The sequence below is a fragment of the Catharus ustulatus genome, chromosome 1 (assembly GCF_009819885.2).
Source record: "Catharus ustulatus isolate bCatUst1 chromosome 1, bCatUst1.pri.v2, whole genome shotgun sequence".
In the NCBI taxonomy this organism is placed as follows: domain Eukaryota; kingdom Metazoa; phylum Chordata; class Aves; order Passeriformes; family Turdidae; genus Catharus; species Catharus ustulatus.
The window spans coordinates 26,564,390-26,768,274 of record NC_046221.1 but is presented as its reverse complement, the minus strand read 5'-3'; the positions used below and the strand labels follow the sequence as shown (position 1 = coordinate 26,768,274).

Below are 203,885 nucleotides of genomic sequence, written 5' to 3'. Positions count from 1 at the left end.
CCCAGAGCTCTGCTGGCAGGGAAATGTACCTGCCTTGTAAGGGAGAGCATAAAAAGGCAGTTCTCCAGCAGCACATGGTTTGACTTATAAAAGCTTTCCTTACGGGCAGAATTAATTATATATCATAAAGATCTGTTATATATTCTGTTTATACAATTATAAAGCATTATGGTTAATTAGTTGTGGTACAGACTCCTGAAGCAGAATCTGCTTAGAGAATAAACAAAACGCTCAGTCAGCTGTGACGGTGGTTAACAACTCACACTTTCAGATCACCTTTCACACTCAACTCTCTTGAAGTGATTTACAGGCTATGCAATCCACTGGGCTTGAGCTTTGTGTATTTGGTAATTTTTTGGTTTGTATAAAATTAGAATGTGCTGATCCAAAACAGTCTGAGATTCTCACATCTTGAAGAAATTAAATTCAAAATTTTGCTAACCAACTTTATTTCAACTCTTTTCTTACCTATTAGTTATTGTGGTCCTATTATGACTGGCATTGTATATACACAGAAAAAAAATACTTCTCCATCCCTTTTCTCTGTCCTGATATAGACAGTTCTGACTGGCAGCAGTGGAATCCCTATCTACATCACTATTGTAAAAATAGGGGTGAAATCCTGATTGTGAAAAGATATTGATAGAAGTGTGCAATACTGCAAAGATTTGTTTTCAAGCTAAATTTTTACAGTATTTCAATGCTATGAGTTGACAATATTAATGTATAAAACCATCTTTGAACTTCAATACTTTTTTGCCATCACATAATTTAGCCCTGAGTGTTACTGTTGTGCATGTGTTACTACAGGTGCCTGGGCAGAGTACAGTAAATTCACGAATACAAGCCGCACTGATTATAAGCCGCATCTCTGGGTCTTGGCAAATATTTTGGTTTTTGTCCATAGATAAGCCGCACACGAATATAAGCCGCTTTGTCGTTCGCAGCGAGGACCCGCGTGCAATTAGTAACAGAACCGTGGGAGGGCGGGGTTTACTGGCTGAGCTAAGGCTGTGCAGGCTCGGCCCGCTAGGGGCCGCTGACGGGGCCAGGTGGCCCAGCCCGGTGCTGCCGCTCGGGGCCGGCCGCCGCTGCCACTGGGCTCGGTCACCCCGGGTCGGCGCTGCCCTGCGGTGGCAGGCAGGGACGGAGCTTCCCCTGCTCCTACGGCAGCGGCGGCGGGCGGGGAGGGAGCTTTCCCGCGCCCGTGGCGCCGGCGGCGGGCAGGGACGGAGTTTCCCTGCTCCTGCCGCGGCGGCGGCGGGCGGGGACAAAGCACCCCGTCGGCTCCCCGAGCCACGGCAATGGCTGCGCGGGGCTCCCGTCGGCTCCCCGGGCCACAGCAATGGCTTGCGCGGGGCTCCTGTCGGCTCCCCGGGCCACAGCAATGGCTTGCGCGGGGCTCCTGTCGGCTCCCTGGGCCGCAGCAATGGCGGCGCGCGCTTCCCCCCCCTCCCCGGGCCGCGGCAATGGCTGCGCGGGGCTCCCGTCGGCTCCCCGAGCCGCAGCAATGGCGGCGCGGGCTTCTCCCCCCCTCCCCGGGCCGCAGCAATGGCGGCGCGGGCTTCTCCCCCCCTCCCCGGCCCGCAGCAATGGCGGCGCGGGCTTCCCCCCACCTCCCCGGGCCGCAGCAATGGCGGCGCGGGCTTCCCCCCCCCTCCCCGGGCTGCGGTAGGGGCGGCCCGGGTCCCCCCTCTCCTCCCCGGGCCGCGGCAATGGCGGCGCCGGGCCCCCCCCCCGTCTCTCCCCTGGGCTGTGGCAGAGGAGGAAAGAGAGCTCTCCCGCCTCTCTCCCCGCCCCCCGTGCTGCCTACAGGGAGCCAGGCTCCACCCACAGTGCAACAGAGTAGCGATTTGTAACAATCGCAAAATGCCGACTTTGCAGCTGCTCGGCTCAGCACTCTGGCAGGCACTTCTGAGGTTGTATTAGCCGCTCCTGATTATTAGCCGCATTTCCGGTTTAGGAGCAAAATCTTAGTCAAATTGGTGCGGCTTGTATTCGTGAAATTACTGTAAGTGCTTTTTGAAATCTCATCAGTGTCATGTGAGTAGAGCTAAAAAGAAAAAATATCGTCTGCCATGTTATGGGATATTGTACTGGTTACTCTACATGCCCAAAAAGCACTTCTTAAAGCAAAAAAAAACCCTTGAAATATTTATAAGAGAAACTGAAGGAAAAAAACCCACAAGGTGGGAGCAGGAGAGGAAGTGAATATATTTAGTTTAGTCTAAATATTTATACTGTAAAATGTAGCACAGTATTTTTTAAAATCTACAAATAAATTAAAACGAGCACTCATCATTGAAAATGCTACAGCCTGATATCAATTCTGTTTCCTGAATGGATTGTGGAAGTAGTGGGGTTTCAGATAACTTTGAAGGAAGGCTTCATAGTCTTTTTTAAAGTCAATTTTGAGCATAGTTTTCTAGAAGGAAGCCAGATATATATATATATGAAAAAACTTCTCAGAGACAAAGATGTAAGTGCAACTGAAAATGGCATTGTCAGCTTGAAACAGTAAACTGTAAAGATATAAGATTATAGATGAGTGCCCAATGGATGCTCCTAACTTCTATTCAAAATGGCACTGAAGGGAAATGAGTGCCAAGAAAGGATACAAAGAGAGGCTGATAAAATCAGAGAGAAAATTCAGGAAGGTTGTCTTGACTTCAGTGGTTTAGGCTCAAGGGGAAATCAGGTATGGGTAATGAAAAGTGGAGAAGTTGCATTCTAGATATGACAGTTGCGTTGACAAAGTTAGCAGAAATCACCTAGAAAAACACATGAGTGGAATACTAAGAGGTAAAAAAGAGCCAGGTGAGGTATCTGTGGAAATTCAGGATGGAGATCTCCCACAGCTAAAAGAAAGGTTAAGGAATTGGCAATATTTTGAGAAAGAAAACAAGAAAAGAAAAAAAAAGGCTTTCTATCTTTTCAGTGGTGAGTCAAGAGAGGACAATATTTCTGAGTCACAGTATGATCAATAACATCACAGGCTGTGGAGGTGGAAGGTGTCCTGAGATTTGGTCACATCACTAATAATGACCTCAAAAGAGCTGAGTGGGTCGTACAGGCTGAAATTAAAGACAGCTTGGGAAAAGGTGAAGTTGTCAGAAAGCCATCTAAGGTCATATTTTCAGGAAATGAATTATTTTATTTTACAACTTATAAACAGGAGGAAAACTCGGCAGAAGCATGAGAGGAAATTTAGGTGAAATGCAGGATTTAAAAAAATATCCATGAGACAGACATCATTCCATGTATACTGGGATATTTGTGAAGAGTTACAACAAACAAAGAACAAGGGAAAAAAGCACTACAAATAGAAAATTACAGGATTACTGGTAAAGGAGGAGGGGTAAAATGAAAATCTGTAAGAATTGCCAGGAAAAGGTATTGGGAGTGAGAGAAGAAAGTGAGAGAGTGAATGGAAGGAGAAAGAACATGGATTTGTTAATTAGATCTTCTCTTGAAAAAGAAAGAACTGATAACATGGATAAGAAGAGGAAGAGGTGTGTGAAGCTGATTTCAGAATAGCATTATTTAAATGTAATGTTTATATTTATAAATTAAACATACTTTTGGGTTTTAAACATGGAGAAGCTTTACATAATTTGAATCAATGCGACAGATATGTAAAATTTTAAAACTGTTTCTAGTCTCATCCCTGGAGTGCAAATAATACTCAGATCCTTGGACAGTGACAAAAAAATTTAAATATTATCTTGAATTTGTGTAGGAACTGGTTATTTTTAGGCAACTTTCAGACAGCCAGTTTTTGTCTTCTGCCACTCAGGAAATACGTGTTTGTGTAGACAAAAACAAGATGACATTTTCAAAATTATTGATCCCTGTCAATAGTAATAATTGAGTTTACACAAAGAGATTTTGAAAATAAAATCAGAAGTCCTATTCCTGTGCTTTATGCAGGTGGAAGTTCACTTTTGCTGTTAGTGTTTTGCCAGCTCCCAGGCATTTCTCTGTTCCCTCAACAGCCCTGTGAATAAACAGCGCATAACTGCTGTGTAAATGTCATTATCTGCTTATCATTCTTACATTACTATAAATTAAGCTTCTTGCTGCCTAATTTTAGCAGTTACTTGATCAAACACATGGAGTAGGGAAGATTTAGAAGCTCACCTTGTCCATCCAATAGTCCCAAAATCTGGAACATATCATCCAGTGGAAGTTTAAATTCCCAGATAAAACAGCTTTCCATCTTTCAGGTTGCAAGATTTCCAGGGAAGAATTCTCATTAACAAATTCCCCTCAAACAGTTCATTACATTTAAATTTCTTTCTTTTGTTGCTTATTTGCCATATATACAAGCTCGCTATGCTAAAGAACACTACAAGTATCCCTCTTTATTATATGCAAGGAAGGAATTTCTGTTGGCATTAGTCTCATAGAAACACTCAAGAACTTAAATAGCTGTACAGGAGGGACTTTGCCGCTATGTAAAAATAACCATAAAGTTTATGAGAGCAAAGATCCCATTGGCTGAGCTTTTGCAATACATTTAGTAATGTATTTAGAAAGAGTAGTACATACAAGGGTGGGATCACTTTGGTCCTTTGATTAAGGCACTGGATTGGATGCATGGAGTGGACATTGCTGTGACATCTGAGCACCACATTAATACATACCTCTCACTTTTAAATGTTTACAGTAGGCAGGTAGGTTTTTAGTATTTGTGTTTTGGCTTTGAGTGTGCCCGTAGTCCAGCACCATCTCCATGAGGATGTCGTAGTGTTTGGAAAATCCCTGCTTTGCCCAGAGCTAGCACAGCCCTTGGCAGCCCAGCTCTATCCCCCAGCTTGCGTGGGCTCTCAGAGCCTCTGGCACGCAGCTTGGCAGCCACAGAAATAAAAATAACTTTCCTTCCCTCCCACCGCCTTTCTACCCCAGTGCAGAGGGAAGGAAAGGATATTTAGTGCTGAAACTACAGAGAGTTCAGGTAATAATAGCATTTCAGGAATAAATTATGAAGATACGCATATTTCAGGCAGCTCCAACCTGCCCCTAAATTACAGCCTGTAGTGCATCACTCCCCTACACACTTCGTAGAAAAGTACTGGGCTGAGCCTACATACAAACTAAAATTTAACATACTCAAAAGTAGCATAAATTAAAAGTACAGAAAAAGCTGTTCTAAGACATTTAGGCTTATCTTGAAACCACCATTTTCTTTCAAGATGTGTCACATATTTACAAGCACGCAGCAGCAGCTCCAAAAAACATCATCCTCCAACATTCCAGTGTTTATGGGTGTGCCTTAATTTAAAGTAATCTGCCAAACAAGGAAACCTGAATCTTTAGGAGAAAAACATTGATTGTGTAATTATTATGAATTCACACAGATTCAGAAGAGAAAAGGACTTGCTTATTGTATTTACATGACAGGCTTTTAAGAAAAACAAAGAAGTTAGCTGATGTGCCAAATTCTGTTATGTATCAGCAGTTTGGAAAGAGAAAACTTGATTTCAATCTACTGCTATCCTATAAATTATAATTGTGCATCAAAAGTCTGGTGTAATCCATGGCTTATTTGAGAAACAAACTTCTACAAGAAATTAATTGTGTGATGAGAGGCAGAATTAATTTTTGTATCCACATATCTTACTTTCTTCCTGAGTTACTGAGCGTGTGACATACACAAAGAAAACATGTAGCTATTTGCACCAATAAAATATTTCAATGAATTTTCTATGAGATGTTTTTAATGTTTTCCCAAATCAATCCTAAGTGGTTCAAACTATATATGATTTCTTAGAAGATGTCTGGTTATAGTGGTACTGGTATGTTTACTCTGGAAAGACAAGGAAGTCCCACCTAAGGCAATTCTTCCCTTTTCAGGTGTTTATTTTTGAGTATAATTAGTGCTGATAGTTCATACTCTGGTTGTCCCACTGCCTTTTTTTTTTTTTTTTTCTGAACAGATATTTCCTGTCTCTCAGGAAATATATTGAGATTATTTTTCACTTTTTGTGCAACACAAATACAGTGGACTAGCATGGATTATCAATGGGAACATGCAGTTTGCTGTATCTCAAAGTAAGTAATCTCTCTCTTCACTGGTCTTTTTGCAATCACATCTAGAAGATCAGAGAGAGCTTTATCATGGTCCCTAAGCTTGGAAAAAATCCTTCAAAGGTCCACCCACCTGGCCGCACTCCTATTCTACCTGTCCTGGAACAATGTTTCAGAATTGAAATAAAACACTTCACATGAAATTATTTGCTTAAAACACACATGACATATGTGTGTTGACACACATGGATTCCCAGCTGCAAGAAAAGGTTGGACCTCGCACCACAGAAGTATCAAGGTTGATTTCAGAGGAGTGTTGCAAGAGGCAAAAGCTTGCTTTTCTGATGTAGAGAATCGGAACAAAATTCATCTTTGCAATGGGGCATACTCCATAACTACTTGTTAATATTGAGATGGCTTTTTCTAATTTTCCTGACAAAGCTTAGTCTCCTTTTCACAATTAACTCTCAAATAGTAGGATAGATCATAAACACAGAATCTACGTATTGTAAGTGAAAAAATTATCTATGACACTTCCTGAATAACACAGTGGAACTGATGAATTAGCCTGCTCCATGGTTTTTGGGGAAGATATCACTGATATGATATACAAGCACAGCACAACTGTGGTGCAGCTCACAGCTCTACCACTGTGATGCATTCCTGGAGAAAAAGCACAGGGACCAAAGCACAGGATTTCTCTCTCCCTGCTGATGGATGGGGTTCCCCTTCACTAACCAAAGAATGGGCTGGGCTGGCACGTAAGGACACACCACAATAGAAAGGACCATTTTTGGAAAGAGTAAGGAGTCAGAAAGTATTCCTCCAAAGAGCACAGCTCACCCAGCTGATGCAGCACCACCTTTTGCAATGGAAATGAATCTAAAAATTCTTTCCTACCTCTCTGGCAGCAGCTTTTACCCTGATAAGAGCAGCTGCATGTCACCTGTTATCAAGAGAGTGGTTGCTAGCCAGAAGACCTGTGTTACTTCTTTCTGCTTTTAAGTTTTAATTTTCACCTGCAGTGGAGAGATAAAACAAATTCCAGTTTAGCTTGACAGTCCTGCCTGCACAGGTGTGCTGTAAGAATACCACGGTGGTGTTCAGCTGGGTGAATGTTTTAGATGACTACAGTAATTATCAAAAGTACTGGGTTTAGTTTCCCCCCACTTTAATCTGCATCAGATTTGGCAGATAGTTTCAGCTGGCTTTCTTACCTAGATAAAGTTGGAGAAGGAAACGAAAAGACTTGAGCCTCCTTTGATGCAATACCTGGCACTTGAATAATGTAGAATTCGGGAGCTGTATGGCCAAGACCTTCTCCATGAGATTATTTGAATTGCACTTTTGAATTTCCTACCTTAATTAATTCTTTAATTTCCACATTATATTCCTTTCTGGGGTGAGGTCTGCAGTCCCTGCTCCTGGTACTGGTGTATTTTGTGCATGAGTAAACATCAGGGTGGAGCAGTACCTCTAAGGGCAGGGCACGGGAAAGGGGAAGAAGAGGTCAAGGTCATCACCCTGAAAGTCTCCAGCTGCACACTCCTCTGCCCTCTTCAGACTGGGAAGGGAGGTTAGAGCCAGTGCCTCTCCTCTGCCATCACTGTTTCCATCCCTTTGATCCTTTGGCAGTAGGAAAAAAAAATTATGAGGACAAGCAGTAAGAAGTTTTTGTCTTAAGGGATGGGCTCTGACTAACCTAATATTTATTATGCATTTTATATAGAGGGAGGATGGAAGAGTTATAGCAGGAGAGAGTGGAGGAACTCCAAATATTCTGATCCTTGAGGCTGAAGCATCCCTCCAAATGTAACCCAGTTTCTCTCATCTCATTGAGTGAAGCAGCATAACCATGCAGGTGTTCAGCAGGGGGAACCCCCAGCTCCAAATTTCAGTGAACTGAGTGCTTTGATTCCTCTTGTTCTAGTTACTTCTGAATAAAACAAGCAATTTCCTGTCAAAAGTAACAACTTATTTGAATTGGGACTTCTGCAGTTTTTCTGTTCCTCATGAAAAAAAAAATTTTGGGTCAGTCTAAACAAATTGCCCCCTAATTAATAGTAATTAATTTGCACTCTAGAGTTAGTACAGAAAAAAGGATACAAAAGTATACCTGGATGATTCCTCTCTGTGTTAGTACCAGCTGTGTCAGTCAAGTTAGGCCATCTGTAATACCCTTGTAACCTACAATTTCTAAATTCCCATCCAGCTACACCTGTGCCACTCCTTTGTTTCCAGTAGCATTAGATGGGATTAACTGAAGAAGGAATTAAGCCTCCAAAGTTAATTAAAACATTGTTGATGATGACCATGCTTTGCAGCTGTAGGTGGAGAGATGTAAGTGCTCAGTATGGGGTAGTTGTGTCCTGGCTTTAAAGCTCTTGATCTATGAAAGAAACTGCCTCTGGTTTCTCGTGGCAGTGTGAGCTAAACACTGAGTGAAGTGCAGTTGCTTCAGCTTCTCCCAGAGACTCCCATCCTTTCTTTCCTCTGGAGGCTCCATCTTTCTCGGTCTGGTGTTGCTACATCTTTAATAAGAACAATAATCTTTCTTGACTTCAGCAGCTTCATGAATTCTGATTAAGCCCCAGGACAGTGATCGTGTATTAAGAATAATAGGCAAGAAGAAGACTTTAGTGTCTCAGTCCACGAAGCATGATAGTTTCTTCTTCAGGCAAACTGATATTGATTTGGTTTTAGGTTTTCTCAGCGTGGCCTCTGTAAATAAAGTGCTAGCACACAGTACACTCACTGTTCAACTCCCCTTCCCTGCAGATCAATTCTTTCTGTGGAAGACTTACGTTAATTGTTCCATGACTACTAATGTGTTTAATTAAGGCTCACGTGGTTAAGTCTTTGGTGAGAAAATTAGACATGCTTACAAGAATTAATATAGTAAGAAATCACAAAGGTACAATCAGAAACAGAAAATGGGAAGGAATGGTCTCTAACACTGCGTCTCAACAAAGCACCGGTGTGTGAGATTCTGCACGGCATTAAAATTCAATTAAGTATTTTGGGAAAAAAAATCCTGGCACTGACAGGAAATGTCATCTGACCACAGGAAGCTGTGCTGACAAAAATTCATAAAGTGGAAATTGGAAACCCATACTCTGAAACTTTCCTGAATTAACAGTTTGATGTCCAACTATGTAATATATAATTTATGAGAATTCTCTAATGTGCTCTAGCCTTGCATATTTTGCAATTTTTTATTCTTATTTAGGAAGGAGTGAAGACAAAACTAGTCTTTCTGATTTCAGAAGCCATTTTTGATATACACATCTTGTGGTAATTTTCCAAAGACCTGACTTTGCAAACTCCAATTTTCAGTTCTCACTAGTGGGTTCATTTCAGCTTGATTCTTAGCCACTGTTTTCCTTTTGAAGATGGAATTTTACAGGGAATTAGACATCTGGGGCAGGGAATAATGCAATGACACAGAAACATAGATAGAAGTATATCATTGCTTCACTGGTTTTTATGGAAGTGTCATTTAATGGCAGCTCTGGAATGACTCTTGTTGTCAAATTTTGAGATTTGCTGTAGCCAGAAACATCCACAAATACTCTTTCCATATGCTGAATGATTTGCTTTCTACAGTCTTGTATATACTTTGTGTTCCAAAAGTGGATCTTTTTATTGCTTATGATCCTTCCGTGGCTACAGTAGTATCTAAGCATCTTGGTTTAACAACTTTATGGCTCTTGTGTATTTAAATGCTTTCATTTCTGATACTTTTTCGGAAATACATTATGTGGAAGAACATTCTTTGTAAATCCCGTTTTTGTTTTTTAATATCTACTCCTAGTTGTAACTATCCACTCCACTAGGAGCCTTGAGAGATATGATGCATGCCAAAAATACCATATTTTGGAGTAAACTTACAGTGGAAAAAGTATAAAAAAATCATTAACATGCTTTATTTGGGAAGGAATCTTAAAAGTGCCTTTTAATAAATAGACAGAGAGGAGAGTGGCCAGAGAGTATTAAAATATTGACTAGGCTAACAGGCAGTACCTTAATGTTTAAAAAAATACATAGGAATACAAGAAGGAGTAGCCCTCTGGTAGCTGCTGTGGAAAAGGTGACCATCTCCTTCAGAGCAGGTACCTCTGCAGCTAGATTGGAAGGCAGATATCCACAGCCTTAGGGAATAGCTTGTGGTAGGATAAATATTCCACAAAGATGAGGCATGGAGAAATTGAATTCAGAAATAGGAAAACTAAAAGTAAATGGAAAAGAACCTGATAAGGAAAAGTCAAAGAATAATCAGGGTGTGGAGACTGAGGTTTTTTCTTCCAAGTCATTTCAATCATGAGGCAAAAACTTCTTCCACTAATTTCTATTTCCATTTTAAAGTAGTTAAACAGCTTGGACTCAAGGTATCTAGAAGAAGACTAACCTGCTTCTGGTCAGTTCAAAGGTGACATAGAAGGGTATTAAAAACATGTTTGTTAAAAAAAGTAAACTTCACTGACACTTGCTTTAAAGTTTCCCACACTGTTGCTCCAAGAACTGTCTGAGGTTACTGTAACTGAAAAACAGAGGTAGTGGTGTGGGAAAGCTCAATTTTACGGTACTTAGTATTATAGGTTTAGGTATTTTTATGCTTTATTTTTAAATAATAACAACAATAACACTCCTATAGGTTGCCTAGGTCTTTCATACAGCAAGAAGAAAAAAAAAGTTTGAAAAGTTAACTGTACAAGGTTGAGTACTTACCAGTACTTTAAAGTGACATTATAAGAGAGTGACTTGAGCTGGTGGTATTCTCACAGATCCCAGTATGACAACAAGTTGAAAGTTCCAGAAAGGTCTATAACAACACCATGGACAAAGATCAGGATCTAAATCTGACCAGCACACCATTAACTTCAGTGCACTCTTACTTGTAAGAACCTGTTTTATGGTGTTTGAGTACAGCATTGCTTTTTTCTCACCAACTCCTCACGTAAAGACAAAACAGCTTTGCCACTTATGCCAATGTGTAATATAAAGGAAATTACCCTCTTTGTCTTTTGTAATAATTCCCACATTTCCATCTTACTCTAGCTCATGCTGCTTTACACAAGCAACTGGAGGATTCCAGTAACCAAGGAGATTAGGGATGAATAATAGAATACAATTTGTTTATAAATTATCCATAGCCCTAATATCCTCTGGTAAAAGGGAAATAGGCAAGTGAGATCCCAGCAGCATGTTCAGTTTATTGTTATTTTCTAAAATCAAATGTGATTATATTTTCTGGGGGTGACTACCTTCCCATTAATGATGTTATTTTCAAGTTGTTTCATATAGTATGGATTAGGGGAGATGGCTGTTTACAGGAGAAATACAAAGCTTCTCAATATAGAAGCCATATTAATATGGGAGTCATATAAAGCTGAATGTATCAATATAGGGGTCCAAAAAGCTACATCTGAAGGCTGTGTAGTGAAAATTTCTTCTTCTTTGGCCAAAACCCATAGTAGGCACTACCAGGCTGTGTTACATCTCATGGCATGATTAGGAAAAAGTTATAAAAGCATCTGTATCATACAAAAAACACAGTTCACATTCCTGATTATTTTTTCAGTTAAAAAATCCCTTTTACAAAGCTTCCAAATGATGGCAGTCATAATTAGAAGGTTATCTCAGATAGTGATGGTGAAGAACCTGGAGGAGGTTTTAAAACTTAAAGTTGCTTTTCCTTTTGGATAGCTAAGACATTTTCCAACTAAATAATGTTTATCTTCCCCCTTGCTTTTAAATAAGCAACTAATCAGTTTTACTGAGAATTTTTTCCACTGGAAAGTCAATAATCATCAAAATTTAAACTCTTCACATGCTTACTATTCTGGTAACTTTCAACTTGTAAGGATAATAGTAGTTTGTCATTAAAAATAACTTTAAATGTTTTGGTTTGTTTTCAAAATTACTTTCCCAAAAATAATATTAAAAGTGGAAAAGACGTTACATTATTTTACAGTTTTAAGTAATGTAAACCCAGATGTGACCTGTTTTATGTTTCACTCCATGTTGAGTTTGTTTCCTTTCTATTTGGAATAGTAATTTTTAAAAATTTTTTAAAATTGTCCAAAAGTCCAACATCTGTCTCCACAACTTTTACATGTATAAAAGGCAAAGTATGGAGAAACAAGAGCTATTCCAGAATAATTTGTTACAGTGTTTCATTGTATCTAGAGAATGAATTAATGTAGGAAACTAGATCATATTCTTGAATAAAATTATTGTTATCTGACCTGCATCAAGAAGCTAAGAGGATAACTGATTTTATGACAAATCCCACTTTTGTAGTAATTACATAATTATTATGTAATTGCCATAATAAATCCCTGATTTATGATTTCACAAGAAGAACTTTAGCATCTCCTGAGCTCGAGTCTGAGCTTGCTGAGCTCTTGCACTGAAGTCCTGTTTAGACATAAAGGATGCACACATGTCAGCATTTCAGCTTGGGACTTCATCTCCAGAAAATTCCAACTTACCGTATTTCCATTTCAATCACAAAGTCATCTCAGAGCAGGAAAGCTGCCTTTCCTTTGAGCAAAACTAAACCAGAATATGTGATGTGGAATCCAGAGGACATCCAGCCCATAGGGCAAGAGCAACAGCAGACTAAACTAGAAATATGTGTAAAGAGTGGGTGTTAAGCCTTCAGCCTTGGGTTTTTTACTCTACAGATCCACCCCCTTGGGCAGCATTACTTGCTGTAATATGGACATGGCTAGTGAGAAGCATTACTACTCTAAATAATAACAAAGTGTGATACCCTGAGTGTCATCTTAAACTGACACTCCATTTAAGAGGAGGCATAGGGCTCTGAATTTTCTGACAACCTCCCATCCTCCAAGGATGCAACCCTCCTGTATGAATTTCAAAGCCAGCTGTTCCATTACTTGCTGCTCCCACTGCATCCTTGTTCTGCCGGTTAAGGACCTGCCATTACACCACGTCCACCCAGAGACAGCTTACAAGTTCCCCCAGTGAGCAGCAGGTTGATCTGAAGTTTGCTCTGCTGGCTGTCCAAGTGCCCAAAGGCATTGGTCCTGGTGGGATGTGAATGTTTGCCAAACACCTCCCAGGAGCAGTACTTGCACCACATGTGGAGATTGCTCTGGGGCACGGGGGGAGCTGCAGGGTTGCTGTGCTGATCCCAAGCGTGTAGAACTTGTTTGCCCATGCCATCAGACTTACTTCATCCTTCACTCCGAGCAACACCTGGAAACACTTGTTTTCTAATGGTGTTTGGCTATGAACAGACGGTACTCAAATAATTTTTCCCAGGTTGTTTTTCTTAAAACCTTCATTTTTTTATAACCAGTAATATATAAAGGTTGAATATGTATCCTTCTGCTTAAACAGAAGAGGAAGGTGAGGATTTAACCCTGACGATGAAGAGCCTCCCACTGAAAGCCATCAGACTGCCACTGAGTGTGAACTTTGGGAAGGGATGCTCTGGAATGCAGAAAGCTGTGTCCTAAGGCCTGGACCTCTGGTGGTTCAGGTGGAGATTTGAGTAAATGCAGAACTCCTCCTCTAGCTGCATACACTCCGTCCAAATGAAGGTAAAGTAGGGGAAAAAACAGCAGATACCACAGCCTCGATGTGCACCCAGGATACAATTTGAGTGTGTGCCTCAGGAAAGAAGTAAGTCTTTCTGACCCCTGAGTTAGATGCATAATTACTAGCAATTGTGAGGTAGGAGTCTGTGCCCATGGGATGCAGAGTTCAGATCCAGCAGGAGCTTGGAAATGAGACACACTCATGGGAGCAAAATTTTGCCTTAGTAATCGAAAAAACTTCCTGGTTCCCAATTGATCCCCTTGCTTCCACTGAGATCAATGCTCACTCTGTCTGCAGGATCAGGAGGTGAACCCAGCAAGGGGCTGCAGGCTCCAATCTGTGGCAGGGAAGCCAGCAATTAGTGAAATGTGCTGGCCTACAAAGCACAGCTCCTGCACTGGCTGCCTTTTAGGAACCCCAGGTAACAGCCACTTTGCTGAGCTTCTGGAAATACTCCACATGGAGAATATTGCCCCACAAAGCAGCAGAGCTCCCATGCTATGCTTAGCATCATAATATTCATGCTCTTTTAGATGAGAATGAAATGGCTTTAATGGTCTGGATTTAAAAAAGACAGTCAACCTCAAGAGAGCTTGAAGCCAGCTCATGCCCCAAAATCCATCCCATTGGCTCCAAGTGCCACCCCACCTGGGCTTCAGCTGCCCCAGCAGCCTGAGAGTTGAAACCACTATGAAAAAGGCACAGCTGACTGTAACTGATGAAATTCTCAGATATTTAAGAGCAGAGAAAAGGTGAGATGGAGTTGCCCGAAAATGGAGATGAGATGCAATTGAAGGGCGTGCACTGTTGACTGGAACACACAAGATGCAGACAGACTCCTTGGCAGGCATTGCACACACAAACAGCACATTTTTAAAAAGCATGGAAGGCAGCCACATTTTAATAGACTTTCTCCCTGTCCTTTTCCTAATCTTACTTCAAAGAAGAGGTCAGCACAATTCCTTTCCCCCAAGCCTTGCACTTGGAAATATCTAAGTCATTTAGACTAAAAAAAAATAAAAAGGAAAATGAAGACTACAAAAGAAGAGTTGGCTGTGACCCTCTACTGACAGGATCTGTTCTTGACCAGATTCTGCCAGTAATTTCATTATGAGGATTTTCTCCACATATGACACTTAAAGTCAACCGTGGGGAAAGGGATGGAGAAGGGGAATGAAGAGAAGGCAGAAATCAAAATAATACATTATTTGGTGCCTGCTAGAGAATGAGTCTGTCTTTAAATGACAAGATAGTAATGTGTTTTCACATTGTCAGTATTGACATTTTAAAAAAGCTTTAAAACATACAACCAGGTTTTGTAGTTAAGATGGGAAAATATCTTAAATTGGAAATGTGATTTTAATCCCCTCAATTAAATATAAAATATTTAAATACTTAACCTGATTGCTGCCAACTGCAATTTCCTATAATAAGGAATTATGAGGATAGAGAGCAGTTCTTATAGGCACATGATTCACCTGGAATGAGCAAAGACTCAAGTCTGGAAACTGCAGCTTTGTCTGTGTAAATAGTCCTTTTGCCCCTTCACACAAATTACAACTGGGAAAATTTCAAGTGCTATTTTTTATGTGGCATTAAAAAAGTGTCTTGTATATTTTTCATATGGACTGTCTGGTAACTGTTATTAACAGAAGATATGGCAAAACAATACAGGTTTTCAGCCAGTAGAGCCATATGAGGCCTCTGACATCTGAATTAAAGTATATACAAAAAATTTTCTGGAGAAACTTAGGACCAGTTTCACTTAATGTGGAGTTCACTCCTTGCGAAAAATCCATACCTACATAGATAGACAAATAGGTAACATATATTCACACATATCCACATTCTCTGTATATATACGTACCCTTTACATTAGTTTTGCTATGATGTTTAGGATAAATCCTGTTCTTAGTTATGATGGTGTAAAATATAACTTTGCTGAAATACAAGTTCATATAAAAATCTCTTTTCCCTTCTAGAACTGCTTTTTTTTTGTCTGTGCATAAAATATCACTGTGCTGAGGGCAAGATGTAGGCACCAACTGGCAACTGAGCAGTTACGTGAACCCACAAGGCTGTTTTTTCACACATTTGGAGGAAGCAGCAGATTGAAAAACTCTGATTGCTGGCCTACAACTAAGCAGTATGTTCTGAAATCCACCTCAATCCATTTTAGGATGTGGTCATTATAAATTAACTTCCTCTACATCTTCCTTCTCTGAACTGCAGTTCAATTCATGAGTAAAACTGCATCTACAGAATAAAGTTTTATTTTTATCTGACTTTTTCCTTAAATGCTGCATTCTAATTTCCTCCTCCTCCCTCCTCCATGGCTGGCAACAGACCAGCTCTTTCATTACATTTGGAGCAAAGAAACAGCCCGCTGAATCCTTCCCAGACCACACCATCAGGTCTTAAACACTTAGAACAAATCAAAATACTTTTTAAAAAGTAAATTAATTCCCATTTATAATACCGCATTCCACTGCTAGTGACAGTTCTGATCTCTGCAGACATAATTCATAGGGAGAGAAGAAGGACAAAAAAGCTGAGATAGATAACCTTGTCCTGTTCCAGGCATGCTGCTGGAGCTGTCTCTGGCAGCAGCTGGCTCCCTGCATAGACAGCCAAAGGAAGAGAAGACAAGCCAGAGAGTTATTCTCATCTTAATTGTGGACAAAGAGCTCCTCTTTCCCATCCCTCCTCCCAGCAGATGGAAACTAGGATGACTGGGATTGTAATTAAGCACAACAGCATGGAGGAAGCAGAGAAGAGAGAAGTTTTGTGTCTGAGAAATTCCCTGCTCAGACTTTCTGGCCTGGCCTGAGCCAGCACACCATCAGGCACTTAGGAAAGGAACCTATAAGCCCAGGTTGGATGTATCTGGGACAGAGGGCTCAAGGTAGGAAATCCTCAGATAGGAATCACGCCTCTTCTTTGTTTACCTCAAGTTTCATCATCTTAATAATGTAATAAACAACGTGGAAGAGGTTTTCTCTAGGCCAGACTAGTTTTATGATCAATAGATACTTACAAGGTGAAAAGGTAAATAGAGCAAGCCAAGCATTGCTTTCTGTGTTCTCAAAAGCATTTCTGTCAGCTATTGCAAAGTAGATCCTCAATACTTTCAAATATAAGAGCAGACTGTGAAATTGTCACCTCTTTTTTTTTTCTTTTCCTCCCTGATCACAAGTTTAGGATATTCTAATTTCCAGCATCACCAGTGTTCTACATTAAATCTCATTGTGGGGATGCCTTCTCTCCTCTTGTATTTCCGTGGCAATGCCTGCAAAGATCCAGTTTGCTGAGATTGCTCTGCACACATGACCTGTTTTGATATCAATTTCAGTGTAAATCATAAAAGAGACAAATTACTGGGTCAGGATCTCCAGACTACAGTGCTATAATCAGAAGTGATCTCCAGGCTACAGTGATATATCAGAAACGGGTGATGTTTCAAAGGAGAACTTTTCCAGCCTTATCTTCATCATTTCTTTGGGGGAGCAGAATATTAGTTTGTGCACAAGCCAGAATAACTCTTTGAAGCAAGATGAGGCAGAAGGTGCCAGAAAGGCCTTGTTTGGTTTATTGCAATTTATCTAGAAACAGAGTAACCTATTTGCAAATTTCCAAGTAAGATTTTATCCTTCAGTTGAATTACCTCATCTGTTTAAGAAGGGTGTAGTAGGTGATTTTTATTCTTCCTAACTATATAGGAGAAAATAATCTTCGTACAGCTAAATTGCTGTTGCCAAGGACACACTGGGAACACTTTTCTTGCTGTTTGCCATGAAGACTATAAAACCCAATCTAATACCAAAAACTAATGTTTTGAGACACTGTGCATGTAGTCTTATAAACAGCCAGAGAGTTCCATTGCTACAGGAGATCCTTGCACAGCAAGTCTTATCTGCCTTCTTTTTGACATCTGAGGTGAACAGACCAGTCTTGGGATGACTTCCTATTCTAGCAGATAGCCTTTAGCTTCATGTCTGAAATCTCCCCTTCTGGTTTAGGCAGGGTGAAATGGCACAGGCAAACTGGTAAGAGTGGCAGATCACCAGAAGATGAATTTCCTAGGTTTAAAAAAAGGCAAATTGTCTTCCAAGAAGACAGTAGCGCCTCTCAGAAGAGCTGTGTCAGATATCTGTGATTACATAGCTGGTCATGTAGGAGGCAGGAGTGGAAGTTAGTCAGGTCTGCATTGCTTTTACCTGCAAGGTGTCTATGTACAACATCCTTTTCTTTAAGGACTACCACCCTGGAGATGTCTGTCTACTGGGATATGCTCCATGCTGGAAATCATCTGTCAGTCCCAGCTGGATGGAGCAGAGTATCTCCCAGATACTGATGTTTCTAAAATAGGGCACAGCTTTCTTCAGAAGAGACAGCTATTGGAGGCGGCAGTGAAGTCTCTGAGTTTGAGTAGACTCAGAAGTCTTAAATATGAAGGTGAACAGCTCTGGACAAAACCTGGAAAATGGCTTTATTCCTATAGTTTCTCTCAGATTTATACAAATCAATAGCTATAACAACAGTACTACACAAAATTTCTTATGGGAATAGCTGCAACATAAAATAATTTAGCCAGCTCGCCTCTAAGTTAATAAAAATAGATCAGCTATCATTGTTCATTCACTCACTCTATTTTTTACAAGTGTCCTAGGGTTAAAATTTGTCTTTAATGTACGGTATTAAGATTCAAGATAAATCTTAATACTGACTTGTACTGACTTGTACTGTAAAGCATTTGAGAGATCTACAGCAAAACACTACAATTCTATTTCTCAATCAATGGCCTCTTAATTGATGCCATTTAATAACAGGATGGCAACTAGTTTTGAAGCAGTTATTTTAACTTGATTACTGGACAGGTGCATATACTGCAAACCACATCTGGTAAAAAAGGAAGTTTTAGATTCCTCTATTAAACCAGTATAAATTGCCATTACTACACCTTCCTGCTTTTCCCCCAAAACAGAAGTTAAATTACAACATGAATTGAACTACATTAAAATACAGCAAACATTAACCCCATGTGTCCACTTTAAGGCATAATTATACTATGACTAATATACCTGCAAGTACTGTACTATTACTTGAAATAAAATCTGGCAGTCCTTTCTGGGATAAATTTAATGCATATGTTCTATTCCACCCTGACAGAGGGAGAAGTCTAAATGTCTTTTACTTGAGAGACAACTGAAGAACTAGCCAAACTGCAAAAGACTTAAAAGTCAAATAACAACAACAAAAAGATTCTTTGAATAAAATGATAAGACAAATATTAAGTCTTCTACATAAGCCCTATGTAAACATACCATAGACAAACTCAGAGGAATCTAAAGGAAAAAAAAGCAGGAATCTAAAGCCATCTTAGAGAAGAATAAGCCAAGAAGATGCACCAGTATTTTTTAAAAACAGATGAAAAATGAAATTACTCTACAACTCACAATATGTCACACGTTGCTTCATTTTCTTAAGGAAAACAGAAAAATAGCAGAACTCTTCATAAAAAGGCTGACACAAGGTCAGACTAAAGTTCTACTAGTATCAGTTGCTTTAAATAAGTAATTCCCATCTCTCTGTGATGGGCTATTCCACCTGGGGCTTTGTTTTCTGAGCCCATCTGCTTCTTTTCCAGTGAGATTTAGATGAATGCTCAAAGCTGACCTCCCAGAACACTTACATGAACATTTGGATGTGAGAGACTACTCTAACCATAATGCTGATAGCCACAAAGAGTTGGATGAAGGATGTTTATAATCAAGGCTCATCTTTTTTTTTTTGTTTGCTTGTGAGCAGTTTCTTTCATGTTCTGTTATTGAAGTACATGTGTCAACTGACTTGAGAGGACAGCCTTGTAAATTAGATCTTTGATCTCAAGAGTTTATTTTATCTTTGCAGCAAGGAAAAGTGAATTGAATTGGCTAGCAGAACTAAGCCCTCTCTTGTCTCTGTTCTACAGTAGCTGCATCCTTCTGGGGTCACCATAACTTCCACTTCCATCACTAGATACTCTCTTTTGCTACAGAATTTAAAAAAGGCTTCTTCAACATTTCATCATAACCTGCTGAAAGCTTTACAACTTCTGGTTTATTTTATGAACCATACAGCCAGACTTTTGCTTCTGTAGAAGGGAGAAAACACTGAGCTATGATAGAACAAAGCTCTTTGAGTTACACTGATGCTGCATCAGAAAGTAAACTTTAATTGAATATTCACTGTTTTTTAGAGTAAAACACAATTTAGAAAGAATACTGCATGGAAGAATACTGCAGACTAAAAAGAAGTATCTATTCCAAAATACTCAAAGGAGTATGTGATCCACTGTTGATCTCCCATTACTTCTGTTAATGAACAGAGGCATTAGGCACTATTGTGCTACTACATGTACACAAAAAGGACTATGGGACATGAACTGATTTATGTCCTGATTCAGATGACCAGTATGATTGTGTCATCATGTTCTTACCACCTGCACTTCATTCAGTTTCCATGGCTGTGATTCAGGCAGGACAGCTAAGAAAGGATCTGTGGGAACTCATCTCTCAGAAGGACATTGAAGAGAAGAGGTAGTAGTTCTCTGGGAGACTCAAAGTACAGTAATTTCACAACTATAAGGCGCACCCTTTTGACTAAAAGTTTGGCCTGAACCTGGAAGTGCACCTTATAGTCTGGTGCGCCTTATATAATAGACAAAGTTGCGAAATTTGCCAACCCGGAAGTGGGAGCCGCAAGGGGGTCGGTGCTGCGGGAGCGCCAAGTAGTGAGGGGGGGTGGGAGCGGGCGGCCACAGCCAGCAGGAGCCGCACAGGGAGGGAGGAAGCGGGCAGCCCCAGGCGCCAGGAGCCGCACGGCCAGGGAGGCATTACTAATTCGTTACTTTGTTGCGCGCGGCACGGATCCTCGCTGCAAAAAAAAAGTGCGCCTTATAGTCCGGTGCACCTTATATAATGTACAAAGTTGTGAAATTTGTCGACTCCCAGAGGTGCGCCTTATAATCCGGTGCGCCTTATAGTCATGAAATTACTGTACATAAATATCTACTGATAAAGAAATAACACGGTTTCAATGGATGATACAAAGAGTTAAAATGTTTTTCTTAGTTTAAGGAATTTGACATGTTGATGGAAATAAATCAGGCCTAACATACATGCTTTCTAATTTTCTGAGTTCGTTATAGAAAGTCAGGCTTAATGTTGATGAAAAGTTGCAGCACAGCAGGGTAGGCTGAATGAACTCAGCTTGGCTTACTAAACCTTTGTCTTCTACAGCACCAAAAAGGAGTCTACCTTAGGAATTTAAGGAGGATATTCTACTTCTTTGCTGTTGTATAGTCTCTGGCTTCAAAAAGAAATCTGGTTAATCTGGAATTGCCCTGTCATCTGTAGAAGAGTTGCAGTTACTCAGGAGGGGAAGGAGTTACCCCTAGGAGTTGCACTTCTGGTTCCTCTCCCTACTCACTAGGCTGAGCAGAGAAAACCCAAAGCAAGATGAATTATCATGTCACAACAAAAGGGTGGTTGTGGGGAGGAGGGCAGTTTCTCAAGCTCCAGTTTTATGCTGTTGTTCAGAACCACCTGCTCATCTTGCCCATGTTTGTGAACATAACAGGTTCTCCAGCTAAAAATGCAATAAACTGTGTGTTATTTTGAGATACTGTAATTGCAGTGGTGAATATGCTCTTTGTATTTCTCCTTCAGGTGCTTTAGGGTGAAACCCTCTTCTCTGTGACCACACAAGTGTATATCTGCTGACTGTTGCATCAGGGTTTGGATCACACTTTACAGAAACAGCAGAAACTGGATCTGTAAGCACTACCTTGACCTGCTGGACACAACATTGTCTGGTTCCATTTCTGAGTTTGTCACCAGGGAATTGTCTCTAGGGACCATCTCCCAGTCAGCCTTCTGTCAGGCTGCTTTGGATGCAGTTGTTCTTTGATTTACCTTTGAACATGTCCAATTTTAGGGATGGTTTGACCAAGGGAGAGGTTTGAGCCCCAGCTTTTGCTAAAGGCAGGGCAGTCAGGAGACACATTCCCAGTACAATTGCTCTTCAGTGGTACTTTGCTGGGTGTAAATTTTACCCTTTACAAGAGATGGTTAAGGATGACGACCAAACTTTTAAACCTACTGTCCACATTTCTCATCATGGTGAATACAACCTCCTCCTTACTCTCCTTTGCTGCTCCCTTCCTTTGGAAAGGACACCTGTGAGTGCAACAGAGCACAATCTGACAAGATGTAATTATTTTAGATAAATTACCTAACTTTAGGCAAAAAATTATTGCAAAAAATTACATGCAAGTCAGCCAGCAAAGAAAGAACCAGTATTGTGAGTTTGGTTGGATTTCAACAGTGCTTCACAGCTCTGCTTCTAGATCAGCTGAGCTGCAGAAACATTTCAGATTCAAAACGGACAGCTTGAATGGAAATATGCTATTTATAGAATGATCAATTTTTTAAACTGCTGGATAAAAAATAATCATTAAAATTATTTGAGTGCTTTGGGTATGTGTTAACTAAAAAACTTGAAAAACAAAACAGCTCTGAACAACTTCATAAAATTAGTTCTTCCTTTTAGGAGGCCTGAGTACTTTCCAGATCCAAGCCACACTATTATCCAAACAGTGTCATGGAAGCCAGCTAAACCACCACAAGTCACCAACACAGCACACAGAATCCACCAGATGAGAGTGTGATATATTTTATTAGAAGAAAACTAATTTTTAAATGACACTGAAAAGATTTTTAAACTGAATTTCCAAGTTCAAGTTCCTATGAAAGCTAAATGGTCAGAGCTGTAGTAAACAATATAGGTGAAACCACATAATAACTCTCACATATAAAAAATAACTCATTATTACTTGGCTTCTTTTTATTGGAGTGCAGCACAGATACTCCCCTTGAAACAGTAACTTCAAAACATTTAAGGACACAGCTGTCAAAATACTAAATATGTACACTTAAAAAATCTAAACCATGAACATTAAACAACCTAAGACATATCCACAATATTATTTCTTCATAATTTTACAGTATTTATCTCAAATACTGTAAGAGGATCCAAGTCTGAAAACATAGGTACTTTAAGCTACCATAAGAGTGTAAGAGCATAAAAAATATAGGAAAATATCCACCAACATTTAGCACAATGTATATATTGTACCCCAAGAGAGAAAACAAGTGTGTGAAACAGTCATTAATCAAAAATAGTGATGTGACATCAGAGAGCTGGTGAAGCAGTAGCTCTGGTCTTAGTTGGTAAAAACATGCTTCAAGCTTGTGAGTGGGGACACAGTGGTCTGTGAGAACGCATGTTTAGGTATTTAGCAGTTTAATTTAGTTGGATAAGAAACAATGTAATGTTTTCCTGTTGTTAAACATTGCCATCTGTACCTCTGGCACACAAATTAAAAAAAGAAGGGTGTGACCATTAAAAGTACGTGTCCTGAGATTTCCTTCTTCAGGGGGCAAAGAGGTTAAAATGGAAAAGCTGATCTGTGTATAAATCAGGAACACATGTGGTAATGAGAACAAACAGCAGCCAACAGGCAGGCAGGGACAACTTCTCCAGGCAGGCACAAAATGAGACAGACAAAATACCATCTACTAGAAAAGGGAAGGAAGCAACTGATTTTCACTTTGAAATTGGTAAGTTTAACCAATTCTATTAAGTCTTAATGATTACTTAAGGGCTTGTAATTAACTCTGAGTTTTAAAACTTGGTTTCACTGAAAAGCTCTCTGTTCAGTAGTGAAACGCAGCATTGCTTTAGTATTAATATTGGTTCCTATCTGTCCAAAATCAAGAGGTGATCTTAATATGTGTAACAGGATCTATGTGTTTTGTAACTAATTGAAATAACAAAACAGTTGAGACACAGACTTCCTCTTAAATGAAATGTTTGTGTCTGCAGCCTACCTACTGGAAGTATACCAGCAGCCAGTCTCCTACTGAGGCTGAAAAACTTTTGTGTGATTTCTTTGGAAATAAATGGAATATTTAACATACTAAGTTATAGTTCACTTAAAGCTAAGAAATATATCACAGTTGTGAATAATAATCCATTTGATATACCAGTTGCAGGCCCCCAAAATATTAAGTCAATTAAGGTAAGTCTTTATCTTCACTTCAAGACTTGTTCCTTGACAGAGACAGAAAAAAAACAAAGAGAACATTACGGATCACAAAGCACTGAATTTTCAAGTGTAAAGTCATACCAAAATCTTGATAAATTATCATTGATGTCGTAGGTGAGCAGTCGGTCAGGAACGTCGCTGCGGGTGCCCTGCACCGCTAACACATGTGGTGCGAGGGCAAAGGGGACGTCGCTCAGGAGGTCTGACATGAAAGGGCTGCTTTCCAAAGTCTGACTCCTTTGATTTCCCATCTCTGTGCTTGATACAGTCAACTGTGACCGCTGCCCTGTATTTATCTGAAGAGAACAGAAGAACAGAAATTTACACACTACAAATCAGGCAGCTATGGCTTTGTACTTAGAACCACAAGGATCTACTAATAAAGGGGAAAAAAAAAACCCAAACAAATAAATAAAAGCAGTTTCAGAGTTCAGTTTAGGTAGATTTAAAATAGCAGTTCTGAATACATGTTGATATATTTCTTTGTCTCAGGGCAACCAGAATTAAGGCTAAAACAAAAATAAGACTCTTTGTAATGATTACTGAGATCACAGAAACAGAATAAGCTGAGTTGGAAGGGAAATTAGGATCATTGAGTCCAACTCCTAGCCCTGTACAGAACACCCCAAGAGTCACAGCATGTGCCTGAGAGTGTTGTCTAAACACTTCTTGAACTCAGACAGGCTACCCAACATTACTCTGCATCTATGAAACCAATAAGGCTTTTTGTCATTGTGTTCAGTCTCGTTTAGGGGAAATTACTTCATACAACTCCTTTCATAAACTGATGAAGCTCCATCTTTTGTTCCACCTGTGCCTTTCCAGAAGTTGTCCAAGAAAAGCATGACTTTTGTGATTAAGAACTGTCCTATCCCAGTTATTACAAAGGATTAATGATTGCTTTCCAGTGTGAAATAGAATTGCATGTCTGGATGATAAGTTCTATTATATAGGGAAATATATCCAGTGCCAAATATGTTCTTTATAGAAAAACACAGTTAAAACTTTAAAAAAACACCAGCAACCCAAGAACCAAAGCCAACAAGAAATAAAAAAAAAATTGCCATACAGAAATAGTCAACACAATTTGGAGAATAATGTTGGACCAACCAGACTTGCAAGCTTTGATCCTAACCTACCAATCTGACCTTACTAAGTGTTTATCCCGAAACTTTTACCATTTTAAGAAAAAAGACTATTTACTCTGCCTCTGGAAATCAAACGTAATTTCTTTTACTATTTATAGCAATAAAATCCTATACAAACTGATACCTCTCATTAGGCACCCATAATGATGTTCCTGAAAACAGGCTCTGAGCAACCTGATCTAGTGGAAGGTGTCCCTGCCCATGGCAGGGGAGTTGTAACGAGGTTCATTCCAACCCAAACCACTCAATGATTTATGATCTCTGGGAGAGAGATGTTTGTTATAAGGATTTCTACTTTGTATCAGCACAGATACAGAAATATTCAGTAAGGTGTTTGAAAGACATGTCAGAGCAATGAACACAGACAGGAATTTCTGACTTGCAAAGTCCTGACCTCTTCCTTTCAACCTCCCATATTCAACATGCTGCTAGAAAACTCCAAAGCTTACACAGCTATTAGGGAAGGAAGAGCACTGAAAGGTTTGAACACTAATTTGGTATTCACCTGATCCCAAGAGTGAAATGGTTTCAGTCATATGGAGGTTGCTTGCATCCATGATTTTTAGGGGTATTGTGCTGCTCAAGATCTGACCTGTGCTGAAGTTGAGTATCACAGATCATGGCTGTTCCAGAGAACCTGTGGGCATTGCTGTCTGACTGAACAGTTTGGGTCTTGTGGTGGTGGTGGGTGCTTTGTTTTCATACCCAGAGCATTAAGTCAGGGAAAAGATACTCCATCTTCTTCCCAAAGAGAGGACTGGCTTTGCCTTGAACACAACAGTCATTCCTTACACAACTCAACATTTCATCGGTAGGACAGATAAACCAATGCTAAGCCTTCTATTAACCTGCCAACAATGAGTCAACAATGACACAAACAACCTCGCCAGTCTGTGTCACAGCCAGCACTTGTCTTGGGTGGCAGAGGACGTGCGCTCCTCCACCGTTGGCTGGGACACAAGGGGTAGTGGTGCTGCACACTCTGAAAGGGGCGCTCACTTGGAAGCTTCTGTTCATACTCACAATGATCTGAAACCTAAGGCTTAAGAAAAACTTCCCAAGATCTGTTACTATCATGTCACAGGATAACAATGTAAAATTTCTGAAGGCTAAGACATTTATTAAAAGGAAGGACTGATGCATACAGCTACTAACCTTACTGGTTATGATGTAATACACAAGAGGAGAGACATTCTCCATGCTACTGTAATACTGGTATGTCTGTTACTATAGAATTCCTACAGCTAAAGTTTATAGATATTTTTTTCTTTTCCCTGGCTTTCATCAGTTCTCCATTTTTAGATGTAGTGAACACCTCTTCAGAAAGCTACATGCAAGAGCAGAGGCAAGAGCTGATAGATATTTCTTTTGGCTTTCCTTACTGATTCTGGTACCTTTAGAGGACAGGGAAAATAGGAAAGCTAGCAGAGAAGTCAGGAAGATAGCCTGTGTAGTTCTCCTATTCCAGCTTTCCAAGCTGTGATCAAAAACCCACGGGTAATAGTATTGTAAGTCTGTAAGTTCAGGAAAAACACTAAAAGCTCTTGTACTTTTCTTTTCTAATCAGCATAGTTATCTCCAAGACAAAGATCATCAGCTCCCACTTTAAGAGGTATTAGCTTCTATGGCTGCTCATTGCTAATACTTTGAGAGAAGTCTTCCTTCTTGCCAGGGCCCAAGGTATGCATTAGAACAAAAGTCATAATCACCTTCTAGTACAGATATATTCTCTTGCTAAGAACACTGCCAAACAGACAGAACATTTATTTATGTTAATATTTATCTGAAAGAACGCCCCACAACACTTCAGGTGAGTCCTTAAATTTGTTGCTGCTGTAAACTTAAAAACTTCTCATAATTTCTCCTCTGCATGAATTTATTACATTCCCTCTTGAAAGAGAGAACTTGTGGATCATTTTTTGAGGTGCTAATATTTGTCTGTCTTTCATCATTCTTATATTCTGAAGGGAAGCCAGAAAGCCCCAGTTGAAAAATTGGGTTACATCTAGGAGTCAATTAAATTAGATCTTCAAAGACCTTTCTGCCTCCCTCTCCTCCCACATTTCAAGGAAAAATGATCCCTCACTCACTGTCCTATTCCCATCATTCAGATGATAATCAGAAATCCCTAGAATCTAATGTTTGTTTTGATTGGCAAATTATACTTTTATGAACACCTGTTTATATCTTAATTGTCCCCCAAGCTGGGTGAACACAATTTACAATGCAAATTAGACCATCATGTGGCAAAACTAACTTCAAAGAGGGAAAAAAAGTCAGTGTGAGAAAAAAGCAAATCTTGGATCTTTTTTTCCTCCATAAACCTTACATTTATTAGAATGGTGCTAAATGGGCAGAGCCAGAAATTAAAATTCTTTCTGTACACAGCAGATACCATGTACTGACATTGATGGAGCAAGGACCAGCTTTGCTAACTCCCAAGTCTCACTCCATAGTTGAAAGCAAGCCTGCAGTAAGGAAGGATGAATTATGTCAGAATTATTTTACTGTGAGAGGATCATTTTACCAAACTCAATCTCTGCATACTGTCAGTGAGGTTCTTAATAGGTTATGGATACTATTTGAATAGTCAAAACAGTATCATAAAGCAAGCCTGAAATGGTTGACATAAACATAGTACAGGTAAGTCAGAAACAAAGGAAAGCGTCAGGTCAGTTTAACAAATGCCATGATCTTATCTTGATTCCAGTGGTCTTTGGGAGTCAGTTTACTCAACCCCTCATGAGAAGGTCTTGGACCTAATATGACAAGATCAGTTCACAACATAAATGGAAAAGGAGTCTAGATTTTTCTATTTCAGTTCCATATTTAATCCACTACTGTCTCTCCCTTGCCAACAGTTATTTTTAATTATCTTAAAAAGTTTGCATTTACTTTTTTGTTTACAACAAGTCACATTTTATATTAATTATCTATATGAAGAAAATTATCTATATGAAGTTCCTGTCCTGAAGAATTCAGGTAAGAAGTAATTTTTCAGTTGTCCCTAGAGCAGCCATCACAGGCAGTCATTTCCCTTTGCTCTGCAGAGCCGTTTCTGAGCCTTCCTTTAGAGGTATTTAGATGTTTGCCTCCTGCGCAAGACCCTATCAAACTAGACATGTTTCCAAAACATGAAGACATCCTTTAAATGGGCTAAGATGTATTTCATTCCTATGCTGGAGAACCCCATGAGTGAAAAGGCCTTGCTGAAGCCAACCTCCCCAGCAAGCTTTCGGGTGATGTGATGAAGAACTGGACATTCTGGTAGAGAACATCAGTCACCCATCGGTGCCTAGGTCACCCACATTGCTTCCAGTGCAAACACCAGCACAAAATGATGTGATGCAACTGAGGTCAAGGTTATGAAATGGCTCATGCTTTATGCATGCATTCTTCAGGCATATATAGAACTGCAAGTCACAGAGAATTTGATATTGCCCATTAGTCACACTGGTTTCTACTTAAATGCCTAACTTACTTAGCCAGAATACAATCCATTCAGAGCATATTATCTGGACATTAGCTAAACTAAGCACTGCCAAATGCTATGACACACAATCCTGTCATGAGAAATATTAATTGAATGGACTGAGAAGATCACTGATTTACATTTACCATACCCCAAGGAGTCAAAAAATTAGTAAAAATTACAAAAGGTATGGCACTAAAATTTAATTAAAATAAGTAAAGTGTCTTCTGTGTTCTTGGTTTGGAATCCAAATGAATAGGAAGAAAAAAAGAATAGGAAGAAAAGAAACACTATATATATATATGTATATATATGTATATATATGTATATATAGTAACTGGCCATCAGATACTAATTGTACTCTGAAAACAATGTTATTTTGAAACTAACGAAGTCTAAAACTACCCTCTAAAGTAAATTATTCCTTTTTTTCTCTTCTTCTTTTTGTTAAAAGATGTTTCTCAGCTGTTTTTAAAAACATCCAATTTGCTGCATGTTTTTGTATTAACCATAAAGTTTGCCAAGAGTCTCATAAGGAAGAAAAAATGCACATTTTACAATGTACTGAGAAGCTGGATTTACAGTGCTCTGAAGGAGAATCAAAGATTACTGCCAGCATTATTATCATCTAAACCCTTGAATAAGGTTTTCTATCAAGAGTGATTAATTTTTTTAAATTTACACTTTCTGTAAAAAAGAGGTTTTTTCCCAGAAAGAGACCTATTTTTCTTTTAGAAACAGCCTTGAGAAACAAACAGTACCTCCAGTCTTCCAGAATATTTAGTAAATATCCAGCAATATAATACTTATGATAGACCCCTGGTATGTGACTAGTGGTAAAGAATTATTTTTATTTCAGGCAACTTCCTGGTGTTACAGGAAATAGTGAATCATAAGGTATCTATAATTCATTTAGCACTATGCAGTAATTACTGCTGTATCTAGAAATGGAAATTGTCATATGGGATTGTTCCTCCAAAGTGTTTTGTTTGATGCTTTAGGGTACTCACTGGACCTCCTCAAAAAATTTATAGGAATTCCAGAAGGAGTATCTCCATTGATGACAACAATTCACTTTTCAAATAAAAATGGTAATGGCAAAGATGAACAGAGGAGGAACGAAAAATTACTTTAAAAGTTTGCATTCAAAAATTCAACCTAGGAGAACAGAATCACAGAATCAAGTAGGTTGGAAAAGACCTCTGGGAACACTGAGTCCAACCTATGGCCACACACCACCTTGTCAACCAGACCATGGCACTGAGTGCCACGTCCAGGCTTTCCTTAAACACCTCCAGGGATTGTGACTCCATCATGTTCCTGGGCAGTCCTTTCCAATTTTAACAATCCTTTCTGTGAAGAAATTCCTTCTGATGTCCAAAATTCCTTCTGATGTCCAAACAGGATCAAACCTTGCTGGTGGTGGGGAAAGTGCACAACATGATCATTTTCAAGTACCACAAAACTCTCAACCTAAAACATTAACACACTCCAACACCATACCAGCAAGTATGTGACCCACATCATACAGAACTATAAGAAAGGAGCAAACCTACCTGGACAAGCACACTACAGATGCCCTGTGGTTTCAGAAAATCACATGTGAATAGTCAGAGCTCAAGGTTCACTCAAAATTTTAATCAGCACTCCACTCCAGAGATTCAAGAGAAAAGCTATTCCTAGCTGAGAGAGCAAAATTAGATATAAGAAGTGCTGCAGACCTTGCAGTAGCTTGTTGCTATATCCAAATTTCTTCTGGTTGGTTGCTTGCTTTCGTAGCAGAAATGCAGTGTCTGGGATTGTAACAGTGGCCAAGGACAGGTGTTCTCAGGGGCTGCAGCAGAGCAGACCTACAGGCTGAAAGGTTTGGTAAAACACTTGGAGAGTCCTTGGAGAGGCTTTTAAAAGCAAGAAAGGTTCTCAATGGAAATCAGCTTTTCCATTTACTTTGGGATCTTGTTTCCAAGCTTCTTATTACTCTTATTTAGTAATACAGCAGTAATTTGTCTTTCTTAAAGAGCTCCTGCTGCCTGCACAAGTTTATCAATATTGCTGTTCAGAGGAAAATAGAACCAATTTTTAAAATAAGAGTTTAAGAATATTTTTACTAATTTTTTATATACAGTAATTTCCTGACCATAAGGCGCACCGGACTATAAGGCGCACCCCCTGGGAGTCGGCAAATTTTGCAACTTTGCAGATCAGATAAGGCGCACCGGACTATAAGGTGCACTTTTTTTTTTTTGCAGCGAGGCTCCGCCCCCAGCTCCCCCCGCGCGGTTGCTGGCCAAGGCCCCGCCCCAACCCGGCAGCCATGGGCCCCTGGACCTGCCTGTATCCACCGCTCCGTGCGGTGTCCCTGGGGCCGGGGCATGCCCACCACCACTCCATGCAGCGTCCCCGGGGCCCCACTGCTCCGGGAGTTCCCTGGCGCTCCGGGTGCCTTGATGCCGGTGGGCTCACCCTGCGCTGCCGCTGCCCCGATTCCGGTGGCTTTCCCACACCACGCGGCGGACACCCCAATGCCGGCGAGCCCGCCCCAGAGAGCCCCTCTCCCCTCACATCCTGATGCTGCTGCGGGGCCATTCCCCACTCACAGCCTGGCACAGCCCCACGGGGCCACTCCCTCCTCACAGCCCAGCACAGCCCCCTGGAACACCTCTCCCCTCACAGTCAGGCACAGCCCCGTGGGGCCACTCCCCCTCGCAGCCCGGCAGAGCCCTGCTGCCGTTCCCCCCTCACAGCCCAGCCCTGCTGCGGGGCCACTCCCCTTCGTGGCTCACACTTCAGGGTTGGCAAATTTTGCCACTTTGTACATCAGATAAGGCGCACCAGACTATAAGGCGCACTTTCGGTTTCGGGGGAAAATTTTAGTCAAAAGGGTGCGCCTTATAGTCGTGAAATTACTGTACATTTTAGGTGTTTTTCTTTCTCCTCTAAAGCATGATTTTCAGCTGTTCCTTAACTAGAACGTAATCAAGGTCAGGTTAATGTCACTGAAATCTCAAAGAAAAATATTCTACAGAAACAATGAAAAGAGGTTTGACATTCTATAGTTTTTCTTTATTGTAGCAAAGCTCCTCATGGAGTAACTTGGCCTGCAAAGAACAACAGGGAAATCTTTGCTAATCCACACTTTCAGTATTGATGCTGATGTACATTTCTGAATCCTTATTGGCATTAAAGCAATTGGAAAAGTGTAATTATTAAAACAATTCTATAGTGTAAATGCAGAATAAAATTGCTGTAATTAGATGTGATTCTTGCCCTCTCAGACAGCCATAAAACTGTTAATCTCTGCAGAGGGGGAGAACTGCAAGGTTGCCATTTGAACTCTGGATACTCTCAATGTTCTAAGGCTGAAGTGTGTTAATTTTTAAAAATTTACCCTTTCTGTAAAAAACGAGGGGTTTTTTTCCCAGAAACAGACCTATTATTCCTAATTATCCTAGTAAATACTAGAGATGCCTGTGAGTTTTATTTATGAGACACTTAGAGAATCTTATTCTACCCTGAGAAGTATTCTAAAGTACCACAAAAAACTTCAAATCTAGTATCTAAAGCAAGTACCCCATTTTGTCATCCTAGAAGAAAAAAACAGAATTTCTTTGTTACCAATTTTGCAAACTCAAACCAGTACAAGGTTCTGTTTTAACTCAGTCCTCTATAACAGTACTTCCCAGGAAATATTTTGAGGGGGTTAGTGATAAATTTAGCAAACATATTGAATTTAATATAACCAAAATTGTATAATGATGTTTTTATTTCTAATTCCTACTTTTATTCCTTTACTCCTAACTCCTATTATTTATTTCATTCAGTAATTATTTGAAGACAGAGAACCAAAACATCTCAAATGTGGGCATCTATAATGAGAAACTACACAGGGGAAGATGCAACATGAAAAGAAGACTGCAAACCTAAATGGAAACAGAAATAAGAAGGAAGCAGAAAATGTTCTAAAGATTAATTAAAAATTATAAGGCTTAATTTCCCACCATTAAGTAAAGTAATTACGCTTTTATCTTTCCTTCTATCCCAACCAATTTCACCACTGTTGGGTCTGATAATTGAAGACCTGTATCAACACTTATGCCCCCTCAATAGCAGGGTTCCTTTTCTTGCTGCCTCCCTGCTGTCTTTCTGGAGGCCCCTGAGTTTTAGGGCACCATCTTTACAGTGCAGTCCCCTCTGCAACATGATTATTGTAATGACAGTTATCTTAGAAGAAAGACAGGGTTGTGGGTTCAACAAGGAACAGTTTATCTAGATCCTCTGTTCCTTCAAAGTACTATGCAAGCCATTCATAGCCAAGATCTCAACATAATAAGCAACATGAACAATATTTAGCATATTGTGGTTCTGCCGCTGCCAGGAAATGGTACTAACTAGGCCAGATTTTTTTTCCTTTTTTTCTGTAGCATGTATGCTGGAAGATTAAAAAGTTAATGAAAATTACTATGGTAAGTGAACTGCAAACCAGACTAACTGTAATTGAAAATGCACACAGCTCTACACATCCAGCACTGCATTCCACAACCACAAATCAGAAGTGAAGGACAAGTCAATATATTGCAAAATGAAAAAGCAAGTCTGATAAATGCTGTTAATGGATTTGTTTTGTAACTTGAGTATCATCCAGAAGCACAAAGCATTTACTTTCATTTTGCTGCTACCTTCATTTATGTAATGCAAAATTCAGGTAACTGACTTTAAATATAGCCAGAGAATATACTAAGACATTAATTTAATACAAAACTTTAACAGCATAATTAAACCTATTTTTAAATTAAAAAACAATATTTAAATAATCTGTTCTCATTTAGCAGCCACATTTGGTCAATTTACTTAGTGACAAGATGTGATATTTTCTCTACTACTTCAAGTAAAAAATTATCCTAAAGACTTTTGGGAGGTTGAGGTCCTGAGCAGCAGAAGCTTAGACTAACTGGTTCTCTGCATTCATGTCTCTCTATCTCTTGTTCCCAACCCCTGCTACCGTAGAAGCTCCAACAGGGTAACCTGCTGTGGTAGGAAAAGATGACAGCTTCTCTGAGATGGTGGATGCCCATGCAGCAGAACCTCTGAAATGAGAGAGGGCTAATACTGCATTCTCCTCTTATTACTGTACTAAGTGTGTAAAAATCCATGGATTTGAATGTAAAAGAAAAAAAAGAAAGCTGTCTAAAAAAAAAAAAAAAAAAAGGAACTATGACAAACATAAAAAAAACCAGTAAGAAAATATTTAGCAAACATAACTGCACACAAAAATAAAGCCAATACATTTTCCAGCAAATTACAGCAACTAGGAAAACTGTAGATCAGAAGGTTGTTTTGTTGTTGGTTTTGGATGTTTTTTAAGCAGAAAAGGAAATTTCTCCTTGAGTAACTGAGAGAGTCAGCAACATCAATGAAGTATCTCCTAGCATGTCAATATCAATGAGAGAAAAAAGACAGAGGGGTAACAATTTCTATTCAAGGAAAGGAAAAGAAAATTATCTTGGATTTGGTTTTCAGAAGAGAAGATAAGTAAAGGGAACAGAAAAGAATTACTAGTCTGAACTCAGGTCAATCTTCCTCCAGCAATACCTGGGAACAACATCCTCAGTCATGCTTTCAAGAGTTTTGTTAAGTAACTAAACCCTTGGATCTTAAAAGGATTCTCACACAGATGCATGAATAAAAATTGCTGTACTTAGTGCTCTGCTCTGAGGTTTCTATCATGCTGCTTAAATTCCAAGCATGTGGCAAGACTAGTAGTATGTCCTGTTTACAAACATAAAATATTTTAATGCCAAAAAAAGAGAATTAATTAAGTATCTTCTCACACAACTTTCTACCTGTTTGCTCCACAGAGATTTAGGTCAGTAAGAGAAAGGAAGGATGGGTATTTGACTTTAATTTCCTCCATAAACAGTCTGTAACTGGAGCACTTGTCAACACCACCTTCAGTAAACATGCTACCAGGAGCCAGAGTTTGTAAAAGTTTCAGTCTACAAACAGCAACAAGACTGAGTTTTCCTCAGCACCTACTGAGCAGGAATAAAAGTGTCATGACTCTTAAAGCACCATAAGCCCAATTAATTAATTAATTAATTCAAAAGGTACTTGTACTGGTCCACCTCTTTTAAATAAGGTGGCCTCTTTGATCCTCTTTGTTCTCTATGGAAAATAATTGGGTCACAATGAAAAGGAAGAAGGGTACATTTTTTTTTCTAAAGATAGATCTGTTTTTATCTAGCAGTACTGCTAATCACATTAAAACAGTAGAAAGACAATCTTAAAACTTGTAGTACCATGGAAGCAAAGAAAAGAAAAGAAAATTGTAAACAAATAACTTACATTTTATTTTGTATTTTTAAAAAGTGCACTAGAACAAAATTTGAACAGGTGCTTCCCAGTGCACAGTATCTCACAAGAAGGACAGGAGCTGTAAAGTTCTAGTTTGGTTTTTATTTAAAGTGAAAATTACAGCAGAAGCACATTGTAGCAAAAGGATCAAACAACACCGATGGAAAGTACAGGGAAACATATTCCTGCCTTACCAATATTAGCATTCTGGGCTGAAATGGGACAATCTTCATGTCTTGTTTTCTTTCCATTAAAATGGACTGCCCACTGCCATTTGTGGTGAGTTTTGTTTGGTTATTTTTTCCCTCTGAAAGTGGCAGTGCAACTAAACTAAAAACATTGTTGTTTTCCTTGCTTGGTGTTTAGAGTAATTGCTAACGAGCTGCCCTACACTGCAGTCTTTCACCATCATTTTATGCTAATGCATCACACTGTAAATATCACTGTGCCATACTCACACACATTCTCATCTAGTGATGTATGATCTACATTGCATTTTAGATCAATTTTAATATTGGGAAAGGCCAGAAGGTTTGCTCTGAGAGGCAGGATGGCTGACTGATCAATTTGTTGACAGTAGCAAAGTGAACCAGCATTACTGGCTTTTAGTTTAACCACATGTATTTGGGCAAGAGATACAGGATAATCAGTAGTTTTATCTGGGATTAAGCTAGTCAGAGGATCCCAAAATTAGAGAAAGGCTAAAAAAATGTGATGGGAACATCTGGGCACGTAGTTTGAGCATCTCTTATTACAAATAACCGATTAATGTAACTGAATAAGCAAGTAATTAAATCAAATATACAGAGAGTCTCTGCCCAAACTAAATAGGGAGGTATGCAAAGTGTACTTCTGCATACATGTGCCTTGATCACCATTTGGTGCCTATGTCCCCTTTAGTAAAGCCTCATTCTTAAAGTGAAGAGGCTGTAAATCAGGCCAATTATACTACTTTATGTACTTTTTACATGTGGGTACATACTTTGCTATCTATTAGCGCTGAATTATAAAAATATACCATGCCTGTGTGTCATTCTTTCCCTACAGGATGTAATTTTGTTTTCTGTTGCTCAAACTTCACACATTGTGCAATCTGACTGCAGTACTGACTCCAGACTGCACAGGCAGGGCTGCAGTGGGAAAGGGGGCTGCTCCAATCCATTTGTTGTGTTTGTTGTATTTGCTGGCCAGGTAGAACATTCATGTCCCACCTTGGAAGACTGTAGGGTTTCCTCAGTTCATGTACTGAAATCTCAGCTGAAGTTACACAAAGGGTTTAACAGTACTTCACACTCGCAAAGTGCTATAGAAAAGTGTAAGACAGCGCTGCATTACAATTTTTAAAATGAACTGTTTTCTAAGTTCAGAGAGGAAGTTAGTGGCAACTACGTCAATTCACATCTCTCAATTCCCACTCAAGTTCCCTATATCTAAAAATATAATGCTTTCCTTTAAAAAAAATAAAAAAAGACAATAGACATAATATTAATGATGTTATTGTGATTACCCAGATGTGTATCATGTCACACAAACAAGTCCAGCTATTCAGTTTAGAATTGAGAAAAACCCTACAAAAAGTGATAGTCTTGCAAGACACCCTGGGCCTTACTGGTTGACCAGTAGCTTGCACAAATCTCAGTTTATAAAATTTTGTTTGTGAGGCCACTGCAACTAATCCTTTATAACATGAGGAGGAGACTTTCTCAGATATATATACATATATACACCTAATATGTTTATAGATAATGTATATAAGTCCTCCCCTTCCTCCCTGCGGTGTCCAATTGTTGCCCAGTGAGGGACAGAACCCACTGGTCTATATGTTCTGTGGCTCTTCCTAGAATGAAAAGACCTCCTAAATATTTCGGTAAATTATCTAGCAGATAGCAATATGAACATTACAAGATAATGAAGCTTTAAAAAGTAATCATGTTATTGCACACTAATAGTTGTAATATGTAATAGCTGTAACATGTCATAGATGTAATATGCAATATTTGATTTTTTTAGCTGAATGGGCTATTTACCTTCATTCTCAGTAAGATCACAAGCAAATACTGTGCCTATCTTATCATATGCCAGCTCTACTTCATATGGACTTTCCATCTGTGGCTGCACATTGATTCCCCAGTTAAGTCCCAGCTATTTACTACACACACAAAGGATGAAGGAAGCTAAGAAAGGTGATGTCCATTGCAGCTGCACAAGTTGGACACGAGTCATTCTTATTTAAAGGTAATGTTAAAGCTTTACTTCATATAGCTTATGATCATGCCTGATAGCTGAGTAAAACATAAGATCTTTCTTTTGATGGTACCAGCTTCTCTTTTCAGAGAAAAGTACATGCTTGATGACTTGCTGTAGAGAGTCATCAGTCTTATTCCAGTCCCTTCTAAGAGTGGATAATTTCATTAAGTGATTATTGCTTACATACGCAATTAAGAGGAGAGAAAATATGGACCAACATGCTTTAAGGGTTTTATATATGAAAAAGAAGATCTTAGAGTTAATATGACATATGACAAGCAATTAGTCTAACCAGGCCATGACTAGAATTCTACCTTATGAGAGCTTAAAAAAAAAAAGCCAAGCTATGCAGCAACATTTTTGATAGAGGATTTTAGCAAAAGAGAGCAAACTAATCACAAATAATGTATCACAATAATTTTGAATGATAAACCACTTTCTCCAAAGTAAATGTAGGAAATTTAAACTGATGCTACAAATCTAGCCCAGAACACCCTTCTTGAGATCTTAAATATGAGACCCCTGAACCATAAACTAAGAGTCAATAAGTGAACAGAGACATGATCAGTAATAACTCCTTTTCCAATAACTTGTAAAAATAATCCAGACAGACAAACTTCAGGAAAAAAACAGCCAATAATAGGTCTGATAGAAGCAATTAATTTTAATTAAAAAAAAAAATAAAAAGGAATACAAGATAACAGTAATATTATTATTCATGCCCTGGAATTATATCAGCTGATCTGCTATAAAGGATACCCTAAAAGTCTACCAACTTCAGCAATACGTGTTAATTTCACTAGAAGGGTAAAAGAAAATTAAATTATTTTTCCCCTACTCTGTGGATTTCCAGTTCTCCAGTTCTCATCATCTCTTCCTTGATACTTTATATCTCATAGTATTTCTGTCTTTTCAATTGACTCATACATCCCTAACCAGATGTCTAGGAAACTGTTATTTACATCCATGCAGAATCCTCACACAGCAGCTGTATAAAGGATGACTTTATTGAGCCAATGCCAATTCAGACATAAAAAAAATTTTCCTAATTTATTTAGATACTTGACTAAAATGGTGCATACCTCTTTCTATAGGCATAAAATCATAGATAATTTAAAATTTACTTCAGGAACCATGGGCTTTCTATCTGCTGTGTTCTCAGCTTTTAACAGCAAATTATGAAAAGAAAGGGCACTAGAATCATAGCAGAACTATTACAATTCATAAAGAAAAATAAGTCCTAAGATGATAAGAATCACAGCAAGGTATATAATTAGAATGGCTATAAAAACAACATATAAATTAGATAATTATGGATTAAGCAATCCCTTGGGGGATTCTCTCTTGCCCTAGAAAACGTATAACAAGCTCCTTAGATAGAAGGCAATAACTATTAAGTGTTTGAGAGAGAACTAGGACTATAAGGAAAAACAAAAAAAAGACACAGCAAGATAAAAATCCTAATTTAAAATCTAAAGATGGCTTTCATTTTTGGCAGTTTATTTTAATACACTAACTGGTCCAGTATTCCCCCATTAAATCTGCTGACATCTGTTGGATAAAGAGCGCATGTCAGATTATTCAGAAGTGCAAGATCAAATAAACATGAACTGCTTCTTAAGGTGACAGTAGGGAGATACAAAACACTGCAGCGATTACCAGAAATGTAATTTTTTTGTTGTTGTTTCTTACATCAGTATAATAATCCCAGGTGTCCTGGACATCAGACATACAATAATCTTCATAAATCCTAATTCAAAGCCATGCCATCTGCCAAAAATATTTTTTATGTCTCCTAATAGATATGCTACATAATTGCTCTCACAGTAGGGCAAAAATACATGGTTGTACTAATTTGCTTAACCAATGGAAGAGCTCATTATCAAAAATAACCCCACCACATTACTGGGGTTTCTAGCACTCTCCATATATCAAAACTAACCTTTACATTCTGCTATTTTCTATAACCTCAAATTCCCAATGAAAGCAGATAAAGATTGAATTATCTGGAAATTGTATGGAAAATAATGGAAAAATCACAAGCATAAAAAAAATAAAGCCACAGTGTCTCTTTCTATTATGCTTGTGTTGCAGTTAAAATTAGCTTTGTATTTCATGGTCACTAATTTACTAATTTAGCCACTAATAAGACTAATCTAACTTCTTGGCCCTGTAGAGCACAAACCATTTTGGACCCAATCCAGAGAAGCACTTAAATGTGTGTGTGACTTTTAGTTCATGAGCCTGAAGCAACTTCAGAGGGATCAGACATGCTTGATTAGGTCCAGAGCACTCATTACCCTGCTGGACAACACGTCCCTCTAGGACTGACCAGCACCAGGAGATGACCCTCCCAAACCACTGTCCATACTCAATGTATGGGATTGTTCAAAGCAGGAGCTTCTGTCTGAAGCAGAAGACAAAATGTTTGGACTCAAGCTGGCCTTTGAGAACACCCTTCCTCCAAGGAGTTTTTAGCTACCTGCAATTCCTCTAACATGCATGCAATATCCAAACAGCTGAAAACAACACCGACAGTATGGAGGGATGGCAGGGCTTACAAGAGATTCTGTTATATGTTCCTAGCTGCAGGAAGACAATCTTGATGTAAACTTATATTTGTGCATTAGTTTAAATAATTTATACAAGAGTATACAAATATATGCACTTGAAAATTCAATGGTTGTACAGCAAACAAATCCAACAGTACCCAAGAAAATGAGAAATTCCATTACCAAAAAATACTCCAGAAGATAATTTCTTAAAAAAATCAAACGCAACCTAATTTTCCCTTTGCAAATTCATTAACAAACTTCGTTCTTCTTTAAATCACATTTCCAAAATCATTTTCATGTTCCACAAAGTTTATATCTAATAAGTAGTAAGAAAGTTTATATTTAAAAATAAAAGCATGTTTCCAGCAACTGAAATGATGAACTGGTTGATAAACTAAATGCTCTTTTGTTCAGTTCTGCATGACAAATATCAGATGCCACTTTGCAGTAACAACTATATTTTAGCATACTGTTCTATGTTCATCAAAAAATTGTGTTTTAATACTAACAAGGTTATAATTTCAATTGATGTTCTATGTCTCTATGACATATTGGATATGTAATACAATGCTTTTCCAGTTTCTCTAAATTGGTAATGTTCTCCCATGAATTTTCAAAAAGATGCTCACCAGTACAAGGAGGAATATCACTTTTCTAATGGCCAGAATTATTCATTTAATTTCCATAATTCACAATTATTCTACTTAATTATTCTACTTGAGAATTCCTTTGAGTAAATGTGAAATCTAGACTGGAATGAACTGCCTAAATACTACCAAGTCCTGGATCTTAATTTAACTAATTGCAGTCACAAGCCAGTTCATATGAGTATTTTTGTGACATGTATTTTAATGGAAACGTGAAAATAAATCTTTGTTTCATTTTCACTGTAAATATCTGCTATTTTATTTTGAAAACTTTGCTTCTTCTCTCTAACTCATAAAACTTAAAATCTGTGCAAGTTCTTTTCCTGAAATTCCACAAAACTGAACAAACCACTGAGGCTGCAGAAACTGTCAGTTCACCATCCCCAGCAAGAACATCACATTAAGGGAAACTACTTTTGTCCAGTAGGTAAGTACAATATCAATTAATTCTACTGACCAGATCTGCAGAACTTCAGTTGCAAAACACTCTGGCTCAGATGTGCATGGATCTAAAAGTCAGACTAAAACTTTGCAGTTGGTTGGAACTAATTCATACTTTCACGTTATCAGAAGGCAAACTACCCATTACTTATGACGAATTAATGATTTCTGTATAGGAAACAGTTTAAAATTTTAAAATAAAAAGGAAGAGTACAGGCCACACATACACACAAACCACTCTCAGAGACGGAAAAATTATCACACACACCTCTACTATACTAAGGGACTTAGCAATAATGACTATTGAAATGGCATTGAAAAGAGACAGATAGACAGACACTGTTAGTACCAGGGTGACATATGGGGAAAAGAGACAGGATAGGTTAAGCAAAAAAAAAAAGAGTCACCACAAAAAGACAAAAAGTCCAAGCCAAACATCTTCAGTCACCTTGCAAATGTCTAAAACTACATGGCAATGGAAAACAGGCTCATACCTGGAACAAAAACATTTTCAGAATAAGTGGAGAAGAAGATACATGTACATCATATGCAGAAATACTCTAAAAAGCCCTCACCTGTAAACATGTATCAAATAAACCAAAGAAAAAGAAGTTCATATTTAAAGCCACAGAGTAGACAAACAGAAAGGAAACACACAATAGTCTATTATATTCACACATTTACATGTTACTCATAATGGTAGTTGTGGAAAGAGATGCCTTATGTAATATGTGACATTTGCCATCAGTGCTCACCACAATAATGCTTCTATGCAATTCATTAACATTCTAGCTACAGTTTCATGATTGCACAACTCAAGGACAAAAATAAGATACTCAGCAATACCATACAGACCAGCCTTCTACTATTTCCTTTTCAAATCCACAGCAGTGAGTTTGACATTATTGCCATCTAATTAACAGCAGTGCTGCTTTTATGATAGATGACAAGGAAGGCTGAGAGTCACTCAGCCACTGGAAGATGCAAATGTGGTGTAAACATCTTCTGAAGGACATTCATGCTTCTTAAATGAGCTGCTATGGAAGTTTCATTATGTGTACAAAAGGAAAAAGTCTCCTACCTGTGGAGGTTGGCTGTACATTGGTCTGGTCTCTGGAAATGAAGTTTTACCCTTTGAGTCTCTACGCTGATCATCAGCTGTGTCACCTAGCAAAGTAAAAAGAAAACACTTTAAAATCACTGAAATCCTTCTCATTTTACACAGAATAAGAAAACCTCTTCAGTCTTCCTAAAATCAAATTACACCCTGAGAAAGGGGGACTCTGTAGCCACATTTATATATAAATTTTGAACATGAGAGAAAGTGAGAGAACTGAGAAATTTTGAACATAAAGAGAAAAACATTGAGAAGTGATCTGCAAAATCCAGGAACAAATCTGTATCAACTATTTAAAGATAAAAATACTGGGACAAAAGGGAGAAAATAAAAAAGCAGAGCCCTTATGTTTGTGTATTTTGGGACCATTAAGTTCTTGCAATTAATATAAATATATAACATATATATATATAATAAAGGAGATGTATGTGGTGCCAAGGAGATACCAGGTGCACATCCATCACATTCCAATCCAATATCAGAAGCACTGTTGCTCTATCCTGATTTGTAGCCTCATTTCCACACAGTTGATATCTGTGCATGAGTGCAGAAAGAGAGACAAAGCATTCTGAGAAATGGCCTGGTTTTGACTGTATGGGGACAAAGACTGCTTGGCAGGCTGGGCACTAATTTCCTCCCACTGTAGACACGAGGCTACCTCTGTCCAGGATTTCATAGAGAGGACACAATTCAGTTTATCTCAAAAGCTGCAGCTGGTACTGATCCAAAGATGGGCAGATCACAGCAATAAACTAGAGACAAGTTTATTTTCACATTTATTTTTAAGACAGAAGGTACATTAGCAATTCTATTATAAAGGTAGAGGTAGTAAAAAGGAACCCCAAAATCAGAATTTATTTCTCAGATGTTGCAATACAAACATCCACCTATCCTATCTTCTCCAATTTTCTTTGTCAATGGAAGAGTGTACCAGAAGCTGCAAAGATTTTGCAGATTATCTCCTTCTGCTGTTAGTACTCAGTAAATAGTTTGTAAGAGCAGACAACTGAGAAAGATTAAAGATTTCATTACATAATTTTGTTTTTATTTTTATTTGAATTCATACAGCTTTCTGTAATGGCATATTTTGGAAGTCTGTATCTTTAAACAGTCCTGCAGCAACAATTCAAAATGAAAGGGTTTAAGTTAGTGTAGTTTAGCTTCTTTGCTAAACTAGAGGTTTTGCTCCCCTGTTCCATTTTCTCCAGAGGTTTACTTAGAGCCAGTGCACCAGGCAGAACCCTTTGGAAACAGCAGCCAGCTTCTGCCCATGTCCAGTTAGGCTGAAAAGCCAATGACACTCAAGTCCATGCATGTTTGTTCCACACCATCATGGACCCCCAGGTCTAAATGGTCAGATCCCTCAAGTACAATGCAATGTTTGGTAAAGTTTTTATGAAAACAAGCACTAAAATCTAATTTTTGTGTCTGTTTTTAATACCCAAGTATTACTCCTAGCAGTACATGCAGAGAATCATCATCATGTTTTCACGGGCCTTTGATGCCTATTAATTTCATTAAAATCTACACTTTCCAAGACCTTTTCTGGAGTTGAAAGATGCTTCTTAATAAACTAGTATTCATCTACATAAAATACTCCAAAGCACTTGTGTTCACAAGAGCTATTAAAAAAAACAAAGGAGGGTGTGGAAGAACAAAGGAGATGGGATTTCATTCCACTCTCAGTACCTTGAAAAACACAATTTGTAAGTACCTAAAAGATAACGAGGTAAATAACAGCCATGAAAATCACAGAAGTTAAACAATTAGTTTACACATGTAATGAAGTAGAGGCCTGCAAACAAAAATTATTACAAGTCTTGAAAATGCACCCTGCCTCAGGAAGGTGTAAAAATGGTTAACAGATACATGAAGAGGGCAGCAAGGCATATTTTTGGTACACTTGCTGTGAATGAGACTGCAAACAGATTTAAATTGTACCAAATTTAGGCTAGATTAGTTTCTCCAGGAGTAAGGCCACTTCAGCACTTTGAACAACTAACTAAACGGTTTCTCTTAACAGTGTTTAACCTCCAAAGGACTTCAGAGACAGGTTGAAGAAACATCTGTTGTGAATGGTTTCAATCATGACAAGACAAGGAAGATTAATGACCTTTGGTGTTCCGTTCTCGTCCTACATTCCATGATCAGTGAAGGAGCAAAGAATCCACAGCATACCCTTTCCCAAGATCAGGGAGCTTAGCTGTCTGATGAAGACTTGTGAAGGTGCTAGAAGACTGCAGTGAGCTGGACAATGACTCACCAAGTTTGTACGGGCAGAGCTGTGCGGGCAGCTGGTACCAACAGGATGTACTGGGTGAAGTTGTGTGTTTGCATAAACATACTGGAAAAAGTTACAGCAGGGATACAATAAACACAGGAACTAATGTTCTACTCCTTGTCTTTATAAGCCATTCCTAAGAAAGCATTCAGAAATTTTTATATGAAATAAACCACTAAGAAAACACAATTCATGTGTGTTAATGCTATCCAGAATATACATTTTCCCTGTGATTAGCTTTCCTTAAGATGAAAAGAGTCTTGGTTTGTAATCAGGACCAAAAGGTTAAAAATGATCACAAGAAAGAAGAATACAAATAACACATTTAGAGAGAAGTGAAATTTTTTACTCAGAACATTATCATCCAGCTCCCAAAATTCACAAACTCTTAAGGAAGCCAAATTCAGGGATACCTCTAGTGTTTCAAATTGCCTTCGTGAAGCTGCACTTCAATGCAGAGATTTCCTTTGTTAAATAAAAGAGGGAAACAAAAAGGAAACCCCAACATCTTGCCAATTTTTCAGTCATAGGATCCTGCAAAGATAAGCCATGACTTTTATTATTTGAGTTAGTGGAGTTAAAACAGTGATACGCAGCTGACAAAAACCAAGTTGTCTAAAAGATCCAATAGGATGGAATAGTTTTCCAGGTAAATCGGTATTTTCAGTGTACTTCTTTCACTGGTTCCTATCTCAAATATTCAAACAGATTAGCCATCCTTATTTCCACTACCCCAAATAATTAATTAACTGTAACATACCTTCCCAGCTCTATCAATTCCCAACCTATCTAGCTTGCCATAGCTGACTCTTCATGTTTAGCTACCCACAAATTTTTTTTGTCTTCAGCTTGCCTTGGTTTCCCATTGACCTACAGTCAAATCTCTTTCCTTAACTGGAAGTCATAGTTTGTCTTTCCTCTTCAAGCTCAGCCTTTAAAATCCTTCCCTCTGGTCTGGGTTTTTCTCTTCTCCTCTTTAACCCTGCAATCTCCTCTTCAACCCTGCAATCTCCTCTTCCTACCCAGCTACCACTTTGTGAGGAAAGGGAGTAATGCCAAACACCAGAGACAGACATCCATGACAGGACAGACCTCTGGGTGCAGGAACTATGTGGGTTCTTTTGAGCACTTCAAACATCCTGGTTGATAGTTTTTGACTGGGGAAAAAAGCCAAACAATCAAACCACCCCTCCCTCCAAACACTAGGAGAAAACCCCCCAAACAAACCCAAACAAGCTCTCTTACACAATCTTGATGTAAATACGTATACAATCATATTTTTCCCAAACTAAGCAACTGAAATCTGTCCCTGAAGAAAGATCACAAATACATGACCTTAGTGCAAAGGAGGTCCATAAAGTCTTTCATCAGAATTGAAATTCATCAGAACTGCAAATATGTTCATAGAAAAGGGCAGAAGGATCATGGTAATCACCTAGTATAAACTGTAAAAGTATAGGCCATAAGATTTCTTTTAATTTGTTTAAACTAGAGCAACTTTAAAACTGTATTTTAATCAGAAGATAAAATTATTTATTTTTAAAAACACTTAGATTCTGGCCCATATATTCCTTGGTTTAAGCATTGTGCAAATTTCTGTCATAAAACTCCTCTAGAAAATAAATCTAAGTTATATATCAAAAAATGACATATACTGTTTCAAGCCTGTAAGAATTAGAAATGAAGGGCACTTCATACAATGTAATATGGTTTAAATATCAGCAGCATAATCTGTAATATGCAGCATATTACTGGGAAAATTTATCAGGGAAAAAATAATCTTGCTCATTGCTGTAAAATATTCCTTTCCTAAACAATGGGAAAATATTTAAAGTTTGAAAAGCAAGTAGTGGGCGTATTTTTCCTACTGTCCAGATAAGCTTGTATTTCAAATCCTCAGTCTTGGGAGGTTGTTTTTAAGCCTTTTCCAGGCACAAATAATCAGTGGGGCACCAAAAAGGTCAGAAATAAGTTTCTCCTTTCACTAAGCTGATGCGGGATTTACACCAACATTCTCCAAGTTCCACTGGTATCTTTTTCCAAGAACAGCAGCCAGGTGTTCCACAGGAAAGAAATACCTAGTCCAGTCCTCAGTACGTACTAGGTATATCCTGCCTCAGAACTCAGGGGTTTTGGTGTCTTCAGAAATCTGCATTCAGCTGCCTATCTGGACCTCAGCAAACTCTCATATAGAAAGGTTCACCCACAAGTTTGGCTTCTACTCAACAAGGAAGTGGTGTTTCTATTTATACTCTTTCCTCTTCCAGCATTTTGTTAACCTCAAGCTGTGTAGTCTCTTGATCAACAGACAGCATTTAGAAGCCTAGCCCACCCTCAGTTTAATAAATTAAAACCAATTGTAAATGTATTTTAGAGTCTTCTATAATGTATTTTGCCATTTGTCCTGGTCTGTGCAAAACTCCTGTGAGACTCTGAAGCACGTACAACACAGCAAGCAGTAACTAGTTACCAAATACATGGATTTTCAAATGTCACCTTCAGCTTCAAAAGGAAGACAGCTATTTTCCATTATACTTTAGTTAGTTGCTTAACTCTTTGTTGCCTTTCATTATCTTCTATATCCTGCATGGAGATGGCAAGAACAAAGACTATTCTGGCTTCTACTTGGCAGCAAAAGACAAGAAGCTTTATTCTGGTTTCTACTTGGCAGGAAAAGGACAAGAAGTTTTAAGAGAGGATTAGTAAGATCTGAAATTAGGAGAGATTGACTCTGTGGAAGCATCAAAGTTTTACTACAGTTTTTTTACCTCTTACTTACTCATAAATCTTCCCGCTTTCCTGAGATAAGCAAGAAAGGTTAGACACAGCAATTTTAAGTTTCCCTGCTCCAGGATAAGCTAGTGGAACTTCAGGCTTCAGTCCATCAATACTGACAGTGCTTTCCATCTCGGGAGGTATTCAAGTAATATTGTAATTCCCTCTGAATATCTGCATCTCGGGAGTCCCTGTGATGGCACTTCCCTGCAAAGGGGGTTGATAGCACCACTTTTTCAAGTCCTGCTCTCCTCTCAGCCTCAAGGTCTTACAGCAGGGATAAAATGTGTTTCTACTCAGTCTCTTCCAGCCCTGTTTAGTTCTCCAGCACCCACTTCCAGGGTCTCACATCTTCCACTTACAGTTTCTACCCAGTGAGCGAGCTGCAGACTGAACTGGGATGGTTCCAGGGAACCTTGATGGTAGTACCCCAAACCCAGAATTGTGCTGATTTTACGGGATCAAGACAACTAAAAGAGGACAGGGAAGACAGAGTGAAGACCCTCAGAAATCTCCTAATGAGTGCAGAAGCACTGAATGGTTTGGGTTGAAAAGGAAGTTTAAAGATTATATATTCCACCTGAATGGATTGTACCCAATAGGCTGTAAGTAATTTAGCAGTTTCCATTTGTGATCAACAGATCATTAAGTGATCTGAATCAAATAAGGCACTGTCCAGTTGCAGTCCTCTTCAATGGCTCAGATGGGACATTGATGAATAGTTGGCTCCTCCATTTTCTTAAAAGTGGGACTATCACTCTGTCTAGTATTAGTGCTATAAAACTACATATTAATCTTCATTATCTTCCATGTGCACATGGCCAAGACATAATAACCTTATAAGAATATATATAGTTGGCAAAACAATGAAGTCATCCTAGTTTCAGGTCACTTCATCCTGGTTTCATATTAAAGCTTTTCATACCAACAGCAGTTTCATTTCAACAAGCTAATAATATCCCCTAAAAAACCCAATATATCAGCAGAAAGATTCTCCACAGCTGCAGCATCCAGCAAAACAAGAGTTTAAGAGTTTATGCTGCATAAGGGTGAGTGAGAAGGAAGTCTGTGTAAATCCATGCTAAGGCAGAGGTCTGGTAAGTGTTTGGCAGCCTTACGTTGAGTTTCAGTAGTGTATTAAGAGGTTCTGCAAATAAATCTTTGATTGGGAGTAGAATTTAACCATTATCTTCTCTAATTCTCTTGATGAACCACAAGAAAAATCTATATAAACCCTTCAATGAGAATCCTGAAACTGATTTCTTCAAACTTGTAAAAGGCAGGGGGTAACTGGTAAACATTATGGTTTTGCATTTGCCAACATGATGCAACAAGGTTCAGTCCTTTCCCAGTAAAGAAGAACAGAAATCCAGCTACAGCACATGCCATTGAAGATTATGGGAGTGGTACTCTATATTGCCACCCAGTCTGATTTTGGTATCCCATCCTTCTGCAGGCAATCTTAAGGTAGAGTCTCCGTTTTCTTTAAAAATTCTGTCAGGGTCTTCTCAACCTGCATCCCACTGTCAAGATCACAGTGAAACAACAGATTAAAAACTTCCCTATGAAAAATTTTGTTTCGCCAAACAAAAAACTTTTGGAAGATAGCAATTGAAAAACAATATGAGAAGATTAGAGGCTCCTGTAGAGTTTCCATATCCCAAATCTACATATTTTTAAGTTTGCAAAAAGTGTTTTATTTCTATGCTTTTCTATAGTTCCAACTTCTTAAAAGTTCCACTTCTTTCAAAGTTTTCCTGAATCCTAAAACAAAGTATCCTTAGAGTTTAGATCTAATTCCATCTCCAACCACTTCACTGAGGCTAAATCATTGCAACTCCTCCGACCCCCACTGAAAAGGCTCTTTTTTAACAGGTGCCCAACCCTTTCAGAAAGCTGATGAATCCAAAACCAAAGTTTCGTAGCAAGATTTTGGTTGAAAGGAATCCTGGAGATCACACCAGTCCAACTTCCAGTTCAGCACAGGGCTAACTTCAAAGTAAAAGAACTATGTATCTGAGGTTGGCTGAATTTTGAGGCTCCAAAGAACGAGCATCTCTTAGCATCTCTCACCTCTAAGATATATCTATCCCTCCACTGTTTGTAACCTCCAGGTTCACAGTCACATTCAAAGCAAGCTGTAGAACTAATTAGTCCATGAGCCACAATCCCCATGATGAAATGTTATCTTACTTTGGTTTTAGGTTATGAGCCTTTTATGTCAAGCATAAAGAAATGCCAGGAATTAATCTCACTCGGATTTTCTGGTGTGATGCATCCATGGAAGTATTTTCATCCCTTATATGTGCATGCCAGCCTTTCTCAGTAATCCACCACAACACTGAACCCCCTCACCACAGCATATCTTTCCAGAGATCTTGTTTTTCTCTTTTGCTATTTGGAAATTCTACTCTAGAGTTCATTACTTTAGATACTGCCACACCTTTCTTATCAAGTTGTGCTATCAGAGTGAGCAAGTGATGTGACTTACCAGCTACTCAATACAACCTTAGGACTGAAGCAATCAATAATACAGATCCAAGTAAGGGCTTATGACATGTTCAGTCATTTCATAAGGAAAAAGTTGAAAGAAAAGGTAAATAAGAGAAATGTACATCCTCTAAGTCTTGTGACCCAAGATTTGTGCTTATCTGCATGTGTGTGTGCCAGTGCCTCAGGGAAACCTCAAAACTATTCACTGCTCTTCCGATGTTCAACTGATACTGTGTGGATAAGCCCCCAGCACACCTATTTTATGTTGGTATTTATCATGAACATTGGTCCTAAAAAAAAAATCAGCAAATCTGCCTAGAAGGCAGATCAAATAGATCAGATGCCATAGACCAGTTTCTTCATGCGTTGTCACAGTTCTTGACATTCCTAGAGAACCTCTAAATCTTCCTGTTATTCACTTCATTTGTCAGTTAAGCCATTCCACATCAAAACAAATGTAACCTTCCAAGGCTAAGTGAATCACACTTTTCTGGGAAAGAAAAACAATTAATCTACTTTCTCGAAAAGAAAACCTTTATAAACTGATTTGCTCTCTTTTTATTTTAGACATAATTACTCAGTGATACCTGATTGTCACAGTCATCTAGACCAGCTCAATCATCCCACAGAGCAAGTAAATTGTTCTAAGACTAGGAATAAATAAAAAGTCCCTTAAATTTATAGATATTTATGATAGTTTAATGTTAATTCATATAATCTCTATTTCACTCTCAAATCTGCCTACTGGTAGTAGAAGATGTCTACACATAATCCAATTTTGCTGTATCAATAGGCTGTTATGCAACAAGTGCAAAAGAAGCCTCAGTCTGCAATTTTCTTCCAGGATTACAATCTCCCACTAGATCCTATTTGCTTTTCCAAGGGATGGAGATAAAGACAACTTTGTTTCCCTTTATTTGTTCTGTTCCTCTTGCCTAACTTTCTCTTGTTTGCCTTGAGAAAATATGACAGTCACGATCTTCACAATCCTTCCTGTGCTTTCTTGTTTTGCTTGTGAGGATGATAAAAAGTTTAATCTCAAAACAATAGAAGTCTTTACCTCTTCAGTTCCTGATAAATGGCAAAAGGTTTTAGTGAAACATCAGTAATAACAACAAACTCAGAGGAAGACAATAGTGCAAGTCACACAGAGTAGTGTTGGCAAGCAACCTCCCCTTTAACATGTTTTAGCAACATCATTTCCTTATCACTAGTTAATCCAACCTATAAAACTATTTCAAATTACAGGCTCAGTTGTTTTTCAAAGGTAAATTATTATTATAATATTTATTATTATTATCACTATTATTATTATTATTATTATTATTATTATTAATAATAATAATAATAATAATAATAATTTCCCCTTTCCACTATGAAATTAATGTTATTTCAGTATCCTCACTTAACTATGATATTAGGAATCTCTTCCTCCTGTTTTATTCATTATATGGTTCTAAAAGTAATCCTGTTCAGAAAGCAAACAGAACACACTGGAGCCCACTTTGATGAGGACAGAGATTTTCCTAGCACTTAAAAACCAGCTGCATGGTCTGCCTGTTCAGCATCTTGGTTACACTGTACAGCTTGCATTTCAGTAGGTCCAACATGCGTTAAAATTATTTGCCTGTCAAAAACTAAGGTGCTGATAGCCTGATATTTGCATATGAAGATTGCTACATAAATGTAAATTATAATAGGAAACAAACAATGCAAATTTAAGCTGGTTTCCTATGGAATTAGATTTACATGACCAATCTTCTGTCCTTGATAACATAGGAAAACATTATCAAACGTGGTTGAAACTGGCTCAGACATAGAAGATTTGGAGACATTTATAATTTACAGAATATAACCATCTGCAGCTGGATAGTAAAAAGAGACTAAGAGTAATGCCCCAGCTGAAGGAAAAACCCATTGCTCTGTTATTGTTGGCCTGCTTGGTCAATTGGCAAATACTGCTGTGGTTGGTCACTGTGAATGAAGGGAAGGCAAGGGAGGCCACTGTAATAATGCAGGGAAATGCTCAGGGCTGTTCTAGCAGTGCAGAAGGACTAGGAAATCCTCAAGGAGATCCTCAATAAACTATTCCAGGAAACGCTGTGTTTTATTCTCTAGATAGCATTTTGGCTATTTAAAACAAGGAATACTCTTTATATAAAAGGAAGAGGGGAAAAAATCCCATCTAAAAATTTGTAAATCACTCAGTCCATTCATATTAGGGCCACTTATATCTTTGTCCCACAATGCACTGAGATGAACTCATGCTCACATATGGCCTTATCCCAATAACCAGCCTTCAAGTGAGAAGCTGTCTGCAACATTCACTTTAATTTTGAACCTCTTGTCATATCTTCTAGAAACTCTGAAAGTATTAGAAAGCTGAGTTAATACTTCATGGGAGAAAATTCGAAATAGGACAGAACACTCATTTAAGGTACCTTTTATGTAGCATAGTTACTCCAAAGTAACAAACATTTCATACCCAAGTGCTACTATCCTCTCAGAAGTGTAGAAACCCCACTAATTCTGAAACAAAGTTAAGCCGAATTAATTTAAAACACAAAGACCACACACAAAGTTACATAGATACCCTGAAACACACTTAGGTCTTCATGCCACACAGGCACAATACAACTGATGCAGAAAGTTAAACCACAATACCTACGATTCTATTAGAAGGCTTACAAATACTGTAGTTCAAAAAATATTGCCTCCCCACTTTTATTTTTGAAGCTACTTTATAGACAGCAGCCTGGAAAAATCTTATGTCACTGACTACATAATGTCAATTCTGAGCAGAAAACCTTATGATACAACCACTGCTTTTGCATTTCTGAAGCATGCTTACAGATTATTTTTTGAACAGCATGGATTTTTTTTCTCTAAAAAGTATAAATTCTCTGCATTTTTTGTAGTGACAGTCACAACTTTATAAACACACCTAAAATGGATACAGAGAGGCTTGGAGTATTTTTCAAAAGGAAAGCCTACATGCTAAAGCAATCTCAACAGATTGTTCAATAACAAAGTATCTCTGCCTCCATAACTCCTTGAAAAACTACTTTTGACTTACACAGTTAATTCCGTTGTATTAGTATCATCTTCTGATCTCAGGCTTACAAAGGGATCTAAAACTAATCAGCCAAGTCTCCTCACAAACTAAAACATAAATCCATTTAACATGTCCTCAGAAAGGACAAGAACCTGCATAGCAGCTGAATTTTGGATAATACCTCTGTCATGAACAACCAGCTCCACACTGATGATTAAAGGACTACCTATTTTTATTTATTTATTTATTTTGAGCACACAGGTCAATAATGTGGATTAACTAGGATTAAAGTGTTATTTTCTGATTATTTTTGTGCTTTAAGCTGGTTTAGTATTTCTAGGAACTTTATTCTAAAGCCAGATTTGTAGAAGAAACTATACCACCGAACTTCTGGATTACTCTTGACTTGTGTGTAAACAAAATGGAAATGTTCATTTCAACACATCGCTGCTAGATTCCTTAGTTATAAAGGCAACAACATAAGTAGTATTAAATACTCACAGATTTTCAGTATTTCTGGCTTCATTACTTTAAAACCTTTCTAACTATTCAATTCAAACATAGTAGTGCAGATCTGTTAGGGAAAAAATTATTTATCATCACAAAAAAGAACTAGAATCATTCTTTAAAAGTATAAAAGGAACAGGGCAGAAGTTATTTTGGGGAGGAAAAAAAGAGATGAATAAAAATTCCTAAACAGAGGAATTTGCTTTACGAAGTCTAAAAAAGCCCTATCACATTAAAATATCCATTTACAAAGATATAAGAGCAACAGATGTAAAAGTCCAGCTGATACATTTTTGGCTGTATCATTCAGTGAAATGCCCAAATGTTTGCACGTACACCAAAAAGTGACATTAACACTGCCCACAAAGCAAAGGCAAGAAACTCATAATAATTGGGCAGTCTTGAATAATTAATTTTAAAGAAAAATCTGCCAGGACTTTGTACCATATCCTTTTATTTGTGGAGTAAATTAAGAAAGGTCAGAGTAGCTGTTTTATTATCACATGTTCATGGTGCGAAACTGAGGGCTACAAATGCTTATGTTATGTTATGCCTGCACTGTAAATCAGTGCCTTCCCTAAACTCTGCACGGAAATTGAATTTTCTAGCTGAATATTAAACAATTTAATTTGTAAAAAACCAAAGCCAAAACACTCATATAGGATCATGCCAGCTTCAACAGCACAAAGGCAAATGGGCAGTTTTGGAAAATGAGTATTTCTTTTTTTCTGAGATGGCAATCACCCACCTACTTCTGCAGAGGCCCTGGGGAGCTGAAAGGGATTTCAAGCTCTGCAGGTAAAGTTTCAGTGGAACTCCAGGCTTATGGGCACTTAAGATCCATGGTGATGTGTAAACTACATCAACACGACTACCAGATCTTCTGATAAAAACTTCACTATGTTCAAAGCCGAAGGACCATACTCTGCCTCGGGCTTTCAAGCTTGCAATCCTCCATAGACAAGAAGTACAAGAGTTTTTGAGTTCCTCCCAATGCAACAGGCAAATTGTCCCAGAAACTAAAGTACAAAGTTTTCCAGGTTCTGTGGTTCCTTATTCACTTGCTCAACATCAAGTTCCCAGACAGGTCCGCCCTGCACAAGTAATTTTTCAGCAGAACTTTTTCATGCAATAACACGATTAGAATAGAATAAGTATCTGTTTCAAAACGCAGCACACTGAAAACAGACAAGGCCACCCTACAAAAAACAAACTGCGTACAGCTGGTAACTCCCTTCTGGCTACTATTTGAAGAACTGTCAGTCAACCTGTAGTGTGAACATTATTACCTAAGGGTGAGCTTTCACAACATGGCTGAGTCAGGCTAACAGCTCAGCGCTGCCAAAAGGAGCAGTCCTGCCTCTCCTTTCAGCATGGGTGCTCCTGCTCTTTCCTTTGTGGTGGCCTACAAATTCTCTCAAGTGCTTGTGAGCCACCTGAGCTCACTGAACTGGCTAACAAGAAAGACAAACATGTACTCCCTACTTTGCTGGGTTAGTATTCTGCTAATTTCATGGGCTAAATCAGAGACATTAAATGAGCTGGCAGAGCTGGCTCACGGGTGATGGAAAGTAATCCTGTTTCCAGGAGCAAGAAGCAGAGTGACTCTTTCTTCAGACTGTTAAGCTGCCCTGTGGAAATACACCCTATTGTAGAATCAGTCTTGCTTTCCATCATGAAAAAACAGGAGGCAATATTTCAGACCTAAATGTTGTCTTCACTCCAGACACAAGACAAATCAACATGGAAAGTTTCAAAGGTGTGCTAGACCTCACATATCAAAAACACGAAGGTTTAAAACACAGTAAAAAACCCCAAACAAGTTGTTACAGTAGGAAATGTTAATTTTTGTTATTACCAGTAGGCTGTAAGAAACTTAAGAATAATACAAAATTCCTAGTTCTCCTCCTTTTCTTCCTAAGGGTTCAAAAGTGCAACTTTCTGTCTTTTGCTTTCTCCTCATGAGAAAGTTGCATTCATTTTCACTCCATCACCCCCCGGAATCAGAAAATGAGCACTTTAACTACACAATATTGCACCGCTGTGTTGAAGGAGCCCTCTGTGGATGTGAACAGTATCAGTCTGGATGACAGCTCTTTCGGGACTTCCATAGACTGGTTTGAAAAAATACCACGGATAAAGTACAGTAATTTCACGACTATAAGGTGCATCCTTTTGACTAAAATTTTGATCGAAACCCAGAAGTGCGCCTTATAATCCGGTGCGCCTTATATATGGACAAAGTTCAGAAATTTGCCAACCCAGAAGTGCGAGCCGTGAGGCGCGGCAGCCCCACAGGAGCCCTGAGCCACGAGGTGTGGCAGCCGTGGGAGCCGAGCCACGAGCCGAGCCGCGCTAGCCAGCGCCAGGGGTGTGCGGGAGTGCCAGGGCCCGCGGCACAGGGAGGGCACCTGGGGCTGTGTTTAAAGGCTATGCCAATCTGTGAAAAATGTTTGCAAATTGAGCACCTGCCAGTAAACTCCATGATCGTGCGATTCCATTACTAATTCGTTACTTTGTTGCGCACAGATCCTCGCTGCAAAAAAAAAAAGTGTGCCTGATAGTCTGATGCACCTTATATATGGACAAAGTTCAGAAATTTGCTGACACCCGGAAGCGCGCCTTATACTTGTGTAATTTTAAGAAAAATCTGCAGCCTGGCTTGGTCAATGCAAAGAATCCATCCAAGCATTTAATTTTCTTGTAGGTATTAAAAAAGTAGGTGAGGTCATACAATTTTTGTAAATTCTATTTAAGATGCACTGACCTGAACCCTGAACATGAAGAATTTTGTGAAGATGAGACCTGAAACATTCATATTGATATCCTTTCCCATTCCTAGCCATGCTCCTTATCCCCTCCTGCCTGAACTCAGTACTCAGAGAAAGCACAGACCAACAATGTCACCCTCATGTCTCCCTACAAACCAAGCCAATGAACCAACCAACCATCCTATGCACAAAGGGCTGTGTTACCACATACTGATTCAACTGGCTGCAAATTGGCAGATGATATTCTAGGTCACAAAGACCTGTACTCCTGTATCTGATAGGCAGTTGCTATAGTACATTAATGATTTTTCACAAAACAAGAGAGAATTAATTTCCATTAGGCAGTTACTGCTTTATGTGTACTCTACTCAGAAACATGTCCTATATTCAGATCACATTGCAATTTGCCCTCAATCATCTTGCAGCCTGATATGTAGAGAAAACTAGAAGGACAAAAAAATCCAGGGCTATAAACAACATGGCAGCCTTTTCTTCCACACAGACACAGCTTCTGTCTGGAAGATACCTGATTTCATATCTTCTTTCATACCTCCTTCATAACTCCTTTAAGGTGAGGACAAGAGATTTAGTGCCTGGAGTTTTACACACACAAACACTGCAAGAGGGCAGAAAATGTACGTGGTTGACAAATGCTGCCAAAATTCGTGACCTGTCTTTCCTCTCCACTCTGAGTGGTTCACTCCTGCCATTCCCCTCATCCATTTTGAGCATAGTCTGGCTCCTTAGGGTGTCCACTCCTCTCTCTAAACCACAGGAACCATTGCTGCTGGGTGAATTTGCTCACACCTTAGTCCTGGTTCCAGACCTGATTCCAGAGCTGGCTCCCTATCGGATATCTGAGCAATGAGACACTCAGAGCCAATTGAGCAGCGCAAACGACCAAGGATGCATTTCCGTCCATACCTCCCACTTTTGTCTTCCCTCTTGCCACACCTGCTCCATCACTCAAGCCCTTTGAACCAATTCACCTTACTAGAACAGCATAACACTAACCCAGAAGAATGCCTAAAAAATTGGAGAAAAATTAAATAGCAAAAGAGTAGACTCTGAAGCAGGACAAAGGGACTGGCTCTCCTTCAGTGTGACAAAAGATCAGCCCAGCTACATACAGAGCTAGTCTAAGACAGGGTGATTTTCTCAACAGAGCAACTATTTGTGCATGCAATATGATCAGTCATGTTTAATTGTTGCCTGAATAAAAGTGATGTTGTGTGAGACCACGAGAGCTCATCTAATCACTCACCACTACTAAGAAAGGGAATTTCTGTTCCCCTCACTCAAAGGCCTTTCCCTTGCACTGACTCTGACAAAAAATAAACTTTCTGCTTATAAGTCCATCTTTTTCTGGGAATTGAGCCAACTGACAAAGTCCTGCAAACACCAGAGCTGGATTAAAGTAAGATTCACTGAAGTGGAGGAAAGTAGCACCTTTGCTTTTGGGTGGTGGTAAACTGATAAAACCTAGATTTTCCTCATTTGCAAAACCACTACTGGCCAAAACACTCCCAAGTGAGTAAGATCAGAAATGGAAGAAGACAGCATACAGGATTTTGCCTTTGAGATATCCCACACTACTTAACTTTAAAACTGTAGTTAGCAAAAACAGACTTTGAGTTACTGTTCTGCCCCAAAGGGATTAAATAGGAACAAAAGCCTGAAAAACAACCAGTCTCACACTTTCTAAGCAACTTGGAGGTTAAAAGACTGTGCCTATTGTTTGTCAAAATGCAGGTGTAGTGTACAAATGCAGAGAATGTTTTGGAGCTAACTTATTGTGAAAGGGGAATAGCTGCAACATAGATCTCTAATTTAGGAGATGAGGCTCCCCACAAAGGTACTGCTAGCAGGCTTTCCCAAAAGGTGCCCAGGAGGCACCTATGTTAAACACCTGCTCCATATGCAGTGAATGAATTGGAAAAATTGCTCTCAGATGAAGACATTTGAAGTCAAACGCTCCTATAAACAACCTAACTGATCCTCCAATACAGAGGTTACATTAAACCTGGGCAGCTGATCTGAAAGTTTGCCATCAGAAGAAAAGCTCTGCTACAATACATAGTTTCAGATATGGGATGTAAGCATGACTCTCAGATCACCCCAGCAACTGCAGAGATTTGAGAGGGAAGAAAAGGCTCTGGCACCTGTTGAAAGAAGGTCTAAGAGAAGTTTTCTGAGGATGTCTTGCTGGAATTTGTTTCTAAATTACTAAAAAACATTGTAAAAAGTAACTGGACTACAAGTGTATCCTGAAGGATAATTTCTTTTTCCCTACCTGCTTCTACAATCAATTTACAATTGCAGTTGTAATCAAAAGTAATGAAAATACAATACATCTCTGAATTAGTGGATCTTTATTACTGTCCCAGAATTCCAAATTAAAAGCTCAGGACAGACCACAGAAACATTATCACTGCATAAATAGTCAACCAAACTTTTTCAAAACTTTGTCACAAGAGTCCTGGAATTTAAAAAAGGGGCTCTCAGTTGCACAGATATGACTGTAATTACTTTCTTTCACCATCTCACTTCTAATGCTTGGGTGTCAGGTGAGTATATCCAAAGCTCAAATCCCCAGCAGCACACCAGAGAACAGATTCAGAAAACAACCTGACCACCTTTTGATCTATCACGGGTGAGCTTAAAACATCCCTACCACCGCTCTCAGTGTTCTCAGGGGTCCAGTAGGAAAACAGGATTATTTCTGAGCTCAGCCCACATGGCAGGGATTTATCTACCTGTATTAACCTGAGACCAGGCTGTTCTCCTCTGAGGTCTGCATTACCTACAATCCTCATAGCTTGCTTCCCACAAAAATAAGTGTCATTTGTGCTAATTGGTGCTAAGTGAACCAGAAATGAGAGAATGGCAGGGATCCAGCTGACTCATTAATACCAGCGTAACGGATTAACCCTTTTACATTGTCTTCCCACCCCCCCCAATTAGTCAGCATCAAAGAGGTTTGAGACTGCACACACTGGAAACATAAAATGGGACAAAGTGTTTGAAAACAAAGGAGGACATCTAGGAGCAACATCATATTCTGCCACAAGGCCCCTTATTTTCATATTACTTGGGAATGTTGTTGGTTTTTTTTTTTAAAGTTAAGCTACGCTTTATTTTAAAAGCAGCAAGGAAATGAAATAGCCTTTCTGAAGAAAGTGAAACATTCTGATATGTATAATAAATCCATAGCAAACTTGTCACGTAAATGGAAAGTGTATAGTTCAGCATGAAACATACAACTACCCACTCCAAGTTCAAAATAGTTATTAACTGTGACCATAAAATTACTACAAAATGTTAAAACTTTCTTTTAACATATGGGCAGCACTTTTTGATTTGTGCTGTGAAGCAAGGTATTTTTGACTTAGTTAAACTTCTATTTAGAAAAAACCCTTCTAAAACAAACTGTCAGTCTGAGGTTTTACATTATACAAGATGGAGCACTTATTTTCACAATACTTACCTGCTTGAACAAGTTTTTCTAAATGTGTGACCACCACCAAAGATTAATGACTCCTCTCTATATGTCCAGTGGCTTCATATTCCATTTGATAAAATACATGCATCTTCATTTCTTATAATAAGCATCTGTATGAATGTGTGACATGCATACCTGCATTTTGACAAACAACAGGTCCCAGACAAATTTAAGAAAGAGACCTTAAATACATTTGCAATGATGTTTTCAGAAAATTGTAGCATTTCTCATTATGCAGTTATATACACACTTCACCAAAACTTGGATTGCTCTACTGTATAACTTGAATGCTAATGCTGAAGATTTAAACCCTGGTTTATGCAATATATGCAAGAACATCACTATGCATAAAATGTTTCACCACGTAGTAAATTCTTGCCTGTATAAAAGCTTCTCATCCTTTTAAAAATTCAGTTACAGTTTAGTGAATATGCTGCTTTTAAGACATCCATCCAGCATTTATATTTGCTTCACATAGTGTGTCTCAATTATACTACAGCTGTCTCTCAGGGCAGAGCTGGCCATCTCCATCATGAACAACCACCACAGAATCTGAAGTTCTTGATTAAAAAGCAAATGGTTTTGTGAGCCAAGCTAAAACTACTGCAGCTGCTCCATTTCACAAACCAGGCGCCATTCAGCTGGGAAGAATGGCACCGACTCTGAATTGTTCTTCCTGAGAGTTTTCACAATAAAAACAAACCACACTACTTCCAAATTTTAAAAGACTAGGGGGAAAAAAAAAAAAAGTCTTCACTATTCTGGAAACAAGTGTTTTCTTTTTACTTAGAGCTTTTGATTTCTACATCAATGTTCCTCTATGAATAAAAAAACAAAACTAAAGCCAACCCCTCCCCCAGGCATGCACACACCACACGGCTTCCTGGAGATGCTTTTAATGACCATCTACAGCAAGTCTGCAGATGTATTAAACAGAAATTGCAACGCTTAACTTTAAAACAACTCCAACAACCCAAGTTACTGCTCATTGATTGATCACTACTGATGCTGCTAAATATCATATTCAGTGACAGGATAAGGAATGGAAGTAATAACAATAACAACAAAAATTATTATTTTTTATATACATTTAAAAAATTATTAGAAATTGTGATTTCTTTCATCAAGACAAAGTATCAATCAACTCCTGATCACTTCTTCTCCAAGAAATGTATTTCTCTACAAAATATGAAATAAAATCATCTTATTGAAGGGAAGTTGCAGCAAATGAAGTCGTAATATGTATTTTGAATAAAAGCCAGGTTTATTACAAATGATGATGTGCAACCTCTGTATGTGTCACCTCATTTTTTAGGTAACCACAACAAAATGTAAGTGTTGATAACAAAAAAAAATCCCAATAAGACACCCAAAACATACTTACAGAAATGCTGAAATACAATTTTTTTCTTCTTTATTGAAACTACTCTAATGAAAATATCAGAACCAAAACCATTACATAGGTTTCCTACAATATCCTAACACTTTCTTGGTGGTCAGGGCAGGAAACACTTTGCACCTCAGGGACAGTGAATGTTTAGTCAGATTTTTGGGGTTTAGTTATTTGGCTACATTAAAGCTATTTGATGTGCTGGCCAGAAATAAAGTTGATGTAGCTAAAAACTGCTCCTATTTTATTGAAATGAAAATATTTGGTAGTCCTCAAGCCAATATTGACTGACTGATGCAAAAATGAGAACCAACTCCTTCAAGTTGCTTAAATTCACTCATTTCCAAGTAATGGAAAAAAAACCTGTGTTGCTTTAAGGATTTTTCTTTAAAATATTGTCTATTGCTTTCCTATGACATTTCCATTTATTTTGCCTTTACCAATATTCTACTTGAGCCAGATTAGAAACACCAGGCTAAGGACAGATCAGATATTAAAAAAGGCTTCACTATATTTCAATTTTTAGCACATAAAAAGAGTAAAACCCCAAAACTTAGTCTACCTATTCATTCTACTTTTGGAAGCTGGAAAAGATTTGATTTTGTGTTGCAAATCAGTGAGGGATTTAAGGTTAATGTGTGTTTCAGGCTACACATATCACTGCAACATTTTTAGAATGATTACAAGCAAATTTTAAACATTCGTTGAATTTTTAAAATGAAGTCTGAATGTAATAACTCAGAGTAACGATCTAACAAGACTGAATAAATCTTGAGTATATCTTTAAAAGTATCTCAGTATTTTAAGAACTTGATAGATTTGACCTTACAAGTCAAGACACTCTATATGAAATGGTTAACAGATTTGTAAATTATTTTTAGAGGATTTTTTAAAAGTTAGTTCTGTAAACAAAAAAAGGGCACCCTCAAAGATGAGACCAAGTAAAAGTTTATATACAAATTAGAGTTACTGATTTCAATGGGAACACTACTTTCACTTTCAAAACTTTATATTTCACAGTACAGAACTGATTTGTTTGGGGCTGTTTTGATTGTTTGTGGTTTTGTTTATTTTGTTTATTTGTTTTTGCTATGTTTTTCTTTAGACAAGTCCTGGTTCCTGTCACAAAGTTATTGTATCGCTTCCAAGCTGTTTGGCTTTTGGGTTTGTTTTGTTTCTTTTTTTCCAAGTCTTCAAGGCAGTCGAATTCAGCACAATTCTCCAGCTTCTTGAAGCAAAACTATTTGTTTCATTTTGTAGGTTACTCCTTAGTACCTGACCAGCTTATGTTCACTTTGGTAAGACTGAATATAAGATAGCATATTTATAGGAGCAAAAGTCAACAGCTTGAATTTACATTTTATTTTTTATGTGTTTCCAGCTTTCAGTTTTGTTACTTGAGAACAGAGAAGTCACAGACTGTCTGGAAGACCCACAACATGGCAAGGAAAAGTCTACAATTTGTTACTGCACCCATCAAATCCAGTTCAATGGATCTGACGCACTGCTCTTCCCCAGCCCTTCCTCCAACATGGAAATGTTTCTGGAATTCAGGTGTTTGTAGAGTTATATGCACTTCTTTAAACACTAGCCCAGTTAAGAGATAGTATTTAAAACTTCCCCCAGTTTCCTGCAATTTTCAAGCCAGATTAAGAAGGAGAAAAGTGAACTAAACCAGTTTCAACACACAACAGCCCCTCTTTCAGACTGGTCTTCTAAGAAGAGCAACCAACGTATTTCAACCAAATGTCACAAGGGTAGAAGTCTCACATATTATTACATCTTCACAGATGTTACGAACAAGGCAATGGTGGAGACAAGAATTAATGTTCTGACTAAAGAAAAACTTTCAGCCAGATTTTGCAATAAATCATAAGAAGAATCCATAGAAGTCAAGGTTACAATAATTCCAGCCCTCTCAAAAACTGCCATGTAGTTCCTACTCTCAGTAACTTTTTTATTCTGTTAATTTTTCACAATAACTAAGATACAAGGAACAGGGAGGGAGTAAGGAAGGAATATATTGAGCCTATATTAACTTTTTAAAAAAGTTTCTTAATAATTTCTTATTGCACTAGATCTCTTAATAATGCCTACTTGAAAAGGTTCTAGGATCCTTGCCTCCTCCAAGCCCCCCAGTAATTTTACAGACAAAAAATTACTTATTTGCTGGCTGTTCCCCTGTTTTGAATCCCTTTTTTCAATCATGGAAGGGCATAGACCTTGCATGGGCATGAAAAAGGCTCACATGAATTCATCAGGGAAGAGGGTGTGAGGGAGAAAACCATTACAAATTTTCAATGACAAAGTCTTCAGATGGAGGACTTGCTACTCTAGCAATGTTAGTGAGAGAAAGCAGGTGACATTCTTTAAGAGCTCAAAAGAAAGCTAGTAAGGAGCTCATAAACTGAAGTCAAAAATCTAAGTTGAAACCTCAGAACCCTTTTGCAGCAACATTTTCAAAGATATATTCTTCATAATAGTTGCTCAAAAGGAAGAAAACATAGACATTTAGATGTGCAAAATAAAAACTAATCCCAGTCAATATACTTTCAGAAGCAGCAAAATGCATTTTGCATATAAAGCGGTTATTGTCTGAAAGGTTGTACTGGGCATCACAAGGACATAAAATACCTGCTCTGCAATCTCAACTATTTAAGATTGACAGGGATTTTGTGACAAAGTGCAAGGCACCACCTGCAAAGTCTAAATCAAAAATAAGCTCAGAATCAGAAATAAGTAGTCCTAGCAGTATTTCATGAGGCAAACAGAAGTGTTTGGATCAAATTCCCACTTTGATAAAATAGCCTGGTATTAATGGAATCAACTGGATACTATTATAACCTTTGTTAAGAAGCAAATATAGATAAACATTTTTTTAAAACTAGGTACATTATCATTTACAATGAAAAGCAGCAAAATTCCAAGCATTCTCCTCACACTTGGTATTACTATATTTTAAGTCGAGTTCTGACTGAATAATCCAGGATTAAAACCCACTGAAATCACATGAGCCCTTTGTTCTCAATGATCTACACTTCCATTAATTTGAAAGTGGTAGTGCTGATATTGATATTTGAAAGAGTATAATACTACCAGATTCAAAGGCTACAACGTGGTTTTCCATTACAAACCTCATACAAAAAAGTCCTTTTCAGTGTGGACAACTGAAAGAAATGGTAATTTCAAGAGGCAATCAATATGCTTCAGTAGTACAGCACTAATATTATCAATAAGTGGATATACATCACAAAGGATCACCAGTTTCTTCTTAATGCAATGGAACATTTCCCACATTGCTTAATGGTAAGGTGATAGAGTTGGGTGGGTTTTTTCCACTCAGTATTTACACACGTTTGTTCTGAATAGGTGAGTAATTCTAGAAATATGCCCTGCAAGTGGCAAGCCAAAGAGCTGGAAGACAAGACCGAGAGGCTGAGCTCACTGACATACCGGGGAAGCAGAGAAAAGCAAAAGCACAGTGCCTTTGGAAGACAGCTTGCATGTGAAGACTTTGTCTATGTTATGTGAGTCAACATCCTGGACAGGCTTCCAGATTTCACAGACACTCATCACCTAGTTTGCGCAGTGACCTCCCTTCTCCAGCATTAGATTGGTGGCCAAGGGGCTTCTGCACACTTTGATATGTATTCCTCACTAAATCTGCAGCATTTCACAGAACTGGCAAGGGTTGGTCTTACCACACATACATTTTAGAGATCAGAGAAGTAACTAGTTACACAGAATCAGCAAAGTACTGCCTGCAGGCTCCCACTTCACTAATAAAACATTTGTTCAGTAATCAATTTATGTTTTAAGTCTTCTCAGTTTAATGAGGCAGTACAAATATGAGGCTGCCATATCTGAAAGGGCTAAATGCTTTTAAAAAATGCTTCTATATTTATGGTACAGCAGAAGAATGTACAACATTTCTGCTTGGTCCCATGCAAAGTTAAGGCCAATGGGAACCCACATTTGGGAAGACTATGTTTCTTTAGACTATGAGACACAGCTTAAACAGGCTTCTCTTGGTGGTATTATTTGTCTTTGATGGCTATTGTAAGTATGACAAAAAAGGGCACCCTTTCATTCAATGCCTTCTGTCTTCTTTTGCGCTTAATTGATCTCTTCTATGCATTTTTATCTTCCAGTTATGCCACTTCCTTTTTATGCTCTCATTAGTACTTTCAATCTTTGCTCAAATATTTGTTCAACAGCAGTAGAAAATCTTTGTGTTTTTACTGCAACTCAACACACGTGACCTCTGAATGGTATCTCCAGCTGGTTTTACAAGTATTTACCTGAAGTAACATAATTCAGTTTCTTATAAATTATGTACCACGCAGTCATTCGTAGCCTGTAGTTTTAATACAGCCATGCCATAATAACATTTCACTAAGGGAGCTGGTCCTTAACAGCCTGTGCTGTTCATCTGACACTGCAGTGAGACAGTTCAGATTATTAAGCAGGCAGGAAACCCCAAAGCATGTGTGTAGGTGTGGGTGGGTGACTTGTTTTTCACCAGCTTAGCGAAATGAATCAAATCACCAAGAAATCAGACAAATGGCTAGACTGAGTCAGGTGCAGGAGAGAAGCAGCCAGCCCCTTGCAATGGCAGTGATATGTTAAATGAACTTGTCAGTCCTATCTGCACCTTAAGCGGAAACCTCTTGGGCAAAGCCCCATGAGATTATTCTCACATTAAATATAAATCATCTCTCCTGTTTTTTCAAACAGAAGGATGTCATAAGAGTGGCCCTTGAAGCCAGTCCTAGACTGACCCTCAGAGTGGGGATGTGTGAACACTGATGGACATTTATTACAAATCAGCTAAAAATCAGCCATTCACTGAGCTCTAAAATTTCATCACTTACCACACAGAATGCAATACTGTTTGTTGCATAAAGTTTAATATGCAAACACACCAATGAAGAAGTGCCATGTTTTTGGCAGTTGAAGTCAGCTATTTTATAGTAAGTATTTGTGATGGGCATCTCCAGGGGCATATATGAAGGTTTGTTTTAAAATTTTTCCTCTGCTTTTGAAATTATCTACAGGTAGAATGATTCTTTAAAATTCTCTGCTGTAGAAGCTGTTGGCATTTTAAAGTTGCCATGGCAGAGTAAAAATAAAAAAACCCAAACTATTAGAGCTCTGCTGAAAATGGAGAAGGGGAATTAAAAAAAAAATCCAAACACTTTATCCAAACACTTCATTCAAGTCTAAGAGAATCCAAATTACTTTTTCAAATTTCAGTCTGGGATTCAGTACAAAATGTCACATTGTGTATACCCTAAATTTCATTTGCCTTTGACTCTATAGTGTCTCAAGATACCAGTACTTTTTTAGCCTTTTATTACCAAGTGTTTTGGGGCATTCACAATTTCCAAGATGTTACCACTGGTTCTCTTTATTACATTTAAAGTATTTCTACAGTGGACAAAAGTCTCAAAACACTGTTGAAGAAAAAGCACTCTTGGAAACATGCAAACCAAAGGCAAACCAGTGAAGTTAAACATTAACTGTTGGACAACATCTGCATGCAGGTACGGAGCTGCAGCAGCACCACATTAAGCACATTACACCCCGTGTATGGCTGTTGGACTGCACTGCTGTGTCTAATGAACACTGTGTTGCTGCACTGGCCCAGAAGCAAATATAAAAAACATTGAAAAAAAACACCTACTCAGACAGATTTGTTTTACTCTTTTTGTGCTCTGAGTAGGATCACTTTATTTATTTTCCAACAAGTCCATATTCCTGTTGGCAACATTCCTCTGTGGGTAAAAGAGGCAAAGTAGAGTCAAGTTGTGTTCCCCCTCTCCCTGTTCCCTCTTGTTTCTGGAATTGATTTACATTAGCCTTCTTCTCTCTGTTTTAAATGAGGCTAAATATTTTCCTTCCTTTCCACCCCCCCATCATTTTTTTCTTTTTTTTTTTTTTTCTTTTCTGGCGGGGGGGGGGGTGGGCTTTGCTTTTAGGGTGGGGAGAGAGAAGAGGGAAGGAATTGAGGGATTTTTTCCAAATAACCAGGGTTACGTATGCATTGTAATAAGGCATTCAAAATACTAAGTAAACAAGAGTAAAAGCAGCACAGTCAAAACCCATGGTATCATTAACCAACTTAGCACAGCCATTAAAAATCTACTGGATATCTATTTGGCATCAGCCTTTTTCAAAATAACCCCAATTCAAAAAATTGCTAAGCAGATCTCTGCATGCTCTGGGGAACTAAATGGAAAATTGTACCTTTCTCAACTGCCCTGACACTTGATGTTTGGAAAAGCTTCAGAGAAGTAAGCCAGAAATTCCAGATAATAGAACATTTCCAGATAATGTTATTTCTTCCCTTAATTGTGTTACCCTTGAAATATCCTTGTATCCTCTCATGGGGCTTGATTCTGGTCCTAAGAAAAGTATTTACCTTTCGTATGCAAGATCTTACTATAGGAGGAGAAAGCTTCTACTGTTTATATACTGAAAATCAGCTTACTACAGACATCCACATGATGCAATACAAGAAATTCAATGAAAGTACCTGAATAGCTGCCTTTACATGGATGCCAAAGCTTTTGGGGGGCAATTCAAGGTATTTAAGTAGAAATGCTAAATTTTTCAGTGTAAGTTTCAACTTTATTAAAAAGGTTTGAGCTCTTGAATTGCTTATAACTACTTTCTCTTTACATATAACACAATGCTGCAGAACCTCTCTGTTTATCCATCTTAGATCACTTCCATTATTCTGGTACTGAGGAAAAGGAAGGGAAGAACCATTAATCATATCCCTATTATCTAACTTTGAACTGATAATCTGAGTTTTTTACAGTTAGTTTGAGTAATGATGGCTATGCCTCAGTTATCAAGCCTACAATTATAACCTACATATTATTTACCACAACACATCCCCAGCCATGCTTTGTATATCTGCTTGTTTTATATAAACTACCATCATTCATATACTATATTAAAAAATTAAGTCTATTAATTATTGCAATATACAGAGATAGATTTCTTTGCAAAGAAATATTAAGTCGGTCCCCTCTGGTTTTTTAACTCATGACTTCTGATCTATCAATTGCCCCAGTTTTGTGATTCTTTTTATAAACTTTATGCTGTAGAGAGAGATAATGTTTCTTTGTTACATGATTTGCTGTTTCCTGTTGTGAGAACTTAATTGACTGTTACTATTCAAGTCCTAACAAAACAGCATTTCTACTGTCCTTTGCTAATTATGCCTCGCCTGTATTTCCCCTAGCATTTCACACTACATTTGTTTTTCTACTTTATATTTTAGGGCAGCTTATTTGTAAGAATGTGCATTTATGTTCATATTATCTTGACCTAACAGACCAGATCTGATTGCTTTTTAAACGTATGCGAATAATTGGCTTGGAAGCAACACAGAAATACAAGTGCTGCATTTAGTGTGAGTGCAAGAAAAGTTAAATTGGGCTGGCACTTTAAATAAGCTCAACTTGCCAGTGTAAGAGCATGTTTTGCTATGGAGCCAGTAGTACAATGGACCCATCTTTGGGATAATAACAATTTTTTTGTGTCACAAAAATGAGGAGCCTAACCTGCTGGAGAACCCAAATAGTGGATTGTGTTAAATGCAAAATGGTGATTAAGAAACAGTAAAGGAATAGATAGAATATATCAGAAGTCATTATCAGAATTATCAGAATCAACAGAAACATCCACGGTGCCTTCTTGATATTCCCACATATGGTGTCAGACGACTACCAGAATAGTCTAGTTTGTATAATGATACTCATGTTTAGTAGGAGATATCATCTCTGCCTATGAAAGTTGTTCTGCCTAAAGGCATTTTACCAAACAAGACTACAAAGTACATAAAACAAAACATATATGAATGAAAACCCAAAAATGCTGAAAGACAAACTCTATACCAGTTACTGAGATCAAGTTACCTCAGAGTAACAACTGTTCACCATTTCCTTTGAGAAGCAGAGAAGGAATACAGAAGCTTTCAATATACCAAGTAAGTTCTCATATACTGTTTAGCAAGAGAAACCTGAACTAAATATTCAAAGACTAATCTGTTTTTGAAACACAAGGCAAATTCAATTAAATTTCTGCAATTTTAAGTTCAAAGACATTAGAGCAAAGAATCCATAGTACAAGGCAAAGATAATTTTTAAGCACAGAAAACAAAGTACAGTCACATCTTAGACATTCCTATTTTAAAAAGGCTGTTGTCATTAATTACAGCTGTTAATATGATGTGTATGGATAAACAGTTAACACAGTGTAATCAAGCCTTAACTTCTGTATTTCCTGAGGTTGCTTCTTGGTTCCATAACTGACACCATCTGGTCAAAACCTCAAATAGATTCTTGCATATTACTGCATAAGGGTATGTGGCACCAGCAGCCACTTTCACCAACCTGAAGGAAGAGCCAGCAGAAGAGACCCTATTGATGTTCTTCATCTCTTCAAAGCAAAATGGTAGGCCTATTTGCACTAGAAAATACTGTGACTATGACTTGCAGGACTTGCAGGAAAATTAGTAATCATTAGTCATGTGTGGGAAAAATTACCAAAAAAACCTTAGGAGTTTTCAAGACAATTCCCATAATTCTACTCTCTGGAACATGTACACCAGGTTGCCACTTAGCAACAACCACACAAATTTTATTTTTGGAAAAGAAAAAACCTCAAAAATCTTTCATATTTTTCTTGATTTGTGCAATTCTTAACCTGTCAGAGAACAAGTTTTGGCACAGGGAGGTTTTCCATAATAACTGCATTGTAAAGTTGGCTACCTGACAAAACAGAGTTATTAACAAACAAGAATTACTACTATGCAATGATATTGTCTAAATCAGAGGTGAAATTTTATTACAAAGACTACTGGGGTGGGATGAAAAAGAAGAATAAGTAACTGCAGTTGCAATTTTCTGAAGGCTACGTACAACTTCTTTTATTTCATTTCTAAAGTGAAAAATGTCTTGCTTTGGCCTTCAACATGTTCACGTCTAGAGGAGGAATTAAGCCAGTTTATTACCTTGTATTTCCCTGAAATGGAATGTTTCTTTTCAACCTTTAGTACATCCACAAATCCTCATCCCCCTCCCACCCAAAAAAGAAAGCATTTTGCTTTAGCAGGGACTTCAGAACTAGATGCACAGAAAATAATCCGATGTCCCTTCCTCTGATGGCTAGCCAGGAGTGTTCAGGCACAGTGCACTCCTCCACTATATCCAGCAATATTGCATTAAACTGTAATTTAGTTGATCTACTTCTGGGAGTCATTTATTACATTCCAAGTCCTGTGGATAGTGATAGCGCCATAAATGGACCTATAAAAAACAAATGCTTATCAGCAGGACATCTATTTCTACTACACGAAAGTTTGGTAAATACAAAGATTTATTACTTGAGCAATGCTCTACCAGAACACTGTTTATTCAGTAAAGTGGAGGTGTTTTTTCTTTCATTCTGCAGTTTACTCCATTTGCTACTTGCACACTCCTTGAAAGTGGAACTGATTACAGACTTCTAATGTACGTGTATTTCTCAAAGCGAGATTTTATTCTTGATAAACTGAAACAGTTTTTAAAGGCATGTCTGCACAAGATTTAAACTACAGCGTTTGTATCTGCATGGTTTCTTTATGTTGGTGAGCAGAGACAAGTGAAAAATGCTATCTGCCATGCACCTAGTCCTCTGCTCTCTGATCAGAGCTTTGTGAATGCTGACATTTCATATGAAAGGCTAGATCAAAACCCAAATCTTTATATTGTTCAATTAAAACTCTACATTCTGTATGTGTCAAATAGCTGGGGAAAAAAAGTCTGCTTTTTCTTTTTTAAGGACTAAATTATTTTTGTTGTGTTTAAGAAAACTTTTTGGTAAAAACACATTTGGAAACAATCTGTCACTTAGTAGGAAGTTGCAATCAACTAACTAGACAAGCGAGGCAGAATTTTTCAGTTAAAAAAAAAAAAAATCCCAAAATATTTATTTTACATTCTTCAAAACATCCCTACTGTCACTGTAAACAAAACTATACTGCCATGCATATAAAAAGTGTATTAACACATACATCTTCATTGACATTTATAACCTGCTTCATTTTTGTGATACTAAACAAAGCTGCAAAGTACAAATACATGATTAATATCTGATTTGAAGAAATATGCAAAAACCTGATTTCATGCAGTAAATTTTGTAAGTAGAAAATTTAAAAAGCAATTTAATCACTCCACAAGTATCACAGAGCAGCAGTTCTTATAACTGAGATGGGGATGACCCTCCTGCATGCAGACATGGAAACGTACATAAATCCTATACCTGCACAACTTTTAGTTACCTTGAAATGTTGTACACCACTGAAGCATATGGTAATGGAGCAGGTAGTTTTAATTAGGGTTTTCAACATATAGCTCCCTAATTTTGCAAGAATTACAGCAGTATTGTCCCAGTTTTTAAACTGCTCATTGTAACTGCTTGAAATCTTTACAGCTAACCAACGTAGAAAGAAAAACAGTTCTGAAGGATAAGAATGTACTAATATTTACCAGTTTAGTGATACCCTACTGCAACACTAAAAGAAGAATTAAAACCCAAACCAAAACAAAAAACCCAAACAAACAAGAAACAAAACCAAAACAACAACAAAATCCTCCAAAAAACAAAAAAAAAATTCCAAAAAACCAAGAAACACAACCTCTCCCCCTAAAATAATAACCCAACAAAAAAAAAACAAAAACAAACCCACAAAACCAACAAGAAAAGATACTGCAGGAAAAACACCATTACTTAAGCATCCATAAATTGACAACGTGAACCATAAATTAATGACTCTGGACATTTCAATTGGTATGATTGAAAACCAGAAAAACTTCTGCTTCCCTACCAAGAATTTTGCAGCTGCCTAAAATATGTTCCTTACTGTGAAACCAGGGTTCATATTTGCCTTAACCCATGCTGGGACAGAATTTTGCACCTACTGAAAATACCAAGATCCCTACCTCCTCACTGATTTAACCTGACACATATAGCTGGGTAATACCAAAACAATGCAATTCAGTAAGAGCAGCAAGCTACATAACAGAGCTAACTACTGAATAACTATGTTAGTGGAATCAATACAGTCATGATACACTAACTTAAACTGATTTTTCGTTTATTTTAAGTGTATTGTCCACTTAATTCTACAATGTGTTGCTAATTACTTTTTTTAATGTTTTTAAAATGTCAGTTTGCATAAAAGGACTACTACTGAAAACAACTCTCCTTCACATTGTTGCCCACACACATTTTCTGATTCACACTTTTGAAAAAGAGCAACTTGTACTGTGAAAATTCACACAACTCTAATAACTATTTTATAAGAAGCACTGCATTGTGTTCATCACATGTTTGTTTACAAAAATGTAGTAAGGACACACATGGTCTATAGGCTTATCTTGAGGGCTGGTTTCACAATCCATTTAACCAAGACTAAGTGCAAGCTGCAGCTGAAATCCCCTCTCTCCACCCGCATCCCATCCCAGCCAGGCTGCATCATCACCCTCAGGCCACATACTCAGTGTGTACCTGATTAGTTCATCAGTTCCCAGATCCAGCTTGTGTGCAGCCACACCAGCAATGCTGGCACATGAAATGCATGTGGCTGCCACTTTCCAGAGTATGCACATATAGATGTCCATGGAACTGTGGACTGAAAAAACACTATCTGCCAGCTTATCCCAAAATAGCATGCAAAACAGTTAATACCATAGAAAATATCAAATGTTATATATAGATTTATATAAATTGTCATATATGCTATTTGGAAAATACTTATATTGATTATCTTTGTATAACCTCTCTATCATCCCTACAAGCCTTTTACAGAAAGTTTGACATTGCATGCACAAAAATCTTACTAAAAACCCCACATGTCTTATGACAGGTGTCTCATTTGCTTCATTTGAAATTAATTAGCTGAAGTCTGGATTCTAGATGTCCTATTCTCATAAAGTACCTAAAGTCTCCCTAATTGTCACACAACAATGAAAAATTCCTGTTTAGTCTATTACAGAGTCTGCATTGTTTCACTTAAGCTATCTGTGCTATTGCTAATATAAGTGTTGAACTTCTACTGCAATAAAAATGCACTGTAGCTGACTACTGATATCTTCAGACAACAGACAGATACTGAGTCTAGTATTTTACAGAGATTTGGACTTCATTAAATTGCTATGACAAAAAACAGAATTCTCAACATTCAATTACTTGTTTTCAAGGATATACCACATGGATGTATGATTAAAAGCCAAAATAGATCTTAATCATATAGCAACACACTACAATGACTCACTGAATATAAATGTCAACAAACAACCTCAGTAAAGTTAGTTTATTTTTAGTATGTTATTCAGGAGCAGCTGAACACAAAAGTGAAAGAGAAAGATCAAGGATGAGGATCTTTGCTAGATAAACGTAGTTAGCACAGGATATAAAAACTAACATGGCTCACCATACAAAATTTATAATTTAAAAAGAAAACAAACATAAAATGCACTAATTGAGATATGAGTCTAAAAGAGAAACAAATGGTGGTGAGAGCCTGGATTCCCCCACACCTTCCAAACTAATAATGTGGTCCTTGATATCAAATAAATAGTAAAGAATCAAGATATTTAGCAAACCCAAATTTCACAATTACAGAGAAAGTAGAGCAGATCTGTGCTATTTGTTAAAGAACATATCTCTTGGACAAACTAAGAAAAAAAATTCAAACCCCAAAGAAGTCTTTCAAAATATTCCACATCTGTAATTTTAGTAGTTCTCCTAAAGTCAGCAGCTGACCAGAAATGCCATGGTGAAAATCAAATGAACATACAGTAATTTCACGATTATAAGCCGCACCATTTTGACTAAAATTTTGCTCCCACCCTGGAAATGCGGCTTACACTCAGGAGCGGCTAATATGTGAAAAATTTTCTGAAATTTCCAACCCCGGACGTGCAGCCGAGGTGCTGAGCGGAGCACCTGTCAGTAAAACCTGGGATTGCGCAATTGTTACAAATTGGTTACTCTGTTGCGCGTCAGGTGGAGGCGGGCTCAGTGCCGGCAGCACAGGGCAGGGGAGGGAGGCGGGGTTTTCTCCTTCAGGCAGCACAGCCCGGGGGAGAGACGGGGAGCTCCGTGCTGCCATCCCTGCGGCCCAGGGGGGTGGTGGGGAGCTCCTGCCCCCGCCTGCCGCCGTGGGAGTGGGGGGGCTTCTTCCCCGCCTACCGCCGCCGCCCTGGGTGCCGGCAGGCTCCATCCCTGCCTGCTGCCGTGGGGCAGCGCCGGGTCGGGGCGAGTGAGCCCGGCGGCAGCGGCAGCCGGCCCTGAGTGGCCCCGCCAAGCGGTCCCGCTGAGCTGGGCCACCCGGCCCCGTCGGCAGCGCCGAGTGGGCCGAGCCTGCACGGCCTGAGCCGAGCCAGTAAACCCCGTGATCCCGCGATTCTGTTACTAATTGGCAACTTTGCTGCACGCGGGTCCTCGCTGCGAACGACAGAGCGGCTCATAATCAGGTGCGGTTTATGTATGGACAAAGAACGAAATGTTGCTGACACCCGGAGATGTGGTTTATAGTCAGTGCGGGTTGTAATCGTGAAATTACAGTACACCTGACAACTATTTACAACATGCTGTATACAACTTTAATATTTTACCTTTAAAGTTGGTATCTACAGGACTTTCCAGTTAATGGAAAACTTCTCATAAGACTTCTTCATCAAGCCCTGCCAACCTGGCTAATTTTGCTGTGCTATGTTAGACACAGTCATGTTAAACATGATTTTGTTTTTTCTCTTAGTTATTAATATGAAACACCTTTAGAGAAAGATAAAATGGAAATCATGTAGTCTTAATGTTAACAGTGTTAAAATAAATTTTAAAGAACATGACAGCATCTATGGCAAAATATTCCTATTTTGAACACCCTGGTCACATCTGTCTAAACTGAGCATAGTTGTAGGTTGGTAGGTTGGTATCAGAATCATACAGCTGGAGAAGCCCAGTCTCTTTCAGTTCTCTCAGTCAAGGCAGTTTTCATATTCAGTATACGCAGCTATAAAACCTGTGATTTTTTTTTTTTTTGTTTTTTTTTTTTTTTTTTTTGTAAGGAAGTGTTGAACATATGTATCCTCAAAGAAGAATCAACAATTTGTTTCATTGGCAAGTCTGTACATCATCAGATGCTAATTTCTGTTCTATTCTGGACAATCTATAAATCTGAAGATTGGGCCAGAACTGTTGACATTGTGAATAAAAAAAACAGAACATTCCAGGTAAACAAATAAGAATGGGGAAAGATACACAGATACTCTACTGTTCAAGACACTGTGGTGTGCCTGGATAATGTGCAGGATCTGCCACTAAAAGCAGAGATCTATAATGAGCTGGAGTCTACATCTAATTGTTTTTTTCCCGTTTCTTCTGTCTACTAATGCATAAGAAAATGGTAAATACTAAAAATAAAATTCTGTGTTCTAATCACTTGATTAATTATAAGATGTAATAAAATAATTTAAAAACCATCCAAAAAGCCCAGCTCTGCTTTCAGATTCTACAGATGGAACACATAACGGAAGAAAGAAAGTTTGGCATGATGTGTGCCACTTAAGAAAGATTAATTGTTTGAATTAGATCCTACACTTTAAGGAAAACTCCTGATTTCAATTAAAAGGATTGACTAAAAAATCATAATTTCTAAGAAAACTATACCAGTTGAAAAGAGATTTAAGAAAACTTACTAAGCTAACACGTTTGGAACAAGATCGATGCCCCAAACAGGCATTTAATAGGACTTCCTTTCATGAACATGCTCAAAACACTTAAGTCATCCAATCTTAGTTGAAATACTAAGTTGAAATACTCTGTGTTACATTTTACTGGAGTGACACTGTAAAGAAAGTTACAGTATAATATCTGTAGCAGACACTAGTCAGAAATCATTTTCTTTTCACTTCTATTTGGCTCTTGAATCTAAAGAACCACCTCATCTCAGGAGTCTTTTAAATCAATCAGTTTCCAGACAGGAATGAGTAACACAGTTGCCCTTGAGACTGAGGATGTGCCGATATAGCTCCATGCTGACAAACAAACTCCTCTGCCAACCCTTCTGCGCTGGCAGGAGTCGCAGCAGCTCCAGCCCAGATAATGGAGCTCCATTACGGTGTCACTCACGTCAAGGCAACCAAACCTTTCCTCCCAGCCAGCTCAGCAGCTCAGGCACAGCTCAGTGCTGCTGCATATTAAAAAGTACAAAAGTCCCAAGTCCAGACAGCCTACCAAATTCAGGCAAAATGAAGCAGGAGTCTGTCCGGACTCATACATACAGAGTAGATACACTGAGGATACACCTAAAGTTAAATCAATCGCAAAATCCAAAGGCCAGCCAGGCAGAAAGGTTTAAGAAAACCCATAGGAATATCACTGCCATTCTCTTTCCTACAAGGCTTTACTAAGGCAATGGTATAGGAGCAAAAAGTTAAAAATACAGTGGTGGCCTTGATCTCCACTCAGGAGTACAAGAAACTGCCCACCACTCCTGTGACACACAAAGGTGTCACCATGGTATTGTACTCTCAGGTTCAAAAGGCTGGCCTAGGCAAACCTCTGCTGGTACAAACTGCTCCTCTTCCTGCCAACTCTGGTGTTCATCTCCCTCTGGTGGACTGTGTACACAGAGGAGAAACTGCTCCACCAAGAACAGCTCCACCTAGAACGTCACCCTCTAGGATACCAACACAACTCCATTTGTCTTCCAGTTATTAGGAAATCCTCACTTAAGATGCACGGGCAGGCAAAACCAGCATGATCACTCAGAGTGGGTTCTGAGACATCAATGTGGCCAGCATGTGGCCAAATAGGTAAGTGTAGCTCTCTTGCTCTTCAATTCACTAAACACTTAAAAACTTTAATTATTTTAATTTATGTACATAGATGTCTTCTATTTACCTGCTGTGCAATAGAAAACAAGAATGAGAGTTCATTTTGTACTCAGGATGAAATGGAACAACGCATGAAAGACTACCTGTAATTATTAGCGACCTATCATGTGCAATCTGGATCAGTAACACAAGAATGTAGAGACCCAGAACGCCTAAGAGACTTTCTCACATTCTTGAAAGATGTCAAACACCATACTATCACCATTGCCCTAACGTTAGTATCAACTGAAGTGCAAAACCAAAGGGAAAGACAAGCCAATCAGCCCTTTCAGCGCTGACACTAAAATTAAGCTTCAATCAGCAGAGCCAACAGAAGCTCTCAATGCCAGGCCTATACTCAACACAATCCATCTCATGAATTATTGCAGCTCCTTCATTTTTATACTGAGCATTTCCTTGAATTGCTATGTCTCCAAATTCTGCACAAAGATTTCAGGAAATGGGCAATTGTTTGGCATCTGCTCTGCTGTTAGACAATTATTGTATTCCTTTATTTTCTAGGTCCCCAAAATTTAGCCCAGTTTACACAGTAAAAGGAATTCAGCAATATAAACAAAGTACACGGATGAACTATTATGATATCAAACCAGTTTTACCAACTGCACTGTTTCATTCTCACAAGCCACTGCTCCGAACAGAAACTGAAAGAAACTCCCCACTCAGTTTGTACAAGCTAAAACATGCGGCTGTAAATATTCAGGGTGACAACTGCTTTCTTCACCACTTGGGAATTCTTAAATACTTACATTTTACTAAAAATAAATTTGAAAGTACTCTCCATAGGAAATATTAACCACCTTATCTCAATGTGTCAAGTATACAAAATTGTTTCACATTCTAAAAACCACTAAATCATATTGAGACTTTGCAACTCTTAGTGAAAGCTTCTTCAACAGAGAGGAAGGAGAAAAGAGATCATTCTGCACTTGGAGTAGGTATACAGATGATGACTACAGTAATTTCATGAATACAAGCTGCACTGTTTTGACCAAAATTTTGCTCTCATACCGTGAAAGCGGCTAATATTCAGGTGCGACCAATATGTGAATTATTTTCTGACATTTTCAACCCTGGGAGTGCAAACCAAGTCAGTGCAAACTGCACAGTCGAGCTCCTGCCAGTAAAACCCGGTATTTACGCGGTTGTTACAAATTGATACTCTGTTGCGCGGCGGGTGGAGCTGCTCCGTGCAGGCAGCACAGGGGGTGGGGAAGGCGGGGTAGCTCCCTCCTGCTGGCCCCACGGCCCGGGGAAGGTGGGTAACTCTCTCCGCTTGGCCCCACGGCTCGGGGAAGGCAGGGACAGCTCTCTCCGCTTGGCCCTGCGGCTCGGAGGAGGCAGGGGCAGCTCTTTTCTGCTGGCCCCATGGCTTGGGGGAAGGCAGGGCAGCTCTCTCCGCTTGGCCCTGCGGCTCGGGGGAAGGCGGGCAGCTCTTTTTTGCTGGCCCCGCGGTTCGGGGGCTCCCATCCCCGCGTGCCGCCGCCACAGGAGCAGGCAGGCTACATCCCCGTCTCCCATGGCCGCCACAGGTGCCGGCGGGCTCTGTGCCCTCCCCTGCTGCCGCGGGGCAGCGCCGGGCCGGGGTGACCGAGCCCAGCGGTGGCGGCGGCCGGCCCCGAGCAGCCCCGCCGAGCGGCAGCGCCGAGCTGGGCCATCCAGCCATGTCGGCAGCCCCGAGCCCTCATGGCCCGAGCCGAGCCAGTAAACCCCGCCCTGCCGCGATTCTGTTAGTATTTGGCAACTTTGTTGCACGCGGGTCCTCGCGAACACAGAGCGGCTTATACTCGGGTGCGGTTTATTTATGGACACAAAACGAAATGTTTGCCAACACCCGGCGATGCGGCTTATAGTCCATGTGGCTTGTATTCGTGAATTTACTGTACTCTTTTTGGAGACTAAGAGGTGTTTTTTGCAGACTTATATAATGTTCTAGCTTCACCTGAGTCTGCTGATAAACAGACATTTTTTATGCCAGCACTGGAGTAAGTTTTCCAGCTTCCTGCAATCTGAATTAACTGCAGGACACACTACTAAATTAATTAATTGTGTAAAAATGTATCTGTATATTTAAAGGCATCATGTCAGTATTTTCTCCAACAATGCCCATTGAGTAAGGGATCTACTTTCTTTAGATGACACTCGGCTTTATAGTTAGATGGCTCTGAAGCTCTCAATCAATACCTCTGCAGACTTGACTTCTTTCTTCTATGTATTACACTGCATCCATCTATTCAACAATCCTAGGGGAGAACTTCTGTTCTTGGGAACAATGCAGTAGCATCCTGCTCATAGTTTAGAGGATTTTTAAAAACCATGCTTTTTGGTTTGGTTTGGGTTTCTCTTGTATACTTGCCTTTCCTCCTGTTTAAAGGACTCCATTTGAGCTATCAAACCATTCAGGTATCTAGCTAGCTCAAATATTTACAAAAGCAAGCAACTCTTTCTTTCCTCAGTGTGTTTTTTTTTTTTTTTTTTTGGTGGTTGGGTTTTGGGTTTTTTGTGGGGTTTTTTGTTTGTTTTGTTTTGTTGTGTTTGTTTGTTTGTTTGTGTGTTTGTTTGTTTGTTGAGAGATATATCCATGAAACATCATTGGTTCATCTTACTCTTAGGTCAGGTTCTGGCATATAGTTGCTCTCAGACAGGTTTACTATAGTTGCTTCTACTCAAATAAGTAAGCTCACTAGTGACAGGCTTTGAACTCACCTAACAACACGATTTTAGGGACAGCAAAGTTCCCAGCTTTATTTCAACAGAAAGTAAGCCTGGTCAATCTACATTCCATTTATTTCGGTGCCTAACCGCTTGTTCCATTGTTCTCAATATCTTGCATGCATTCTCATCTACTCTGAATTTCAGGATTGCAGCAAGTTTCATAACAGGAAGGCACACCCCTTAGTATCCAGCTTTTATATGGCTAGATGGCTTGTCATCTTCCCCTGGCACAGGCACAAATAATGGAAAACTTACTTGCCATGTAGAACACTGAGAATCAAGTTCCTGGGAACAATCAGTGCTAATGTTTTCCACAAAATTGGTGCTAATGCTTTCCACAAAAGTAACCTTTTTGCAGCTCTCCTGAAAGTTACTTTCTTAGTAACACAGAGGCAATTACAGACTTGACTACTCTTTATAAAACCAAGCAGTACACACCTAAATTTGTTTTATTATTTTTTAAAAAGGTTTTTTAGTTGGATGGCCCATGTTTTTCCTTTTGTTATTCATTAATCACTTTTGTGATCATTGGCCTGTGTCAAGCTTCAACCAAGCCCAAACCAGAGCTGCTAAGGCAGATCAGCTCAGCCAAGGGTTAGAGGGCTGTGAGCAGCCTCTGGAGTCAGCTGCCACCCATCAGTGCTAAGCGCTGCTTTAGGTTTATCTGGGGGTGGCACCATCGTCTGTGTTGGACCAGCAGGCCAGCTAGTCCTGGAAATGCCATTCCTTGCCAAACCATGAAAGGAGAGATCTGTGGGAGAAGGGATGGGACTGAAGGAGGGTAAGGGAGCAGGGCTAAGGTTAGTGAGCAGTAAAGCCATGGGAAGCAGGCTCCATGGGGTTTGCTCATTATGAAATGAGTACTTTTGGAAGGTGCTTTTCCTTTCAGACATGTTATGCACAGTGTCTTACTGCAGCCTGCGCTTATCTGACTAATAAAATGCATAATTTTCATGCCTAGTTAGAAGACAGCAAATCACAATAGTTTAGCAGATGATGATACATAGAAAGTATAACCACCCTCTTGGAAGTTCTCACTTTTCACCTAAAAAAGAATATTAAGTTAGAACTACTGTAAAATAATTTTTATCTAATTAGTTTCCACTAGAAGGACAAAAATGAGGGTTGAAATCTGTAATTTTTCCCATTCATGCAGAAATGTGCTGCTTAGTTCCCAAAATAATTTTTGGGGGTTTCGTACAGAAATATATATTCCATTCTTGCTTTCATCACTGTTATCTGCAATTATTAAACACCTTACCTCCCTAAAACAAAAGAGCAAAACATGTCCAAAATTTTTTCATAAGAAAGCTCTATTTTACAGTTCTGTTTCTCAAATACAGACACCACTCTGTGTTTTAACATCACTTTTTAAAAATAAAAATATAACACTCCACTTTTGGTTACATCATGTGTTACAGTCAGCAAGGCATATGACAAAAATAAATGTGCAGAGGAAATGAAGGTATTTTCTAGAACTATTTATAGTAATCCAGTCATGCTGAACTGATTGTATTTCCTCCTATATTGAAAATGTACAGACAGCTGCATACAAAATACATGTCATCAACTTTCAGCTTTCAAGCTTTCATCCAATGAAAAAAATAACAGGTAAACATACTCCTAAGCAGACCATTATTGCTTTCAGTTTACACACAGAAAGAAAACTTTACTGTGGTCAAATCTTGATACCAAGAATTTGAACAGATAATCATATATGTCTGAGAAATGCATTCACATAAAAGGACTCTTAAAGTTTAGGCTCACTTTCTTAAGAATTAAATTTTCACATTGGTACAGTATTTGTTTTCATGAAAACACTTAGACACAAGTAAATTGTGGTCAACATGAAGTTGTTTCTAAATTTTTCTAATTAAAAGGAGCTGTAAAGCATAATTATAACCTAAAGTTTCCCCCATGTGTCTGGAAATTGGCCAAAAGCTATTGGTTTCCATAAGATGTAACTCTTATGAACAACAGAAGTTCAATTTTGAACAGGGATAGCTAATACTTTCTACCATGTCTTGGTAAGATACGCTTTTTCTATGTGTGTACCTCCTCATTTTAAAATTTGTTACCTTTGGGGCCAAAAGGGCACTCTAATTTACATGGACAAATGAACCTACTAGACAGGCCACCTGAAATCAGTTAGCTCAAAGGTAAATCAAAGACATATTCAGTGCCTCTCCCATTTCCTCTCATGTTCTAAGCCATTAACAGCAGATTTAGTTGCAATGGTTCCATCATATACAATGTTTAACATCCTGATATTCCCCTTTGTCAAGAGGGCATGATCATGGAAGATGCTGACACACCTGACCCTATCCTGGTATTTTCTCATTGAAGAAGAATAGCAGGATACGAGAGTTAAATGGTGCTATGAGACCAAACCAGTTATCAGTCTTTTTTTCACCATCTTCCTGTTGTTTGACTGCTTGAGAGAGTCCTGCTCTTGGAAGATATCACAGGAGAAAGTCAAGAATTGCAGAGTTCCACTTCATTTTTTAACTCCACATTTTTCTTTGAATCTTTTCCACTTTAATATTACACCTAATTTATTTCCGCACACACTTATTTTAATTGAAGCTATTCTTACAATTCACAGTTCAGAAAGCAATTAACTGGCAATAGAAAAGAATATATATATATATATGGATTGCTAGAAATATTTTGTTCAGAAGTACATGGTGTACATTCAGTAAAATTTTAGTAGTGTTCTGTAAGAATCAATTCCACTGTCTAGTGCTTATGCTCCATTGTTTAAGCACAAGGGGAAAAGTCAGCAGTTGATCCTCCCATGCTAAAAAACAGATGGAACGTAGAGGGGAAAAAATGGTAACCAGACATTCAGTTTACGATTATGTAAAACATAACAAAGCCTTCCCCATCTGCAATGCTGTTCCTTCACACTGTACTTATTTGATCTATCTACAAAATTTACATCTAAAATATCCAAACCTGACTGACCTAAAACTTCCACCCTGACTGTAGCATGAATTATGCTCACTAGCAAGAGAACCTCAGGTTTACCAACAAAAGTAACTGTACATAAATCCACCTTGAAAAATTAGGAAGGCCACAGACACAGCCCCAAGTAAGCTCATCTTAAAGGTTTAATGGGAATCTACAAATCATCCCTGAGCTGCTTCACCACATCTCTTAGAAAGACTCCACCACGGTTATCTTCAGAGTGTGTAGTAATGTGTACAAATAAGATGTTTTAATTTAAAAACTAAAATAACTTTTTACTAGGATATGGGGAGTGTAAGAATATAGAAAGCTCTTAGATATCTCTTAGTCCATCAAGTGTACAAGACGAAACTCTTCTGTCTTTTGAAAATAAATATGTCAGAAGCAAGGAATATCTAAAGGTAGACAGAATTTTAACAAATGGCCAAAGCAAATACACTTCAGGGTATTTCTGCTTCTGCTTGACTTGCATTTCAGCATGTTTCTAAAGCAAGTGAGGTCACATTACTTATCCTGTTTACCTGCACGTTGTACTTCATAACTGGGTTTCACACACATCATTCAGTTTATAATTCAGAATATGAGTTCTAGTTGGAAGCTGTTGTTTTGAAGGGCAGAAAGAAGGACAAGGACCCTGTAATATTTTGTTCTGACCTTCAGATGATTTCTGGAGGCAGTTTATATAGCATTAATCTATTTAGTTATCTTAAATAATACACATAAAATCCTGACCTCAGAAACTGTCAGCTTTTTTCAACACCAGTTCTGTTCTTTTGGGTGGTTTCACTATAATAGAAAGCCTATCAGACATAAAGTAAAAGTAAAAGAAAAAGTCAAAGAATATCCCCACAGTATATCAGCTATCGCCATCTGCTTGCAGCATGTCAGTGTAGTACATGGTTCAGTCCTCTCAAAAGGGCAGAATAGACTGGACTCCTGAAACACTACATCAATCAGCTGGTCCTTAACACTGCAGGTATCACATCAGCGCACTTATGCCACTTAAAGTCACACAGACATAAAAAAATTAAATGTTGTTCACTCTCCAGTTGGCAAAGGTAACAGAGGGTCTACATGAGAAAAATCATAAGTAGTAGAATGAAAATAGCAGGAGTAGGATGGAAATAGAAGGTTTAAAACAAGAGCCTCTTAGAGTTTGTTCATTTGTACCCGTGTTAAGCCGGATCTCCAGAGTCAAGATCAAAAGTGCCTAGACATGTTCTCACCAGAAATGTCTTAACTTCATAATTCATTCCCTGCACAAGAAGTTCATTGACTTTAGCTACAGAATGTAAGCAAACAGATGGCTTATGCTGCCAGGAATGTGCTGAGGACTTGAAGAAATATAAACCCAGAGGATTCAGAAGTTTCACTGGACCCAAGGGAAAGGTAAGAAAAAAGAGGGAAAGGAAGTAGTAGACAAGACCACTTACAGACATCACACCTTCTGAAATAAGAACACAAAAGACTAACACAGACATTCTTCGATTTACATCTGATTCATCAAATAGAAAAGAAAACATTTCTTGCTCAAGAGTATCTGTTACAAAGGTCAGGATGCAAGACGTGCGGCTGAAAGATACCTGCTGACATTAAGCAGGTATTAGCTTGTACTGCTCAACCAGTAATAGATATAATGAGAAATTGAGGGGGAGGGGAGTCTTTAAAATAGAAAAAAAAAGCCTTGCCTTTTCGTTTTAAAACAGAAGACTGCAAAACCCCCCAAACATTGCAAGACAAATTAACTCAGAAACACAGGGATAAAGACAAGATAAACACTATTGGACTATGGCCCTGAACAAATTTAAATCAACTTTCACAGCAGTACTGAGTGCTACAGGCTTTTAAAAAGCAATATACAGGTAAATAAATTTTTAAGAACATTTAATCTGAAGTTCTTAATGACTTCTTATAATCAAACTTGAAATCAGAATGTGCTGGAGAATTTTAAGCGTACTATAAAGTTTTACTTTTTTACTACAAAGTTTTACTTTACCTAGTCGATCAAGGGAAGCCAGCTGATGCAATCTTTTTGGATTTCAGAAGAGCTTTCAATGCTGTCTCTCACAGGATCTCTCCTGGAGAAACTGTCCAGCTTTAAGCTGGATAAATACATCATGCAATGTGTGAGCATCTGGCTCAGAGGTCGGGCACAAAGGGTTACAGTGAACAGGGTCACATCAGACTGGCAACCTGTCACTAGTGGGGTTCTGCAGGTTCCATCCTTGGCCCTGTGCTCTTCAACATCTTTATTAAAGACTTGGACACAAGACTTGAAAGGCTACTAAGCAATTTTGCAGACGATTGAAAACTGGGAGGAGCTGTTGACCCTGTGAAGGCAGGGAGGGCCTGCAGAAAGACTTCAACAAATTACAGAACAGGGCAATCACCAACTCCATGAAATTTAACAAGGAAAAGTGTCAGATTCTGCACCTGGGATGGGGCAACCCTGGATGTACAGACAGACTGGTGAATAAGATGCTGGAAAGCAATGCGACAGAAAGGGACCTGGGGGTCCTGGTTGACAGAAAGTTAAATGTGAGTCTGCAGTGCCCTGGCAGCCAGGAGGGCAAACCATGTCCTGGGGGGCATCAGGCACAGCACTGACAGGTGGGCAGGGGAGGGAATTGTCCTGCTCTACTGTGAGCTGGGGCAGCCCCACCTCCAGTGCTGGGGGCAGTTTTGGGTGCCACAATATAAAAAAGACATTAAACTGTTAGAGAGTGTTCAAAGGAGGGCAACAAAGATGGTGAAGGGCCTTGAGGGGAAGCCATGTGAGGAGTGGCCGAGGTCACTTGGTCTATTCAGCCTGGAGGAGAGACTGAGCGGAGACCTCACTGCAGTCACAACTTCCTGGTGAGGGAAAGAGGAGGGGCAGACACTGATCTCTGTGGTGACAGTGACAGGACTGGAGGGAATGGCCTGAATGTGTGTCAGGGGTGGTTTAGGTTGGATATTAGACAAAGGTTCTTACCCAGAGGGTGGATGGGCTGTGGAACAGCCCCCTCAGGGAAGTGGTCACAGCACCATGGCTTACAAAGTTCAAGAATTGTTTGGACAACACTCTCCAGCACACGGTGCAACTCTGTGCAGGACCAGGAGCTGGACTTGATCTTTGTGGCTCTCTTCCAATTCAGCATAGCCTGTGATACTATCATTTTCCACAGAAAAAGACCCCATTTCTTTTACCAGACAGCATCATCACCCCCCTGGGAGGGCCAGGAGCCCCTGCCCACGGGATCACAAAGCCAGCAGAAGGAATATGCACACACAAAACGCACCCTCTTCCGCCAAACAGCTGCGCCTGCAACACACTGTCCAGCAACAAAGTAGGGCTTTTTAAAATCAAATTTTGACAGCTAATGAATGCATTCACAGCTGTGATAAGTTGAATATCACCCAAAAGTATGATGCTCAATTATTTTGTTCCCTTCTTTTAAAAAGTTTTAAAAATTTCTTAATACTTCTAAAAAACTACTTTAGTGCAATAGAAGGAATTGCAAGTATAGAATTTGGCTGCTGTTTACGCTACTTTAAATGAAAAGCATATTATAACAAAGCACGACTCATTATCTTCACACAGTACACATATTTTGCTATCAACAAGATTAGAATTGGTAGGAGGCCTACAAAGGAGGACTTGAAACAATAATCTAAGAAAGCAGCTGTCTTAGAAGCCACAAAATGCATTAGGAATCTAAATGCATTAGCTGTCACTTCTGCACCCATGTCCTGGATCTAATCGGGAAGCAGCTTAACTCACATCTCCCCTCACATTTCTCACTATATGTTTCAGGTATAATGGGCACACTGCCCTTGTTTTAATTTCCAGAGAAAAGGAGAGCAGATCCTCACCCTTGAAACCAGCCTACTTAAGAAACAATGGATCTGAAATCTGGTCCCTGTAGTATGACAATATTCAGACTCCTGCCTCCCACAGGGAGCTCTCTCTATCAGCTACACTTTAATTTGCTTGGGAACCTTTCTCCCCTTCCTTTTGAAGCTGGACCTGGTTCACCCACAAGGGAAAGGTTGCCTGGGACAGAAGTAAAACAAATCAGAACAAGTCTGAGCCTGCTGCCTAGAAGTTGGCAACACATTCTGTCTCTGTGCTGTTTTGTTTTTAAAAGCTTTAGACATTTCATATTAAGAACTAAAAAAAAAAGAACAAATCTACTACACACATGGGCTAGGGAGCAGAGATCAATATTCCCATTTTCTTACTCACAGGCCACTAAAGTTCAATGACTCATGCAGTATCAGAGAAGCTCCTATGTACTGCATTATTGAGTAGAACCACTGTGCAACCAATATAAACACTGGGAGTCCTCTCCCTGGGCTTTTAGACTTTGATGCTGGAAGGTGTGCATCTGCCTGCACTAAGCCTATGCAGAACTCGAGCTGAGGTCTCCTGCCTCTCAGATGAATGCTTGAATAAGCACAAATACACACCAAACATATTTCAAGCAGAACATTCTGTAACTTCAGCTTTTGGTTTTGAATCAAGTGGACAGGTGTGCTTGAGGTATGGTGCTTTGATTCAGACACTTCAGCTCCAGAGCATACCAAGAATTCAAGCTTATTGCTGGTCTCTGCTTTTTCCAGTAGGCAAATATTCATTTTAGGCAAATATGTCCAAAACAGATTTTGTGAACTAAATTTCAGTGATGCTTAATTCTACTTCTTGATTCACTCTTTCCTAATTTTTAAAAACACAATTCATGTGTTGAAAACTACTACTTGTTCTTTACTGGGTCTCACCTTTGGGCTGCTCAGTGGTAAAGTAGAAGTAAATTTTCATAAGAGCTGGTATATGCAACAAAAGTTTATATTCAACTGGAGCCAAGATTTAGACCTAATGAAAGCTCTTTGTGCATCTTCTTGTAAGAGTGTTGATATAACTTGTGGGTTAGTAAAAGAAAACAGTTCCAACAAAAAAAAATCTTCTCCACAATTTTGCCTCCTAATGAAAGGTGCATTGGTATGTGTATTTAATATCCATCTTTTAAAGATAATATTGACTGCTTTCTGCTACAGTAGCTTTTCTAATGTTTTTGTACATCAGATCTTCTCTAGTCCTGCCCTTCTGCAAGACCTATGGATGAAATAATTCAGGAGAAATCAGGTAGGCAAGTTTCCATTGAAAAATGAAATGGCAAAGAAATATTCATAAAGTTCCATTCCATCCCTCTCAAAAAACCCTAAAGTTTCATGCTAACTGAAATAAGGACAAAAATTAATCTCATGGGTTTTAAATTGCTGCTGTTCCTTATTCACCTGGGAGCATGAAAACTATGAGCTTAAATTCTGGACAACTGCAGTGTACTGCTGGTCCAGACAGCTCTCAGCAAAAAGAGATTTTAAATTATACAGTCTAACAGTAAGAATCTTTTTTGGTTTGTTTGTTTTGTTCCAGGAAAGGTCTGTTATTTTGGATCATTTTAAGAAAGCTTGCGCAATTTAACTGAAAAAAAAGGCATATTGCACATGGCAGTTACCTGCTCAAAAACCTCATCTTTAATCTGGGGGGTAACTGAAAGAGGAAAACAAATAAAACCCACAAAAACTCTACAACAAATCACAGTACCAAAACAAATGACCTTCATCACTGAAATGACCCTCACCATTGACCACTCATACTTCCAGTTGGGAGATTCCCCTGCAGTTTGTACTTGTGTTCTTCTAGGCAAAATACCAAATCCTTTTCCACCCAATCCATGTTTCTCTAACTTCACCTAGACACCCTGGCAAAAACAAAAAGGAAATGAAGAGACTATATTCATCTACTGAATGAAGTCCCACATTTATCTCAACTGTTGGGAAGAGGAAAGAAACACACTGAGTTAAATCAACCTAAGCTTTTAAATGATTTTCTATCCATTATAATTTTTGCCCTATGCACAGTTTTTATAGAAGATAACCATGCGTAAATAGAGAAAACAATATACAGAATTAAGGCTGGTATTATATCCTGTAGTGTAGATGGGTAACTACTAACAGCAGGGTGTGTGCTAACAGATAAATGAACAGCACAAATGAAGCTGCCCACTAATTCTAGGAGGTATTTGTATTCTTCTTTATTTTTTACTGTCATGACAATGGAAATAGCGTTAATTTACTAAAATTAGTGGAGATTTCCTAAAAGATATAAAAGTACGGAGTTACAGTAATTTCACAACCATAAGACGCACCGGAATATAAGGCGCATTTTTTTTTTGTAGTGAGGAGCTGCGCTGCATGCAACAAAGTAACAAATTACTGGCAGGTGCTCAATTTGCAAACATTTTTCACAGATTAGCGTAGCCTTTAAACGCAGCCCCAGGCGCCCTCCCTGTGCCGTGGGCCCCCGCACTCCCGCCCACCTCTGGCGCTGGCTGGCGAGGCGCAGCTCGGGGCGGCAGTGGCTCGCAGCAGTTCGGGGCCAGTGGCTCCCACCCTCCCCGCACAGCTTGTGCCAGGTTGCGGCCGGTGGCGGCTCCCTCCCTCCTTCCCTGCGTGGCTCGTGCCAGGCCAGGGCCAGCAGCGGCTCCCTCCCTCCCTCCATCCCTCCCTGCACGGCTTGTGCCGGGCTGAGGCCGGGGCCAGCTTCTTCTTCCCCCTGTGCCCGGGCCGGGGTTGGGGCCGCCCAGCTTCTTCTTCCCCCCGCATCTGGGCTGGGGCCGGGGGCAGCTCCCTCCCTCCCCATGCAGCTCCTGCCGGCTGCGGCCGCCCGCTCCCGCCCCACCTTGCGACCCGGTGCTCCCGCGGCACGGCCCCCCCATTGTGGCTCACACTTCCAGGTTGGCAAATTTTGCAACTTTGTCCATTATATAAGGTGCACCGGACTATAAGGCGCACTTCCGGGTTCGGCCCAAAATTTTAGTCAAAAGGGTGCGCCTTATAGTGGTGAAATTACTGTAAATGAACACGTCAGAACATAATGATTCCCCCATAATTTCCCCAGCAAGTCATGGTCAGTGCTGTGAGCAAATACTTCTTTTTGACTGAAGGCAGAGAGGAAATTCCATTGTTGTCCACACAGCCCTCATTTGTGTAGAAAAGCACTATGTCAAAGCTGAAGATCATTCAGCTCTGTGAGCAGAGCTCGGAAAGTACATTATATTTTTGGGAACTTTCAAAGATGTTATGGCAAAAACAGATGAAAATATCACAGAAATGCAACTGAATGGATAAATCCCCTATATCTTTTAATTTATTTGTCCTGACTCAAACGTACTCAACTAGTATACCAAGAAGGAACATCTAAAGAAAAAGACAGCTTTATGGACAAGGTGACAAGCTACCTTTCATTTTATAAGGAAAATCCTTACACTTACATTACTATTTCACATTGAGGCCTATGACATGACTGATTTGAAGCACTTGTAAAACACAAAACAAAACCTTGTAATATCTAATTAAAGATAGACAAGACTGTAAAAGTAATTTTTCTTCTTCCATTGAAAAAAAATACAAAAACATTTATTTGCCAGAGATAGAGAGGGATGTATCTAAAATCAGTTCAATATATTTCCTTCCAAGAAAATAAACACAGATTAACATCTGTAGAAGTCTGAATGACTCCAACCAGACAGGCAGTGATTGCATGAGCTAATGACAAGGGCCCTCTTTGCAAGGAATGATCATCTAACTGTGCTGTAAATTGTTGAAAGAGGGACTTAAACCCGAATTTATCATTTGCCAGAACATTAACTTGTGTTCCTGCAACAGGTTTTTTACCTCCTGTTTTTCAGTTAGCTCTGGCTGTAAGTCCACTGTACATAGGCAAATCAGACTTGGTCTAAAAATATGTTCTCATACCCTGAACTATTTTCTTTGCATCATAAAGCAAAGAAACTTTTAATTCTAAAAGTGCTTTAATGACCAGCATGTTCTGGGAAACAAAGTTTACAACCAGCATTTGAAAATCCATACTTTTATACTACATTTTACTGTTTTTATTCTGTTTTACAATAAGCAACAGGTATTTTCCTGTCTTATATTTCAACTTCAAATTGCTTCAAGAATTTTATATAGGCCAATAGAATATGGCACTGCTACTACAGAGTGAACTTCTACATATGAGAGTCAAACTATCAGAAGCCAGGTGTCAAAAATGATCACCCTACTATAAGAAAGGTTAAAGAATATAATCTCAACTATGTAAACACATAATTGTAGACCAGTCACGTCCAAAAAACATCTTCAACTTTTCTAAGAAAAAATTAGAATAAAACAATAAGAATAATAAATAAGAAAAAATTTTACATTAAGAAAAAAAAGGATTTTCTTACTTAAGCATATTCTACTTCCATCAGTATTTGCAAAAATTAAAATCAGTAGGACCAAACCTCTGAGGAGCAATTTGGAGACCTGGATTGTAGAAAGTGACTATTATACATCAAGTCTGAAGGCAGTTAATATGAAAAACAGGAGTGCAACTCCAACCAATATTTTCTTAGAGGGCTGGCAGCAAACTGCCAGATGCATGTGTGACCTCAAAACAACCTTTTGCCAGATGCCTCTTTAACCTCTTACAATTACATCAACTTCTAAAAAGACTGCTACATTTTACCATTTTCTTCCTTTGGTTATGCAAATTAAGAATGGAAGTGTTTGGTGCATTTTTGTCTCTTAAAGCCCCAAAAAAAAGTCATTTGATACAGCAGCATATAATTCTTTCTTGTCAGCATTAAAACAAGTTAAACAAGAAGTCTTCATCTTCTTTCTTTTCTCCTCCCTTAAGTCCATAGTCAAATCCAGGTAACTTTTTAAGATAGTTGTGAGTTAAGGGGCCAAGACAATATTCAGCCAAAACAAACAATAAATCACTTTTGATACTATTTACCATTTTTAAAGTAAACACTTTCATAAAAAGGAAGCTGTACATCTCATGTTAAAATCAACAGAAGACAACATAACCATTCACAATATTCAGATTCAAAACTGGTCAGTATGTTAATATTTTTAGAAGGGCATTTTCTGCAAATTCAAAAATAATAAATTCATAGCACAAAAGCATAATGAGGTATGTTGCAAGGGCTCAAGCCCTAGAAAGCAAAAGGAAGAGAAATTATGTGGAATGAAAAGTAAGTAGGTCATGTATACTAAAGTGCTAAATATACTAACATCTGATTTGTGTCTGAGATAACTGTTTTTAAAATCCAGAGGTATACAAGTAAATAAAGAAAGGCACAGTCATCTGTCAACAAAAATATTCTCTGATGATGCATTAAAGAGAAAGATTCCTTCTGTTGTATAGAATCCAAGAGGAAAAAAAAACATTTCCTTTAAGAAATATACCTCCTTATGCAGCAAAACAATGAATTTCAGTTGTTCTGTAACCCAGATCCTTTAATCTGCATAAGAGATGCTGAGTTCACTCAACCAAATCACTACTGGCTTTCAGAATACAATCAACACATGCTTTTCAACAGTATTAATATAGCATGAAGCTTGTGCTCCTAATTATTCATGTTTTTGCATTCTGTTTTTTCCCCCTGCTGTAAAATATGCAAATTTACTTCTTTGTGTTATTTAGGTCCCACATGGGCCTCAACAGATCTGTTTGGAATGAATTACAAGCCAACATCTAGATACATGCTGTCAACATTTCAAGCTTCATTGTTTTTATTAGGTTGGAATGTCATTATAGATTTGATATTAGGCTTTAAAAAGCTTTTTATACATCTCTTCAAAACCTACAGTCCAATCAAATGGTGCACTGATAATTACTACTACTGCACTTTTGTGTGTGAAAGGGGGAGAGCAAAGCCCTCCGAGCCCTGAATCCGAGGGAAATCCCCATCTAGCGGCACCACTGAAAACCGCAGGTTGTTTTTGTGCAAAATTAGTCCCAAAGAGGATTAGTTTGACTTCATCACTGAATGAAGTGGAGACATTACCTCCTTATGCAACTAAGGAATGGTAAGAGGAGAGGACTCTTTCTTCTGAATTCCTCCTCCTCCCTTTTCAAGTAACTCTGGCTGCAAAATTCAATGCCCAGATGAGTTACTGTGGTTTTTATGTATAAAAAGCATAAAGCAGCACTTCAGGAAAGAGGCCACTTTAAATCCTGTAAATTCTTAGTGTGCATCAAAAGTGTTCACTTACAGTGGCACAGGCTGATCTGTATAAAATATTCTTTAGATAAAAATTTTAACAGATATCCCCAAATACCAGATTACTATAAAGTTAGCATTAAATATTTTAACCTCGAAACCCATAAAAAAGCAGTAGCTTGGTTATTTGAAAACTACAAGGTTGGAAATAACAACACAAACACTTCCTGATATATAAAAAAATAGGTAATATAAGTCCATTGATGCAGAAAATGAAAGGACATTGAGACACTGCTTTTTTCCAACTGGCACAATGCCTTGTATATTTCTTTAATGTAACAGTATATTTTAAAACACTGCAGCAGCCCAACCCTCCTTACTAGCAGCACTCAAAAGCTCCTTAAATATTAATGAAAAAGCAATGTAGATATTTACAGGGACTTACTACTAACTCCTAGAAAACAAACAGCAGCAATAACGCTAAGATTTTACAAACCTCTTGATGCATTTAATCTTTGAGGTGTGTATGCAGAAGGAAGAAAGCAGAAAAGTATTTGATTTGCAGTAATGAACTAGTATGGGGGTAGTGCTTTGTTTCAGGAGTATCGGTACAGTAAATTTCCCTTCCGTAACAGATTCACTCCAGAAAATTTATGCATACATACATTTCTCTCACAGGCAAACATTTAAGGAGTTATTAAAAATGTATGTAGAGATCTCTACTAGTAAGATCAATATGGAAACTGTAAGGATCCTATTGTAAGGTCTTTTTCCATGTTGGGCAATACTGGAGGTCTTCCTGAATTCAAATATGCACTTTATCCAAAGTACCCCAAAAACCACCTGCATGGAGAGTAAATTCATGGCAAAACAGAAACTGCAATTTGGAGAGGAACAAGTATACATAAAACTGTTCTTTGGAAAAACAGTCCAGATTTCCAGATCTAAAGGAGGACTTGGGTTGATTATTTTACTTTTTGGTATCTTCAGTACAGAAGACTTCCCATTTGTTAAGGATGTTCTTCTGCAATATAACTGCAGTTGACAAAGGGAAGTTTTCATTTGGACATAAATCATACTTTTCAGTTTCACAGATGAGTGAGGATACTTCTGCCTACTGATGAGGATGATCCCATAAGAAGGAATTATAATACTGATTTAACTCAACATTCAGTATAGATACTGAATACATCAGAGGAATGTTCAAGTACAGTAATTTCACGATTACAAGCCGCACCATTTTGACCAAAATTTTACTCCCAACCGGAAATGTGGCTTACATTCAGGAGTAGCCAATATGTGAATAATTTTCTGACATTTCCAACCCTGGAAGTGCAAACCCAGGTTCAAAGTCGAGCACCTGCCAGTAAAACTCGGCATTTACGCGATTGTTACAAATTGGTTACTCTGTTGCGCGGCGGGTGGAGCTGGGCTCAGTGCCAGCAGCACAGGCGGGGGGGAGGCGGGAGACTCCCTCCTTCAGGCAGTGCAGCCCAGGGGAGGCAGAGGGCTCCCTCCTGCTGGTCCCGCAGCCTGGGGAGAAGGCGGGAGCTTCCTCCTGCTGGCCCCACGGCCCCGGGGGAGCCAGGGGGCTCCCGTCCCTGCGTGCTGCCGCCGCGGGAGCGGGAGGCTTCATCCCCGCCTCCCACCACTGCCGCAGGTGCTGGCGGGCTCCGTGCCCCCCTGCCACCATGGCGCAACGTCAGGTCAGGGCGAGCGAGCCCAGCGGCAGCGGCAGTTGGCCGTGAGCGGCCCCGCCGAGTGACAGCGCCGAGCTGGGCCACCTGGCCCCGTCGGCAGCCCCGAGCCCTCACGGCCCGAGCTGAGCCAGGAAACCCCGCCCTGCCGTGGTTCTGTTACTATTTGGCAACTTTGTTGCACGCGGATCCTCGCTGCGAACGACAAAGCGGCTCATAATCGGGTGTGGTTTGTGTATGGACAAAGAACGAAATGTTTGCCAACACCCGGCGATGCAGCTTATAGTCAGTGTGACTTGTAATCGTGAAATTACGGTACCTCATTTGAAATAAGCCAAAGTTCAAATGCCTTGCTGAGATTAATTTAAGAGTAAGTCATACCTGACCACATAAATTTTAAGATAAAAATATCTGCTATCATCCACCATAATTCGTCAAACTCCCTGTGTATTCTTTTTGCAGTCCATTATGTTCCTGACTTTGACACAGAAGGTTGTAATGATGAAATCAACAACATCCCACTTCTTAAAAAAAGCTCCCACATTTTCTACCTGTCAACTGGTATTAGCACCAGTTCTTTTCTATCTTTTTAATAAGGAAGAAATTGAAAAATTAAGAATTGCCTTATACTGTATTTCATCTCACAGGATGAAAAACAGTAGTTCCCACCTCCTTTTCTATAACCTTTTAGATGCTGGTGCAAGCCTGAACACATTTCTTTGTAGACTTTCTTCTCTTCAGATGTCATCATTGGAACAGAATGGACACTGGTTAATTGAACAAATCCAAGACTCATTTAAATACCACAGATTCTTCTATTTATTTAGAAGAGATTTCAAAACACTTAATTTCTTATGTCTATGACTATTTTCTACTGAGAGGAAACTTGATAGGCAAAAATAATGTTTACTCCAATAGCGATAAATATTAACAAATAAGTGTTAATCCAAAATTTGCTCATAAATTCTAGATGGCTCTAAGAAAGCACAGTAGGAAGAATGGAGGTTCACAGTGCAGAAGTCTATATTCAGTACAAAATTCCTCCCAAACTTTCTTATCATGGCCACAGCCTCCCTGTGTCTGTAACAGTCACTCTACTCTGATGAGAATCCTGTGCCTGTTCACAACTCTTAAATCCATGCAACAGATTTCCCTTTAAACCACAAGTCAAAAGTAAACAAAGCCTTGAACACAGGCATGGTCAAAGGATCAGATCAAGAGTCCCTCAGAGAACTGTGCTGCCTCCAGACACAGAGAGAGACAACACAACCCTCCTGGTTGTCCAATCTTGAGCACACCATGGGGCTGGGCAGCCCCTTCCCAGTGCCAGGACTTCAGCCCTCTGTGCCATGAATAGCACAGACATGACACAGCCTGAGCACATCCATCAGGGCCAGGCAAAGAGCTGTGGAAGAAGCCTCATTTCTTGGTCCTTGCCAAAAGCACCCTGCAGGGATGCCTGGGAACCTGTGGGTGACCACAACCCTCTGACCCAACTTCCTCAGATGTGCCTAATCCTTGCAGATGTGTCTGGCAGTCATGGTCTTGGCTGGCCCCAGTCACTGTCCTGTGGTGTCCTTGTTCAGGGAGTGTGGGACTGCACTGCTCCTCTCTGCCCGAGCTCCTGCACTCTTGGCACCCTTGCTTGGCTGCAGGCTCACCTCCCTGGTGGAGCTACCAGCATTTGCTACTCCCTCACTCTGGCGTACTGCAATTTTGCCTGGAAAAGTAAACAAGACACTGAACATCAGGCTCTTGAAACCTGAAAACAAAATTAAATCCTCTCAGTCCTTTTGAAAGAGGACGTAGAGAACATTATTCTAATTCATTTTAGTTATTTATATGATTTTTCAATTATGAAAGCTATGAGATACTGCAATAAGCTGCCCAGAAAAGTCGTGTTCAAAGTCAAGCTGCACAGAGCTTCGCACAACAAGATTTATTGAAAGATGTTCATCCCCATAGAGGCAGATTGGACTAAATGATCTTTAAAAGTGCCTTCCAATCCAAACCATTCTATGATTCTATGATCTTCCAGTTGCTTCAAGCAAAAACACTCACCACTCACCCCATTGCACCATTCGCACCATGGGGATTTTGCAGAATTTCTGACTGTCTTGCCAAACACACAAAGGAAGCATTATTGCTGTCTCAGTTTTTAATTCCTGATCTTAGACTGAGATTAGGACAACAAGATACTTGGATCTTTGAGACTGGTTGGAGATTTTTAGCTGTGTGCCAAACCAAAATGCTAGCATCAAACCTGTCTTTTTCTCTATGGCTAGTAACAGCTGGAATGAATGGTAGGTTGGAATTTATTTTGTTTGAAAGTCACAAAATGTGAGAAATTTGTAAAGAACTACTGCTGTCCAAGATTCCCAAGCTAACTGAAAATTACTTGTTTTCTTAATTCTCCCTTTCAGAATGTTAACATTAAAAACAATTTGTGATGATCAGGAAAGCCTCTGAAGCATTTTTCCATATTTCTGCATTTGCGTCACTCATCAAAACCTACTGCATGTATTATGCCTATTTCATAAGCCTCTTTTCCCTTTTCAGAGTAATAGTTCTGCTTGTTATAGAATAAGTACCATTTTGACAGTTTCATGAAGAGATGAGATGATCAGCATCCAGACAATAAGAGAACTGGTAGATAGACATAAAAATGTTTTAGTCTCTGGTAGGAAATTGTATTTTATATTTGCTTTGTAGAGAGGGAATTACGAATTATTTTTGCTTGACTCCCACACATGCTGTATTTACCCCAAAAGCTAAAATAGATAATTTCTTTCAGCTGCTAGGCTGCAAAGTTGGTTCTGCTGTTTTTATGAGTCACCTTTCTAGTCAGACATTGAATTTCCAAATGCATTGATACTTTAAAAGGAAAGGTAGATTTCAAATACAGCAAATTATAACAGGACTTGGAGAAGTTATGAAAGGAGAAGGAAAAAATCATCCTCAGGATTTGACAAGGCAATAGCTGTGATGGAGCTTTCTCAGTAAAGCATTGAATTTTTTTCTTGCTTTTTCATGTATCAACAATACAGAAAGATTCCTCCCATGTCCACAGGATATTGGTGAACTAGACTTTTTGTTCTTTACATGCTCTGAATGAAAGACTGGGTTTAAGAACCAACTTAAAATATAAGAAATTAAATTCTCCCTCCCTCTGAGACTGTTCACTGCCTCCAGTACTATTCACACTAATGGTTCTAGAAATCTGCTACTGAGATATGTTAAAGATATTTACCATTGGATCTCCTGAACATTTTACACCAGTTTAGAAAAACTTCAGAACATTCATCAGAGTAACAAAATAGTAACTAACAGAATGGCTAAGTGTTGTGGTTTGGGTTTTTTTTTTTCCACCGACACTTTCCTAGACAAAAACACCCCTTCCAGATAAATATCTACTTAAGTTCTGACCCATAATTCTGCAACTACATTTGTCTTGCAAGACAGTGATATGCTTCACTGATAAGGTTGATGGCAGCTCTTCTGCCCAGTGCAGTCCATTTCATTGCAAACAGATAAACTAACTTCTGAGGAGAGAAAAAAATAAAAAAACCCAAAAAAAAGCCTCAAAATTGATTGCTCTTAAGTTTATATTTAACAGATTAATGTTATGTGAATTTACGTGAACAAGGTTTAAATAGTCACTGACAGTAATTCAGGGAAAAGAAATGAAGCTAAATTGAATGCAGAATCAGGACTAGCAACTGTGGGACATAGCAACATTTGGGTTCAGAATTCTACCTATTACAGAAACTGAAATGCTAAATGGTCTCCAGACTTTTTGGGGTTTATGATGTCTCTCCTTTGACCCTTCCACAATGCAAATGCTGGAGTCACTTGATGTAGCCATCAAAACTGCTGCAGGTGAACAAAATCTAGAGGAAGGCAGCCATTAAGCATGACAACACAGTCACAGATGTGAAACAGACTTGTTTTAGTGGAGAACTTTTGCCAAAAATCTAAGTTCTCAGAAAGGGTTTCAATAGTCTCTCATATTGTCAGACTTCCAAGAGTCTAGAGGCTTTTGTGACTTGAAAATGCTCATGAAGAAGTAATAGCTAAACACAGAAACACTGTAAGATTCCTGATAAGAACGAGTCAGTAAATCAGAGCAGCAGAAGCTGAGTATTGATGATGACAGATTCACAAGGAGGAAAACAAATTGTCAAAAGAGAAAAAAGAAAAAGATCTGTTTCAGTATAACATAATTTTCTTTCCTGCATACTTAAGCCAACCTGCAAAAGTGAGAAAGACCTTGATCAAAGCTCCAGATTTAGCCAATTCACAGATGTGCCTGCTTCAGATTATTTCTTGAATAGACTTTGAAACACCTCAACTGCTTAATTTTATCAAACTAAGAGTCAGATTCTGAGACAGAGCATCTGCATTCACCATGGCCAGAAATGCATAGGCACTTCTTGGCTTCTAATATAAAAAAGTCTGGGGGTAAAATGAAAAGGAAGAAATCTGAATGAAAGCCAGTCCTTTAACAACTACAGCAAGATATTCCCTTCCCACAACTCTAATCATAAAGCTAGAAACCTAAACTTTGACCTTTCCTGTTTTGTAAGGATGTAACTTCTCCCCACTCAGAGCATGAAAGGAAAACAAGAAACTACACTTTCAGTGCTCTTGAATAAGAGTTCAGACCTCCATAAATAAAACTTCAGCTACTTAGTCGAAATGAGCAGACTAGGAAAATCAATTTTGTCAGGAAAAGTATTCTTACTTACAATTTTTATCATGGCTTCTTGTAATGTTTCATTTAGTCTAAGCACCTCAAAGTATCTTCAAGATCAAAATTTCAAAAATAAAAAAATCACTTTATACAGAAGCACCACTTACCCACAATAACAAATCCATCTGCTTCTCTCTCTGGCACTGTAACCTTCTTTGAATCTTGACTTTTTCGAAAGAAGCTGAACATAGTCTCTTCGGGTTCTTTTTGTCTTCTAATGTGTTATCTAAAATGAAGACAAAACATTTAAATAAACATATGATAACAGAACTTACAGTAAGTTCACATAACAGACTACAGGTATGTAGTACGGTCTACATACCTAATCTTTATTACCCAATTTGAAATATCAGGCATTTATGTGTCAGATTACCTTGTCGACGTAGCAATTTACTTCAACGGGCAACAGGAGAGTGAAGTACAAAAAAGCTTTTATACAAAGTTATGAATGGAGTGGAATTATCAGCCCCACCCCCCCCCCCAAAAAAAAACAAACAACCCCCAAAACTTGAACTTTTTTTCTGAATGAAAATTAAAGACGGAAACTCCTTTCAGCATTTACCCAACATGTTTTCATATTTTTCTGCTACTTTGTATTTTTATTAGACAAGCTTACTCTTCAAAGACAGTGGTAACTATTTTCAATTTCCCAGTTTGCAATCGGAAAGACAGCCTGACACTTAAGTGTATTTGATTAAGAGTTACCAATGATTTCCTTAAAAGAAACAGAAGCAAAATAATTTGTAGCAAGCTTTTTTGCAACAATAATTCATTAAAAGAATCTTCCAAGGTAACTAAGAACTGCATTGCTAGAATAAAACAAGGAAACAAGTGGGATAAATGGACTGCAAAAGAAAATGCTCAGTATGCCCTCTCAGGACTGAAAGATTAGAAGCAATTTTGAGTAGTTTAAATAGGACTAAGTCATACTAAAAACCCATGGAGGGACACATGAGGGTCCCTCGAAGGCTGAACTTGGACCCCCAGACAACACCAACCCATGGGACAGCCTGTGGTCTGTGGCTGAAACACATGCGCTGGACACAAAGAGGAAGGTTTAAATAAAGGCATGCAAAGGTGTTCTCCATTAAAACACCCATATAAAATTGGGAATAATGTAATTTCAACCTTGAGGCAGAATTTGAGGATCAGAGTCCTGATTTATTTTGCAGACATCAACATGCTAAGGAGACAAGACTGAAAAACCAACAGCAAAATCTAATACACACCTCCAACAGAGGAAAGGACTCCAGGGTAAAGAAGTAAAGAGGTATACAAGGTCAAGTTTCAGTAACATTATTTCACACTAAATTTAACAAAGAAGAATCTTTAGAATGCGGGAAAGAGTGAAGAGTGCTACTGTGAAATGTGCAGGTAAAAAAAAAAAAAGAAAAAAAGAAAATCTTGATTAACTGTTTGGTTTTTCTCTTTTCTTTTTTTTTTTTTTTTTTTTTTTTTTTTTTTTTTTTTTTTACCTGGCCAGGGACCTGTAGCAACTCAGTACTGACTATTCATATAAATTGCCTAAAATTCTGCTGTTACAAGCAATCACACACTCCAGAAAGTCCTGTGTGAAGTGCAAGCACTGGCTTGGAACAGTGTATAAATAGATAATGGCAAAAGCAGCAACTATTCAGACTGTGGCCTGATACCTGAGACTTGAAGACTGAATACCCCACAGCCTGTCCAGCTACTGCTTGCTTATGCTGACATAGTGCAACTTCTAGCCACCAAATAAACTACATTAATGTGCACAAGAACAGAACAAAGCATTCTGTGATCCAATCCCAAGAATATAGTTATTTTTAAAAAATGTTATTTAACAGCACTTTATTCCTTTTTGCTTGTTTTCCTACCTTAGCAAGAGAAATACTGATATTTCCAGTTCCATGGAGATTACACAGTAGAAACTCCTAATTATCTCATTTATTCCTTACCTCCCCCCACACCCAGGCTCAACACATGGCGCCAGCAGCATATTCCTTTTTCAGCCCTCAGGGAATAAGTCTTCTCCTGCTACCAATTAGGGTTGTCAGTCCCATAGCTCAAGTGGTAAAAACCTGTGCTGTAATGCTCAAGAGTCAGGTTTCTGCTCCAATGATGTATGAAGGAGAGGCAGTTGTGGAACAGTTTAAAATGCAATTTTACCTTCATCCTAAGTGCGCAACAACAAGAAGCAAAATCAACTTGATGTGCAAAATCTTACGGATAGTTTTGGTAAAGGCTCAGATTCCAGTCAGTCACTTGAGGTGCCAGAGCTACAGTTCCTCCAATCACATTTTTTTCTCTTTTGAGATCTGCATTATTGTACAGTTTTCAGCTCTATCAAATAATGTCCCCCTTCCCTTCTTTCTTGCACAAAGAAAAGCATCTTAATCAGTATATACATGGCACAAAAGACTTGTATAGGGAACCATGCGCTTTTAGTCTTTTAAATCCTGCATACTTAACATACCTAAACTTCGCTGCTTAAAAGACAATAGGCATTTAAATTCAGAGTAAATTAGCAATCAGGACAATTTGATCTACCCAAATTAAGATTACAAGCACTTTCACATATTAGTTTTACTTTCGTTGACACAATCCCATTATTTTCTAAAACCGACAGAACTCATCTTATCTACATACGTAAGTGTTGATCTTTATTTTGGAATTTTCCATTTCTGAAGTAGCTTAATTCCTGCCAGCAAGATTTTTCTAAAAGAAAACAAAACCAAAAACCAAAACCAAACCGGATTAAAATCAAAACCCACATATACGCTTGCTTGAAGCAGAAAACCAAACTAAATTAACAAAAGTACATCCTAAGCTCAGGCCTCAAGCCCTTATGCTGTTAAAATCACCAGCTCAGCCCTAAGAAAATAGTACCTGCCTTATTTTGTGGCTGTGAATGTGGGGAGGCAGTATAAAAAACACATATTAAAAAGACTAACATGTTTAGTGTTTCCTCCTCCAGGAAACTCTTAGAAACAAAGTGCCTGTAGATCTCGGGTCTTTGTAAGGTATGAGGAAGAAAGAGTTCACCAACTACTACTTTCAGCATTTTGGTAGCTTTGTTGAACACGCAATTAAGTATAAACTAAAAAACAAATAATAATTTTAAAAAACAGAGCAGGACATAGAAACAAAAAATAGGGCTACATACAGTACATCATGGGTAAGGGAAAGACTGTAGACAGGCAATGCATTTGCAATGCTCTTTTACAAATCTTATCAACTGTGTTACTTCAAAAGTAAACATAAATCTCCCCAGCAACGGGAAATGCAACCACTAAATTTCTTGAATCACATGTTAAAAACAGAACAAAGCCCCTATCCAACAAAGAAACACAGAGCTGAATGGAAACACTCGTGCTCTCGAAGATAAGGACACAGTTTAAGCACTTGCAGAATCAGGCTGCAGTTTTACTACTTGTAGATAAGATGAGGTTTCAGGTAATGAAAGCCCAGAACCAGATTCATGCAAGTTTCATTTCAGAGTAAAAATTAAATTTGAAGTTTGGGGACCTGGATGCATGGTCGCACAGACTTGTGTTTTGTTTTTAAAAGCTGTCAGTACAAAATCACAGAAAATACATCCACCATTCAGAGATAGTACCACATTCCTGCACTCATTTCTCCTATATAGCACAGCACTTTTCCCTTCCAGATGGGATTAATTTTATTTCTATAGGAGACCTGAAATTGAATTCACTGCCTAAAGATAAAAATCTCCCTTGGTAGGAATATGCAATTCCCTTCCTCCTCATGTTTCTCTCTCACAAAAAAAAAGTGAACACAATCACAGATAGTTAAGAATAATGCTTTTGGCACAGCTTCAGTCATTAGCAAATAACAAGCTCTGAGCTACAGCAATTCTGTAAGGCTGCAAAAAATATTTTGTCTTTCTGTGAGACTGAGAACATACGTGGCACTGGACAAAGATGAGTTACAGAGCTGCACAAAGGGGTTAATTTATTCCTCCTGCATTTTGTCAGTCTCCTTTGACAAGAACTATGGGCGACCTTTGAGCCAAACCAATATGTTAAATCCAATAAAATTTTTCTATACAACAAAGATCTTAGTATATTTACCGTTACTTTTCAGCCTTTTCTGAATGTTCACAATACTGGAGGAGAATCATAATTTAATGTTAAAAACACCAAAGATGCAGACTAAGATGAAGAGACAATGCCCAGTAATACAGCAAAGCAGAACTGCAGTGGCACTGCTAGTAATTATATAAATGATGAAATGAGGACACTAAACTGACCTTAAAGAAAGAACTGGAATAATTTCACATCTAGCAGCTTAAGACATACAATCTATGGAAAAAGAAAACAGAGTATCAGAGAAATTCTCACTTCCATACTACCATCTGCTGTGATTCACCAATAAAGCAGCAATCAGAAAAAGAGCAAGATGTTTACAGCCCTGTACAATCCTTCTTATCATGAAAACAACCAATTTAACAGTCAAGAATATGCATATTGAAAATATTTCTCTGTGACACCAAAAGAACAGTTTAAAAGCTTCTGGCCTAATCCAAGTTACAACGTGAAGAAGGCAAAAAAAAAAAGAAAAGTATATTTTCTTTTCTCTGACATTAACATTAGTCATGCTTTAGTTTGTATTTCTTGAAAATAGAAGAATGGAAAGTATCACAAGAAACCCAAATTTAGAAAAAGGGATACCTGTATAATGAAACATTAACAAAGATACTTTTTCCTGTATTACATAAAATGTTAGCATTTATATAAAAATGTTTTCATAGAATTTAAGGAACGTAGAAATACAAGAACTATACAACCCAAATTACCGTAGTATAAAAATACTTGAAGAGGCTGAATTGTAAAAAATCAGCCAGAACCAAGTAAGACAATAAAAGCACAGGTGACAAAAACAAAGCCAGGAGTTAAATAACAGCACTTGAACTGATGTAAACATTCAAAACCCTGAAGACAGGAAATGCAAAAAGAGAAAGCTAGGTGTTAATGAAACACAATACTTGACAGGCTGAAGCCTACTGTTTTCCCTTCAAACAATCTTCTTTTGAATGCACACCTTCAACAGTTGCTAAGTGTAATACAGACACGAATTTGTAAGAACTTGTGCAACATGTTTTTCTAGCCACTGACCCTTCAAACTCTTCAGCACTAGCAGCAGCCTGATGCATCTTGCTCCAACAGCTACAGCGATGAGATCTATCTTTTCAAATCTCTGAAGATATGCTACGGAAATGAGGATATTCTCTTGCAAATAAAATACTGAACAGGTGAATGTCATGGTGACACTGAGGGGATGACAAGCAGTTAAATCTCATATAAGATTTAACTCCAGAGCACTTCCTGGTCACATGCTGATTCTACACAGCTTCTGGCAGTAGCTTTTCTTGGCAGGTTGACACAAGCTACTGCTGTATAACACCACTATAACAGCATTTCCCCAGAAAACTGACAAAAACCACTTGGTACTGGTTAGTAAACTGAACTGGCCCGTGGCTGGTTAGAAGAGAGGCGGCACATGGGCGGTTTTGCGATTGCCCTTTCAAGCCAGAGCAGAGTTAGATTTTCCCAAGTACTTCCTGAGACATCAGTCCTGGAAAAGAAAAGGAAATCACAGCCACAGAATGGCTGCAGTTGGAAAGGACCTTAAGAGGCCACCTTGTCCAACCCCCTACTTAAGGAGAACTACCTTACAGTTGGTTGTTCAGGACCATATCCAGGCAGTTTTTGACTGTCTCCAAGGATGGAGACCCCACAACCACTCTGGACAATCTGTACCAGTGCTTGGTCACTCTCACAATGACAACAGCTTTCCCTGATGTTCTCTGAGAAACCTCCTGTGTTTCAGTTTGTACTTTTTGCCTCTGTTCCTTTCACTGAGCATAATCACTGAGTAGAGCCTAACTCTTGTCTCTTCCTTCAGGTACTTATATTCATTAAAAAGAGTCCTCCGAGCCTTCTCTTCTCTAGGCTAAACAGCTGCAGCTCTCTCAGTCTTTCCTCATACATAAGATGGTCTGGTCCTGTGATCATTGTTGTGACCCTTCTTTGCCCTCTTGCCAGTGTGTCCTCCTGCCAGAACATCCACACATGCTCTCACATCCAGCTCTCCAGGTGCCCCACCAGTGCACAGCAGAGGGGAAGCAGCAGCTCCCTCGACCTGCTAGCAACACCGCATCAAATGCAGATTGGGATATGTGAGTTGCCTTTGCCACAAAAGCAATTGGGAAGAACCTCTCCATGCCAGGGATAAATTGGGAAAACACACGAAAGAAGGCAAAACGCATGGCAAGTGTCATGTCCAGATGATGTATCTGTCATACATCCATCAGTTGTTCTAAAACTGGGGATTGAGCATCAGCTCAATTTCAGTGATGAAATAAAATGAAATTAATAGAATAGAACAGCTCAGTTGGAAAGAATCTACCATGATCATCTGGTCCAACTGCCTGACCGCTTCAGGGAGGGTCAGAGCAAAGGCATGTCATGAAGGGCATTGTCCAAATGCCTCTTTGACAGGCTTGGGGCATCGACCACCTCTCTAGAAACCTGTTCCGGTGTTTGATAACCCTTCCAGGAAAGAAATGCTTCTTTATGTTCAATCTAAACCTCTTCTGGTGCTGCTTTGAATCATCCCGACGTATCCATTGGATACCAGGGAGAAGAGATCAGCGTTTCATCCCCACTTCCCTCCTCAGGAAGCTGTAGAGTTAGGAGAACAACCCTCAGCCTCCTTTTCTCGAAACCAGGCAAACCCCGTTCCTTAGCTGTTTCTCACAGGACACTGCCTTCACCAGCTCTGATTTCCTCCTCTGGATGTTGCTGCAAAGCCCAGAACTGCACAATATTCCAGGTGAGGCGACACCAGCACTGGCTACAGCGGCATTATCACCTCTGTTCGTTCGCACTGTGCTTGATGCAAGGACGCTTTCTGCCCTCCTGGCTGCCCGGCACACTGCCAGATCACACCTGAGCGGCACCAGTATCTGAAGGGAGAGGGAAAACGCCGGGGAGGGGAAATACGGGGCGATTTTAAAGGATTGAACGACAGGACAGGGCTAGAAGCTGACGGCTGGCTCCCCCGGCCTCCCGGGGCTCGGGCCCGCCGCCCTCCCCGCCGCGGCAGCACCGAGAGCCGCCCCTCCGGCACCCACCCTCCCGCTGCCGCCGCCGCGCTCACCGGCCGCCGCCTCCGCTTCCGGGTCGCCTGGGGCGGAGGGGAAGTCCCGCCCCGCCCGCCGCCTCCCGGGGCCGCCGTCCCTCCCCCGGCGGAAGGCGGGAAGCGGCGCCGGCCATGGGCGACATCCACGAGGTGCCGCGGCGGCGCATCGCCACGGGGCAGCTGGCGCAGCACATCGGGCAGCCCGTGTGCTTCGTGGGGCGCGTCGAGAAGGTCGGCGGGGTGTGGAGCGGGGATGGGGCTGTGCCGGGCTGTGTGTGCCGAGGCTGGCGCTGGCCCTGCGGCAGCTCCGGGCGGCCTGGGAGCGGGGCGGGAAAGAGCTGGCTGAGGGCGCCAGGCTGTGGCGCTTCCCGGAGCTTTTGGAGCGCACAGGCCTAATGCCTTTTCTAGACTTAAATGTTCTTCTGTAGATTCATCCTAGCGGGAAGCTTGTCGTGCTTACGGATGGACTCGGAAAGCATACGACTGTGGAGCTGAGCGAGCCTGTAAGTGAAGGAATGCTTTGGAAATACTTGATGTCGCCTCTTGCCTATTCCGGAGGTTTTGTCTCTTCTGAAGCCTGTACACGCTTTGAGTTTTTCCACCTATATTTCATTGCCTCTTTTTCATGCATCTTTCAGCCAACCTGTAGTCTTCTTGCCCACGAGCTGCCTTGGTCTTCATCAATTTTCAGCTGTCGTTAAGAGACATAACTCATTCCTTGTCAGACACATCCCTGTCTATTTTGTCTTGCTCTATTAGTTGTTCACAGTGTAATATATTCCACTATGTTTATGAGCTTTATTTTAATTTCAGTCTTTCCCCTCATTTTCTTATTGCTTCTATAATCAAAAAGAACATGGTGTTTTGAAGAGGTTTTTAGGTTACCTTGCTGCATCTTCTTAGAACATTTGTCATAGCTCCACTTGTCCATAGCCTGAAGCATTCTTTCTTTAAAAAACCCTAGCAATGAATGCAATGGGTATAAGATATAAGATTAGAACTATTGAACAAAAATACTGCTTCCTTTTTTATTACCTACCACTGAAGAAACATTTTGGCATTCTCTTCTAAGGATGTTTTTTCCACCAAGAAATGTTGTAATTAAAGAATTACTGTAATTGTGTCGGACAATGCTCTAGCTTGACTCAGTATGTGTATATTTACATCTTTTTCTCTGAATGAGTTATTAAATGCTATTTTCCATGGGAGATAATTGCATATGGTACTCTTAGTCTTTCAAGACAAGAGTCTGTCCTTGTTAATGAAAAGTGCAGTTTAATCTGACAGGGTTTTGTCTTATGAATGTGAAGATTGCTGATGTCAAAGTGCAACAAAATGTCTCTTACCCCTTTCTTGAGTTCGTGTAAATATTTCCTGCTTTGGGTTGTTAAAAATTCAGATGTTTAGCATCTGACCAATGTTTCTGTAATATTTTCTCTAACAGTATAAGTGGCTGAATTCCAAGAAAGCAAAGCTGTAGTGCTGGGCATTCAGTCTGTGTTCCACTGCCTTGGGAGAAACTGAAAAAAACGAGGCCAGGTTCACCTCTCCAGTTCACCCCATGTCAGTGGGGAAACTAAGAGATTTGCTAATCAAAATGCTTTCTAACTTTTTTCCCTTTCAATATATTTCACTGTGCATGTGTTCATGTCCTCTTTCAACAGAGGACCCCAAAATAATGGGGAGAGAATTATTCCAGAAGACTTACTACGAAGTAAAAAATAAGACTTGGAAAAGATACTGGAAGAGCATTACCAAACTAGTACTGTACAGTTAAAATTTGTATCTTAAAAAACAAAGAAAACATTCAAGCTGTATTTTTTTGGCATAAAATTTTTAGTCTTTTTTCCTTTGTTCAACCAAAGGCTCATTAGTGACAGTGTGTATGTATTCTGAACACTTTTAATGATATATTACTTAAGAAATTATTTCCAGATATACCTCCTGAATGTGCAACACTGGAACTGTTCTCTGGAATGTGTGATACCTCCTTAACTCTTAGAGTTACATAATTGACACAGGTTTGAATGCAGTGCATTAAAATCAGAATTGTTCTCTGTGTCCTAGATTAGTCTCTGTTCAGTGATTAAATGACACAGTTTTATATACTCATCAACTGGTATATTTTCTCAGATGCGTCTTAATTTTTTTTGTTGGTTATTGAATTGGCTATTGCAAAACCTGTAAATCTCTAAGTGGATCAAGGTTTTGTGGTTCAGTAATACTGTTCAGTAATACTGTATTATTTAACATAAAACAGAATCTGTCATGAACAAACCATCAGTTATGGGGAGTTCCTAGCTGTGCAGTAAAAACAGCAGCTAATTAAGTGTTACTAATTTCATCTTTGGTCTGTTTTCTAGCTGGATGAGGAGATTTCAGGAGTTATTGAAGTGGTGGGAAGAGTAACAAATCAGGCAACCATCATGTGTGCATCGTATGTCCAGTTCAGAGAAGATAAAGGTTCATTTGGTAAGTAAGAATATACATCATGACAAATTTATTTTGAATTCTAAACTTGTCTTCAGTAAATAAGAAGGGAAAGCATAGTCACCTTTTTTCAGACAAGGTCTTTCTTCAAGCTGCCAGGTAAGGAGCAGGGTGTAGAAAAGAAAGTGTGTAATGAAAAAAGTTTTGTACCAAATATAGTGGTTTACAGTTAAACTGTAGGGAGTGACTCGATCCTGGAGCCAGTCTAGGTCATTGCTGTGGCCTGATTGTTCTCTGGCTCCTGACCACGTGATTCTCAACTTGCCCTGGACCTTGTGTGGTTGTGCAGCTAGCAGGCCTAAAAGTAACCCTCCAGGAAACAAGCAATGAGTGTTCCTGCTGTGGGAAAATGAGTGCTTGAGGGAGACTGGGATCACTTAGCAGTACTGCTTTAAACTGCTTTAAAATAAGCAGTACTTCAGGGTTGTCAGTGACTGGTGGGGAATTGAGCTTATGCATTATAACCATTTTCTTTGCCCTTTTTCAGATCTGGAACTCTACAATGAAGCACTAAAAATTATTCATGAATTCCCTGAATACTTCCCGTTCGGTACTGGGAGGAACACTTGATTTTTATTAGCATATATTTAGACCTTCAGAGGAAACAACAGTACTGAGGTTTCTTGCCTGTCAGCATGGTAACAGTTGCATTTATATTTAACAAATATACTGAAAAGACACTGTTACATGTGCTAAGTATTGCCTATGAGGAATACTTTCTTTGAAAATGTATTTATTCAACAAGGAGAACAAATGTGAATGCCTCACTCACTGTATATAATTAACCCTTCTGCATCTATGAGGAGTGTTCTCCTGCAAGACCAGACTTGTCAGAAATTTTGTAAACATCCTCTTCTAGCTGGTAGAGGTTCTAGGATACATCACAGGAAACTAGCATGGAAAAAATTTGGTGGGGTTTCAATATAAAAATTTTTTAATTTAATTTGCTTTGATATAAATTTACTGAATGGGGGGTATTTTGTATCTTGAAAATGGTGTCTTCACCAATAAAAAAGATTCAATGCATTTAACCGTTTGTGTCGGCATTAAATGTTACAGAGTGCTATTTTCAGTGATATGTGACGACTCCTGTTCATTTTACCTGACACAGATAAATTTAAAAGAGTATGAGCTTCTTGCCTTTGCAAGAAGCTAAACAGTTGGAAGATGTCTAATTAGGCTTGAGGACTTCAGGCACATATTGAAGTCCCATCACAGCCTTCATTCTTGGTTGGAGTCCAAGCAGCAGTACCAGGATTCAGACAGCTTGTCATGGTGCTTAGCCACAGGAACGTCCAACAGTCCCCAATTTTGTTACTATCTAAGCTATTTACAACACCTAGCAAAAATTTTTGCATCAATTGAGGTAACATATTTAAAGTAAAATTGAACTTTGGAAATACTCTCTGGGAATTAATTAAGTATTTCAAAGTATGTTAAGTAAACCACAGCCATGTTCATTAAACTTTTGTATAAACAGGTTTCACATTTAGTAGTTAGATTTAGTGCCTTAATAAGACTGTAGCTTTGTGCTTGTTTATAGATATCTCAATTTTCAGCCGAGGAGTCTGTTTCAAAAACTTAGGACTTTGAACTCACTACAAACTGGAGGGATGATCAAGTTAATAGAGGAACTATTTTTTCCTCCCTCCCCACCTTGAAGACAGATAGTGACACAGTTGCTCTCACTGGGAAGGCCTTCTGAAGCAGGAAGCAGTCTTGTACAGGAAACAGAACACAAGGTCCAAGTGGCACAATACCATGCCCTGTCTATCACCACTCTGTTTAAGTGCTCAATAGAACCAAATGTCATTCTTAATAATTGCATGCATGTTTTCCTACCATTTAAAACTCTTTTGTTCTGTTCTGCTTTAGAAAATTGGTATTTGTGTGTGCATATATAGTCTCTTAAGATGTTATGTAGTTACCCACACCACCCATACCAAGTGGAGCAGCCTGCCACTAGATGGCTTTAGCACTTCAGAGACCAGCCTGGGGTATGAGGGCTCGTGAGGGAAAGTTTGAACACACCAGCAGAGTTTAGCTGAGATTTACCAGGCAATAGTAAACAAAAAAATAACTGCAGCTAATAAAACGGGCATAGCTATACTTTTCATTAGAAAAAAAGAAATCACCCAAAAAATGGGTTTTATTAATTTAGAAACAAAACAAGGAAAAAAAATCTGGTAATTAAAAAACATACAGCTCTTTGTAAATTTTGCAAGTAGTGTAACTACTGACTTGAAAGCCTGATTACTAATTGTAACAGCCAAAACTCATAGCATCAGAATACGCACAATCATTGCAAAGATGTGAGTATTAAAGTGAGCATGTAATTTAACTTGGTGATAAAATTTGACACACACAGGTATAGTCAACGTGAAAATGTTACAAATTAATTTTCTTAACATGAGAAAATGAGATGCTACATGGAAATTATCAGGAAAATTTACTAAATGGTACTACACAAGAATAAAAACCAAACACTTAACACTTACCAATCCTCATTTACATAAACCAAAACCTTTATTGCCTGTATTTATATAAATAGGGTATCACACTGTAAGCCCCAGTTTACATTTATAAATGGAGAACATTTTGAAGAGCTCTTCAACAGCAATGTGAAGTGTGCAAAAATACCGGAAAGAGAAATAAATATTCTAGAAAGAGGAAAAAAAAGGAACTGCTCTCCCATGCCTAGAAATATCAAGTACCTCTTAGATTTTTAACTTTAAAAAAACCTGTGCCAATTTTAGATCAAAATAATTGCAGCAGATGTATTACAGCATTAATGCTAACTCAGAAAATATAACCCAAAGTCCTGAACGTAATCTTGTACATCCACAGAAAACATTTCCATATTTTATCTTCTTGAAACTACACTAGAGCACATAGAACTAATGGTATATTACAATATATTCTCTTTAAAACACCAATTTTCACAGTCCTGGCAAACAGTACCAGTTTATTGCTAGCATTCTATTTAGTATTTCATAGCACACAAGTGTTGAGTAACTCATATACCGTAAATAAACACACACCAAGTAAACTGATGTTATTATCACATACCTTAAAACAGGTTTGGTTTTTTTCCCTAATTTGTGTGAATTTTGTTGCCTACAAAGTCAAGGACAACAATACCAATTAGCTCCTAGTATTAGCAAAATATCATTGGCACTCTCTGAAGTTAATAAATAATCTTAATTCCAGCTGGTAATACATCTAGAAGTACTCTGATCAACTGCTTAAAATTGGGAGCAGATGGGTGTCCACTAGAGACCAGAAGCAGGATTTTTACAGGTTGATTCCACACTTCCCAGTGTATTTCAGAAGTACAGGGAAATGCTGATTATCTCAAAGTCTTCAAATATTTTTGTAGTCAAAACTCAGCACGTAGTTTAAAACTTACATATTTACAAGTCTCTAGTCCTTGAGATTTCAGATCTTCACAGTACTAACTTAAAAATTTATCAGATACAACCTCCTATAGTTTCCCTGCACTCTGCACTGAAACATGACTTCTTGGGGAACGAACTCTAGGATACAGTCATTGCTAGGAGAGAAAACACCCAAACTCCTATAGCATTAAAATTTGCATCAGCTAGATATATAGCCTAGTTAAGTAAGAACTTGAATTGCCAAGATGTTGCTCTACTACCAACAAAACCTGGGAACAGAAAGAAATGGATTTTTCTTTAAAATAAAAATTTAGAAGACAGTTAGCATTGACACTTTGAATAAACTTACAAGGAAACAAACAATCATTTGCATACAAGAGAGCGATCAAACAATGAACAGAGAAATCTACAGCATCACTTTGCCATCTTCTTTTCAAGTGTTTATTTTGAAGGTCTGCTTTCACAGCATATAAATTCAGCTTTGGGACCAATCAGCATTATCCTGAAACCTTTTTTAATAGAAGTCTTCTTTGGATTTTAGCAAATCCAAAGAGTCCACAATTCCAGGAGTGCTTTTTTCCAGTCCCCTGAATAAGGGTCATGCACTGCTTAGAGGCTCACTTCAGGAATACCTGTTTCTAACAAGCACAGTCATACACACATCATTTTACTAGTTTGATAGCAATTTATTTTTTCACAGTAAGTCACAAATTACCTTTGTCTAAAATATCTGCTTGGACTATGATGGCCATCCATTAGAGAGCCAAACATTTTCTAACAGTATTATGCCTGTACAGTCTCTGCTGGAACGAGATTCCCTGTTGTATCCAGCTGCATACATTTACAAGAGCAGGCAGAAACTGGGCACTCGGTATGGTCCCTAAATAGCAACAGCCAAAAAAAGAAAAAACAGTAAAATAATTCTGCAATTATACTTTTACTATAATTTAACTATGTGCAGAGATGTAGTATCTCAGAAAAACTCAGTATTATAGTTCAGTTTTATTATTTAAACTTTATAATGATAGATACGGGGAAGGAGACATGTTCTACTCAGTGCAGAACACACATGTGAAATAAAAAAAATTTAACATCAACTTACCTGAACCAGCTCAGCATATGACCAGCATGTCCACCATGCCTACAGTTGTGACACCAAGTAAACCAGTTGTTGAACTGGGCTAACTTCTTGTCTTTGCTAAGATCCACTTTTTCATCTGACTTGGATCCTCCTGTCAAGAGGGAAACCCACCCCCACAAATATGGCTGTAAATCATTACACTTCATTTATATTTCAGTCCCAGCAACACCATTAAAATAACTCTGAATAATTCTGATGTAAAAAAGCATCCTGATTTTAAAATAGACGTCAGTAAAAATATTAAGACCTGGAAGAATACCAGAAAATAATTAGACTGCTAAGCTGTTGTTTCACATCTTATGGATATGCTAAACTTGCCTACTGAACAAATTTTACAGACAGAATCTCCATCAATGTTGATTTATGCCTTGTTGATTGATTTATGTTGAGTGAATTACGGGCCTGTTCTGCACATGAAATCTTCTGCTTTAGAACAACAATCAACAAAATCTAAGTTATGAGTTGGAACAAATACAATATAGAAGCCATAACAAACATCAGCAAAAGAATGAGAAGAGGTAAATAAACATGACAACTGTACAGCTGCTCATGGTTCTGTAATAAGACTGACTTAAAAATATGGTTAAAATCCTTTTTGTTTAGACATTATATAATGCCGAGCCAAAGGCATTTAGAACCAAACTATTCTGGTCATAATACCACTTAGCTGTGACAGCACGACCCATGCTTTCTTTCATAATTAGTAACAGAAACTACACCACACCCCTCTTCCTCTTCCAGCTAAAAATTAATTCATTTACATTCAAAGACTTGTGTAGCATGCCTACAGTTCATCTCAAGAAAACACACTCCCCATTGCTTTCAGTTGTAAAGCTCACAATACTGATCCCCATAATACCTGGATCTTTACATCAGTCTAACCATAGAATTTGACTGACAATCTCAAGGAAAACTGCCAGAACCAAGCAACTACACATACTGTCTGATCCTTAAGAATTCAAACAAAGGTTTCATGACAAAATTAGATGGGATGTAAAGAAGTTCTCAGTTATGGTCCTTCTCCATTCAAAATGATGAGTATAAATAGAAGAAAAAAGTGCAACAGAAGATCTTTCAATAGGAGCTGCTAATTTGGCCTCTAACTAGTCCTGCAGCTAAGTAACTAAACCCACTGTGTCATACCTGGACAGCTGGAAACTGGTGTTCCCATATTTATCAAGCAAAGTGCACAGCGGGGAAGGGGCTTACGGCAACCAGGACAGCTCGTAACTTTTGACTTGGTTGGTGAACCGCTGACTCCATACTGGCTAAAACCTCGCCCCTGATGAGGAATAGCTGAACAGCTGTAAGAGATTGATTTTCCACAGAAATTGCAACTCACAAACACCTAAAGAGAACAAATGCCCATTAATTTTTTGGTTTGTTTCCACTTTCGCTACACCTGTGAGTGAATCCATTCAAGCTAATTAACATTTATTTACCAGATATTCTAGAGAGTGCCCTGGAAAGCCAAGGCTACTTGTGAAGGCGTTCTTAACATCTTGGCTTATAGACGAGGCACACAGCCCTGAGCAGTAGGTCTTAATGATGCTCACTAACCTCAAAAGGACATAAAAACATGCACAATTGCTAAAATTCTGAAAGATAATATTTAAGATAATAAAAGCTGTATCTTCAGTAATGGAAGAAATTAGGTTTACTCTATTTACTATATAGTTTGGTCTCTCCCTCCTTACAGTCAGATGACTCACACTACAATCCCCAACATAAGGATTATCCTAATATTATTTATCCTTCTGTTACAAGTTGTGACTTGACACCAAGGAGCACATATTTTAAATTCTTTAGGGCTATTTATGTTAACAACATAAGGAAGCAGTAGTAAACTCAACTCCCTCGTGCTTGGAAAAACTCTGCTTAAACATCTGTGACTGATAAATGAATTTAAACCCAGCTTTCCTCAGAAACTCTCAGGCCCTAAAGCTTGTAATGAACATACTTAGCAGACATGAGAGAGTAAAAGGTGCCATGGTAAGACCATGTTAGCTGAAACTGCCACCAGATGTTAAGAAGATAGCATTTGGGCAGGGTGTTAGTTTTTGGTGTATGTTCAGAACTGATAATAAAAGTTGTTGCTTTAGTTTCAGGTTCAAGGGCTTTAAAACAGCTTTGAAGTTTTTTTCAATTAAAACAAAAGCAATTTGAACTAGTTCCATGGTTTCAGCATCAGTCTCACCCTGACATTGAATTCAGATGGCTGATACATCTCTGATTTCATTTTTCAGCATGTGAGAGAAAAAAATCTAATGACTTTCCAGTTTCCTCAGAAGAAAAGTGTTAATAGGTTACAGTTTCTGAAAGACCTATTACTTGAAAAACAAAGTGACACCTCCTTTCTATGGCAGACTAGGTTGAAATCTTTCTTTTACACATAAATCCTCATGAAAACCAAGATATGGCCAACAAGGATTTTTTTTTTACAGAAGTACCATGTCATGTTCCTTTCTGAACTGGTCATATTTCATATAATTTATATGATTTATATTTACCTGGGCTAAAGGCTTTGAGCTGGGATCCAGCTTACTCCTGTGGATATCAAATTCTGCACGTTTATGCCAAAACCTCCAAGCATCTAAGAGATTCCTGTAGTTCTCAATCCAGTACTGAACCCTTTCATCCTTAAGTACATCTGATGGAGAACCCTAACATAGGCAAGAAAAAATGTCAGACACACATTAAAGACACACAATACATATTACTCAGTTTTTCAAAAGAAGTGTACTACAAGAAACAGTACATCCTGAAGAAGATGAATTTTCTGTTTAATTGTGAGTGTGATATTCTTCAGTTTCTCTCTGGTTGAAAATACTTGTCCTCCTAAAATGCCTATCTGTGAGGTGAAGGATTTGAAAGCTCTGTCACATATCACATCTGTATCACTGTCATGATTGCATATGCAATTAAATACACCACCAGCAATAGCTATTACTGTGTAAGGGCCAAGGTAAGTCCATTATTAGAAAAAACCAAACAAACTCAAAGCCTACAAACAAACAAACAAGAAACCTCACTTTTGTCCTCTACCAAAATCCTTAAAGCAAAAAAAAAAAGGAAAATGTCAGGAAACACACCAGCAATAAGCAGATAAATGAGTGTTCCCAGTTCACCTAGTGAAAAGGACTACAATTTTCTTTTGTCTCCTTCCCCTACTATCTCCTCAATCTAGCTCAACCAGAGAGTGTGAAGACACATACTTACCAGTTACCACTGAGTTTCAGGTGACTCCACAAAAAAAACCCCAAATAACCAATTATCCCAGTTTAACACAGAAAATACTTTTCAGTTCACAAGATTCAACACTACCTTGATAAAGAAACTACATTTAGTTTTCCTCCATAAAATTTGTTTTGCAGTGAAACACTAACCTGGAGCATGCAATAGCTTGCTGTCTGGACGTCTCCAGTTCTGTCAACATAACTCTCCATCAAGTCAACTCCATCTTTTGTCAGCCCTGTTAACAGTATTCCCTCCAAATTCCCAGCCTCTTTCATTTCATTTGTCAGCTTTTCAATAAACCTGTTGAGCTATAAAAAATACATATGAAGAAATATATAAATACTGTAAAAAACAGCATCTGCTGTTAAAAGAATGCATTGCTTATTGGATGTTATGCAGGAAAAGTTAAATTACCACATTGTATGACACTGCATGAAATCAAGTGTTTATAAACAAACTTTAAGCTTCCTGATAGAAAATGCAAGGAGAGAGTTACATATTCTTAGAATACTTTCGTAAATTTAAAATAGAACACTTTTGCTGCTAAACCAAACCATAATTTGAGTGAACATTAACATCTGTAAATAAATTCAGAATAAATAGAAATACTCTCCAGTAAAACAGGCATACACTTAATGCAACTGCATTTGAACTATCATATAATGAATACTCACAAAAACCTCCAAAACCACAAAACCAATAAAGGCCCTAAACCAACCAAAAACTGAATAAAAAATTAAGCTGAAAGTACAAACTAAAAACCAGATTATACCATACCTTTAATACTACTGTGATAAGAAAACACAAATCACTCATGACTCGTTATTTCCACTGTTCACCCCTCTACCCCAGTTTCTTCTGCCCCTGAATAAAACCCAATTTAAAAGTTTGTTTAAATGTGCAACCACAAACTTACCTGAGCATCATTGAGGAACTTGCAAGCAAATGCCACTCTGTCTCGTACAGCTACGTTATTTTCATACTTTAGAAAGAAAAATGGGAATACTAACATCAGATACACGTTTCCATTTTTCCAACACATTGTGAAAATCAGAACACTTTCACTACTGTCTAACTAATACAATTAAATGGATTGTGTACAAAGAAAATGTCACATCTGGAGAAGGCTAACTCTAAATATCAGCTTACTTGTTTGTCCTCAGATACAGGTATCAGAGGAAGACTGCAGGTATGGGAACAATCTATTGGGAAAGCCTGGTACAACACATCATACACAATTTATGAAACACTACAAAAATAAACTTTGCAAGTCCTGTAGAGGACTTAGTGCTTCCAGCATGTATAGCCAGGAGTTCCACCAAGTCACAGGCGGAAGAAAATACAAACCAAGTTCCATTTACTGTATTTACAAAATAACTAGCCTAACCACACCATTACTTCCTTATACTGCAAACAAAAGTTAACAAAGCAAACAAAACAACTCAAGCAAACAAAAACTAAACATCCAGAATTAATTTCCCAGAAGCATATTATATTAAAACTTAAGATTCAGCAGTGTATCTACATTTACTTTCTACTTTTTAAACATTTTACTAGATGTGACACTGAAGAAAAAATACTCTCCATATTAATTCTCACACTTAGCTATGCCCATATTTTATCTTCTGATATTCTCAGATTAGAAATTGCAACTGACATTGCCCAAACAAGATGTGCTTGGCAAAATCTTTCATGCAGACTTCAACAGATCTCACTGAAGGAAAAATTAAAATTAAAACCAAATAAACAGGACCTTATGTGTGAGTTGACAGCTCATCAATAAAAAAAAATCTATAAAATTACTACCCAACATCCAGAGAACAACAATACTCTCTCTCAAAGACAGACAAAAAATTCCAGTTTGTCTCCTCTAAGATTCTTACTTTTTATTTTTCATTACCCTAAGAGCATCAAATTATGAAACTTCACTTTCAACAGCTTTGGACCAATTACTCTGCTGCATTACAGGAGTCTTCTCCCAGGCTTAATAATTCCTGCCGAATCAAGTATTTCTATTGCTCTCTAACCAGGAATCAAGTCCATTAACTCCTCCAAAGGCTCAAAGTATCTCACCATTAAATATTTAGTTTGCCCTTTAAATGGCATTTCTGTATCAGTTTTCAGAAGATCTGGAACTACTTTATTTACTGTTTCAACAACGTGAATTTTAACAAGTAAGCAAGGGAAAATAAAATACAGTTCGATGCAAATATAGCTTGATGAAAGTTCTGCAAACTCTCCGGCATTTAGTCTGCTTTTTGCAATTCCATTATTAATCTCTCTTCTGTTTCTTCCCACTGCTTACATTATTTTGAAATGTATTTCTGGAGGTTTAATAACTCCATGCTAAAAATAAAATTTCTCTAAAAAAATGTGTTAACTTTAATTGGTATTTTGGCCATTCATGCACGATTTAGTCACTAACATAACATCCACCAAAATGAGATGTCTCTTTTGCAGAAAGAAATGCTATTTGCCAGTACTAGGATAAAAGAATAAGTTTTAATTTGATTCATTCTTACAGTATATAGCATTCCCCCTTCATATGTGCATGTATCTATAAACTCCTATTGCATTAAGAAATTTTAACCTAACACAGAAATTTACTCACCAAAACACCATCATATGAACCAGACTCACTCGTCAGGAAAGCAAACATAGCACACAAGTAGGGATTGTTCAACTGCAGTCTTAGAGTACTGCACATTTCTCTCCAAAGTGAGTTCTTCTCATCTGTGTAGCCTGACAGAGCCATTGCTACTACATTAAGGTTCAGATCACCTGATTTATGAAAATCAATCAGTGAAACAAGATTATTCAAATTAAGGACTTAAAAAAAAAAAATCCCATTAAAACTGTAAATGAAAGCATCCATTTGAAACACAATGATTTGTCAGGATGCAACACAAAATGCAGTAGAATTAACTAGAATTAACACTTCCTAAATTAATGTGCAAACACTATCATATATGATAGATTTTGCTTTAAATGTGTCTGTTCAGTTAAGTTAGCATCTACATGCATGACAGCCTCTTTAAACAACACCACACTACTTTTGGCATTTTGAAACAGCTATCATAAAAAACTGTCATTATCATAATTCATATCCACAAGAAGTGAAAAGACAGGATTGTATATCCAGCCATTGTTTAACAGACCTAGCTGGAGGATGACAATTTTATACAGAAGTTTCAAGCTAAGAGTTTCCTAAAAATGCGAAAACGATTTAATCTAAATATTCATTCTGTCAGAAAGCTCAATTTTATTCTTGAATTTGAAAATAGCATGCCTATACTGTGAACCCTCCCTGTGGAAAGCACAGACACTCTTTCCCCCAGCAATTCCATTAAAGTAAAAAGAATCCCACTAGTTCTGAACATATGTCTTTCTGGTGCATTTATCAGTAGGAAATTCTGAAACATATGATCTATTTTAAATAGACAGCATGGCATATGGTAGTCTGACGAGTGAAATATCAGGATTTGTCAAGCTTCAATACAAGTGTTTCAAGTAACAATTTTACAATGCAACAGACATCTATCATCCATAATTCTGTTAACAACGTGATACAGTGCCAAAATAAAAGACTAAACACAATACACACCTTTTCCTGAGGAAGCCCCTTTATTCAGAATTTGTATGGCTCGCCGTATGTCCAAGTTGAAAAGTGCTACAGCAGCAGCTCGCTCCCAGTCTCCTTCCTGTTCCAATGAATTTAGGAAAGGTTCCACATCTAAGTCTGTTCCCTTCTTTATCCACCCACAGAGCTGCAAAGCCAAAGATCTCTCCTCACTAAGATATTGAATAATGTCTGCCTGTCTATCAGATCCACTCCTGCTGTGCCTGAGGTTCTCTGTTGTTCCTAGAAATGGGAAATAAATTAAATTATGCTTAAATCACAGTTTCAGTTGCAATCACAACACAAGGCTTTGATTTAAATCATAAAGCAGGGTACAAAAGCTTTTAGTATTTTAACGTTGCTTACAACTCTATGATAAGGAGTAGCATGCACAAAATTATTTTGATCAGCTAAAAATTATGCACCTAAGCTTGACACATATTCCTCAGTCTTTTTTCTTTCTTCTACCACTTGTTACATTTGACAGGAGTTCTCAGTATATTCAAACTGAAAATACATAATACACAGTCAAGCACCCGTTCTACTAGTTCTCAGCCAGCATCAATATGTTAGCAGCTTTCCCACCACTGAAGACTCATTAATAACTATGCTTCTTGGAGCAAAAAATATGACATATACTGAAGAGAGAAAGAAATATTCAAATAATAAATTGTACTATGAAAAATTTCAGCAAGCATGAGAAGCAGAGTGTGATGAACCAGAGGTGATCACCATTTCAGAACAGGTCAGCTTATTTAAATGTAGTTGTACAAATGTTCTTAATACGTTAGCAGTGACTACAGCAAAGTCACCTTTCTAGAGCTACATCCTGATGTGGAGCTTTGAAAAATACAATAGCTATTCAGGGAGCAAGAATGCGTAGTGCCATAGTCAAAACTCAAATGTTTGAAATAGTTCAAAGATTTACTTCTGAGGACACTATGCTTCCACAATTACTGACTTTCCAAGAACACTGAAAACTCTGGAAATCACTGTTAACTTACACTATTAAAACACCAACCGAAATACTTTGTTTTGATATTTTTACATAGCCTCTTCGAACAATTGCCAAATACAAATCCCTGAGGACATCACTCTGCAAACATACTACAATAATACTTAACAAAGTTTGAACATCCTTACCCAAAGATGACTTCACAATTGATTTAATGCCAGCGTAAACTAAGGGACCTTTGTTTCCTGTAAGTTTTTGATCCATATCTTCAGTATACTGCTTCATAAGTATTTTCACGTATAGGAAGCTTAATTTTTCCCAAAAAATGTTTTTAAAAAATTAAAGTCACATCCTGTTAACATATAGAAAGTATTTACAGGATGTTGTATTGCATTTAAAGATTGCAATGCATTTTACATGAGTGGTTTACATATAAAGGACTTAGTTCTTAGGACAAGAACTACAGTAAAAGAAAGGATATAATGCAGAGTGTACCAAAGCGATTTCAGCTGAGGATCTTCATTTCCAGCTAGGAGGTGATTTCTCCAAACTTGCTCAGTATCAAGACCATACCTTGACAGCGCTCTGAGGCGCATTTTGGTTGCTATGTCTTTTTCCAAGGAACTCGCCTTTCCTTCTTCTGTACACTCATACAAATGCCGTCCACAAGCCCACATTAAGGATGTCACTGGGCTCCAAGCAAGAGAAATTCTTTCAAAAACGGTGAAGTCAGACATAGTCCTGTTCGGAGTCACTACTACCATTCGATTCTGACTTGTAGGATGCCAGGCAAATGAAGCAATGTAATTTTCACATGGTTGGACACTTCTTTCAATTATTGTCGGCTCAGTTTCATCTCCAATAGGGGTGGGAGTATGCTGCATGTCATACAGTCTAATGATGTTACTATCCCTTGTTAAAGTAGCTAACAGTCCAGTCCTTGTTGGACACCATGCAACTTTTGTTAAGGGTTTTGGTTGCTCTGTCAGGGTCAAAACAGGCTTTTCAAACTTTCTTAAATCCCATATGGCAACCTGACCTTCATAGAAGGAAGCGACACGATCATGGAAATAGGGATCAACAGTCACTCCTTGAACAGCCTTGGTGTTTACAAATATTTTTTGGCTTGTGTTCCTAAGATCAAAGATAGCCAAATTTCGATGCATTCCAGCTAACAGCAGCTTCTGATCCCGTGGAAGCCAACAGAGAGAGAGACAAGCATCATTCTGTCCTAATTCATAGAGTGGTTTAGTTACCACCAAGCCTGCTTCCGCATCTCCTGCTGAAAGCCTTACTTTCTCTGTAGCAACAGCAGTCTCTGGGGCATATTTGCTGCTGATATCCCAGATCAGGACTGAAAAGTCAGCCCGATGTTTATCTAACCCAGCAGCGAGCCAATTGCTATCCAGAGGATTCCATGCCAGGGTATTGCATTGCCGAGCGTGCTTGGGAACAAACTCTTTGCCTATCAAATCTTTAGACTTCGAGTTGTGATCTTGCCCGAGGCTGGTAAGTACCACTCGGCCATTGGCCTGTCCAACAGCGAGGAGACATTCAGGATCATACTTGGGATACCAAGCCACACATTTCATGTACGGTGTATCCGAATTTATTGACAGCAATGTAGCCGTAGTTTCCTCCGACAACCGCAAGGACCCTGCCTTGAGTTCTGAACTCACAGCGGAGTCAATGTGATAAAGGCTCAGCTCTGAATCACACACAACGAATCTGTCAACGTGGTGTGGGGCCCACAGGATATCAGGTTTGGAGCCACTCATGGCTAGGGTAAGCTGACACACAATTTAAGCTCTGCTAAGATTCAGGTGATATCCATGCATATGGAAACTGTTGAGAAAATAATTTTTAGGAATGTTATCAAAACCCAAGTTCTTTTTCAATCTGAAATCATCATTAAACAAACAAAATCAAATTATTTTTAGCCCAAAAGTTTAACTCATAATACATTTCAGGCCAAATCATTAAGCATTCTCCTCACAGAACATGTTGTTTTTGCTGGTATGTATGTACTGAGACAAAACCAACACGGCCACCTACAAACTGATGACAATAGGATTTGCTGTGTTTACAAACTCCACACCAGTATTAAGCAAGAAGACATTACCCAAGTTCCACTGTGGCAGGACACATGGGTGTGCCACTGGGAAAAAGCCACTCCCTCAAACATCTAGAAGAGAATTTCCCTGCCTAATTTAAAAACATTAAGTGACAAAAATTAGACTCTGTCAGTTTTGCCTGGACCCTGCTCCAGGCTTCCTCTCTTGGAACATTTCAACAAAAATTCAAATTTTCATGTTATTGTACAGCTCCTAATCCCACCACTTGCCCCAATGCTACCTTGTCTCCGTTCATATCTGGTCCTGCACCATCCAAACAGGTACTTTACTGTCAAAACTCCCTGTACACTTTCGGTACTTGCGTGCCCAGAATCACTAGTATTATTTACTCCGCTTGGGCCGCATCTGTGTGCCTGTAGATCACCCCTCCCGCCCGCCTCCAAGGGGACGCAGGACCGCCGGCCTCAGTCTCGTTCCCAGCAGGACACGCAAGAGCGGACCGGAGCCGGGAGATGCCCACCTACCCACCCTCCCTCCGTTCCCGGGCGCGGCAGCCGCTCACCCAGCCCGCGGGAGGCTCCAGCCCGGCCGCCGCCAGCAGCCCCGCCGCCCGGCAGGGGAGCGGGAAGTGCAGCAGAGCTTCCGGCTGCGGCAGCGCTTCCGGCGAGCAGGGGAAGCGGAAGCACCGCGCGCGTGGCGCTTCCGGTCCCGGGCCATGCTCCTGCCTGCCATTGGCTCCCGGTGCCGCAGCGTCCCCGAGCGGGCCGGGCCGGGAGCGGGGAGAGCCCGGGCTGGAGACAGCCGGGAACCCGCGGGACGCGCTCCTCGCAATGGGCTCCAGGATGGCCCTGCTGGAGGAGGGAGGTTGGGCCAGAGCACCCACTGCAGCCCCTTCCAGCCTGAAGCGTTCTGTGACCACAAAGAGCATCTCATTCTGATGCCTTTTGCGACTACCTGAAAACAGCGGCCAGACAAAATTAAGAGAATAAAAAGCGGTTACATTTATTGAAGGGCCTACATTTAGGACAGACGAAACCCCCACCGGGGTCTACATCCAAAAAATAGACCACGGTTTTTCATACTTTCGTAAGTTTGGTTGGGGGTTAATCTTCCAGTTACAGCATCAGGTAATGAATTCATTACCCAAGTTTTCTTCCTTCTTCAAGTCAATTTTGTTTACATTTCTCAGGACCTGAAACAGTAAAGTGTCCTTGATTTCCAGACCCAGAGAGGTCTTGTTTTGTTGGACCAAAATGGGAAAGCTGTAGCTCACACTATACATGAAGTTTGGAGTTACACACTAAAGAATCGCAGGATTACGAATACATGAAAAGTATAAAAGCTAAGATCCTAAGTGTCAGTTCCAACGCCTCTGCCAAGGACATCTCCCAGTGTACCCCGTACTCGGAGCCCCATCAAACCTGGCCTTGAATTCTTCCAGGGATGGGACATCTCTGGGCAGGCCGTGCCAATGCCTCACCAGTAAAGAATTTCTGCCTCATATCCAGTCTAACTCTAGCCCTTTTTTTCTGGGAACCGATTCAAACAGCCAAACCACAGGGATTTGGGATTATGTACCATCTCTGGCAACTTTTCCCAGTGATAAAATTTCCTTACATATAAATTACCTGAAAAAAAACCCCAAAAACGTATTTCCACACTCCTATGTGATTAGGATTTTACAACCTGTTTTTCTCCAAGCCATGGAGATGTGAATTTTTATCTTTTTCCTTATGTTTTCAATGCTCTTTGAAATTGTCTATAATAAAAATTATAAACTGAAGTACTAATTGGATAGTTTCAGGTTCTCAGAATAGCTTTCTTCATATAGAAACAGTGATATTTGGCCTGGAAATATTTAAACACCACATTTTTAAAGTTATCTTCAGCACTGTTAGAGTCAGGACATTACTTCCTTACTTCAGCTGGTTCTCTTACTTATTTTTTAAAAAAGGTATATGGATATATGGCTATATATATGGGTATACTTTGGCTTCCTTATTAAATATTTTCCTACTTTCTCTTTTGAATTACAGCATATAATTTTTAATGGCCTTTCAAATGTTTTTATAACTTAATGAAACATTTTAAAGAAAATGTGTGATAAATCATTCATCACTCTTTTAAATAAGCTGCATGTATTCAGTGCCTTTAGTTTAAAAATGTGTATGGAGTGACTCTGAACACCATTTGTGTTAATATCTGTTGTCTTTTTTCTTGTCTCTAAGCATAGTGGAGAACTTGTATTGCAAACTACATTTTATGTGTTAAATTTTCACAGGGTTCATTAATTTAAGCCACAAATATCATTTAGTGCTGCAACAGTTGTCTTAGATTTCATTGTAATATTCCTTCCATTTAAAAAGTACTTGTCCTCATAAAACCAGCTATTCTTTTTCCTTAATAACAGAAGTCTTTAAGAACTCAGCAGTTCTTAAATAAAATAGACCAAAGGGTGTGGAAAAATAAAATAAGTAATTCCGATTATGTAGTCTGTCATATATCAAAGGCAAAATTGGCAGCCTGGATTTTCGTGCTTCATTTTCATCAATCCATTTCCTCTGCTGCTGGTGATGAGGAACAAAGTGACTTTTTCACATCTGTTCCCGATAATCACCTGGTGCTTCTTTTTATAACAAAGATGAAATTCAGTTTGTGTATTCCTAACATTTTTCCATGGGAAAGTATGGGAGTTCAGTTTAGAAATGTAGGTAATACTTGCAATAATCACATTGTCTAACTTTGATTCCAAGAATAAGTTTTTCCAAGGGAAGATTAGGGAACAGGAAGTTTTTGCTAGGGAAATCAGCAGCTTAACTCTCTGACATCTTACTCATTTCTTGAGTCCTGATGATGGTCCAAATACACTACCAACAAACTCATAAGCTGCAGAAGAGTTGTTTCCTGTGTCTTTGGCACAAGAGTGATTCAGAGAAATTTAAAAATGAAAGATGGTATTTTGAAGCAATAGATTCTGGTACTACAGTGACAGATTAAAAAGTAAGTTAATAGAAACCTAAGAGCTGTTTGGTGTTTCATAATGCAAAAAGGATGTTACCACCCAAGAAGCCACTGGAAGCTGGAGTTCAAACCTCTCAGTCTATGTAAAATGTATCTTTCTATAAAGGTTCCAAATTGTATAGATTCAGCAGCATGATTGCCAATGTCATAGGCACAGGTTGCAAGACTTCCTTCAGGCTTTAGTATTCTACTGAGAATTCTTTTGTTTGCACAAATCATACTTTTGTTCTTTCTATTTGTTGAGATTATTACTTAATTTTATATGAGTTCATGTTAAAAACATGATGCAATTTGCTATATTCAAATGCCATATATTTTCAGGGTGAAAAAGGTTCAGAGGATCCAGTAGGTCCAGTTGACCCACCTAGTCTTTCTCCTTGGTCATTCATTAATTGAGGCATTCAAAATAAAAAGCCTTTTGAGTAATGAAGGTGACTCTTCTTTTGATGGCAGAATGGCCTTTGTCAACCACCAGGCTTGGATAATAGTGAGAAAACTCTCAACTTCCTTACTCCATTAATGTTACTGGTGGTTGCTTTGCTTATTATTCAGTGGGATGCATAGAAATGTGAGCAAGGGTAATTGAAATAAATACAGCAAGAATTTCACAGGTATGTTTGTTTTCTTTTGAAGATAACTACTGGATTTTATTAGTTGAGAAATTGATCTGTGGAAGTTTAGAAATTAGTGTTCTAGCTAATCTGTTTAGGGTATCCAGGATCCTGGAAGAATACCTGGACCAAAGGCATCGCAAAGTTTGAATGTTCGAAGTCCAAAGGCAAATGGACAAAAAAATCCTGATTTTAGAAGGATAGAGCAGGGGATATATGTGACAGTGGACAAGGCTTTTTATGTATTAGAGCTCGTATTCTTCTAGGAAAACTAATGAAATAAAAAGTAACTCTTCAGTTTTGATCATTGTAGGCAGTTAGAGAACACCTCTTGAGCTCTATCATGTTAAGATAAGCAGAAACAGAGGATTTATGGAGGTCTTCTTAAAGAATTTTAAAATGGTTTTTAATAATATTCCATGTTCTGAGCCTGAACAAAGTCCTTATTCAAACTGATAATTTTTTGTAGCCACAAAATGGCTACACAATGGATCATGTAGTGGCTACACATTTGACTATTTTTGCTTTAAGCTGTTAGTGAAGTAAAACATTTACACAAATAATTCTAATTGGAATTTTGGATATTCTTCTGTGTTGTGGTTCTTGGTTTGTTTTTTTTTATTGTTGTTGTTGTTTGGTTTTTTGTTGTTGTTCTTTTTGGGTTTTTTTCCTCTTTTTCATTTTTGGGGGGGTCGGGGTTATGTGTTTGTTGTTTTTTTAGGGACAACAACGTGAGCCTCATCCAAATGGAAACTGTGGAATTTCAGGAACAGGTCTACTAGGAAGTAAAGTGAATCTGTTTTAAACAGTTATCATTTTAATCCTTGCTCTATTTTCTTGCAAATATAAATAATAATTTACCTTATTACTAAAGCAACACACTTCTCAGGCCAGTGCTATATAAATGACACAACAAGACTGTCATTTCAGTTCTCTAACAGCCTAAAACTGTACATACAGTAATTTCACCATTACAAGCCACACGGATTATAAGCCACCCTTCCGGGGTGTCGGCAACATTTCATTTTTCCTCCGTATACAAGCCGCACTGGATTGTAGGCTGCACTTTCGTTCACAGCGAGGATCCACATGCAACTTTCACAAGGTTGCCGATCAGTAACAGAATGGCGGGAACGCGGGATTTACTGGCTCGGGGCCATGCGAGCTCAGCCCAGCTTCCCCCCCGCTGTGGAGCTGCCCCGGCCCGGCTCGGCTCCCCCTCCCTCGCCGGGGAACGGCCCCGGCCTGGTTTGGCTCCCCCTTGTCCCGCCATAGAGGTGCCCCGGCCCAGCTCAGCCCTGCCGCCAGAGCTGCCCCAGCCCGGCATAGTCCCCGCCTCTTCCGCTGCGGAGCTTCCCTGGCCCGACTCAGCCCCGCCGCCACGTAGCTGCCCTGACCCGGCTCGGCTCCCGCCTCCCCCGCTGCAGAACTGCACTGGCCCAGCTTGGCTCCCGCCTTCTCAGCCAGAGAGCTGCCCCAGCCCGGCTCGGCTCCCGCCTTCTCCGCTGTGGAGCTGCACCGGCCCAGCTCAGCCCCACCACCATGGAGCTGCCCTGGCCTGGCTCGGCCCCGCCGCCATGGAGCTGCCCCGGCTCCCCCCTCCCCCACCAGTCCCGGCCCCGCTCCCCCACGGCTGCTGGGGATGACCCTGGCCCTGCTCAGGGCCACACAGGCTCAGCTCGGGGCTGCTGCATGCTCGCATTTCCAGTTGGCAAATTTCTGACTTTTTTTTCATATATTAGCCGCTCCGGAATACAAGCCGCACTTCCGGGTATGGAGCAAAACTTTAGTCAAAATGGTGCTGCTTATAATTGTGAAATTACTGTACTTCAGCAGTTCATGCTGCTTTGCCAATACGTTCACTTCTAGCTTTCATTATCTTTGCAGTACTCAGAAGATCGATGTGGTGTCCTGGTGCTCATATCTGAGTATCTAAAAGAAAGGCATTTGTGAAATTTCAGGATCAGTAGGAACTACAGAGTAAAACCAGTTCTTTCAGGACATGTCCTCCCTCCTCAAAGTGTTGTATCTTAGTCTTTTAATATCTTGGTCTTTAGCTTCCACCTTCTATTACAAGGGCACAAATGTTTTGCCCAGACTGTAGCCTCCTTTACTAGGTGTGTATAGATGATTAAATGCTGCATGAGTCACCCGGTATGAAGTACTATCATTAGTATCATTATGCATTATCACATAGATACACCAGAGGGCAGGATTTAAATAGCATAAATGTCTTCATAGCTTAAATATTCAGCAACTCAGTGGTCCTTTTGGTACACTTATTGCAATCTGGTTTTAAGAAGGCAAGCAATCACAATTTTCTTGCACAGTGTATAAATAGCAACAGCACTGAGGAGAGATATATCTAGTACTAGGAATAGTGATTTAAAAAAACTGTTTAAAATATTTATTTCAAATTGCACCTACTAGTGATGTCTCCTAGCCAGAGAACAAAATATCTACTATTCTTTATAGAAATTATTGTCATTCTTATTGAGTGAAGAGCACACCAGGGCAAAAAATATAAATTTAAGGCAGTGAGGTTTGATTGATGTCATCGAACAAACATAGTGTAAGTCCTCTGACGTTTTACATTCATGTACTCTAGAATACTCACCTTCTTTCATACTTGCATAGCTTGTATCACATTGATATTTAGTTGTGGCTTTTCAAGCAATAGAATAATAATTTACTTGGTCTGTCTTCATACAGAAACTCTCTCTTGTCTTTGTCAACTTTCTCTTTTTATTTCTTCTTTACTGTCTTTGAGTTTCAATGATGAGAATAGCAAGAAGTATTCAAGGAGGGCAGGTATGCACTAGGAGCAAAAACTATACATTATTTTTCCAGTAGAAGATATGACTCAGCATGTATGCAGGAGCTAAAGGCTTTTTAACTTGAAATTCAGACTAGAACTTTAGTATGGTCATATAATGGGTGCATTTAGACAGATTCAGTAGTACTGGCAGCTGAATATGTTGAGCATCTGGTTCAGAGCATGTGGTTCAGGGCAGCAACTGGAACACTGCTGTACTGAAAAGCTCTACAGGAAGTGCTAAAGTTAGAACAGTGCTGTAAATCTGGAGTTATTACTTCCATCAAATTTGATTTCTATGCTGTGAAAATATACACTAAAATGAAAGTGGAGGAAAAAAAAAGCTCTGAATCACAAATCAACGATCTTGTTTTGGAGCTGACAAGATTGTTGCTGTACTTCCAAAACACAGTAAGAAGTGAAGAAGAGCTTAGTCTGTTCCCAGAGACCAGTTACAGACCAACCTGTAACAGATTTACAGATGTTCTAGCTAGAGAAATGCAACCAAACTTGACCCCATTACTGTCCAAATACAGCATGTGCATCAGATCCACCAGGATACATGTATATTTGACTAGTAAAATTGTTATGTCTAAGTCTTAAGTGTTAACATTTTCTGATCTCTGCTAGATGAGAGTCTTGTTTGCAGGTCTCCCCAAAAAATGAGGAATCTTTGAACACATTTGGAAATCCATTCATTCAATTCTATTTTGGCACATAGTGTGGATAAATCTTGCCAACTGCTGGAAAAAGCATTTTTTTTCCCATAGCTGGTGATGCGAGGGGCTTGTTTGCAGTCCTCATCCAAGCATGCATAAGGGTAAGAATAAGTATGTAAACAGTGTGAGTGATCTGTGTGACTAATTTGTTGCTAATGAAATGTTTGATCATCACCAGTGTCTCTAATATAACAGATGCTGGGTGTTAACAATAATTATCGCTTGTAGCACTAACAGATATTTAGTGTAAAATTACTGTATTCCATTGAAATTCTTTGTTTTCTATGTGTGTAATGAAGGCAACATTTACTTAATGAAGACAATTAGCCTCAATAAAGATGACACGTATTTGACAGGAGATGATGTAGAGATTTCTAGGAAGGAAGTCCTTTAGGATGAAGCTGCAGCTACTGGGCCAGCAAATCCTTCCTTCCTCACTTGAACTGGATGAAGAGGATGAGCAATGGTGGCAGGTAGGATTTTTTTCTGTTAGCAGCATGTTCCTTCAGTACATTTCATGTTAACAGACCATGAACAGACTGACAGATCTTTGTAGGAGTGGTACACGTGTGTAAATGGTGTGTACAGTCATGGCGTCAAGTTACAGCTCTCACATGCAACCTGTCATGGCCTAACGCCAACCAGCAGCTAAGCAGTGCTCGGCCTCCTGTTTACTCTCCACCCTCATTGGGATGGGAGGAATGGAATTGGAAGGGTAAAAATAAGAAAACGCATGGGTTGAGAGAAGAACAATTTATTAATGTTCTTCAACCAATTAACTTATTAATTTTTAAAACCAATAACCATACTGTCATGAAAAAAGCAAAGAGAAATAAAACCCAATAAAGACAAATGTTGCAAATGAAAGCAATTGCTCACCAGCTGACACATGCCCAGCCAGCCCCTGAGCCATGGCCCCCCAGACAAGCTTCCTCCAGCTTTATATCCTCATTGTGATAGTTTATGGTCTGGGATATCCCTTGGGTCAGCTGGAGTCAGCTGTCCTGGCTGTGTTCCCTACCAACTTCTTGTGCATCCACCTCCGGCTGGGGTGAGATGAGGAGCCGAAAACACCTTGACGCTGTTTAAGCACTACTCAGCAACAGCTGAAATATCCCTGAATTATCAGCACTGTTTCCAGCCCCATGCCAGCTACTGTGGAGAAAATCAGCACTACCTCAGCCAAAACCACCAACAGAAACAGATTTGTTTCTGATTGTCTTATTATTCTTCAGATTATCTTTGCTAAGAGCCAAGATCTCTTTGAGTTCTTTAGTACTTGTCTCACTATTTAATTTAGTTTAAGTTACATATGGTATGATACTCATAGCTCACAGCACACATTAATAGATAATGGTGTTGCAAAGGTGTTTTTCTGGCTGAATGTCTATAAAGTGATATACCCTTGGAGGAGCAGGAAGTGAGAGCTTAAGGAAGTGTTTAGTCTATCAGTAAAGTGACCTTGCACCCAGGCTGCGTGAAGGATGTTTCTACTGACCTTAATAAAGACAGATACTTTATGTTCATGGGTCAGTTGTGCCTTATTCTTTTCCTCCCAGTTCTTTCCCTTTCACCAACATTTAAATGAAATCAGCAGGAAATGTCCTCTGTTTACGTGACAGCTTAAATGTACTTGTCTTACTTAAAAGCTCCTAGTCAACGTATCCCATCCAACCCTGAACTAGTGTGGTATTTCCTGCTGCAGCTGGATTCTGCGAAGTCTATTGGGCCTGATGGGATTCATCCCAGGCTACTCAGAGGGATGATGTCCTTGTAAGACCTCACTGAATGATTTTTCATTGGTCTTGGGAATCTGGAATGGTTTCAGTGGTCTGGTTGCTGACAAATACTGGCCAAATTTTTAGGAAGAGCTAGACAATGACTCTGGTACTACAAGTCTGTCAGTCTCACATCAGTGCCTGGTAAAATTATGGATAATATTATTCTGGAAAGTAGTGAAAAACTTCTGAAGGACAGTGCAGTAATCATCAGTAACAGGCAGCATGATTTCATGAAGGAAAACTCCTACTTGTCAAAGTTAATTTCCTTTTACAACAAGGAAACCTACCTAGTTGATCAAAGGAAGCCAGTTGATACAGTCTTTTTGGATTGCAGTAAAGATTTTTATACTGTCTCTCACAGGATCCTTCTGGACAAAATGTCAAACACACAGCTGGATAAACACATCTGATGGGTGATCTACTGCCTCACGGGTCATGCATAGGGTTATAGGTGACACAGGTTGTGCTCTTCAACATCTTAATAAATGACTGGGACACAGGTCTATAAGGTATGCTAAGTAAATTTGTTGATGATAGTAAATTTGGAGGAGGAGGTGTGGAGCCCATCAGAGAGGCCCTGCAGAGAGACTTCGACAAATTAGAGGGCTCAACAATCGCCATTTGTATAAAGTTTAACATGGGCAAGTCCCAGATTCAGCACCTGGGACAGGGTAACCTTGAATAGGGCTCTAGAGGTCCTGGTTGATAGCAAGGTGAACATGAGTGTGTCCTGGTGGCCTGGAACAGGCACTGGAACAGGCTCCCCAGGAAAGTGGTGACACCCCAAACCTATAACAGTTCAAGAAACATTTGGACAACTTCTTCAGCACATGGTGTGATTTTTGATGTTGGCCTATGCAGGGCTAGGAGTTAGACTACATTCTTGTGGGTCCCTAATAACTCAGGATATTCTCTGATTCTGCCCTGTCACCAAGGTACTGAGGGATGTCTTGTCTGTTAGGCAGTGCCTGTCTAGAGGACGTCTGCTACCTTCTGCTGGGCATTTACACTTAACTCCCTCAGGGCCTGTTATGATTTCTCGAGACTTACCATTGGCATACTTTCTTTCACCCCAAGTGAAAGAAAGTGTTTTTACTTAACACTTGAAAACACAATTTTACTCTGAAGCCTGACAGTAGATAGAGAAAACATAATTTCCTTGAAACATTCTGAAAGCTGCATGCATGACTGCCTTTTAGATACTCTGTCTGTGTCTGATGCCTCAGAAGATTTAAAAAACAGGAAGAATTTCTGAAGAAACCAACTCAAGAAAGATTTTTTTTTTTTAAGATGTCTTTTATCATTGCAATTTCTAGTGAAGATACCACCTTTGAGTCCTGCAGTCCTGGCAGACTCTCAAACCATCAGATCAGACTTCAGTTCTAGCCTGCAAGTGATGTTGTACTGCTCTCACATTTCTGATCCAGCCAGTGCTGCAACATTAACACAGACAAGCATAAGACATGTGACTGGCAGAGTGAAGGGTAAAGATGTAGGTTGTCTAAAAGTGGGGTTGTTGAATGTAAAAGTGCAGTTACTTGAAGTGGGAAAATTGACTGACACTGTCCCTTTAATAAATGGCTTGGTCTCTCACTCAGCCCTGGCCAAGTGCCCAACTATCTTCATTTAAACTCTGGCCAACTAAACAGCAACAGTAAAACATATAATATCTAGATGCAAGGTATAGCCATTCACAAGTGGATAGGCTATTTATTTATAGATTGCTTTATTTTGGTAAACAAAACATATTTTCCAGAATTACTTACAGATATTTTCTACACTGAAAACTTTTAATCCACAATTTGCTTTCTGGATGCCTTCAAAGGTAAGAGACAATTATTTCCTCTCTAGTTTTAGAGGACTGCACTTATGGTTTCTGTATATGTAACTGCTTGAGGGCTTGAAAAGAAGATTTAGGAAGGATTTTTATATTTAACATATTGTCTTCATTATTAATGAGATTTAAAATTAATTTTTGTAATACACACGCTTTTTTTTTAATCAGTTTTAATTCAGTATTTAATTTAGTTCAGTATTCTGTAAAAACATGTTGAATTACTCATTTAAAAATTCTAATTTTCATTTTATCAGTATATTGTCATTAAAGTTAGAATATTATCTTTATGAAAAATACTGCACATATTCTGTAACATCCATGTAATATTATTTTAATGTACTGAATATAAATTTAATTAAATATCTATTTTATATATTAATTAAATTTATATAACATATTTAATATATACTACATATATTATTAATTAAAGCCACTGTTTTTTAGATTAATAAGTTGCTTATACTGATGCTCCAGACTTTTTATTAAGAAAGAAAAGGCAGTGTTATACCCACATTTCTTATGTAATAAACAGTTCTACTATCCATGAGAGTTACAGTTGAGGTAGTGCTGTATACTGTGCTTAAATTATCTACACAGTAACTTTTTATAATTCTTTTTTTATATATTTTGTCTAGAACTATGCTTCCCACAAATATGTTTTGAAGTTTCTGTATTTATTTATGTGCTTCTATTAATGAAGTATTCACAGGGGACCTTTTACTTTTAACAGGAAGGAAAAGTTGTCAATTTAGGATGAAAGTCACTATGAGGAAAAAAAGCTTTTTCTTTTGCTTTATACTTCTGACTATGATAAGAAACCAGATAGTATGTGGGCAAAACAGAAAAAAAGGAAAGAATATTTACTCTCCTGTGCCAAAAGATGAAGGTAAAACCATTTTCTTAAAATTTTTGACTGAATGTGTTGCATGTATCCATGCATTTTAGCATTAATCTTTAGTATTTGACAACCTTCATGTGAGTATGTAAAATGTGATTTATTTTGAATATGACAGCTGAAAAATACTTCTTGACTACTTGGACATGGATTCCACTTTGATCAATGATTTTCATGGGCATGCATTTGTCTTAAGAGAAATTGTAAGGAACCTGATTTTTTGTTTGTGGTAAATTTTCTATACAAAATCAATTAAAATACTAAAACAATCCCATCAAGACCCTAACTTGACAATTTTTATTAGAATTTCTTGGATTCTTACAGTGAAATTTATCCTTAGAATTTTTACTGGAAAGATAGCGGAATCTTTGGGAATTTTTTTTTACAGAGAATTATCTGAAATCTGTTGTGCAGGTACTCCCATCATTCATAGATTTAACTTCCTTGTTCTCTTACAGGTCAGACATGTCTCATTGATATACTCTTTATCTTGGACAGTTCAGAAAGTGCCAAAAATCGATTGTTTGACTTACAGAAGGATTTTGCTCAAAATTTAACTGACAACATTTTCCAGATGAAGCCTGTGAAGTCTCACATGTATAATGTCAGACTAGCAAGTATGCAGTTCAGCAGCACAGTCAGCATTGATCATCCCTTTACAGCCTGGAAAAATGTCCAGAATTTTAAGGAGAAAGTCAGTTCCCTGGGCTTTATTGGCCAAGGCACTTATTCCTATTATGCAGTTTCAAATGCCACTCATCTGTTTAAAACTGAAAGTCAGAAGAGAAGTGTGAAAGTGGCGTTTTTGATGACTGATGGTGTGGACCATCCAAACAGCCCTGATGTCCAGGGTATAGCCACAACAGCTAGAAGTATTGGAATACATTTTATTACCATTGGCCTTTCTAAGAAAACAGTCCAAGAAGAAAAATTGCTCATGATATCTGGTGATTCGTCCTCTAAACACGTCCTGTGCCTGGATGACCAGAACCTGGTAGTTGATATAGCATTGGAGCTGGTAAGTTATGCTGATGTTAGTCTTGTAATGTGTCTATCCTTGGCAGATTTCATATAACCTTGATTAGATAAGCACTGAAGACAGTGCAGAAGGTTTTATGGTGCCTTCTCTGCTACTGCAGAGTCAGGACAGATAAAGCTTCCTTCTGCTAGCCACTCTCCAAGGAGTTGTGTCCTTGGACAATAATAGCTCAGCTGTCCTGATCACATTTCTCTGCACACATAGTGTGTCTCTGAGCATATGAAAATACTTTAGAAGATAGCTAGATCTCATGCATAATCACTGCGTCCTTCCCCTATATATTCTGTTTGTAGGGCTTTTGAAAGGAAGGTCTCTGATGAGGAAGTCTCTTCATAGTCCTTGTTGTTAGCACTGTGCCTTAATACTGTCTGTTTAACTATCCCATTAATTCTCATGTGTTTTCTGATCACTGTGTGTCACATGGTATAACCCTCTCTGCCTACCAAGAGCTTGTTTCTGTATGAGTAGTTTCACAGACTGGTTCTTGCCCCTTTGAGGAAGGACTGAAGGATGAAGATATTCATCATCTTTACCATTCACCGTGGAGATTTTATAAACTAGTGAGGAAAAACTAGTACTCTGTTGAATTAAGTCATATCTATATGAAAGTAATTTTTTTTTTTTTTTTTTCAGGAAACCTTGCTACAGAAGCAGGTAGGGTTTTTGTTCTTTGTGTTTGATTACTCTTATCAACACTAGACTTCCCAAAGTCTGCTTCTTCTATAATGCAAAAGTACTTGAGGATTAATCAACCTTCGATCTCTAGTTAAATTTTCTGACCATAATTACTTTTATTTTAACTTTCCTGCATTTCTTCCTTCCTCCTGAGAAATCTATGATATTAGCTCAGTAGTGAGTAGTATTAACAGTAAGACATAAAAACTCTTCGTACAAGAGTGGAATAGGTCTAATGCAAGATATACAAATTCATTTGTGGTCTCGTTAGAAAAAAATAACAATGTTAAAATGGTTCAAAATTTATGTAAGGTTTCACAGTACTGTGTATATATGCTATCTTAAATATTTGTAATTATTACAGTGACTACAGTCACTACAATAAGAAATTTATTTTGCTGTAAATAAATCAAGTAACGGATTTTGGTTGTTCTATATGGAAGTTTAATGTTGATTATATGAGAAATAAATATATTAGAACATCATTTATTTCCTATTATTGCACTATTATGTTATTTAATCTGTGGCAAAAGCAAAATTTTATGCTTTAAAAATTTGAAATAATATATTTGAAAAACATTCTCCTTGTAGTGTGTGCGGAAGATCTGTGAGTGTGAAACGGGAGCGAAAGGAGACAAAGGTGATCGAGTAAGTATGCGTTTATTTGAGTAGGCTCAAGAATTTGAATTTTAATTGAGATCAATACTGCACAGTACTTAAGTTGGTTACTATGTGAACTATGTAAAAAACAAGACATTAGCTGTGCATGTACTGCAAAAAGATTGATTTATTGTAGCATGTAATGTTGGTAGTGAAAGACCACTGTTAAAAGAGCTCAGAAAAAAAACTGTCCATAGTGAGATACTATCTTGAGAATATATTTCTATTATTGGGTAATAGAACCACTGTAGATAAACAGGAACCCAAATAAAAAAGTTGTTCTTGAATCTTGCAATGGGGAAGGAAAGGTCCATTAGACAAAGATTTTCACCCACCACCCACTTCTATTTTTGTAAGGTGTAAAGGTTGAAAAGTCTGAGGGTAATGGATATATGAGGAAAGGTCTAAAACTGTGCCTCCAGCACTGTCTTTTCTCTTGTAATGCTTCATCACATATTTCTTAGCTCTAGGAAGGAACAGAAAAGTGTGAGTTCAGACAATGGATGACCTCTCTGATCATTTTACTGTCTTTAATAATTCCCCCAGAGACAAGCAAGATACATTCAGAGGTTTTTGTCTTTCTCCCTAAACTCTAATGGGTCAACCATACTGTTAGCAGGTCATGACACCAGGACCTATCATTCAATCCTTTTGGATAATGTTCATCTGGTAATGTGCACCAGAACCTCTGTTTACAATTTAAAATTTTAGATACAAAAATTCTTAAGTCACTTTTATCCAAAATTATTAGATGCAACCTGTTACACAGATGTGTATACACCAAACTTTGTAGTCCCCACCGTCATGATCCTCCAAAGAGTAATAAAAAATGGTGCATTAATTTTTTCCTTAGGGCTGCTGAATATTGACCCTAAACTGTTCTGTACAGTTTTTTTCTAAGCAGAGAAGATGAGATAGTGGTGGTTAACTGAAAAATGAGAAGGAAGAACTGTGCTTGTTTTCTGTAATGCCTTCCTAGTTCGATTTTTCAGATGCTCTGTCACAAACGTATTTATCATGGAATATTGTTTAAAAGAGTTTTTTAGATACCTTATAATACCAGAGTGGGTTTAGCTAAATGAATATTGTGTCACATGTACCATACTTGAATCAGCGGGGGTTTCTTCTTCTTCATTTATTCCAGAATGATTTTGGCAAGCTGGAGAGTTTTATCCTCACAATGATAATAAGATTTTCCTGCTTTGTTTCAGGGCAGTGCTGGTGACAAAGGGGAGAAAGGTGACCCAGGACCAAAGGGAAACAAGGTAATGTGAATTTAAAATAAATAAAGCAAATTTCTATGCAGTTATTCAAACCATAGATGTGAATATAGAAAAGGAAAAACATGTTAAAATAAGTTTTTAATGTTGAGTCTTGCCAGTTTATAGCTAGCTGCCTTACAAGTGTGAGATAAAAATTTAAAACTAAACTAACAAGTTAACACTGCCAATCATTCCAGTTTTTCTCTGACAACAGAAGTCTCTGAATATAGCTGAAGGCTCTTTAGGTTCCACAGAGCTTTCTAACAGTACACACATCCCTTCACTCTAATAACTCTAAGATTTCAGTCATCTCATGATAATAGTTGAGTTTTCTATGCTAAATGAATGTTAATAAATAGGAAAAAACAGTTCTACTTGTTTAACAGTGTTCTTGGTTTCAGTGCAATATGGGTAAATGACAGGGTGCCACGGTCCACACAACCTGAGTGGGAGTCGTGATGGTTCGTTCGACCCCAGGGTGCAAAAGACAAACAAGAAGGGACTAAAGTTTTATTCAGCAACAAGCAGCAATACAGTTTATTGTGTGCCAACAGCTTAGTTTACGATATAAGAGAGAGAGAGAATAGGGAAACGAAGTAAAAAAGGGAGAGAGAGAAAGAATAGGGGGAATAGCTACCAACAGATGGGATGTTGTCCTTGGGTCCTCTGTCGATGTCTTCCATCCGTGGGGAGAAAGAGATCTCAAAAGTCTCTTCAGAAAGTAATCATTTTATAGTCAGTTTCCAAGGAGAGTGGCCTCTGGCCAAAAGGTGGGGAGATTTATGGACTATTGTGTTCAGAGGCCCGTGGTTTCAAGAAGCAGGTGCAGGAACAGGGCGCTATAACCAATACTTTGCTCGAGAGCAGCATACCATGGCAAAGCACCAAGCGCACCTGCACACAGTCCCTGGGCAAGCATCCACCTTGGCCAGACCAGCAATTCCTGTCCTAAGCAAGAGATAGGGGTCTTGGGGTCTCAGGGTCTCCAGTCATTTTGATGGTTGTGAGGCAGATCTTTGGACCAACCCCGACACATATTTCATATATGTAATACATACTTCAGTTGTATTCCTTTGCTTCCAATAGGGTGATGCTCAAAAAGGGGATCATGGAGAGAAAGGCGAAAAGGTATGTGACTACTACAGTGCAAACTCAGTTTTTGACTTTTCACATTTTCTGACCTAAAAATTTTATTTTCATTTTGTATGTGTCTACTGTATTCAATTATTTAAAGCACCTACACTAAGGCCTGGTTTAGAGAAGCGTGTATACTGAGAGAAACAGTCCAACCATGTGCTTAAATATAGAGATGAGACACTCCTTTCAGAAGGAACTTCTGAAGCTCTGTGATATTTAATTGACTTGAATTAGACTTGTCCCAAAGACAGACCTGATAAAAACTCTACATAGTCCTTTGGTGGTTTCTAACAACTGACAATTCTCAGAATTCTTGATGATTCACTGGAGAAAGATTAACACTTCTCACTGTGTAAGAGTAACTCAGTTTAAAAGTCCCATTTAAATGGCAGCATGTATCTACTAGGAGACTGACAAACTGAGTGGCATATTTACAGCTAATACACGAGTAAAAAATACACATCTAGATTTGCAGAGAATTATATATTAAACAATTTCAGAGAGATATTGTTGTGAATAGTCAAACTTCTGGAACATACTTCTTTACTGAGGGGGGTTGGGGTTTTTTCTACATAAATTAGCAGTATGTTAGGACTTTGCTTTCTCTTTTACGATTTTTTTCCTTTTTTCAATTTTTGAATAGGGTCCTCCTGGCTACAAGGGAGACAAGGTAAGTTTTTTGTAGCATAGAAGTAGTCTGAAAATAAATTGTCACTTGCTGACAGTGTATGTGAAAGAATGGAAAAAAGATCTTGTCTTTTTGTCATGAAGGCTCCTAATGCAATCAACTTACTTTCAAGTAAGTGGAAAATTTATGTAAGTGCTTACAGATTGGATTGCTGGAAATAAAATACCCACCAAATCAGAGAATGTAATCTAAATATTAAAAAGAAAACTGTCAACCACCAAAAATACAGTTTTTGGAAGGAAGAAGAAAGTTGGGGGTTGAATAAGAGGGAAAGAAAGAGAAAATGTTTACTACAAACACAATGTGACAATCATTAGCTTTTGAAAAATTTACCACAAGGAAGTTTACTTTTAACCTATCAAGAAAATTTTCAACGCAGTCTCTCCAAGAATATTAAAAAAAAACTATACATTTCAGTGACTTGCAGGATTCTAGAGATGAATTGCAAAGTGGACCATCATAGTGAGAAATTAAACAGATAGTCTCCTTTTGACTTTTCTTGGTTTGACACTTCTCTCTCTACATTGTTAATAAAAGCAGTACCTCTATGAATCTTTGTATTAATTAGTAAAATGCTTCACTCAATTTTGTAGTAGGATTTCATGAAAATGGGAACAGTAGACTCATAGGTCTACTTTTCATGTGTCTATCAGTATGTGAAATCATCAGTGAAACACTTAATTCTTTCTTCATTCCATATGTTCCGTCTCACAGTTGTTATTCAGGAGACTCTCAGACATCACAGTTATGAAATCTCTGGAAACAGTGCAGCAAGGTGGAAAACCTGCAGCAAGACTTATTAGATATTAAATGTAGTATCCTCTGGTATAAGTTGGATGGTTTGCAGGTATTTCAGAAATTGCCTATCTTGATTAGACCAGGTCTTACCTTCTACAGACTATGTATAATGATGCTACTTCCAGGTTCTCAGAGTCAACGAAACCTCTTGTGCTACTGCTTGCACAGTCTTTAATGCATGTAGTGTAATCAAATCATCTTGTTTAGCTGTGAACCCTTTGATTTCTTATAAAGGGTGAAAGAGGAGAATGCGGACCCCCAGGAACAAAAGGAGAAATAGTAAGTATAATTTTTATTTCAACTGTTTTTGTTTAAGATATTACAAAATCATGTAACATATTCATAAATGCAGCTTGAAAAGATTATTGTGAATTTTGAATACTTTATAATTCCCTGGTGGTAGAGATACATTCATAGTAGAAACATGGTTTGTAGAAATTGTATGCACAGTTCACCATATCCTTATTTTTCTATTTTGCGTAAGAAATGCAGATCCTTACATAAAACGAAAGCTGCCCGGACCAATGCCAAGCCTTGCTTACACAAGGACTGAACATATTACAGAGAGCACGCAATTTATTTCCTTAAAAGTTTAATTTCAATTTGAGTGGATAGTTATATTGCAATAGAAGCAGGTTCTTACCCAACATTAACAACTTTCAGGTCTATGAGCCTGACAGTTAATTAATTCACACTTTTATCCAGTCCTCTTTTCCTTTTAACCTGGAATGCAATAGTGTTGCAAGTGAATACAGATTTTTATATGGTTTATTTACATTCTGAAAGATGGAAGGATCATCTGATTATCTGACTTAGGAGTCATATCTTGAGTTCATACGAGCAAGTTTGTATGAGTCATGCAAACCACTGATTTATAGTTACAATTGCTAAGAACTGCCAATTAGATTGCACCTACTGTTCTCTTAAATTTCTTCAGTTTTACCACCCATATTAAGCTTATCTTTATCAAATACCACTTTGAAAAGTTTTTGTTTTCCTTGAAGCTGCTATTTTATGATTGATTTCAGGTAGGAATTAATGAATATTAATTCCAGAAGTATTTATTGCAAAGAAAAAAGGGCATTACACCCTAATGAAAATCTAAAGGCTGAGAATATTTTGTGGGATACTGTTTTTCAAAATTGGAGCAAATTTCAGACTTCAGTGAATCAGAGAACTCTGAAATATCAATGAAAAAGGAGAGAGCTGCATCTCTTAGAGGAACAAAGAAATATCATACCCTTATCCAGGCATGTGAGAAATAGCATGATGTTATGTGAAATGTCTACTTAGCTAAAAGGAAGCTGTTCAGAAGCTGGCAATGAACATGATCAAAGCAGACAAGGAAACTGGATGTAGAAAACATGCCAAGGCTGCCAGAAATCTGCTTGCTTCATTTCTGTTGAGGACAGTGATGAAAATAAACTTTGACCTCTGCAGGGGATCAGTCAGTTCTAGAATTCCCACCTTCACATTCACAAATCCTGAAGACAGAACAAAGTTACGGGTTTGTTTTTAAAGAAAGCATTCTAGGCTAGACAAAATCAAACACAGAAGACATATAGGCAAATGTATGAGAAACAAATTCAGTATTCTGAGGTTCATCTTTAACTGGGGTGATGGGTGTTGAAGCATGATTGGGAGTCTAATTTGAAAATGTTGCCTTTATCCACTGCCACTTTCTCATCACACTAATCAGACTGAATCTAGTAGTTTTAGTGCTGTTTATCAGAGCTTTTTCAAATGCAGTTCAGTCTTGAAATTTGGACAGTTTCTGTTTGGTTTTGGAATCAGAACTGACTCAAGTCATACATTTGTATGCTACCAAAAGTAGCCATCGCTGCATCAGCATATCACTGTACCATCCATTGCTTGTGTAGTTGGGCTGGAAATAGGCAGAACTGAGTGGGGCTTTCTTTCTCTCTCTGGTAGCTGATGTTTGGCCTGGGAGCAAATACCAGGGAGCAGAAAATTGTTTAAAATTTCTGACTCTGAATCTCTAGTGGGGGCAGTCGATGTACAGTCTGCAAATGTATCACTGCTAAATTTGTGAAGAATACTAGAAGTTCAAAATGTGACACATATCTTGAAAAATGCAGCAATCTGCAAGTGCCTCTGCCCATAGCAATGTTACTAATTAGAAGTAAGAGAAATAAAAAAAACCAGTAATTTTTCTCAAAATTGTTTTTGCTTTAGAAATAAATTATGATGGTGTATTGACTCAAGTAATAGTGAAATTCTGTAGAAAATGTATTATGGTGACTAAATAAAAAACAGTGAAGCAGAAAGATTTTTGAATAATCTGCAGTGCTTGAGACTGGTAAAAACTTATTAGATGGAGAAATCACAGCAAGTGGAACAAAAAGTCATGGAATTTTAAATTCTTTTGATGCATTTTAATGGATTTTGTGAATTATTAGTGTGATTCTGCCAGGCTATTAATCAGCAGTTTGAGTTAGTGAGATGACGTTACCTGAAGTTATTCTGATATAGAAACTGCAGCATTTTTTTAAGAATTCTGTATCTAATATGCTTCTAGGAATTAAATTTTAAAACCTGTAGCAAATAAAAACTTCTTAATCAAATAGCTAAGATGTTAAGTAGACATTCACTATGCTTTCTGCATATGAAAAGTGTTTTAACCAAATATTGAGGGTGGAATGTAACAGGCAGTTACTGAATACAGTATGAGAGCAAGAGTACTCTGGTGAGCGAATAAAATCTCTAGAAAATGCTTAAACAAAGATTTGAGTCATTACATGTACATGTTAAGTGCTTGACATTTGAAAGCAGATTGAAATTTCCTTTTAATCTGATAATTGAATCTAATTTTTCCTCAGGGTTTGCCTGGCTCTGTGGGCCCTACAGGACCTCGGGGACCTCAGGTAAGGGAACTAAAAGCTACCAAATAAAAAGGGAAGATTACAGTAATTTCACGATCACAAGCCGCACCGGATTATAAGCCGCACTTCCAGGGTGTCAGCAACGTTTCATTTTTCCTCCATATACAAACCGCACCGGATTATAAGCTGCACTTTCGATCGCAGCAAGGATCCGCGTGCAACTTTCACGAAGTTGCCAATTAGTAACAGAATCATGGGATCGTGGGGTTTACTGGCTCAGCTTAGGGCGGGCGGGCTCGGCCCGTTCAGGGCTGTCAATGGGGCTGGGTGGCCCAGCTAGGCGCTGCCACTCTGTGGGGCCGCTTGGGGCTGGCTGCCGCCGCCAGGCTCACTTGCCCCCACCCGCCTCCTGCACCACCGCAGCCACATTTGCTCGGCCTGGCCCGGCGCTGCCGACCCCGGCTCTGCCGGGCTTCCCCTCGCCACCAGGCTTCCCCCTGCCACCAGCCCCCCTGCACCGGAGACCCCCGTGCTGCCGGCCCCACTTCTGCCAGGCTTCCCCGCACTGCCGGGCTTCCCCCTGCCACTGGGCTTCCCCGGCGCCTCCGGCCCCCCCATGCTGCTGACCCCGCCTCTGCTGGGCTTCCCTGCCTCTGCCGGGGCCAGCTGGGCTCTAGCTCAGCTTGGGGCTGCCGCGGGCTCACACTTCCAGGTTGGCAACTTTTAGAACATTGTTCATATATATCCGTTCCGGATTACAAACCGCACTTCCGGGTTCGGACCAAAATTTTAGTCAAAATGGTGCGGCTTATAATCATGAAAATACTGTATATTCTGTAAGTTTCTTCTGCATCTAACCTGTCAATTCTGTAAAAAACAGCTGTGTTTTTCTGCCAACACAGTTTTTGAATATTAACAATATTCAATGTGTTGGGCACTTTACAGGGCATAATGCAGAAAACTCTTGTCCTTTAGAGCTTAGAATTGTGCTATATTACACTGTACCCCATTCAGGAGAAATAAAACCCCAACATTTATGCACATCTTCAAAGGCAACTCATTCTTTGCATTGACTTTTTTGTAGGGTATCAGGGGAAATCCAGGTCAGCAAGGCCCAAGAGGCATTCAAGGAAATAAGGTAAGATGTAGTTGTGTATGTGTAGTTGAATAGGTTATTTAGATAGGGAGAGAAGATGCAGTTTCTGTTCTACAGACACTCTGTAGACCCTTTATATTGTACCATCCTTTTTTTATTAGTGGTGTTATTTGTGCAGCAGTAATATCCCTGTCTGGGTGGTGCAGCACCGTGTGATGAAGACTTGGTGTTGTTGGCACGTGCACCCACTTGCTTATCTCCAATAACATTCTGTAGGGCCGCAACAGGATGCAACCAAGGATCTCCCTAGAGCCACAGCACTTATGTCAGAATTTCAACCACCTGAATATGTGTCTTGACTTTTGCCATCACATGAGAAACTTTTTTCTAGAATATTTTTGCCTGCAATGCCTGTGTTTTAAGGATTTTAAGTATTTCTACGTGAAGGTTAAAACCTTCACACTGAGTATTTATAGTAATTTTTAGTTGCTTGTGTACTGTAAAAACTCAGGACAACTTTGAAATTGGTCGAGGTATGAGATTTCATGACAATTAATGCCTTAGTGATATTTAAAATAGATAATTTAATGACTACACCTTGTCAAGCAAAATCAGTTGGTTAAAGTGTGATTAAGTGATTAATTTAGGAAATCTTCTGGTTTGCAAAACTTTGGGAAATTGCTCTCTGTGAATATGGTTGTCTCGCCCATGGGAGAGTTATTAACATCAATGTTTGGTGCAGAAAGATCTTTCATTTATCAGTTTGATACAAAGACTTTCTACAACAGGATCATTGATGGCCTGGCTAACAATCTAAGTTATACAAGACAAATTAATTCATAGAAAGCTTATTTGTAAAAGATGCACTGTATAAACACTCCTGTTTCTTAGGCAACAATTTTATTAGAAAATTCACAGAAATAAATTTAGATACAGGAAATGTTTATTATTAAAAGTTTGAAATATTGCCATCCATCATGATTTTCGTCCTCCTGACAAATGCTTTTTCATACTTCTCATTTCTTCCTCTTCTCAACAAAATGCTTGACTGGGAAAGCTGCTGCAGAGTACTTCACAAGTGGAAAAAGAAATAGGATGATGAGTTTGAAAGAAGCTATTCATACATGTGGTGGAAAAATCATGTCTCTCTTTAACTTCAGCACAGCAAATGACTGTAATTTTTTTATCTGTCATTTCACACTGATGAGTCCAAGACTGTAGAACCAGATAATCTATTATATACAAAATCATATTTGTTGACTCTTGTATGTCCTCCTGTCAGTCTCTTCAGATATTTTCATGGCTGCAAAACACACGCACCTTTCTCTAGAATCCATCTACATGGATACAGTATTTATGGTGTGTTGTTAGGCTTTAGCAGCATATTTTTAGTAAGAATAGGAAAGTTCCCTATTTTATCAGCTTTCAACTCCCCAGTCTACAGTTTAAAGTCTATAGTCAAGATTTTTCCATGCGCAAACATCTATACTAATGAAAATACTGCCAGACAAGTTTAGCTAATACACTTAGATAATGATACTTAAAGAGTATAGAAGAAACATATGTATGTTTAAGGATTATCTCTTGTCCATACCTAATGCCAAAACTAACCTTTGGCATTTTGGAGCTTATTTGAGATGAGTGAAAAATTTTTTAATGATCAGTACAGATAATCAGTGATTGTTTTCAGATTAATAAACAGCCTTTCAGCTAATAAAGGTCAAGGCCTTTTTTGGTTCAGACACATAGCAGTCTTTCCAATATCTTGTGTTCTAACAGAAGAATTATTAAATTGCTCTTTTCATGACACATAATACAATATCTCTGAAAAGTGGCAGTTATTTATAATAGCCTTGTATAAAATAAATAAGTTTATTATTAGTGCAGTTCCTTGGCCTTTCCTTTCTAATACTTTCTGCTTTTTTAATTGAACTAGTGACTTCATCTTGGTAGCATTAGTACTGGTGTGACAACCCAGAACACCACTGCTGAACTTTTATTCTTTGTTACTGGGCCATGTTGAGGATTGAAAAAGTAAATTCAGTTCCTCAAAATACAAGCTCCAGATCAAGCTCAGACTACAGATAATTTGAGTCTCAGCTGTGGAGTGTCCACTCACGTATCTGTCTGTCTCAGTGCATCCCACACCTGTGTAATGTGAGTTATGGTACAGATGCATCCTCTCACTTTGCAGTGCCAGGTGGGGCCAGTGTCATCTGAGTGCTGTCTGGGTGCCACTGGCTCTGGAAGCCACCAGCAGAAGAGGTTTGGTGGCATTGAACCTTCAAGTAATTCAGTTTGACTTGTCTGAAGTAAGGTAGCATGATGTCCAGAAGTATCTAAGAAATTACTTAAAGGAACTTTTCATTCTTTGCTTCTATTATTCATATATGTTTTCTTATTCTCAAGCCGCTGGCTGATCTCTCAATGTGAAGTTACACTGACTGCACAATACTTCCTTTCCTTCTAATGATACTGCTTTACTGTGTTGCCAGTAGTGAGTTGAAGCTCTTTTAAGTCCCACTGCCTGCACTGAACAGCTTTCCACTGACAGGACCTCTGCCAACCTGTTCCCATGCAGACATTAAAGTTTAGAAGTGATCTTAGGGAGCCGAATTAACCTTAACCTTAGTTTTTCTAATGCACTTTGTAATGAGTCCTTATCTTTAATAACCTCTTTAATATACAAGCAAATTTCATCAGTTTGCTTCTACCCTTTTTTCAAACCATGTGTGAATATGTTGAACAACCAGTATCCTGCCCAGAAGGCAGATCAGTGTGGCATTAACCAGAACCAGCTTTTTCCTCTTATTTGTAATTCTGTGAAGTTTTAACATCTCAAAAACACCTAAATAATCCTATTACCATATATATAAACTTTCTCCATAAAGAGGCCAAGGCATTTTAAATGAGACATTTGAGCTCCATTTTTATTTTAAAACCCATAAAATTATTATTATTATTATTATTATTATTATTACTACTACTAATTTGCTTGACTAAATATATTTCCATTTATCCAAATACTAAACTGTTCACAGTTGATATGTTAACAGTAACCTTACAAGACAGTATTTAATGACCATGATTTTTCTTGAAAACAGAGCTCTGGTACTGATTATAGCATTTTTGCAAATCTAAACTGGGATCCCCTAGTATTCTTAGTGTTGGATAAAAAAATTATTTTAGACATGCATATATCTATTGATTTACTCAGACTAGTTCACATTATTTTGTCTGTTTTTAATTTATTTTCAGATGCTTAACTAATATTTATTTTTAAAATTCCAAACCAACAACAATGTGTTCTATGCTATAGCACCAGTAAGGTTCCATAAGAATAAATTCAAGGTGTGTTTTGAAAATTTTTTTAGTGAGGACAATAATAGTGGCTACTCACAAATTTCAGTGAATGTTTTACAAACTGAATTATATGGTTACAGATTATAAAATTGGGGCATGAAATCCAGTTATGACCTGTGTTCCACTCATAAAAAAGTGATGGGCAGGGAGTACTTGTGGTTATCGTTTTAGAATTGATGTTGGGTTTATTTGAACTCTTGGACCAACTGCTAGATATAAAGTGCATGTTCCTAGAAATCACAATATATTAATGGAAAGGCTGAGAATTATGTTCTTAAAATCCCCTGCTGTAGTAAGGAGCCTCTCTGGAAAATTTTATTTGCATAATTAGATTTTCAATTAAAGGCTAAAGAACAGACATGTATTCAAACTTCTAAGGAAAAGGTTAAGCTTGAATGTGGAGTAGTTGTTCCCATAAAATCATCCTGGGACAATTCTGTAAAAAATCCATCGTGCATATTTTCCTGAATACATTTCCCAGAACAAACTGCTGAGGGATCTGCTTTTCTCTGAATGAGACATGAATTCTTTCCTCACTTATGTGGCATATTACAACTTTCCCAGGAGACTGAAAAAATCCAATTTTCCTATGAACATGTTTACTTCCTAGATATCTCAACTAACTTAGAAGTACAAAATATCAATAACATCTGTTATATCTAAATCTATTTGCATTTTTGTTGCCAATGTTTGCTTTAAAGATAAAATCATTAAATTTGAAAGTTTTTGTGGTATTTTTTTTACTGTAATTTAATCATTATCACATTGTAGACTGAAATACAGAGTGTTTCTGTTTCTTACAGTACATATGGGCTTTCTGAAAAGGAAAGAAATTATTTTTATTGACACTAACTGGAATTCTTCCTAACACAGTGAACAATTTGGGGGGTGCAGATACTGGGTTTTTTGGGTTAGACTGTTAGGTATGTTCCAGGCTTAAAATGGTACAATTTCAATATGTCAAAACATTAAGCTCAGATCAAGTGTAATTTTCCTTCCCATTGCTCCCAATGGTATTACATGCCACCTGAAGGAAAATCCCAATAAAGAGAGAAAAAAGAATGTGAGCAAAGCATTTAACAAAGAAAATTATTACCAAAAAGCTTCTTGGAGAAGCAGACTTTTCTCTTTATATGTAGACATAATATTATGTTATTGCCAGAAATTCATGGTTTTCATAAATTCCACATTACCTGTAGCACCAAGACTACAGAAGATAAAACCCAGATTTGGTAATAGCCATTTGAAGTTTGGAACATTCAGTCTTTTAAATAGACTGAATAATTTAAGTTTCCAAGTTTTTCATGTTGTCTGGTAGAACTTTGGATTTATTTCTCCATTAATATTCAGGCATCCTCTTCTATCCATAAAAAAATGTTCCACAGAGCAGTATTTTCATACTACCCTATATGACTTTTATCACCAGGGCTTCTTACACTCCCTGCCCCAGCACCTACCAGCACCATACCTACAGCAACAGCTCTTGCAAGGCACATGAGACCAGTTATAGGAAGGAAAACTGTGTAGTATTTTTATCACACAAAAAGTAGAGCTTTTGGAAAAATATTAACTTTAGCAGGACTCCCCTCTGCATTCAAGGTATGGCTCTATCATGTGGGTGAACTTGCAAAGAAGTGAATTATTTGTGGTTGGAAGCATTCCTCAGTTACTGTCCTTGGGAAATTCTATCGGGGCTGTCAACATAGACAGGAAACACAATGTCCATTTGGGTGACAGGAAAAAAGTTGGAGAGCAATTTCCAAGGACAATAAAGGGGTTTGGCTTATTGTTTCAGCTGAGAGATGAGCCTGTATTTATCAAATACAATTTTTCACAATGCAACAAGTTCCTACACCATTTCAGAGCTTTAGTTTTATCAGCTGGAGGCAATGTGCTGAGTGGCATTTGCCATGCCCAGGGAGTAGTGGTGCTGTATACAGCTGAAATATCTTTTTTACCTGATAGATATTTTTTAAAATATATTTTGAACTTTGCGTATTTTTTTGATTTATTCTGTGGAGCATGTTCATACATCCTGGCATGACAGAAATCCCAGTCTGCCTTTTCCATTAAAGAAACAAGGATTGGAGCAGCTAGTATTTAGTATATTGCCTTGCCTTACAACAGTCTGTGCCTGTTCCTTTCTCTCTCTGGCACCTCTCGCAGTGGAGATATCCATTCCTGTCCATCCTGGACTGCCTTCAGGCCCTGAAGCTGCACAGGGCTGAACCTGTTATTGTAGCTTGTCAAGTGGAGAGGTACTGAAGCCAGAGTTGGTGCTGAGGTAAGGGAGCCTGTGGGCTGAAAGGCAAAATTTCATGGGCACCAGGCTGTAGGAAGCTTAGAAGATGGGTTGTTTGAGGATTTTTTGTCGTTATTGTTGTTGTTGTTATTTGATCAGTTTCAAACTAACACATCAGAAAAAACACAGGTATGAGGAAAACTGGTAAATTTACAATTGGCTTTATATCAATAAAAACTTTATTTATGATAATATACAGATTAACTGACTTGTGACTCTGGTCCAAAGGTTTCATGAAAATATTGTTAGGAAACCCAAATGATAAGTTCTACCTAGGAAGACAGTCAACCTTTTAGCTATGTTCTGTATTTTTGCAATATTTAAATGCACAGAATCTGCATTAACACAATATCAATGTTGTTAATACCCTCTCAGTGTGCTATGTGGAGATATGCTATTCCACTGAGTGATAGCAGTTTTGTTTCTACCTTTTAAGACATAACTTCTCCCGGTACTGTATTGATTTATCAGATTGTGAAGATGTGCCAGCAAATCTTGCATTCTGAATAAGTTTTAAATTTCATCGCTATTTCCAAATTATGATACTGTTCTGTAGTGGAGCAAATTTTAAGTTTGGGCATCAAGTTCCATGTTGTTCTAGATTTAAAACTGCAGCAGTAGCACTACAAGTGCATAGTCATCAGAAATTAAGTTTCAAGAATAGTCTATTTATTTACCTCTTCTGTATCTCTCCTCCATTTCTGCATCTTAGCTTCATTCCTTGGCTGATTAAAAACTGATTGATTTTGTGAGGAAATGTAATTTTTTACACTTGTATTGACTTCTCAAGTGCAAAATTCTCATTGAAAGGTTGCAGAACTCAGCATACAAAATTCTAAGTAATAAAAGTTTCTATCCCCAAAAAATCAACACCTTCTCACAAAATAAAAAAAAATTTAGTAACTATGTGGCTGTGTTGGCTTTGTGTTAGAAACACAGTATGCAGAAGGGAGGATGAGAATAAGGAGCTGCAGTCAAAGATAGCAGTAGGAACAAACATCATGCTATGTTAGCATTTCTTGTTATGGCAAGAACCTTGAGTGAGAAACATAATTTCCCAATACCCATCTTTATATCAAGAAAAGTCTGTGGAAGCACCTAAGTATTGGATGAAGTTGGGACCAAAGATAGGACAAAATAAATCTTTTTTTTTTTTTTTTCATGATGCATATATGAGTGGTTTTATAAAATTTTTGTACATTGTATGGCCGGGATATTGTCCCGTCATCTAATCTAAACATATTTCTTCAAGACGGGTTTAGATTATTTTGTTTATTTGTTTTTTGCTTTAAAAATGTATTTCTCTAGCCCTAAATGAGGCTTTGAAAAGACACACTGTCAGAATTTGTTTAAGCTTCTATTCACATTAATAGTTTCTTTCCATTTTTTCTCATTAGGGAGAACAAGGGCCTCCAGGTCCCTATGGTCCTGCAGGACCCCCTGGCGTTGGAGAGCCAGGACCCAAGGTAACTCTCTGAAATATGTTTGTTAAAGTGATAGCTGTGGGCAGTTTTTTTGAATGAAATTTCTCACCAACAGTTTTATCAAAGTCAAACTCTTATCACCTAAATGTAAAACTGATTGACAGGTTTTTGTATTCACATAGGATAGATTTAAAAGACCTGCTCTTCGAGCAACTCTTGAATTTTATGGTGATCCAATTGATAGAAGTGAGAAATAATGCCATTTAAATGGGGGTTAACTGTGTGAGATAATTTTTAAGCTCTAGCAGGTGCTTGCACTAATGAGTAAACCACATTTCAAGGCATGGAAATACATCTCAGTCACTATGATATATGGCCAAGTGAGAGATTTGCCTTGTCATTCACTAGGGAACAGATATTCTTAGAAGAATCTCTCATGCAGCAATTTAATTCCCCCATCTCATTTTATTGCGAAAGACTAGACTGTGGAATCCAGTCTTGGAAAAGTCATGTCTGCCTATGCTGGCCAGCCAGATCTTCTCATGGAAAACTGCAAAAGCATCTCCATAGGAAACATGACTCCTTAGTTTGCAAGAGTTTTGTCAGAGACCTGCATCTCAGAGTCAGACAAGAAATGTATATTGGGCAGAACTAGACCTCACTCTATTCTGGTACTGAGTCTCTGGTGTAGTTTTATGCCATCTTTTCCCTGTGTTTTTGAGCCCAATGACACTGTCTAAAAGATTTACACTTTTTTGCTCTTAGTGTTCTTATTTGGACGTTCATTAAATTCCTGCATATTTCCTTTGCAGTGGCATATATCCCAGAACACAGAGAGGGTTTATGAGCTAAGAAACCAGTATTTTGCCATGCAAAAGGAAAAACACTTGGTCCTTCCAGAAAGGAAGATAGTTTATGGAAAAAAAAGTCACCCTCTTTACAGAGTAACCTCTTTACTACTCTGTAGAAAGATAAAAATCTTCTGTGCCCTTGACCTTGAAACACACAGTCCTCAGTAAACAAATCATGAAGATTATGACAATTTGTAAGTAGAAGATGCAGAAACCATACAACTCCTGGAGTTCCCATGCAATCCCATATTCCACTGAGGCAGGCTTCAACTCGAGTACCTAGATAGAGGCTATACAGTGAGCATCCCTCACACCTGAGCATTCCTGCTTTGATACTGCAGCCAAATTTAGTCTCAGTTAGCTCCCTCACCCCCGTCATCTCCTAGCCTTTGCAATTTTAAGCAGTTAGCCCTATGTCTTGAGGGCTGGAATGCAGTCTAGTGTTTCAAGTATTAATAGAAAGATACTTTCAAATGTAACATAAAATGTTAGGTATGGGGCTTTTTTTCCCCTTTAGGAGAAGTTACAAATTAGATTTCAAGCCTTTGTGGTGACACTATTAAATCATCTATATGTAAATGTTTTGCTCTTCAGAAGTACCAGATTGAATTAGGACTGAACTTTCTAATTTTCTTTTTCGCAAGGGTGCTGAAGGTCGTGAAGGTGTTATTGGACCACCAGGACCTCGTGGAATTGGTGAGCCAGGATTACCTGTAAGTCAATACATATGCATTTGGAATTGAAATACAACAAAATAAGTCCTAGTGAGTGCAATTGATTGTCAGTAATTGTATTGGCTACTGATTCCATAACCACCTTGTACCTAGTCTGGAGCAGCACAAGTTATTCCAGCCCAGTATATCAGTAGTTGCATGTTGCTTGTCCAAGCAGGAGAACAAAACCACATCCAAATCGTTTTTGGGGGAAATTAAAAAAAAAACAAACATATGTATATGCACACACACATACATATACATACATGCATACATACATATATATATATATTTTAATTGTCTACAATAAAATTTTAAGAAGATGAAAATAAAAGAGATGAAACTTCCCTGAACTCCTGTGTGCAATTTGGATCTTATCAAGATCAAGAACCAAAATTATATGCTTTTACTTATATCTTTATGCTCTAAATTACAGAACTTTGGCAGGCTCTTGATTTAATGCTCACTGGCTGCTTTTTCTTCCTGAAATGTATAAAATGTATGGGGTTTTTGTTCATATGAGGCCGCAAATGTAGATGGGTTTTAGATGAATTCTAGTACTTTTGAAAGTTACTTTGCATTTGTGGAAGACTATTTTTCTCACAAAAATATGTGGAAATTTTTTGTGTAATCAACATCATCCTTTAAAAAATACTTACTAGTTTTAAAAATTGAAAGTTAGCTGAGTTTTGCAAGAGGACAGAAAGTCTTAGAAAAATACTTACTTTTATACTTCTTTAAATTAAAATTCACATTCTCTAGTTTTGCATATTTAACCTGTCATTGTGTGTAAAAATATGTTCAAATTGATGTTTTTTATTATGAAAATCATGACATTGTATGAAATTATAAGGAATGCATTTCACTTTAATACTAATTCTTTTATAAATAAATCTGCAGATTAATTTGAGTTTTAAGAGTACAGTCTTTAGACATTAATTAGGTAATTCACATCAATTCAGCATTGGCTTATTCTGTTCTAAATGACCCAACTAATGGTTGCTACATTCCATTTTAATTGCCTGGGCTCAGTCAGGTATTATGGATACATTTTCACTTACCAGTCTCATAAGTGTTGCAAAATTCTGTACTAGAATATTAGACAAAATTTCTATAAAAAATTGAATTTTTGGTATAATTTGAATATGTATTCTTTTTTTCTTTCAGGGACCACCTGGCCCTGTTGGTTCACCAGGTGAGCCAGGTCCAGCAGGAGAGGGCATTCAAGGCCAGAAGGTAGTTTTATAGAAATTGCTTCCTTTAACATTTAAAAAATTTGCAGTAGTATCTAAGTTACTTAAGGCCACTGATAATTCCAATGGTGTAAAAATGCTGGATGATGGATCTTGGATTTCTTAATCACTGTGCTCTCTGAATATCCCACTGATTTCAGATAATTACAAAATTACTATCTAGATAATTACAAAAAAATTGTACAGTTCCTCTACCAGTAGTAAGTTAATGATTCTCTCATCATTATCATGATACACAGCCATCATCACACATCTTATGTGTTTAATAAAATAACTTCTTTTGATAGCATTAGTGAGATAAATTGTCTTCCAAAAAACTACTGAGCTATTTATGTTCTGTATTGGAAGAAAATATTCAGCAACTGTTTTCATTTTGCCTTACCATTTTGGGAAACTGAAAGCTGGGTTATATGAGTCTCTGTAGACAATTATCTCATTCAGGACATTTGCTAGGTTAATATATGTCAACATTTTTTAAAAAAAAATAAGTACAAACAATCAAACTGAGATTCCCATAAGAAGAATTCCTTCTGTTTTAGTGGCGTCAAGATTCTCTAGAGCCTTGAACTACTAAGCAAAGATTTTTCTTCCTTTTATGAAAAAAGCATCAGTCATGTCCTTGCACGTAGTTCTGAACAGGTGTCTCTAAGTAGTGAACATATTGTGACATTTTAAAAATGTAATTTCCTTACTCCTAATATTTAATTTTCACCTTTTGAAGTTCTATGTTCAAAACCACAATGACTGCAGATGAAATGTGTTATGAATTGTAAACAAATTATTTTCTCTTCTATACTATTGGTAAGTCCATTGATAATTTTTCTAGTTTGTTTGTAAAGGAATACTTTTTTCCTTTTTGTCCACGTTGTGATGACCAGTTTGTCTAAGATGACATTCTTTATAAGTTCCTAAATATAAGTGTCAAAACTGTCATCTATTTCTAGGGTGAAAAAGGCTCTGATGGTGTACCTGGTCTTCCTGGACCCAAAGGTGAACAAGTTAAAGGTGACAAGGTGAGGCACAGATTATTTTTATAATTGTATCTATAATCAAATATATTTATAGTTAAATTAATTTTTTACGCTGTATCACAACTATAGAATGGTATATTTTACCTGGATCTGAGAAGCTGTGTTACGCTGTTCCATGCAACTCCTTGGATTGCATTCATCAATACAAGTAGCTGAACCTGTTAATGTTGACTTAGAGCACTAAGGACTGTATTCTATGCAGCTAGGAGTATGAGGGAAGAAATGCACCTTTTTTTCCTCCTAAAATAATTTCAGAAATATTCTATTTAAAATATTTTAATTGTAAATAAGTACTAAAATGTAAAAATCCCTGAGTCATCTAATCTAGTGGATCTGGAACAGGCAACTTGCGAGTTTTTCTTATGCGTGTTGTACAAGAAACTGTCTATATTGCTGTACAAGAAAATCTTTAATCTGAGTATGTAAAGATGAGCTATGGATCCTTCTAATAATGAAATTAGAGGTGTAATCACCTAATGTTTTAAATGTTTTAAACAAGATAGAGTTTGTAGGGAAGAGAGGCTATTATTTTTATTAGATCAGTTGTCATAGGCAGACTTCCAGGTATTCCAAACACACTTAATACAAATAGAAGCAGCAAACTTGAAGATAATACAGCTTGAGGATTGCTAATCTGTGTTCAGTTTAAATATATTAATCAGATAGCATGGACTATTGCAATTCAGTTCTTGGGAATACCTTTTCTGTAGGGTGAACAAGGCCAAGCAGGACCACAGGGCCCACCTGGACCACCAGGAACAGGCATTCAGGGAAGCCAGGTAAGTCTACATTTTGGACATGTAATGAGCATTTGTATATGGCTTTCATTTTATATTATATCAGAGTTGTAATTTTGATGTAAAGACATTAAAAATTTCATAGTGATTTTTCATTTTTAAAAATATCGAACTAGTTTTTAAGCAAAGCTTGGAAATACAATTGATTTTGACTGATTTGAATGGTTTTAGGAATAAGCAAATGTAAATTTGGTCTAATCTGCATAATAATTTGCATAGGAGGTAAATCAGATAGCCTTGCTTTTTTGCTGATATATTATACATAAGAATTTTACAAGGCCAAGTACCCACCAGTTCTGAATGTTAAACCCTTTGAAACTTGAACACATCCTTTAGCAGTTGGATAAAGAAAAACTGAAACATTCCAAAAGATCTTCTGGGTTCTGTTAATTTTGGAACGAAGATTTCTTATAAAAATAAGATAAAATCATAATTGACTGAAAGATGAGCACGTGGTGATTTTCAGATGTGGAAGAGCGTAATGCACTAAAACTCATTTATTTTGCTTTTAGGGTATACAGGGTCCACGAGGAAACCCTGGGGCAAAAGGCTCTCAAGGTTTTGGTCTGCCAGGACCAAAGGTAATTGTTCAGGCATTGTTTTTTAAAAGTAGCCCTGTCATGAAACAATAAGTGTCTTTGCCAGGCTTTTCAAAAGTCTGTTTGATGAGATGAAAATGCAACTTCATTGGAGATAACAATTCCTTTTAAATCTTAATGAGAAAACCATTCATGTTGTCAAGGTCTTCCCAAAATAAAACATATGGCTTCTGCTTGCTCAGCATCAGCCCTTAATTTTTCTTAATGTGAAGTTCTGGTTTTAAAGGAGCACGTATTTATAAAAAGAGAATCTTTCAGGCATCTTTGGATCCAGTGAGTTTGGTGGCACATATATGCTGTGTTCAAGTAAGTAATTTTACCAAACAGTTTAGTCAGTGATGGTTTTGAGACGTCAGGCTAATCCCACCACACTTTCAGTCTTTAGTGGTCTTCATGAGACAGAACCAAAACCAAAGACAGAAAGACTAGGACAGGAAAGAGAGCTGAAGTGTACTTGGCTGACCCTCCCCTGCAGAGGGAGGGAAAGTAGGAAGAGAATACAAAAGTGAGGAAAACAATTACTGCTGTCCAAGCCCAGGCCTCTAGTGCTACAGTACCAGGTGAGCACTGTCAGACAAGGAAAGAGGAATTGCTGAAATATAACAGGAGCAAGTAGAATGAACTGATGAACTATAAATCAGAAGTGTGCTTAGCAGTCACCTTGATTTACAAAAGGAAAAGATTAGTCATTGTAGAAAAAACCATGAGAAAATCAAAAATTTTCTTCTGAGTATAACTTTGGCATGTAAGCAGCAGTTAAAACAGCGATGTTTTATATTAATGTAGAGAAAAATAGATACTCATAACACATGTTATGTGGTAGGCCAATTCTCTTAAGATGAGAAAGCAAAATTGAAAAATTGAATTCCTATCTTTAACTGATTTAGAACTACAGGAAGAAAGAATTATGAAGCTAAAACTTTATCTTAAGCAGGATCTCTGATTTTTCTGTATTTGGACTCATTTTTTTTTGTTCAGAGACCAAAGAGTTTTTGATATAGTCCTGTAAAGTAAAAAATAAAATTCATTAAAGCATAAGGAAGAGAGTTGGAGTGATTCACTTAGACTTTCTGTCCACTGCAGGGTTAAATAAAATAGATGCAGTCTTAAAAGTTACAGGGGGTTTTAAAGAACAGAATTTTTCAGTTGAAAATTGCTTGTCTGAAAATTTGACCACTAAGGTTCATGGAATTGTAGCATGTCATCACATCCACCTCTATATGTAAGCAGCTAATTAAATAGTGCAAGTAGGGAATTAAGCTAAATTGTGTTTCTCTATTAAACTAAAGACTTTTTGTTGCTAGGGTGAACCAGGTGAACCTGGACAAAAAGGAGAATCAGGATCTCCAGGAATTAGCTCATCAGGACTTAAAGTGAGCCTGCTTTTATTTTTAACTGTTCTTTGCATGGTCTTTTAATTCTTCCACTAATTGCTGCTAAACCAAGTAGAAGATTTTTCGGTATAAATTAACTATGGTCAAAATAAGAAGGAATTTCTGTGATGGTCATAAAAATGTTGCCACTACCATAAGTGTAACGAAGTTTTCCTCTAATCTTTTCTAAACTAGTCAGATCTTTCCAGGGCCTGTTGGAAAGGTTGCTAACTCTGTCCCCCTGTTTTTTCTGGAGGGAAAAAAAAGCCAGTCTGTGTGACAACGGTGGTCATACTGCCTATGTGTTGGAAGAGACATTAAACACTTAAAAATTTGGCTTTAGATGCCATTTTGAAGACTGTAAACCGTATCTTTAATGACTTAGGTAGGGCCTCTAAAATCAGGCAAGGTGGCACAGACATCTGTTTTTATTGACTTTTTCTTGGATCCTGAAAGAGTGCTTGGCAGGACTGCTTCCTATGGATCCTTTCAACTCTTTGTGATGAATGTTAAAAGTATTGCCTTGGTCAGTTTGTACAAATGGTGAGGGGTTAGTGTCTGGTCAATTACACCATTCAGACATTTTTGGCTGACCATCCTTTAAGTCCCAGATGTTTGACTTAGCAAGAAAATTACATTTATATAATATTATTTATGTGCACAGAATAACAAACAGTATTCAGTCATAAAATAAATTTATTTGTTACAAGTCCAAGATTTAAGAAGTAGGTGGGGAACTTGGAGGGAAATTTCAAATACTTATTTTATGAGTATTAAAATTTACTGTCTCTACAGAATATTTGACTTACTGGAAACAACAATCTTTATTTAAGGAAAAATATTGTTTATCTTTAATTAATATTTTTGCAAAATGCTGGATCCATTTTACAGAAGAAACAATTTATTGAAATATGCAGACATAACAATTTTTTCTTCTTTAAGGGAGATATAGGTCTACCAGGATTGCCAGGAAAGAAGGGGTTGAAGGGAGAGATGGGACTGGCAGGGAAAAAGGTAAGGAAATATATTTTACCACATGTAAAAGGTGTACAAAAATGGTGATGAAGGAAAAACCAGATTATTTGCAGGTTTGCAGTGGTAAGGAGTTCATCCTTGAGGAAAGCATATGCCAGTACTTTTGCCAGGGATAAGGGACTGGATGAGATGTGTCCCACAAACTCGTAACAGTGGTTACCCTCTGGATGAGCAAGCGAGCTGCAGGCAAGCAGCCCTGACTTTTGTGGGCAATTTCACAATTTTCTTGGAGAGCAGATAGCTCATGTCTTTAGCTTGTTCCTCGTGGCCTGTTCAGATCTTTCGTGACACCGAGAGGTAAAGCTCTGTCAGTGTGATTTAGAGCAGCTCATGGGGTCCCAAAATAGCAAATAGAAATTTAGAGCAAGTTAAATGAGAGCTCCAGACCACTACTGTGCAGCTCTTATAGGAGGCTAGCAGCTGGCTGACATGTAGAATTGATAAACTAAACATAATTTGAAATAAGCAAATCAACATTCTTGACTGTGAGATTTAAATCAGAAAATATTTGAATAGTAATAAATATATTTTAAGAATGCAACTTCACATTTTGTCACCTAAAAGTGCAAATACCAGTTGGACAAGCTCCATCCTAAAGCAGTAAGCCTTCCGATATGAGAAAATATGTAGCGTTTCTGTTGCTACTTAATTCAGTTTTTAAAATGTATCATCCACTGCTCAAAAAGTGAGATTCTGGTGTATCAGAGGGGCATCAGAATTAAGAGTAAATATTGGATTAAAGTTAGAGATGGTCATACTGGTTTTTTCTCTTGCATATTGCCTTTACTCTGATGATTAATTCTGTGCTTGTAACCCATTGAAGGTAAAAATAGTAGTACTGAGCAGCTACCCTGGGTATTCAGGGCAGTGCAAAGAACAGTTGGATGTCTGCAGTGAGTTGCATGGTGAAACTACAGCAGTTATTTGCAGGTGACAGTGTCTCACCCAAGTGGGATCCAGACTCATACCTGTCAACAACAGGCTCTGTAATATCAATTTCATCAACAGTTCAAATCAGAAATGGATTTTAACCTCATTTTAATGTACCTTTCACTCTCTAAATTACCTACAGGTATCCTCATATACTAATCTGGCTTGTATTATGCATAAGTATTTTGTAGGTAATGTTCCTTAATAGAATGTTTTGTGTGGGCTGTTTGTGAGTTATTTAATGCAATGTTCCTGACACATATTTTCAGCCTGGATTGGCCATTGGCTACAGACTTGTCCAAAATTACTTCTCAGAATTGGTCCATCAAGACATTTTCTGATAACTGTGCAAGCATTTCTCTTCCTCTTATAAGTATATGCATGGAATCCTTCCTACAAAAGATTAATGCAGTTGCAAATGGCACTATTACAAATGTCTGTGAAAATAAGGAATACAAATGTAGGAGATTGTAGGGCTTTAAGAGACAGAATACTTTATATTTTGTAGGAAAAAAATTTAACTAGATATTTACTGACTTTTTTGGGAAAGTATTTATGCAATAATTATTTCTCATAAGTCTATCAGTAAAATTAACTGCATGAGAAGTAATTAATCATTTAATATATGTTAGGGGGAAAAAGGAGATGAAGGTCCAAGAGGTCCAAGTGGACTCCCTGGCAAAGGAGTTGCAGGTCAAAAGGTATGACTTGACATGCATGCTGGGAAAATACTAGAGACTTTTGTAAGAGTTTGGATTCTGACCTACTTTTTCATTCATTGTGTTGTAAGTATCAACTCTATTTAGCAGATGACTTTAAAGGATTTAAGACAGAGAGTGATGTGTTCTGAAGCCTGAACAAGTGCAGCAAAATCAAACTCTGAACACAGAGCCTAAAGTTAATAGGGTAGTAGAGACTTCCTAGAAATTCAGTACATAATTTTCATTAAAGTTCAGAGTTGACAAATTAGCTCAGTCTGTTGAGAGACACTAAGATAAATTAGGAGAATAGTTAGATATCTTAAGATGAAATTAAAAACCTGGAAAGATGTATTAGTAGACAGACTTTTATCTCCCATTTCATAAAATTTAGGACATTTGGGGCACATTCCAGAAATGAGCAAGATTTCAGTTGGAGGGGAGTATCTAAACATCTTTCTAATAATTATTGTTGTGTTTTGGGCTATTTGTGGACCTGTGAATGAATCTTTGCTGTGATTGAAAAAAAAAACCTCTTGTTTTCTTCAGGGTGACCATGGAGAAAAAGGATCCAAAGGAGAGATTGGTCTTCCAGGACTAAAAGGCCCAACTGGATCAAAAGTAAGCTTGTTCTTCCATGGTAACCCTTCTCTTTGTGTTTTATTTAAAATTCTATAGAGTTTAGGCAGTGTAAATATTTCTCAAGCATCTGATCTTGAGACTTAACAGAACAAGGGAAAGCAGAAATACTTCCATCATCTGTCCTAAATGACACAGATAAAGATATGTTATATATAACATATGTAAGATATATGTATAGTTATGCATGAGCACTGATACACTAAACTGAAGTTGTCCAAGTGATTCTAACCATGAATATTTTGCAGATTTTTACTTTGAATCATTAACTTTCTGTTATAATATTTTGTAAGTGTTGCTCTGAATGAATTGTAAGGAAATTGAAATAATGTAAGTGTTCTTGTTATTCCATTGGATTGTAAGCCAGACACAAAAAATTAATTAAAGCTAAAAAAGTCAAATACACAGTTCAACCAATAGTTATTTAAAACATGAGACTTAGACAAGCTTTCGTAAGAACAATATGTTGATTTAAGTATTTTGCACAGTATTGCTTGTTTTACAGGTAGATCTGTACTGTAGATATTTTTAGTTCAGAAAGTCAAACTGTCTGTTTAAGTCTACATTATACCATTTGATAACAGGGTGATCCTGGAGAGAGAGGACCCCCTGGTCCCCGTGGATCATCTGTTTGGGGACCTCCTGGACCAAAGGTGACTATCTGATACATATTTCCTAGAGATCAGAGATTGGAAATTCCTTGTGTAGATTTCTGCAAAATTAAAAGAATCTGATTTAAAGAACTTGAAATTGCTTTTTGTATGAACAAAATACTGAATTTCAGAAATAAGGACTAAAAAGTATTAAAAATTAACAGTGTTGGAGGCCAGCCCCTTTAATGGCATGCTGAACTCTGTACATAGTTATTTCCTCCTCAAGCCATTTGTTAAAAAAAACCCCACAACTTATTAGATTTCTGTTTTAGTTTGGTTCCTTCTGTGAAATTGATCGGTTTGAAGTTGTGTTTTTTCCAAATTTGCTATGCTTTTTGCTTCTTAAAATATGGCATTAAACCCCTGCAAGAGTACGTTTATGTATAGTTCTAGGGTGTTTATATGCTGATTTTTTTTTTATGATGAGTGTGTGTATGTCACTTCCAAGTGAACAGTTGGCCTGTAGGTACTACTTGAAATGAAATGTTATGCATAAGATACCTAGGGCTATATCCACCTCATTTTCTCCATGGGAAAAATGTACCTCAAATAAGTGGGACTTGTGCTGCTAAATAAAAGAGGTGGATTCAGTCTGAAGATTTCAAAAATATTTGAAAATTCTGTGCTATTTAAATAATACTGTACTCTTTTTACTTTAATTATTCTTGTTATAATATGTCAGGTAACTCAACTTTAATTGATGCTTTTCACCTTTGGTGTTAGTTTTTAGAGTGAGAGAATCACTAATGTGTGTCATATCATTCTGAAGCAATTTCATCCCTATCTTTTTTCCTTCCTTAAAAATATGTGTGTCCCACCCCACAAATACAGGAGGGTATTATATATACAATGTACTCATCAGTCTGGCAATAGGACATCACAGAGAGATATGATGTGTTTTGGACCTGTTTGTGCACGGAAGAGAAAGAAAGACAAAAATGCAAAACACTCAGGTTATACCTGGAGTAAAAATGTAACCACATAGAAGAAAAAAGAAGATTGTGAGGTGCTCTTATATTGGTTTCAAAGCATAATAAAGTTACAAACTTTATGCTACATGTGACGTTAAAAGGCACAACTTGTATGACGACAGGTTTCATTCAATCAGTCTCCCTCACATTTCTCTAGTTACTGTGACATTTTTATATAGACAAGTAGGGGAGGCAAGATTGTTCATTAATAAATTCATGCTGAAAAATAACTTTGTTGACTTCCTTGCCTTTTTAACTGTGATTTTATTCTGTTGAGTGCAGTTCATACAACTTTCATAGGAAATGGGCCATTATCCAAAATCCAATGATTATGGATATGGAAGTTTGTAGGAATCTTTTGAAATTCTGTACTAAATTTTAGAGCAGGGATTATATGGGCAGTAGCTGATGAAAAAAAAAGTACTCCAAAAATTTGGAGTAATTATAAAATACAAATCCATTTTTAGAAAATATACAAAACCTTGTCTCTTCAGCTCCATCATAACTTCTTCGTTTAAATAAACATCTACTACGTTTTGGACAGTTGATCAATAATTTAACAGGCTACACAGGTCTGTTTCTTCTATTGACTGTGGAAAGTACAATGATAACTACTAATTTTATTCCTAAAACATCCTGGTGTCTGCCGTTGAGAAGGCAGCTATAATAGATTTCTAATGCAGAGAAAGTTTCTCAAACCTTGGAGTTATGTCTGGGAGTCTGAGGTCTTCTTGGGACATCTCTAAGTATCTGAGATGGTGATGAGTGATTGGTAGAGGTCTTAATTCCTGGGCATCCATTTGAAGTCCATGTCCATTGGGAGTTCATTTATTTTAAGCTACACCCACGTTTGGGGACTGGAGTTTTATTTCCCTTAACATGCATTATGCTCTTACTAATATGGGGACAGTGACATTAGAAAGTTGTTTTTTCTAATATTTCTTTGTCACAGTTACAGCTGCTCTGTGGTTTTGATAGAGCATTTCATTTCATTCCCTAGAGCATTTAATTGCATTTCGCGGAAATACTGTCCTTCTTTCCAAGAAATTGCAGATGTTTCATTGCAGATGTTTCATTGCAAATTTCGATTTTCTTTGTAAGTTCCTTAATGGAAAGTGAAGCATCTGTTGGCAAAAGTTTGAACACTAGAAGGAGCCAAATTTGAAGGGTTAACATAAGGAACATGAATTCTAAGCCTTAATGGTTTCCGGGAAAGCCACTGACAGAGCTGTTCCCAAAGAGTAACATATACAGTATTGTATAATATTTGTGGTAAAGTTGGGTTTTTCTCTGAGACTTCAGACTGTGGAACTTGCAATTTTGAAGTGCTGTGCCATTGCATCTGTAGGCTTTCTAAACATACTCTGTCTCAACACTTGTCTTTGAATTCCCTTGCTGTTCTCTATGTGCTCTGGCAGATACAAGGTTATGCAACCTGCTTGTGGGCAAAAGCAGGCAGGAACCACGTGTGCATCTGGCCTCTCAAAGTGAATTATTACTTTCTTCTGAAATTTAAAGCCATCAAATTATTTGTCAAGATAGAACAAATTTTTTTACACAACTGGGGAGAAGCAGAAGTGTAAGAGAGGTCAGAATCAAGGCAGTCAAATCTTCCTCTAGAAATAACTGATTTCATATCACCTAGGTCAAAAATTGTCACTGTAAGAAAGAACCTAATACTTGTTCTTTTTTTATAAAACTCTCAAAGTTAAAACTGAATAATATAATAAGTTAATATAATTCTGATTTTGTTTCTTTTTGGATAGGGGGATCCAGGAGACAAGGGGCCACCGGGAGATGATGGACTTCCTGGAAACTCAATAATGGGACCAGCGGTAGGGGTTTTTAGACAAAAGATAGAAAGTAAATAAATGTGAGACGTGCAAAACTCCTGTGAAAATATAGACATGACTTGAACCTTTTAAGTAAAGGAATTCACCAGTTCTTCAACTTTTCTCTTATTCCAGGTTATGTCTATTTTTAAAATAAACATATTATATTCACAAAGAAGAGACACAAAATTGTATAAATAACTAGTCCAGTGTACCTCACTCTGCAAACTTCCCATAAGAAGTCTTCATTAGGAAGGCAGATCTTCAAATTCACCTTTTCCTCTCTAAGACACTTTATATCATATTGTACTTCTGTCACTTGTGATCTGGGTTGCAACTTTCTTTAAGGCTTCTGCCCCTTCTGATAAGGGAGTATTTCAGGGAAAGGTACCATTCTCATGATCTGATTTCCAGACTCAAATTGGGAACCTTCTTCAGAAATATCTTTTTTTTTTTTCTTTCTACTTTACTGTGTCTGCACATAAAATATTCCATTCAATTCCATCACTTCACTTTGTGAAAATATAGGCAATAGACCCAAATTCAGAAACCAATTAGTTTATGTCTACCTAATACAATGTAGCTCAAAATATAACCACTCAATCTTTTTCATGATAACATTTTAGGAATACAGCAATAATGATATTTACTCCTGGCTTGACACAGTTCAATCAGTACCAGAAAATGTTGAATAGCACATTGAACCATTCAGTAACTTTTATTTCTGACTTTTGAAAACTCTAAATTTCCTTTGTCTAGAAATTACTTCACTCTATTATTCTTATAATAAGAAGTGATGAACATTAGGTAATTGTCCAGTCATATCCTTAATCAATTAAGTTTTGATTATGACAGCTGTTTTATTTTATTTATAATGACCATGGATGCAAGATTTATGTTTATATACATTTTTTTGTTCTTATTTTGAAAATGGGTAGAAGCAACTATCTTCATTTTACTGCTTTGGAAAACTACTTTAGAACCTGCCCTGGAAAGGCTGGAATAGCAGATTTATTCATTTAGCAGACCATCTGTGGCATCAGGGGCATTTGCTTTCTTACCAGTGCACTGACTTAGAGTGAGTCACCGTGATTTTCTCTTCCAGACACCACAAAACTGTGGAAGCAGGAATCACAGAATTGTTCCTGGACCATCTCTTGTGTTAGTGTTTAAAAAACCCCAACAAATTGATCTGAACTAGAGAGCTGTTCCTTACATGAGATTTGGTTGTAGATTTGGCGTAAGTAGATTTACAGCATTTATAGTTATGCTACTAATAGCAAACCCAGACACTTGACAAAATCCCAATTCTCATAGAAGAGAATGTGTTAACATGTATTCGGTATTTACTACAGCCTCCTAGGAATAAATGAAAACATCTGTTTGGCTGTTTTTTACTGTGAGATTAGAAGCAAAAACAGATATGAACCATGATCCTTGTTTTCCTTTCTTGTTAAATAAAAATGTTACTAAACATTTCTAAAACATTTCTCATTTTATCCACAGTTTAAGAACTATGGATATTAAGAATCAGGAAGAGGTGAAATTGACTTTCCATTATAAAGCTATTTATGATCTGGAAGCATGCTGGTTGTTTAAATTTTTACAGAGGTGCATCAGAGTTCCATCATTTGAAAATTAGGAGACATGAAGAGACATCTTTGAGAGCTGACACAGTTTTAATCTGGTGGTCAGGGTCTGTTTAAAGTCTCTCAGTGAAACTGTCCCATTGGATTCAAGAATGGATGCAATTCATATAGGAATGACCTACAATATAAAATTTACTTAGGCATAAGGCATGCTTGCATCACTATTCACATTTCATCTACAGTAATTTCAGGGCTTCATTTTAACCAGAACATAGAGTCTGCCTTGAAGAAGTCTCTTTCTTAATTTAGCTACCTACTAGCCTGAACCTATGATGTATATCTTTAGGAGACCCAAAACATCTTTTCCATTTTCTGATAGGACTAAATTGGTTAATAAGAATAGATTATTTAAGTCTATGGTAGAGACATTTATGGGACAGGAGATTTTGGCCAAAAGTTTGTGTTAGTTGTATATCCAGGTAGAGTACAGGATGATTTGTTGTCCAGACATGGACATTGTATTCAGACAGACCAGCTGCTAAGGTCTGAACTGCTAACTGGACTCTCTTCTTGGTTTCTTGAAGTATTATATGATTGTAGGAATTTTTAGGTACAATGCACAACGAAACAGCAGTTTTCTGTCCCTTATTGTTTCATTTTCCTTGATATTTCCTTTTACTGGAGTAGACAGGGAAATATTTGTGTATTTATATGTAATTATTCTTCAGGATATGTTATACCTATGTACATTAACAACACTCAAGGGGTTGCTGGAAGCACTCTACAACACTCTTTCATGGAGTGTATTAACATTTCTTGGTTCTGTGGGATGGAGTGAAGGGTGTGCAGCTCTCTTTGAGCAGCCACAATATCCATACCATGCTCAGGAGGGAGGTGAGTATGTGATCTACTCACATCAGTGGTGATTTCCCATTGTTGGTGCTGGCATGTGAGCATCTACAGTACAGACCCACAGCGTACTCTCAGAGATACCTCCAAGTAATATGTTTTCTTTCTGGGTCCTGTGAACAGTCTATTGCAAACTCAGCTAATTTTCTCATAAAATGTCAGGAAGACTCTCACTGGAGTGAGGGAAGAGGAAAAGTTTGCTATTTGCTTCTCGTCGGGCCATGAAAGGAAGCATTGAGGTTTTGCAGATGCACAAGCCTTTAGTGGGAGTCAGTGGAAGGGTCAACAGCAGAGGTGATTGTCTCTTCATAAGAGAACATTTTAGGCTGATCTTTTTCTTATAACTGTTGTGTTTCTGTCTTTTCCTACTTTCCCTTGTAGAATGAAGTTTTACTTTAATGTATGATCACCAATGTGATCTTCAGGAAGTGCAAAATGTGCAGCATATAACTTAAGGCTGGCATATCATGTTCCAGTATTCTGAATTCAGTTCTCATTACTCAAGCATACCCTCAAACTGATAGAAGTGTGTTTTTGAAAAAAATTTAACTTTGTATGGGCTGAATATAAAGTCAATGTTCTGAAAATTTCTCTCTGCAACTGCAAATCCAGAAATTGACAATTTCCTAATAAGAATTCTTATTCTTCCAAAATTTCAATTGAAACCACAATAAAAAAAAGCACAGAAATCCCTGAACTTTGTGAATTAATTTCAAGAGCTGGTAACTGCTATTCCCATATTTTCTGTATTTCCAAGAAGATTTTGAATAGCTTTCTTACGTATTTGTTAATATATTTTACACTGTGATAGTCCAGATAATGGCATGATTTCTGACTTCCTATTTTGTGTTTAGGGGGACCAAGGACCACCTGGACCACCTGGACCTCAAGGAGCAAAAGGTGACAAAGGTGGCAAAGGTGAAGCTGTAAGTACAATTTTAATTCTGTACTTTGTGTTCAACAACAAAAACAAAAACAAACAAGCAAACAAAAAACCAAACAAATACCCCCTCCCCAAAAAACCCCATCTATGTAATAACCCAATATTTAGTTGCTTAGATTTAGTTACGTAACTAATCCTTCAGCTAATTTAAATGTTTTATGGATATTTTGTAGCCCTTTCCCAGATACCAGTTGTACAAACAGTTGGAACTGGATATAAATGGTTCTCATTTCATTGTCATGAAAGGCATACCATGTAATTCCATAAAAATCTTTATGGCTGGTCATATATGTTTCAATATCACTACTTTGAATTATTTTTACATTCTCCCTTTTCTTTACTCTTCCCTGATGAGGATTTCTAATACATCTGCTTGACAAAATCATGCAGTTTCAGTTCCTTGGATTTTCAATTGTTTTTCATACTGGGAAGTTAAGTCCTCATATTTGAAGATTTTCCACCTCATGCTTTTCTGATGGCTGGCTTCACAGGGAATTAATATCTGAGTGTTCCAGCTGACACATTCCATTACAAGGACATATTGTCCTAAATTTCAGTCACCCAAAAACACACAGACAAGTTTGACCAGCCTCTCTCTTTTCCCCTAGAAAGGGGAAATACTGTTGCCATCTTTCAACCACCATGTCAAACTTCCACTAGCACTATTTTCTTTATGTGTCTAATCCAGCTTTATTTCAAACTGCAGCCCTGCAAACACTCCCAAATGCACCGAGGTGGGACCTGAGTGCTTCCAAATTCCTACTCAGCTTCAATTTCCTATCATTCAAACTGATGCTGAGAAGATCCTTTGGGATCAGAATTATTACATAAGGCATTCATTCAGAATTCCTGGTGTAATGCCGTGTACCTGACACATTTCATGTTGTGTAATGTCCAAAGGTTCTGTTGTGTTCTCTTATGGTAACATCTTTCCCCTGCAATTCCATGCCCCGTGAGCTGGAAAGACCAACTTAATAAAGCAGTGTCAGACATGGACAAGGTTTATGTGGCTAAGTAGGTAGCAGGATGGGTCAAAGCCATCTGCCCTATAAATCCTGACAGTGAGCCTGGGAATGCCTCCAACAGTGTGCAAGGCAGCTGAAGGGGTGGATGAATTGAGCAGGGAGTTCAGGAGAGCATATTACCCAACACAAATACACAAAAGTATGTTAGCATTATGTAACCCCCAAATTTAGATGGGTTAGCTCTGGTATTTCAGTTGTCTAATTCTTGCAGCATATGAATCATGGAGCAATGTCTGCTTTCTCACTGTTTTCTCTGAGCTGAGAACAATGCTCTTAAGTCAAGAATTATGCTTTTTTCCACCAATCTGAGTTTTCTTAGGTTTCCATCTGGGACTGAGGATGGCTGTTACTCAGTACACATCAGAAATGTGAATAAATTATCTAATTTGTTAAAGAACCCAAGTACCTTGGGACAACTACTGACATGCTTTATTCCTCTGCTGTACCAGGGACCTCCAGGAGTAAGAGGCCCTGAGGGACCAGCAGGACCAAGAGGCGTGGGAGATGCTGGACCAAAGGTATTTGTCCAATGGTTGACCAATGCATCTGACTTGTAAACAAAGTAGATACCTTAAAAAAAATGACTTGGATAAGAATGGCAAATATATGACAAAATGCTGCATTTTCATCTCCCAGTTTTCATTTCTGTTAGGAGAAAAGCTTGTGATAGACTTTTCTGATGTGAAAGAAACTAGTTCTTGCTTTATACTCTGACTGGATGCAAATCTGCAGGTTTTCCATACATCCAAAGCCCAGGATGTTTCTAGATGCTGGTGTTTCCATGTGGAAGTCAGGATCCAAACAAACACAGTATTGCCTAATAGTTATGCCTTTCCTTTCTCTGGCAGAAGTGTGAGGGAGGAGGCCAAAAATTGAGTTAAGGGTTAAGTGGAACTACTGAGATATCTTTTAAGCTGGATTCCTACGAGAAGAGTATAAACCTTTATCTAAAATTAATATTTGTTTAGAGGCAATGTCACAAAAAACCCCAATTAAACAAAGAAACTGATAAAGGGATTAGAAGTTTTAACACTGAAACACTTACAAGTTTTTCATAAAATACAGAATAGCTAAAGTCTTATGAAACTATAAGCAGTATGTAACTCACCTAAAAAGTTACATAGTAATTGTTATGTTGTAAAAAGTCAGAAAAAGAGAGTTAAGACTAGAAGCATACAACAAATTGATTTAAAATATCCCAGAGTGGTTTTATTAATGATTTCCTCATTGCATATGTGAAATAAGAACCAGGCGGCCTGTTGCAGGAGGAAGCAGAAGAAATATTGTTTCCCAAACAGAAAGAACTCTCAACTTCGGTTCTCAGAACAGAAGAATTCACATTTAAAATGAACTGCAATAACCTCTCAAAAACATTTGCAGTCAAATAAAAATTGAAGGACATTAATTCTTAGAATGATTTGACTATAGAATAACCACAATGGCATTGTGATCGTGGAAACCTGGCTTTATACTTCTATTCTGAATTACTGCCTATCAGTACAAGGCATTTCACATCAAGTAATGCAAGAACTAAAAGTAATTTCAGTTATGTTGTTCAGTATAACTTAAAAAAAATGCACATGGCCAAACTGAATAGATTTTTCTGTGAGACTATACCTTTCCAAATAGAAATATTAGGCTTGATATAATGTAGTCTTACAATGCATGTTTCTTGATACTACAGAAGAACATTTTGTTAAAATCCTAGAATCTTGTGTGAAATTATCAAGGCAGATATTGTTAAAGATTTTACTTATGACTACAGGGTGTCTAGGGGTATTGTTATGTCTGAATAATTCTGGAAAGTAGTGTTTCCTAAAGAAAAGGAATTTGAAAGTCACATCAAAAAAGATGGTCTCCCACTATGATGCCATGGTTGAAGGATTATGAAGTACAGTAGTGTACATCACAACTTCAGTGGGAAGAGAGGGGAGTAATATAAATAAATGAAAAGTTTTCATGGATCTATGTTTTATTTGTGTTACAGTGTGATACTGCCCACCAAACCTGCCTACTCAAAGTAATGCTTATCTAACACTGTCAGGATAATAAAAAAGTTAAAGAGTTAAAAACATCTGGTAAAAAATTTAATTTGCATTTTTTGCTTTAAAGTAGGTAGGCTTCTTTTTGATGATGCCTCTAGATTGATGTGTTAGTCATGTTAAGGGAAATGTTTGTTGTTTTATGCAGAGTGAGCAGCTGTAGCTTTTGCAGTGAGGGGTGCACCTACGCAAGCATTATCTAGCAAGATATAACATGTCTGATTTACTTCTCTTTTTCAACACCAGACATAGAGTGCACTGGAAAAAAGAAACTAAATATATAAACGTCTCATTCCCTGAATTTTTGCTCCTGTTTGCCTGTATTACATTCTGATTTTTAATCTTTGATTAATGTCTTGGTAGCAAAGGTGCCACAAGGAAAAACAACTCACTTGAATTGCAAGAATTCCCCCAGAACTTAGTTCATAAATTGGAAAATATTCTGGTTTTTTCATATGAAATGTAAATGCATTTCTTACCTGTTATATCGCCCCCTAACCTCAAAGAAAAAGAAAAATAAGAAAAAGAAAAAAAAATAATGTAAAAATAGTGACAATCTCTACATATAAAAAAAGAACATTTATTTGATAAAAGAGGCTCATAAATTTACACACTAGTTAATTTGAAATTCCTTTGAGGATCATTATATAGGAATGTTCCACTCATCTGAATCAAAGCTCTGTTCTCTCTGCTTTCAGAAATGGCTCACATATGTGCACACTGCTAGACAGGAATTTTATGTATCAGAGGTCAAATTCACATGAAAACAAAATTGGAACATGTGGGATGCATTCAGTCCTGGCAGAACCCTATTTTCTGTGGCATTAAAACAGAAGCACATAATGTCAGAATATAATAAAAATTTGATTTAAAAGCACTGTTGCAAACTAGGTTACTGGGCAGCAAGAGCCCAGCACTAGAAATAAAGCAAGTAACTGGATAGCAGAAAGATTATTAAAGTCCTTAGCACAGTCCCTAGTGCATGAACATTTGGGCTGGATCCAGTTGCAATATAAACAACTTTTGCAGCTTGGGGCTTGCCTATTTGAACTAAAATGTGGAAAGTAGAGATGTAATACCTTTTTTCATAATATATTGTTCTTACAAATACTGTTATTTCCATTAGCTCTCCCTAAAGAGAGTATTGCAGTGTCTGCTGTATGTTTCAGTATCAAATATAATACTTCACGGTAAATGAGGTTTATATGTTGGGAAATCCAAGATTTACTTTTCAGTTGACCATTAGGTCATTTAATGTTTTGGTTTTTTCTTTAATAAAAGGTACAGAACAGACATTGGAATCCCACACTTCACCATGTCTTGACTCAGCTCTTTATTTGGTGGTGTTTTTCTAGTTCACTGTTTTGCTGATGGTGTCACGCCTGTCTACAGGCACAATACAGGAAATAAATTAGACCTCATCAAAGAACAGTATTAATCGTTTTTGAAATGAATTCCCTGAAGGGCAGTTTAGTATGACACCTTAGGAAAAAGAACTGCTCCACTTCACAACTCATAAAGCAAAAGAAAAGTCTTTTTCTTTAAACCAAGAAATACAGAAACTGTGAGGATTACTATAAAGCTCTACAAAAGAGCTTTTCAATGAGACATCTGGTATTAACTAAGCATGTGAGGCTAAAATTCAATCCTTCACCTGCAACGACCCTGTGGAAAACTGTGTTACCCATAGGAGGAAGAGACAGATGACTTCAGGTCACCCTTAGGCTGTTTTTGGTCAGGGCAGGTCTAAGAGCAGGTTGTAGGTGTACTGGGTACTGGGCCATAAGGAATCATTTATGTTTGGTAACCTCCCATTCACTTTCCATTACAGCAGCTCACAGGCTGTTTTACAGGCTGCACCATTCCAGGATCTCTAAAAAAATTACCTTTTAAAATAATATTTGGAAAGTAATATCTTAACTCTGGCATTCCTGGTAGATTTCAGAGAGAGACTTGGACAGGGCAAGCTTTGGCTGCTCTACACAACTTTTGCTCATGAAGAATTGTCCTCCAAACAGCTGAAGATTGTATTGGGTTGTGGGGACGTTGAGAACAAATAAATATTCCTTTGATAATAGAAGGTACTAGATAGGAAGATGGACATATTGCCAATGTCTTGGCTCTTTGCATTGGCAAGGAAGGTCTGATACAGAAGCCTCCTGACTGAACATGGCACTTAGGTGGCACCCAACCACCCTGAAACAGCAATTTAAAGCTAAGAGCATCCATATACCATGCCTATGTCCTGACTCACTGGCCAGGCTCCAGTGCTTTGGATGAAGCAGGAAACTAAATTCAAAAGATAACTGTTACATCAGAAGGAGGGCATTATAAACTTAGTCTAAGCCTTAGCCTTTGTAATCAGAGTTCCCACCTCTTCAAGTCCCTCAAACCTGAGCAGAGTTTGGGCCTTAGTATGTTTGCATAAGTAGCACATACGTTGGGACTTAGTATGAGAGTGTCCTAGCCATAGATTAAAAAACACAGGTTGCAGTGATGTCTTGGGAATTTTAATGACCTAAAAGCACTCACTGTAATACTGCACACATTCTTCCTAGAATGTAGGAAGATTTGGGGTTTTTTTTCCATTTTAATCTGTTTGATATGTTGTTTCATTTCACCTACCACAACTCAAGTGACATCTGTGATTTGTGATTTATACTTGCATCTCTCTCCTAGATCAAATGCTCCCTCTGCAGGCACAGCTTTCTACAGCTTTTCCAAGTGCAAAACTCAGTACAATTAATAGTTTTTGTAATGGTTTCTTTTTAATTTTGTCAAGAAATATTCTGCTCTGTTTTTAATATACGGGATGATCAACAACTTCTCAGTGCATTGCACTTGACTGCATAGGAATAGGTTTAGGAATATCAAGCTAAACAGTAATCTCTACTTTATCAGTTATAGACTTATTTTTTCTTTTCAAGGAATGGATAGGACTTTTCTAGTAATCATGTGCTGAATGTGTGCCTATTCCCTCACTTGTACAATCTCAGTCTGAGGAAAACAAAACTGCCTTGTCTGTCCCTGTGCATTTCCTCTATCACTAATGTCTCCTGACACCCCATCTCCCTTGCTAGATTTTTCTGCAGCACGAAGGGCAGCACCAGCCTCTCTGTTACATTCATTTTCCCCTCACCAGATAGCTGCTGCCTTTTCTCTGCCTGATGGTTGAGGGATGAATCCCCTCTGGATTTTTTTTGTTCTTCAGTAAAAACATAAGTTGAACATCTCTCCATTACCCAACCTCCAACTAACACCAAAACTGTTGAAAATTAATATGGTCAAGGCCTGTACATTTCTGATCAATTTGGTTGAAATCAGCTCATGAGTTCAGAATGTACTGGAAAAAAAGAAAGAGAATGAACACGGACAAACAGAAGCACAGGCAGAATATATCACTTAAGCCTCATTTCCTTCTGAAATCAAGGTAAATATATGTACATTAGGGCTTTTTAAAAAAACAGGGTGCTATTCTTTTTATTCATCTATATTGATGCTATTAAAATTAATTTCGTTTACATAAATGCCAAAATTTGACAGTTCTGGAAATTAAATGTCTCTAGTGTCAGAACAAACGCAGTAGAGTCCTAACCCTGTTGATAGTGATTCTGACTGATCACATGGATGTTTGCTTGGGAAATTATGTTCTTCACCTAGAGCTTGAATTATGTGGGTGCCTGTATTTTGGGGTCCTTCCTTCCCTCCTTCCTTCCTTCCTTCCTTCCTTCCTTCCTTCCTTCCTTCCTTCCTTCCTTCCTTCCTTCCTTCCTTCCTTCCTTCCTTCCTCCCTTCCTCCCTTCCTTCCTTCCTTTCTTTCTTTCTTTTTTTCTTATACCTACCTACAAAACAGCTGTTTATTTATGTAGCATTTGTTTGGCTTGTTTTTTAAGCTCAGTAGTTTGACTGCTTCATAAGTGGATGGAAGATGTAACATTCACTAGGTGATGACTGATTTCTGTGACTATTTTCAGGGAGACCGTGGAATTAGAGGCCCTCCTGGGCCGCGAGGGCCAGCAGGATGGGGAAGCGTGGGTCCCAAGGTTGGTATGATGCCATGCTGAAGTTTTTTGTGCTCTTCTGTGATGCTGGTGGCCAGACCCTGATCTCTCAGATGCCGAATTATCTTCATCAGTTATTGATTTACATTGATGCAGCTTCAGGAGAAATCAAGCATGCAAACACAGTTACTAACCATACACTTCTACCAACTGGATTAGGAAGAATACTAATGGGATGAAAATTTCATTTGCAGCTAAACTTTATGAGATTACATCTGGAGATTGAACAGAGCTATCAGGCTGGTAAATTAGTTAAATGATGCATTTCTTCTGCTTGTATCTGTCCTGTTCCCAAGATATTCTTTTGTGCTGGAAGATATGTTAAATGTGAATTTTATGTTTGCAATTTTTGCTCAATCAAATTACATCAAGTTGATTTTGTTATTAAAACCATTAGGAAAGAAATATGAAAACAAAAAGTTAATTCTATAAACAACCAGCATGCAACATCTGAGCAATTTTTCTCCCTCCACTGAAGTGATTTATAATTTAAAAAAGACATAATTATATGATAAGAAATTCAGTACTTGCCTGGATTTCTTTATTGCAGGTTGAGCCATCAATTATTTTTGCAAAGGCAATGAGGAGAAACAGTGTGTATCATTGTGTATATTTTTCAACTTTCTGTTAGTTTAAAGATAGATATACCTTTGTAACTTTTTGCCGAACAGCAGAGAGCAACAGAACCCTCCAGTGCCATTTTGTATAAACTAGTATCTGAATGAAGAAACATTGCTATTATCAGCTCCAGATCTGCAATAAACAGCGGGGCTCGAATGCTTTATCAGGATGTGTCTGATTTTACCTGCTTTCTGAACACTGCTACAATTTCAGTACCTTGGTAAATCATACTGACAGAGTTTGTTTTAAGAGTAAGTTTGGACTAAGTGTCGAAATCCTACCGCTGTGTGACACTATGTACTCTTTCCACAAAGCCTTTGAGAATGAAAAATTTGTTCTCTGTGGGGAAATAGTATTTTGTTTTCAAGGGGAGGACGTGTATGTAGTCTTTCTTCTGTGAGGAAAGGCTGGGAGACCTGGGATTGTTCAGCCTGGGAAAGAGGAGGCTTTGTGGTTGAGATGACCCACCTCTAGGATATAGATTATATAGATATAGATATAGATATAGATATAGATATAGATATAGATATAGATATAGATATATAGATATATATGAAGGTATGTATGTATGTATATGTATGTATATATATATATATATATATATATATAAAGTATTTTTCACAAGGGATTTTGTGGAAACTTGTTACAAATTTTTTGTCTCCAGAGATGACATCTAGAAGTTAATTATTTAGAACTATACATTTTTATTTCATGATGACCAAGTTTTCTTGTACTTCTGCCAATGTATTCAACATGTACAAAATCTAGGTAATATACATACCACTGAATGATTTCCACTTGCTGTACTGGAGCACAGTGATTATTTATTATAAGAAAGTAACCAAAAGTCCAACCTGAGTTTAACATTAACTTTTAAGAAGCTTGATCAAATTTTGAAAACTTTTTCAATTAAAATAATTTTTTAAAAAAAGAAAATCAATCATTTAGTTTTGATGTAAAGTATATACTTCACTTTGTCACTTTGAAAGGCTGCAAACAGAAGGGCTCTACCTGACTTTGTATTGATACAAATCAGCATGTGCTGCTTTGACTTTTCTCTCATCCCTTCCCACCTAGAATTTTCTGAACGACTGGTGCTCCTAGAGACTATGGTACCACAGGGGCTTGGCATATGCCCATAGTGCCCAAGAACTAGCTAAAATGCCTGGCAGATTTACTTACACTAGGTTTTATGGCTCTGGTCCTTTGTACCTCTGCTCTTGTGCCTCTCTTTTGAGATTGCATAAGGCTGTTCTGTAAACCTGGTTTCTGTTGTCTTCTATGTAGGGAAAAAATGAGGAAAGTATCACTCTGTGTCATGAATAAATTTTATTCTTAAATTATTTTCAAATTAATTGTTCCTTTGCTTTCCTGAGAATTTGCCAATGATAATTACTAAGACCCACAGTGAGAAAACATGAACCTGAGAAGAATCAGACCTAGAGTCTTTGACATGGTTTTATTTTTTTGCTTGCAGTGACTTTGGGATTATTCTCTAAGTGTTACCAGGAGTTTACCTCCTAATTCTTCTTTTATCTCACTGACTGTTATAGGGTGTTATGGGACGTGATGGCTTGCCTGGTCAACCTGGGCCCCCTGGCATCAGCATACAAGGAGACAAGGTAATCCAGGTTAATGTGATATCTGTTCAGTTTCTTCTAAAACTGTTTCTTAAAGGGATTCATTGTCTTCTTTCAATCTTTGCCACCAAATCAGTAAACTCCTGCACATATTAATTTTACACTTAATTTTTGTATTAATATGTGATATTTACTTTTTATTTGCTGTATTTTCCGTGTTGTTTGCACCCAATTTCTCTCCTATAGTTCTTGTCATTAAAAATATATTTAACCTGGAGAAAAAAAGGCTTATCTCTACCACATCTTTTTGATTTACTTAGATCTGTAGTTTGCTCTGGGTTGCAGTTGTAAAAGGCAGTAACTTAGATCTGTTGTGGCACAATAAATTAAAGCAACACATGTAGGAATATAAATGAAATTAGGCAGTCTCCCACATACTGGTGTTTGGGTGGGTTTTTACTCACTCAGTTCCAGCCACAACTTCTTTGCTTGAAAGGAGAAACACAAACATGACAACATATTCTGAGCATTCAGTTGTTTAATTGCCTTGTCATATATGCGTGGAAAAATTTGTGAAAACTAGAGGCTCCAGTGAAGAGCAACCCAAGTTTCTCCTGTTTTCCTTTAATCAGTGTGCTTAAAATTGAGCATATGATTGAGCATTTCCCTGGATCAAGAATATTATGCTCAGGTCTACAATTCTAAGTGGTCAACCACCAGCAATGAAGTAAAAGGGGTAGTGTTCTAGTTTGGTTGTAAAAGGTGCCTCTCCATACTGTAATTTTGACTGTAGACACTAAAGCCATCAGGGAATTCACTGGGCAACAGGTCTTTATTGGAAAACAGTGACATTCTGAAACAAACAAACAAATTTATGAAAATGTATATTGTTTCCAAAATTATTCAGAGGAAAATCTTTCTTCAGTCCATTGTGGAATTACTTCATACAAGATTTACCAGAAAAGCATAGATTCTTTGGAATTTATTTTGTTCAGGCTACATCTTCAATTTCTTCCATTATTATATTTGTGTTCCATCATTTCTGGTTTCTGCATAAGGCTCTTCCTTTTCTTTTCACTGAGGTGTTTCATAGCATAAACACATACTTCATTATGTTCTTTCTTTTTCTCTTATTATATAACTCCCTTTTATGGCTCTGATTTAACCTGTTTCCAGACTTTCTTAGACAGAGATCTCTACATGGTTAAGAGTCATGACTATCTAGACCTTTGTTTCTGGTCTGTTTGAAATTTAGCTCTGTATTAATTGTTATCAATAATCACAAAACTAATACATATTTTAGTGTGAGGACATAAAAACCTCCTCATTTCTGTTCTTTCTGTTTGCTGAATCCTTCCTCTAGTCTTGTAAAATAATTCTTGCCATCTCCATATCATTTTATGGTGTAGGAATACTCTTATCTGTCTGCCTTTAATAACAATTTCTGCTTTGTTTCCAGAATCTAATATTTGGGATATATCTTTGTTAACTCAACAGGTATGTGAGGTTAGTCATAAAAGCACAATTGCCATTCTGGACAAAAATGTTTCAGCAATCAAGTGCATCTGATGATACATTAAAAAATATGCAGATTCCGCAATATTTTTCTGCTCCTTTGAAAAGATAACGGTTACCCAAAATATATTCAGTGTGCACATAACCACCTTTCTCTCTCTCCCTTCCCTCATCTCTCTCTCTCTCTTTCCCCTCCTGTCTCTTTCTCTATATATATCTTTAGATATACACAGATGTCTGTTTGAATGTTAAGTTGGCACTGCTACGAATAAACATCTAAAGCGTGTTTTACTAGTGTTGAGAACTCAGTTTCATTATGGAATCTTTCCAGTGGAAGAACACAGTTCACTGACAGACTGTCAAATAAAGACATGTTTCTAATGCAAGGATATGGAATTTAGGGATGTTGGACAGTAACATGCCCTGTTTATGAAATGTCTTTGGGTTTGAAAACAAAACTGTAATGATATGGTGGGGCAAACTCAGCTGCTGTTGTTTCTGTAATATTCCATGGGTTGTCTAGGTATAATCTGTCTTGCCATTTACATTTTCTTCCCTTTAACAATTGCTTTTTAAAATTTTTATTATTTTTATATAATTCTTAGGAACAGCTTGTTTCTGAGCAATTTTTTCAACTATCTTGCTCTGGTGGTGCCAATTTCCTCCACCCACTAGTGCTTGTTGACTTTTGTCTGTCTATTTTGTCCTTCTATCTCTTCACACATCAAACTTCATTCTCTTTTGCCACTCTTCATCAGATTAAAGTTACTCTACTTCTGCATTTGAGCTATCAATATCACTCCAAGTATTTTTTTAATATAAAGAGGGAGATATTGGTCTGCATATGGTAAGAATGGAATGCCAAAAATGAGTTGGTTTTCAATTTATGTTATGTTGATAGCTATATTCACAGATTTTTTTTTAATGCTTAGTTGCCTTTCAAAACCACAGTCTAGACATTCTCAGATCTGCAGTCAATTCATTTTCGTAATACTGGTGGTCAGGTTTGAATTTATTATGTACATGAATTAAACTGTCAAAGCCATAAATATTTTTAAATCGATACAGCACACTTCTTGGGTTTTACTAAATGTACTGTTATGGAATCTATGATAAACCCTTCTAATGCTGATTGATACTTGTTGTACAAGTAAAGGAAGGAGGATTTGGTTGTGCAGTTGATGTTTTAAAGGATGAAACTCACATGTGTGCTTGTGAGAAATGTCAGCTGCATGGGTATGAATTTACTTAGAACAGTAGGTCCCATTCAGTTTTCATTGCTTGAACATCATCCTAACAATGTCAAATGGGCAGTAACAAATGGCAGCAATAAATCTACCATTTTGTTGGGTCTGACATTTATTACTAGTGAAGGACCACTGGAATAAGCAGCATATGCTGATTTTGGTTCATATGTATGTGCTCTGCAGACCAGGAAGCTGTGAGACGACCCGAGGGGGAAGGAGAGTCTGTCCCAGTGCTGAACAGCAAGCCTAGGAACAAACTGGCACACTGTTTCACTGTGTTTAAAAGCCATTTGCATTAATACCTAAATGAGTGCCCAAGAAGCACAATCCTGCTAAAAAGTGGCTTAAAGGAAATTAGATGAAGTAGCCACTGTGAGTTCCTGTGACAGTGCAAAATAGATTGCCCTGTGCATTCCATCACCTAAGGAGAATTTCCTATTTACAGGAAATCCCCCTAGTGGATCAGCTATAGAATTTGATACAGTCACTGGTTTTCAGTCTCCAGCATGTACATAACAGTGTCTGAATTGTTGCTGCTATAAGAAACTGGGGAGAGAGGAAGTTCTGCCTACAGAGGCAAGGAGCTACTGGTTGGCAGGTCATGGATAGGTAGCCCTGGTATCAAGCAGAGAATTAAATTCCCCAGGATAGGGCTAGTGGAACAAGAGGCACTCATAGGGCAAGGCTGTGAAAGCAGTGCTCCAGTGAAGATGTGAATGCTGGAGTGCCTTGGATACCTTTGCCTAGCATGTGCAAGCAGAAGCTGTCACCTCAGCAGGATCTCAAATCTGCAATTTGGACAGGGAAAACCATCCATGGACATGACTTGTCATACACTGTATCTTCCAAGAGCTGCATCTCATTACCTAACTCCTGGTGAATTCCCAGCTCATGGGAGCCAGGAGCCCTAGGTGCAGGGAAGAGAAGGTTGGCTTAGCTATGCACTGTGCAGCTGCTTCTTTGCCTGCAGAAATCCATCAACCCCTATCCAGCACAGCAGGAATAGTCAGTGATCACTCCTGGTGCACCTTAGGTGAAGCCTGGATGGACTTGAAAACACTTTTGTATTTCTCTGTCCATTATGACCAATATGACCCCTTTAGACCCATTTGTGAGCACCGATACAAGCATTAAAAAAAGATGCTTTAGAAGGACTGTGAGAGCTCTTGACTGAAAAACAGAACTGACTAACCCTCCACTTGCACCTCATAGTTGGATTTGATACATTAGTAACTGCTCGTGATCTCATTGACATTCTCTGGAGCTGGTTTTGGTATCTGCATCAGGCACTGCTGTTATGTGATTTATGTATGTAATGTGAATTTTGGTGAAGCATTTATGTACCAGGAAATATAATCACTTCTAGCTGTGTTTAAAATGCGTACAGCAGTTCATCTGTAAAAAATATTTGTGTTACCCTATTAAATAAAGCAAGAAAGTTTCTGGAAGCCAGAAGCTATGAAGAATTTTTTGTGTATACGTAACAGCAGTGTTTTATAACATTGTGTGCCCACACCGCTAGCATGGACATGCTTTTTAAGTCTAAGTACATGCAGCAGGACATGGGTAGCAATCCTTATGAACAATTTAGAGCTTTGTAAATGGACTGATACTATCTTTTGAAGTATCAGCAGAAAGGTATCCTGCTTTTCACACCATGAAGAGCAGAGATGTCTTCTTATTTACTGAAGATCAGAAAAGTCTGCCCTGGAGAGGTCATGAACGTGTATTTCTAGAGAAATTTTGGTTTGGACCTCATTTTACTGTTGTAGACAGAATGAATAGCTATCTCAGCCTCTGAGAAGTTACTTTTGTCTTTCATCTCTTTCAGTGGAATGATAAATTTTCATTTAATTAATCAGGAATAAGTTCTTCATTATGTACTTTATAAGATTCTCATGTATGTTCTGAATCATAGCCAACTGCTCATTTCTCCAGCCTTAGACCACTTTAGTCTTGAAAACTGTGTCCTTTGTCCCATAGTACAAATATCTGGCTTTCTCTGCAATGCAAAGTGTAAAAGTGAATATAAACAGCTTAGATTTTACATTAATTTTCAGTTAAACTTAAGTTTCATATTCTGTTCAGGGAGAAAAAGGAAATATAGGTTTACCTGGACCAAAGGGATCAATAGGAACTGGCCTTCCTGGACTAAAGGTAAATCCTAGGTTTGCAGTAAAGAAAAAGAAGGGGGGTTTCTTCCTTTATTGGTATTTGGTGTGACAGGTCTTTGAAAAGAAACAGAAGGCAAAGACGTTACCTTATATGGATAGCAAGGTAAGTACCTACTACTCTTTGTCAGCTTTGAAGTCTGTGAAAATCCTAATCATCATTAAGGATCAGATTACAAAGTAGGATCTAGAATGAAGTCATACCTGTTAACAGGAGAATAATTCTAAGTTATTAAAATTATGTATTCATTTATTTTTTATATTTTTCAGGTATTACAAAATGTTCTTTTATTTGTCAGCCTTTGTCAAAAAAATGAATTGCTTTACGATTAATGTCATTTAAGGCCTTTGCTTTACTTGACTTCTTTTTTCTACAGTGATTGAAGCCCACACTTGAATCTTTTCTTACTAACTGACTTACTAACTTTCCTTACTAACCTCCTGGTTGTTATGAAAATTGTGAGAATTTCCTTAGCTATTCACATCTAACAGCTTGGGAGCTTCTGACACAGATTCAAATTTCTGCCTCCTAGTTCTATTTTCACCCTCATTCCAAATGCCGTAATATCACAATAATAACTGCACTATTTTCACCGATTGTCGTATTCATCTTGTATATTGACTAATCTTTGTGATCCCATGTAAATCTCTCCAAATACTCACTTCTCTGTTTACTGTTACTATAGCAGACTTGTCACACATGAAAAGGAATTGTTCAGTTCAGCAGGAATTTTGTATATGCACCAAAAAGATGAGGTTTTAGTATATTTATGTGTAAGAAAGTAGCAACACCACCACAGTCAGCAAATCATATTTGCTTTTCCCCTTATTATTAATGCTGGCTTTAACTTCGATGATGTTAGATTCATGAACAGGTAATAGAAAGTAATATCCTTTGCTGGATATTATGATTTTGTGAAATAGAATAAGAACTGTCTTCCAAGACCTTACTTAACTGAAACTGATTTTCTTAATGCTGTGGAGGAGTTATGTACAATTTCCAGATTTACACCAGTTTGAACAAGATCAGAATCAGACTCATAAAGTCGAAAGGGTTTTTTAAAACTGGTAGCAATCACCACAGTGAAGGCTTTAACACAGGAGTTACCTGTGTGATTCTGTTGGCTGGGTAATAATGAGAAATAATGTCAAAATAGACAGAAATCTAGATAAATTAATAAATTTTAGAATTTCAAGTGAGATATAAGATAGTTAGTAATTTCCAGAGAAAAGTAAAAAAACTATCCTGCATAATTCTCTTGGAAAAAAGTCTAATTTAGAACTTGAATCTTATTTACAATGTTTCATACCTGCATTATATGAAAATTGTCTCAAAATGTTGAACCCTCTCACTTTTTAGAAGTCAAAAGGTCTAGTTGGTTGAGGGGAAAAGTGCAAAATTGCTTCTAAATGTGAAATATTGTATTTTCCAATGGATTTAACAGTCCAAGCACTCCTGATTATTTGTCCTTTGAAAGCTCACAGGTTTTCCTTTGGCTTTTATACAGAGCTGGTGTGAGATTCAGCACATTGGCTCATCTCAGGCAATTATATCTTTCTCTAAGTCTAAATTAGCATAGGCCGAGTGTAAACATTGTTTTAGAGTACAAGAAAATCAAAGAACAGAAAATACTATATATTCTTGATGTTTACACACAGATGTCCTTACTTCCCCTCTGGAACTAAGGTAATTTTTCATATAAATTTCTTAAAGATGCTTTTACTGCCCATTTTGCTTTCTTTGAGAGCCTGCTTTCAGATATTCTTATTACACATAGAAGAAAAATCTTTAATAAAAAAAACAAAAAAGCCAGAAAATTTATCTTTAGAACTCAATGTACCTTACCTTCAGCTCTGACAATCAACAAAACTGAAGCTATGACTGTATATAATACAGTTGTTTTGAATTAGGGAGACTATGGAGATAAAGGTGATCCAGGGAGCAAAGGTGCCAAAGGGGAGATTGGAGACCCAGGACCTCCAGGGCCAAAGGTAAAACACATTTTAATGTTACTTAAATTTACACAGTAGAAACTAGAAAAATTTAACTTTTGTTAATTATCTCACTCTACATGATTTCAGGGAGTTGGGGGAAGAAAAGGTGAACCTGGTCTTTCGGTAAGTAGGTAAATAAATTATTTGAAGCAATAGTAGTTTATCTGGGGGAAATATTTAAAGGTTATGTGATCTTACACAAGACTTTGTATGAGATATTTCACTGCTCGCATTTTTGTAAATAAATAAATAAATATTTCTGCATTCTTAACACTAGAACACACAATAAATTAATACTCTTTTTCAGAGAGAAGACGTTATCAGACTTATCAAAGAAATATGTGGTAAGCATTCCAGTATAGAAGAAAAGTAGTTCTGATAAAACATAGTGAATTTATATAGACTGAGTGGATTTTTGCTCTGCATGTTTTTGTGTCAGGACACCACTGATATGAAAACAGTGCTCACTATGTTACCAGAGCTATACATAAAATAATTCAGTCCAGCTCTGTTTCTGTGATCAGTACCAGTAACTAGAAATTAATTCATAAACTGAGTTCCAACTGGCTGTAAATCTGAGAATCTGTGTATGAGTTCAATTCATTTTTTGAAGGTGGTTTCTCATAAAATGTCTGAAATGGTTTTTCTTCTAGGTTGTGGTATCAAATGTAGAGTAACACCACTGGAACTAGTATTCGTCATTGACAGTTCAGAAAGTGTTGGAGTAGGTGACTTCAATATTATCAAAACCTTCATGAAAACATTCATTGACAAGATTTCGGCTGACCACGTTACAACCCGCATTGGTATTATCAACTTCAGCCACAAAGCGGTCGTGGTGTCTTCTCTGCAGAACTACACAGGCAAAGAGGACCTGAAGTCAACTATTGACAAGATGGACTACTTAGGAGAAGGCACCTACACAGCCTCTGCAATCCAGGGAGCCATTAACTTATTCCAGGAGGCACGCCCGGCTGTGAGGAAGGTGGCTGTTGTAATAACAGATGGACAGGCAGACAGTCGGGATGAAGAACCACTGGACAGTGTAGTAAGAAAGGCCCATGCTGCACATATTGAGATATTTGTCATTGGGATGAGTAAAACAACGGATCCTCATTATAATGATTTCCTGGATGAACTGAAGCTCATCGCAACAGACCCTGATGAAGAACATGTCTACCCTATACACGACTTCAAAACACTTTCAGGTAAAAGAAACTATTTCATTACAAGGAAACTGGAAATAAGCACATGAGAGGGTTTGGCCTCTCCCATGGCCGGGCAAGGCAGCCTGCTGAATGGCAGCTTTGATTTCTCTTTTGGATAAAGCTCGCTCTTGTTTCGCATCATCTTTGGCCAAATGAAACCTTTACCAAATTTTTACCTCTTTCAGAAATAATAAACCACAATGAACATCAGTTTTCCATGTCCTTCTTTGGAATACTCCTCTTTTGTGAGAGATTGCATCAGCCTTCCTTCACAGTCCTTCTGTGCTTGGCCATTGTTTAATCCTAGAGATTTCCTTTCATTTTGACGTAACATCTCGAACTCTCTCTTTCTTTTGGGTCTTGTCAGTCTTGGAATCCCTCCACTCTCTCTTATAAGTACTCTCTTTTTTTGGTGTTTGTTTGTTTGTTTGGTTGGTTGGTTGGTTGGTTGGTTGGTTGGTTGGTTTTGAAAGCCTAAGGAAACCTATGCTTTTACCCTGATTCCAGGCTAGAATTGGTGGACCCACAAATGAGGGAATGGAATATGGTATATTTTGATGTATATGGTTTGAAAAAAATCTGTGACTATGGGTGAAATCAGGAGAAAATCCAGAGGAAATCTATAATGACCCATTGATCTAGACTGACTATAGACCTATACTTTTCCTGAGCATAAACTTATTTTGCTATGCTGAGATTGTGAATGAAGTCTGGATTGAAGGCATTAAGAAGAATCCAAGCTAAAGTCTGGTTCCTGCTGGGATTAAATTTAAGGCTTTGACTCAGATTCCAGCATTCAGCATAAAAATATTCCCAATCCCTGGTGTTTTTTGTTTTTACAAATAAGTAGAAAACTGTTGCCCAGTTTTTCTTTTTCTTTCTTACATGTAAACACTTCCTTTCCTTCACCCTCATTTTTTGGTCTGATTTTTTTTATTCTCTGCTATGACTTCTATTTCCTAGAGGGACTTGGTATTTTTATCTGTTTCTCTTTAAAAAAAATGCACTAAAATAAAATAATTCAGAGACTGTGTTACTTTATTGCTTATCATTTGCATTTTGATATAACTACAGAAGATTGTCTTTCACAAGTCACTGTGATTAAAGATTTAGGGTTAATACTGCACTAAAAGTTTGTTCTGAATCACTGTGACTTCTTTTCCCTTTAAAAATGTCATTATTTCATTAATCTTTTCAGCACTTGAAAATAAACTGATCACAAAAATCTGTGAGAACGAGTCTGCAGTGTACACCAGAGAATACAACATTTTATCTCCATCTCCAAGTCTGAAGCCTGAAATTGCCAGGAAAGATGTTAATAGCCAGTTACCTAAAATGACCACTTCAGAGGCTGATATACCTCCTACAGAAGGAATTAGTTACCCAGTGAGTAAAGAAGTAACAGTTGTCAAGTGTTTTTAAAGTATGTGTCTTTATTTGAATTCAAATATTTTACCATCTTTATTTCATCTTTCACCTTTTAATACAGAAATAACCTGTCATTTGATTAGACTAAAGTGTTTGAAAAAACTTTTAAAATTAGAGTGAAGTTACTTGTTGAGAACAAATGTTTATGAAAGAAATAGGGCAATACTGCCTCTCAGTTGCAATAGATGCTAAGACTCCTCATGCTTTTTTGTAGGTCTTATTCATCTTAGGAGTGAGTTAAAACTCTTACATTTCTATTGTGGAAGGTGCACAGTGGAACAGACATTTATTTATGTGCAAGTTGATTGTTTGTACAATGGTTCTTTGTCATGGTCAAGCACTTTGCAGGTTGCTCCCAGACATATTTCCAAGTTATTAAGCCTTTGGTGTTGCTTCACTTTCCACATTGGCCTGTACTTCTAGGACTCCTTATTTGTTACTCTTCGTTATCTGGCTTTAAATTTCTCCTGACCTGCACTGAGGTTCTGCCCTCCAAAACAGTGCTGCTGCACAGACACACAGGACAGGGAGAGCTCCAATGCAGTAGATAATATTCAGGTGTGCATCACTTTAGCTCCCTTATTAGGTCTTCAGTATTTTTCAGACACTGTCAGAGCATTGGATTGGGATATTTGTCAACTCTGTAGGGCGTTTTTATTGCTCTGCCTAAAATAGTCAATAAAAACTTTGGGCTTTACAAAATGAGCTTTGCTTGCCCTTATAACCAGATGGATAAACTGGCTGAAATAGATGATGTGCAAACCTCTGTAGCTGTATGGAATGGATATAGCAGACCATGATACTGGTGTTCAAATATTAATTGAATACAGATTGGAGACAATTAAATATTACTGACTTACTGTGGAGGAGCCAATGGATTATCTACTATTAATCCTTGTAGTATTGTTTATATAGTATCACTCATAATTAATAGTTATCTTTCAAAATCTAGGTTAATTTCCAAGAATAAGAGCTCCTTTTGTAGCTGTGATTGATGTAAGTTTTGGGCTTCTAATACCTGTAGACAGATTTATGAGACAGTGAGGCTCAATATTGACATTCTGTATTATTAAGAAAAATAAATGTAAACCTAGACAGATGCTGATTTTATAAAACGTGATAATCAGAAAGGATTCTTAGGCAGGTTCTTAGATAGATAGGATTAGATGCTCACACACTTGGTTCTAGCTAGTTGTTATGGTTAAATCTTCAAACTGTTGAATTACTATCATAAATAAACAAACACAGTCTTTTTGTAAATCTAGAGAAGAAATGCAAAATTCAAAGGACTGGATGAATTGTCTTCACCTTAACATTTCACCCAGCCTGAATTCCAATCACTCTGAAAAGTTTTCTTAAACTGACTTTGTCAGTGGTGGCCTTTAAATGGGAAGACATTGAATAGTATCAAATTCCTTTCTGTTCTCAGTAGGCAATCAAAGTCTGATTAAGGCAGTTATTTGTACTATACTGTACTAAGGACCCTGCAAATCTTCTTGAATATACTAAAATTTTAGGCAAATCTTTATATAGTTGTTGCAATTTAAAGAGCGGGGTCGACTGCTTAACACTTCTATCAAGGTAAATTCTAAAATTCTAACAACTAGCAGCTGTCTATTAGCCAGAAATAGGACAGATTGTAGATGTCAGATCATGCCCAATAAGGGTACTAAGGGTACTAATAAGATGTTAAGCAGCAGTGATTTACCCAAAAACTCCTCCCATTTTTTGTTTTATTTGCATTGCAGACTAATATAAATAAATACACTAATATAGTGACTATAAATAGACTAATATAGTGACTTGATTTTAGCTTAAATTGAATGAATTCAGCTTAGTGACTAAATCAAAGGCATTACTTTGCCTTTTCATTATGCTCTCATTGTCAGAAAATTATGACTCCATACTGAGTTGTCACAGTAATCAACCTGCTGTTAATAATATTTTTTTACACATTGCTTGCGTATTTCTATCTTTTTCTTTTTTTTTTTTGTTATAGCATCTATGCCCAGACAGTATTTTAAGATTTTGACTCCTTTTGCAGGTTAGTCCATCACCATCCACATACACTGAGCCTCTGCCATCTGCTCAGGACCACATTGTGGCTGCCTCTGCTCACAGAGAATCAATATTTCCCCCAGTTTATAACGTGTCTGAAGTCAGACCCCTGAGTCAAGCTGCCAATCCTTTCTTTGGTGGAACTGCTACTGAAGATCACCAGCCAGCTGTGTGGCAAACACATCTAGCAACACCCCAAAAAAGTGAGTAATAAATACTGTCCACAGATACCGGGTAGCAAGACTGTACCAAAAAAAACCTGATGAGCAGAACCCACTCCCTCTTCCGATATAATTTATATTTTATTACTTTTTGTATTTCTGGTCATCACACATCACACACAGTCGGAGCCAGATTTTCAGAGTCAGCTGATACCCTTGTGTACCAACTGCATGCTCAGGTATTCAAATAGCAGCTTGATTCTTGCATGAGGATTTAGGCAGTCTTGTTTCCAATGATCCTGTATTTTTTTAGGCCTGTTCAGGTAAGTCGTTAATGGAAGTGGAATTTGGCCAGGCACTACAAGAAAGAAAACAAAAGGGATGCTTTTTTTACTGAAGGAGGCATTTCTAAGGTAACATAACTTATTCCTAGAATCCAAGCTAACTTTTACTGATGCTGTTTCAGATCCAAGGTGCTTGGAACCTTTGAAACCAGGGGATTGTTGGGACTACGTGATGAAATGGTATTATGACAAAAATGGCAATTCTTGCGGCCAGTTCTGGTATGGAGGTTGTAATGGTAACAACAATAGATTTGAAACAGAAAAAGAATGTCAAGAAACCTGTGTTGATTGATGAACAAGTAAGTTGTCTCCTTCAGGTCCTCCCTCAATCACCTCTTTTCCCGCTTATTTTTTATTTTACAGTAATCAAAATTCAGTTTTCCTTTTCAACTCATAGCCTATGCAGTCAATATCACAATGTCCTTCTGCATTTTCTTGCAGTCACTCCTTTTCTTTACTACTTTACTACTGGTATTTAACTACTTTAGAAGAACAAAATATTGTCACCAACTCCAACTTTGTCACCTCCCTATTTACTCCCTTCTCTAGATCACTTATCTGGAGTAGGACAGACTGTGGCATCCATCCTTCTGTGACATCTCTCCACTGACCTTTATCCCCTTTTTTTGTTTTATTCTTTTCACAACCTACAAGGCTGTCCCTCTCAAATCACTATAATTTTGGGAAGGGATCTTACATTTTGGTAATCCAGTCAGACAATACTGATTATCTTAGATCCATATGCTTAGTGAGTGAGGAATGGCCTTCAGAGAGATTACTTGTCAGTAGTGCACATCTGCCTTTGCAAAAGCCATATAATTCATCCCAAATAACTTGCATTAAATACTCTATTTCAACTTTCAGTACAGGAAAATTTCATTAAATTGCAGAGCGTGTTTTTCTAAACTTTTCAGGAAAATTAAGCCATTTTTTATTTATTCTAGAAATTACTTCTGTTGGGAACTTTTGAAACTGGAAGTTCATGTGTACTGAGGAAGAACTGACTGAGAAGAATCCAATATGATGTGTTACCTTGGAATTATTACTGCTGTGCTTTATTTGTTTCACCACTATGGTCGGCACATTAACCAGATTCCTGCATAATGCATCTTAACTGCAACACCATAGCAATAACTTATAATTACACATATGCACACACAGAAAGATATCTTTTCCTTCCAAATTTACGTAATTTGATACTGCTGCACATGGGAATAATGAGATTCTATTTTTATTATTAAAATGTCAAAAGTGTTTACACTTAATTTTTAATGACAGAAGTTTCCTAGGCTCATGGAAGAATAAAATATCCTCCAGTTTTAAACAACAGTAAGTGGTTCCTGAAATTAGCACTCTTAATACAGCATTTAGAGACATAAATAAAGATTTGCATTGATTAGAGTTTCTCTTTGGAATGTAAGTAACACAGTTATAGGTAATTAGAGAGGGGTTTTGTCCACTATTAAAGCACACTTGCATTACATCAATATAATAGTTTCAATTATAAAGGTTGGACTTAGAATTACATTAAAAACAGGGTTCTTCATGTCCTTTAGGCTAATCAGTACATTTCAATTTCTCAGGGCCTCTGGGTTTAAAAAAAAACAAAAAAAAAGTTATTTCACTCTAATACTCTAATATATGCTACTAAACCAAAAAAGGGAAAAGCACTGAAAGATGTATGTTAATGTTTACTTATATCCTTTGTACTTTTAGCCATAACCCTGTATGAGCACATTGTTAAAACTGAAAATTTATAAATATGATTAAAATAGGAATTAATACCTGATAAAGGGTCAAGCATCATTATTTCTTATTATTTCTTTGTAAACAGAAGAATAGAATCTATACAGGTGGTATGGACAACTCTTGAAATGTTCAAACAATTTCTTGCACAATTTGTAAATAAAAGGATGTACTTTGCAAAATGAACTTGTTTGCAGCAAATAGGATGCAAACCTAATTCTGTGGAAAAGTGTGCTTGAAGTAGAGTTTAAAAGTTTTTAATATTTTTTTCCCAAAAACCTGGCCTTTTAAAATAAGTTTCAAGTTAGAAATGGAAAAAAATCTGAGACCAGCCCCAGAAAATATTCTGTTCTTATACTCAGAATTAAAATGATCATAATATAATAACATGATGATCACTTAGCCTCTGAGGGCACAAATAATTTCTGCATGACATGAAACAGTAAAACTGAAAGGTATTGCCTTGCACTATGCATACTATGAAGATGCCCTTAATCCTACCAGGAACATTTTACATTTCACTGGACCTGGAAACTCTCAGCAGCAAAGCCCACTGGAATTGTGAGAGAGACTAAGAATCTGCAAGATGTTTCAAATCCTGCGTGCTTGTGCAATTGCTTCAGGGATAGGATTAGCTGTGTGTTCAGCTCCAGATCTCCAGATGAAGGGATGCATCTGAGAAATACTGGGGATAATGAGTTTGGGAATTAATGTGAAGTTGTAGGTTATGGGTTTACAGTATCTTCTATAATATTTAGTGAAAACCTTTCTGGTAAAGCTTTAGAAAGTACAAATTTCTGGATGAGCTTTAGTAAGTACAAATAGTGACATCATTTGTTAACAAGGTTATAAAACAAGCAGTTACTCTAAAACATGCATACAAGGACTCGTTTTAATGCAGTTAAACCAATGTTATGACCACTGCTTTATTTTCTGCTTTCATGTAGAGTTGACTAAACCTTTTGTAGCAGAGAGGGAGAAGTGAAGGCTGTAAGGTTGTTTTGAATGTTGTATGCTCTTCAAATCAGATTATCCTGAGCTTCCTTTTCTGCTTGGGTCTTTCTGTGCATTTCCAGACTCAAACTGTGGATTTATGCTCTGATATTTGGTAGACCATGGAAAAGCACATAAATCCCTCCTGAAAGGACTCTTCCTTAAATCTGCATCAGCAGTGACTGGCAGCATTGGATCCCATGTCTCCTCACCCAGCTCTGCCTTCGCAAGGGTGTCATGGGGCAGTAAACCAGGAGAGGGCCCTGCTTGCCAAAAATTCAGTTTTATTCCTGACTAGTGTAAAATCATACAAGATCATTGCTGAGAGCATTACAGTTTTCACTGGCAAACAAAGCCTTATTTTTGTCACGGGCACATTGTTTTTTTAAAAGCAAGAATAGTTTAATCCTTAAATCCTTAAATCTTCTGCTAGACCAGGCCAAATGCTAGAAATAAAAGCTAAGAGTAGTGAACAGAGACTTTTCTATAGAACTGATAATTATAAGAGAAATTCTTTTTCTGACATCCTTTATTCTCAGGAAATTAACAGGAAAATAGTGCTCCATCTCCTCAGCATAGAACAGCAGCAGCTTTTCACTTTGAGAAGCTCTACCAGTCTTTGTTCACAACTGTCAAATGGAATTCATCTTTTGCCTTAACCCAGTTCACTCCCCATCTGTCCCTAGGGCTCATTCATTGAACACTGCCTCTGCATTGACCATCCTGCTGTCTGCACTCCTCTGTTTTATTTAAATCTTCATGTTCCCTCTCTGTTACCCTAAATTAGCTGAAGATATGCAACATTTCCTGCACTTTAGTTTTGAACATCCTTGGAAAACTGATTAACGTGTTTCCTCATTTGGAAGTTGCCATCAAAGACATTCCTTGGGGGGGGGGGGGGGGGGGGGGGGGGGGGGGGGGGGTGGAATGGAAAGAAAAAACAAAGAAGAAAAAGATGAATTTAAAATTATGTTATTAGCATGGTTGAGACTAATATCCACATTTGTAAAGAAACATTTCATGGACAGTACAGATTTAGTGCCACATTCTCACATTTCTTTTCCTTGGTTGCTTCCTGAACGCTTCTGATACCATCTGTAAATGCAGAGCACCCTTTCCAAAGCTTGCAAGGTCATCACAGCACAGAGTTACAAGCACATTCTCAAAGGTAACCTGATTATTCTTTTTTATTAACAAAACAAATAACTCCTCCTCATCCACCACCCCTCAGTGAAAGGGCCAAAGCATTCATGGGCAGGTGTGTGGACTGGGACACCCCAGCTCTACTGGCAGGTAGAGCAGTTCTTTTGGTGGCACATGAGAAACCGTAGATTCAGCACTGAGATCTTAGACATTACTGTTACTCCTCCTGCAGCTTCTTATCAATCATTCTTTAGAATCATTTTTGTCTGCCTAGGCTGACATTTTACCTTCCCAGTTGTAGAACTCTTCCAGGCGCTGCTGAAGCCACTCTGCAGCACATCAAGGTTTTGAAATTCCACAGGCAAATGTAAGCAGACGTCTCAGCTACCATATTTGGTAGACAGACAATGAAATACAAATTATAAATTATATTTAATTACTAGAATTTTTGATTGAGACTGTTTAAATATATGTGTCTTTACTTCCAGGCGTATTATTATATCTTTTCATGAGACAAAATCAGTTCTAAGCTTCAGGGATAAGTGAAACTCAAATTCTGAGCCAAATGCTACTGAAGTGTGACTCTTTTTCCTAACCAGGAATATGCAGAAATTCAGCCAAATGGATAAGGCTCTAAAACGTAATCCATAAAGATTTTCTATTCTGGCATTCTAATGTATGTAAGACTTGTTTTAGAGTAATTTTTCAGACAAAAGAAGGAGAGCCTATTGTCCCACAATCCCTGTTTTTAGCAGCTGTAACTTCCCGACACGTGGACAGGGAAGGAGAATGGAGATTTTTTGCATTTTATCGGTTTGGCAAAAGGGATCATCAACACCTGTCATGGTTAACCCTGGGACACAAAGAAACCATTTCTTATTATAAAAAGAGTGGTCAATAAGTGCTTTGACAAGAATAAATCTGGCAAGCACGAGCTCAGCATGTGAGTAAAAACCCCCAAAGAGTTTTGGATTAGCTTTAAAATAACTAATCCCAAATGCTGCTGGAATTGTTTTGATTGGTGCTCCTGTCTCAGCACCTTAAAGCTTTCAGGACACTTAAAAAAGCCTGCCAGAGCAGTAAATAAATGATCAACAAATCAAAGTCTCCCAGGATGTGCCTTCAGTAGCAAGGGTTGGAAGAGGGGCTACAGGGGAGACAGATGCTCAGCACTTGAGAGCAGGAATTCAGAGAAAGATTTCAGGGATTTTGTGGCCTGGTGGCTGCTTGCTGCCCCTGGGGTGCCTTGGGCTGGCTGAGCACACAGGCATGGGTGTGGGGATGAAGGCTGGGGACAGATTTTTCCATGGAAAGCTAATAGTAATTCTTCTGAATTGCATTCATGACATAATTGGCAATTTCAGCTACTTCTTACTTCATTCAGGGCAACTCCCTAGTGCATCATGTTTTCTCAAAGGATAGTTTCTATCAGTCTTAACTACATTGTAAATTAATAGGTAAGATATATTTCTGCTGACCAGAGAGGCAGTATTTTCAAATTAATTAACACATAATGAGATTCACATATAAAATCTGGGTTTGAAGATTAATATTTTTGTTTCAAGGTCCCTCAGAGAACTATGATTGGTTGCTTTTAGTCAGCACACCACGTAACTGAACAGATCATAAGTGACTTGAGGCAAAAGCTGCCAAAATACACAGGATCTGTAATAACTGGAAAATATACTGATGAGGGCAGTGCTGGAGGCAGCACCATGTTCTGCCTGAGGGAACAATCATGTTTCCAAGTAGAAATCTTTCATTCTTTTTCCGTATGAACCATACAATATAGTCAATCAGAAGTCACAGTACTTGCTGGACATTCTAGACGATACAAGTAAACGTGTATGAGTGAAAACTGTCCTTTAAGCTGAGCTGTCAAGAATTTAGCAGTCATAGGTCAGGCTTTAATGAGATTTTTTTACACTCTCAGTGATGTGTCTGATCTGTTTACTGTTCATAAACTGGCTGAAGCTTTTTTCTTAAGAGGAGAAAATCATTCAACATAGGTCCCACCAAATAAGCTATAGGTTATCATGGAGTAAGGGTGTCGTACTGGTCCTCAAGTCAAGCATAACAGAACTTGTTGTGTCAGCAAGAAGATATCCCAGCATCTTAAATGGTGCAGCTGCAGTACAGGGCCCCAAAGATCACAGTGTAATCCTGCAGTGCCACCAGGAGGAAAACAACAAAATGCCTCTGTGAAACAAACAGTGAGACATCAACAGGTTTTTAAAAGGAATAGCTAAGTAACAACTTCTAAAACTCAGCTCAGCAGCAGAAGGTGTTTAAATTGCCTCTTAATTCATCTCACAACTTACATTTTCTACTGACCACTGTAGCTGCTCCTTGGTCTCCTTGGCAAATTCATAAGTTGTTTTACAACTGGTTTAACCAGAACATTGTGTAAACAGGATGTTCCAGAAACCAGATTCAGAGCAAGGATCAAGGTCAAGGAATTTACACCAAGCAAAACACAGCTGTATTCACTGTACCATAGTATGAAAGCCAAAGAGAACATACCCCATAATCACATTGTGAATCCCCTTGCAGAACTGCACTTCATCTATAACCATTGCTATACTGCTGAATCTAGCAAATCAAGGAAAAGTAGTATCTAACAGTGAAGGGTTCCAGAGCTCATAAACTGGAGTCCAAGGTGGTGCAGGAGTAAAAATTTTTGGATTGTGCCTGGATACACCCAGCATGGACTCCTCCTAGATACAACCTGGGGCACAGGCTGAACCTGCCCCTCCAGTCAGCTCAAACTAGCCATGGCCCCACACACCCATCTCTGCAAAGCTTTCTGATGTTACAGCCCTGAGAACAAGATTTCATTCAGAACATCATTTCACAAAGCTCCTCTCTTTTTTTTTTCTTTCTTATTGGTACATTTTGCGCAGGGAAATATTTTTAATTTTATTTATCTTAGACCTTTTTCTGTAGTATCCACTTCTGTAATGGGAGCCCAGTCCAGCACTGCCTATTTATCACACAGCTACAGGGGGAGAGGGTAGCATTAATATCACATCTAGAAATTATTTGTGATATAAAATTCATTCAAACAGTTGCACCAGATCATTCTAACCCTCAGGTATATGTTGACTTTTCACACTCGTGACATGCTAGTAGCATTCCTTGGTCTCCAGCTTCTTCATGAGGTGCAAAGAAGGGGCAGACACTGATCCTCTCTGTGACAGGACCTAAGGGAGTGCCCTGAAGTTGTGTCAGGAGAGGTTTAGGGAGGATATTAGGAAAGGTTTCTGCACCCAAAGGGGGCTTGGGCTCTGGATCAGGCTCCCCAGGGAAGTGGTCACAGCACCAAGACTGACAGAGTTCAAGAAGTGTTTGGAAAATGCTCTCAAGCACATAGTGACTCTTGGGGCTGGTTCTGTGCAGGACCAGGAGGTGAACTTTGATCCTTGTGGGTCCCTGCCAACTCAGGATATTCTGTGAATCCATGATCTTCACCTCCTCTCAGGCACTCTACTTGCCAGCAGGTTACCACAGGGTAGCAAGCATTCGTTTAGGACATTTCCTCCTGTGGATCTCAACATACAGTTTTTTGGATACTGGCTGTGTTTCTTTAACTGTGCTTTCTTTAACCAGCTTGTTTCCTGCTCTAATACTGAGCAGATGTATTTGTGAAACAGCAATGAAATGCTAAATATCAGCATAATGCTGAACTGAACATCAAGGGAAAGTGTTTCTTGCCTTGTTGCATTTGTTTCCTGTTCTTTACGCATGTGCTTTTTAAGTATTACAAGTAATTTGTAAGCACTGGGCTTCAGTTATATACAGGTGCTACTTATTACTTCCAAATAGGAAAAAACATTTTTCCTACTATTCTCATATTGCCTATAATCATAATTTTAACAGCAGCTACTTCCTGGCTGTCAGAGATTAGAAAAAGGAACTGTGCCAATACCAGGTTTAACCAAGGAAATACTAGCTCATCATTCAGCAAGCAACAGGCATGGTGATTGTACTGGAACAGGGAAAGGGACCTTTTAGACCCATAAACCCCAGTGTGCATTAACCAGGACACAACACTGGAAGGAGGGAAAACACAGCCTGTGGTTAGTCATGCAATCTACAGAACAATTCCTTTCCCAGATGATGGAAATGGCACAGATCCAAAAGATAGTTTAACCACCCTTCTATAATACGGGACTATAAAGAGATGTTTGTGTAGTGCTACTCAGAATGATAAGCAGAACTGTCATAATACCTTCTGTTCCTCTGGAAGGAAAAGGAGAATGTGAAGACTCATAAAGGGTGAGGCGGGCACAAACCCAGCACTGCTGATGGTCAGGCAGGGCCTCTCTGGGCTGCAAAAGGGAGCTGAATGCAAAGCAGCAGCAGGGACTAACAAGGTAAGACACGGGGGAGATGAAGGCACAACATGGAGATGATGCCTTGGGTTTTAGCTCTTCTATTTTTCCAGAAGCTGTGCTGCTTAGTGTGTAACTCTGAAACTTCATATTAGGTGTTAGTAAGCTCTCTTCACAGAGCAGTTAGACAAAACAATTTTTTCCTTGCTAGAGAATCAAGGATAACCAGTACCCAAAAAGCAGAAACAACGGTGAGGGAAAGGGGGCAAGCCAGGGGGCTGAGACATCATAGCCTGGGGCTGTGGTTGGATAATTGACCCCAACATGTAGAGGAACCAAAACTTATGAAAGTGTAAAGGCTCATGACTGGGATTCATCTTGGATTTGATCTGGGTGTAGCCACGACCAGGCTCTTGCACTGCCCAAAGTGTATCCTTTCAATAAATACCTATTTTATCCCTTTTGCTCTGTCTAGTCTCTGTTTCAGGTCAGCCTTTCCAGGCATCAGAGGTGTAAAACATATGCAAAGCTGACAAGACATTTTTAGGATTGTAGGATAATTCAGGCAGGAATAGACCACAGAAATCATCCAGTCCATTCAGGATTCCCTCTCAAATGAGAGTCAACTACAAGGTCAGTTGCATTACTCAAGCTTCTATGCTTCTGCATAAAAGCCAATATCCTAAATTTGGGAAGTGGGGGAAGAGAGAATCGTCCTCAAACCTGATGCTCTTCAACAGTCCAAAGTTCCCAAGTGCAGTCGGGGGAGAGGTCAGGCAGGGATTAAATACAGAATGTGCTGACTGGCAGCAAGAAGTAAGAAGCACTGCAGCTGTACCCACTGTGAAGGTATTCCCTTGATGAGAATCTCCTGCTGAAACATTTTAGAGTTCAGCCATCCAGGCACATTACAAAGTGTAAAATCAAAAGGGATTGTCCTTTCTTCAGCTGTTTTAGAATCTCTCCACCATTGATTACTAGCATAGGACATGCACATTCCTCATCCCAGCATTTTCCTGCCTTATGTTCATCTTAGAAACAATACTCCTACATACATGATTACATATTTAAAAGGCAAAGGACTAGGTGGTCCAGCTGAACATGTGTAATTCACCTTTGTTTAACTGCAAAAGCCATTGGAAACCCGCTAAAGTTTTTGGTTCATTTATATGTTGCAACAGCTTTCTTAGTCTCTCCTGGGCCTAGACATCTAGCCCACAAATATGTGCGGCTAATAGGACACAGCAAATTTTTTTCCAACCATGCATTCATGTTGGTTTTTTTTTTCATTCTGTTAACATTTGTAATAGTTTCCTCATTTTGCCCTGATGTGAGGAATAAAATCCTAGATGCTACATTTAAGAGAAACTTCATGCTGACTCCACTTCTTTGAGGCTCACAAGGACTGAGAATTCATGGTGGCAGCTCACCACCAGGACCTATGGATCTTTTTGAAAGTTTTTGCTTTTATAATAGGTGTAAAATCTCCGACTCACAAAATGAAACAAAGAATAATTCAGCAATACTGAAACTGTTTGCTGCAAAGACTAGATCAAACCAGAGAGCCATCACACATCTGTAAGGCTCTTGTTCTGAGCTGGTATTGCTGACACTCCTTGGACCAGAAGTGCTGGCCAACATATGGACTGGCACAATCAGGAATTTTGTGTAATTTCAATAGGTTTACATTAAATAATCAAGGCTCTGTGAATCTAACATTCTCCTGGGGAAAGTACTAGCAGTTGTACCATTACTAATGAAACTCAAATGCTACTTTTGTAGTTTTAAAGCAAGAAGATAGAGCTGATGCATGAGACTTCTCCCACTGGGAGCAGTACAAATTTGTGAATATTCAGATCTACATTTGTTATGACAACTTCTGTGTTTGATAAGCCAATTTCTGCATTTAGACATCATAAAGCTTACCCAAAAAGAAGACATGTCCAGTTCCTTTTGGAAAATTTTTCCTTGAAGGAGTCTGAACAAGATACATGAAATGCAGCTTTGGAAGCTGGCAAAGATAAAGTGCATAGAGTCCAAGCTGACTGACATGGAAATAAAGTAGGGTGCTGTTAATTAGACTGACAAATGATATTTTAATCTGGGTAAACAGACACCACCTATTCTCTGAACAAAAACTTGAGTACCATTGAACGGGAATAGGAACAAAGGTTTCATTATCCCCAGGGAAGCATTGCCAGCTTCTGAACAGCAGTTTTGTTTTTCTAAATGATGTTTCAAAATTTGGTTTAGACATGATTACCCTACCTGTCCTTGAAACACTAACCATATTTCAGCTATGATTTCAACAGACCCTGCAGTGGAATATGTGAAACCTGCTGTTTTCAATGGTAAATGGTCAAATGCACTCTCCTGTGCCAGGAAAAATTTCAGACCCTCAGGTGAGATTTTTATTTGATTTAGGATTAATCCCTGCAGAGTTCTCATCTGGATTACAAATCTAGGAAGGATATAGGCTCCAGTTTACAGCCACATCCTCACTTGAGAAATAGAGAACAGACATTCAACACAACATTTAGAGTAACTAGGTTGAATAAAACATTAATTTAAAAATTAATTAGAGACATATCTATTTGTTTTGATTTCTGTCCAGTACTCGCTTGGCCTTAAGTTAACAGTTATGTTAAATCTTATGCTCTCCATCTCCTGGGGCAGAAAGCAGGAAGCCAGCACTTAATAGCACAACATTTGAGTGATTTCCAGTTAAGAACCCATGCGGGGCAGTGAAGAAAAAAACCAACAAAACCCATAGTCCAAGGTTTTAAAGTTGCAAGGTACTAATGCCCATCAATTCCCAAGTCGTTTTTCTCAGTTCTTTGACAGAGAACTAACAGTCAAAATCTTGACTCCCTGAGACCATGCAGGATCCAAATCTGTTGGGGAACACTGAAAGCACAGGGTGGAACTGGGAAGCAGCAGCATCAGAAGGCTGATATGGTTTTTTAGGTGATTGAAGCTATTGACAAAGCTCCTTTCCTTGCAGTCACTTGGCATTTATTCTAGGAGGGGAAAGAAATGAGAACGTGCCGAAGAGCTGCTGGAAGCCAGGTTAGAAATTCAAAGAAGCAAACCAGCTTTTTTGACTTCAAAATGCCAAAGTGGTGGGTTCACAGATGTCAGTTTGGTGTTGTACAACTGCAGAACAGTACTGCAAATTACATACCTACTCAAGTAAAGCAGTTTTAAATGAAATAAGTAAGCTGTTCACATCAACTTTTGATGAAACAAACACTCCTGTGAAACTCCCATCTCCATTCAGATACAAATTTGAAACTCTATTCCCATGTAGTCATCTTTCCAAAAGATGGTTCACCTCTGTGCAAAAGTGAAAAATAAGGTAGTGACTTCAGCAATGCTCACAAGACAATTGGAAAGCTCATGTTCTTTTTCAGACAATAATGATACAAATAATTCCCTCTCCCCACAGCTAGCTGCAGGAGTCTCCAGCCAATCCACCTGTCCATCCTACCAAACTGAGAAGTATTTCAAGCACTAAATGATAAAAACTGGTTCCAACTCTTGCTTTGGAAATTAATTGCTTTAGGCTGACTTTAAACCTGTTGTAAGTCTCTAAGTTTACTGAAGACAGGTCTGTCTGTGGAATTATACATTGCCTTCAGCTCCAGCTGGTACCAGGTACTCCTCAAACAGCACTTTGCAAATCAGGTAGTGCAACTACTGAGAGAAAAGAAAACTAAAAAGAAGGAGAAAAAAATGGGAATGTTTAAAAGACACACACACTTCCAAAGAAGGGAACACCTTAGCAATGGAAAAAGAATTTACATTTTCTTATCCCCACAAGTGTGTAAACAGAACTGGACGATGCTTTGGTCAGTACAGTGCAGATCCCAGAACACGAGGCTTCAGCCTCCCTAAGTAAAAGAAAGCTTACAGAAGAGCACTTTTGGGGAGGAAGGGGAAAAGGGACTGTAATTGTGGTATTGCAACAAAGGAGGAGCATTATACCAACAGAACAGGGAGCTGAAGAAGTCTGAAAAGAAGAGTTAAAAGGAGAGCCTGTGGGGCACAGCTCAAAACCACATTGGGTCCAAATTCCAGTGATAACAAAATAGGCACAGAATTAACCTCCATGCAACATTCTTTTTACTACCCAGTGACAAGAACATGTTTACAGTTTATTCTTATTGGCATTTTAAGAAGTCTTGAAGAACTATATATTAGAAAGCTGAAAAAAATTAAAACCTCAGGTTACATTTCTGAATTAAATAACCACTTTCCTTTTAAAAATGCCAATATCACCCTAACCTAGAAGTGAGATCCCATGATCCATCTGTTTTCCTAAGTCTGTGTTAAATTTCTTTACATGTAGAACAATGAAAATGCTCACTGCAGAGCTCTGATTTTCTCACTTCTCATATTGTCAGAAAAAGCTCCTCACCACCAAATTTCAGGAACCCATGGAAGGGCTTCATTAAGGTGAAGCATTGTCAGAAAGGAAGAAAGGCAGCTAAACATTCAGGAGCAAGAGCTGGAATGAGCAATAGAGGCTTATCTTCCCTGCAGCTTAGAACAAACTTAGCAGTTCCTGGGTGTAAACTGTTTTCCTACTTAGTTGGCACTAGTGCACAGGGAAGAACTCTAGGAAAATTCCCTTGAGCCAGTGAAGCATTCTGTGAGCTGATTACAAAAGCTTACCGTCATTATGGACATTTCCCTGAGCCTACAACTTCCAGTAATTGAATGGGTAAGTCTGCTGTATATTAATATTTTAAAAAGCAAACCCAAAAAGCAAGCAAAGCACACCCACCATTATGAAACAGATTTTCTCCAGAGTAGCAGCTGTAGCTCTTGCATTGCTCCAGCACTTTAACTGCTCTGCAATGTGCTGGATGTAGTCTGATCCTGACAATTTGAAAGTTACAGCAGCAGCACCACATAAAAGCATAACCTTCACCTGAAACTTGAGAGGAGCTTTTATGGTCTGTTCAATTGGCTCTTGTTCCCTTAAATATCCCAGCTTTTGAGCTCAGTTAAACTGGTTGTCACTCGTTTCCTGCACTTTGAAATGAAACATTTAATTAATCCGGGTTAATAGTATTAGCAGGGTCTATTACAGTACTTAAGGTAATGACACACAAGCTGTACTGTGCTTGTGCCAACACCTTGTCCAACAGCCAGAGTTCCAGATGTAGGACACCTCCCAGCTGCCTAAGTGCCAGCATTTTTACTGCTGAATGCTGTTCTGCACAAACATTTAGGTTAGAAAATACAACTTTTAAATCTTAACAGTCTTTCTTTTTTTTTTTTCCAGAAATAAGAGATTCACTGAAAGAATAAATTATTTTTTTTTTTTTTGTTAAAAAAAGGTAGTTAATTTTGGACAGTTTTGCTTTGGACAGTTTCTGACGTATCAGTTGTAGTCACAGTTCACTCAGAAATCTGTAATAACACAGAGACACTGAAGAATCAGGACAATGCAGAAACAGCTGCCTGCTTACGTGAATCTGGTACCAGCACTTACTCATTTTACACTTAAAAATCTACTATCTTTGTTCTCTGGGTAGCTTGCTATTTTGTTAATAGCATAAATATAGAATCATAGAATCAAGTGAGAAAGCTTTTTGAATTTCCTGTACCCACCCTAGAGAAAAAGTAAGAACATTTTTATTAGACTAAACTGTGCTGTTATGCAACAACACTAGCATGCAGGAAGGGTAAATGAAGACAGACATGAACTGTGTATGAGATAACTT

At 38.2% G+C, this 203,885-nt stretch overlaps 5 protein-coding genes across 8 annotated transcripts in view; 2 read left to right on the top strand and 3 right to left on the bottom strand.

The window, feature by feature from the left end:
• Positions 1 to 22,301: 22,301 nt before the first annotated feature.
• UMAD1 (UBAP1-MVB12-associated (UMA) domain containing 1) lies at positions 22,302 to 105,871 on the bottom strand. Of its 3 annotated transcripts, XM_033076411.2 has the most exons (5): positions 105,800 to 105,819; positions 102,888 to 102,939; positions 98,743 to 98,861; positions 41,695 to 41,780; positions 22,302 to 24,048 (listed from the first exon to the last, which is right to left on the bottom strand). In XM_033076411.2, exons 3-5 carry the CDS (start codon positions 98,822 to 98,824, stop codon positions 23,791 to 23,793), a joined length of 426 nt encoding a protein of 141 aa, XP_032932302.1. In that variant the 5' UTR covers positions 98,825 to 98,861; positions 102,888 to 102,939; positions 105,800 to 105,819; the 3' UTR covers positions 22,302 to 23,790. The 3 variants fall into 3 exon arrangements, with proteins under 3 accessions (XP_032932302.1, XP_032932294.1, XP_032932312.1); XM_033076403.2 differs by lacking the exon at positions 102,888 to 102,939 and having other exon boundaries at positions 105,800 to 105,871; XM_033076421.2 differs by lacking the exon at positions 102,888 to 102,939 and having other exon boundaries at positions 105,774 to 105,820.
• Positions 105,855 to 109,302, top strand: RPA3 (replication protein A3). Its single transcript, XM_033076433.2, has 4 exons — positions 105,855 to 106,012; positions 106,210 to 106,284; positions 108,145 to 108,253; positions 108,759 to 109,302. Exons 1-4 carry the CDS (start codon positions 105,914 to 105,916, stop codon positions 108,839 to 108,841), a joined length of 366 nt encoding a protein of 121 aa, XP_032932324.1. The 5' UTR covers positions 105,855 to 105,913; the 3' UTR covers positions 108,842 to 109,302.
• A 1,100-nt stretch (positions 109,303 to 110,402) lies between these two features.
• MIOS (meiosis regulator for oocyte development) lies at positions 110,403 to 123,347 on the bottom strand. Of its 2 annotated transcripts, XM_033071144.2 has the most exons (11): positions 123,259 to 123,347; positions 121,103 to 122,466; positions 120,810 to 120,908; positions 119,652 to 119,909; positions 118,659 to 118,828; positions 116,964 to 117,029; positions 116,197 to 116,355; positions 115,321 to 115,473; positions 113,954 to 114,158; positions 112,772 to 112,901; positions 110,403 to 112,549 (listed from the first exon to the last, which is right to left on the bottom strand). In XM_033071144.2, exons 2-11 carry the CDS (start codon positions 122,397 to 122,399, stop codon positions 112,453 to 112,455), a joined length of 2,634 nt encoding a protein of 877 aa, XP_032927035.1. In that variant the 5' UTR covers positions 122,400 to 122,466; positions 123,259 to 123,347; the 3' UTR covers positions 110,403 to 112,452. The 2 variants fall into 2 exon arrangements, with proteins under 2 accessions (XP_032927035.1, XP_032927045.1); XM_033071154.2 differs by lacking the exons at positions 110,403 to 112,549; positions 112,772 to 112,901 and having other exon boundaries at positions 113,984 to 114,114.
• A 10,886-nt stretch (positions 123,348 to 134,233) lies between these two features.
• On the top strand, positions 134,234 to 191,634 carry COL28A1 (collagen type XXVIII alpha 1 chain). Its single transcript, XM_033068717.1, has 35 exons — positions 134,234 to 134,366; positions 134,834 to 135,393; positions 136,048 to 136,068; positions 136,681 to 136,737; positions 137,961 to 138,014; positions 139,098 to 139,139; positions 139,792 to 139,818; positions 140,869 to 140,913; positions 143,475 to 143,519; positions 144,562 to 144,615; positions 151,636 to 151,704; positions 153,158 to 153,226; positions 154,394 to 154,462; positions 155,424 to 155,492; positions 156,221 to 156,289; positions 156,820 to 156,888; positions 158,211 to 158,279; positions 159,222 to 159,293; positions 160,877 to 160,945; positions 161,492 to 161,563; positions 162,166 to 162,234; positions 164,972 to 165,040; positions 168,390 to 168,461; positions 169,953 to 170,021; positions 175,520 to 175,588; positions 177,781 to 177,849; positions 182,658 to 182,726; positions 184,652 to 184,732; positions 184,823 to 184,858; positions 185,043 to 185,079; positions 185,389 to 185,943; positions 187,142 to 187,329; positions 189,416 to 189,632; positions 190,057 to 190,233; positions 190,879 to 191,634. Exons 1-34 carry the CDS (start codon positions 134,234 to 134,236, stop codon positions 190,224 to 190,226), a joined length of 3,504 nt encoding a protein of 1,167 aa, XP_032924608.1. The 3' UTR covers positions 190,227 to 190,233; positions 190,879 to 191,634.
• Positions 191,635 to 203,872: 12,238 nt separating this feature from the next.
• The window catches only part of C1GALT1 (core 1 synthase, glycoprotein-N-acetylgalactosamine 3-beta-galactosyltransferase 1), a 14,290-nt gene continuing 14,277 nt past the window's right edge, over positions 203,873 to 203,885 (bottom strand). Inside the window, 1 exon segment of the mRNA XM_033064384.2 lies at positions 203,873 to 203,885. This exon segment is cut by the window's right edge and continues 4,340 nt beyond it. The gene's annotated coding sequence lies outside the window, so the exon portion shown is untranslated.

Excerpts from the sequence above, each read along its gene's own strand:
- MIOS (XM_033071144.2), bottom strand. The coding sequence starts at position 122,399 with ATGAGTGGCTCCAAACCTGATATCCTGTGGGCCCCACACCACGTTGAC. Across the intron at positions 119,910-120,809 it reads AATTGTGAAGTCATCTTTGG|GAACAACAGAGAACCTCAGG; the intron begins GTAAGGATGTTC and ends TCCCATTTCTAG. Across the intron at positions 117,030-118,658 it reads GTTCATATGATGGTGTTTTG|TATGAAAATAACGTAGCTGT; the intron begins GTGAGTAAATTT and ends TTCTTTCTAAAG.
- UMAD1 (XM_033076403.2), bottom strand. The coding sequence starts at position 98,824 with ATGTTCAGCTTCTTTCGAAAAAGTCAAGATTCAAAGAAGGTTACAGTG. Across the intron at positions 41,781-98,742 it reads AGATGGATTTGTTATTGTGG|GTGACACAGCTGATGATCAG; the intron begins GTAAGTGGTGCT and ends TTACTTTGCTAG. Across the intron at positions 24,049-41,694 it reads TGTACAGCCAACCTCCACAG|ATAAATACAGGGCAGCGGTC; the intron begins GTAGGAGACTTT and ends TGTTCTCTTCAG.
- COL28A1 (XM_033068717.1), top strand. The coding sequence starts at position 134,234 with ATGAAAGTCACTATGAGGAAAAAAAGCTTTTTCTTTTGCTTTATACTT. Across the intron at positions 155,493-156,220 it reads AACAAGTTAAAGGTGACAAG|GGTGAACAAGGCCAAGCAGG; the intron begins GTGAGGCACAGA and ends CCTTTTCTGTAG. Across the intron at positions 158,280-159,221 it reads TTAGCTCATCAGGACTTAAA|GGAGATATAGGTCTACCAGG; the intron begins GTGAGCCTGCTT and ends TTCTTCTTTAAG.
- RPA3 (XM_033076433.2), top strand. The coding sequence starts at position 105,914 with ATGGGCGACATCCACGAGGTGCCGCGGCGGCGCATCGCCACGGGGCAG. Across the intron at positions 106,285-108,144 it reads CTGTGGAGCTGAGCGAGCCT|CTGGATGAGGAGATTTCAGG; the intron begins GTAAGTGAAGGA and ends TCTGTTTTCTAG. Across the intron at positions 108,254-108,758 it reads AGAAGATAAAGGTTCATTTG|ATCTGGAACTCTACAATGAA; the intron begins GTAAGTAAGAAT and ends GCCCTTTTTCAG.